The 280,708-nt window shown below is 45.9% G+C and overlaps 10 protein-coding genes and 1 pseudogene across 18 annotated transcripts; 3 read left to right on the top strand and 8 right to left on the bottom strand.

The window, feature by feature from the left end:
* Positions 1–16,270: 16,270 nt before the first annotated feature.
* Tagln2 (transgelin 2) lies at positions 16,271–23,732 on the bottom strand. 4 transcript variants are annotated; one of them, XM_070000303.1, is made up of 5 exons: positions 23,632–23,732; positions 18,417–18,625; positions 17,687–17,861; positions 17,353–17,455; positions 16,271–17,058 (listed from the first exon to the last, which is right to left on the bottom strand). In XM_070000303.1, the coding sequence occupies exons 2-5, from the start codon at positions 18,594–18,596 to the stop codon at positions 16,917–16,919; spliced, it is 600 nt and encodes a 199-aa protein (XP_069856404.1). In that variant the 5' UTR covers positions 18,597–18,625; positions 23,632–23,732; the 3' UTR covers positions 16,271–16,916. The 4 variants fall into 4 exon arrangements, with proteins under 4 accessions (XP_069856404.1, XP_069856407.1, XP_069856405.1 ...); XM_070000306.1 differs by having other exon boundaries at positions 23,636–23,657; XM_070000304.1 differs by lacking the exon at positions 23,632–23,732 and adding an exon at positions 23,439–23,536.
* A 1,771-nt stretch (positions 23,733–25,503) lies between these two features.
* On the bottom strand, positions 25,504–43,028 carry Igsf9 (immunoglobulin superfamily member 9). The gene is made up of 21 exons (XM_070000010.1): positions 43,004–43,028; positions 42,708–42,896; positions 37,437–37,589; positions 36,494–36,648; positions 36,149–36,266; positions 33,710–33,851; positions 33,453–33,598; positions 33,217–33,359; positions 30,825–30,965; positions 30,159–30,275; positions 29,805–29,955; positions 29,468–29,591; positions 29,054–29,229; positions 28,569–28,819; positions 28,282–28,366; positions 28,026–28,202; positions 27,675–27,717; positions 27,149–27,378; positions 26,518–27,043; positions 26,138–26,265; positions 25,504–25,938 (listed from the first exon to the last, which is right to left on the bottom strand). The coding sequence occupies exons 1-21, from the start codon at positions 43,026–43,028 to the stop codon at positions 25,757–25,759; spliced, it is 3,402 nt and encodes a 1,133-aa protein (XP_069856111.1). The 3' UTR covers positions 25,504–25,756.
* A 6,472-nt stretch (positions 43,029–49,500) lies between these two features.
* On the bottom strand, positions 49,501–53,136 carry Slamf9 (SLAM family member 9). Its single transcript, XM_070000008.1, is given in 5 exon segments — positions 49,501–49,508; positions 51,374–51,625; positions 52,337–52,594; positions 52,597–52,673; positions 53,096–53,136. Coding segments are annotated over 5 exon segments (636 nt in total).
* A 27,076-nt stretch (positions 53,137–80,212) lies between these two features.
* Positions 80,213–80,837, bottom strand: LOC138812121 (large ribosomal subunit protein uL11-like). Its single transcript, XM_070000046.1, has one exon. The coding sequence runs from the start codon at positions 80,762–80,764 to the stop codon at positions 80,267–80,269; it is 498 nt and encodes a 165-aa protein (XP_069856147.1). The 5' UTR covers positions 80,765–80,837; the 3' UTR covers positions 80,213–80,266.
* A 35,837-nt stretch (positions 80,838–116,674) lies between these two features.
* Pigm (phosphatidylinositol glycan anchor biosynthesis class M) lies at positions 116,675–119,447 on the bottom strand. Its single transcript, XM_070000302.1, has one exon. The coding sequence runs from the start codon at positions 119,343–119,345 to the stop codon at positions 118,083–118,085; it is 1,263 nt and encodes a 420-aa protein (XP_069856403.1). The 5' UTR covers positions 119,346–119,447; the 3' UTR covers positions 116,675–118,082.
* Positions 119,448–119,600: 153 nt separating this feature from the next.
* Kcnj9 (potassium inwardly rectifying channel subfamily J member 9) lies at positions 119,601–182,982 on the top strand. Of its 3 annotated transcripts, none has more exons than XM_070000297.1 (4): positions 119,601–119,830; positions 174,133–174,214; positions 175,438–176,407; positions 179,595–182,982. In XM_070000297.1, exons 3-4 carry the CDS (start codon positions 175,558–175,560, stop codon positions 179,924–179,926), a joined length of 1,182 nt encoding a protein of 393 aa, XP_069856398.1. In that variant the 5' UTR covers positions 119,601–119,830; positions 174,133–174,214; positions 175,438–175,557; the 3' UTR covers positions 179,927–182,982. The 3 variants fall into 3 exon arrangements, with proteins under 3 accessions (XP_069856398.1, XP_069856399.1, XP_069856397.1); XM_070000298.1 differs by lacking the exon at positions 119,601–119,830 and adding an exon at positions 172,577–173,095 and having other exon boundaries at positions 175,447–176,407; XM_070000296.1 differs by lacking the exon at positions 119,601–119,830 and adding an exon at positions 172,577–173,095.
* On the bottom strand, positions 123,859–158,357 carry Kcnj10 (potassium inwardly rectifying channel subfamily J member 10). Of its 3 annotated transcripts, none has more exons than XM_070000300.1 (2): positions 158,153–158,357; positions 123,859–129,011 (listed from the first exon to the last, which is right to left on the bottom strand). In XM_070000300.1, exon 2 carries the CDS (start codon positions 129,009–129,011, stop codon positions 127,872–127,874), a length of 1,140 nt encoding a protein of 379 aa, XP_069856401.1. In that variant the 5' UTR covers positions 158,153–158,357; the 3' UTR covers positions 123,859–127,871. The 3 variants fall into 3 exon arrangements, with proteins under 3 accessions (XP_069856401.1, XP_069856400.1, XP_069856402.1); XM_070000299.1 differs by lacking the exon at positions 158,153–158,357 and adding an exon at positions 154,367–154,422; XM_070000301.1 differs by lacking the exon at positions 158,153–158,357 and adding an exon at positions 140,696–140,756.
* On the bottom strand, positions 182,966–189,462 carry Igsf8 (immunoglobulin superfamily member 8). The gene is made up of 7 exons (XM_070000295.1): positions 189,248–189,462; positions 186,146–186,523; positions 185,024–185,485; positions 184,285–184,692; positions 183,768–184,181; positions 183,394–183,524; positions 182,966–183,189 (listed from the first exon to the last, which is right to left on the bottom strand). Exons 1-6 carry the CDS (start codon positions 189,303–189,305, stop codon positions 183,409–183,411), a joined length of 1,836 nt encoding a protein of 611 aa, XP_069856396.1. The 5' UTR covers positions 189,306–189,462; the 3' UTR covers positions 182,966–183,189; positions 183,394–183,408.
* Positions 189,463–204,788: 15,326 nt separating this feature from the next.
* On the top strand, positions 204,789–229,559 carry Atp1a2 (ATPase Na+/K+ transporting subunit alpha 2). The gene is made up of 23 exons (XM_070000293.1): positions 204,789–204,921; positions 209,007–209,111; positions 209,257–209,316; positions 211,257–211,460; positions 211,953–212,066; positions 212,299–212,433; positions 213,210–213,327; positions 214,955–215,223; positions 216,083–216,281; positions 216,416–216,525; positions 216,730–216,864; positions 217,496–217,685; positions 217,805–217,980; positions 221,725–221,861; positions 222,318–222,468; positions 222,553–222,721; positions 222,962–223,116; positions 223,374–223,497; positions 223,594–223,739; positions 223,923–224,053; positions 225,693–225,794; positions 225,950–226,041; positions 227,401–229,559. The coding sequence occupies exons 1-23, from the start codon at positions 204,910–204,912 to the stop codon at positions 227,427–227,429; spliced, it is 3,063 nt and encodes a 1,020-aa protein (XP_069856394.1). The 5' UTR covers positions 204,789–204,909; the 3' UTR covers positions 227,430–229,559.
* Positions 229,560–237,539: 7,980 nt separating this feature from the next.
* Atp1a4 (ATPase Na+/K+ transporting subunit alpha 4) lies at positions 237,540–277,680 on the top strand. Of its 2 annotated transcripts, none has more exons than XM_070000292.1 (23): positions 237,540–237,644; positions 237,951–238,195; positions 238,380–238,439; positions 240,990–241,193; positions 241,726–241,839; positions 243,933–244,067; positions 244,609–244,726; positions 250,187–250,455; positions 256,432–256,630; positions 256,843–256,952; positions 257,140–257,274; positions 260,529–260,697; positions 261,330–261,502; positions 265,403–265,539; positions 265,881–266,031; positions 266,596–266,764; positions 268,214–268,368; positions 268,511–268,634; positions 269,813–269,958; positions 273,902–274,032; positions 274,180–274,281; positions 277,045–277,136; positions 277,381–277,680. In XM_070000292.1, the coding sequence occupies exons 2-23, from the start codon at positions 238,010–238,012 to the stop codon at positions 277,407–277,409; spliced, it is 3,108 nt and encodes a 1,035-aa protein (XP_069856393.1). In that variant the 5' UTR covers positions 237,540–237,644; positions 237,951–238,009; the 3' UTR covers positions 277,410–277,680. The 2 variants fall into 2 exon arrangements, with proteins under 2 accessions (XP_069856393.1, XP_069856392.1); XM_070000291.1 differs by having other exon boundaries at positions 260,529–260,718.
* Positions 254,537–263,034, bottom strand: LOC138812242 (large ribosomal subunit protein eL27-like; annotated as a pseudogene).
* Positions 277,681–280,708: the final 3,028 nt, after the last annotated feature.

Genomic DNA, 280,708 nt, shown 5'->3' with positions numbered 1-280,708 from the left:
CCAGGGTAACCCCAGAGCCAGGCTCAGGGTCAGGGTTGCCCCCAAGGATCCCAACCTAGGTTACCATGGTTACTGTTGCCCCGGTGCCCTGGAGGTGCCAAGTGAAAACTGGCGGGAGAAACAAGGGGCATCAAACAAATTTCAAGACTGGAGATAGTAGGTTAGACCAAAGAACTTTCCAGTCCTAAGCATGTGCTTGAGTCTCAGAAGCAGACCCTGTAAAATGTGGGCATCATGCCGGGCACCTGTAGATCATGCCTATAATCCTAGCTACTCAGGAGGTTTAGATAGGAGGATGGCAGTTCAAAGCCAACCCTAGAAGAAAACTCTATGAGAAAACTCCCAATAGCCAGCAAAAAGCCAGAAGTAGAACTGTGGCTGAAGTGTAAAGCACCAACCTTGGGTACCAAGGCTCAAGAACAGCACTTCAGCCCTGAGTTCAAGCCCCAGGACCGGAGGGGAGGGGGGGAGGGAAGTAGGCAAGCCAGGTGCTGGTGCCTCATGTCTGTAATCCTAGCTACTCAGGAGGCTGAGATCTGAGGATCAAGGTTCAAAGCCAGCCCGAGCAAGAAAGTCTGTGAGACTCATCTCCAATTAACCACCAGAAAACCGGAAGTGGTGCTGTGGCTCAAGTGGTAGAGCACTAGCCTTGAGCTGAAGAGCTGAGGGATAGCACCCAGGCCCCGAGTTCAAGCCCTACGACTGACAAAAAAAAAAAAAAATCAGGCATCAGACCTCCAGAGTTTATCAAAAATTAAAATATTGGCCCTTTCCTAGACTAAGTCAAAAATCTATGGACTGGCTTTAGGAAAGTTGCCTTTTAATACTTCCTCATTTGTGTATTTTGAGGAGTTTTATGATTTTTTTCCCCTGATTTGATTTGACCCCTTTACCTCCTAATCCTTCAGGAACAGAAATGAACTAGCAGCCCTGCATGGCCCCAGGCCTCATGAAGCCTTCTCACAAAACCAAGTCATTTTTCTAACTCGGGTGTTGATTTTCTGAGCTTTTGGTGACTATGTTTCCACACCCCAACCCTTCTCTCAACCCTAAAGATAGCCCAAAATTTCTGGAACTTCCTATAACCTAACCATTGAGGAGCAATGACAAGAGCGCTGGGGAACAGATGGAAGAAGGGAGACAGGGCCACCTGTTGCTGATTCTTCTACAGGACATCTCCTGTGGGATTCTAGAAGATACTTAAGTGCTGCCTTTAAGGTTTTCTGTTAGTGGTGCCAGACCTTGGCAGCCCTGACCTGAAGCCTGGAGAGATAGAAGACAAACAGCCACCCTACTACCCAACTGTGGATCAGATGCTTCTTAAAGGTTTTCTACCAAATTCTCAGCCATGATCCCCATAAACAGAGGCCAAGAGAGTAACGGTGCAAATTCCAGGGCTGGGCTGTTTTTATCTCAGGCTTCCTCTCTTACTGAAAGGAATGGAGTCAAGACAGAGCAGGGGCCGATGGAGTCCAGCTGAAGTGTCTTGCTTGACTCTACCTCAAGGCTAACTAACAATGCCCACCAGACTTCAGGCCTCCTTTGTGCAGGGAGGATCCCTGGAGAACTCATAGCAGAGCCCTGAGCAACATGTCCACTTAGTTGTGTATTCGTTTAACTTTATGAAAAGTAAGTTGATTTAGGAAACATTTACTTTGAACTTAGTGAAACAGGTTTGTGTGGTGTCCAACACTTACATGTTACATGTCAGCTATCCTGGAATAGGCAAGGATTCCTGGAACATTCCTTCCATTCAGCTTCTATGGCATCTCATAGGATGTTTGGGCAGCAGAGTACCAGCCATTTTCCCCCATAGAACTGTGTGCTCTGAGAACCACAAAAAGGATCTGAAGAGGAAAGGGAAAACAAGGTTTGAAATGTTCATGGCCAGAAGCCAGTCTATGAAAGAAATTCTTCTGACCGGTAGGGGTGTAAAATTGTAAGCAAGGACTCTAGTGTTATCAGTACTTTGGTCAAAACAAAACTTCCCTCTGACCAGAAAGAAACTCAGTAAGGCAGCTTATATTTTTGCATATATATTAAAACCTCTCATCCAAGAAAAGCTGTCTGTGGATCAACTAAATGGGGTAACTACTTCCATGTTTCCCACACTGTTATGTTTTCCTTTTACATTCCTCTCCTAGACAAAGTATTTTCAGCACTTGAATTTTCCCAAGTATAATGAGATGGTCTCTTCACCTTAAAAACTATTTAGGTCTTGGATACTCATTTACCACTACTGCTGTAACAAATTGCTATAAATTTAGTAGCAAAAAAATTTTTTGAGTTCTAGAGTTTGACACAGGTTCCGCTACTTGGGTGGGTCGCAAGGTGTCCGCAGGGCTGCATTCCTTTGGAAGGATCTCACTGCTGAAGCTGCTCATTCTTCCTCACTCATAGCCCTTCTCCCTACATCTGTAAAGCCAGTATTGGCTATGTGTTTAGCCATTCTGAAGTAGTTACATCTTAGTCTGGAGGGAGAGGTAGAACTAAATCAGATCTGCCTCCCTGGATGATCCAACACTGTCTCCCATCTCACCATCTGTAACTTAATCATATCTGCAAGGTTTCTTTTGCTGTGCAAGGTAAATATGCACAATTCTGGGGATTCAAAATTAAACATTTGGCCCAGGCACCAGTGACTCATGCCTGTAATCCTAACTACTTGGGAGGCTGAGATCTGAAGGCCATGAGTTGAAGCTACAAATTCAATGAGACTCTGATCTCCAATTTACCACCAGAAAGCCCAAAGTGGAACTGTGGCTCAAGCGCTAGAGTGCTAGCATTGAGCAGAAAAACCTAAGAAACAGTGCAAGACCTTGAGTGCAAGCCCTAGAACCTGCACAATAATAATAATAATAATGTTGGCCAGGCACTGGTGGCTCACGCCTGTAATCTTAGCTACTCAGGAGGCTGAGATCTGAGGACCACGGTTCAAAGATAGCTCGGGCAGAAAAGTCCATGAGACTCTTATCTCCAATTAACCACTAAAAACGGGAAGTGGCGCTGTGGCTCAAGGGGTAGAGCACTAGCCTTGAGCTGAAGAGTGCAGGGACAGCGCCTAAGCCCAGAGTTCAAACCCCTCCACCGACAAAATTAATTAATTAATTAATTAATTAATAAGTTGAGCATTTGGTGGTGGCACATATCTGTAATCAAAGACTCGGGAGGTGGGGAAAGAAGGATTGCAAACTGAAGAAAAGCAAAAGAAAAGTTATGGAGATTCTACCTCAAAAAACAGAATACAGACTAAAGGACTGGAGCTGCTCCAGTGGTAGAGAGGTGGACACTTGTGCTTGGAGGTCAGGATAGGGCAATTTCTTCTGTCTACCTCACTGTGGAACATAACAAGGATATTTCCAAGGTCCTGCGGTATATTTTCAAAGATGTAAGAAGACAAAAGAAAATGTAAACCATTTATTAAAAAAGTTGATACAACTTAAATATGCATGCCAAACTTCCTTTGAACTTTTTAATAATATTAAATTTAACATATTTCTGACTTGGACATATGTTAGCAATATATTTTATTCTTCTTTGTTGTCGTTTTTTTTTTGTAGTAGTAGTACTGGGGTTTGAACTGGAGTTCACCAGGTAGATACTCTACCACTTGATCCACATGCCTAACTCCTTTGTCAGAACTAAATTTATGTATTGAGGGACATAAAATTGACAAAATTAATCGCTTATGCTGGGCGCCGGTGGCTCACACTGGTAATCCTAGCAGCTGGGGAGGCTGAGATCTGAGGATCACGTTTCAAAGCCAGCCCGGGCAGAAAAGTCCATGAGACTCCAATTAACCACTAGAATCTCCAATTAGCCATTAGAAAACCAGAAGTGGTGCTGTAGAAGTAGAGCTCTCTCCTTGAGCTGAAGAGCGCAGGGATAGCGCCCAAGCCCAGAGTTCAAGCCCCACAACCAAAAAAAAAACAAAAAAAAGTAATCATTTGTGAAACAAAAGTGACAAAAACAAGCAATGAAATTGGTACAAATTATTTTGAAATTCAGAACCAAATTTTACCACAATGTTCAGATTATACAAAAAAGGTAATTCAGTAAGCAGAATAGACAAATACTGAATAGAACAAGTAAGCAGTTAGATTGTTTGGTAATTTACTTAACAAGGAGAAGAAAATCACATGAACACATTGGGATAATATTAAGTTTCTTGTTGACAACATAAAATACATTGACACACAGTATGTGAAACTCTTATTACTACGCTAAGAGGAGGGCTTCTGACATACTGATTAATGGGTGCTATCAACTCAACATGTAAGATTAATTACTGAACAAAGCTCTGAAATCCTACAACTTATTGGAGAAGGAAGTTGAATGCAGATTTTGCCCAAATTTTGACAACAGTCATAAAACCAAGTGTGGTTTTGGGCTGGGAATGTGACTTAGTGCTTGCCTATGCATGCATGAAGCCCTGGGTTCAATTCCTCAGTACCACATAAACAGAAAAAGCCAGAAGTGGTGCTGTGGCTCAAGTGGTATAATGCTAGCCTTGAGCACAGAAAGGCTCAGGGACAGTGCCCAGACCCTGAGTTCAAGCTCTAAGACTGGCAGAAACAAAAAAACAAAAAACGGGCATGATTTTATCCACAACAAACTGAGAAATGAAGTATTTTAACCTATCAATAATAATGAAAATGTTGATCAAGCCATGTTAGAAGACAGAATTATTTTTGTCTCCCCAAAAAATGATTAAGGCTGGTGCCAGTCAGTGGCTTACTCCTGTCATCCTAGCTACTCAGGAAGCTGAGATCTGAGGATCAAGGTTCAAAGCCAGCCTGGGCAGGAAACTCTGTGAGACAAGTGCTGGCCTTGAGCTGAAGAGCTGAGGGATAGCGCCCAAGCCCAGCGTTCAAGTCCCACGACCAAAAATAAAATTATTAAATCATTGTCATATGAAAAAATTATATAATCAAAAAGGTAGAGTTTTTCAAAAAAATCAAAAACCAGACCAGGCACTGGCTCATACCTGTAATCCTAGCAACTCAGGAAATTGAGATCTAAGGATCATGGTTGAAAGCCAGCCTGCACAGACAAGTCTTTGAGACTCTTATCTCCAATTAACCACCAGAAAACCAGAAGTGGCACTGTGGCTCAAAGTGGTAACGTGCTAGCCTTGAACAAAGAGCTAGGGACAGCACCCAGCCCCAGGTTCAAGCCTCATGACCAAAAAACAAACAAACCAACAAAACTGTTTCTTAGTTGTTTTAGGTAGCTAATTCATACAAATCTAATGTTAACTTTCTATATGTTATGATTTTTATTTTCCAGATTTTTAAAATTTATAATTTGTTGTGATTTCTTTTACTATTCCAAATATTTATTTCTGTAATTCTTTTTTGTATTAATGCTTTTGTATTGCTTTCTCAGATGGAACTTCCTAAAGGGCATAAGCTTCAGGCCTCACAAAACTAGGTTCCAGCCCTGATAAGTAGGGAGGCAACCTTTCCCTTCTCAGCAAAACTTGGCTCAAAAGCGCAGCCACATCCGGTGGGGCTGGGATAAGAGTCTTTCCTCTGCATTCCCTCCCTCAGCCAACTCTGCCCAGTCATCCCCTCGCCTTCCTTTCCCTCTAATTTCTACGTGTGCTTCTTTGGAGTCCTGTTCCTTCTCCTACTTTGATCTGCAAGCTCTGGCTTCACTCTCTAGTAGTCTTGGGAGTGGGCAACTCATTCTCAATGCCTACTAAGCCTTGGGCTGAGAGCAATGGAGAGGGTTTAGAGGCTAAAGATGCTTGAAGAGAAGGGTCCCCATTCTCAGTCTGACTCTGACCTCATCACCTCCAGCTGCCTGACCCTTGCTGCCATGGCACCACTCCCAAGAAAACTCAGAACAAAATCTAGATTGCAGGCCCAGGATCAGTCCCCGAGCCAGGAGAGGGGTGGGAGCTGAGGAGCCAAAGCGGAATCCAGCAGTCCTGGGTTAGACTTGGTCCTGGCACTCCCTCCTTCCCTCCTTCTGGGCCTTGAAGCCTCAAGGGCACCTGGTCAGTACCCTGCTGGTCTCTGAGATGCTCACCCTACTGCCTGAGGCAGGAGACACAGGAAGTTTGATGAATAAGCACATTTAATGGGAGGAGCCTGGGAGACCAGCCTTTTGGTTCAAATGAAAAGTCTGGCTTCTCACTTAAGCATGTCTCCTGTCCAAGAACAATGAAAAGGAAGGCTGGTTCCCTGCTTCTCTCTCCAGCCCTCCCCTTCGCCGGTCCCTCTGAAACACAGTGGGAAACCCTGAGCTGGCAGACACTGCAGCTAGGTGAGGAAGAACAGAAGGCAGGAGTGGAATGGGGTGGCTGGTCATGGATTTAGGATGAGTTCCCATGTTCCTGTGGAAGAGCTTGCGCTGCATGCTTGTGGTTCTTTGTTAGTGACGCTGCTTTCTCTTCTTTGCTCAGTCCTAGGAGTTCTGCAGTCTACAACCCTGCACCCCATTCCCTGGACCAACCCTTCATTGTCTTGAGCCTCCTCTGCTTCTATTTTAGATGTGTCTAGTTGATCCTCCGTGGCCTAAATCTTTGCCATAATCCCACCTAGAACAGCTTGGAAGAAGCTCTCCAAGCTCTGTTCCCAAGAGCTGCAAGAGAATGCTGGGTGAGGATTGCCCCCTGGCCTGGGCTGGTTTTCTCACTGAGGAGGTTGATTAGCCCATGGGGGGGAGGAGAGAGAGAGAGAGAGAGAGAGAGAGAGAGAGAGAGAGAGAGAGAGAGAGAGAGAGAGAGAGAGAGAGAGATAAAGATAAGGCTAGGCTTCACCCAGCTGAACTGTTTTCTTTTTCTGCCCCCAGCTATGGGAATAGGAGGGGTTGTTCTTTGTTCTTAGCATAACATAAAAGTGATCAGGAATCAGATCCTGTACTTTCTATGCTTCATGGATGCTTGAGAGGTTGTTTCACTGTGTCCCTTCTTTCCAGAACACATGAACTCCCCACACTGCCCTAAAGTCTTCCCAAATCAAAATAAGACTCCAAATATAAATAAATACTTACATGCATGAATTATCTTATTCCAACTATTGACTGCTTTCCTTCTATCTTCAGACTCCCTTTCATTTTCCTGTTTTGAAAGACTGCCCCAGGGTCTCCACTGGGGCTGGGAAGAGACCAAAAAAAAAAAAAAAAAAAGCAAATAGAAGGATGATGCGCAACTAAGCAGAAAGAATGGGAATGAATGGATGGAGCTGGTGTGGCAGGGGCATCAGGGTGGGACTGAAAGTGGGGACCACTGGGGAAAGCTTGCTGGAGACCCTAGACCTAAAGAGGGGAGAAAGGAAGCAGAGGAGAGGAGGGGCACACACCAGGGACTACTCCCTCAGTCCAGAAGGGACGGGACCAAGAAAGGCTGAAACATCAGAGTACTGACTTGGCACAGATGGCCTTGCTGCCTCCTTCTACATCTTCCCCCCTGGGGAGACCTCCAGAGACCTCCCAGATCACAGAAGACCTGCAACCTCCACGCCTTTTGAACACCCTAATCTCTACCCTCCTGGGGCCAGCACGTTGCCTGGTATCCTGGACACGCCTCCACATGCCTCCTGGCACCAGCTTCCCCTCCTACGTGACCAGCGCAGGGCCCTTGACTGGGTGGCGGATGCTGAGATAAGGCCAAGGAGGGGAAAACCACCAAAGACAGGAAGTTGCACAGCCTGGTTCCCTTGGCAACCGCACCACAGTCACCAAACATTGCTGGGGAGGAGGAAGGGAGGGGAAGGGGAAGGGAGCTGGTAGGGAGGGACAACTCTTGTTCCCGGCTGCAGTTAGGGCCCTCCTAGACCTTAATTTTCTTGTTGGAGAAATTCTCTCCAACCTCCAAGGACAATGCTGCCTAAGGATTATTGGAAGAAACTTGTTTAAAACACAAATTTGGGTCAGCCCCTCTACCTCCCACCTTAAGTTCTCTGTCTGTGGATCTAATAAGTCTCCTGGAAGCTGCATTTCTAACTAGCATCCCAGTGGTTTGGATGCTGGCAAACAGGGCTTTGTTTCTAGAACAGATGTATTCAAGAAGGTGGAACTCCTTGTGACAAGGTTAGGAGTGGAGTCTAAGAACAACTCTATCTCTGGTAGTGCTGACTTTGGACATTTTCAACATCAGGTGAGGGACCATGAATCTAGAGATATAGATGCTATACACACAGAACCAGTCTAAAACAGACGTTTGCTCCTGGCTTCCAGTGTTGTCTGTGCTAAGAACCAGGAGTCACAGGAAGATGTAGAAAACATGCTATCAACTCTCAAGAACCATGAGCTGCTGAGGAAAAAAAATCACTCACAACCCCCTAGGCTTCCGTGTTTCTGTTCTCTCCAAAGGGTAGGAAGAGACTAAAGTCTTACCAGGAGGCTACAAGCCTTTCTGGAATTAATAGATATGCAAGTGTACCTCTTGGGTATTGCCCTGGTTGTCTTACAAGCTTTTCACCGCTGGAAGGAAAATGGGGCTCTCTGAAAGAGGCTGAGGAGGTCAGAGAGCCTTGAGAGCAGCAGGATCCGGGGGCTGAGCCTCAGGCACCCTGTGGGCTCCCATCTAAAGCTGCCAGATCTTAGTTAGACTGGAGAGGTGACTGCTACAGAGCTGAACTTCCTGTACCCCTTTCCAAACCTGACCTCTCCCTTCCTCCACTGTGGCTTCGGCCTCCATTCACAGGAAAACCACAGCTCAAAGTAGTCGTAGGCTGAACCCTTCCATAGGGTCAGTCATCTTACAGAGGAGCTCCAGGACACGGCAAAATAATAATAAATAATAATGATATGAGCTTTGATTTCTATTACTAAAAGATTACATCTCAGTTGGTCCATTGGCTGAGCCTGGCAAGTTTCACAGTGTCCTCCTTTGTAAAATGGGAGACATTCATAGTTTGTAGTGGTATCTGCTTCTTCTCCTGGATTCCCCATCCCAGGAACAGCACCATCTGCTCAGTTACTGAAGTTAAAAAATGTTTTTCTTAACCCCTTTCCCTCTTTGTCAGCCTGAACAACTGTATAACCTCCATTCTCTAGCCTGCACCCATACAAAACTCTCTAAGAATGCAACTCTCCATTCATCTGCTCAAAATCCTTTAACTTTTGCCCTTATAAAATGTCCAAACCATTAACTTTGAAACTCCTTTGAGGATCCAAGCCTCCCTTCCCTTCCCAATTATATCCCCATTACATCACTAAACTCTAGGTCTAAAATCTAGTTCTGCTTATTCTCACCCATGACAGTGATGTAGTTGCCATACCTCTGCCTGGAATATGTCCTCACCAAAGCTGGCTGCCCCTTCATCCTTCTAATTACTCTTCCATTTTCAATTCAAATGTCACTATCTGCCAAACACCATCATGGTGTCACACCTAGACCCCTTATCAAGCCACACTGTATTATAATTGGCTCCTTATTTTTCTCTTTCCTTCTAGGAAAACAAAGACTGTCTTGTTAACTTCTAGATCCCCCAGCACCCCGTATAATGACCTCAGGGTAGAGAAAATCCATGGAGGCATGGGCAAAGGTGACAAGGAGTTTTTATTTGGTTAGACATGACTGCCTTGTCCCAGGAGGACCAAGAGCAGTCCAACCTCCAGGAATGCAGAGTTTATACAGGTCAGAAATACACACAGGTGGCAATTCACAGAAGCTCAATGATGACTGGGGGTGGGGATATTCTTCAGCTGTGGTCAGGATCAGGCAGACAGCATTCTGGAGGCCAGAGATTCAGGATTGGAATTGGGGGTTATCAAGGCTTGAAAAAGGGTAGGTTAAGCCGGGCGCTGGTGGCTCACGCCTGTAATCCTAGCTACTCAGGAGGCTGAGATCTGAGGATCGCGGTTCAAAGCCAGCCCGGGCAGGAGAGACCGTGAGACTCCTATCTCCAATAAACCACCAGAAAACCGGAAGTGGCGCTGTAGCTCAAGTGGTAGAGCGCTCGCCTTGAGCTGAAGAGCTGAGGGACAGCGCCCAGGCCCAGAGTTCAAGCCCCACGGCCGACAAAAAAAAAAAAAAAAAAAAAAAAAAAGGGTAGGTTATTATAACAGAAGGTACCTTACCTAGAAATATTTTTTGAGCATGTCATCCCAACTACTTGGGAGTCAGAGATCATGAGGATCTCGGTTCAAGGTCAACCTCAGTAAAATCATTTCTGATATACTATCTGAACAAATAAGCTAGATGTAGCAGTGCACATCTATAATTTCAGCTCCATGGGAGGTATAGAAGGAAGACTGTGGCCCAAGGCAAACCCAGGATTGAAAAAAAAAAAAAAAAGACTCTTTAAAAAAATCTAAAATAGGGCTGGGAAGGTGGCTCAGTGGTCGAGCACTTGTCTTGCATGCCTGAGGCCCTGGGTTCGATTCCTCAGCACCACATAAGCAAAAAGAAAAAAGCCGGAAGTGGCACTGTGGCTCAAGTGGTAGAGTGCTAGCCTTGAGCAAATAAGGTCAGGGACCAAGCCAAGGTCCTGAAGCCCCACAACAGAGAAAGGAAGAAAGAGAAGAAAGAGAAGAAAGAAAGAAAGAAAGAGAGAAAGAGAGAAAGAGAGAAAGAGAGAAAGAGTGAAAGAGAAAGAGAGAAGGAATGAAAGAAAGAAGGAAAGAAAGAAGAAAGAAAGAGAAAGTAAGGGAAGGGAAAAAAGGAAGGAAGGAAGGAAAGAAGGAAGGAAGGAAGGAAGGAAAGAAGGAAGGAAGGAAGGGAAAGCTAAGCAAAGGCACACAAAGTCCTGCATTCAAATGCTACTACTAGAGTGCATACACACACACACACACACACACACACACACACACACACACACACACACACACACACACACACACACACACGAAAACCAATTCAAGGGTTGGAGGTGTGGCTGAAGTGATAAAGTACCTGCCCAGTAAGAATAAGGCCCTGTGAGCCAGGGGCTGGTGGCTCATGCCTGTAATCCTAACTACTCAGGAAGCCGAGATCTGAGGATCACGGTTCAAAGCCAGCCTGGGCAGGAAAGTCCATGGAACTCTTATTTCCAGTTATCCACCAGAAAACCGGAAGTGGCCCTATGGCTCAAGTGGTAGAGTGTTAGCCTTGAGCTGAAGAGCTGAAGGATAGTACCCAGGCCCAGAGTCCAAGCACGGCAACCAAAAAAAAAAAAAAAAGAATAAGGCCCTGAGTTCAAACCCCAGAATTGCCCCCTCCAAAAAAGAACATCAATTAAAAATTCAGGTCCTCCAAACACAGGGCTGAAGCAGTGTGATAGCTCCAATGTCCAAGGGATTGGGTCTTTTATTTCTTTTTTTTTTTTGGGGGGGGGGTCCAGTTGTGGGGCTTGATTGAACTCGGGGCCTTGGCACTGTCCCTGAGCAATGTTTTGCTCAAGGCTAGCACTCTACATTTTGAGCCACAGCTCCATTTCCAGTTTTCTGGTATTTAATTGGAGATAAGAGCCTCATAGACCTTCTTGCCCAGACTGGCTTTGAAGTGCCATCCTCAGATCTTAGCCTCCTGAGTAGCTAGGATGACAGGCATGAGCCACAGTGTTTTCATGGCCCCTCCACATGCATTTCAAGGACCCAGTGATGTTGTTCTCTCTGTCCTAGCTGATCCCTGGAATCAGCCTGACTCAGGCCTCAGACCACTCCCATCCTAGGCAGAGAAGAGCCTCTCTACCTCAATAGCCCTTGACCTCTTCCAACAGAGCCAGTGACTTCTCCTTTTCCTAGAGAAGTCCTTCAGACAAGCTCCCTAACTCCCCAGGGCAGAAGGGGAGATGATCCCTGAAAGAGGTAGCCTCAGCTCCCCTGTGGCATTCAGGAATTCAACGAGGGCATTAGGGGGATTGGCAAGAGATGGAGGAACGTATAGTCTCCAGCAGCACATAATCATGGAGCAGAGACTGAGCATCAATATCCCCTACTCCCAAAAGGCCTGACATAGAGTAGAACTTCAGTAATTGCTACATGAATATATGAATGAAAAAAACCAGCATGTATCTGAGTTTCCCCAGGTAGAACTGTGATTTTCCTGCATTTGGAAATGAGATGTGTCCTATTTATTGAAGACATTCCATTTGACCCTTCAGAGATTCCAGAGGCTAATAACCTTCAGAGTCAAGCGGATCATTTTTCTTTGTCTAAACTAAATTTCTCTAGAAGCAAGTAGAGGACCCCCCCTCTCCCCCATCCCCCCCACCCCTTGCAATCTACTTCCCTGGCCACTGGAGCTATAACCTATTTCTTTATAAGGAGACAGTTACTAATTTACTCTTTCAACCTTTTCTTCAACATATTTAATCCCAGGCCCTTTATTGTTCCCTCCCTGGAGTCCTATTGTCCAGCCCTTTCCTTGTTTCACTGTTCCTTGGGCCTTCTGCCAATTTCTCAAGCTTCAGCCATAGAGGCAGGAATGGGACATATTGTTCTCCACAGAGCCATGTACAAACACACGAATGCCTACGCACACAGGATCAGCACCTCTGCACACCCATTATCCTCAATCCTGGGTAAACACACACTCACAGGCAGAGTCCTCACCCACTCACAGATCCAGGGCCTCTTACCTGAGGCCCCCCAACCCCTAATATGACAATTCCCCTCACATCTGTGTGCACACAAATGTGAATAGGCCTATGTTTTTATCCACAGGTGAGCCAAATGGGGAGGAGCATCTCAAATTCTTTTTTTTTTTTTTGGTACTGGGGATTGAACCCAGGACGTTGCACTTGCTAGGCAAGTGCTTTGCCACTGAGCTACATCCCAGCCCGAGCATCTCAAATTCTGAAATTCTCCTGCTCCTTCTCCCTTTCCCAACTCTCCTTTCCATTGGCTACTGTGAGCCAAGTCTACTTTCCCTCCACCTCCCCAGAAATTTTCTACTTCAACCCACGAAGAGTAAATGAACCAAAGTAGTCTCCTACCTGTTCATCCTGCCTCCCTCTCATGCTTTGACTCCAAATCCTCAATGTCCCTCCCATTGGCCCAAAGCATTCACACCACCCTCCACCTCCTTCCCAACCTCTAGTCCTGTGGCTTCAGGGGAGTGAGGTTTCTTGGGATTTTTAACTTTTTGGATATGAGCCATGAGGAAGCATGAGAGCTGACAAATGAGCAGGATTCCATTTTGGATCCAGTGACCAGTTAGTTGGGTTGCTATGGCTCTGGGTTATCTGGGCACTGTGTTAGCAGGCCAGGAGATTCATTCACTCATTCAGCAATTATTTATCTAGCATCTACAATATTCATGATCAAAACAAACAAAAGTCTGCCTCTACAGGGTGGAGACAGAAAATAGGTAAAACATATTGGTGCCAGACGGTAATAAATGAAAGCAGGGTGGGGTGCAGACTGAGGTGGCATGTGTAATTGTAAGGTGGTCAGGATAGGTAACAAGGACTTGAATAAGTCCTGAAGTTGATTTTAAAAAAATGTAAATCATGCCTCCACCCAAAGCAGAGTATTTCAGGCAGCTAGAATAATCCTGCACGTGAAGTGTTAGAAACACCAGTGTTAGAAAGCCACGGAGAATGGGCTCGGAAATGGCAAGAACAGGGGTGCTAATACAGAGGATTTTTCCTTCTGCATCAGAGCTGGAACCTATCCTGGGCTCCAGGGCCTAAAACCATGCAGGAAAAAAGGAAAGAGGCCAAGCCAGGGATGAGACTGTGACCTCAGATCAAATAAAATGTTAACAAGCAACAAACAGAAAAACAAAAAAGTTTTGGGATGTGAACTGGAGGCCATCTCCAAAAGGAAGGAGCTGAATTGAGCACTTGTGACTCATGCCTATAATCCTGGCAACTCATGAGGCCGAGATCTGAGAATTGAAGCTCAAAGCCAGCCCCACTGGGAAAGTTCATTAGATTCTCATCTCCATTTTTAAAAAAAAGCTAGAAGCAAGTGAAGCTGAGGCTCAAGTGATAGAGGACTAACCTTCAGCAAAAAAGCACTGAGTTCAAGCCCCAGGACCAGCACACCCACACTCACCTTCCCCAGCCCCACACATACAAACACACACACACACACACACACACACACACACACACACACACACACACACACACACACACACACACACACACACACACACACACACACACACACGGAGCTGAAGGCTCACCAACCATGGCAGGTCCCACACTCACCTTCCCCAACCCCACACAAACATACAACACACACACACACACACACACACACACACACACACACACACACACACACACACACAGAGCTGAAGGCTCACCAACCATGGCAGGTGGTGATCTCAGCCAGAAGGGAAGTGAACATTCCTCTAGGAGAGGGGGGGGGGGGCAACTAACATTTCTTGGACAGTGCTCAGCAGGAACATGGTGCTGCTTTCCTCTAGCCCATCAACCACACAAACCCCACATTTCATTCCCCACACTTCCATTTTTTGTTTTTTTGTTTGTTTGTTTTTTGTCGGTCATGGGCTTGAACTCTGGTCCTGGGAGCTGTCCCTCAGCTCTTCAGTTCAAGGCTAGTACTCTACCGCTTGAGCCACAGCGCCACTTCTGGTTTTCTGTGGTTTATTGGAGATAAGAGTTTCACAGACTTTCCTGCCCAGGCTGGCTTTGAACCATGATCCGCAGATCTCAGCCTCCTCAGTAGCTAGCTAGGATTACAGGCATGAGCTACCAGCACCCGGCAATACACTTGTTTTATGAGCATGTGTGAGCATTCATATGCAGCGATTTGCACGTAGCTCTCGTGTTATCTTCACAACTTCACTAGGAATTGTGTTCTTTAGTTTACAGATGAGGAACACTTTTCCCTACTCCCACAGTCACTTCTCAGCCCCACTTGTGGCCTAGCCTGTAACAGCACAGGCTGAACTGTACCTTCAGCTATGTTGATCTGGGCTCAAACCTCTGCTCTTCCACTTAGTTGCCATGTATTCTTTGGCAAGTTTTTGCCCTTTGTGAGACCCAGGAGATAAACTGAGAGCAATAATACTCAGATCTCTACCTCCTGATTTCTGTGAGAACCTACTAGGATGAGTCAGTACTAGCACTGGGGCAGCTCAGAAAATTGTTAAGAATGTGGCCAATAATTTGTAGCTTTAAAAGTAGTTATAAGTCAGGAAAGGTCACAATTTTTTTTTCTAGTATAAAAGTAAGTTCACTGTTTTCTCTGCAATGACATCATTCTCTTACTGGCCTCTCTATTTCACAAAGCCTTCCTGAATAGAAGATAAAGGTGTGTGGGAGGGGGTGACAGCTAACCCTTTAGGAATTTGCACATAGACTGCAGCCTATCTTATCTGAGCTACAACCCATGGGAGTGCAGCAGCAAATAACCATCTCTCAGAATGTAGTGGTGTCAGGATAAGGCTGAGAATTACAAAACACTGGTATGAGACAGGACACACAGTAGGTGTGTCTAGCTAGAGGCAGAGAAGTGAGAAGGGGATGGAATGAAAGCACAGTGTCTATAAACCACTATGTCATCTGACACCCTCAGCTATAATGTGTGTCTTTCTCTTCCAAAGGAGATACAGATATACTAAAGCAGCAGAGAGGGATCCTAGACATCAGGCCTTCAGAATGGCTACCGAGTGTGGGATCTAATATAGGAGGCTGACCTAGGATTCCTGGGAGTGAAGGTGACACCTAGAGGTTGCAAACAACTGGCCAAACATTCATTTCTGGGTTGAGCTGGCAGGAAACAGGAGACAACTTGACACAAGGTTGATTATCTTGGTCCAAGGCCCAGGTAAGGGACTTGGGTCGCTCCTAGGTTCTCCCCAGCCTGCAGCTCACAATGGCTTTGGATCCATCCACAAGGTTTTTTCCATTAGCTACCACCAACTCATTCTCTCCCAATTCCCCTCCACCCCAATACAAACCCCACCTTCAGCCCTCAAGGAGTTCAATGGAATTCCAGCAGTGGAATCCACCTTGCCCTGAGGCTGCCTGGCAGGCTTCTCTCAGGAGACAACTGCACTTCTCAAGACTGGGGCAGCAGCATCCTCCACCCACCTACCGTGGCTGAGCTTCTCTGGCTGGAGGGGCTGGTCCAGTCAGGAGCACCAGCAGGTCTGCTCCATTCCCAGGTAATAAGGGTCTCACCTTCCTGTAACCATTACCCACATTTTCTGCATTAAAGCTCTCACCCAAAGGACAGCTGGAGGTCCTGTCCCTTCTCTAAAACCAAATGACAGAGAATGGCAAGGAAAAGTAAATCTAAGGGTTTAGCATGGCAACCTTTCACCTCTGCCCTCTTCCCGTACCAGTCTGTGTACTTTGTCAGTTTTCCTCCCTTCCCCGCAGTGGGCACAGTAGCCTTAGACACAGCCAGAGTCAATCCAAAAAAAGACTGGGATTCTTTATTTAAATCACTGAACTCATATTCCTCGAGTCTGAGACCACAGTGAGCGGCCCTTCTGCCCCCCGCCCCCTTAATCCCACCCCTTAGCCACAGCAAGGGCAATGGAAAATGAGAAGCCAAGGGGCCTCTGCCAGGAAAGGATGTCCCAGATGTGTGGTAAATGGCAGCCACCATAAGGCCCTCCCTATAAATTAGTCCCTGTAGCCACAGCTGCGGGAAAGGCACACTTGTGGAATGAAGGTCAATATGCATCAGGCCACAGGCAGCATCGCTGACTCCCAGACAAGGAATGGACTGAGAGCACAGAGTTCAAGGTCAAAAGAAGTCAGAGAAAGAGGAGAGGCATAGTGGAGAAGAGTGCCCCAAACTTTGGTCCTAGGAGAAAACTTTGGTCCAGTTTTGATGAGTGTAAGGATGGAATGTATTAGTAAGCGTAGGGAAAAGGCTGCCAACAGGCACCCGTGACAGGACAGGTTGGATGCCCCTCCCCCCCACACACCCTGGCAGAGGGGAGCTTGAGTGCCCCAGGGACTCTCAGGGAATGTCATTGCTAAAACATAGATATATACATATATATTAACCATTCAGGGGAGGGAAGGGGCATAGGCAAGGTGGAATCAGAGGATCTGGCGTGGCATGCCATAGCCAGTCATGCCTGCCTGAGACGCCCCACGGTTAGTGCCCATCTGTAACCCAATCACATTCTTGCCCTCTTGCAGCTGGTTGTCTGAGAAGTTCCGAGGGTTCTCCTTGGATTTCCTTGGTGGGGGAAAAAAAGTACTGGTTAGGAGGAGGTCCGAAGGTTCCCTAACAATTCTTCCCTGGACAGAGCTCAAGGGGAAGCACGTCTCCCAGTGAAAGCCTTGAGCTGTCTGGAGCTACCTTCTTTATCTCTTCAAAGGGACGGCCACCCCTGTGAGTTGTAAGAAGCTAAGTGAGATGAGTTACAGGGAAGTTCTGTGTAAATGACTGACATCCAGGGAGACATTTCACTTCCTAGGGACAGGTGTACTAGGCCAACAAAGGTCCCGGGGCTGTTCTAGCAATACTTACTTGGGAAACCAGTTGGGATCTCCAGAGAAGAGGCCATCCTCCCTGGCTACTGCCAGCCCACCCAGATTCATCAGTGTCCGTTGCACACAGGCCATGTTCTTTCCTGGCAAAAAGAATGTATGTGAACCTCAGCAGGGCTAGGATCTTGGATACCAGGGTTCATCTCTATCCCTCAGTAGATAGGTCAGGCTTCCAAACACCTTTTAACGTCTTGATCCAGAGTTCTTTGTTTTAAGAGACCAAACTCCAAAACCCACCCTTTCTCTCTAGACAAGATGACCTACCCCCAAACCCTGGTCTGTCTCCTAGATAACAGCCCAGGACCCTGGCCTACCTTCCCAGAGATCCACAGTCTGGAAGATGTCAGTGGTGTTGATGCCGTAACGCTCGGCTGCCTGCAGGAACTGGGAAATCTGCTCCATCTGCTTGAAGGCCATGGTAGAGGCCTGGATCTTCTTTACAGGGGCCTGCCCCTCAGGGTACAGTGCATTAATGAGCTCACACAAAACCTGGGTGAGGATAGCAGGTATGCAGAGGTAAGGGTGTGTCTACTGTAGACCAGTATGTACAATCTTCAGCACCAGACACAGTCATCAAAGAGGGTTCCTAACCCAGGTGGAGCCTCATGGTCCTTCCTGCCCAGTGTCCTGCTTCTCAAGTCCAGAATAAGCCAGTGTTCAGTCTTCCTTATTATTCTAAGACAACTGTCTGGAATCCACCCTCCCACTCTTTCCTTACAGCTATTCTTTTTTTTTTTAATTTAATTTTATTGTCAAGGTGATGTACAGAGGGGTTACAGTTACATACATAAGGCAGTAAGTACATTTTTTGTCCAACTTATTACTCCCTCCACAGCTACTCTTTCTCATAGTCACCTAGGGCCTTCTGCTGCAGGGGACATTCACCCTTACTGTCCCATCATGTAAGGTAAATCTCAATAAAGATATGAGGTGAGGAAGAAGTTAGCACCCCATGTTCTCATTCTTCCCTACTCAGGTTAAACAAACCCCAGTTTCAGCTCTGTGCCCCCTGCTCCTCTAGGCTAGTGGGGACCTGGCTCTCACCGTGCCATCCTTGAGCCAGTTCTGGAAGTTCTCCCGCCCAGGCTGGGGCCTGCCCACATCTTTGCGGCACTGGGTGGTGATCCACTGGATCAGGATCTGTTCTAGGTCGGCATCATACTGTTTCTCGATCTTCTGTTGCACCTCCCGGCTCAGGCCATATGAAGGTCCCCTGTTGGCCATTTCTGAGCAGTTGTGGTGGCTGTGGAGAGCTGGGGGAGAGGACAATAGCAGGTTAATGCTCTGAAGACCATACAGCAGGGTATTCTGCCTATGGAGATACACATCCCTTAGAGCAGGACTCAAGGGTGAGGATCAGAGCTATTGACACGTGATAGGACTTTCATCCTAGCTCTTGGAAATGGGCTAGCAGTGCTGCTCAGAACCCTGCGAGGTATGGGGTTCACATAGTCAGCAGTTCCTACACTTCTATGACAAGCAGTCTGTCTGTCACATGAAGGCTCTCTCTAAATTTTATCTGAGCAAATGATTCTACTGTGAAAATAAAGCATATAAGACCTGCTGGAATAGAATACAGGGTATATGTGGAATGTAGGGTGGTTGGCTTTTGCACAACCAAACTGTTCATTCTCATCTATGCTGTTCTTCTGGAAAAGAAAACAACTCAGAGAAAGGAGAAGAATATGGAGCAGCTTCTGAAACCTACACAGGCCCCAGAGGGCTGAATGGACCTACCCTCCATCAATCACTGGGTTTTAACTGAGCACCTACTACTTATACTGAGGATTAAGAAAAAGACTTGAGGTACTAATGTACCCACACTGTCATCAAGAGAGACAAATATGGTACAGCTGAGTGGATAAGGACTGCACAGAATGAATATTAAACAGCACAGTTCAGATCATATGTTGTTGAAATTACTAGAAGAGAAAGGGCACCAGCATTCTGGGAAAACTTTCTGGAAGAAGTCAACATGGGTAGACCCTTCACCACATTTTAGCAGGCAAAGGAAACTTTCTGTGAGAAACCAGGCACTCGACACATCCTCCTTTCCCTTCTAAGAGCTGGTAAGGAGAATAATGCCTTCCGCCCCCAAAGGTATCCATGTCCTAATTTCTAGAACCTGTGGATACATCACCTTACACGACAAAAAGGAATTTTGCAGTTGTGATGAAAAGATCAGGAGATGGAGATTATTCTAGATCATCCAGGTGAGCCCAATATAATCACAAAGGTCTTTCAGAGTAGAAGAGGGAGGCAAGTGAGTCAAGAAGAGAGGAAGGAAGTAGAGGTAGAGTCATGGCAGGGGCCTGAAGCAAGCAAAGCAGGTGGCCTGCTGCGGCCCCCAAAGCGCAGGAAATGGATCGTCTCCTAGCCCCTCCCCCAAGAATGCAGCTCTGAGTCCTGCTGACACTAGGACCTTGGCCAGGGGTCTAGAGACCCCTCTTGGGGTCTCTAGAATCAGGAGATTTTGCATGTGTCTCACTACTTTCCTGGTTTGTTACAGCAAAACCAGGAAACTAATACTGGAATCCTGGGTGGCATTTTTTTTTTAGGAGAACCTGGGAAGGGAGGGCAGGATGGGGAAGCACACAGGAGGGTTTCATTTGAGGACCTTGGTTAGCAAGAAGTAGGTGGTTTCTGGCCACTGGCCTGTTGGCAGTACCTTGCTCACTGTGGGCAGCCTGCCCTACCCACCGCCTCACTGCCAAGGTCCCATCCATACCCATGTCCTGGTAATACTGCTGATGCTAAGGGTAGCCAGGAGCTGAGAAGGACACACAGTGTCTCATTTGCTGTCGCCAGCCCCTCCCTGGATGGGCTCTTCTCTCAGCTCTAAAATACAGCTGTCTCTGGTTTGCTCACAAAGGAAGAGCCCCAGGACTGCCACCTACATTCAAGGAGAGGAAAGAAAGCCACTCCTCCCCACATTTGGACCTAGGCCAGATCAGACTTAAGGATGAAGTCATTCTGGATCCTTCTCCCATATACCCCAGGTTAAACAGCCCACCGCCCCCTCAATGGGCCTTGGGGCTCTGACCATACAATGAAAAGAGCCAGGCTGCCTCTGACAATCCTCATACTTCTCAACCCCAAAGGCTGCATGTCCCGGGTCAGTCCCCTCCCCTACACTCTGTTCCTTTCTACTCTATCAAGCTGCACATTCCCAGCAAGATCCTCCCCATAAATCAGTCACTTTCATTAGCAACAACTCACTCCCTACTTCCCCTGGCCTGAAAATGGGGTCAGATAAATGTCAGTCTGGGTCCTGACCTATATCAGTGGCCACACACACAATCAGCTGGGAAAAGGAAGGGGGTGGAGTGGCTGAGGCCTGAGCAGAATAGAAGACTTACTTCCTCACCCTCCAGGGTCCAGCCTCAGCTGCTACTCCGTCTATGTAAGCCTGTAAACCTCTGACCCCCAGAGAATGGCTCCAAGGAAGAGGGAAAACTAAGGGCTGCTCTCAACAGCAAGCCCCCTTTTCCTGGCCCAATTCCAGACCTTTCATATGGAAGCACATTTACTATGGTCATCTGGCTCTTTCGAGATTGCCCATCAGTCTGTGGTCAGAGGAAACACAGATAAAGCAAGGGCAGGATAGTGATTAACTCAGACATAGGGGTTAAGAGGGGGAGACAGAGCCCACCAGTGTCTCCTTCCACCCAGGCCCACTCTGGAACAGAAGGGAGGCTGACTCTCTAGGGCTCACAGCTGGCAGGGTCATGGCCTCCAGCTGCAGTGTCTCTGCTCCACTCTGAGACCACTGCTCTCCAGTCTTTAGGTGCCAGAGCTACAGAACAGAAATTCTGGGATATGACAGGCCCAGCCTAGCCCGCAGCTGTCTCTCCTTCCCACCCCCTCAAGGCAGCCTGCAGCTGATGGACTGCAGCTGCTGCAACTGGAGAGACCCACCCTGGTGACACCCAGGAGACCTACTCCAGACAAGCCTCAAAGGAAGAGAAACCAGCCAGTCTCCTACTGGGGTGTGGAGAAGAGATTAGCCCAGCTGGAGGACAGGTGGGAAGATGCCCAGAGTCAGGAATCCCAAGGGGAGACAATAGCTGAACAACAACTTGGGGGGTTGGCAGTGAGAACCTAAGCTCTAGAGCTGAATGCAGCTGTGAGAATAACCCTCAACCCACCCAGGAGGTTATAATAGTTGGGAAAGGGGAGGAGGGACCGCAAAAAAAGCACTGGACTCCACCCAGACCTTGGGCTGGTGGCTTACCTCATCCCTCTTGAAGTCAGTGCTGAAGAAAAAGGGCACTCAGAGTGGTAATGTGTGTTTGCATGGGGGGGGAGGATTGGCTGGGTTGTTTAATTGGGAAGATAAAGGGGGCTCTCCATTCACTTAGAGGATGAGACACTGGGGAACTCTGGGGACTATTCTAGCAGAAATGTCACAGGGAGTAGGCCCAAGTCAGGACAATTGGAGAACTGTGGCTAAGGGGGTTTGCCCTAGGGAAATTCTCTACCCACCCCCTTCCCCAAAGGGCAGCCCCCCACACCACCCAGAGTCCACAGCTGAAGAGAAAGCCCCAGCCACACCAACCGGAAGCCACAAGGCAAGCTCTGGAGGAGGGGAGGAGGGGAGGGAGGGGAAGCGTTGCCATGGCTCCTGTGTACCAAACAGAGGAATGGAGGCAGGGTGGTGAGGCCTCAGGCAGGAACACCCTCTCCAATCAGACTCTAAAGTGGAGGCTCAGAGCACAGGGCCTTGAGTAGGGTTCTCAAGCCCTGGGGACAACCAGGTGTGAGATTCCCCCAGGAGGCAGCTAAGGAGGGGCTGGAAAGCACGCGGAGGTATTAAGAAGTCTCCAGTTTGGTGGTTAAGAAGCGGACTCAGGGAAGTAATCAAGGAGAAGAAATCACCCCAGAGGAGAAAGTGTTGGGAGTCTCACACTTAAAAAGAGGGAAGTGAAAAAAAAAAAAGATGAGAGGTCAATCCCCCCCCCCCGGGGGGGGGGGCGACGGAGGGACGGAGGCAGCGGGGTAGGAAGGGGGCAGTGGAGGAGAAAGACTTTGTGTGGGTACCGGAATGGGGGCGCCCAGAGGATCGGCCCTGCCTCGGCCCGCGCGCGCCCCGCGCCCAGTGCAATAGGAAGGGGTCTGGAGGTGGGAGAGCAGTCCCCGGGGAGCGCTCGGGGATGGCGATCTGGGGCGCCCGTCCAGGACAGAGGGGGCCCTCCCCATTCACAGCCTCTCCACATTCTATAGCCGCTTTTTGCTTTTCTGTCCCCCTAATTCAAGTACCCCCAGCCCCACCCCGCGCGCCCAGGACCTCTCAGGATACCAGCTCCAGGAAGCCTGCAGGACCGTGGAAAGGAGCGGTCCTCTTCCGGCCTGCAGGTCCAGCCCCTCCGGCTGCCGTCCCACCCCCATGGCCACGCCCGAGGCCGTTACCGCGGATGAGTCACCCACCGCCCGCCCGCCCGCCCGCCCGGGTGACGCAGTGGTCTGGGCAGCCCGCCCTCCCGCCCGCCCGGGGCCACCACCGGCTTTCCCAGCAGCAGGGGGCACAGCCGGGGGGAGGGGGCAGCGGGGTTCGGGCCCGGATGGGAGGACGTGGGAAGCAGCTGGGAGCCCCCTCCCCACCTCCCACCGACGGGGCGCGTGGAACGGAGTCGGGGATGCGGTCCCGAGGTGAGGGGACTCTTCCTGGACAGGACGGGGTTTCAGAGAGGGCGAGGTTGCTGTAGGACCCACGCACGGAGACCCCCCACCCACCCACCCATCCCGGGCGAGCCCGCAGAGGTGCACAAAGGGCGCCCTCGAGGGCGCAAAGGGCAGGCAGTGCCCACACGTGCCCCGGAAAGCAGGAAGTAAAGCCCGGGAGCACGGAGCCCGGGCCGGGCCGTGCGCACCGGGCCTGGCGCCAGAACGCGGTCCGCGCCGCCACTCCCCGCCACCCTGCTGACAGCCGACGCCCGCCTTTCCTCGCCCGGTCTCCGGGACGGCGCTGGGGTGGACGGGCGGGGCTCGATCCCGAGGGCCCTGCTCGGCGTGGACGCCCGTCGGTGCACCCGCAAACCTCGCCCGACTCATTGCCTAACCACGCACCGGGTCAGGACCTGGCAGCATTTGGCGTAGCCGAGCCGTCCTCCGGACCTTTGCCTGGGCGCCAGCCTTTGATCCTCGAGATCCCCAGAACAAATCTTAAGCTCCGGCCTTTTGCTTCTGACACCGCATGCACACCCCGCACCCTGTCCTCACCCTGCCCCCACCCTCGGCCCCACGGGGCCAGCTCACCCACCTACAGGACTTGGCTGATTGCGCACACTCCGCAAGGCTTGCAGCGCGAGTGGAGCACCGGGCCGGGAGGGCCAGAGGTTTTCAGAAGGGTCCCGCCTCGGACGGGGCGGACCAGGGGCGGGGCAAGGGCCTAGAGGGTTTAAAGGCACCGCAGGGTAGAAGACAAGAGAGATTGAGACAATTGGGCCAAAAGAAAAAAGAAAAAAAAAAAGTTAGAGGTTCTAGGGAATCCATGGTGCCTCCGCAGTGGTCTCCAGCCATGAGAACCTCAGCCTCTATTCAGGGTCGCATAGATCTTGCTTCCCAGTAGGACACCTTCTGCTCAGACTAGCTCATTACTGTGGGCGTGTTTTTGTGGAAACGGAGCCTCCTGTTAAGGTAAATAGAGGCACAGGAAGAGCCTCACCCTACAACTGTCTGGGGTGTGACTTCACTGGGGCAAGCAGGCCAGGACAGCATTCCCACGTGGTCTTGCTTGCAATCTAGTTCAAGCCTGGGCAGAAACTAACAGTGAGGTCATTCCTTCCCTGAGCCCAGGGGCGATGTCAGTATGGGACCCAGGGTTCAGACAGTGACTTCTTCATCACCTCTTTCATCGCCTCTTCTAGGACCTGGTATCCTGGATCTGATCTCTGGAGGGTTCAGAAGAGAAGGCCTCTCTCTGGTGGTAGAACACATGCCTAGCAAGTTCACAATGCCAGCGCCTTGTGCATGCAGGCACACACATACACACAGACCAACTGACGAATGGAACCTCTCCAAATAACTTGTAAACAAACAATCCAATGCTGTTGTGGAAACAAAAAGTGGGAAGGGGAGAATGCAGGAGTTCTTCTGTCTCTTATGGTGATCAACCTAGTTTAGGAGGCAATGGGCAAACCTTTCAGGTTTGTTGGGCAGAGTCCTGAGGTAGAGTCTCTGCTCTCAACTGCCAGTAGACCTCTTCACCTAGGGTAGCAGGCTCCCTTGAACCTGCTATTCACACATCAACAAGCAGTCCCTCTGACCTTAGCTTTCTTTGTCCCCTCCTCATCCTACCCAGACCTATGGAGCATCCTTTTACTGCTCTGTACCTTTACATATGTGAATCCTCTGCCCAGGATGCATTTATTTCCTTAACAGGCATCTCACTTGGTCTTTCCCTTACCCACTGTGTGGCTTTTGGACAGATCCCTAAAACACTTTATGCTTCAGGTCCCTAGTCTACAAAACAAGCTAACAGTACAAAACAAATCCAGAGCAGCAGAAAATGAACACAGGACAGGTAAAGAGCTTCCAGCAGTACCTGGCCCATAGTGAATTCTATTATCATGAGTACCACCTGTGAGGATCCCAAGGCTCTCCCAGAAGCAGTGTTTGTCCCAGAACACACTGTAAACTTTCACTAAATGTTACCTTGACCTGAACTCTTTCTTTTGTGCTGGACATAATAACTAATAAACAGCTTTATCATGAGAACTTATCACATCAAACTGTAACCATTTCTTTACTTGTCTGCCTCACTGGCTAGAAGGAACTCCTCAAGGGCAAAGGCAGGTCTCCATGAATTTTGTATTTTCTCAGGGCTTCATGTCTGGCCTCTTGCTTTTTCTCACCCTGAGGATTAGTTCAGTTGTTCAGTTTGGGGTTTGTTGTTGTTGTTGTTGTTTGGTTGGTTTGGAGATAGGGTCTTGCTATGCAGTCCAGGCTAACCTCAAACTCACTGTGTAGCCTAGACAGGACTGGAACTCTGTAATCCTCTTGCCTAAGCCTCTCATGGACCACCACACCCAGCTATCTAAACTACTCTCTAAGGGTCCAGTAAATTTCCCACCTCTCTTAGATTCAAAGGTATATAGTACACAGAAACATTTTTCAGACTTTTATTCACCTGTAAAAAACTTCACCCACACCACAACCATACACACACACACACACACACACACACACACACACACAGAGGCAAACTAAGAGCCCCACTCCAATCCAGACCCACCTAGGGGGCCAGCACATACATTCCATACCAAGTTCACCCAAGTCCACCCTCAAGCTCTGTGCATAAGCACAAAATGGCGGGAGCAGCCTCTGACATTGCAGCTAGGTCACACTGTAGGCTTCTCTGCAGGTCCATGCACCTTATCCCAGCCTTAAAGCAGAGTGGCCTGTTCCGGATGAGGGCTTGGTTGTCGATAGGCTGGTAGCCGGGCTCTGGTGGCATCTCGGCGGCGGCGGAAGGCCAGGAATTCCTCCCGAAGGGCTGCACAGCGGGCCTCAGGGCCTGCAGCATGGACAGTGTTCAGAAGGCAGCCTTCCTCTAAAGTCTTAGCACCTGCAGAAGGAAGACAGGACAAGAAGAGAGGAGGCCTTGTAGTTCACTGGGTAAAGAGCTCAAGCCTAATGTTCCAAAGGGCCTTGCAGTGTAGTGAACCAGGGGAGCAGGATACAGAGCACAGCAAGAAGCCTGGAGCTTAGGTCCTGACTGGTAACAGATGGGTCATGGTGGCAGAGGGGATGTGGGACAGCTATACCTAGCTCTAGCTCAACTTCAGGTCGAGGTCGAGAGCCTGCCAAGCCCAGGGGCCAAGTCTCCAGTAATTCCATGTCCCCAGGGAATTCTGAGTCCCATTCATAGTTCTCATCCACTGATGTGTTCCTCCTGTTAAAAGAGACAAATGCATGCAGTGGGTACAGGAATGGAGGTATACAGGAAAGTCTCAACCAGGGGTCTTCAACTTAAGTGGAGCCCTAGGTTTCATGTGGAAATCTCTGGATATTAGCAAATACTTCGAAAAGAAGACAGGGTCTTTTGATCCGAGAGTGGAAAAAGAGCAGGGTGGTGGTGAGGAGAAATGCAGAATAACAGAATAAAACTGGGGCCAGAGCAAGGATTGCCAGGCCCTGCCCTCACCTTTTGCTGACTGTCATCACATGTTCCCTTCGGGGCCATCTCTCAGGGCCACTGGCCCAGCTGCTGGTATCTCCTGGAGCAGGGCTGAGGTAGCTGCCCCCTGCAGAAGGGGCTGAGGAGGGGGGCCGCAGGAAGGAAGCACTTCCCCTTCCGCTGCTCTGGCTTGTGAGGCTACCCCGAGGGGCAGCAGGGAGGAGGCCTGGCAGGAGCCTCTCCCTCAGTGTCCAGTCAGCCAAAGCTGTGTAAGGAGGTTCTGAAGTGGGCCCAGCCCCTAGCACAGCCCCAGGAAATGCCACCCTGGAGGATGGAGGCAGGGAGTCTGGGGGTGGAAGGAAAGATGAGGTGGGACAGAGTCTCGTATCCATGTAATCTGGGAGAGGAGCAGGGCTGGGTTCCTCAAGTGGAGGCCAGTCCCCATCCACATTCATCTCCCTGAAGAAAGGCAGGCTCAGGTACTGGAGCAGAGGTCCAGGTCCTGGCAGGGGGCCGGGTGAGGCTGCTGCAGGGGGCCCCACAGGGCTGATATCTGCAATGCAGAGGGGCTGTGGTACCCCACTGGGGCTGCTGCTGCTGCAGTCAAAGGACTGGGCCAGACGCTGGGGTGGGTTCCGAGGCTCTACCTGCTCCAGACCTGATTTTTCTTGGGAGGCCCCCACAGTGGACCCCATCACAAATCGCCCATCTGGGCCACGGCAAATGGGCTCCAGGGGTAAGGGCCCCCGACCAGGTGGTGAGTCTGGACGAGGGCTAGGAGGCCGGGCGGTCTCTCCCCAAAGCAGACTCTGCCGTAGACTGGGGACAGGGGAGCCCTGGAGCTTCAGTTTGGCCACACTGTCAGGACTGCCAGAGCCAGGAGCAGCGCTGGGGAAGGACAGGACATCAGGGTCTAGTCTTGAGAGGTTTGGTGTACAACCACCCTGTTGTACCATAGGGTAGAACCGGGAGAGCAAGCAAGAGGGAAGAGCCAAAGCAGTGGTGGGAAGGCACTTTACAGCGCAGGACTGCCTCAGGATGATGCCTCTGCTCACTCACCTCACCTCCCTCTAACTTCATTTCCTACCCTCCCATTGGTCCCAAAGGTACAGAATAGGAAGCAGAGGATACTGGTGGGTAGAATAGGGAAGGTGGAAGGAAACCAGAGTGACAGAAGGACTTACTGTGATGCTGATTTCCTGGGTGGGGAGAAGATCAGAGGTGGATCTGTAAGGATGTGAGATCGGGAGGTGACACAACTAAAACCTGAGCCCTGGGGCACTGATGTCAGCTGACAGTAGGTGCCCAACCCAAACCCTGTCTAGCTAGGAAGACTAGGCGAGGCCTAGTCCAGGACTACAAGCAGGTACATGGACCATGCAGAAGGGAGGGACTGTTCTCCCAGGTAGGAGGGGCTTAGGGATGGGCAGACCCTTCAGGGAGACTTACACCTAAGTGGTTAAGTACTCAGCACCCAGGAGATGAGGAGACAGGAGAGAGGAGGGTAGAGGAGGAATGAGGGTGCTGGAACCTACCCTGGCGGAGGCGCTTGCGTCGACGCCGGGCAGCCCTGCGCCGGTTCATGAGGCAGGCAGCCAGGATGCTCACTAGGACAGCCACGCCCAGGAAGCAAACCCCACCTACCACACCAGCCAATACGGGCTGCGGTAGGAGACCTGGGAGCTGTGTGCGTGAGGGGTAGACTTCCAGGCCTAGGAAAGGGACTAGGGGAGTCAGTGGGATGAGAACCCCCAAACCTCCCGGAACCCTTCCTTCCCACTAAGTCCTCACCAGAAGTGGAGACATTGGCTGTGTTGCTGGGATCACTGACGTAGTTACCCGCAAAAGCCACGAGACGAAACTCATAGAGGACATCCTGGAGATTAGGGGTGAAGTGCCAGGAAAGGGGTCAGACACCAACAGTGCCCATGGCAAACCCCATTTACAAAGACTTTGCAGTTGGGAGGTAAGGATGAGGTAGGAAAGGGGAGGTGAAGATGGTCAGATCAGGGAGACGATGAGATCTGGAGAATGGATGGGACACTAGACAATGTTCAAAGGGCACCTCCAGCATCTACCTTGATGAGGCCTGGCACCAGCAGCTCCATTTCTGTCCCGGCTACAGCCCGGTCCAGCACCTCCCAGCCGTGGGAGCCCTGCCGTCCTTCTAAGACATAGCCATCCAGCCTCTCAGGTACCATTTCTGGAGGATCCCAGTGCAGGAGAACTCCCCGGGGTGTCCTGACTGCCACCAGACCTCGAGGAGGTGACAAGAGAGGTGACATCTCTGTCGGAGGAAGCTTGGGGGTAGCTGGTGTGGTGGGAAGACCTAAATAGGGCAGATGGGCAAGATAAGAGCTCCCAATGTCCTTCATTCTACCCCTCCCCTGGCCTTCCACAGTCCTCGGGGACTCAGCCATTCTGCTAGAGTCCTTCTGTACCCCAGGCTGCCCAGTACCTCTGCCCACTTCTGACCCCCAGTTCCAAGCATCTAACCACCTTTCCCCTCAGCCTTTCTCCCTCCTGTGTCTGGTCTGCTGCTCTGGGATGGAAGGTCTCTCACCTTCTGGTGCAGACAAGACGATCTCACTGAAGGGCCCACTGCCCAGCTTGTTTTGAGCCAGGACACTGAACTGGTACTGAGTGTGGGGCTGAAGCCCTGGCACTATGAGGTGGGCTTCCCCCACAGGCACTGCCAGAGACACCCAGTCGTGGTGAGCTCGGTCAGGACGCTTGGCCCTGGGAAACATGGAGAATGGTTCATGAGTTCATGAGAGAGGAAGTTCAGAAAGGTTGGAAGAGGAAGATCAGAGAACTGGCTTCCTCCCTCTGCTCAACCACCCAACCTCTCAGGGCCTGGACTCCGAATTCTAAGAGTCTGGAAACAGGGCCCCAGAAGGAAGACACAGCTAGGAATCAGGGGGAAAGGGCAGAGGGCCTGATAGACCCAGGGTGAAGATGGGAACAAGTCACTCACAAGGGGGTATACCAGACACTGAATCGCTGCAGATAGCCACCATCAAAGCCAGGCTCCCAGGAGACATTGGCACCCTTGGGCAAAGGTGCTACAGACACATTGGTGACCACATGAGGACTGGTACCTGGGTAGGGGGAATGGAAGGAAAATGGTCCAAGCCCTAAGGGAAGGTGAAAAGCAAGTGGGGGCAGGGGGTGGGGGTGGGGGGCTCTATCTTCCATCTATCATCCCATGAGTCCCATACCCTCAATCCCCCATTTGGGACTCTACAATTGACTCTTCAGTCTCCCGTCCCACATGAATTCTCCCAGGCCCATCTCCCTGTCCAACCACTAACCCAGCACATAGACATTGGTGGTGGTGGCCACGCGGGCCACAGCATTGCTGGCACTGCATTCCCAGCGTCCGTGGGCCTCTTTGGTCAATGGTCGCAGGATGAGGCTGTTGTTGCTGTCCACCTGAGCCTGGCCCCGCAGCCCCCGGCCCACCTAGAGAACCACTGGTCAGCCCTGAGGACACACGCAGCCACCCCTCACCAAGGAGGCCACTCATCTCTCCAGGGGTCATGGCTTCTCCCCACCCTCCAGGAACCCTCCCTCTGAGAACATGCTCTTTCCCATTAAATGGCCAGAGGCTCAGAACTAGGCATGCCATGGACATGATCTCAGGAATTGGGGATCAGGCGCCTTACCTTGGCCCAAGAAATGGTTGGAGGAGGGTCTCCTCCGGCAGAGCAAGGGATGAGCAGCTCCCGCCCTACTTCTTGAAAATATTCTTCTTTAGGCCGTTCTATAAAAGCTGGGGGAGCCTGTGGGCCAGCTCTGCATTGGGAGGGGCCTCTCTCAAGGCCGCTCTTGCATCTCTGTCTAAGGTTGGGCCCATCCCTTTTGAGCTCCCTGTCATATTGTACAGTCTGCGTGCATCTCCTGTGTTCACCTCTGCCTCTCAGTTACTCCCTAGCTTTGTCTCAGTCCCCATGGGTATTTGTTGCAGGGAACTGGCGGGACAGCAAAGGACTGCTGGTCCTGCGAGACTCTCTGGAGATGTTCAAACCTCTACCAATCACCCTCTCTCTCACCACTTCGCTCCCTTTCTCACAGCCCCAGGGAGGAGGCAGCAGGGGTGAAGACTAGCCAGGGCTAAAACAGATATATTTGGTAAGTGTGTTACGTGGCTGGCATTCCACCTCTCTGGCACCATCTGACAGCTGCTGCTGTGGCCACCAAGGGAAACACAGATTTGGAAGTTCCTCCTCACAAGAGTCTGTCCCACCCCACCCCATCACTCTGAGCTAAGCACAAATCATCCGCCACCTAACCTAATGTCTTGGCAGGCTTCTGGCCTATGTAGACCTCACCTTGAGCAGCACACGGGTCACAGCAGAGGGTCCGGCTGTACCAAGACTGTTGTAGGGGGTGCAGGAATATTCTCCCAGAGCATCTTCATTCCCCAGGGCAATAATCAGTGAGCCTTCTGGGCCCTGGGACCAGCCGGGAAACTGGAGGGCAGAGAAGATGACAACTAGAGGAAGAAACTCAACAAGGCCAGGCTAGGCAACAGAGGCAACACCAAAGTAGAGAAAGACTGCTCAGGCACTCCACAACTTAAGTGCTTCACTCACTCTCTGCACTCCAGCTCTCCATTTCCCTTTCCTCTACAGGGGCCACGCAGTGTGTGTGAGGCTGTGATCGCACAGCTGCCGGGGCCTGCATGAATGATTCCCCTGGAGATGTGTCATGTGGGCTACCTGCCTGCAGTGACCTCACTGCCCTCATCACCCAGTTCTGCATCCTCCATCCCAACCCAGCTCCTATTTCTACATCAAGCCCACCTCTCACTATCCTCCTCAATAAAGTGTGATCCTTTCTACTCCCCATCTGAGCACAGGGCCCATCCATCTTCATCAGCTCAGACTTCATAACCCCTAAACTACACTATTTCAACAGCTCACACCACCTCTCATGGTCCATTTCAGCTCATAAACTCAACTCCTGATTGCTCACATAGATAGATAGATAGATAGATAGATAGATAGATAGATAGATAGATAGATAGATAGATAGATAGATAGATAGATAGATAGATATCACATACATATTATATATATATATGGGCTTGAATTCAGGGCCTGAGCACTTATCTGAGCTTTTTTGCTCAAGACTAGCACTGTACCACCTGAGCCACAGCACCACTTCTGGCTTTTTCTTTTAAAGTGGTACTGAGGAATCAAACCCAGGGCTTCATGCATACTAGGCAAGCACTCTACCATTAAGCCACATTCCCAGCTCTGACTCTGATATTTGTTATACATCTTTGCTGGAAAAAAAAATATTCTAGCTCCAATTGCCTATAGAGTTTTTAAATATTTAACAAAATTTTGAGTACTACTATTGTAAAATCCCTGAGATTCAGAGATGCAAGGAGAGCCAGGGATCACTGATTTGTGCCTGTAATCCTAGCTACTCGGGTGGCTGAGATCTGAAGATCGAGGTTCAAAGCCAGCCCAGACAGAAAAGTCCATGAAACTTTTGTTTGTTTTTTGTCAGTCACAGGGTTTGAACTCTGAGCCTGAGAGCTGTCCCTCAGCTCTTCAGCTCAAGGTAGGCTCTCTACCACTGGGGCCACAGCACCACTTCCAGTTTTCTGGTGGTTTATTGGAGATAAGAATCTCACACTCATTGCAACAAGGATACTCACAGGACAGTATATTGGGAACGAACTTTACAGCTTTGGTGAGGGGGCGTGGAGGAAGGGATAGTGGAACAATAACAGGGAAGGGGTAACAATGATCAACAAGTAATGTACTCATTGCCTTACTCATGTAACTGTGACCCCTCTGTACAGCATCTTTACAGTGGTGAGGCCTGGGCGGTCTACCTCAGCTCTTCAGCTCAAGAATAACAATCTACCACTTTAGCCACAGTGCCACTTCCAGTTTTCTGGAGGTTAATTGGAGATAAGAGTCTCACAGACTTTCCTGCCCGGGCTGGCTTTGAACCATGATCCTCAGATCTCAGCCTCCTGAGTAGCTAGGATTACAGGCATGAGCCACCAGCCCCAGGATGAAACTTTAATCTCTGATAAATTGCTCAGAAAAAGCTGGAAGTAGCCCTGTGGCTCAAAGTGATAAGAGTGCTAGCCTTGAACAAAAGATGCTGAAGGACCTTGCCCAGGCCTTGAATTCAAGCCCCAGGACTGGTAATAAGTAACTAACTAACTAAATAACTAAATAAAGCAATGCTAGGCCCCAAGGAATTTGTAGTCTCCGCAGGCAAAGAACCCAGTCACTTAGGAATGAAGTAGTATTCAATTGGCATGGAGTTGATGTCCCCCCCCCCTCCCCTTTAGGTCCCAACCTGACTTTATAGCTTTTTCTACACCACATGTGTCCCTACAGACACTCTCTGCAGCTCCCATAAAACTGCCCAATTCATTATTCCAAAAGCACCCTATACTGTGTCCTGCCTCTGGGTCATGATTTCTGCACGGAATGATCTTCACTCTTCAAGACTCCTTACCAAAGACTCTGTTACTGATCTGTCATCAATTATGCTTGAGAGAAAGGCATTTATTCCATCCATGGCCTCCTCACAGGGTCTCTGTTGCTGTCCTACCCCCAGAACAGGATTGATGCTTCTTTGCCAACATCCAAGTGTATGTTTCTTAGGCACGGAGCTAACTCCACTCCAGGCCTTATACCACAATATTACCAAGCTAAGACTTGTATTCCCCCTGCCCCACGTGCATACCTTGTCCAGCTGCAGGGCCTGCCCATCCTTGGTCCAGCTGACAAATAGCAGTGGGGGGTTGGCACGAACTGGGCATCGGATGGCCCCCCGCATTCCTATGGGCAGGGGTGTCTCAGGAGGCATTGTAGCCACCTGTGCTGGGTCTGGAGGAGAAACAGTGTCGAGGTTGAGGGAAAAGGCCTTGTGCTGGCCTAGGGGAGGGAACAGACTCTAGAAGGAGCTGGGGTCAGGCTTACAGAGCACAGTGAGATAGGCAGAGGCGGAGGGCGAGTGCAGGAGGCCATTGCTGGGCACACAGGTATAGCGGCCAGCATCATCCGGCTGGACCGCCTGCAGCCGAAGGCTTCCATCCACCAGGATCCGCACTCGGGACTGCAGCCGGCTGCAAGATGGCATGTGTGAGGAGGGGTCTAAGTCTTACCTAACCAAAGGGCTCCGCAAAGACTGCTCATCAGTTCTCTACCACCACAGCCCCAAGTGTGGGTGACCTCACCTAATGTGGAAAACATTGACGCCGTTTTGGAACCAGCTGTAGGTGAGGTTAGCAGGGTATGCCTCAGCCTGGCAGGCCAAGGAAGCATCCTGCGTGGCATTGACTGTGTGATTCTCTGGGGGTACAATGATGACAGGGGGTCCTGCGAGGAACACAAAGGAGAAAAGTGACTTGAGTCACACACAGAGTCTTCCCAGAACGTTCTGGTACAACTTTTCCTGATATGCTCTCTGGTATATAGGTTAGGATGCCCTAGGGCCTTGGGATCCTGAAATGGGATCTGCCCCTTGTGCATAACAAAAGCTCATTCTCTCCCTCTCTCTCTCTCTCCTCTCTCTCTCTCTCTCTCTCTCAGCCCCCCCCTTCCCAAAGTCTCCCTGTTCCATCAGAGGTGACACTATTCATATTGTTTCCCCTGCCTAGCAAGTACTGGGGAAGATAGTTTTTTATTTGTTTGGTTGGCTTTGTGCTGGTCCTGGGGCTTGAATTAAGGGCCTGAGCAGTCAAACTACTGTGCTTAAGGCACACGCTCTACCACTTGAACCACAGCTCCACTTCCATCTTTTTGGTAATTAATTGGAGATAAGAGGCTCACAGACTTTCTGCCTGAACTGATTTCAAACCATGATCCTCAGATTTCAGCCTCCTACGTAGCCAGGATTATAGGAGCTACCAGCATCTAGCTTTTTTGCTTTTTTTTTTTTTTTTTTTGGTGTGGGTCCTAAGACTTGAATTCAGGGCTTAGGTATAATCCCTGAGCTTTTTTTGCTCAAGGCTAGCACTCCACCACTTGAGCTCCACTTCCTAGGGAGGACAATTTTAACTCTGCTCACCTTTCCTGTCCCTAAGTCACGCCCATGCCCCTTCCTCTTATCCAGGTATTCATACCCTACCCAAGATGCCCCAAGATGCAATAATAACCCAACACAGGCTCATCTGTGTAGATGTCACAGCAATGACCATTTATGCAGAAAGGTCATCTTCACCCACAGAACACTTCTGCTCCAGGACCCGCAGTGGTTCCAGTTCTAACACACTGAGCTCACAGTTCTAGGCCTAGGATCCATCTCTCCACACACCAGCCCTCATGAACTCCTTCAGGTCAATCTGAACAGCAGGCATCAGGCAGACTCCTATTTCTATGTCTCCACTCCCTGAACCACAGGTCTGGAATGTTCTTCCCTAGGGCCTCCTGCATACCTGTCTCTGACCACTGTAGCTACGTGGTCCTCTAGGTCTCAGTGTATGACTAGTCAATATAAAAGGGAATGCCAGGGCTGGCACTGAGTGCCTAGCACTTTGCCTGCTCATCTTATTACTCTCAGTAAGAGGCAATAAGGAAGGAATTGTTGCTTCCTTTTGGTAGCGGAAGAAACAGAGGCTCAGAGGCAGAGATTGTGAGGTGACGTGCCCTAGGTCAGTAGGGGAAGCATGATTCCTCTTCAGGCTTTTTTTGGTCAGTCATGAGGCTTGAACTCACGGCCTGTGCACTGTCCCTGAGCATTTTTTTTTCTCAAGGCTAGTACTCTTCCACTCTGAGCCACAGTGCCACTTCCAGTTTTGTGGTAATTAACTGGACATAAAAATCTCAGACTTTCCTGTCTGGGCTTGCTTCAAACTGTGATTCTCAGATCTCAGCTTCCTGAATAGCTAGGATTGCAAGTGTGAGCCACCAGTGCCCAGCTTGATGATGACGGAATCTCTATCTTTAACCGTTATCCAATACTGCCCTACTCATAGTACCATAGAGAGCAACTCTTCCCACTTTATCTCCCAGACAGGTAACAGGCCCCGTGAAGGCCTCACACACCTCAGCTTGCCACAATCAGCAATTACTGTGTGCCATTCACTGTGCTTGGCTGAACCTAAATTCTTGTCAGTCTTGAAATGGAGATATGAACTTTTTTGATGAGAAAACCAACTCACAGCCTAATACCAACTCTCACCTCCTCCTCTACCATGCTTCTGAGAACTAAACATCTATTTGTCCACTGACTGATCCTTATTAAAAACCAATTGAAACCAGGCATCGGTGGCTCGCACCTGTAATCCTAGCTACTCAGGAGGCTGAGATCTGAGGATCACGGTTCAAAGCCAGCCCAGGTAGGAAAGTCCGAGAGACTCTTACCTCCAATAAACCACTAGAAAACCGGAAGTGGTGCTGTAGCTCAAGCGGTAGAGCACTCTCCTTGAACTGAAGAGCACAAGGACAGCACCCAAGCCCAGAGTTCAAGCCCCACAACCAATAAAAATAAAAAATAAAAATAAAACCAATTGGTTTGAGAGCAACAGCCTGCACTTAGAGCCTTCTCAACCTGTATCGACCTCCTCCCCCCAGGAACAAGCCTCCTTCCTGTCTTGTTGTGTTTCTCCCAAATACAGTTCATTGTCTTCTCCCCTAGGCATCTTCTGCCTCCAGTCCTCCCAACCAAAAAGCACCTAGCACCAGAAGCTGGGTGGCATGGGTGGCACTGCCCTCAGTGCTGGAGGCTTGGCATGTATAGACTCCAGCTCTGCTTCGGGTCACCTTCTGGATCCATAGTGTCCCGTTCTGCACCTGAGGAAGGAAGGAGTCCTTAAGAGTAAAATCCCTTTCTGCACAACCAGCCTCAGACCAGGTACTACCAAGGTTGGCCAGCAGAGGGAGGCAGCACCCCAGACTCAAAGAACCAATGCAAAGCCCTTCCTCTGACCCACCTCCCAGTCTGATGCCCCCCACCTGCTCAAGCCCCAATCCTCCAGCTCTGATCCACCTTCCCTCAATGCTCCAGCTGGCCCACTCACTCGTAGCTGCCTGTGGTCCTGGCCAAGGTCCTGTCCTTGGAACTTCCAAGTCACTCGTGGTTGGGGGCTCCCTCGGGCTACACAGTGCAGGGTAACTGGCTCCAATTCCTTCACTTCAAGGACTTGAGGAGGTGTCTCTTGGAACTGTGGGGGAGCTATTGGGAAGAGGGTGATCACAGCCCGTCAGAGCAGTTAGCAGCCCCCCAAACATCGTCCAAGGCCTAGGAGTCAACTTAGGATTGCACCCTCATTCCACCAGCCTACCCAGCTTCATAGGAATCCCACTCCAAATCTATTGTACCTGGAAGAAAATGAGAATTGTACCACCCATCTCCACATACTGGTCTGGCCTGGCCTGGCTGAGCAGAGATGGGATGGAGGAGGGGGGCGGGGTGGGTGGAGAAGGAGACAATAAGGTTTGGGTGAGAACTAAATGTCCCACTGTTCCGAGTTAGGAGATTGGGGTCCTACACCGTACTCTACCACTCAGTGCCAAGTGCCATTTCTCCACCCACTTCTCTGCCCCAATCTCACCTCCAAAATGAGAATGGTTATGACTTTGTTTTTAGAGAGTTAAGTGAAGTCCTGAGTAAAAAGGTGCTTTGAAAACATGAGGTGCTGTTTAAGGGTAAGCTGTTTCACTCAGAGCCCAACAACATTCCTCCATTCTCTACTCACGACCCCAGCAGAGCCCGACCAGAAAAGAGAAAGTTTCTCAACAGAGCCTAGGGGGCTGATTAGATTTGGATTTGAAGACTTGGAAGGGCAGGTGGGTGGGGAAGGGAAAGAATCAACCACTAATTGGGCAAACAGGGAGAGTCAGGAAGGGTGGGGTTTTGGCCCTGCCTGCGGGCTGGAAACTCCACTTTCCCTTCCCTTTCTCCACCACCCCCATCCCCTGCATGCTCCTCCCTCCCTGCACCACTTCTCCCCAGCTTCATACAATTGACTGTCAGGTGCACCCAGGAACCGTTGGCAAAATCCTCTTCAGGGCTGTGCTGATCCAAGAAGAGCACACGACATTCGTACCAGCCCTGGTCTTCAACTCGAAGCCCCTCGATCTGGAGAGATGCTCCTGCTTGAAGTCGGACTCGCCCTGGGGTATTGGGAAGCCCTGGGTCAGGGGTGCTGAAGGGATCTAGCGGGAGGCCTCCACCCCTGCTCACAGTGGCCATTCTCTGTGGCAGAGACTAGGCTCACTCTCTCCATTACCCTGATTAGAGTGAGGGTCTACACAGGTGAGCCCGGGTCATTGAGGGCAGGTTGCTGTGTTCAGTCCTCCCAACTGCTTCTGCCTTCCCACAACTGACACCCAGCTGAGACAAAGAGAACCCAGAAGGGTGAGTAGAACATTTTACTGAACTCCACCTAGCTCCTGAGACTGGTTAGAGGGAGAGGATTGAAAAGCCAGCATTTGATCTCCTCTGAAGTTCTGTAGATCTGCCCATCCCAGAAGTCTATTTGTAAGGGCAAAGTATGGGCTCCCTTGGGTATTCTTCTGGCAGAAGGCATGTCCCTGGAACCCCCAGCTGTGTTTGGGGCCCTAGCAGGGACCTAGACCTCGCCTGTCAAAGCCTCTAATCCCTCATTTCTATTATCAGCTGTCTAAGCGCCTTAGGTGGCCAGAGCCCAGCCCAGCCAGGCCGCAGAGTCAGCAGCCATCTCACCCCATCCCCATCACACCCCAGGGCACTCAGGCTTTTGCTGACTAACCACATGTAGCTCCACAAAGCCACACACCACAGCACAAGCAGAGAGCTCGTGCTGTGGGGACCCTGAGTCAACATCCACAGCCCCCCCCACCCCGCCCGCAGGCTCAGACTAAGGTGTCCATGCATCCCGCAGCACTCTCCCTGATGGAATCAGCTTCACCAGTCCCTGGCAGTGCAGCCTAAAGAGAAAGGCATACACGCTTGGCAGCCAGAGACCTAGGTCCAAGTCCAGCTCTGTTGTGGACTCCTTTGGCTAATAACTTAACCTGTCAGTTTTAGTTTCCTCATCTATGAAAATGAAAACGGAAAAAAAAAAGTTGGGGGTGTGGCAGAGGGTGAGATAACGGAAAGAAGGCACACAGCCTAGTGCCTGGCTCGTGTGGAAACTCAAATAAAGGCTGCTACCCACAGGACTAGGCTTCAGATCTGAAATCAGGAGCCTGTGCTCATCCTAGGCCCTTTCCTCCCCAACGCTGGTAAACTGCACCACGACTTTGTTTCCTCCATCACCCCTCTTTTATCTATTTGCTTAGTGTAGCTTCCAAATCCTACCTCCTAAGTATTTGTATTGCCTTCTCTACCATCACTGATGCCAGCCATCTCTCTTCCTTGGGTAGTTGAGCTAATTCCCTCTATACTCACCAGCTGCCTTCTCCCACAGTGACCTCTGGAGTACACCAATGGTAGACAAGGGTAGGGCTTTTAACATCATGCCCATGCTAGCCCTTCCTCACAGTCAAAATTCCAAACCTGTTGGTATAATCACCCTCTCTGATCTGCTACTATGCTGCTTCTGGAATAACCTGCCCCAAGATGGTAAGTCAACTGGCTCTGATCCCACAGAGAAGAAGTGGAGGCCAGGGTCTTTTTTAATTCTAAGAATGGATCTTGGGTGTGAATTCTTTAGGATGGGAGTTCCAGCTTAAAGGGCTAGGTGTTTAATCCCCACCCAGCAGATAAGACTAGGCCTAGCAGGTAAATATTTAACATAATCAAACCCTTCTACTCACCAGCAGGATTCTTTGATAACCCTAATCTGTCTGTATACTGAGCCTCACAGACCCCAAACTACAGCCCTCTTATATGTCCCATATAACAGTAACTTTTCATTATGGCTTTTTTTTTCTTTTTCTTTTCTTTTTTTTTTTTTTTTTTTTTGCCAGTGCTGGGACTTGAACTCAGGGCCTGGGCACTGTCCCTGAGCCTCTCTGTGCTCAAGGCTAGCACTCTACCACTTGAACCACAGCATCATTTCTGGCCTTTTCTGCTTATGTGGTACTGAGGAATTGAACCCAGGGTTTCATGCATGCTAGGCAAGCACTCTACCACTAAGCCCACATTCCCAGCCATATTATGGCATTTTTTGAGCTCTGGAAGGAAAGAATGAAGTGGGAAGGGAGTTGAGCGCTGAATATGGGCCATGTATTAGGCATTGTCATTATATTCCATTCTCCCAAAAATTTCATTGTGGATGAAGGAACAGATATTTTCTTCCCAAAACTGCTCAGCTTAGTAACAAAGTTACTTTCCACTGAACACTGGCATTAGGGTCCAGTGATGTACAAGCGATTGAGCATAAATGCCTATATTCCCACTTGGGAAATTGGAAGACAATGACAAACTGTCCCAGAATACCCAGTACACGATTCTTCAAGTCCTCAATTTTCTGGGAGACTGGGCTGCGGTGGTACACAGAGGGGCAGGAAGATGCAGGGGTCCTGACACCTCCTGAGGCCTGGACCATCCTCCTGGAAACCTGTGTTCCAGCCACAGGACCAAATTCACCAGACTTCAGATCTGCCCGTATGCCAGTTATAAGAAAGAGAAAGGATAGCTGCTGCTCTGTAAGGTTTTCCAAAAATCATACTGCCTTGAGCCAATGTGGGCAAATGTGTGTTCACCCATATAGAAGTTCAAAACATGGCACCGGCTCTGTCTAAACATTGCACTATGAAACAAGAGGAGCAAGCAAGGTGTCCAGGGAGATGTAATGAGGCAGATGGTTTTGAAGGATAATGGGAGATGACTAAAGCAAGCAGGAGAGTTCTAACCCGAGAACGAGACAACCGACTTTTTAAAAAATCAAACAGTGAGAAAATGTGTGTCATTTCTGTGATGTGCGGCATCTTGAACCGGCCAAGAAACGCAACACAAAAGTCAAGGGCCAAGAGCATCAAGGATGCAAAGAATTGGTCTAACTAACATCTGTTCTAGGAAAGCTAGAGTATAGACTAAAGCCCTGTAAAGACATTCTACAGGCACATTGCTAAGTACTTTACCTACAGTAGCTAATTTAATCTGACTCCAAATCCTAGCTCTAACCAGGCACCAGTGGTTCATGACTGTAATCCTAGCTACTTAGGAGGGTGAGATCTCAGGATCTTGGTTTGAAGCCAACCTGAGCAGGTAAAGTCCATGACACTCTTATCTCCAATTAACCACCAAAAGTCTGGAAGGGTTGAGCTGTGACTCAAATGGAAGAGCACCAGCCTTGAGCAAAAAAGCTAAGGGGCAGCCCCCAGGCCCTGTATTTAAGCCCAAGGTCTGGCACACACACACCAACAAATACACACACACACACACACACACACACACACACACACACACACAATTTATACTAGGGTTTTTTTGAGGGGGAGAGACTGGTCTTGTTTTGTTTTTTGCTACTTTTGTATGAGTTTATAATAAACCCAATCTCCTCTGCTAGGTAACTTTTAGTCCTCCGAGCCTGAAAGCCTCTTCACTGTGGTCAGAAAGCTCTGTATCTCTCTCATGGTTCTCACACATTCTAGGCCACCAGCCCCACACACAATCCCAGGCCCATCTTCCTTCCACTGGCCCAGAGGGTTTATGACAGAACAGCATTGTCCTTAGCAACCTCCACCTCCAGTTGCTTAGCAACTGCAGTTTCAAGTCCCCTACACAAAAGCTGAGAGGCCCCTTCTGCACTGTGAGGCAATAAAAGGGTTAATGGGCCCAGGGGCCTTCCTCTTGGGGACCTGACTCTCTGGACCAGTTCAAGCTAACCAGGAGCTCCAAACTGGTCAGGGGCAGAGGTGGTAACAAACCATAGGGGTAGAAGGAAAGTTCCAAAGGTTATAGTTCATGGTCCTTGTAGTTCAAGAAGCAATACGGAATTAGAAAGAAACCTACAGGTAGATAGTCACTAGCCATCCAGTAACTTGTCTGCCTGGAGGACTGCCAGACAGGACAGAGGCTGGAGGAAGGGAGGAGTTCCCGACCTTTTTGGTGGAGTCTCTGGGAAAGCCCTTTTCTATCTCTCCTCTACCTCTGCTACCTAGCCTTCCTTCAGGCAACATTCTGAATCTGTTCAGCGTCAGCTCTGTAGTCCTAAACCATGTCCAGGCAGGCAGAGACAGGAGGTGGGCAAAGGCATTTTTCCCCCTCTGCTGTGCTAATTGGGGCCTCACTTTCAAGTCCCCGAGGGCTTCTGGAGACACATACACACTCCCACCAGGCTGTTTGCCAGTAACTGTCCCCAGTTTGAAAATAAACTCTCCTTCTGCAGCACCTGCCTGTGCTCAGCCTGCCCTGCAGACCCAGCCCGCTTGTGGCAAGAGCCCAGCCAATCCCAGGGCCTCTCTCATGATTCAAAACGAAAGAGGGAAAAGGTGGAGGTCCCCATCAACATCCTCCCTAGTGGCTTTTTCTGAGTTTCACCTCTGAAGAAGCAGTAGCAGGACTCTGTCTTGCTCAACAACTCAAACCCATGGTGAGAACCTCCTGCAGGCCCTCTGAGACCTAACACTACCTCCGAGACCTGATACTAAACCAAGCAGATTTAAAGTTCCATCCGATTAGGAGCAAGAAGTCCACTGCAGGGGGCCAGATGGGAGGCAGTAGAAGCAGCAACCCAGCCAGCCCCATCCATGTATTAACTAACCTTTGGGAAATTCAGCCCCTCCACCCCCAGCCTGCCTTCTCGGTGCAGTGCACATACTCTTTTCTACTCAGAATCAAGCTATGCCCCATCCCTCCACTACCAAGAAGCAAAGAGGCTGGTGCCCCACCCATCCTGCTGCCCCTTTAGCCCACTCCCTAAAAGCCTGGAACCCCCAAACTAGCATCTCAAACTGTGGGGGATGGGAAGACAGGGAAACAAGCAGATAGGAGAGCCAAAGAATAGGCTCAGGTTAAGCGATTACAGATCAGGATGGAATCAGGGAGGTTGCACGATGAATGACTGGAAAATTGGGATGGGTACTTGGAAGAGAACTGTAGGATCTCCTGTGGAACAACCAGGCGAAGTTCTAAATGATACAGCTATAGTGTGCACACAGGTGTGTGTGTGTGTGCACGCGTGTGTGTGTATGACCCCTTCAGTGAATAACATGCTGGGAAGCACAGCCATGCTTGTTAAGCAGAGGAAGGCAGTGGAGCAGGAGATGAGAGTGGAGCAGGACTAGAGATTGCACTCAGCCTACCCAGCTTCATTTTTGTTTGGGATACCTCCCTCCCTCCCACCTCAGGAGAACTCTTACCCACGTAATCAGGGTCGATTCGGGGAGAGTAGAGGCCAAACTGGATGAAGATGGGAAGCAGGAATCCAAAGCGCAGCCACTCGATGACATGCAGAGGGGGCCGGCCAGCCGGGGGCAGCAGGTCACAGCCCAGCACTGCACTCTCCCCAGCCCGGCCCACCACAGAAACCACCTCAGGCTTTCTTCGACCTGCATGGTGGGTGGCATGAGGGCACAGCAGGGGATCAAAGTGAGAGCTGGGAGGGGAAGTTCCATCAGTATCTCTGTAGGCTCCTTAGGACTTTGGGTAGAGGAACCTTCACTAGAACCAGCCCTAGCCATCTCCTAACCTCACACACTTACAGAGGACCCCTTGAGGAACACCCCACACCCCAAAGCTAACAGGGAGTTGTTGAGCCCCAAGGATCCAGCTCACCGTCAGCCCCCTGGCTGATGATCAGGCTGAGGATGGCCAGACCGAAGCACCAAACCATAGCCCAGCTGGCCTGCTTGCCCAGCCCCTCCTAGCCACAGGAGCCCAGATGGAGGGGCCGAGAGATGTCCACTGCCCAGGAATCCTGGGATCAAATCCTTCTGATTAGGCCTCGGGTTTCAGCTCTCGTGAACCACCTGAGGTGGCTGTTCTCTGGAGACTCCAACAGCTCTAAATGCAAATGCAAGGCAACAGGCAGAGTTGGTCAGTGGTGGAGCCCAGAAGAAACTCCAGTCAGAGAAAAACACTAGGGAAAAATGGAGGGAGGAAAGCAAATAAGTGGGCTAGGGAGAGGCCAGTGAAGAGACAAGGATCATTTCTGTTGTAGTGGTGGACATTGAACCCAGGGCTTCCCATATGTTAGGCAAGCACTCTATCATTAAGAATATATCCCTAGTTCCCAAGGCCAGAGATTTTAAAGCCCTAGGATTAAGCCAGAGAGGAGAGGACAGGGTGAGGAGACTACATAGGTAAGAAAATGGCAGGAGCCAACTGAGTTGGAAGGATCCTAAAGCAGAGAAATTCTATGAAAAGCAGAGGAATTCTAAGAAACCCTGAATTATGATATTGTTGGCAACAACTAGGAGAAACTGGGTGGTTCTTATATGTGGAGGAATAAGATTATTCAGGGAAATATGAGAGATCAGGATCCTCGTAGCTCAACCTTCTCTCTCTTCTCTTTGCTTACTCCTGGTGGTAACACAGTAGCAGAAAAGCAAGGTAGAACCCATGTTATGGCTCCCACTCCAACTGTGACCAATGAGGACCTGGAGGCGGTCATTCTGGATTAGAATCTAGCTGCTTAAGCCCCCCAGAGAGGCCCCTAAGACCCTCCCACACAATCTCTTGCCCAATTTCCTAACTCTATGTGTAAAGTCCTATGCCCTCTTTACAAAGCCTTCCTATACTACTTTGAGACAAGAATTTGAGAGAGGAGGAGCTGTCTCCCCTATTTGCTGATATGGGGGGGCCCAGCACCCTCCTCCAAGTCTGGGCAGGTCCTGGGGCTGGCAGTAGGCACCACTTCCCCTTCATGATGCGCCCAGGCAGCCCTACCTCTGCCAGGCACCTTGGCTCAAATGCCTCATCCCAATTCCTCCCACTCTCTCTTCTCCAGTATCCTGAGGCACCAGTGTTTGCCAGGCCATCCCTTTCCCAATGCTAGGGGCATAATCCCCAGAAGATAAAAATGCCTGTATCCTTAGGTGTACCAAATGAACCCGGGGCACAAAGGGTAGGAATTGTTGACAGTCTAGGCCCCATCAGTCCTAAGGCAGTCATGTGGAGACAGATGGCCCTTGCCTGGGCCTGGCAAATCTAAGTGGACTCTGCTCTGGGGCCTCCACCCTTCTTGTCCTCACAGTTCAGCACTGGCTATAAAATATCTCCTCCCTGTCTCCTCTATTCAATACCTGACTCCTGGGAATTCTGCAGCAACATTCCCAATCTTCCATGGCCCGCCTGTCAGCTCTCCCATACTCCCCCTACAACCCTTCTATCAAATCAAATGGACCTCCCCCCCCATTCTCTTTTGGCTCTGTTTGCCACGATTCTTGTAATTCTGGCAGCCCCATAATTAGGCCACTTTCCTTAGGACCTTTCCAACTCTACTGGCCCCCATCATTTCCCTCCTTTCTAGTCTCCCCGTCCAGCAGTCCCTTATCCACATAGCACTCCATCTCAGCCATGCCTCCATCACAGTCCCTCCAAAATTCCAGCTTCTCACACCTGATCTGTCTCCAGCTGTAGCAGGTTCTCTGCGCTTCAGAGAACTCCCCACAGGTCTCCTCCCCATTCTCTAATCCCAGGATTTCCCCCTCCCTGGGATTCTCCTGGCTCAGCCCAAACCACACTTCTGAGACTCTACCCAACCATTCCCTTCTCCCTCGCCATCTCCAGCCCCTGGAACTCCTCCTTGCTGGCGGAACCCACTAAAAGCTCCCCCATCTTACCTCCAGAACTCTTCCAGTTCCCGGGGAACCCCATCCACCCACCAAGAATGCCACTCCACTGCCTAGAACTCCCTTCGTCCTGCTCGCTCCAAGAATTCCACTACTCTCCAGAGCTCCCCGGCTCCTCCCGGGCCCCCCACAACTCCACACGGCTGCCCGTGCCCCCCGCCGGCACCCCATTTCTATCCCCCCCAGAACGCCCCCACCCTCACCTGCTCCGCACCGCTCGGGCTCCGCTCTCGCAGCCACACAATAGGGGGCGGACCTGCCTCCCCGCCTCGGATGCCCCGAGCGCCTCCCGTCGCCCTGGAGACCGCCAATTCCCCCACCCCCCCCTTTCCGAGGCGACCAATCGGAACCGAGAGAGGCCTGGCGAGGCGGGCAGGACCCCTGGGCCGCCTGGGAGTTGTAGTTTCGAGGAGAAGGACTCAGCTGCACGTGGGCTCAGGTCGCCCCCTCGTGGAGCTCTTCCGCTTGGGAAGGCGGGCCGCGGTTTCCCACTGCGAGCCCGGGGGGCTTACGGGGTCAGTCCCGTGCGCAGGCTACGGGAGCCCGCCGCTGTGCAGCCTCCGGGCAGGCATCCCACCTGCGACCCCCGCCCTTCTCGGAAATACAGGACTGGGTTGAAATCTGAGCCCCGGGCTGGCGCACCCCGGGAGAGCGCGACTCCCCACCCCCTCCCTCCCTCCACCCAGACCTGGGCTCATCCATCCGATCTCCTCTTCCCCAGTCCCCATCCCCAACTCCACCCATTTCCTCTCTCGCCAGACTGGAAATACCTGTCTGTGCTGGCTAGCTCCCAGATCTTGCCTAGGCGCCTCCCTAGCGTGCAGCTGGCGCAGGCTGCTTTCTGAGTTTGGGGGTGCCTAATAGATTCCCAGGCTACTATAGTAGCAGGAAGGAACAAGAGAAGCAGGCCCGGAGGGCAGAAATGACAGGCTTCCAAACAACAGAGATGAAAAGGGAGCACGAAATAACCAATGCTTCACTGGAGCCCAGCAGGGCGCCACACCTTGGGCTAGATACTTTGTAAATCTCCTATAACCCTTACAGACTTTTCGTGAAGGGTACGTTCATTTGTCTAATGAGAAAACAAAGACCCAACGAGCTGAAGTCACTTGCTGAGATTTCCAACCGAGGTACAGGCAGAGCGCATTCAAATTCAAACTGGACTTGAAACTTACTACCTTCGAGACTTCACTCTCTGGTGACAAGATACTTTGTGTAGCTACTCCTCAGGGATTTGTACTTCCTCAGCTTGACCTGACCCGAGATGCAGGTCTGTTATTTGCCCTCCCCCCATACCTTTCAGTAATTGTTGCCTGTGCAACTACTACTTTCCATTCATTGAGTTCCAATGGAATCATCTCACCCCAGTCCAAACACCTACCACTCAGACACCAAGTATCTGATTCATGGAATCATGGTGACAAGGTCATGACCCTGAAAGATGAATATAAACACTGCTGTGCAAGATAAAACTTGCCAAATCTTCGCTCCAAGTGGACACACAATCTTATCTGATCATGTCTTGGGCGAGGAAGTACAGCATTTCTCTGGTGGTCATTGCATCTTTTGAATAACTACTGGAGAGATCTTCTAGGTGCAAACGGATGGGGTTTTGTTTGTTTTGCTTTTTGACACTGACAAAAGTAGAAGAGGTCCTTGGGATCTCCCACCACACTTCCAGCAAAGCCAAAAAAAGGGGAGGGGCTTTTCAGTATAATTGGTTGCTCTAACAATTGACAAAACTCTAAAGGCATCATGTTAGTGGACACACACACAGCCTCGAAGCCTCATTGAGTTCTTAGCTCCTTGCTAGCCAGCAGAAGAACTGGCCTCACATCTGATCCAAATCTTTCATTCTTGCCATCTCTAGTAGTTTTGGGAAAATAAGACAATCTCATTTGGGGAGATTTAAAATGATTTTCAAGTAGAGCACCAGCATCAATGGCTCATACCTGTAATCCTAACTACTTAGGTGGTTGAGATCTGAGGATTAAGGTTTGAAGCCAGTCCAGGCAGGTAAGCCCTGAGTTCAAGCCCCAGTGCTGCCACATTCACATTCACACACACACACACACACACACACACACACACACACACACACACACACACACACAGGTATATGATAAATACATGCTTTTCAATTTTTAAAGGCTTATGACATATTCATGCTTTTCTAGAAGCATGCTCATCTTCTTCTGATTAAAAACATAACATAGTTTTTTAAGAAAAAGATCCTAGATCTATCACTTATTCCCTTACTACCCCAGAAATGAAAGTTGATAATGAAAACAATGATCATCAAAGTTCAAAATGAAGCTTTTAGACTTTAGTTTGTCCTAAACAAGCTCGTCCTTGATCTAGTCATTAACATTCTCTGGGAAAGTTTATTCAGCCAACTAAGATTTTTACTCTAGTAACAGCTTGCCTGTGTATTTTCAACTTGCTGACAAAAATATCAGAAAAACCCAGGATTCCAGGGACTTTGTTGACAACATGCCCTTGAGCACTGGTCCCCTTAAACATTCTAGGAAAAAAAATAGGGTTTCTTATTATTGTTATTAACTGTTTGTGTTTTGTCCTAGTGAGATATGAAGCCCCATAGGGCTGTGGATCTTACCCTCAACTCCCACACCCAAGTCTAATGAAAAAGCTCCTGCCTAGGTCTCCATTCATCTGTCCCTTATTCACAGTATGTAATTCTGTGAGTTGCTCTGTCTCTTCGCACTTACCTTCTGTTCGATTAGAAAGCCTTTCTCTCCTTTCCCTGGATTCACTACTGATCACCAAGAGAAACTATATTGCTTCATTTCCTCAAGGACACATCCCCATTTACCATGCTGCATTTCCACCATAGGTCTTGCCACACCTTGCAATCATGTCTTTACACACTGCATGAGTTCCTTGATGGCAGGGTTCTGCCTCTTACTGCAAGCCCAATACATGACATTTATTATGTGATTAAATATTATGTCCTTCCACCTATTTCAAATGATGAGGAAGAGCAAACAGTAACAGGCTGGAAGACTGAATCAAGAAGCCTGGACCTCTCGGAGCTTCTAGTCAACCTTTGAAACTTCACTTTTCCAGGAGTTCTGACCTGTTTTGGAACCTCGGCCTTTGTCTTTTCTGAGCTTGAATATGAGAAGAGACTTTGCTAACTCCAGGAAAATCTTTGACAAGACTTACAGGGACCATTACTTACTATCTGTGTGCCAGATTCTGTAATAGAGGCAAAATGGGGGTGAGTTTCTGTGTGCAAGATAAATGGACACCTAGTGGTTTTCTGTTTTTGTAGTGCTGGGGTTGGAAGTCAGTGTCTTGCACTTCTCCGGGTGGTTTTGTTTTTGTTTTATTCCCTACATAGCCCCAAGACCTGAAGTAATGCCTCTCAAAAATGTTTTTAAGATCAGAAAGTTGTGTCTGTGCAGATACTGCTCAGAACCTAAGGGAGGCACAGAGAACCATCCTCAAGCCAAGGACTGCCTTCCACCGGGACAAGAGCTCTGGCCCTTAGAGAACAGTCTTAGGAACTCTTCACGGGCTGTTTTTCTACCCTCACCAGACTCTATACAAGCCCAAGGGCCACAATCTCCTTCATAAAAACATAGGGACAGCCTGAGTCTTAGCTTCAGACTCCACCCCATACTGCTTTCAGAGCCTCTCCCTGCATTGTTCCAAGATCCAGTGCACATGGCCTACTTTCCTAAAAGCTGGGTGTCTTTGGTCTCCATGGTTCCCTAGTGTCTTCCTGCATCCTTCACAGAGTTCATATTCTTGTTCTTGGGAAGACACTCTGGAAGTCAGCATTCTGTCCTTCACATATGAGAAGGGGAGAAGAGTCCCAGAGGAAAGTCAGCTATGTCTCCTGTCACATGGTCCTCTACCTGTCAGATTTCACTTCTGAAGCTCTCCAGGGCTCCCCGACTAACCCTCTTGGGTGAAAGCCAACACACTTGCTTAGACATGTCTGTAAGAACTCCAAGTATCTGTACCTAACCTCCCTCAAGTGTATATTCCTTGTGGAAATGGACTGTGGCTCAATCGATGTTAAATGAATGTAGTGTCCTAGGCCAGAAGCAAGTGACCCAGCAAAGCCCAGGGCTTCTGACATCTCACCCAGCTCCCTTCCTACCCCATCCTGTGCCACTTCTCCAAAATCACTTACTGCCTGCACTTAAGTGTCTTCCAGTTCTCTCTCTGGCAGTTATACAAGAAAAATTCCAAAGAGCAATTGATAGACACAGGAAGCAGCACAGCAGCCCTCAAGGAGAAATTCAGGCTAGTCACAGGACTAGGGAAAGACCAAGAGTATACACATAAGAACCTTGGCCAGAGAGTGAAGAGTGGGTATTAATCCCAGTCAAGATCCTAGAGAAAAGACACAAGACATGGAAATCTACAGGGAAGAAACAAACACACAGGATAACAATGCCAGCGACAAAAAGAAGTTAAGGGTTCTGATCCTGGAAATTGTCATTGCTTTGAAGTAGTCACCAGAGGCCTAGAGCAACTGACATGAGGAAGACAAGAGTGGTCACAATGTTCAACTCTGGTCCAGAATAAGATCAAACAAGGGTCCTTCACCTTCTCTGTGGGGCAGGATAGTTTAGTAAATATATCTGCCAGGAAGAAATGGGGGCAAAAGAGCTGAAGAAACTTAACAAGTACAATACCACTTCCTGTGTATTCTAAGGACTGGAAACCGTCCATTTAGGAAGCTAACTGAGGTTTCAGTTAGGTTAAAAGAACTCTGTCTAATTTAAAGCATATATGATTTGTACTGATAGAGAACTGGGTGGGCCTAGTAAAAAGCAAACACCTCATTCTGAGGGAGTCTTTGGGCTCACTTTCTTCCCCAAAGATGGGCCCGAAGAAAAAATAAAACAACAACAATAACAACAAGCCACTAGAAGTGGTAATGTGGCTCAAAGTGGTAGAATACTAGCCTTGAGCAAAAGAGCTCAGGGACAGTGCAGAGGTCCTGAGTTAAAACCCCATGACTCACACACGCACACACGCGCGCGCGCACACACACACACACACACACACACACACACACACACACACACACACACACACCCATCATTGTATACTTACCAGCCATGTACTAGTGGCTCACACCTATAATCCTAGCTACTCAGAAGGCTGGGAACTGAGGATCGTGATTTGAAACCAACTGTGGCAGAAAAGTCCCTGTGACACTCTTATTTTCAATTAACCACTCAAAAATCGGAAGTGGAGTGAAAAAGTCCCCATGAGACTCTTATCTCCAATTAACTACTCGAAAATCAGAAGTAGAGCTGTGGCTCAAAGTGGTAGAGCACTAGCCTTGAGCAGACGAGCTCAGGGACAGTGCCTAGCCTGAGTTCAAGCCCTGAACTGACAAAAACAAAAAACAAAACAAAACAACAACAACAAAAAAAACCCCACCTGTTCTTGGAGAAATGTTCAGTGTCCAGAGTGGAAAGTAAAGGTAGGGAGAAAATTTACCCATCTTCCAGCAAGGACAGAAAGACTAGGCATATCTCCTCTGAGGAGCAGATACTCAACTTGACTTTATTGGCATGCTTTTAGGAAGATGGCCCTTCGCAGCCCTGGTTACACCCTTTGAGGGATTCTCTTGGAGCTGAGAAGACACCAAGCCTAGGACAGAGGACAGTCAGGCCAGGCAGTTAGGCCAGGCTGGGAATAGGCTTCTTCTTCCAGTTTCATTCTGTTTCTTTTGATTTTCCTTATTCTTATCTTTGCACACTTTTTCTGGACCCAAAGTATGCAGAGCATTGTGACTAGGAGGAGGAGGAGGAGCAATCCCTTGGCTAGGAAACAGAAAATCATTGAAGACTTTTCAGGATATCCAGAATCTAGGATAAAAGAAGGAAAGGGTAAAGGTCTCATGAGAGGAACTGGCAAGTTAAGATTAAGAACTCCTACCTCAAATTCCAGAGAGGAGGTCTCAGGTTCATAATCGGTGGATATCCCTTTGCATATGTCTCTAGACATACATGTTCTAACCCACTCAAGAGACAAGACCTTTGGAAGTTGGGAGAATTAGACACCAGAAGGTGATTACCACCTCCCCCACCCCCGCCTATCTAGATTTCAACCCTCTTGGAATAGTGTTAGGTTATGGAGTCCATGTACTCTTTAGATTTGGGGTTGGAAGAAAGAGAGCATGTGTGTCTTGAGGCAGGAGTTTTGCACAAGCTTGGGGATTGTCTCTAGGGTGCTGCTACCTGCACAGAAGAGCCCAGAAGGGATGGAATGGGAACTGATGTTGCTGATGGGGTTGCTGGCCCTGCATGTGTAGGAAAGAGCATTTTCACCAGGACTCCAGGATGTGTTGAGGACCGGGCCTTCCTGCACCACAGCACTGCTGTCCCCTGATGAGAGCCAGCTGTAGGTCACATCCATGCCCGCTGTCTCTATAGAACATGTCAGGAACACATCACAGTGATCTTCCCCAGAGATCTCAATATTCACAGTGACTCAAGGCTACAACAGTCATCCTAGGTGAGAGGAAAACCCAATGACACACTGAACAGTGGTGACACCTGTTTTTCAAACCTCGAAACTCTGGAGTACTGAAGAACTGATCTTCCTTTGACAGCCCCTTCACCCAAACAACAAATAAGTGAACACCCAAAAAATCAACCATCATAAAACTTCTTGTTTCTGGATGGCCACAGCAACAACTGCTAAGGTGGAACAGAGCTGTTGATAGCTTCCATTTCCTCTTCTGCTTGTTCTTCCTTACTTTCATATACCTCCTTCAGAGCCCTCTTGGGCCTCATTGATCACACAAAATATTATCACTATTCCCAAGCCATTTATCAGTAAGATTCAACATGACAGGTTGGGCTTTAGTTAAAGAAAGATCCAGATTAGTAGTCCTCAAATTATACAGGGCAATAAAAGGCTCAGTAAATGTTCATTCTTTCTCCCTGAGAGAGAAAGGCCCCTTAGAGGGTCTTTACAAAAAGCCTCTCATCCTTCTCACTGCATTTGGGACCCTCCGTGGCACTTGCTCCAACTTACCTATCTGTTGCTGTAGCTCAGATACTAGGGCTGAGGCATGCTAGAGGCAGTCTGCCTTCTACTCCTGGCTTCTCAAAGCCTAACCCCTCCTCCATGGCATAAGCAAGCCCATGAGAACCAGGAGGGTGGGGGATGGGGGAAAGGAGTCTAAATTAACTCACGATAGACATGTAGATTATAATGTTGTATGGTAGAGAATGAGGACATCCTCAGGTTGACGTGGGCTTGATAAAGTCCTGAGTCCTCCCAGGTCAGATCGCTAATATAAAGAGAGTAGCTGGGCTCCAAAAAGCTCACTCAGCCCTGGTAGTGAGGGTCCATTACCAAGATGGATGCTGGCTGACTTTTGTTCCCTGGCATCACTATACTGATTCTTTTCTGTGAGGACCAGATGATGCTCTCAACTTCTTCACTTCTCCCAGAGGGAGGCTAATTCACTCTTGAAAGACTGCAACTACTTCCTCAGGATCAACACCATCTCCAGAGAATGCTTTGGCTGCAAATGTAGGTAGAAAAGAGATAGAAATAACACAACTAGTGTCTTCTAGGTGCTGAACCTGATATCAGAAACTGCATCTATCTCTATGGAGCAGCTTCTATGACCTACACACTAGATCTTGTCCTAAAGTTGCCTTTTCTGATGTTAGATTCCCATTATCCCTGAGTTGAGCATCTGCCAGGGGTCACTCCCATCTGTCTCTTCACTCTCTTTTTTCTTTCTCTTTTGCCATCTTGATTCTGCTCTCCCTTCCTTATCCCCAGACATTCTTCTTGCTTGAGCCTTCCCTGATGCCACTCTGTTCCTTGTCCAGGAAGGCTGACATTTCCAAAGGAAGGATCTCACTGGATCAATGACTACCAGACAGGAAAACTGGAGGGGAAGGAGACAGCACTATGCAGGTGTGGGTAGCCACTCATCTTCTGGGAGCAGCAGGAGGAGCAGCCATGGAAAGGCTTCCATGTCAGCAACTGTGGCCCAGTCCCAGGGTAACTTGGCCCATACTCCAGGCTATAGAGAAGACAAGCTATTAAGAGACTGAGAGACTGAGACACTGATTGGCAGGAACCAGAGAGGAAAATAGTTGCCAACCCAACTTCCTCCATCCCCACTAAGCCTCTCCCATCCCTCGTGGAGGGAGCTACTGCTCTAGCCTGATGTCAAGATGGTTTATCACACTGACTCATGGGGCCCATCCACCAAACTCAGCTCAAATCCCTCTGTTTGATAAAGTCTTTATAGACGTCCTGTTCTTTCTATGCCTAGACCCTCATATGTGTACCACATGCCCTGAATTCTCCCTAACCTATTGTTTGGCAATCTGCATACTGTGTCCCAGCTCTCTTGGTAGTTCCTATATTGAGTGTGGTCATTTGATCCTATACACATCTTTATCTCCCCAGATATAGTTCATTTTTTTGTTTCCTTTTTATTTCTCATGATTGCTGGATACATGTTCACATTCAATTGATATCTTGAGACCAGATCAATCAAAGATATTTTTCTCTGTAAGCCAAATTATGTTTCCAAATGAGATCCTATTCAGAAGGGGAAAAAATTCATCCTATTTAAAATATTTAGAGCCAGACATAGGTGACTCTTGTCTATAATCCTTGCTACATAAAAGGCTGGGATCTGATGATCACAGTTGAAGCCAACTTTATCTCCAATTAATCACCAAAAGGCCAAAAGCCGAATGTGGCTCAAGTGGCAGGCAGAGCTCCAGCCCTGAGCATGTGACAAAAGCTAAGGGACAGATCCCAGGCATTCCATTCAAGCCTCAGTACTGGCACTAAATTAACTAATTAATAATTAATTAATTCATTAAAGTAAAATATTTTGACCAGAATTTATCTAGGTTATCAATATTAGAGAAAGATGTTAAGTCACTCAGATCATTGTTTGTCAAAGCTGTGTAAAATCAGATTCAGGAAGAGATCGTGGAGAAGCAGAAACGACTTCCTGAAAAAGAAAAGAAGGAGCCCTCATACACTGTGGGTGGAACTAAAAATTAGTCCAGTCATTATGAGAGTCAGTAAAGAGGTGCTTCAAAAACTTCAAACAGAACTATAATCTAACTATACCACTATTGGGTATGCATCCAAAGGAATCAATAAGTTTACTATAGAGACACTGTATACCCAGATTTATTGTGGCACTATTCGCTATGGCTGTGCCTGCCTATGGGCTCAGCTATGTGTCCCATCAAAGGATGAATGGATAAAGAAAATGAAGTATATATGGCATATATTTATATGATATATGCACGCACATATTATTTAGCTGTGTGGAAGAAGAAAATCATGTTGCTTGCAGAAAAATACACGAAACTAGAAATCACATATTTAAAACAAATGAGACTTAGAAAGAAAAAAATATTGCATATTTTCTCTCAAATTCAAAATCTAGGTATGTTATATTCATTGATGAAAAATTCACAATGCATGATTTTGTACAATAAATGTATACAAATAAACAACAGTTTAAGGAAAGGTAAGAGTGAGAGAATGAAAGAAAGAAGAAAGGGAGGAAGGAAGAAGGAAAGAAGGAAGGAAAGGAAGAAGGGAGGGAGGGAGGAAGGAAGGAAGGAAGGAAGGAAAGGACGTAGGGAGGGAAGAAGGAAGGAAAGAAAGGAAGAAAGGAAGGAAAGAAGGAAGGAAAGGAGAAAGGAAGGAAGGAAGGAAAGAAGGAAGGAAAGGAGGAAGGGAGGGAGGAAGGAAAGGAGGGACAGAGAAAGAAAGAGAGGGGGGAAGGAAGGAAGGAAAGAAGGAAGGAAGGAAGGAGAGAGAGAGAAAGAAAGTGAGAAAGTAAGAAAGAAAGGCTTCCCATCAGTCAGAGCTGTCCAGAATGTGATGGATTGCCTTGGAAAGTAGCTATGTCTCTCACATTTTTCTATCTATCTTCAAGCCCCAGCTCCAGGACTGGCACTGAATGTATGTATGAATGAATGATGAATGAATGAATGAAGCAAGAAAAGCGGCGGGGAGGGGGGTGGGGAGCTACCAAGATCATGTGCAGATTTTTCAGAGTTTAAAGAGACAGCACATCAGCCAGCTTCTCTGAGAAGCAGATGGCTGGAATAAAAGAAGTTCAATGGGGGGTAATGTCCATAAGCAGGATTGATGAGTCACAGCTTCAGGGACAACTTCAGGCAGGGATGCAGATCTCACAGTCTGCTAGCTCAACAAGAAGTCAACCTGGAACAAGGTTGCCCAGTAAAGGAGGCCTGAGCTGGGCCCAGACAGTATGCCCAGAATGCCCAGACAGTAGTAATCACTGTGCAAGACCATCCAGATGCTGACACCCACTCTGGGCTGAAGCTACCCAGAAAGAGCAAGGACTCTGAAGGTGCTATAGCTGGAGGTTGTCAGTTCACAGCACTTCTTGCAGCTGAAGGTAAGTTTTTTCTTGAAGGGAGAGCCTAGAGGCATCCTCGCGGCTGCTACAGTGAGTACACTGATCGACAGAGGCTAACTGTGCTCAGCTTTATTGAACCTGTCTCCACAAGTGAAGCATAAGCACTTCATTATCCCTATCAGGAAGAGGAAACTTACCTCTCATCCTCCCTAAGTTTTCCCAGTCCAGTCTGGAAAAATTCACTTCTCAGAGTGATTTTCTCAGTAATGCTCATTCCAGCACATGGATTGTGACCAAATGCGACTTTCTCTCTCACTGTTCCTTTACTCTTACTCACTAGGATAGTCTTTGCTTGTCCTGGAGGAAGATTCCTAATTTCTGGTCTTAGTTCAGAAATGAGAACTTCCTGCTTCGTGTAATATATAAAGTGTCAAACCTATTTACAAGCTTGGAGCTCTTTCCCCTGTCTGGAGATAGAAGTCTACAATGGAGGAAAAAGACTTCTCAACTCTCCTCACCCTCAGCTCACCTTCCCCCTGCCCAGGACCCCATCTCTTCACTGGTGTCCCCCTAAAATCATTCCCCTAACTCTTGATTCACTCTTCAGAAAGATGGGAGTATGTGTGATAAGTAATTCTTATCTGGTTGTGCAGCTTTGCATTCTGTGGGCCTGGCTTAAGAGGTTAAAAAGTATTTTCTGTTGAGGAACAGCTTTGCTGGTTCAGTTTCCTTCTGCTTCCTCTTTCCCAAGCTTGGTCCAGAATGGATGCATCTCTCTTCTGGGTGGTCCTTGCAACTCCCTTCTTAGTCCCTAGATATCTGGCCATATACCTCCAGTCTCTTCTCACCCTGGTCCCTTCCTGATGTCTCTATTGTGGAGAACCATAAGCAACTAAAAACGGCTCTTGCCCACCACAAACATTCTTTGCCTGACAGATTCCAAACTCTACATCATGATACCTGCTGTAGCTCCTTAGTAAGAGTCAGACCTTAGACCATAATCCGATTTTTTGGGTTTTGTCTTTTGGGTTTTTTGTTTTTGTTTTCTTTTTGCCAGTACTGGGGCTTGAACTCACCTCACACTTTCTTGGCTTGCTTGACTACTTGAGCTATTCCTCCAGCCTGGCTTTTTGCTGGTTAATTGAAGATGGAATCTCACAGACTTTTCTGCTTAAGCTGGCTTTGAACCCAGCTCTCTAGGTCTCAGCCTCCCAAGTAGATAGAATGATAGGCATGATCCACTATTGCCTTGCCACAGTCAGTTTTGACTGTTTTAGGTCTTTCTTAGGCTCCTGAGAATAGGAAATTTGTATCTTCAGGACCCTTCTAACACTTCACAAGTGTTCTCTTTGAAGCCTCCTTTACTCAGCTTGTTGTCAGAGGGAACAACAGTTATCTTATGGATAAGAATGGGGACTCACAGAAAAGTAGCAGTTATTTCCAAAGAGATTTCCCCTTACCTCCAGTTGCTCTCTCTCAACCCTCTGTGGAATAGGAGCTCCAAAAAGGAATTAAGGGGCTCCTTAATTTCCACTGTAAATTCTCCCTTGCACTGCTTTTAGTCTTTTGACCTTCTTCACATTGCCAGTCAGTATAGTCAAGCAGGAAGAGATTCATTCTAACATCTTGTTCACAGCACACACTCAGAGTTCTGTCACACAGCCCATTGATCACCTCGTGGATAGTTTTATGACTACTGAAGTTTGCACCTTAGGTAGGCTCTGGTTTTCTGCTTCCTGACTTTCTCTGCAACTGAGGGAGGCCACCCAGCACATGCAGGCATACAGAGGTGCAGCTGGGAAGAATGCATGTGACCAATACATTAGCCAATGGAGCACTGAGTTGGCAAATCGATGTCCCCACTCCCCTGCCCTTCCATGGGACAATTCTGAGGCATGTTCTTTATGGTTTTTCTGAGAGATTGCACACCAGTTGTCCACAGCAGAGATCAGCTATTGACACACCTGTTAGTGGTTTTTCTCCTTTCCCTGTCTCATTTTCCTCATTCCTTCTTGGATCACCTCCCAGAAAGACTCTCTCCACCCACATTAGTTCAGGGGAAAAAAACCACTAAGATATTATTATATATGATAAAGTAGTTAGTTGTACCAGCAACGTTTAGATAGACCTGTACTTTCTTCAGTCTTGGTCTTGAAGACTAGATAAACCAATGAGAAACCTTCTACTCTAATTCTGATATAAAACTCTGGTATATAGAAAACAGTAGAAAGCTGGATGTGTTCTGATGGACAGTGTGGGAGGAAGGCCTAGCCAAACCTTTGCTTTAGTCTCCTCAGCTGCTCTTTGGAATGATGGAGACTCATAACAGCAGAGGCATGAACAAGTAAATTCCAAATAAATTACCTCCCTCCCAAGGCAAAACATATGAAGACCTGCATGTGTCTTCCATCCTGGAGACTCCTTTTGCCTTGGGGCTTTCCCTTTCCCTTTCCTCTCTTAAGAGTCCATGTGAAAAGTGTGACTATCCAGCTGAACCATGAAGGTGGCTGAAGAGAGCTGAAACTGCAAATTGTTGAAGTGTACCCGAAGGAGTCATTAAGAAACAAGAGAGAAAAAATGTGTCTCCCAGTGGGAGCAGGCTGCACAGTCGCTGAGGTGGGACAGTAGAGCATACTGCAGGAGAGAGAGCATCAGAGCAGGGGGACCATGCAGGAGAGAGCGGTGGGAAGAGGTAGGGTGAGGCTAGAAAAACAGACTTTGTCCTAGAAAAGTCCTAGAAAACTAGGACTTTGTAGACCTGTTCAAGAAATTATGTTATTCTATCTCAAGTTTACCTTTGAGGGGGAAGTGACATTTGGAATGAGAAAAGGGAAAACTTATTGCTGGTGATCTTTCTTAAGATGTGCGATGTGCATATGAGAGACAGGCTGAAGGAATGATGGATTTCCAGGTGCAGGTGGCTCATGCCTGTAATCCTAGCTCTTTAGTAGGCTGAGATACTGAGGATTGCAGTTCAAAGCCAGCCCTGGAAGGTGAGATTCCTCACCTTCTTATCTGTGAGATTCTTATCTCCAGTTAAACATCAAAAAAGCCAGAAGCAGAGCTGTGACTCAAGTGGTAGAGCACTAGCTTTGAGCAAAAAAGTTTAGGGACAGGGCCCAGGCTGGTCTCCGATCTCTCTCTCTCTCTCTCTCTCTCTCTCTCTCTCTCTCTCTCTCTTTCTCTCTCTCTCTCTCTCTCTCTCTCTCTCTCTCTCACACACACACACACACACACACACACACACAGATGAATAACGAATGGTTTTCTCCTCTATCTGCCCCTCATCCACCCCCAGAAGGTGGGAGGGAGCTGAGATTCAGTACACAGGAAGAACATTATAAGATCGTCCTCCACTATAATAAGAAAGAATAGGCAGAGATGAAGGTTGGCTTGTATGTGCTAAAAAGTTAAGCACAGTCCTTCTGGTGTTTTCATCTTTCTCTGCAGAACAATGTTATCTGCAGAAACTGAAAGTTTAAATGAAGGGTGAGCATATCAAGAGAAAAACCAGTAACTGGAACCCCTCTGTACATCACCTTTACAATGAAATTTAAATTTAAAAAATTAGCAAAGAAGTTTTTCAGGCACAAAGGCATAAAATCAGATGGAAAATTAGTTCTTGGATACAGAGGGATAAAACATTAGAAATTTCTTTAAAAGAGAGAGAGAAGACCCACCTTGTAACTGTAAAAGAGATGAGAAGATATATATCCAGGTTTCTGGGATAGTTTCAGGCTTCTTGCTTGTTTTGTTTTCTTTGTAGTACTGAAGGTACAACTTAAAGCTTATTCTATCTCTACTGCCCAAGTGCTGGGATTACAGGCATGTACCACTATACATGGCAGAATAATCCCCATTTAAGCATTTTGTTTCTTTCCCAGTTATTAATAATGAGGATGAACGAGCTGTGCGTTTACCCTACATCAGGTGCAAAATCTTCTTAAAGCACTTCCTATGAGATGGCCATCGTAGCACTTACTGGCAGTAAATTACCCTGAGAACTGTAAGGAGACAGCGGGGTAAACAGTGCAGAAGACACTGCATCTGGAACCAAATTGCTTGGTGTCTTTATGTGCACAACACTCACTGTATAGAGTGGTTGTGGTGCATAGTGAGGATTCAGTGGATCAGGCTGTGGTTGCACTGAAGACTGGTGAGGCAAAGATCATGAGCTCTAGCATTACGAAGATGAGGACCCCTTGCTAGTAGGCCAGGTCTGTGGCTATTAAAGAGATGTGAGAGGTCTCCTGACATAAGACGCATGAATAGGTTTGTTTTGAGAACATCAGCAGGCAGCACTCATCAGCCCGTTTTGAAGGCTGGCCCCATTGCTAGCCTGCACAGCCTGGCTTGGAGGTTTCCATGCTAGCAGCCCATTCACCAGACCTGCCACCTATTCATTTAGAGATAGCACACATCAGGCTGGTTCCACCTAACCACACCCCTGAACAATTCTGTCTTCATTCTCCAAAGTATCACACCTTCCAGAGCAGAGTGCACACACACACACAAACACACACTTCCCTCATTTTAATCTCTGAAGCACAGTGTCTTCCTGTCTTTCCTCAGATGAACTAGCATGTGTTCCTCTGGGCTGCATGCCCTCTTGGTTTTCCTGTGCTTATTGCTCTCAAAATGTAAATGTTTTACTACTTAGCTTACTGTTACACTAAAGGACAATTAAAATCTCTCTACCTCTGGCCTCACTCGAGACTCACTGAGTCAGGAAAGGGTTTGTGTGGAGAATGTGGCCACCTGCCTACCAAGCAAAGTCCTCAAGTGATTCCACTGAAAGCTGAAGTTGGAGGATTGTACATTTTGCCTGCTCTTCTGTTCTGTTGGAGCGGAGAGGAAGTTCCCCAGCCAGCAATGTCTTTTGTTTCCAATCACAAATCGTTTCTTTCCCCTGAGAAGAGCCATGAAAGGACACTGTTTGTTTTCTTCTTGAACTGGGCTTTGGAGAACGTGAGAGGGGCTCCACCGGCTTTTAACCTATTCTCCTGGGCTTCCCAAAGAGTTGTTTCAGGCAATGCTGAAGGGAGACAGCTGTCAGGCTGCAGCTTCCACCCGAGATACTCTGTTTTTAATCTTTTTACATATGGGGGGTGGCTCAGAACCAAAACATGTTTGAAAATAGGGCACTGGTGTTCATTTTTTTAAGTGTAGAATCTACTGAGGTCATCCACTTTTACAAATTAGTACTTTTACAATTTTACAAATTAGTACTTTTACAATTTTACAAATTAGTAATTTTACAATTTTACAAATTACAACAAAAACCCAGAGTTCCATTCCCATAGATGGGAGTGCATACACGGATTGCCAGAATTAATGTTGTGAAAATGGCTATACTGCCAACAGATTCAATTCAACGCCCATCAGACTTCCAATGTGGAAATAGAAGAATCAATTTAAAACATTCATATGGAAGTGAAAAAGACTCCTAATAACAAAAGCAATCTAGAGTGAAAAGAGAAATGTTAGAGGTATCACAATACCAGATTTCAAATTGTACCACAAAGCCATAGTAACAAAAACAGTATGGTACTGGCACAAAAACAGACTCAAAGACCAATGGAGCAGAATGGGAGTCTCAGAAATACAGCCCCATATCTAAAACCATCTAATTTTCAACAAAGGAGTAACACACACACACACACACACACACACACACACACACACACACACACACACACACACACACACACACACACACACACACACACACCTATACTCCAAATGGAGCAAAGAACTCAGAGATCTAAAATTTTTATTTTTATTTATTTTATTTTTTTAGGTCCGGTCATGGGGCCTGAACTCTGGGCCTGGGTGCTGTCCCTCAGCTCTTCAACTCAAGGCTAGTGCTCTACCACTTGAGCCACAGCGCCACTTCCAGCTTTTTTTCTTTTTGCTTATGTGGTACTGAGGAATTGAACCCAGGACCTCATGCATGCAAGGCAAGCACTCTACCACTGAGCCACCTTCCCAGCCCCGAGATCTAAAATTTTAACCCTCCATCAGGACAACTCTGGAAGTTATAGGCACAGGTTATTATTTTCAGAATAGGACTCCAATTGATCAGAAACTATGAATAAAGATTAACAAATGGGAATACATCAAGTTAAAATTTTTCTGCACTACAAAAGAAACCATTATCAGAACCAAGAGACAACTCATGAAATGGGAAAAATCTTTACCTGCTATTCGAAAGATAAAGAGTACATTCATAGAATGCAAAGAACTCAAAAAAATTAAACAATAAAATAACAAATAAGCTAATTAATAAATAGACCAAAGAATTCAATAATTCTTAGCAGAAGTAAAAATGGCTAATAGAGACACAAAGAAATGTTTGACATTATTAACCATAGAAGAAGTGCAACTTAAAACTACCTTAAAATTCCATCTCATTCCAGTTACTATGACAGCCATCAAGAAAACAAGGACAACAAATGCTGATGATGGGAATGCGAACTTGTGCAACCACTACAGAAATCAGTATGTGGATTTCTCAAATATCTAGAAATAGACCTACCCATGTCCCTGCCATACAATCATGGCTATATATCTGAAAGACCGTAAATCAATATAGAAGAAGGATACTTCTATACCCATCCTTATTGCAACACTGCTCACAATATCCAAACCATATCATCAGCCTAAATACTCAACAACTGATGTATGCATACACACATATATATATATATATACAGTAACATACATACATACATACATACATATACATACACAGTCACAGGGAAAAAATGAAATCATGTTATTTGCAGGAAAATGGATGGCACTGGCAAGATAAACCAAGCTCAGAAATCCAAGCATCACATTTTCCCCTTATTTGACCTAAAAGACATATATAATCATGGACATGTGCATATATAAGTACACATACATACATGTACACATATATAGAGAGAGATAAATGTATAGATATAGATACATATATACATAGGAGAACAGTGATTCAAACTATGGGACTGTTTAAGGAGATGATGATTGGGGGTGAGAAAAAAAAGACTAGAAAGACATTGAATTCTGTGCATGATCTTCAGTTTTCATGATAAAGGATGTCATTGAGAAAATTGGCAAATTTTATGAGTCAAGAGACTAGAGAAGACTACTATATAATAGTGATAATTTCACTGTGATTAGGACAAATTCCATTTGCAAAGAAGTGTTTAAGGTTGAAGTGGTAATGTGTGCAATGTACTCTTAAGCAATTAAAGATGAATAATAATAATAATAATAATTAAAAAACCCAAAGATACAGGTGGTGGAGAGACCCTGTCAAGTCTAGCAAAGCTGAGATCAAAACTCAGGTCCTCTCATGTCTTCTTGGTGAGCTTTCACTTCACTAAATGAGTTTGTGATAGAATGATATCTACAGATACTCTGGCACACAGAAAGCCCTTAATAGGTGTGGTGGTTGGTGGTGGTGTTATTAATAATTCGTGTTTGCATGCGCTTATTGGTAATGATTTGTATCTGGGATTGGAGGCCTACATGGCAAGCGCGAAGGACACAGAAAAGAGCAACCAGAAGAAGCCAGCTGGCCGCTTCACAAGTCTCCACAAACTGGCATTTTCCCCAGCTAATCTGGCACTGTTTAGGCTCCAAGGCTTCTCAGTAAATTCTTGTCAATGTCCCAGAGTTGATCAAAATCTGGGATGTTGTCTCACTTTATCAAAGCTGTCATCAGCTGACAAAAAAAAATAGCTACTCATCCTACAAATTAAGCTTCAATTAAATGCAAGCTACTCTTCCAGGTATGAGATACAACAGTGAAGAAGAAAACATAGACGTTATTATTGGAGTGAAAGTTGCAGGAAGATAAACCATATGCAACAAATAGATAACGTCAAGTCATAAAGTACTATAAGGGAAAATCAAGCAGGATATAGGAGTAAAGAGGAATGTGGCCAAGAAATAGCCTTTGTTTAGTGTGTTCAGATCAAATATCTCCATAGCAGCTACATCACCCTAGAATTTGCAGGAAAATTTGCACCATCAATTTGGGGAGTTACCCTCAGAAGGCTACTAGGGGAGTGCTAGAGGAAAGGAGATGAACTAAGACTCAACAATTCACTGACAATCTGTCGTGTTCATCCCCATGATAGGGCTCCTTCTGCCAGGCCTCTGGAGATTAGGCCTTGTCTGACAGAGGCATCAGACAGAATTTCCTTAGCTATCCCTCTGCAAGGTGTTCACACTACTTTGCCTCATTGTTCAAAGGCCCAAACCTTCATTTGATCATTTGCTTCTTTCGGGATAATTTTCACATCTCATCTCTGATCCACTAAGTCTTGATGTCATACTTTGGGACTTAGAAAAGACATCTCCTTTTCCTCCTTTTCTGGAACCATTCTTTCCTCTCCTCTCCTACCATTAAATACTATTTCATAAAGGCTGAAGGTCTTCCATGATCACATAACAAAACATTCTGTCTTCTCTGTCATATTTCCCAAATAGTTTGTCCCTAAAAACTGTTTTCTGATGCCCAGACTTAGCTGTTCTCTGGGTCAAATCTTCTTCCCAAGGAGAAATGCATTGTCTGAGAGAGCCTGACCTTGGAGCACTTGGAATTTAGGCCAGCTAGCTGTGAGATAGCATTTCCTGCATTGGAGAGATTCCACTTCTCTGAAGGGAGAACTAATTAGTAACTACCTCAGCAATGGAGACATTCTCAATCTATGAAAATAGTTAAGAAATGGGGAATGCCTTGTGGATCCCACCCATATGACTAGAAGAGGAAATGGAAGAAAAGAAGATAACTTAGGGTCAGCTACTTAGACCACACTTCAGGGCAGAGGTAGTGATGGGGAGAATACTCCTAGGATTGATGATCCCTGGTACTGTAGGATTGAACTGCTATGAAAGACTGTAACGGAGAGTGAGAGATGGGGTTCTAGTCCCTAACTACTTCTCAAGAGGTCACCTGATGAAGTGTCACCCGAACGCTATCCAGTCCAGTCTTCCTCCACAAGAATGGGTGCACCCGAGCGCTGGTGGCTTACACCTGTAATCTTAGCTACTCAGGAGGCTGGGACCAGAGGATGGTGATTCCAAGCCAGCCTGGGAAGGAAAGCCTGTGGGGCTCTTTTCTCCAATTAACCACCAGAAAAAAAAAAAAAAAAAACAGAAGTGAGACTGTGGCTCAAAGTAGTAGAGCACTAGCCTTGAGCAAAAAAGTTCAAGGACACCAGCCAGGCCCTGTTCAAGCCTCACAACTGACCAGAAAAAGAAAAGAGTGGGTACAATGCTTCTTAAAATATTCCCTCGTTGGAATTTTAATCAGAAACCCAACACAATGAAAACTGAACGATTGTAGCAGGAGCTGACCTGTGCAGCCCATTAAACATCAAATCAACTTTCAGTCCTAAGGCTTAGTACTACGAAGCATTTATCCAGAGGTAGGAAATGAAGTGACATCTGCGGGTTGAATTCTCTCCCTCCATTGGACTTACAAAATATTTCCTGGGGTTGGGGAGAAGGAGAACTTCCCTTCGCTCAACTCTATTCAAAAACCTTTAAAATTGTGTTTATCACTCTTTTAATGGCCTAAAACTCACAGAAGAATGCCATATGCTCCTGTACAAAATAATCATGGTTTGCTCTGGCATAGGATCTTTATGGGGAAAGCAGGGAGGGCTTTCACTATGAATCACTAACTTGGGATAAACTAGATAATAAGAAAGATGAAACCCAAGCCACATCAAAGGGGACCATGCAGACTTACCCTGCTAAAATGCTTTGCTGCAGTACTCATAACTTGTGTAGAAGGCTGTTAAAGAGTAGGAATATCCAATGGAGCCATGGAAAAGACATGTCAAAAGATGTGCACTATCCCCATGCAGTGTTCTATGAGGGAGGAAATGCCCACTGTCCAGTAGTGTCAGCATTCCCCTAAGCAGTTCCTGTGATTTTCCAGTATACTTTACAGATCTTTTGCAGTTTCTGCTATTGTTCCTTACTAGAACTTACATTTCTCCTCTACTTTCTTTTAACTTGTTTTTTTTTTAAATAATGGATTGGTATTTTATCTTGGCACACTGTGTACATCTTAGGAGAGGCATGTGCAAGTTTAGCTGTGTGTCTAGTTAGAGAGAGCTAGGTCCACAAAAAAAACTGTACCTAGTTATGATATCAATTTTAAGTCTGAAAGGTTCCACAATCCATTCTCAGTTTCAATAATTTGCTAGACAGACACACAGAACAGTCCTGGTTGTGGTTCATGATAGGGAAAAGATACAGATTAACATCAGCTCAAGAGAGAAGAACACAGGAATCCAGAGAAATAGCTAGCACCTCATCTTCCATGGAGTTAGGACAGTGTTATTTTCTCAGCATCAGAATGTGACAATACACACAGCATTATCAACCATGAAAGTTCACCCTAGAGCTTTAGTACTTTTATTGGTGTTAGGTCTCACATGCTGCATATATGGTTAACCTTGAGTTCCCGGCCCTTCCAAAGGTTGGGTGATAACTTTGGTCTACGGTCCCTTTGGAGGTAGAAATGATACTACTTGGCTCAAAGCCTCCATCATGAATCACAAATTTCATTGTTGAATTTGTCTGGTGGCCAACACCTCTCTGTAAACAGACACTCCTATTAGACATGACACAGCAAGGTCCTAGAAATTACCTCCCAGGAGCTCAGGGCAAATGCTAAACTTGTCATCAAAGAAGGTTAATTCTTCAACACACAACATGTAAAATCATCTTTGGGACAAAGTAAAGAGAAGGAAAGAGCAGATGAACTAATCTAATCAGAGTAAGTGGGAACAAGACCATGTTCCTGACTACTGCTCTTTACAATGGAACCAGGCCCTCTAGGGGATGACAGGCCCCAGCAGGGACTCTGTAGTTCCAGCCATTAGGTCCTTTTGTGAGCTAATTTTACTGTTTATGGTACCTTAGTTTACAGAAAAAAAACATGGTGCTACTCAGCTCTCTGTGAGGTGGAAGAAGAGCTCTCAATGCCTTCTGAGACTAAGGAAGACATGGAGATTCTAAAGCAGATTCAGGCTCATTCTATTATCTTACCTACTGTGTTACAAAGGGTGGTATTGGGTGTAAAATGGAAATCTTGGCCCGATAACAGAACCTTCAGGAGGACTAAGAATGTGGCTTAGTGGTAGGGTGCTTGCTTAGCATGTATGAAGCCCTCGGTTCAGTTCTTCAGTACCACATAAACAAAAAAAAAGCTAGAGGTAGTACTGTGACTCAGGCACTTTGGTAGAGTGCTAACCTTGAGCAAAAGAGGTTCAGGGACAGTGCCCAGGCTTTGAGTTCAAACCCCAAGACTGGCAAAAAAAAGAAAAAGAAAGAAAAAGAAAAAACAAACAGAGCCTTCAGGATGGCACTGTATGAATGATCATAGATGACACTTAGCCTCCAAAGCCTCAAAGTTACTCACAATCTTCAGCAGCACCTGGACAAACTACAAAAGGAACCAACAAAAGGAACAGGAAATGCAGCCAACTCTAACATGATGTCTAACTTGTGGGAGTACTGAGGATCCAGCTGAAAGCATCAGATTCCTTCAGGCCTGCACACAGAACTCCAGCACCTCTAGCTCTCTCTGTTCATGTACTACATTGCTTTATTTGTCTTCCTGCTCCCGTCCACCCTTCTAGCTGAAAGAGTTGTTGCCAATGTCTCAACCCAGTTGTCACTCTGTGACTTGGAGCCATGACCCTGATGTAGCGGACATGGTAGAGCCCTCTGTGAGGCCCGCAGGGACTTCCTCTCATCCTGTACTCATTCTACCTTGACAGAGAAATCCTGTGGAAGTGCCTGGTTCTACTTTGCAGAATTACCTCTCTTCTTGAGAGGAATCACAATCTCATTTAAATAATACTAAGAGGCATAGGGCCAAGCAGTGAGATGGTCCCTCTTCTTATAACTACAAAATAAGCAGAGGATGGGACAGAGTAGCTGATATGAGTGGGAGGGGCAGCTATAAAGTTGACTATGCAACTCCAGATTCCCTCCTCCAAGAGCGAGTCTCTCTCCGGCATTATTATATAATGATTCTTCTCATTACCATGTTCGGGTCTAGCTGTAGTCATCCCACCCAAGCAATTGCTTTATTCCTTCAGAAGAGTCTTCTCTTTCTTCATCCTCTGTCCAGATTGACCCAATTGTCCCAGTGTCAAGTTCAGGTCTAGAATCCTTAAAAATCTCAGGAAATTTGCTCTGGCTACCTCCACTCCCTCCTCAGAGACTCCATCCATGTCCTACACCAAAGCCCATCACCACCAGAGACCCCCATCTTCCACCCAGACATACAGAGTCTTGTTCTGTTGTTTTCATCCTGATCTTGAATCCTATATCCTGTTACAGTCTTTGAATCTCCCCACATCAAGCTCTGTAAGACCCAGGAAACCTCAAGAACCAAAATCCATGGCTGGGACTTGGGCTTGAGGACCATGATGAAGGTTGTAGAAATAGGATTCATAAAGGGGTTCCCAAGCCATCCCTATATTAACACATGACACAGATAACTCCCTGAAACTCCCAAGTATCCATATGTCTGTCATAGTTTCTCCTCTTTGACAAAGGAACTGATTGAGGATAGCATTCATTTATTCTCAATTCACTGACATATTCATTCATCAAACATTTCTTGAACACCTTCTCCATGCCAAACACTCTGGAACATATTACTTCATAGAATAGTAGACAAGAGAAAAATATCTTTAGTGTGAGCATGGAGAGAAATTGGTTGGTTTTACCTGTTGAAGGGATCAACTGAGTGACATCATTGACTTCACCTTCAAAGTTAAGTGTAAGAAAGGAATAGGGGGGCTGGGAAGGTGGCTCAGTGGTAGAGTGCTTGCCTTGCATGTATGAGGCCCTGGGTTTGATTCCTCAGCACCACATAAGCAAAAAGAAAAAGGCCGGAAGTGGCGCTGTGGCTCAAGTGGTAGAGCACTAGCCTTGAGCTGAAGAGCTGAGGGACAGCGCTCAGGCCCCATGACCGGACCCAAAAAAAAAAAAAAAAGAAAGAAAGGAGTAGGGAGGGTCATTTCAAGATGTAGCTCTATAAGCAAGGGAACTGATAGGATGTGATGTCGCTAGAGAGGCCAGGATATAAAGAAAATGGTGCCTAAAAGTAAGTCTGAGAGACAGTAATCAAAGGAATTCAAACCATGCCAGAACAGTGGGAAATAATAGGAAGAACTGGAGATTGGGGTAATAAAATTAGATTTTCATTAAAGATCTTGGGGCTGCAAAAAAAAAAAAAAAGATCTGAAGGATGAGAAAAACCAACAATGAGACCATTGTAATTGCCCACGCAAGAGCAGAAGGTACCAACTGGGACAATGGCAGTGAGGTGGAAAAGAGGAACTAGTATGAGAGCTGCTCAGGCAGACTATATAAGGTTTGATGAAGATGGGGAGAGGGTTTGGGAGAGGAAGAAGAAGGGCTAAGGGTGATGAGAAACAGAAAAGAAAATGTGCCTATCTTAAGGTGAACTGTTTTGAACATGACTAGGAAGAGATAGCCATCAATTTAGACTATATATGTGAACTTAATTATCTATTCTGGAGGTAGGTATTTGGGAGTCATTAACATTTGGTGGTGTTTAAAGCCAAGTATGTGGTACAGCACTCTGAGATTGGAGTGGTGTGTTGGTGTATGTGTGCGTATGTGGGCGTGCACACGCATGAATATATATTAAGTTGTTTTCATTCTTGCTTTTTATGTCTAAACAGTATGTACATAATATATGTAGTTTATAATAGCCAATGAATTAAAAGCAACTAACCTACTTACGAATAAGGGACTAGTTTAAATAAGTGATAGTACACCATATAATGAAATATGACATAATCCTGAGAAAGAAGTGCATCTGTAAATACCTATGGAATGAACTCCAAGATAAAGGATTAGTGAAAAAATATTAAAAGCAACATATGGAGTTGTGTGCATAGTACACCTCCATCTATATATAAATAGAAGTGCATATTCACATATAGATGTGCATTGCATATAAATTTTAGACTATGACTATAGGTTCTACAGATGGGCTCAAAAGCCTGAGCTTAATAGATAAAGACAATTCTTCTGACTGATTTAAAATCAGGGGTTGTGTGCCCTCAGCCAGACAGCTGTCCCTTATGACATTTCCAAACAGCCTGGGTGGTCAAAATGGGACGTGAGTGCTGGCATACACATGTACAGGAACATGAAATTAGAGTCACACAAAAACGTTCCATTCTAGGAACCTGCAATAGAGAAAAATGTAGGGATTAGATTAGATAATAAGGCTTCCTGGTGGAATGGGTAGTTACATATGGGAATTATGCATTACAGGAAAGCATGTGGGCTCTCTTTATCCTTTTTCTGCACTGACATGGGGAAAGCCAGCCCTTTGGCCCTCCTTCCCCTCCCAGTCACAGGTACTGACACACTCCACAGGAGCATTTCCACACAGGCATCTGGCTGTCCAGGCTTCGGGGATAGTTCTCCATTGAACCAGCTCTATGGCATGCTTATCTCCCTACTTCCTTTGTGCCCTGCTTCAGGAGGAACAAAGAAAAGAGACCAGATAGTACTTAAGTGACAATCACCACAGTCTCTAAGAAGCAGGCAAGAAAAGACCCATGGGTGAGGTAGAGCTAGGGTGGGGAACTTCACAAAAGAGAACTTGACTTCTGTGGCAGTTCTTAGGAAAAACATGAATTTGTAGACAGGACACCAGTTGTGATGAGGTAGGTCTCAGGCAATTGAGAATTCCTAATTTCTTTCTTTATTTTTTGGTCGGGTCATGGGCCTCAACTGTGGACCTGGGCGCTGTCCTTCAGCTCTTCAGCTCAAGGCTAGCGCTCTACCACTTGAGCCACAGTGCCACTTCTGACTTTTTTCTTTTTGCTTATGTGGTGCTGAGGAATCGAACCCAGGGCCTCATGCATGCAAGGCAAGCGCTTTACCACTGAGCCACCTTTCCAGCCCGAGAATGACTAATTTCTAAGGGGCCTGGTCTAGCCTGAAGGAGACAGATAGAGAATTATAGTCACCTGGATGACAAATGCTAGGATGGTATCCAGGTAGGCCAGCAACTGAAGTAACATATACAAGGAATGCACAAGCTATATCTTAACATAGATTCCTAATATCCCTCTTCACTTTTTGCTTTTTGTAGTCTCTAGTAAGCACTCTCTCAGTAGTGTTGAAGGAGAAGGAACAGAACCCTTGCATAGTCCAGTATGATAGATATCAACATTGGTAATTAAGGAGAGACTCCCAAAGGAAAGTGGACCTCAGAAACAGTGGGAACCTTGGGTCTGGGTGGTCCAGTTGCTCTTCCAGGAGATCATTAGACCCAATTTCATATGTTCTAAATCTTTTTTTTTTTTTTTGTCCGTCATGGGGCTTGTACTCTGGGCCTGAGCACTGTCCCTCAGCTCTTCAGCTCAAGGCTAGTGCTCTACCACTTGACCCACAGTGCCACTTCCAGTTTTCTAGTGGTTTATTGGAGATAAGAGTCTCATGAACTTTCTTGCCCAGGCTGGCTTTGAACCCTGATCCTCAGATCTCAGCCTCCTGAGTAGCTAGGATTACAGGCGTGAGCCACCAGCGCCCAGCTTTCATATGTTCTAAATCTTATTACTAGCAAAATGGAGAGTACAGTTCACCCTCTGTATCCGTGGATTCTACAGACTAAACCAACCAAAAATACTCAAAATCACTTTTTTTTTGGACAGAACTGAATATGTACTAACTTTTTTTTTTCTGTCATTTCTTAAACAACACAGCTTTACAGTATTTGCATTTTGCTAACATCATACTGATTCTTATAAGTAATCAAAGGATGGTTGAAGTATGTGGGAGAATGTGTATAGGTTATATGCAACTATTATGTCATTGATATAAAGAACTTGCATCATCTGTGGATTTGGGTACCTGGAGAGAAGCCTGAAGCAGAGAATCCACTCCTCCATGGATTCTGAGGGAAAATGAACACCATTTTCTCCCTTCTGCCAGTGTCTGGGCTTCTCCCATTCCCTACCATTTCCCCTCAAACTGAGCCAAGAAATAGTTAACTTGACTATGTGGAAATACAAGTTTTGTTTGGGGGTAGTAAAAGATTCTATTTATGCTTCTTTTTTTCATGAGACACAACATTGGCCTTGTGCATAACTCAATGTGCTACGTGCTTGTCAGTATGGTCTGACTTTCATTTGTATTTGATTGTGTTTTTGGCTCATGTAGCACAGCTCTGAGTAAAACATTTGGCAGAATAGGTGTGGGTAAGGAGAAGTTGTAAGGGCTGTTTACAAATTTAGAAGAACAAAGACTCCATAGGGGAATGGCTTGATTGATCTAGAAAAGCCTCTCACAAGTACTTCTCTCTTGGTCCCATCCTTTCCTCCTATCCTAAATCCCACCGATTTCTTCTGCGTTGTCATTACGTTACCATGTTCTTTTAATATGCAAATATTTCTAGGAAGAAGAAACCACATCACATCTCTGTTTAGAAGCTGTCCTAAGATGTTTATGTGTTCAGGGAAAAAATGTAAATCTTAGATAAGCAAGCTTCTATGAAGCCATGAGATCATTCTGGTAAAAGTGCAAGGGTAAGCACTGAAAGCTAAGTGCTTTAAATCCATCAGAGAGATTCAGAAGGCAGGAGTCAAGGCCTGATAGTTAAAAAGACTGGAAGATACCTTAGTGGTACTCTTTACCATGAGAGATCTAGAGAAAATAACACTAGGCATTATTATAAAAAACACACACACACACACACACTTGAATTCTATTACATATTTGTCTAATTCTAGAGCTGGCTAGAGCTGGGTATCAATAGCTCATGCCTGTAATTCTTGCTATTCAGAATACTGAGATCTGAGAATCAATGTTTGAAGATAGTCCCAGACAGAAAAGTCCAAGAGACTCTTATCTCCATTCAACCAGCAAAAAAGCTGCAAGTGGAGCTTTGGCACCAGTGGTATAGCACCAGCCTTGAGCAAAACAAGTGAAGCAAGAGTATAAGACCCTGAGTTCAAGCCCCAACTCACTCTCATCTTTTTAATCTAAGTCTAGGGAAAGTCGTATAAATCAGTTCTTACCTCCACGCTGATTATCAGGCATGCTCCCTGGATAGGCAGACACCCTATGCAATGAGCTGAGTCTGCAGAACTTCTTCCTCCAACTACTCTTCTCAGAATCCTCCCCTTTGCCGTATCTCCCTAACCTCCTAACTATAGTGATGGCAAGATACCCAGCCTCATTGCCCAAGGGCCAACTGCTTTCTCCACTGAAGGCAACAGTATGAACTAAAGTAGATTGCTTTTTTTTTTCTTTTTGTGCTGCTACTTAGACTTGAATCCAGGCACTAGGCACTGTCCTTTAGATTTTTGTTTCGTTTTTCTACTCAACACTAGTACTTTAGCCACATCTCCACTTTGGCTCTCTCTCTCTCTCTCTCTCTCTCTCTCTCTCTCTCTCTCTCTCTCTCTCTCTCTCTCTCTCTCTCTCTCTCTCTCACTCTCTCCCACCCCCTCTCTTTTTCCCTCTCCCTCTCCCTCTCTCTCTCTCCCTCTCCCTCTCCCTTGCTTTTTCCCTCTCCCTCGATCTCTCTCTGTCTCTTTCCCTCTTTCTCTCTCTGTCTCTCTGTCTTTTTCTCTGTCTCTCTGTCTCTCTCTCTTTCCCTCCCTCTTCCTCTCTCTCTCTTTCCCTCTTTTCTTCCCTCCTTCCCCCTTTCCCCCCTTTCTCTTCCTTTTTCTGGTTTGAGATAAGAGTCTCATGGACTTTCCTGCCTGAGCTGTTTTCAAATCATGGTTCTTAGGATTATAGGCATGAGCCACTGACACCTGGCTAGAGTTCTACACATTAATTTGAGAGTAAGCTCAGACCTATTTAGTATGTCAACACCCATTCTCCAACTGGTTTTCCAGTCTTCCAACTCTCTGTATCTGCTTCTCTTAGACCCAACTGACCACCCTTTTCCATATCCAGCAGCAGATGCCTGATCACAGGCAAGGGTACCCCCACATACATCACCAGGGCCTCTTGATATGGATAGCAGATGAAGAGATCCTATCTCTTCATGGGCTGAACGTGGCTCACAACTTCATATTGTTGATGCTATACCCCTCAATAAATGATGTGACTGTATTTGGAGATGGGCTTGTAAAGAGGTCATTAAGTTAAAATGAGGCTGTGAGAGTAGATCATAATCCAAGCTCATAAGAGGAGGAAATGTGGATACAGACACACATTACAAAAAGTTTTTGTAAGGGAGAAGATAGCCATCCACAAGCTCAAAAGTCATTCTTGCTTACACTTGATTTCCGATTGCTTCTCCAAAACTGTAAGAAAATAAACTTCTGTTTTTCACTCCTCTGCCTGGGATATTTTTTTACGGCAGTCCTAGCAATCTGCTATGGCCTCTCAGGACTGTGCTGGAACAGATGGACTGGCGAGACGTTCTTGATACCTAACTGCCTGCCATATCCATGGACTCCTTCAGAAGAAACCAGTTTTGTATTGAGACATATGGCCAAGTTTGCCATAATCTGACTTTTATGGTCAGGTTTTTAGGGTCAAGCCTGGCTAGCCCAGTGGTTTTATAGGAAAGCTCCATCTCATATAGCACCAAGTATACCGCTTAGATTCTCCCTTGGAGTCATTTTGAATATGAGACAGAAAACCAAAGAACCTTGAAAACAAAGGTAATAGAAAAAAAACAGAGTTAGGAAACACAAAGACTAGGAAGAGATTGAAGCTGAGAAAGGAGACACATTGTAACCAGAAAGTTCTCCTGTGGGAACATCAGGCCACTGTACAACCAGAGTGTCTGTCATTTCCTAATGTCCAGATAGTGATTCCCATCTTCCATGAGGCCTAGCAATGATGCTGCTGCAGGATCCTTACTTATCCCTGTATACTTAGAATAAATCCTTACCACTCAAGCTCTCCTAAGCCTATCTCTTTGCAATCTGAAAGAACCTATCTAATGCAATTAACTTGTTAGGGCTGCTGTGGGTTGCATAAATAATAGAAATTTGTTTTCTCATACTTCTGGAGGCCAGAAATCCAAAACCAAGGTTTCAGCAGGATTGAGTCCTTAGGCTACCTCCAGCCACTGCCCCTTTGGATGTATCTGGTACTCACATGAAGACCACCCTGCCCTAGCTTCTCGCAGCCAATGCCTGAGTACTTCTGGGTACTAGAGAAAGACCATTTCTGTCCAACTAGGAGCTTCAGTAGCAGGCAATGCCTGCTCTGGGACACCTCATCCACCTGGTTAGACCTTCTCAGAGCTGCACTGCGGTCTGAGGGCTCTTCCTACCCACTCTTTCCCTGACCTCTCCTTCCACAGGTGACCAGCACAGAGGCCTGATGGCTCCCTTTGTCTAGTCCTGCACCCACTGCAGCCCTTCACAGGTATGGTGTTTCCCCCAGAGAAAGTCCTTCAGATTTAATTTTGTCTTGGTCTCTGCTTTTAATAATGGATCTTACTGTTTCCGTCTCCTTTCCTTAATCCTTTCTCCACACCAGCAGAGTCCTTCTAAAATTCAAATCTGATCTAGTTTCACCCTGCTTTCTCTCTTTTAAAGATGTCTGGACACTTACAAGATGAAATTAAAAGACTTAAATCTCCTCAGATTCAGTCTACAGATTCAACTGTCTGATCTCATTCCTTCCATCCCTGTTCCCTTTCTAACAGCTATATGGAAGTCTCTGTACTTCCCTAAACTCTGGCACTGTTTCATATCGAGGCCTTTGGCCATACATATTTTTCTTTTTTCTTTTTTTTGGGGGGTCCGATCGTGGGGCCTGAACTCTGGGCCTGGGCACTGTCCCTCAGCTCTTCAGCTCAAGGCTAGTGCTTTACCACTTGAGCCACAGCGCTACTTCCGGCTTTTTTCTTTTTGCTTATGTGGTGCTGAGGAATGGAACCCAGGGCCTCAGGCATGCAAGGCAAGCACTCTACCACTGAGCCACCTTCCCAGCCCAGCCATACATATTTTTCTTCCTTCAATTTCTTCTGTCCTCTAGCACCCTTACACATACCACACACACACACACACACACACACACACACACACACACACACACACACCTTTGAGTTCCTACTGACATCCACTTCAAATGCACTTCTGCAGGAAGTCCTCATCATTCTTAAGCACACAACAGATTTGGTAGATAGTAAGTTAGCTCAGGTTGTCATAATAACAGACTGAAGAGTTAACAGAATTGTTATATTCTCAGAGTTCTGGCAACTTAAAATCTGAGATCAAGATGTCAGCCGAGTTGGTTTCTTCTGAGTCCTCTCTCCTTGGCTGGTAGATGTCATCTTCCTCTTGTATCTGGTCTTTCCTCTACTTGTATGTTTCCCTGGTATCTCTTTGTGCATTCAAAGTTACTCTTCTTATAAAACACATCTTTATCATATTAGGTTAGGAACTCACTAATGACCTTATTAATGACCTCTTCAGAGATCCTGTATCCAAATTCTGTAACAGCCTGCCATATCTAAGCACAGGACCTACCCAAACAAAGAAAATCATGCCTATGTTTGTACTCAATTCTAACACTTTTTTTTCTTTGTTAGTCATGGGGTTTGAACTCTGGGCCTGAACACTATCCCTTACCTTTTCAGCTCAAGGCTAGTGTTGTACCACTTCAGCCACTGAGCCACTTCTGGTTTTCTGAGTGGTTTATTGGATATAAGAGTCTCACAGAGGGCTGGGAAGGTGGCTCAGTGGTAGAGCACTTGCATTGCATGCCTGAGGCCCTGGGTTTGATTCCTCAGCACCACATAAGCAAAAAGAAAAAAGCCAGGAGTGGCGCTGTGGCTCAAGTGGTAGAGTGCTAGCCTTGAGCTGAAAAGCTGAGGGACAGTGCCCAGGCCCAGAGTTCAGGCCCCACGACTGAACCCCCCCCCCCAAAAAAAAGAGTCTCACAGACTTTCCTGCCCAGGCTGGCTTTGAACCGCAATCCTCAGATCTATACCTCCTGAGTAGCTAGGATTATAGACATGAGCCACTGGTGCGTAGTTTCAATTCTAACACTTCTTGTGGCCAGAACTCTGAGAAAATAAAAATTATGTTAAGTCCTCAGTCTGTTATTTGTTATGGCAGCCTAAGCTAACTTAGTATCTAGCAAATTTGTTGTGTGCTCAAGAATGACAAGGACTTCCTGGAGAAATGCAATTGAAGTGGATATCAGTAGGAATTCAAAGACCACCAGCAGAGTGTGTGTGGAGGGGGCGTGCTAGAGGACTGAGTAGAGAACTAACTTTATTCCTATCTTAAATATTTCCTAAACATTAGTATAGTACATGGCACACGGTAGGTGTGCCTTATGTATACTTATATACACATGTATATGTGTAAAATGTAACAACATTAAGGCTTTTGTCCTACATTCTAATAACTTGATCAGTCATTAGTGCCCCCTGACTAGATTCTAGATTCCTCTCTCTTTCTCTCTTTGTTCTGGTCTTGGGGCTTGAACTTGGGGCCTGAGCTGTCCCTGAACTTTTGTGCACAAGGTTAATGCCCTACCACTTGAGTCACAGCTTCACTTCCAGCTTTTTTGGAGATAAGAATCTCACAGATTTTTCCTGCCTGGGCTGGCTTTGAACCCAGATCTGATCTGATTACAGGTATGAGCCAGTGCCGGGGTAGATTCCTCTTTTATATTTTATCTTAACACCCAGCCTCTTCCTCTCAGGTCCCATCAGAGTCTGTGACTCCATTTTACCAGGTGAAGTGATTCACATACAACCAGTAGTTGTTTGAGAGACCCTGCACTGGCGACTCACAGTCACTGTTGCTAGCAGTCTGAGGAGATCAGGAGAGTTCTTCTTTCCTAGGGAAAGGATCTTAGCATAGACCCTTCACCTACCCACCCCCAAATATCAAGTCTCCTAAAAGAGAGGCTTTCTGACCATTGGTTTTTGTTTGTTTGTTTTTAGTTTTTTTTTCTTGATTCAAGTTGGTTTCTCTTACTTGGAACTAAAACATCTTAATAAGATAGCTTGAAAGATCATTGCTAGGAAGGAAATGGCTTGCTGGAGACATCAAGCTTAGGTTGAAGGTCAATGCTAGCCAGCACACTGTAGAACACAGATAATACTGGTAGTAGGACAGGAGTGGAGTGCTGTGGTTAGATGACCTCTCAGGGCCCTTCTACAAGGACACAGACCCTATCTCTGGTCAGAAGTCTGGTCATTCACCTCCTTCCTCTGCCCCAAAATGAAAAGCATAAAATAAAAAATAAAAAGGTAGGAAGAAAAAGTCTCTAGCTGCTAAGGGAAAGAAATGTGTATAATTTCTAGCCCAGTCATCTGGGGCAGCATGGGACTCAGAGTACAAGGACAAACAAGGCCAAGAGAAAAGCTTTGCCTCTGCAGTGGCCACCTGTACTACAAGGGGATGGGACCTAGGAGCTGCCCCCTTCACGGAGTATGGCAAGGGGTACTGCCCAGGAGAGGGAAGAAGTAGAGGTTCATGTTTTCGCTCAGCTTTTCTTAAAATACTGTGAAAATAGAGTCCGGCTGAGTAACGTCTCTACCCCTGTATGATACCTACTTCCTAACCCCTAGAAGCTATGAATGTTACATTATATGGTAATAAGAGATGTCACAGATGTGATTAAATGTGGCATCTGAGATCGGGAGATTATCCAGGATTATCAGGATGGGGTTAATGTAATCACAAGAGGTCTATAAGAGAGAAGCTGAGGAGGCAGAGTCAAAGATGAAGAATGTTTCCAAAAGACGGAGGCAGATGGGGGCTACAAAGGGTGGGATACCCATTTGCATTTTGTTATAGGTTTGGTAGATGTTTAGCTGCCTTGGAGTAGTGATGTGAGGACTGAATTCTTTAACACATGTAATAGTAATCACTCAGTAAATGTTCATAGTTATCCCTGAATCATTTGGAACTACACTGTCCAACATGGTGCTCACAAGCCATCTATGACTATTAAATTCTTGAAATGTGGCTGTTCTGAATTCATATATGCTGTAAGTATAAAATATACATCAAATGTTATGAGGTGGTTAATCTTACTTGTCAAGTAAGATTACTTGATGCCTAGAAAACTGGTAAAATGCACTGCTGAGTTTGTCTGGGAGGGTGTTTCCAGAGATGATTGGCATAAGTCAGTGAATTGAGGAGGGAAGACTCACTCCAAATGTGAGTGGCACTTTCTGTTAGGCTGGGGACTGGGACTGAACAGAAAGTGGAAGAAAGAAAAAAGCTTGCACATCCACACACACTCAAATCTAGTTTTTGAACTCAAGGCTTTGTGTTCTTGCTTGCCTTCTTTGCTCAAGGCTGGCACTCTGACCACTTGAGCCACATGTCCACTTCTGGCTTTTTGCTAGTTAATTGGAGATGTCTCTTGGATTTGTCTACCTGAGATGATTTTGAACCTTGATCCTCAGATCTCAGCCTCCAGAGTAGCTAGTGTTACGTGTATGAGACACTGGCACCCTGGTAAACATACTCAGATCTTGTTGAGTGGATGCATTTCCTGCTGCTGGCATTGCCCATGTACATCTGACTTCAGATTCTTCAGCTTTTGAATATGAACTTGCATAAGCGACTCTCCAGGGGATTTCTAAGCCTCATTGTGGACTGGGGTACATCATAGGACATCCTTGTTGTGAGGCTCCCAGCATCTCACACTGAGTAGCTACTGGTTCCCTAGCTCTCCAGCCTATAGAGGGCCATTGTGGGACCATTCAGCCTCTGATCATTTAAGCCAATCTATAAGTGCCCTTATGATTGTATGCACATTCTATTAATTCAATTTCTATGGAGAACCCCGACTAATACAATTAGTAGGAAATTGAAAAATATATGAAATAGTCAGTAGTTTTAATATTTATTGCATGTTGAAATTATATTTTTGATACATCAGATTAAATAAAAGATATTATTGATTACTGTTTCCTTTCACTTTTAATTAATGTTGTCCCCAGAAAATTTCAAATTCTATAGTGGCACATGCTTATAATCTTAGCTACTTAGAAGGCAGAGAGAAGCATCTCAGTCTAAGGCTGGCCTGGGTAAAAATACAACAGCCTATCAGAGATAAATTAAAACAAAAAGATCTGAGATTGTGGCTCAAGTGGTAGAGTTCTTGTATAACAAGTAAGAGGTCCAGAATTCAATCTTCATTATTGCCAAAAAAAAAAAGAAAAGAAAAGAAAGAAAAAGAAAAGAAGGGGGAAAAAGATTAGCCTGTAAGCTGAGCTACTCAGGAGGCTGAGATCTAAGATCTGAGGAGCATGGTGCAAAGGCCAACTAGAACAGAAAGCTCTGTAAGACTCATCTCCAATTAACCAGGAAAAAAGCTGGAAGTGGAGCTGTGGTTTAAGGGGTAGAGTAAAAAATCTAAGGATCAGCACCCAAGCCCTGAATTCAAGCCTTAATAAAGGCACTGAAAAAAAATAAATGAAAATTAGATTTTGCATATGACTCATGTCATTTCCCATCAGATTGTGCTCCTGAGTCTCTGGCTCTTTGCTGAATGGAGTGGAATGAAGACAAGCACCTATGCATTTCCAAATCCAGTAGTAGTATCACATACCAACTCCTTTCTACTTGCTCCTGGCAACATATACTCACTCTTCCTCATATTTCTATGATGCTGTCCTAGGGACATTCCTGGGAGCACCCTAAATTTTTTTTTTTTTTTTTTGGCTATCTGATGTTTTTTATTGAAATAGTTTCTCTTGTGCTTCTTAACTAGCCGGGCATTCCACTGCACCACTGTTGATGTCATCTATGACGTCATGAGGGTGGCGGCCATCGACATTACACCCCACAGACTGGGCAGTGCCCAGGATTTCCTTAATGGTTCCAGAAAGTTCTCTGGCTAAAGATCGGTGCCGCATCTGCCGGGCAATGTTGACAATCTCATCAAAAGAGATGTTTCCACTGTGTTTAATGTTTTTTTGTTTCTTTCTGTCTCTTGGTGGCTCCTTTAGGGCTTTGATGATCAAGGCAGAGGCAGAAGGTACCACCTCTATCTGGGCCTGTCTGTTCTGAATGGTCAGCTTCACTGTAACCCTTAGACCCTTCCAGTCCCCTGTGGCCTTGGCGATGTCATCACCTACTTTTTTTGGAGACAGACCCAGGGGGCCGATCTTGGGGGCCAGGGCGGACGTGGCGCCGACCTTGCCACCGGTGCACCTCAGGTGCACGACTTTGATTTCGTTGGGATCAAACTTAGGCGGCATGACGGAGGTGGCTGGTGTCGGATGAACCTGGATTCGGGACGACCGAAGAAAGTTGCACCTTTGCCTCCTCCGAGCCGAAAGACGAAAAGACCTAAATTTTTTTTTAATCTTCAGCTACAGATACACCAAGAAAACAAATCCAGTTGGCCTCAAACATAGTACAAGCCCCACAAAATGGACATTTTGTTCACAGTTAGGTAGGTTCTGCCAAGAGAGCAGCTAGAAAGAAGGCAAGAGGGGCTGGGTAGGTGGCTCAGTGGTAGAGCGCTTGCCTTGCATGCATGAGGCCCTGGGTTCGATTCCTCAGCACCACATAAGCAAAAAGAAAAAAGCTGGAGGTAGGCGCTGTGGCTCAAGTGGAAGAGCGCTAGCCTTAAGCTGAAGAGCTGAGGGACAGAGCCCAGGGCCAGAGTTCAGGCCCCACGACCGGACCCAAAAAAGAAAAGAAAAAAAAAAAAAAAGAAAGAAAGAAGGCAAGAGGGGGGACTGTCCTTCCTATGGGCTGCTGCTTACATAGGAGCAACAGTGGCCCTTCATCCCTGCTGCAGGTTGGCCTCAGTGCCTAGATTCTGCCACAGCCTCATGGTACCCATTGAAAGGTACTCACACTCCTCAGGAATCTGAGATTTGCTGGGCTTCTCCTTCAAAGGAGGGATTTAACTCAGTGGTTAAGGATTTTTGCTTTTACTTCTCCCCTTTCCCAAATTCTAGGTCCTGGGGCTGGGAAGGTGGCTCAGAGGTAGAGCGCTTGCCTTGCATGCCTGAGGCCCTGGGTTCCATTCCTCAGCACCACATAAGCAAAAAGAAAAAAGCCGGAAGTGGCACTGTGGCTCAAGTGGTAGCACGCTAGCCTTGAGCTGAAGAGCTGAGGGACAGCGCCCAGGCCCAGCGTTCAGGCCCCATGACCGGACCAAAAAAAACAAAAAACCAAATTCTAGGTCCTGATCATCTCTTTTACTTTAATTTTTATCTTTAAGTACTTGTACAAAGGAATTATCATTCAACACTAGGTCCTGATAATCTTATTTTCTTGTTCCCCAGCTGATAGGGCTTGAGGAGACATTATTTTCTATACATTTTTATTATATTACTGGTCCCTTTGGGGACTTAAAAAAATCCAATAATTATTTAATTGTTCTTTATTAAATACTTTCTGCTCAGAGACCTGGTGTGTTTGCTATTTTCCTGACTGGGCCCTGACTACTACAAGGGCTTAAAGTCCGTGGCAGACAGCGGCTCATGATTCCTGCCCCTCTGGTGTCCATACCTTCCCCTTGAGTGAGAGAAAACTTGATTCTAATCCACATAACATGGAAGAGACTTGACAGATGTAATTAAAGTCCCAAGGAAGTTGACTTTGAGTTCCTAAGAAGAAAGGTGATCTGGAATGAGTAATCTGAGTTAATGAGGTGAGAAATCCTTTAAAAAGGAACAAGGCCCTGTCTGAGGTCAAAGAGAAGCTCCTTGCCGATTTCATAAAGTAGCAGCCATTTTGAGGAGATCTCCACAGCAAAACACTGAGAATGGCCTCCAAGACCTGGGAACAGCTCCCAGCTGGTATTCAGCACAACACTGGGGCCCTAGTCAAACAAACACAGGACATTCATTTTGTCAACAGCCTGAATGAATTTGAAAACAGATTTTTTTCCCCCACAAGTGAAACCTCCAGATGCAAACAAAGGCCAGCTGAAATCTTGACTGTCATCTCCTGAGACCTTGGGCAGAGAACCAGCTAAACCATGCCAGAACGTCTGATCCACAGGAACTGCTGTGAATTAGATAATTCTTGTTGAGATGCTCAATGTGTGGCAATTTGTTATGCAGCCACAGAAAACTGATATAACATGTAAAAGCTTTGCACGGGCAAATGAAACATAATGTTAAAACCACCCATGAAAATCCCAGGAAAGCCAATCTGATAACCCAACACAGCCAGGCTTGTTCTTCTGAATTAGAATATATAACACCATTTGAAGTAGGTGGTTTTCTTTTAGGGACCATGCGATTTAGAATTATGTGTTTTTAAACATTAGATTCACACTCATCAAGATATCACCCAAGAAAACTGAGATTTATGAGGACCAAAGCAGATTTGTGTCTCCCTCTCACCCACGTTCTGTGGTATACACTCATTGAATGTAGCAGGGAGGAATTCCCTTACTATTTATTCTCTTGTTGAGTATATAATTAGGTTTACTTAAGTTGAACAAGTAGGTAATGTAATTCTTCTTTATTTGAGCTTTTGTGTTTGCATTTTTAAATTAGCAAGACATTTGTATAACTGTTGGGAGAGCTTCTTTTTTTCTTTTTAACTTTAAGACATCTAGCTTAGCCAAGTCTATCTCTAGTGTCAATATTCCATTTGGAAAAAAAAATGAAGATGCACTCTCAGGAGACAGCTGGAACAGATCCTCTACTTCTGATCCACAACAATTAATCTGTGACAAGTGGAATGAGCATAAATGTGTCAAAAATTATCTTAGAACCAAGAAAAAGAGATTGCTGAGTATTTGTTCAGTGAAGTGCTAGATTTGATTTCTATAGACTAAGTTATTTTACAATACTTTAGAAAGAGAAGGAGCTTTTTTTTAGCTTGTAACCTTTTGTCCAATAAAGATGCAAATAATTTTTGTCCAGTAGAAGAGATAACTCAAAGATTAAAGTTTATTATGCGTAGCACTTTAATTTCATACCTAACCCAGAAATCTTCAATTAACATTTCTTTATTAAATTGCTTATCTATATCTGATATGTTCCATTTCAAAAATGGTCTTGGAACTAGGTTTAACAGCTTACAAGCTCTCATATTAGTTAATGAGCTAATTGAATAAAATTTTTGACATAGGGTTTTTGGATTTGAGTTTTTTCTTTTTTTGAGATAGGGTATATCACCAAGTAGTCCAGGCTAGCTTCAAACTCACAATTCTGTTTCCTCAACTTCCTGAGTGCTAGAATTACAGGCATGTACCTGACATAGTTTCTTTGATATTTGCTTGAGAATCATGTCTTTTACCTTTTTGAAAATTATGTCCTAATCAAAGCAGAGTGCCAAACACAGACCTGAAGTTTCCATGCCTTTTGCTAGAAGACTTTCTGGTGGAAAGATTTTAAAACTTCAGAGTGGTTTTCAAGCTCTCCCCCGGAAGAGGCATGACTTTCCATGTTCCCTCAGCCCTGCAACAGTCACAGGAGACAAATTCTGAGACAGTCTCAATTTGAGAAACAAGGTCCAGCAGCAAAGGCAGACCATGGTCCACATGGAATCTGTTTAACCACAGTAAGAAATGTAACCAAGAAGAAAGGCTTAGGATATGATCAGTGACTGCAAACAAAAAGCAGGAACAAAGGCCTTGTTCCAAAGCAACATGGCTCATGCCTATGTGGCACCACCATCAGTAAGCCTTGGTAGGAACTGGTCTTATCCAAATACTTACCTGCTTTTTAGCAGACTTCCTTTTTTCTAAGTATGAAGGGTTTTTTTACACACACACAGTTGCCTATACTTCAGCTAAATTCTGACAAGAACTATCATGAATTGGCATCTAACTCTATAGGTTTAAGGGCTCAGTCCCACAAGACGGCCCTCCCTTCAGATGCCAGTCACAAATATCAGCTCTCCAGATTTCCCACACTTCTGAACTGTCTATAAAGTTGGGAATTTTCACAGCCTCTGTGGGAATAATTTGCTAGAATGGCTTGCAGGATACAGGAAGATGCTTTTATTTATAGCTACTGGTTTATTATGATGAATACAAAGTGAGCAGCTAAAGGAAGAAGAGGTACAAAAGTGTCCTAAGCACAGTGCTCTGCCCCATAGAGTTGAGGTTTGCTGCCCTTCTGGTACAAGAATGTGTTTTCCAACTTGAAAGCTCCTAAACTCGCTGTTGAAGAGGTTTTAAGGGAGATTCCAGTATGCAAGCAATTTTTTTTTTGTCAGTCGTGGGGCTTGAACTCTGGGCCTGGACGCTGTCCCTCAGCTCTTCAGCTCAAGGTGAGCGCTCTACCACTTGAGCTACAGCGCCACTTCCGGTTTTCTGGTGGTTTATTGGAGATAGGAGTCTCACGGTCTCTCCTGCCCGGGCTGGCTTTGAACCGCGATCCTCAGATCTCAGCCTCCTGAGTAGCTAGGATTACAGGCATGAGCCACCAGCGCCCGGCTTTTTTTTTTTTTTTGTCAGTTGTGTGGCTTGAACTCTGGGCCTAGGTGCTGTCCCTCAGCTCTTCAGCTTTAGACAAGCGCTCTACCACTTGAGCCACAGCCCCACTTCCAGTTTTCTGGTGGTTTATTGGAGATAAGACTCTCATAGACTTTCCTGCCCAGGCTGGCAGGAAACTGCGATCCTCAGATCTCAGCCCACTGAGTAGCTAGCATTACATGTGAGAGCCACCAGCATCCGGCTCCGTTCAGAATTTCTAATCAAGGCTTAGTCTTTCTGGTGACCAGCCCCCAACCTGACATAATCTAGGGGTCTCTAACAAAAGTTGCCTCTTCAGCACAAGTACAGATACAGTTGGAAAAACCTCCTTAAACCAAAATTTGCTAGACTTGGAAAAAATTATAGTAAGTGAAATAAGCCAGGCCCCATGGTTTCCCTTATTTGCAATAACTAGTATATGTCTGAGACAAGCAGAAAAGGTCAGATAAGTTGATGTTAGGTGAAATGAACCCCAAGATAAGTATTCAAATGTTTTTGCTTTCATATTTATAAGATGATTTCTTTGATGCTTTGTATGTCCCTCCCCCACGGTGTAACCCCTGCTTTCACTGTATTGATGTTGGTATAATGGGAAATTTTAAGGATTTGGAGCTCTGTGTGGAGAGCTTGGAATAAAGATCTTTTTCCCCCTCTTATACCACACCAATGGAGCCAAATACAATTATCAGAAAGTCAAACATGGAGCTGGGAAGGTGGCTCAGTGGTAGAGCGCTTGCCTTGCATGCCTCAGGCCCTGGGTTCGATTCCTCAGCACCACATAAGAAAAAAGAAAAAAAAAAGCCAGAAGTGGCACTGTGGCTCAAGTGATAGGGCGCTAGCCTTGAGCTGAAGAGCTGAGAGACAGTGCCCAGGCCCAGAGTTCAGGCCCCACGACCAGAACCCCCCCCCCAAAAAAAAGAAAGTCAAACATAAAGCTATGGCAATATGTCAGAATGTTACATTTTTTCTGTTTGGGTTCCAACTATGTATATTCCATAAGAGGCACATCCAAACAAAGTGAATTGATGTGTTCAAAATAAAAAAGACGGGACCAGGAGTATTGTTCAATGGCAAGACACATGCTAAGGATGTGCAAAGACCTGAGTTCAATCCCTAAAACCAGAATGAATGAACAAATAAACAAATACATAAATAAAATACATATTAAGCAGAGAAATATTTAAATCCTAAACCATTAATCAAAATCAAAGACAATTCATAAAAAACAATATCTACAATGAAGATTCATTTGTCATTAACGTTGTCCAGTTTATGAATAGTAAGAAGAAGAAGGAGCAAAATACACTGGCTGTGGAAACAAATAGGTACTCAACAGCTCAATCAACCTTAAAGCCAGGTAGACAATCCAGAGCCTGAGCCTTGGGGACTACAACCTATGGCACCTTAAACCAGGCCACTGGTTTAAGGCCAAAAAGAGATGATTTTTCCTCTTTTTTCTTTCTCTGCCATGCCCTGCCACCCTACGAGGAACAAGGTCTACACATTAGAACCCAGGGTCTCCCATGGAACACAGTGGCCATACCAACTTCTTGTTGATAATCAGCCAGACTTGCTAGAACATACACTACCCACAGACCATCAGCACAACCTGACTGAAGCCACTGGCATGGAGGTCCCTGGAGGAGCCAGAGCTCAAAGCCATCTCATCACACAGATACCACTAAGGGAGGGCACTGAGTCTTCAGATGAGGCCTTCAGATGTGATTTGCCCACAGGCCATCTGACTCCCACAAGGTCTCTCTAAAGTCTTTCAAGAGCTTAGCTCTTGGGCTTAGCTGCCTCAACCAGGCCAGGCAAGCTGCTCTGATGGCCCACAGCTGTGTCCTCAGAGCAGAAGCTGCTCTCCCCAGTCTGTCAAAGGCTTCTTCTGCAGTGATTCCTAGTGGCCCCAGATCCAGCAGCTCTCACAGGACAGGACGGACAAGGCTCAGATAATCATCCAGAGCTCAGGCCCCCATCTGCAGGCTACAATGTGCCACATCCAAATCTATCTTGAAAGCCAGCTGCTACTGATTGCACACTGTCAGTGAACTGAGGTTGAACTGGCCTTCTTTTTCTTCTGGAGCCCAAGCTGAGGGTCATGGGTAGCCACAGTTAGGAAACAGCTGACTTGTATTCTTTTGCTCTACCCAGATAGAAATCATGCACAAGCAAGAGAAACTCCCCCAGTAATTTGGGATCCATGGCGTGTTTGCAGGCAGTGGTATAGATAGCAGTGGGCAGTGGTTGTCAACCGGGCCTTTTGACAGCTGGGACAAATGCATGGTGTTAGGACTAGGGATTAGAATTTAAGGTCCCCAGCAGCTAGCTTTGCACAAGCCTCTAGCCCTAAATGTCACAGCTCTTGGGGATAAGGAAGAGATGTCTCTCTGTCATTCCCAAGTAACCTGAGGTATTAAGTGTTACAACTCTCCATGGGGTTCCCCTGCCAGGCACACTGCCTACTCCCATACTTCCTGTCTTTGCCTCCTGTGGTACTTCTCTGTCCTTCTGCCAGTTCTGATTCTTATGTTGTCAGCCATTAAGGGACCAGCAGAGAGATTATCTCCCAGCAGCTAACAGACTCAAGGAGCCTGTCTATATAACTAAAAGGAGCCTGTTTATATAACCAAAAGGAGCGGAAACAAGTGTGCCTGCCTGAATCACAAGTCTCCTTATGTTTGCACCAATCATGGTACAGCCAATGATGTAAATGAAAGATTGTGTTTGAACCAATCACAGGTCTTCTGCTGCGTTGAAGTGTCCCTTCTTCCTCTGGGCTAGGTGGAAGACTTCGGCAGTTGGTCTGTCAGTTATGACAGTTCGTCTTCTGTGGAGGCAAAGTAGCTTCTTACAAGGTGCTCACAACAAAGGCTTAGCTATCACAGCCCTTTAACAACATTTACCAAAAGAGTAAACTTTCAAAAGTGTTATTACAAAAAATAAAAACGTCTACATCTGCAATAACCAGGGGACCCCAATAATCAGCATGGCCCCATGGCCCAGCCCGCTGGAGGGGGCGGGGCATCAAGAGGGGAGCCTCACTGCTACACAGCCCAGGCCACTGGAGGGGGCGGGGCAAGCCACCGAAAGGGGGCGGGGCATGCTGCGGGGGGCGGGGCGTTGGGGTGTCCCGCCCTACGTGGCGAGCTGTCAAGAAGTGATTGGACAGCGGGCAGCTTGGGGGGTTGGAATGGCGGTTGGAAACCGTTAGGCAGATGAATCGAGTCCCGTTGAGTGGGGGAGGGGTTCAGCCTATCTATAGGCTTCCTGTTCCAAGCGACAGGGGAGTGAAGGGAGAGACAGCAGGAGGGGAAACCCTGAGGGAGCAGGAGCAGAGCAGAGCAGAGCAGGGAGGGCCTGGAGAGTGGAGAGGCCTGCAGAGAAGGAGGAAGGAAAAAAAGAAAAAATAAAAGCTTCCCCTTTGGAGGTTTGGAGCTTCGGAGGTCTGGGGTTGGAGGTTGCAGACTGGGTGGTCGGGGCTGCCCACTGGAGGCCTGGAGGTTTGGTGGTGGAGGCTGCCCTTGGTTTGGGTTATCTAGCCCAGGACAAGGTAGGTGCAGGCCCCCTTTCTGCTGTAAATAGGGTAAATAAAATTTTTTGTCACCTTTAACCGTGCCTCGAGGGATTGTCTTGCTCTTTAGAGGTCACAATTCATCTTTATGTGAAAATGTTCTTTTTGGAATGCTTTTAACAAATAGAAAAAAAAAAAAAAGAACATGCCATGTCCCAGGGCATGGCTTGAAGCCAGCTCAAGCAGAAAAGTCCATGAAAAAAATTCTCATCTCCAATTAGCCAGCAAAAAGCTGGAAGTGAAGCTGTGACTCAAGTGGTAGAGCATCAGCCTAGTGCAAAAAAAAGCCAAGCAAGAGTACAATGCCTTGAGTCCAAGAGCAAAAAAAAAAAAAAAAAAAAAACCCACACAACTAATTATATATTAAACCCATCAAAAAAACTTTACATAAATTTCAAATCCAGAACCCACAAGACTATATTCTATTCTACAATACAGCAAATTTAGAAATTGAAAAATTATGTAAACCAAAAAATATCCAACAGGTGATTTGAAAGCATTCTTCAGAATAATCCATGGATCAAAAAGGGCACCAAAACTGCAATATGCAGAACTCTTGGACAATGATACAAATGAAAACACCACATATAGATTAAAAAAGACACAGGCAAGTCTGTAATAAGATTTGCTTGAAGGAGTTTAAGCTAATTAGTCACTAACCTTTGTTGAACACTTACTGTGTGCCAGATACTGTGATCCAAATTCTTAGGCTGGCCTCAAACTCATGATCTTCCTGCCTTAGTCTCTCAAGTGCTGGGATTACAGGAATGCATCACTGCTATAAGAATCTTCTTATTATTCATAACATAACTCACCTGAATTATTTTTTCTGTGTTATCAAAAAGAATGAAAATAAATGAATGAAATAAGCATGTAATTCAAGTTAAACAGAGGTTTATTAAAGCTTAAAAGTAGAAGAAATGCATTAATAAATATAAAACTAATTGAAACCTGTGAAAGAACTGAGCTGATAAATGAGTCCCAGAGTGTCCCCTATCCATGAGCATCATGCTTCTGTGTCAGCATCTGCTTTCCTTTGCTCAGCAGCTTTATCTGAATCTATGGGAGACCTTTCTGTTTTTGCTTTAGATGGGCTGTCAGGGCCAGCAAATGAACACCCTAACATTCCTTTTCCACTCTGTCTCTGCCTGAATCACTATCCTGCATCCAGCCTCTTTCAGGAACTGTATGTAGAAAACCCCTTTCCCATTTTCTTCAGGACACCCCTCTGAGGCATGCTTCTACAGCCAAGATACTCACGGGATTCCATCCCAGAGCCCACTCATGGCTGCCGTCCTATCTCTCAGAATCTTCCTGTTCCCTTCCAGTGTCTCCAAAGGAACTCAAATCCCTTCCCAGAAGAAAATCCAAACTATACGTTGAGTGCATAGAAAGAGAGGGGGGAGGGGAGCATAAAAGGGGGGGGGGGAATTCCAGATTAGGAATGATACATATTTTAACCCCAATTTAGAATTAAAGCTTAAAATTGACATATAACAGAGGGCAAATTTCTTTTTTAAAAAATCCTATATACAAGTTTGTGCCAGTTTATTCAAAAAATAAATACAATAGTAAATGTATGAGAAAATATAAATGATCAAAATTGTCAAGAGAATGTAGAAGGTCTGAGAAAATGAACATACATGGAATAAATTGAAAACCATTGCCAAAGAATTGCATCTCCTAAAGATAATAAGGCTAGATAGTTCCTTGACATGACATATAATATATATATATATATTTATATAATCTACAAGATCCAGTGGTTAGTGCTTACAAAAAAAGGAGACTCTGCAATATTAATAGTAGATGAAATTTTCAAGTCATAAATCTGACTAAAATAGCACCAAAAAGAGAAAATTACAGACCAACCTGACTTATGAATATACATGCAAAAATCCTGAATAAAATATTAGCCAATTAACTGCAGCAGTGTGATAAAAGAATAATGCACTGTGATCAAGTAGGTTTATTTTTATAAGAATACAAGTAAGGACCCAAATTAGAATGTCTATTAATATATAATTATCTGCACAAAGAAAAGATTAACTCGATAGACACTAAAAATGTACTTTTCTGAAATAAAAAAAAGGAAAAACCTAAATAATGTGGAGATTAAATTATTTAATAGGAGATGACATCTACCTTAAACCAATAGATAATATTATTTTTAAAGGAAAAACTGAGACAGTAAAGTAAGGAGTGAAGAGCTGCTCTTGACACTATTATGAAACATTGTGGTGGCCATTTGAGGGATTAACAATAAGACAAAAAAATATACTACTAGCCAGGTGCTGGTGGCTCACAACTATAATCCTAGCTACTCAGGAGGCTGAGATCTGAGGAACGCAGTTCAAAACCAGCCGGGGCAGAAAAGTATGTGAAACTTATCTCCGATAAACCACCAGAAAACCAGAAGTGGTGCTGTGGCTCAAGTAGTAGAGCGCTCACCTTGAGCTGAAGAGCTGAGGGAGAGCAGCAGGCCCAGAGTTCAAGCCCATGACTGACAAAAAATAAAAAGAAATATATATATATATATATATATATATATATATATATATATATATATACACACTATCAGAAATATAAACAAACAGCCACCAGAGTATACTAGAAATGTAAGTATCCAGCCACAGAAATCCAGAAATATGATAAATATACCAGTTAACATAGTTGTTTCTCTGCAAAGCCCAAGAATATTGTAAAATAAGCTAAATAAAGACCACCCAAGGAAAACAGAGGTAATTTATGTAAGATAAGAATACGTAAGAATAGGCAAGAACTACTCAGGAGACTGAGATCTGGAGGATCACAATTTGAGGTCAACTTAGGCAGAAAGTTCACCAGTCTCCATCTCCAAAATAACCAGCAAAATGCAGGGTTGGTAGCATGGCTCAAATGGTTGAGTGCCAGTCTAGCAAGCTCAAGTCCTTGAGTTTAAACCCCAGTTATGAAAATAAATAAACACATAAATAAACAAATAGGCAAGAAAATATTGAAAAAGAAGAGAACAAATGAACATGTTTTACAATGTTAAAATCAAATCGCATGCCTTTTTACACGGAAGCAGACAGAACAAGAGAATCCTCAGGAAGTCCCATCAGTTGACATTAGGCTCACCTGCAATAATCAATTTATTATATATAAATAACACTACATTTCTCTCTTACCCTTCATATTTCTTATGATACTGTGGAGCTACACCCCAGTCCATATACTTCCTGTTTCTTAACTGAGATTCTCTGTCACAAAAGAAAGACTAACAAGAGAAAAGCAACTATAAGTTTATGAACAAACATGCCTCATATTTTAAAATACATACCTATATATCTATGTAGCAACCTTTCCCCCCTCCCCTTCCCGGAGAATTTAGTAAATCTGGAGCAGATCTCTCAACAACAAAAAGCATTTATCCTCAGATTTTCATGCCATCTTTCTCTGAAACAAAGATGTCAGGGTGTGGGGAAAGGCCTAGTTAAGAAATATGAAGGGTATATTCATGGAATATTCCCATAGAATATTCTAGGTTTTCATTAATGTATGCTCACAGCCTCTGCTCCAGCAGCTCCTTTGTTCTCACTCCATCTGACTTCATTCCATGTTTTCTTGCAGCCAGGGCTGCTTGAACCCAAGGGTTCAAACTAAGAAGTATAAGCAATTATAATTATAGCATATAAAGCATGTATTTCAAAGATGCCAACAGGGAAAGATGAAATAAAAAAGCAACTATCAACTCATGGGCAACTGATCTTTAGGTTCAAAATGTGGATGAAAACTGTCGTGAATTTATACCATGTATTTTGTGGATTTATGTCATGGGTATCTTTTCAGTAGTATTCAATCAAACTGGTCGACATTTGGCCAGATTCATGGCCCATGAATTTTAACCAGAGATAAAATTTGATAAAATCTATCAATCTCGATGTTTAGTTTTCCAAAAATATTTATGTCAGCCATTTGTCTAAATAAAAGATGTAAGGGACCATAGGCTCCTAGATGGAGACCAGATGTGTAGGGATTGCCCACTCCGCTGGGAGAGTGTTGTAAGATGAACAGGATCCTCCAAAATGCACACCCGCAAGGAACCTCAGAATGTATTCTAATTTGGAAAGAAGGCTTTTTCAGACTCGTTACATCCTATTTAATTGTGATTTTGGAAGAAATCGGTCAGATAAGACTGAGCATATGCTTAACTGACAGGAGAGAATACTTAAGAATCTACAGATGACAGGAAGTTCTCGCTGGGGCCCCGCCTCAGTAAAACAGGACTGGGAAGGTGTTGAGGGGGGAGAGGAAAGAAAGGGAAAGTTAAATTTTGACTGATACCATTGAGTTAAATTGAAGGCATATGTAATACGATATTCTGGTGTTAAGGGAACATCATACCCACTGATTGCCATTGGATGGGAAAGGCAGAGGCTTTGAGCATCAGGATTAATGAGTGACTGATTCAAAGAAAGTCCAAGAACTGAAAGTAGTTTAGAAGGCATGGCAGTGAGGGCAGAGGTATTGGGGTTGTTTAAACCATTTGAGCCTCGGATTCACCACTTCTGGTCCAACTAGAACATGAATATAGCATGAACCTAACTTCAAACACCGAGCGAGCACTGCACCCATCTGTCTTACCAGCAACCTTGCCTGTCTCTGAGCAAACGATTGCAAATAATTCAGAGCCTGAATCTGCTTTCATATTCAATACATTCTGCATAGAAAATATTCTATTCATAAATAATAGTACTGAGAGCCTTCCTAAACAGGCAGAAGGCATGGCAGCAGGACTAGGCTGACAAGAGTGCCTGATTTTGTTGAAATGCCCCTTAGACATAGGAAAGGTTTTCATGACCTAGGAGAGGGTTACCACCTCAGTGACCTTATCTGAAGAGGAGCCCAGTCAATTTTCAATTCATTCCAGTTGATTATGTAGACTATTTCCTTTGTGGATTCTTAGTAGTATGTTTTTTTTTTTAACCTAGGCCAACTTTCCTTGTCATCTAGGCAGAATATTTGTGAAATGATGTCATATGTTCAAGGAAGCCAAAAAAGTACTATAGGACCTAAATAAAAATATAATCCAGGAGGTTAAAAAATTCTACTAGGAGCTGGGTGTCAGTGGCTCATGCCTGTAATCCTAGCTACTCAGGAGGCTGAGATCTGAGGATCATGGTTCAAAGCCAGACTGGACAGGAAAGTCCGTGAGACTCTTATCTCCAATTAACCACCAGAAAACCAGAAGTGGCTCTGTGGCTCAAGTGGTAGAGTGCTAGCCTTGAGATGAAGAGCTCAGGAACAGCACCCAGGCTTAGAGTTCAAGCCCCACAACTGACAAAAATAAATAAATAAAAACTAGGAAAAATAAAATCCAAGTATTAAACAGCAAAAAGGATAGAATATAAGAGTTCACAAAGATAACATTGCCACTTTTTTTCTTACGGATTTTGATTGTGCCATGCTACTTCCAAAGCACTGAGGGGTTGTGGAAGGAGAAAGGCCCAATACCTGTGCTAACAGCTGCTGACAGCGCTCACCAATAACGGAAAGGCATCAGGAGCAGTGATTTTCAGGTCTTAGAGCAGGTGGAGGAAATTAAGGAATGCTGGGGATACATGGGGTTTGAAATTTGAATTACATGGAAGAGAATACATTTGTTAAACATCTGATGCCATACCTCAGATAATCTATGCTAGACGATTTCCATTTATTATCTTAGTGATGCTTCACCACTGGCCATCTAGGAGTTAGAGTGCATAGCTTTGGAACAAGGCCTCATGCTGCTATTACTACCACCAGTGGGCCATATCTTGATTTCAACAAAGAAAAATCCAGAAGGCCAAGTCCCTTCTCCAAGGTCACAAAGAGATTTGCTCTTGCAGTAAGTAAAAGCTGGGCACACCTGGAATCCCAGCACATAAGAGGCTTGAGACAGGAAGATCTTGAGGTCCAGGTTATAAGGAGGCCTTGCTACATAGCAAGTGGGGCTATATAGTGAGATCCTGGCTCCAAAAACAAAGGTACAAAGCAATAAGTACAGGCTGGGGTAACCCAGTCTACCCTTCTTACTCTGCTCCATGGAGCAACTTTCCCCCAGACTGAACCACTCTTGTCTCTCCTGCTGCCTAGGGGTCAGCTCTCCTCCATCCTTCCTTTCCCCTCCTGATTTCCAGGTCAGGCCTCTAGGGCCCAGGGTAAAGGCCAGTCGAAGTATTCCTCTGAATATCCCTGACAACATCTGACACTGGCATGCAGGAGCCACACATGATTTGGGTTTTACTCTTTGATTATTTGAGACAGCTTTTTGTAGGAAAGCCACGGTTTGAGCTCAGCTCATAGAAAAGTAGAAAAGGAGGCTTTTCTAGCTCTTTTCTAGCTCTTTTCTCTCTCTTTCCCAGCTCTCTCTCTTTCCCAGGCCTTTCCCAGCCACGTGGAGGGCCAACATGGCCTGGTGCCAGCCAGATCGATGAATAAACCTATCCCTTACCTGAATACCATGTGCGTGGTGCTGTTCTTACTCGGCTACCTCTTTTTAAAAACCTAACATAAGTGGTGCCGTGACTCGGATAAAGGGCTTAAAGTCAGGATAGGTGGGATTCGTCTCTGGTTTTTTTCCTCTTTTTGCTTTTTTGTTTGTTCGTCCCTTTTAGCTCTGAGGAATACCCACAGTTCTGACGGCCTTTTGTGAACCGGTCTGTCTGCTGTGGACACAGCGCATCGATACCATTGCTGGCCTTCACATCCACGTCCACACCACTTCTCTACTCTGGTGAGTGAAACTACTCTCTATGGTTCTCTGTTTGTTGCTCAGTCTCTGTCCAGACGTGGCGCCATGCTAGAGAGCTCCTACGGCCTTTAGCTGAAAGGCTGGTCACCTCCGAAGCTGAGGACGCTTGGTTTGGGGGGCTTGGCTATTTCTCTCTAGAGGGCTCTGGGGGAAGTCAGACGCCGCTTCTGCCTGGTCAGCTCTCCTTCACTCACCAGACTGACTCTACCACACATTTAGTGCGGTGTTGTGAGTCACACCTGAGCTGTGAAACCCCTTTGAAATGCCTCCTACGCTCCCTGGAAAGCCAGAGCACCTAATTTTATGCCATTCTCAGATGTAGACAGTTTTTGCCACTGCAATGGTACATGGGCAGAAGTCTGTTTACTTTCAGGCTCTCTCTCTGCTAGTCATGTCTAACTTTCCCTATCTCTCCCTTTCTTTTTTCTACAACATTTTGGCTTGTGCCCTGAAGAGTGCAACACAGGCTGCGTCCCGGGGATCCCCCTCTAGGTTCCCTCTCAAAGGCTAGCCAATGTAGGCTTGATCTATTTTGTTCAGGGTTTCTTTGCATTTTTTTCAGAAATTTGCCATCTTGAATTCGCCATCTTGGCCACATGGTGGGTTAAGGGTTTGGCCCCATCTGACCCTTAACCTTCCACTAAATTTATTACTCCATCCAGCTATTCTAAGGTGCCTTGCTAACAAGTTGCTCATTTCACAGGCCCTGGTAAACTGAAGCCCAACCATCTGATGTGCTTTGTTAGCAAAGATGTCTAAATATTGTTGTCAAAATTTTAGGTTTTGAGTTTTGCCTTTTTTGTTTTGTGTTGTATATTCTACTGACTACATAGTTCTTTTGTTTTTTCAATATTCTCAAAGTGAGATTTTTATTTTCAGGGAAATTTATACTTGTACTAATTTCCTTCTGAGCTTACAAAATTACAAAGTATCTTTTCCTCCACATTTTCATTAACAATAAAAGACTTTTAAAGAGTATATAATAAGTAATCTTTCATATTTTTATAACAGTCATGCTAAAAAGGAGAGGTGATATTTCATTTAGTTTTAGTTTAGATTTCCATAATAAATAGTAATGCCAAAGTTTGCTCCTTCTCATTGGGCATTTGTATGTCCTCTTCCAAAAATGTCTGTTCTTTTCTTTTCTTTCTTTTTTTTTTTGTCAGTCGTAGGGCTTGAACTCTGGGCTTGGGCGCTGTCACTGAGCTCTTCAGCTCAAGGTGAGCACACTACCACTTGAGCCACAGTGCCACTTCCAGGTTTCTGAGTGGTTTATTGGAGATAAGAGTTTCACAGAGAGGGGCTGGGAAGGTGGCTCAGTGGTAGAGCCCTTGCCTTGCATGCATGAGGCCCTGGGTTCGATTCCTCAGCACCACATAAGCAGAAAATAAAAAGCCAGAAGTGGCGCTGTGGGTAAAGTGCTAGCCTTGAGCTGAAGAGCTGAGGGACAGCGCCCAGGCCCAGAGTTCAGGCCCCACGACCAGACCCCCCCCCCCAAAAAAGAGTTTCACAGAATTTCCTGCCCAGGATCCTCAGATCTCAGCCTCCTGAGTAGCTAGGATTACAGGTGTGAGCCACAGGCACCCAGGTTTTCCTCATTTTTTATTTTTATTTTTATTTTTTTATTTTATTTTTTTTGGTGAACATACTGTACAGAGGGGTTACAATTACATGGGCAAGATAATGAGTACATTTCTTATCAAGCATTGCAGCCTCCTCCTTTGTTTACCCTTCACATCCCTTCCCAGCCTCCCCCCACCCTCCCACCCAATCCTCACACACACACACACCAAAGTTGTAAAGTTTGTTTTCGACATGACAACTTGTACTTCTCAGTGTTGCAACGGGTGACTACATAGTTCTAAAATACTGGGCATATCTGTGCTAAAATTCTCATCACGTCTAATGAGTTTTGTCATTTCAGAATATTTATTGGCAATTCTTGATAAGGACCAGGTAAACTCTACTTATTCTATTTGATCTCCTTATTGCTTTAATTGGAAATAATAAAGGGCTTTTGTGGCAAAGATTTCAGTTCAAAGCCAACCCGGGCTGAAAAATCCCTAACACTCCATCTCCCAACTAACCTGCAAAGAGCCAGGCTGGAAGCATGGCTCAAGACTCTTATCTCTAACCAGGCAAACACTGGAAGTGCTATTGTAACTCAACGTGATAGAGCACTAGCCTTGAGCAGAAGTGCTCAGGGACAGTGCCCAGGCCTCGAGTTCAAACCTCCATGAATACCAACTGGGACAAGCCATCCCAGCAACAAGCACCTAGACTCAGCCAGTCTGGGGAACAAGGGAACATGGAGAGGAGTAAGGAGATGATGTCACATCAGCTATTTTTTGCCTGCCCTTTCAAAATTAACCAGAGCCAGGAGGTCAGTAGAAGTAAGAAGCCTGCCATCCAATGTCTATACCTGTCTACCTATTAACAACAGGAATTGATATTCTTGCCTTTGACACCTGACTTCTCTACCTAGTCACCAGATGTCAGAAGTAGCTAGGGACATTTCTACCAACATTTTTCAGCCCCAAGTCCTTCCTCTTGCCATTTATTTGCTCTCTAGTATTTTTTTTCAGTCCCTCAATGCCTCATGAGACTTCACCAGACTTCTGGCTCTTTTCTAGCTCTTTTCTCTCTTTCCCAGCTCTCTCTCTTTCCCAGGCCTTTCCCAGCCACGTGGAGGGCCAACGTGGCCTGGTGCCAGCCAGATTGATGAATAAACCTACCCCTTACCTGAAAAAAAAAAGAAAAGAAAAGTAGAAAAGGAGGACATTTTTTCCTGGGGGAGATATTAAGAATTGTCTCCCTTAGGGCTTTTAGCACTATAACCATAATATAACACTCTTTTATCTTTTCTTCTTAACCTCTGGGAGTCAAATTCCCAGAAACCCGGTGGTTGAAGAAAGAATAGCTCCTTCACCAAGACATCCACCTTACCAAGAGGAGACTTCTCTCAGCAGGGGACAGAAAAGAGGGGGAAGAGTGCATCCCTCACATAAGAAAAGCCAAATGAGCAACCAATTCAAAAGAAGGGAGAAGGAGCTGGAAGAAGGAGGGGCCTAAGAAATTATGAACAGTTACATGCTAGAGGACATTACAGGCCTGTGGTCTCATAGACTGCAGGTGCTCTAAGAAGCCTCAGCCCCTTAATTCTAGCCCACTCCCTCATCACATACAGGAGAGAAACAGTCCCTAAAGAGATTTAACAGACCTGCTTGCTTCTAGCTCTTATCTCCTTCTTATTGCCAGACACAGTCTTTATATACAAATCTGATACTGTGTATGTCTCCCTCTTAGAGTAACTGTCCTTTTAGTGGAGGAAGTTTAGCTCTTGGGCATTACCTGCAGCCTTGGCCCTCTCTGTTCTTATTTCTCTCCATTCTTCACTCTGTCCCCTAAGCACCCACCTGATGAAACCCCAGCAGATCTGGCCCTGCTCCTTTTCCTTACTTCTCACTTGCCTAAGTCCTGAACACCCTTTGAGACACTTTCCCTCAAAGCCTGCCTGGCTCCTACACCACCAGTCACTGCTGTCACCACCCTCTGGGCACACCTCTGGCCTGGCAGTTGTATATTTGTGCCAATGACCTGTTTGCATTCTGTCTTTCTCACCAGACTTTGAGCTCCTTGAAGGCAGAACCCATATATTACTCATCTCTGTATTCCTAATCTGGCTCCACGAAGGCTGAAAGATAAAATCATAAATGAGCATAGGTGACCTCTCCCTGCTGACCACCAAAGTGACCTAGTGAAGGGACCAGTGATCTTAGTGCTTCCGCAGCTAAATGGCCAAAGCCACCACCCAGTCCTAGGAGTGTGAGTGATTCCTATTCTGCCAGGAGGTGCGTGGGAGCGATGTTGCCTCCAGAAGTGAGCTGCCATGAATGATTCTCTTCACTTTGCATCCACAGCCAGCACCTCCCCGGTCCCAGGCTGACTGCTGCCCCCAGGTATCAGGAGCAAAGATTCATCCTCTGCCCGCTACTCCCTGCTCATCTAGGACCTCTCTTCCTGGGGTCAGGTGGGAGCTTATCACTATGACTCGAGTTTCTTTTTACTCCCTACACCCCACCATACCCCCACAGGGTCAAGGCTTGACCAGAGAAGCTGCCAGTCCTGCCCAGTGCCACCTTGTGGTAATACACTTCACACCACTCCCTGCTAATCAGACCTCGCTGCCATTTCCCCACCCTTCACTTTCTCTCTTCTGGAAGGGAAGCCCTTGAGGACCCAAGGCCATGGATCTGCAGCCTAGAGGTACAGGCAGCCAGGCCGGGGAGTCTAGGGTGTCAGATCACAGTGCTCCTGTCAGGAGAAAGAAATTACATGCTGGAAGCCTAGTATCCCCAAGCTGGCCTTATTGAAAGAACATCTTCTGAATGAACCAGCAAGGTGTACTATCCACCCGGAAGTGATCTCTTAACCCTGTGTGCCCTACAGATATGCCTGCATGAGAATCTCAGAAATTCCCATGGAAGGAAAAAATGATTCAAGCTATCTGTGTGCATGAATCCTAGCCAAGGAAGAAGCACCTAGAACACCACCCTGCCTTGTCTAGTGCAGACCTGAGATGTTTTAGAAACTGCAAGACACTTCAGACAGTGCAGATAAGTAGGGTAAAGTAGTCTATTTGGGGGGAATCACATGAGAGACAAGGAGCTAAGCAGCTTCATACAGAATGTATGAAAACCTATCTTTTCCCGTCAGAGCCAAAGCCTAATGAAGCAGCATCCACAAAGACCCCAGGCACCACTGGGAAAGCTCAAGATCACTTTCAAATTAAAAAAAGGATTAGTGTCTTGTGGTTGGCTCGGGCTGGGTCTCAAGTAGTAGAGCATCTACGTAGTGAACACAAAGTCATGAGTTAAAAAAAAAAAAAAAGATGGCTGGGCACTGGTGGCTCAAGCCTATAAACCTAACTACTCAGAGGCTGAGATCTGAGGATTGTAGTTCAAAGCCAGCCTGGGCAGAAAAGTCCCTGTGAGACTCATCTCCAAGTAACCACTCAAAAAACCAAAGTGAAGCTATGGCTCAAAGCAGTAGATTCCTAACCTTGAGCAAAAGAGCTCAAAGACATAACCCAGGCCCTGGGTTCAAGCCCCATGACCACCAAAAACAGCAAAAAGAAGATCAATGGCCTAAGACTAATGACCTCTATGCCATGGAACCTCTCAAAATAGCCAGAACATTCCATTTTAGTCAACTATTCTTTGAATTGTTGGTTTCAGGATACAGTGTTTTCTCCAACCCTGGATATGAGAGCACACAGTATTACAATGGGATCCTATTTACATAAAATTTAATTTCCTAGCCAGATGTGGTAGAGTAAGCCTGTATTGCTAGCACTTGGGAGGCTAAGGCAAGAGGATAGCAAATCTTAAGACAGCTGTGCTACATAGCAAGACCATGTCTTTAACAACTATTTGGAAGTCTTGGGAATTCAGAGAAACAGAAGTTATATTCTGGGGTACAGGTAGGATTTCAGAAGAAAGGGAAAACCAAAACCTAAAAAACTTGGAATTTTTCTTTGATCAAAGCAATTAATATCATAAGGAGGTCAAATGTCTAGATTCCCATTATATGAAAGCTTTCACTTGACAGTCTATACAGCTGTACAGTGAATGTGAACCTTCCAAACCAACTATTTGCATCATTAACAAGTCTGGTAAAGAGAAGCATTAACTCTGGCTGAAAAGCTAGGGAATTTACTTAATAAACTGTATTTACTTAATAAACTACATTTCAACTGCGTGGACAGAATCATTACTTAAGCATATTGCTTGGTGAAATTTTATCAATTTGTTCTGGATTATTTTTATAAGTAGAACAAGTAAATATTAAACTTACACTTAAAACTAAGCTGAGTTATCTTGCATGTTAAGTATTTTGCCAGTTCTATTAACTCCAAGAGAGGCATATCAAGTTTCCCCTAGTGGGGAGGGGTACACCTGGAAAAGATTAGAACAGGTATGCTTTATTTCACATAAATAAATGTGTTGTATTATAACATTGTAAAACTTAATCAGGGCACCAAACCAGTTGGTCTCTTAAATCCCCACTTTGCAGGGATGTTGTTCTTTTTTTTTTTTTTTTTAAGAAAAGCTTAGATTAGTCTGTAGTTCTCTAACATTTTTAGCTATAAAAATACGTTTTTGTCATAGGCTTGAACTCAGGGCCTGGGTGCTGTCTCTGAGCAAACATGAGCACTAAACATGAGCACTCTACTACTTTGAGCCACAGCACCACTTCTGGATTTTTGGTGGTTAATTGGAGATAACAGTCTCACAGTGACTTTCAGCCCAGGCTGGAGCCTCAATCCTCAGATCTCAGCCTCCTGAGTAGCTAGGATTACAGGTATAAGCCACCAGCACCTCACTAAAAACATTTTTATCAAATGAAACAAGCAGTTTAAAACAACAGACTATATGTTCAATTGTCTCATTTCATCTTCACGCTGTTAATTTGATCACAGTCATTATGTTACAGCTATGAGCAGGCAAGGAGAGGCTAAATAGCATCTCCAAGGTCACACAGCTAAGGAATGAAATGAAGTCAAACCTACTTCTACTAGATTGCAAATCTCATGTGCTTCAATCTATAGAAATTAGTCTTTTCTGTCAAAATGATTGCTTGACATTAGCACACCTATTTTAAGAGTAGCCACCATTTCACAAAAAATTCTTCCTGGTTACAGCATATCCTGCTATGCTCCAAGTATTATTTTCTAGTGGGTGGAGGTGTGGCTCAGTCGTAGAGCACCAGCAGACTAAGAGATGTTTTTCTTGACAGTTCCTGCTTTGGCCAGGTATCTTGGTTTTGGTTGATTGGGTAAACTTTGTGTGTGTGTGTGTGTGTGTGTGTGTGTGTGTGTGTGTGTGTGTGTGTGTGTGCGCTCGCGTGCGCGCGCGCACGCTCCACTTCTGGCTTGTTGGTAGCTTAATGGAGACAAGAGTCTCCTTAGAGACATAGGATCTCCTTTGAGATCCTCAGATCTCAGCTTCTTGAGTAGCTAGGATTACTGGTGTGAGCCACCAGTACCCAGCTTCAAGAAAACTTCTAACTCCTTTCAAACTAGCCAGTCATGCAACATTGTGAACCAAAATTCTGACCAATTCAAACAAGGGGCAGTAATGTTTTATAACTAAAACCTGGGTGGCTGGGCACCCTTATGGCTGACAACAGACCCGAAATCTAAAGTTAATGGACAATACAGGGAAGGGGTCCAAGCAGGCACCCTGATAACCAGGTAGCCTCATGTATGGGCTAAGGTAGGAAAAATCTGGCTATAATACTGCCTTGCTAGTTGGTTATTTGAGGAGGGTGCAGTGTTGTGGCTGAGACATGTCCAAGACCTGAGCACTAGAGTTTTGATTCACGGTTTCCTTCTCCCACTACAAAAGGACAAAATGTTGGAGATATAGGAAGCAATCTTTGGTTATGTGAGAAACCTCCAAGAGGGGGATGTTATATACAAAAGAAGTGCACAAGAAACCTCCAATGAGGGGAGATGTATGCACAGGCAAACTGAAAATGGAAAAGAGGAATTTGAGGCCTAGGGAAATGAAGAAAGGCAGAGCTAATGAGGCTTCCTTGGGCATTCTCCCAATTGTCTGTTGGGGAGAAGGTTGAGGGAAAGGTCTGAAAGTACTCTAAACTAATCAGTATCCTTATTGTGTGAGTAAGAAGGCTCCAAGTGGAGTGACCAGCCCACTGTCATCACAGCTAAAGGTAAGCACCAAAAGAAAGGTAAGATGCAAGCACTTTTAATAAATTTCAACTGGGATTGGAGGAGTGGCTCAAGCTGGTAGAGTGCCAGCCAATTATTTTCATCATGATTATAATTAGCTTTTAAAAATTGTCATTGTTGGGGGGGTGGGGGGAGGATGGGAAGGGGAAACAAAGGAGGAGGCTACAATGCTTGATAAGAAATGTACTCATTACCTTGCCCATGTAATTGTAACCCCTCTGTACAGTATTTTCACAATAAAAAAAAATTGTCATTGTTCTTGGAGTATGCAAGCCCCACACATGAATTTTTTTTTCAATAAAATTTACCAGGGAAGCAATGTTAATAGGGTGTACCCTGCCATCTACTGGTTAATTCTCATATTGTTCCAGCTCACTTCCACAGAAGATGGTGAGTGATAAATTCTAATATTGTGATGAGGGATGAAGCCAGGCAGGAGGGCGGGGCAAGGCACTGTATGAAATAGCCAATGGGACAAGAGAGGATATCTCAGTGGGACAGGAGCAGGGCAAGACACAATCCTAACAACAGCCTCCCACAGAAATGCAAGGCAAGATGGAATGGAGGCAAGGATGAGGCTTTCCTACCCAACACATCCAAACCATAGCACCAGGCAGAATACTCCTTTGGCCACCTGCAATGACTCACTCACTCCTGCCTCTACCACCAGAGACACTAATAAAATGTGTCTAATTCCTCCCTCCTCAGGTTTATTTTGCTGAAAGAAAGAAAAACAATTACAGCAGTGAAGCTTGGGAGTCATTAACCAGCTTCTCCCATTAGAACATCTCCCCAGGACAATCCTTGTAATTCCCTAGATTACAGTTTACAATACAGGTCACATTTTAAATGGTTTATTTCAGGGGAGGCATTCTTGCACCCCGGCTAAGATTAGGAAACAATCAAGTCTGCTTTGTTTTGTTTGTTTTGATAACCTCATTGGGGATTGAACCAGAGCCCAGCACATGCCAAGAAAGTGCTTTACCACTGAGCAAAAACCCAGTGGAAGCTTCATTCTTACCAGTGACACACTCACCCAGAATTTCTTAGGCAGGTTATTTCCTGGGAAGATTATCACAATGATTAATCTCATCTACTTTTTGTTGTCAATTCAGAGGGTGACATTGTTGGCCTTATTCCCAGTTCCAGTGATATTGTCAATTTGAAACCTGCAGCTTCTTACATGCTATCTCTACCTTCTAATTAGGGAAAAAGGTTCAGACATACTGGAGTGTGTAGGATTGTCGTCTCCAAGCTAAATTAGCCTACAGAAAAAAAAAAAAGACAAAGCAAAGAGAAGAAAGAAGATGAGGAGAACAGTGGGTAAATGAAGTAGAGGAAGGATCATAATATTGGAAGCAAGTCAGAAATTGAACAGAATGGTCTTTATTTTTCCTTACCCATGCTTGTGGCTCATGACTGATTTCTGAACTTAATACGTCTATTCATCCCATCCTGATTCCTCATGGGACCAAAAATGCATTTATTTTGTCTGATCACATGGTATGGAGTAGGTTTTTTTTTAAATGCAGTGGGCCAGATATTTGTGCCCTGCCCAGAGTTCTTTTTTTTGGGGGGGGGGGTGATCCGGTCGTGGGGCCTGAACTATGGGCCTGGGCACTATCCCTCAGCTCTTCAGCTCAAGGCTAGTGTTCTACCACCTGAGCCACAGCGCCACTTCCGGCTTTTTTTCTTTTTGCTTATGTGGTGCTGAGGAATCGAACCCAGGGCCTCAGGCATGCAAGGCAAGCGCTCTACCACTGAGCCACCTTCCCAGCCCAACGCCCAGAGTTCTTATGTTGAAACCTAAGGCATTAGGAGGTGGGGCCTTTGGAAAGTGATTAGATATTGTGAGTGGGGCCCTCAAGAAGAGGATTGGTGTTCTTGTAAAAGAGGCTCCGAAGAGCTAGCCTGCTTCTACTGTCACATGACAGCACCGTGAACCAAAAAAAACTGGCCCTTACCAGACACCCTCATCTTGGACTTTCCAGCCAGAGAATGCTGAGAAATAAATTTCTGTTGGCTATAAGCCACCCAGCCTGTGGTTTTGTTGTTATAGTAACCCCAACAGTTTAAAACACTCAAATTTAGCACTATTGGCATTTCAGGCAAGGAAATTCTTTGCTGTGGGACTTCTCTTTGCACTGGATGTTTAGCAGCATAATCTGATCTATAACCACTAGATGCCAGCAACACACCCCAGCTGTGCAAGGAAACATTCCCAGAATTTCCATATGTGCCTAGGGTGGGTTGGGAGTGAAGGGAAAATTTAGAGAATTATACAAGAGAGGAAAGGTTTGGGGTCAGATAGACCTGGTTCTAACTCTAGCTTTATCCCTTACGAGTCTATGACCTGGGCATGTGGGCAGCAGTTAACCTCTGAGGCTATTTTCTGAGCACCTAATTCACCACTATTCATACGTTTGCTATTTAGTGAGATGGTGAGGGGTGGTGAGGGTACACGTGCACACAATTATTAGGACTTGAATTCAGGGCCTGGGCACTGCCCCTTAGTTTTTCCATTCAAGGCTGGTACTCTACCACTTAAGCCACAACTCCACTTACAGCTTTTTGCTGGTTAATTAGAGCTAAGAATTTCATGGACTTTCCTGCCCAGGCTGGCTTCAAATGGGGATCCTCAGATCTCAACCTCTTGAATATCTAGGATTACAGGCATGAGCCACCAGCACCTGGCTTTAAGGATATTTTCTTGTCAGCAAATAGTACTTATCTAAAAGAATTTGTTTTGAGAAATAAGTGAGATCAGTGTGTAGAAAGCAAATAGGCTACCCCACGGTATAATCCCTGCTTTCACTGTATTTGATGTTGGTATAATTTGTGGAGGGGAAGGGGAAAAAACAAATCGTTTAAATAGGGATACAGGTGGACCCATTGCAACAATGAGATGTACAAGTTGTTATGTCGAAAAACGAACTTTACAACTTTGGTGGAGGGGGTGCGGGGGTGGGGGGAGAGGAGGACCAGGTGGGCAGGGAGGGGGGCTGGGAAGGGATGGGAAGGGGAAACAAAGAAGGAGGCAATTGTGCTTGATAAGAAATGTACTCATGGGGCTGGGAATGTGGCTCAGTGGTAAAGTGCTTGCCTTGAATGCATGAGGCCCTGGGTTCGATTCCTCAGCACCACATAGCAGAAAAAGCTGGAAGTGGCGCTGTGGCTCAATGGTAGAGCACTAGCCTTGAGCTGACGAGCTGAGGGACAGCGCCCAGGCCCAGAGTTCAGGCCCCACAACTGGCAAAAAAAAAAAAAAAAAAGAAACGTACTCATCTTGCCCATGTAATTGTAACCCCTCTGTATGGTATTTTCACAATTAAAAAAAAAAAAAGCAGATAGGCTAACAGCAGTTGCTCAGAAAATATTAATTTGTTTTTTCCCCATTTCCCCCTGCATTTACTTGACAAGCACTATGCTATATAGTAGGGCCATAAACATAACAGCATTTCTTGTTCTCCAAGAGCTAAGCAACTCTGAAAGAAACAAATGTTCAACTGAATTTCATAGTGCACATACATTAAAAGATTATTTACTAAGTTTTACAACCCCAGCACTATTTTTTTTTTTTTTTACTTTTCCCTCCTTAATAGTTCACCTTAGCTGGATGTTGATGGCTTATACCTATAATTATTTCTTTTTGTCTGTCATGGGGCTTGAACTCTCGGCCTGGATGCTGTCCCTGAACTCTTCAGCTCAAGGTGAGCACTCTACCACTTGAGTCACAGAGCCACTTCCAGTTTTCTGGTAGTTAAGTGGAGATAAGAGTCTCACAAATTTTCCTGTCTGGGCTGGCTTTGAACCGCAATCCTCAGATCTCAGCCTCCTGAGTAGATAGGGTTACAGGCATGAGCCACTGATGCCAAGCTACACCTGAGCTATGGAGGATCAAACTTTGGAGCCAGCCTGGTCAGTGCTTTGTAACCGGTGGGCTATCTCTGAGGTTGTTTCACAAAAGGTCACTTGTACTGAACTGGAACTGATGAGGGAGGCACGTTAAGTGAAGGATGCGTTAACCAAAGGAGCAGCAGGGCTTCTAAAAGCCTGAAGAGGTGGTAATGTAAGGAATGACTGGAGGGGAGGGAAGAGGTGGATGATGAAGCAGGAGACATAGGCAAAAGCTGGATCATTAACTTAGGTTGTGAACTAAACTAAGGATTGCCAAAGGTATGGCTCATCACTGAGTGGTATTAATCAAGGACTATTTCAGAAACAAATCATACCCATTACTGGTCTAGTCAATGTTAAAGGAAAACAGATAAAGATTTTTAAAAAATCTCAGTACCTACTGTGGGCCAGGTTCTGTGCCAGTTGATGGATTCCTAGACTATTTTACGTGCATTTGTTTTACTCTAGCCACTGAATAACTGAGTCATGATCACCTTTCCATCAGTCTCCTGTGTTAGTATATGAGTTCCTTGAGGGCAGAACTATTATCTTAACATCATTATAAACCAATCTTAGCTGTGTACCTGACCTAAAGGAGGTTCCTAGAATTTACTGGATAAATGAGAGATCTGCCATTTAACTTTCCTGCATTCCCTGCCTTCTAGATGCCACAGGATCAGAGAAGGGAGTGGTAAATTTGGCTTCAGAAGTCCTGGGTTCTAGTCCCACCTAATATACTAATTTGGACTTTGAGTAAAGTGCATATATTTTGAATTTAACATTTTTATCTGTGGAGCTTTTGTTTAACTCTCACATCACAAAACAATATGTAGAAGTGTAAAAGAGTAGCATTATATGAGTATATATAAATTTCATCTTCCTTAAAAATTAACATGTAATTACTAAATGACCCCATGCAGCTGACCACATATATGGTATATGCTCATATCTGAGGGAAACTAGGAGGAGGACACAGAAAGAGGGAAACAGGGGAAAACATACAATAGTGTGCCCCATCAGCTGCACTGGACATTGATGAAAACAAACTAAGCAACTCAAGGGCAGCAATGGGAGGAAGGGAATGAGAGGGAAAGAGGGAACAGCTAACCCTAAGCAAAAGGAAAGAAATGTACATATCATCTGATGTGGAAGAAATAGCTGTATTGTCAAAGCTCATAGAATTCACAAACTTTATAGACCACGATAATGACAATTTTCCTCATGAAGGTTAGAATGTATTTGTGACTTTAAGTATCACTATCTCACACTACTATAAAATTTGTGAAATTTATGTAATCACTTAATCACAATAAAATTTTTTTTAAAAATTAGCATGTAAGCCGGGTGTCAGTGGCTAATACCTGTAATCCTAGCTACTTAGGAGGTTGAGATCTGAGGATCAAAGTTCAAAACCAGCCCAGGTAGAAAAGTCCATCAGACTCTTATCTAAAGAAATGGTGCTATGGCCCTGTTAGGTTTTTAAAAAGAGGTAGCCGAGTAAGAACCACACCATGCATGTGGTATTCAGGTAAGGGGTAGGTTTATTTAGTAGACCTGCTGGGACCAGGCCAGGTTGGCACTCCACGCGGCTGGCAAAGAGCACGTCTGGCCCTGGGCTAGGTCTTATCTAGGGTAGAGGCAGGGAAAGGTGTGGCCAGGTAAAGGGAGATGGGACCAGGTGGGAGAAAGGTGTGGCCACATCAGATCCAGATGTGACCTCAGAGGATACAGATGTGACTCTTCCAGGTGTGCCAGTTTCCTAGGTAACTGGATGGGGTCTGCTCACCATCCAGGAGTAGACCTTACATTCCAGCCTTTTAATAATCATGAAATGCGGCACAGATTCTCTCTGGCTACTTCCTGCTGACAAGGGGGCATCAACATTAGGGGTAAAAGGCCAGAATGTGGTCCCCTCCCAGAGAAGGCAGAGAGCAGTAGTTGTCCCTTGGTAGGCGTGAATCCTTAGGTGATGTCTGCCGGAAGCAAGTCTTTTGGAGGAATTCTGGAGGAAGTCTTCTCAGGCAGGGGCTGGACAACGATGAGAAGGAAAAATATTACTGAAAAGATTGGATGTCCATGGCTTGGAGATGACCTAAGGGATGAGGTAGTGAGGTGTGTGCAGAGGAGAGCAGTTAGCTCAGAGTTACTCACCCGGATCTTCAGGGATGCAAGATAGCCTTACCTTGGTAAGCCCAAGGGGAGAACAGGTGTACCTGGAGGTCAGTGTTGGTATAGACGGGGCAGGAGCAGGAGCCCTTTTTATTCTTGACAGGTGAATCCACTTTGGCTGTCCCTTGAGCCTAACTGCTGTGGGGGTGGTCAGCAGAACCTGGTGAGGGCCTGTCCACTCAGGGTGTAAACCAGATGGATTAAGGGTCTTGAGAAACACTTGATCCCCAGGTAAAATTGGGGGAGTGGGAAAGGGGGCCTTGATGAGGCTGAGGGAGACAGTGGTTAGCATGTTGGTGTAACATGTGCCTAAGAAAGGTTAGGACGGGAAGGTAGTCTATTAGTAGAGTCTTGGTATTGTCAGTGGGGAAATTACCTAGGAGAAAAGGCCTTCCATACATTAACTCAAAGGGGCTGAGGAAAGTAGGGCTTTGGGGAGAGGCACATAAGCAGGTGAGTGCCAGGGGTAACAGTTCTGGCCAGGATTGCTGGAGCTATAGAGAAAGTTTAATAAGTTATGTTTTGAGGAGCGCATTAGCTCTTTCAACCTTTTCAGAAGACTGAGGCTTATAAGGAATGTGAAGATTCCACTGGATGTTTAGAGAGGATGCCACCTGTTGGGTCACTTTGGAGATGAAAGCAGGTCCGTTGTTGTCGGATTGAAGTGACCTGGGTAAGCCAAACCTAGGAATAATTTCTTTAATAAGGACAGACGCAACAGTGTCAGCAGTCTCTGACGTTGTGGGATAGGCTTCGATCCATCCTGAAAAGGTATCAACCATCATTAGAAGGTATTTCAGCCGCTTACATCTGGGCATGTGAGTGAAGTCTATCTGCCAGTCTTTCCCTAGGGTATGTCCCGTGCTTGGTGTGTGGGAACGCAGCTGGTCGGAGATCACCCTGTGAGGGTGGTAAGAGGACATGTGGGGCAGGCTTGGGTAATAGCCTTGAGTCGGGTAGTTAGGCTAGGGCAATGGATTACAGGTTTCAGAAGGTGGGAGAGAGGCTTGTATCCCATGTGCAGTACCTGGTGAACCTGGGAAAGAAAGCTGGCTGCTCGTGTCTCAGGAAGAACAACTGGTCCTTCTAGGGACCACCATCCCTGTGCTTCCTGGGAGGCTCCCTGGTGGGTAAGTTCCTCGAGTTCCTGTGGGGTTAAGGGGGTTGTATTGAAGGCAATACCAGAAGCAAGGGAGCTGGAAGTTGTCCCTGGAGTTGTCTCTGGGCTGCTAGCTTTGTCCCGGTCTGCTTTGAATTGCCAACTGTAATGGCATCTAGTCCCATCTGGTGTCCCTTGTAGTGAATGACCGCTACCTGTTGGGGAAGGGAAGCAGCTTCTAATAGCTTAAGAATAAATGAGGCATTAGTAATGGGAGTCCCTTTGGTGGTCAGGAAGCCACGCTCCTTCCAGATTGCTGCATGCGAATGGAGAATATGATAGGCATATTTTGAGTCTGTATAAATATTAATCTTCCTACCCTTGGCTAAAATTAAGGCCCTAGTTAAAGCTATAAGTTCTGCCTTTTGTGAGGTAGTGCTAGGGGTCAGAGGGCTGCTTTCAAGAATGGTACAATTACTAACGATGGCATAGCCCGCCACTCAGCTTCCTGAAGAGGTAGATGTGGAACTGCCATCTATGTACCAGGTGTCTTCTGGGTCAGGAAGAGGAGTTTCCAGATACCTGTAAAATGGAGTGTGAATTCCTCCAAGGTCTCTGTACAGGAATGGGAAAGAGGGTTAGAAGCAAGGTGGCTGGATTGAGAGGGGCACTCTCATTCTGTAGCCAAGCAGAAAATCTCCGATGTGTCTGGCTCCACCTGCCTGGGTGGGCAGGGTGGGGGAGGGGCTGGCCTACCTAGTGGAGGTGAGGAGGGGCAGTCGACTTCCCAGTGTCCTTGTTGCCCACACCTTGGGCAGGGCCCAGGTGGAGGTTGTGGTGAGGGGCAGAATTTTGCCCAGTGGCCCTCTTGCCCACATTTGAAGCATGCTCCAGGTGGTGCATGTTGGGTACCTCTTCTCAGAGGAGGCCGGATGGCAGCAGCCAGGATTTGATAGTTCTCCCTCTTACGGGCAATCTTATTGGCAATCTCCTGCTCTTCTCAATTATTGAAAACCTTAAATGCCATTCATATTTGCCATTTATGTTAGGTTTTTAAAAAGAGGTAGCCAAGTAAGAACCACAACATGCACATGGTATTCAGGTAAGGGATAGGTTTATTCAGTAGACCTGCTGGGAGCAGGCCAGGTTGACATTCCACATGGCTGGCAAAGAGGGCGTCTGGCCCTGGGCTAGGTCTTATCTAAGGTAGGGGTGGGGAAAGGTGTGCCCAGGTAAAGGGAAATCAGACCAGGTGGGAGAATGGTGTGGCCACATCAGATCCAGATGTGACCTCAGTGGATATGGATGTGACCTCTTCCAGGTGTCCCAGTTGCCTAGGTAACACAGGTACTGGGTGGGGTCTGCTCGCCATCCAGTAGACCTTACAGGCCCAAAATGGTGGAGCACTATCCTTGAACACAAAAGCTCAGAGACAGTGTCTAGGCTGTGAGTTCAAGCTCTAGTTCTGGTACACACACACACACACACACACACACACACACACACATGCATGTGTGTCCCCCCACACACACACAAATTTAACATATGCTCAGAACTCAGGAGTAGGGGGGGATCTTAAATGTTCTCCAAAGGGAGGTTTAGGCTTGGGGTTCCCCAGCTTGGCACGAGTGGAAGGCAGTGGAAACTTTAAGATGTGGAAGGTCCTCAGGACCCTGAATGGGATTGTGGGACCTTTGTGGCTTTTGCTCTGCCACATGTTCCTGCCATGATGTGCTACTTCATCAAGAATAGCAGGAGTTCACCTCCAAAACTGAACAAGTATTATTTCTCTTCTCCGGCATTTGTTATGTTAGGAAGCTAATATACTTTCTCAGATGACTTTATTGGAAATGGCACTCAGTCCCCCTCCTCCCTGCCATCACTCTCTACTCTCTACTTCCACAACTTGTCTATCTTTATGACAATCTTCAGAATCCTGTATAACTTTTTGTATGTGGACCAGTACAGGGCTTGAAATCAAGGCTTTTGTACTGCCTGTCTCTTAGCTTTTTTTACTGAAGACTAGTACTCTACCACTTCCAGGTTTTTGCTGATTAATTGGAGGTAAGAGTCTCACAGTTTTCTGCCCAGCTGGCTTCCAACTGAGATCCTCAGATCTCAGATTCCTGAGTAAATAAGATTACAAGTCTTCATTCATAGAATCTTGTATTTATACTTTGCCTCACTCATAGCTGCATGAACAATGTAGAGCAATGCATGGCCCATAGGAGATATTCAGGGGCGTGCACAAAGTAAATGAATGGCATTTGCTTGATAAATAAATGACATTTGCTAAATAAGTAAACACTTCTGGTGTAATTAGCCTTCGTCATACAGCATAGAGCACTTGCAAAATAAAGTAGAAGTCAAAAGCCCTGGGTTCTATTTTAGTCTTGCTATTAACCAAAACTTTGGCCTAATAAAGTCACTGGCTTCTTATCTGTAAAATAAGAATAATAACATTCTCTAAACCCCCATTTTATAAATCACAGTATTTTTGTGAAACTTAATGGGGTTGTTTAACACTTTATTAATGGCATATGTTTCTGATTGTACTGATAACTCAACAGCATAGGCTTTGTCTAACTTGTCTATTATCAGACTTGACACATGGCAGGGATCTATAAATAATTGCCAAAGAATAGAGAGCGAAGGTTTTAAATTTCCTTTGTGAAATAAACTGTGCTTCAAATAGTCGTGCTCCAAATTATTTTTAAAGTCACTATAAGTGTCATTTCATTTTATGAAGCAGACATAGCAATTAGCAGAGTGTCTGAGCAGCTAGAATTGTTCCCATTTAGTCTGGTTTTTGTTCAGGATAATGACTATGAATGCCTCTTTTGACTCAATGAATGGTTCTCCCAGAGCAGTGCTGAATAAATGCTTGCACTAGTGTGATACTTCTGACCCAGGCAAGAAGACATGTGCTTCTATCCACAGAGCACCAACCTCTGAATGACCCCTCAACACAACAGAGAAAGGAAATGCTATGTAATTTAAGGCCATAAGCCACAAATTCACAGCCTCATCAGCTAATGTATGACAGGAATACACAAACACAATCTATGAAGCCTGAACTAGACATTAAAAGAGAGAGAATTGGAAGCCAGACGTTGGTGGCTCATGTCTATAATCCTAGCCATTCAGGAGGCTGAGATCTGAGGATCTCAGTTTGAAGCCAGCCAAAGCAGGAAAGTCCCTAAGACTCTAATCTCCAATTAACCAGCAAAAAGCTGGAAGTAGAAGTATGGCTCAAGTGGCAGAATGCCAGTCTTTAGTGAAAAAGCTAAGAGAGGGTGAGAAGCCCTGAGTTCAAACTCCCATACCAGCACAATTTTTTTTTAAATCTGTCTCTGAATGTTTACATTCAGGACTTACAATCTTTCCAAGAACCAGACCAGGACTAATAGGAAGGCCCTGCTCCAGCAGCTCATGCCTATAATCCTCACTAGCCAGGAGGCTGAGATCTTACCATCACAGTTCAAAGCCAGACCAGACAGAACAGTCACTAAAATCACTAAAGAGCCACAATGGGAGCTGGGGCTCAAGGAAATAAAGTGTCTGCCTTGAGTGAAAAAGCTAAGGGACAGAGCCCAAGCCCTGAGTTCAAGCCTCAGTACTGGCACACAAAAAATACCATGAGCCGGGCGCTAGTGGCTCACGCCTGTAATCCTAGCTACTCAAGAGGCTGAGATCTGAGGATCGAGGTTCAAAGCCAGCCTGGGCAGGAAAGACTGTGAGACTCCTATCTCCAATAAACCACCAAAAAACTGGAAGTGGCGCTGTGGCTCAAGTGGTAGAGCGCTTGCCTTGAGCTGAAGAGCTGAGGGACAGCACTCAGGCCCAGAGTTCAAGCCCCATGACCAACAACAACAACAACAACAACAACAAAAAATACCATGAATATGAACTAAGTTTATAGAAACGGAAACAATTATCTTTTAATAAATACAATTTCTATGCATATATACACTAGACTGATATGGATAGGTTTAACTGTCAAGTCCCAAAGGAGTTTCTGCTTTAAAGGTGTATGAACATAATTGGTCTGTTCTGCACCAGCATAAGTATTTGGGGCACAAAACAATACTGTGATTGTATTATTATACCCATTTCACAGATGGTGAGGTAATGTATCTAGATATGAAGATCTAGGCTAAGTCACACAGTGGGATTTAACTTTTTCTTCTTTTTGTCAGTCCTGGGGCTTGAACTCAGGGCCTGGGCACTGTCCCTGAGCTGCTTTTGCTCAAAGTTAGCACTCTACCACTTGAGCCACAGTACCACTTCTGGCTTTTTCTTTGATGTGGTACTGAGGAATCAAACCTAGGGCTTCCTGCATGCTAGGCAAGCACTCTACCACTAAGCCACATTCCCAGCCAAACATTATTTTAGTCAGGAGGTTTCACAATAAATTCTACATCTGTCACTTATCTGCAAGTCAAATAATCTTTAAGTGTCTTTGTTCAGCTATATAATCAACATATAGAACACTAACTTGGAAATGTGAAAAATAAAACCATATGTGGCAGAATAACCCCAAAACTATTCATCATAACCATCATTATGACAGTGTCAATGATTGTCATGGGGACATGGATATTAAGATCCTAAATATTTTTAAACGTTTATCTGCAAAACTTACCAGATAAAAAAATAAGGATCACCACCCTATATTTTCTTATGGAGACAGAAAGGGGGCACACAAATTAAGTGTTTAACTTGTGCCCATCTTGGGGTTTGAACTTGGCCTGGGCAGTCCCTGAGGTTTTTTTCCCACGTTAGTACTACAGCTCTACTTCTGGTGTTTTGGTGGTTAGTTGGAGATAAGTCTCAGGGACTTTGCTGCCCAGGCTGGCTTCAAACCTTGATCCTCAGATCTCAGCCTCCTAAGTAGCTAAGATTACAGGCATGAGCCACCAACACCTGGCTATGTTTAACTTTGATGGAAGATGAAGATGAATATGGTACCCTAGCTCCTTAAACTTTTTTTTTTTTTTTTTTTTTTTTGGTACTTGAGTTTGAAGTCAGTCTCAAGTTTGGTAGGCAAACTCTCTAATACTTGAGCCATACATGCCCCTCTGTACATTCCAGCCCTTTTGCTTTCTCCTACCTATGTCTGAATAGCTGGGATTATAGACATGTCTCATCATGCCCAGCTTACTAGGGAGTCTCACTAAGTCCTTTTGTAGAGGCTAGATTTGAATCATGATAGTACCAATCTCCACCTCTCAAGTAGCTGAAATTACAAGTGTATACCACCATGCCTGGTCCTCAACTGTGTTTTAAAGATTAGAAAAAGAAAAAAAAAAGTGGGGGAAAAAGAAAGTTTTTGTCTTTGAGATGAGGGTTTGCTATATAGCCAAAGCTGATCTGCAATTCTCCATGTAGCCTATGCTGGTCTAAACTGAAGCCTTAACTTTCTAAGTGCTAAGACTACAAAATGTTGACCATATTGCTTGGCTAAAATCTAAACTTGATTATGGATTACCTATTATGCTCTTTCTTTCAAAGAAACATTTTGACCCAAGATTATCTGTTCTTTTTCTTTTCTTTCTTTTTGGCCAGTCTTGGGGCTTGAACTCAGGGCCAGGCACTGTTCCTAAGCTTCTTTTACTTAAGGCTACCACTTTAGCCACAGCTCTACTTCTGGCTTTTTCTGTGTATGTGGACTGAGGAATTGAACTCAGGGGTTTGTGCATGCTAGGCGAGCACTCTACCACTAAGTCATGCTCCCAGCTCCAATATTAAATACAAAAAACATATGGTATATTTAAAACTGAATAGCATGTTAATATATATGTTTTAAAAGTATTGTGGGTTTATAAGACTTTTTATGCCAGGCACTGGTGGCTCATACCTGTAATCCTAACTACTCAGGATGCTGAGATCTGAGGATCACGGTTCAAAGCCAGCCCAGTTTAAAGCCAGCTCAAGCAGCAGGAAAGTCCATGAGGCTTAGTCTATCTATCGATCTATCTATCTATCTATCTTTTAAAACATGCCATAGTAAAAAGAGCACTAGTTGAACAATCATATATAAAGAGCTGTCATGATAAGATCTAATAAGGGACTAGATGTTATAAGGTCATATCCCCAACAACTGGCTGCTACTTTTGTCCAAACAGCAGCACATAAAAAGCCACTTACTGTTTTCTTCCTAATTTCAGTTCTCAAAACAACAAGAAATGCTGTCAGTTATAGAATTCTTAATTATGATTAACCTAATGGCATTTTGCTCTTAAAGGTTTTTAGGCCTGAATTGACCAAAAAAAAAAAAAAAAGGAAAAAGAAAAAGAAAGAAAGAGAGAGAGAGAGAGAGAGAGAGAGAGAGAGGGAGGGAAGGAGGGAGGGAGGAAGGGAGGGAGACTACTGTACTGTTTGGTTTTTAGAGGATTGTTTTTTGTTTTGACTAAAAAAGAAACAATCTGTTAAATTATCATATTAAAATAGCGATCACAAAATCACACTTGTTTATTGCTACTGCATTTTGGAAAGTTAAGCCCCCAAAACTTGAATGGGCTATATTAAAAAAAGAAAAAGATTTCAGAATGCTTATGCAAACAGAAAGCACCTTTTCTCCAGAAATACAACCAGATCTGTCTACAAAAACTTCATTTCCACAATATCCATACCCCTTGCAATTTCCTTCGGATGCTATTTAAACTCTCCAAACCTCTTCCTCTTAGGTCTCCATTTCCATTATGTGATCTTCAGAAGTATTTTATAGACTGGGAAGATGCCTTGTGAATGATTTAGTAATTATTAACTAAATTCTAATGTATGTGGGGGTGGGGGGAGCTGGGTGATTGTCCCTAAGCTTTTGTGCTCAGGCTAGCAATCTACCACATGAACTACAGCTCCACTTTCAGTTTTTTGGTCGTTAATTGGAGATATCATAGGCTTTCCTACCCTGCCTGGCTTGAAACTGATTTCAGATCTCAGCTTCCTGAGTAGTTAGGATTATAGGCATGAGCCAATGCCAACCTGCTGAATTCTTGTATTTTTACAAAGCAGACAATATTTTATTAACTCAAACTGTAAAAGAAAAATATTCTAGTGATCTAATAATCAGGTAACTTAAAACTAAAGAGATATGAATGTAGTAAGAGTTTATGACTCTCAAACATGAAGAACAAAATGTTATTTTTAAAGTGTAATGACAAATCTAAAGATGAACTTATATTTAATCCTTTTTAATATAAAACCAAATGGTAGTCTAACAACACTAGGACTAAGTGCTGAAAAAGTAGAGTACAAAACAAATACACGAACCATAATTACAACTTAAATTCTTTGGATTATTTCTCTTCTAAGCCTTGGCATTGAATACAAAATTTTCCCAACTAAGTATGATAGTATTCTTCGATACCTTATGTCTTAAAAAGTTGTACTTTAGGAAAACTTTGTGAATTTTCACAGTTGCCAAGAAAACGTTAGAAAGTGGTGGGAGAGGGTTGAAGAGAAGGCATAGCTTAAAACATTGGCCTAGTATACCTGGAAGAAATACTGGCTTAGAACTTGTGTCTCTTAACTTTTATTCATCTGTTCTACAAGAGTCTTTCAGCATCTGATTGTTTCATCAGCCTTTCCATTTTCAAACAAGTAACCTTTACCTCCCATCATATTTCAAGTAAATGACTCCTAAGATATTCTAAAAGGTGGACCTAAATTATTGGGTCCCCTTTATGTATAAGGCAAACACTGGTTTTATTTTCTGTTGGAACAAGGGAACTTTCCCTAGAGTGCTTAGTGTTTTGGAAAAAAATTACCAAAGTTCTTTTGTGGTCCATACAGAACACTTCTTTTCTTACAGAATGTAAGAGAAGTGGCAGAAGATCCAGAACAGACATTAATCATATTTGATTCTTTCTATTAGAGGTCCCTCCTTATAATGAGCAATTATTTGAATCAGTATGGAACAGTTAATAAGAAGGAAGAACAAACCAGCTAACCAAATAAACAGAAAGGTGTTCTGTCCTTGAAACTCAAGAATATATGCAGGGGTCAGCCATAGGGCTTGTCCTATAAACCACAACAGGAGGAGGACTACAGCTCTTTTCCAAGGCATTCTCACGAGTGGCATCACTAGTGGCAGAAGGCTGAGGTACCAAAGGAAGTACTGAGAGGTGCAGACTTTGTTGAAAGTCACAAAAATAGAGGTATGAAGGAAAGAACAAAACACAAGGTCTCTGTAATAGGCGAAAGACACCGCTGAAAGCAAGATGAACTGGGGCAGGAAGGCAGCGACTCCCAGAGTAAAACTCCAGTTGCTCTCTGCAGTCAAATACAGCATATAGAAGTATGGAGAAAAGTTATGACGGATATCCCGCCTGGTCAGGTGATAAAGGTAAGTATGCTCCAAAAACTCCCAGCCATATTTATAGTAAAAACCAAAGGTCAGGACAAAGAAGGTGAAGGAAGAAACCGTCAGGAAGATCAGCAGAGCGCGATTACACAGCCTCTTCAGGAATTCATACAGCCGCGCCTGGAAAGAATAGCGGAATCGATGGTCACTGTAGCGTTCTGGAAGCAGGTGGAGAGCGATGGGCAGAACATAGGTCACGGGATACATCTTCATGTGCACCGCGAAGCCATAGAAGAGCGCGGCCCACGCGATGAATCCCTTCTCGATCAGGTACAGGGCCAAAAGCACCAGGGAAGCGACAATGGAGTCCGCGTTGCCTCGGCTGGACACCGCCATGGGGAGGGGGTTAAGGAGCCAAAAGACGCAGTAGCCGCAGGCCTGGCGACGTCCCAGCCCCTTCAGAAGCAGCAGGCGGTACTGGAGGAAGGCGGTGAGGAGGTCGCAGCTGATGAAGAGGAACTTCCCGAAGAGCTCGCTGAGGTAGACGTTGGGAGTGAGGAGCCAGCTCAGCAGCGGGGTGTAGCGGTAGGTGGCCCGCAGGTACGGGGAGCGTCCCTCCGTGACGAACCGCGCGGCGTCCGTAAACACGTGGTAGTCGATGTCCGTGTACCTCACCAGCAGGGCCCGGTCCTGGAAGAGCCCGTAGAACACCAGGGCGACCCGGGCCAGGAAAGCCACGCCGAACACCCCGGAGGGGGGCACCCTCAGGTTCAGGAACCATTCTCCCCAGTGCTTGCTGGAGTCCATTGTCTGCCTGCGGGATCCTGCCCCCACCCTCACTTCGGTCCCCGAGCCTCCGCAGGACGAGACATCTCTTTCCCACCTGAGACGCCAACAGAAACAGCGGCGGGATGGTCACTTCCGGTATGAAGACCTCCCCCCCAGGTTACTTCCGGTTGTCAGTCACCGCTCGGGTTTCTCGGTGGCTGCAGTGGAAGAATTGCTTGCTTCTTGATTGGCCGCCTGGCAGAGGCGGGACTTCCTGCCTCCTAAGCGCCACAACGGCTTGCCGTGAGAGCCCGCGCGTCTGAGGATTTGTGGCGGGGGTGTTTTGTTTTCTGTGAGTGACCCCTCGTCCTTTGCCCCCCTACAAGCGCCCGCCGGCCGAGATCGACCCTTGACCCCAGTCAGCCGTAAGCTGCTAACTACACCCTCGGGGCTGAGCTGGAACAAAATGTATGTTAAAAAGGAAAACAGCCAAGTCGGTTTTGAGGCTTTACGGCAGGCGTCAGGTATTCCCAGCGGGGTTGTGCGTCCCTGGGGCGGGTTAGGATGGGTTCAGGGAGGCCCAGACTGTGGATGTCCCTGCAGTATTTAGGGTACTCTTCTGTTTTAAAATGAATAGCTGATTATATGGAAATCGGATTTAAGTGGGCAGCTTGTATTTCATCCAGCAAGCAATACCTGTGTGTTTAACATTCAGTACCTGTGTGTTTAACATTCCTCCACCAAGGTTGCTTTCCCCTCCCAATTACCCTGATCAACATCTCCTAAAAACCCGGAAGGCCTCAGCCCAAGTGTGAGCTCCCAGAAACTTAGTCTAGCGCTCAACCCCCTTTCTCATACCAGTGCCTTCTACTGTCTGAGGGTGATGGAAAGAGATGGCCTTTCTCAGCTCCGAAGAATCAAATAAAAGACTGCCGAGCTATGTACTAATCTGCCATTGCCTGTAATCCCAGAGTTCCAAAACACCCTGGTTTATTATAGCATTTGTCTTAACTGCTAAGTAACAACTGGCTTTTTTGTTTCTTCTATTTTTTCCATCAGTGCACTGAAGTTTCCTTTAGAAGAGAGACTATCTTGTTCCTTTCTGTACTTCAGCATCCACACAGTACCAGTCTTCAAGAAGCCAGTTGAGTGGTCTTCTACCAGAATACTTTGAGTGGTACTTTGATATGTGCTCAAGTCCTTAGTCTTCTAGCTTTTTCACATATCCTTTATCTGTGTCAAAGTCTATTCTTAACCCCACTCCCATGAGTATCTCTCCAAGAACTCAATAACAAGAGTTATTCACTCTTTTCTTTTCTGTGATCACTGTTGCATTGTACAGTTTGATACTTTATTTTTAGATTGTATTCCTAACCTTTTCAGTGAGATATAGTTGTGTGTGTTTCAGTACTGGAGCTTGAACGCAGTCTTTTCACTATTACCTAGCTTTTGTGCTCAAGGCTGGCTCTTTACCCCTTGAGCCACAGCTTCACTCACAGCTTTTTTTTTCTAGTTATTTGGAGGTAAGAGTCTCATGGACTTTTCTGCCTTGGTTGGCTTTGAACCACAGTCCCATCTCAGCCTCCTAAGTAGCAAGGAGGTTTGGCATAAGCCACTGGTGTCTGGTAGATTATAGGATTCTTGAGAGTAGAAACTTTGTCTTAACCTTAATTTCTTTTTAGTTCTTCACAATTTATTGCACTTTCAGACACATAGTAAATATGTGATAAATTATGACTCACTTCATTTTACAAGTTGAGGGAAAGTCAGGCTAATAAAGAGAGGAAGTATGTCTATCCAGTCTGAACATGCAGTTGTCAGGACTACCCTTCACTCATCCATCTTACTGTCCACATTTATCCTCTAATTGAGCATGTTAATCTTATAATTCCATATTCATATTTTTGTATCTCTGTGTTCTTCCCCCCGCCCCCCAAGTACTAGGACTTGAACTCAAGGTCTGTGCACTCTCCCTGAGCTTCTTTTGCCCAAGGCTAGCACTCTACCACTTGAACCACAATGCCACTTCTGGTTTTCTGAGTTTATTGGAGATAAGAGTTTCATAGACTTTCCTGCCTAGGCTGGCTGTGAATCTCAGCCTCCTGAGTAGCTAGGATTACAGGCATGAGCCCCCAGTGCCCAGCCTTTGTGTTCTTTAATATGTGTCTAAGATCATTAATTACTTATAACCATTTTTTGCAGTACATTACCATTTATATATGCAGTGGCAACACAGCACCATTCAAATAACTATGATGATGATTCAGAACACCTGGGTTTATGAAGGACTTACATGCAATGTGGTGACATTGTGCTAAATTCTTTGTAAGACAAATATTCCTATCTTTACTAATGAGGAAAATCAGAACTTGCAGAGAATAAGTAGTTTTCTTATATCACATAGACAACTAGTGGTAGAACTGGAACTCAAACCAGGTCTGTCTGGTCAAGGTATCTTAATCACGATATGACTATATTGCATATGTAATGCTGATTATGAATTCTAAGTTCCCTCTCTTTTCTCTCCTTTGGCTCTCATTTGAATCCTCCTGATAGTCTCTCTTGCCATGACTATTTCTGATTTGTTATTTTTCTCTGTGAATTATAGATAAGTAAGCCTTAGTGTCAAAAAGTAGAGAATATATGAAGTATACATTTGAGTATTAAGTAATACATCTTCTGGCTGGATTTGTTTCAGTAATTGAATGGAAAAACTTCAATCTGTTCTTACGTAATTGACTGAGTAGATAGGGCAGAGGCACCAACTCTGAGCTGATAAAATCCCCAATCAGAAAGAAAATGAAAATTCACTGAAGTCGAATGAGAGTGATGTAGACAGTAGTACTTAGAGTGATACCACTCCTTGCTTAATGTCTGTCTCTGTGAAATGTTTTTTTGCAAGATCTCATGCTTTTTAGAACATGCTAATTTGACATCTGGTATTAGCGTATGCTACTTGTTGCTTTAGTTATGTTTGTTATGTGCTACTTGTTATTTTTCCTTTCCCCATGTTTGTAGGAGCTGAAAGTGTGTGTGGGGGGGGGGGGGTTGTGTCCATCCTCAGGCTTGAACTGGGGACACTGTCTGAGCTTCTTTTGCTCAAGGCTAGTATTCTAGCACTTGAGCCACAAATCTACTTCTAGCTTTTCTTTTCTTCCCCCCCCCCCCCATAATTTATTGGAGATTAGTGTCTCACAGACTTTCCTGCTTGGGTGATCCAGACTTCTGAGTAGGTAAGATTACAGATGTGAGCCACCAGTACCTGGCTAGGGGATATAAACTTTTAAGAACTATATATTTTATATGACTTACACATTTATGTTTTATGATTTGTTGTTGATTTATTAATGATAATGTTACCTAATTTTTCCCTCCTCTTCCCTCTGTCCATCATTTGGGAATAAGAATCAGTTACTATAATTTGGCTTCATGCCAGAGAATTTGGAGCTGAATACTGACAACCAGGCCTTTCCCAGGTAGTGATAGACAGTAAGGATAGAAGATAAATCTATTTAGTTTAAATTTGGGGGAAGAAGTGCCTGATGATTTAAAGGAATTAGATTAGCCTTGAGAGTATTAAGAAAAAGTCAACAAGTCTTACAGGTAGTATGGATGGAAAAAATGGGCTCATGGTCACTGGCCAAAGGGACAGTGTCTATGATCCAGAACAACTTGATGTTTGTGGATTAAGCCAAGTCAGTTATTTAGATTTCTAGGCTTAACATGGGTTAAATCTTATTCTTTAAAAACTGAATTTGAGGGCTGGGAAGATGGCTTAGTGGTAGAGCGCTTGCCTTGCATGCATGAGGCCCTGGGTTCGATTCCTCAGCACCACATAAGCAAAAAGAAAAAAAGCCGGAAGTGGCGCTGTGGCTCAAGTGGTAGAGCGCTAGCCTTGAGCTGAAGAGCTGAGGGACAGCGCCCAGGCCCAGAGTTCAGGCCCCACGACCGGACCCCCCCCCCAAAAAAAAAAAAAAAAAAAAGAACTGAATTTGAACAGTATTTCCTAAGTATCCTAAGTATCCTAAAAAGTTAGGAAGTTGATGTGCAAGAAAGGAGTGGAAGGAATCGGTGATACCATTAGTGAAAAGCATGAGAAAAATTTAGCAGAAGAGGCCTGGTTCCACAATCAGAATTTCTTCCAGCCAGATGCCCATAACATGTGCTTCTAGCACAACTTGGGTTGTTGAGAATGGATGGTCAAGATTCCAGGCCCGCCCAGGAGGAAAGTCAATGAGACTCCACTTAAACAGAAGAGAAGCTGACATGGTGGTGTAGGCTCATTATCCCAGAAACTATGGGAAGCATAAAGTAAGCACATTTCAGTTTAGGCATGAACCCTTGTTGAACTGAGACCCTATCCTGCAAGAAACAGGGCTGGCGGTATGGCTCAGCAATAGAGCTCCAGCCTAGCAAGTATGAGGTCCTGATTTCATAACCCAGTACCACACAAAAAACATTCTCCCAGCATAGCCTAATTTATAGGTAAACTTGAGTGCAGATCTTGATAATAGTATAGGATTCAATTTCTAGAAGAAATGGAGTGAAGACCAGAGATTCATCCATTTTATTTAGTAGCTTGTTCTGAATAAACAAAAAGAAAGTAAGCCAAAAAATAACTCACACATACTTTTTCTCCTATGTAAATCTGACCTGGCTTAGTTGTTAATAAGCAATAAGTAAGGATACCATCCCTTGATACTTCAGTTTCGGTATAGTTGGCCATTACTAAGCCTGGAGTTCCAGCTAACTTCACAGCATAGGTAATATGTCATTTCACAAATAAGCTAGATTAGCTAGTGGAGATAAAGAGCCAAGGCAGCAGCTTTGGGAGGTTGCAGCATCACGGTCTCCTAGCAGTAGTATGATTGATTTCCTTTCCCTGCTGACCTCACAGAATTCCTGCAGGATCTTGTTAGTTGATAGGATTGTAGGAGGTGGGATGAAGTGAAGCCCATTATAGGGATTTCAAAACTTCTCATGGAATGACACCATTCCCAGGTCCATGTCTCACTCTTATACAGGAACATTAAAGCCACAGCATGCTCCTGGTACACAGTGTCAGGATAGAGACACTTGGCATAGATAGCATCTCTTTTGGACTGTAGCCATATGGGGGCCCAGGGCTCTGTCTTAAGAATATCTTGAGCCCATCAGCTCTTGAGTCCTGGCATTTTATTTTCGTTCAAGCATTGAAGCTTCCATTAGCTCAAACAGTCAGGTGTTGGAGATTCTTGGTTTGGTTATGGAAGCCAGAGCTAGAGCTGCTTCCTCTCTGGGGAAAATGGGGAAATACAGAATACTTCAAAAGAGGAAAACAAAGCTTTTATTTGTTTATTTACTTATTTGAAAGTTACTACAGTGGCAGGAAGATGGTAGGGCTGGGAGCATACAGTGTAAGTAGTAGATTTTCCTAGATCTTCATATTTAAAGCATTTCCCTTCCCCATCTCCTCCTAGCTCCTCTCTTCCTGGTCCTGTTAATACCACAAGTTCATCAAGCCTCCAAGGATACCTCTTTATTTATGAAGAGGGACGTCCATCCCTCTGATTCTCATCATCAAACCTGAAATCCATCAGCAGTCTCACTTCTGTGCTGAAACCAGGAACTCTGGTTTTAAAGTCTAGAAATCTTATGTCCTGCCCCACAACCAGGGCAAGATACCTGTACTTCTCTTCTGTACATTCAGTATATTTGGACATATATACATCTATATACATATCTTTCCATATATATTATCTCTGTTTCTTTTCTCCTTAGATAAACCTTTCATATATTCAACTCCTAATTCCTCAAGCCTGGGCTGTTGTTTGCCAGCCCAGGTAAGACTCAAGGGTTTCATTGATTTCACAAGGTTTCTTCTTAGCCTTCTTCACACCCTGGGTATCCTTCCTTAGCAGTTGATTTGCCTGTCTTCTGAAATCTCCCCCTTAATATCTGTGCCTACTACTCTCCTAACATTCCAAATTGATGGTTGCTATAGCCAAGGAGCCCATTTCTCACCAGACTCAACTGCTTCTAAAGCTTACCCTATGCCCTGAAAGAGGGTTCCAAGTCAAGGAAGATAGGCTGTAGTTTTGAGTCATTTAGTGTTTGGGGTGGAAGTAGTTCATGGGGGACAAAGGGCTTATTGGAGAAGGTCCCAGATTGTATTAATAGGAAAGTATGATTTAATCCCAGCATAGAGCCTGGGAATGTAGAGGAGGGTCAAAAAGGATTAAGACTAAAAATGTTCTCCCTCCCTTGTTATCTAAAAATCGGAGGAGAATCTAGCGCTTAGAATCAACAGCAAGGGACTAAGAGAGGAATTACTTCAGGGGGGAAGCAGCAATGTACAGAAGAAACCAGATGGAGAACAAATCGCCAGTCCATAAGAGGATACATACACACAAACACACACATACAGAGCAGTACATTTTGTCTTTGCACAGTGAACAAAAACAGGTTAATGCAATATTGAATAAACTTGAGAGCACATAAGCTGGCTCTTGGCCTTCTGTTCTTTGTTTCTGATTTTCAAGTTTTTTTTTGTTCATGTTCTTATGAGAGCTAAAGAATAATGGGTTTTTACAGTAAGTGCAGACTGAAGGGTCTTCATTTTCAAGATACAGATAGTTGAGTTCAAGGAGAGATCAATGTAAGAGAGCTGCACAGTTGAAGTAAGCCCAGCCTCAAAATTTATGAGTTTCTGTGGAAGTCTCTCCACACAGATGTACACATTCTGTATAAGAGAATAGCTTGTAACAATTGGTCATGTTCACCTTAATTAAATAGCCATTTGATTCATACAAGGATTCTGTGCCAAACCACTTGTGGGGTTTGTACCTAAATGACACCAGGAACCATTTGTGGTATTTGTGGCTTTAAGAGAAAGTTCTGCTGGCTATAAATCTTTTCCAGAACCCCGCCATATTCTCCACTGGGGAACAAGGAATGGCCTGAGTGTGATCTTCTAAAATATCTTCTTAACTTGCCTGCACCTGGCTCCAGGCAGGAAAATAGAGATGACACCAATTTTCATCATTTTATATCAAGTGTTAGGAATGGTTGAAAGATAACAGAATTATTTGATCAGGAGGTAAAATTTCCTCCCCTCCTAACATTTCCTCATAAAATAACTGGCACTTTTCAGAAAGGCACTGGAAGGTGTACAAAATAGTGGCTGCCAGCCACAGAATTCTGCTTCTGCCCAAACCTTAACAAAGGATCACCAATTCCTAGAGGCTTTATACAGCAGTGTGGAATTTGAGAAGTTGGTTTAACTTTCCTGGAGAATCTGTGTCCTCTGAATCTAGTTTTAGTTGAGCATCAATGTTAAGAAGGGGAAGATGTGTTTTCCCTCCCTTTCTTCAAAGGGTTCAGGTTAAAGAAAGGGATTTGGGCTGGGCAGGAAAGGTAGAAGGTAAGCCAGATACAGTATAATCTAGAGTATCATTTTCAGAGCTTTTCATAGGGCCTGGGCAATGGACTTATTCAAGAGAACATATTGGCTAGGGTCCTCCATTCACAAGTCACAGTAAAACAAATCTTCCCAGGGCTGCTGAGAATATGTTCAGAGTTTTGGACAATAGTTCCAAAGCTGAAGAGTTCAGAATTTAGGATGGATACAAGTGTGGATCTGGGTGTGTGTGTGTGTATATATATATATATATTTTTTTTTTTTTTTTTTTTGGTCAGTCATGGGGCTTGAACTCAGGCCCTGAGCACTGTCCCTGAGCTTTTTCTGCTCAGGGCTAGTGCTCTGCCACTTTCTGCCACAGTTCTACTTCTGGTTTTCTGGTCTTAATTGGAGATAAGAGTCTCATGGATTTTCCTGGCTTTGAACTGTGATCCTCAGATCTGAGCCTCCTAAGTAGCTAGGATTACAGGGTGAACCACCAGTGACCTGGCATGGCTGTATTCTTAAATGTCTCAAGTCAGCCCCAATTTATGGAAACAGGCTATGAGAAACTGGGTATGCTGAGAAAGTCTACTTGCAAACTAGAAAGGGAAATGGTGGTGATCAAGAGCCGAAGTTATGGTTTTCAGCAAAGATTAAAAATGCCATGATAAACCCTAGCTTCATTCAACAATTGGTAAAGGACCCCAGAATAAACTGATTACAGATTCCTGTATTTCTGAGGAAATAAACCACAAAGACTATCAGATGTGACTATCAACCTGCTAGCTGGAAACAGAGGCAGCTCTAGCCTCAAACTGGCTAACTTTCTGGTAATGATGGGAGGTGGGTGGAGTCTGTCCATCCAATCACATGGTCCTACTGATATGAGTCTCCAAGCATAGCTGAGGCCTTCCAAGCCCCTTCAGCCTAATCTTCCCGCTCCTTCCCCCATCCTGGCTTCAAGGAGTTGTGTGCATTGGGGTAGAAGCAGGAAAAGGTGAAAGGGGACAATGGGAAGAAAATTTGGATTTCAGTTGGCCTGAACTTCTAACAGGCCACTGAGTTAAGGAAGGGACAGGATGGGTACTTCTGGGACACTCCAGTGAACCCAGATAGTATCCCTTCCCTAGGGCATCAAAAGAGAGGAAAAGAGGTCAGAGGGCCAGGGGGTTGGGGTTAAGCCATCAGACATTGCTAATGCGCACACTAAGCGCACTGCCCTCCTTTTCAGCTTGTTCCCTTAATGACTCCTCCAATTTGAGCTTTTCTGGGTCTCCGTACCGTACAGTGCTGTCACGGAGGCCACTAGGGGGAGCTACTTTCACAACTTGGTCAAAAAGGCTGAAGTCAGCTATGTATTTGCCACTAGCTGACAGGGAGATAGCAGGTGTGAACTCATAACCCCAAAGGATCTCCTCTGGCAAGTAGGAAGTGCGCACCTGGCAGGTGGCACTTGTGGACTCCACTGTCCCACTTAAGATCAGCACCAGCTCAAAGTCACCCTCACCACTTCGGAGGGGAAGATCTTTCAAGGGACTGGTCTCATCTACCACGTGGTAGAAGGTAAGGGGTAGAATGAGGAAGGGACTGTCAGAGGCAGTGTCTACTTGGAAAGTCACATTGACCTGGTTGAGTCGAATGTTCTCACCCTCCTTGGTCTGATGAGTCTGAAGCAGTTTGCCTGTCACCTGGCAGCCAATGAGGAGGCTCTTACGCATATTGGCAACTCGGATCATAAGGCAGGGTTTGCCATTGTGGGACGCTACAACTGCATGCTGGCTGAAACGTATGGTCTCGGCCCGCTTCTTGGGCCGGGCAATCTTGGCCAGAAAGGTACCTGTGATGAAGATTTCCAGGATGGTGGTGAGCACCAGCTGGGCAATAAGCAGCACGATGGCCAGGGGACATTCCTCACTGATGTAGCGGAAGCCATAGCCAATGGTGGTCTGGGATTCCAGGGAGAAGAGGAAGGCTCCAGTGAGTGTGTGCACCTGTACCACACAAGGTGTATGGTTGGCAGGGGGGCCTAACTCCAGTAGGTCCCCATGGGCCACAGCTACAAGATACCACACCACACCAAAGAGGAACCAGGTGCCTGCAAAGGTTGCAGAGAACAGCAAAAGCTTGTAGCGCCACTGCATGTCAATGAAGGTCGTCCATAGGTCCTTGAGGTAGAGGAAGCGCTTGTCAGCAATATGCTCCATTCTCACATTGCTGCGGCCATCTTTTGTCAGTACTCTCCGCCTTCGTATGGCTGGACTCACTAGGGGCCGGCTTTCTGTTTGAGTGGTCTGACTGTAATACACCTTGGCAACGGATGTCATCTAGATGGAACAAAACAGCATAAAGAAAGTTAAAGAAATCCAGCCACTTAGCCAGACATGCGGGTACAAGTTGTAGTTTCCAGAAGTTGAGAGGCTGAGGCAAGAAGATTGTGAGTTTGAGGTCAGCGTGGGCTACATAGTGAGTCTGCATCAGAGAGAGGAGGGAGGAAGGGAAGAAAGAAGAAAAGAAAAAGGGGACTGTTTGACAAGAAATGTACTCATTACCTTACTTATGTAACTGTAACCCCTCTGTACACCACCTTTACAATAAAACAAAATTAATTGATTGATTGATTGATTGATTGATTTAGTCGGTTGTGGGGACTGAACTCTGGGCCTGGATGCTGTCCCTCAGCTTTTCAGCTCAAGGCTAGCACTCTATCGCTTGAGCCACAGCTCCACTTCCGGCTTTTTCTGCTTATGTGGTGCTGAGGAATCGAACCCAAGGGCCTCATGCATGCAAGGCAAGCACTCTACCCTGAGCCACCTTCCCAGCCCCTAAAATACATTTTTTTTAAAAGAATGAAAAGGGGAGAGAAGGAGAAGGGGGAGAGAGGGAGGAAAGAACCCATCAATTGACTTACCACCCCATGGGAAAGAGGAACTAACATTTGATTTGGTAGCACTTATTTATTAGCAAATATTCCTTGAGCACTTATTACATGCCAGTCACTATGCAATGTGCTAGTAATGCAAAGTTGGACAATATACCATCCTTGCTAAGAAATCACAACCTAATGAAGAAGATACATGTTAAGTAAGCAGATAGTTTCAATAAAGCGTAATATTTGTAAGTTTTAGAAGAGAAAGTGAAGAAAGTCATATATTCACAATTCCTTAAAAGTAGTGATGAGACTAACAAGGGGTCTACTAACCTCCATTCAGCAGTGATAATATCTAATTCTGAAATACAGTTCCTCCTAACTCTCATAAGTATAATAAGGCAAGAAATCCCTACAGGCCAATTGCTCTTAAGATACACATCTTTCCAGACACATATCTTTAATTATTCTCCCCTAATCCCAAATTAATACCTATTGATGATACTAAGATATTCAAATACCCAAAGAAACAAAAACTGCCCATTCTTCTGTCTTCCAAGATGCTTTACAAGTACTCAACTCATTTCACTTTTAATCATCTATTTGCATCACCCAGGGAAATTGGGTCTGGATTAAGCTCTAGGATGACATTCTGGAAGATCAAAAATAGGACTTGAGCAATTTGTTCTATGTGTTCCAATAGTAGAAAGTGGACAAGGCACTGAAATGGGAGAAGGCTCATGTAATACAAGGTATCAGATACCCTTGCCCAAGAAGTAGCTTTGTACTTTTCCAGCAGAGAAATTTTTATCACCTGAGCATGAATATACTTTGGATCTGCTGTGGTGCTACGTAAACTCTAGGGAGTTTGGCTCCTTTGGACATAAGAAAAGCCAATCACCTCCATTCTAAAAATCTGAGCCATTGTGGTTTCATCATTATTCTTCATACTTCTCCACTATTTCCCTTATTGCCCTGGAAAATTCTAAATCATGTAGGCCTACTCATATAATCCCACCCACATAGGCACCAAATTGAAGATCACTAAGGCCAAGAATTTCAAGAACATTCAGAGGCAACCAGGATGCCCATTTTGCCAACCTAGTGGCCATACCATTTGGAATCATTACTCATCTACTTTAAACTTCAAACTTGAGTGCTACTTACTACCCTATGTTTTCGGCTTTTTTGTACCAAAAAGAAGCTCTACAACTCTGAAGTTTGCAGAATTCCCATTTAAAGCCCAAATAAAACCTTATTTAGTGTCTACTAAAGAGAATAACAACCACCACAATATATGTGCATATATACCATCTTATTTTATTTATTTTTGTGCCAGTACTGAGACTTGAACTCAGAGCTTCATGCTCTTGTGCTTTTTCACTCATGGCTAATACTCTGTCAGTTGAGTCACACTCTAGTTCTGGATTTTTGCTTGGTAATTGGACTTGTCTCACAAGATAGGCTTCCAACTGTGATTCTCAGGGCTTTGCCTCCTGAGTAGATAAGAGTATCGGCATGAGCCACAGGCACCCAGCTATATAACATTTTAGAATTCACACATAAGCATACTCATTTGATCCTCCAATTCTTTTTGTTGTTGTTGTTGTTGTTGTTGACCATGGGGCTTGAACTCTGGGCCTGGGAGCTGTCCCTCAGCTCTTCAGCTCAAGGTGAGCACTCTACTGCTTGAGCCACAGCGCCACTTCCGGTTTTCTAGTGGTTTATTGGAGATAAGAGTCTTACAGACTTTCCTGCCCGGGCTGGCTTTGAACCATGATCCTCAGATCTCAGCCTCCTGAGTAGTTAAGATTACAGGCATGAGCCACTGGCGCCCGGCGATCCTCCAATTCTTGAGAATATAAAACCTCTATATGAACCAGGGACTGGCTCATTCTTGTAATTCTAGCTACTCAAGAGGCCAAGATCTGAGAATCACTGTTCAAAGCCAGCCTGGGCAGGAAAGTCTGTGATACTCTTATCTCCAATAAGCAACCCAAAAAATCCAGAAATGGAGCTGTGGCTCAAGTGGTAGGACACTATCCTTGAGCAAAATATCTTAGGGACTATACTCAAGCCTTGAGTGCAAGCCCCAAAACCTGCACAAAAATAAATAAATGCTCTATATGAGAGTTTAGGGAGATGAAGAATTGCTGCAGAATTGGAGACAAGTGAACACAATTTTTAGTTATCAAGAAAAAAAAAGGAAGAAGTTGGCATGATGGTTCATGCCTGTAACCTCAGCTACTTGAGAGGTAGAGGTAAAAGGACCAATGTCTAAGGTCAGCCCAAGGAAAAGTGCAAAACTATATCTGAAAACAAATCAAAAGCAAAAACTGGGGCATAACTCAAATGGAAGAGTGTTGTCTAGCAAGTGTGAGACCCTATACCACCAAATAAAAGAAAAAAAGAAAGAAAAAGGAGGAGAGTGATGAAGTACATTTCACAAACTGTAGAAAAACCAGTAAAATATTTGTCGTAGATTTTTGAATTTAATTTTAGAATTATTGGTAATTGTGCAGGACAGAAGAGAGAAATTATCAGTAAAATTCAATGTGGGTTTATTAAACACAAGTCATATCAAAATAACTTAATTTTCTTCTAATAAGGTTATTAAATTGACAAATCAATAAAATACAATATAAAAGTGTACCTAGGCCTCAGGAAGATTTTTTTTTACAACATTATGTCCTTGGGATAAGATAGAGAAAAATGACCAGAAGGATAATGCAATTAGGTGACTTAAACTTTAAAAATCAGTGGTACTGGTAAATGGACCATGGTATCCTGGAATTCGTTTCTTATTGCTGTAACAGAGAGCTTTATCTTTGGTCTTGCCCTATTCAGTGTTCTTAACACTAACTTCATTCAAAACTAGAGAACACTAGGGCCATCAGTTAGATGGATGTCATGAAGCTGGAACAGATTACGAATGCAAGGGTTAGGCAGAACTGGGATCTAAAAGGAGCCCAAAGAATAAGCCAAATCTTACAAAAAGAGTAAATGTTGGATTACGTACCTGGGTCCAAAAACGAGCTGAGCAAGTTCTGGATTGGGAAGATATGATTAACAAGTTATACATGGAAAAAAAAGTTTTAGCAAAAAATAATCCAGCATGGATTATTCATGTATTTTCATTTGCAAAATAGCAATACAACCTTAAACTACTTTGTTGAATTTAGCCTCTAAAATAAGGAAGCAGTTGATTCATCTCATACCTGGAGCATCCCATCTCAAGGAACAATCAGAATTCAAGAAAATCCAGGACCAAATCACATGGGAAATTGTTGAAAGAAATGGATTTAGTCAGGGAGACAATCTGAAGTATCTAATGGATGCGTGCAAATATTTGGCTCAAAGAGCTGTCATGTGAATAAAGGGTTAGACTAGTTCTTTGAGCTCCAAGAGAAAGAACCAGTACCAGTGAGGCCAAGTTACAGGGGAAAAAAATCCAGTCTAATATTACAGAGGACGCTGTACAATCAGGACGATGCAAATGGTAAAAAAAAAAAAAAAGTTCCCCAAAAAGTAGAGAGTGATCTACACTAAAATGTGTTCAAGAACAGGTTGTACAAGCCCTTTGCAGACATCCTATAGATGAGACTGAAGCTTATTCAAAGCTTTAGCTGAAAGATTGTCTTTAAGTTTCCAACCATACTCTGTGGTGGGAAAGAGAAACTTGTTTTCTGCCAAGGCCATTTGGATATTTATACCATCATTTGTAGGACACACAAAATTATCAATACAGTCAGATGAGCCATGGGCCATGGACGAGACCCAATGAGAAGTATAGGTATTTGTGCCATAATGGGTAACCTTTTCATTCCCCACCCCATCATCTGAGTCCTAACTTTGTGTCAAGATAGGATTCTACATATATCGGGGAAGCCCTCAGGATGCAAGGAAAGCCTTGCTCATTATTTGCAAAGTAATAGTCTAATGGCACTTTAAAGTTTATAACATATGTAAATTGATTCTCATGCTAGGAAATAAGTAGGAAAGACATCATTAGAAACTAAGACTCAGAGAAATTTCCTCAAGTAAATTAGTGATAGAGTTAGTACCCAAACTCAGGTCCTGTCTCCTGGTCCAGAACTGTGGAGGTTTTTGTTTGTTTTGTTTTTGTTGTTGTTGTTTTGAAAGTAGTGGGGCTTGAACTCAGGGCATGGGCACTGTCCCTGAGCTTTTCTGCTCAAGACTAGCGCTCTATCACTTTGAAGCACAGTGTCACTTCTGGCTTTCTGGGGGAGGGAAGAGTCAAAGGAGGGGGGTAACAAGGTTTGATAGGAAGTATACTCATCTTACTCATGTAACTGTAATCCCTTTGTACAGTATCGTTACTAAAAAAATATTTTTTTTAAAAGAGAGAGAGAGAGCCTCACGGACTTTTCTACCTTGGCTGGCTTCAAACTCCAATACTCAGATGTCAGCTTCCTGAGTAGCTAGGATTACAGGCGTGAGCTGCCCGTGCCTAGCCAGAACTTCTTAATTGTCCCAACTACTTCTATGCTCTCTAGATTCATTGCCATGGGTCTCATGCTCTCAGAAGCTATCCTGTGGTGCTCTTTACTAAGTACCATAGCTGAGACAGAGAAGATAGAGTCCAGAAGCTCAAGAGTCCACCATTAAAGCCATGGACCCATGGGCACTGGAGATTTTGGTTACTGGCCAGTTTCTTTGTTGCCTCTGGCTGTTGTGTTTGCCGCCTCCAATTGTTGTGACTGCTGTTGCCAGCCTTCCTATCTGCCACCTCCAGCTGTGATCTGCTGTTCACAGCTGTTGTTCCTCCTCCCACAGCCAGGCCACTTTGTTCTCTGCGGTGGCCAGAGTGAGAAGCAGATAAACAATCATCACAGTCCACCCCCAAGCTGGCCAGGGCTCTAGGGAAGGAAGCAAGCCAAAGTTCTGAAAGTGATTTGTTGTTGCCCCACCCAAAACATACAACCTCCTTCCTCTAGAGGGTGCTATCTCCTCAAAACAGTCCCAGCCAAATACAAGGAACAGCGTTCTGAAGACAGGAGGAGCCTGTAGGAAGAGAAACACATCCATAGCCTTCCTACTCTAAGAACTGGACTCAAGATTCTTTCCCTAAAGCAAAAGCCAGTCATACCTACAGTGATGTCCACCATGTTTTTCAGCAAATACTACTCCCACCTTCTGCTTTTTCTAGAGTTGTGTTTCTATGGCTGTGAACTCCTATATTTGGATTTTACCTCAGTCACCTATGCTTTTTAATCAAAGTCTTTCTTGACTACAAAATTGCTCTTGAGTAAAGGCATAAACAACTCTTACAACTAAAATTGACTAAGACCCCTGTTACTTTTATGATAAACTCTAAGCCTCTGAGCACCACTTTGATGATTTAGTCTGCTTACTTCGTGGTCTTTCATGTAACAGACTTCACACACACCTAGATTCTTGCTTCATGAAGAATCTCATTGTATGCTGAATACCAGTGGCTCATGCCGGTAAGCCTAGCTACTCAGGAGGTTGACATCTGAGGATCACAGTTCAAAGCCAGTCAGGCAGAAAAGTCCATGAGATTTAAGTGGTAGAGCACTAGCCTTGGGCACAAAGAGACTCAGGTATAGTGCCCAGACCCTGAGTTCAAGCCCTACAATCTAGAAAAGATAAAGGAAAGGAAAGGAAAGGAAAGGAAAGAAAGAAAGAAAGAAAGAAAGAAAGAAAGAAAGAAAGAAAGAAAGAAAGAAAGAAAGAAAGAAAGAAAGAAAGAAAAGGAAGGAAGGAAGGAAGGGGAAGGAAGGAAGGAGGGAAGGAGGGAAGGAAGGAAAAAGAGAAAAAAAGAAAAAACAGAGATCTCCTTTGGAATGATGGAACCAGTGACATTGATCAAGATATATCATATTCAGGGGCTGGGAAGGTGGCTTAGTGGTAGAGCACTTGCCTTGCATGTATGAGGCCCTGGGTTTGATTCCTCAGCACCACATAAGCAAAAAAAGAAAAAAGCTGGAAGTGGTGCCATGGCTCAAGTGGTAGAGCGCTAGCCTTGAGCTGAAGAGCTGAGGGACAGCACCCAGGCCTAGAGTTCAGGACTCACGACTGGACCCCAAAGAAAAAAAGATATATTATATTCAATATATTGAATATATATTGAAACCCTTTTGTGCAGCTACTTAAAGAATTTTGTTAAGTCCTCCCTATGATTCTTTCTACTTTTGGCCTGCTTTCTCATTGCCTGGTTCTATCACCACTAGATGATCCTGCTTGCCTTCCAAAACCAAGTGTCAAGATGCCTTTGGAAGGCTTCCTCACTCAAACAAAAACTTCCTCTTTTCTGTAATCCTCCCCATCCATCCCAACATCAGTTTACTAAGCATACTCTGATATATATTGCCAATTTACAACACTTTGCTATCTTAATTTAAGGCCACAGACCATACCTTACATTTGTTTTCCCCAAACCAAGTAGTACAGATAAGAAAAGCTTGAGTTTTGTTATGAAAGCCTGAGTAAAGAGATGACTGAAAGCCTGGTCTAGACAGAATGAGGCCAAATAAGGCTGCAGCCTTGATCCTCCTCCCAGGAGATACCTAGTTTGTGGAGAGCTTCTAGGGAAGCCATGGAGCAGCAGTCTGTAGGTAGCGACCTAAATTTACCCAGGCTTCACTAATGCTGCAGAGGCTTGCAAATCCTTTTTTTTTTTTTTTTGAAGATGGGAAAAAGAAATCCCAATGAGCACCAGCTCTCATCTGAGTCATCTGATCTTTTTTTTTTTTTTTTGGGGGGGGGGGTCCAGTTGTGGGGCCTGAACTCTGGGCCTGAGCACTGTCCCTCAGCTCTTCAGCTCAAGGCTAGCGCTCTACCACTTGAGCTACAGTGCCACTTCCGGCTTTTTTCTTTTTGCATATGTGGTGCTGGGGAATCGAACCCAAGGCCTCAGGCATGCAAGGCAAGCGCTCTACCACTGAGCCACCTTCCCAGCCCCGTCATCTGATCTTTTGCTGGAGCATAGTAATGGAGCCATGGAGCTGATGATGCCAAATTAGGTGGTCAGGAAGAATGTTTAAACCTAATCCCAGGGGCAGCAGATGGAGGGACAGGGAAGAGTGGTGTCCCACCTCCTAAAACCTGTCAGGTTAGAGGAAAGGGCCCCAAGAAGGTGTTTTCTCTGTGGCAAGAACAACTCTCCTAAAAGGAACTTTGGGTTATGAATCTACAGTGCATTCATTTACAAATGCAGGTGACTCTTCTTTCTGCACCTACCTGTTCTGATTCCCTAAATTGTTAAAGGTGCCATCATCTTCCCAGCTAGTCACACTCAAAGTCTTGGGATCATCTCAAACTCTCCTCCCTCCTCTGTTCAACGTTCATCTAACACTGTAGATGTAGTTCTGGTAGCTTCCTCCCCTTCATTTTTTTCTGTCTTTCTCCAAAAGGATTAATGCCTTTTAGCTGAATCACTGTATAGCGGCCTACTCATCTCTTATCTACATTTTTGTTTCTCTTCAAATCCATCCTACATTTCTACTAAACCTTTCTTCCTCAGTTACACTTCTGATCACAAATCAATGAATATTTATCTGGTACTTTACAAAGCATGTTTACAGTTGATCCACATGGCTTTCATAAGAACTATTAAGGTAACAGTCCTTATTTTAGAGAGTGGGAATTGAGGCTTGGAAAAAAAAAATGACAGGACTCTATAATGTATTAGCACTGAATTCACACTCAGATCATTTGTCTCCAGACCCATCCATTTTTCATTACACTCTGCCTGAACTCCTTTTGTAGGTTAAAAATCAGTGTTTCCTCATATATCCAAACTCATGTGGCACCTAATGCCTTATATACTGTGCTTCTAAATTTTTCCAGCCTTGTTTCCTACCTTTCTTCTTCTGAAGAACATTCAGGCAAACCAAGAACCTGCTGCTCCTTAGTACACACAGGCCTTCGAATGCTTGTTTATACCATTCTACCTTCCTGGCCTCCCAAGCCCAGTTCAAATGAGCCCTCTCTCATGAAGCCTTCCCTGGTGACCCACAACCTTAAGTAATGCTACCTTTTTCTGAGCTTTCAGAAATGACTATCAACAATTGTGAACCATGTTTATGGTACAACTCTTAGTACTTGGCTCATCATTTGTTTTCTTTTTTTCTTTTTTTGTTGCAAGACTGGGACTCCAATTAAGTACAGCCATACCTTCAACCCTTCATTTGTCTTCTGTTACAAATAAGATTTTTGAAAAAAGAGCCTATCCCTAACGTATCTTGGTTATTCTAATGTTAGTGCTTAGATATGAGATGCCTCTCCCTAAAAGGTTTCTGAAATAGATGGCTTAGTCCTTGACATTGCAGAGTTCAGAACTGGAACCTAGAAAATCAATTCAATCATGAAGGCATTTATCTCATTAGTAGCTTAGTAATCCACTGATGAGTTCATAACTGAATGAGCTGTTAGGAAATAGGACCTAGTTGGAGGAAGTAATCACTGGGGCATGCTCTAGAGAAGTATAGCTTAGGGCTGGGAAGGTGGCTCAGTGGTAGAGCGCTTGTCTTGCATGCCTGAGGCCCTGGGTTCGATTCCTCAGCACCACATAAGCAAAAAGAAAAAAGCCGGAAGTGGCGCTGTGGCTCAAGTGGTAAAGCGTTAGCCTTGAGCTGAAGAGCTGAGGGACAGCTCCCAGGCCCAGAGTTCAGGTCCCACGACCGGACCCAAAAAAAAAACGAAAGGTATAGCTTATCCCTACCCTACCCCCCTTTGTGCTTCTTGCCTGCCATGTAGTGAGCAGCTTTCCTTCACCATTACCTTCTACCATTCTGCTTCCTCCTTGCCCCAGGCTTAAAAGCAAGGGTGTCAGCCAACCATGGACCAAAACCTCTATAACAGCCAACCTACATCCTTCTTTGAGTTGTTTGTCTCAGGCATCTCATCAGTATAGACTTTTGGGTTTGATTGGTGATGGTAACCTCACCATCATATTAATCTGAAACCACAATCTGAAAAGATGTTAGAATCTAGTCAGAACAAAGCAAAAATGCTAGCTCTGCCACACACTTAACAGTAGCACAATAGATGGCTCATAGTAAGTGCTCAGGATGCATTTTATGAGAGAATTGATGAGTAGAAAGGGATTCCCCACTTGCTCCAGCCAAGGGTCAATATAAGAGACTCAGAAGGAAATCTAGCCATACAGTAGGGCTGAGGAGATATGGAAGTTCTTGTCTTGGGTAAAGTGGATGGAACTTCACTCTAGCCTCGGGCCTTTAGGACCTTTGTATCCCCCCTTGTTTGTGAAGCTGCAGTGTGGATGTAGAGCCCGCAGCTCCTGCAAGGCTTACATTAAGAACTTTGGCCCCTTCCCTGTTGTGCTGGAGCCTGCTGGGCATCATTTCACCGAACCACTTGATGACTTTCCTTTTCTGATCATGGAGTACTTCCTCCACCCAATGTTTATTTCATGGAAATGAAAGTGGGTGCCATTAACTAACTGAATGCCTACTTTAGACCAGTGCTGTACATTTCTTCACATTTACAACAGCTCTGTAAAGCTAATCTTATCTTCATAGCAACTGATGAGGAAATTGAGGCTCCAAGAACTAGGTGACACAAGTTAGGAGTGGCAGAGCTAGGATTTTTGCTTTGTTCTGACTGGATTCCAACATCCTTTCAGATTGTGATTTCAGATTAATACAATGGTGAGATTACTGTCACCAATCAAACCCAACACTCCACAGCCAGAGAAGATGGCACTCAAAACATGCTGGAAGTTGGCAAGAGCCAGACTGGTGTAGAAAACTCACAATGACGTGAAGGGCACATCTGATGGTTGAGGATAGTACTCTGCCCCTATGATTGCTTTCTCTTCTCGTGTCTTCCAGCTGTGCATGACTCGTCATTGTCCTCTCCATTTCCTTCTGCTGAGCTCTCCTCCAGCTCTTTTCTCATCTCTGCTATTACCAACACAGTCCCGCTCTTTCCCCACTTACATTTCATCTTGCTGTTTTTAAAATGTTTCCACTTTTTTTAACCTTTCTCATTGTCTTTTTATTTCCTATCAGTTTGGAGTGCTATTCTTCTTGAATCTTCTCCAGCCCTTCTGGGTCTGTCTCTTCCTGAAGATCTCACTTTCTACGATGGTAGTAAAGAGGAAGAGTGTGCTATTCATTTAACACAACTCTCACCTTTAACTTCTTTACCACACTTTATCCTCCTATTCTCATATCTATCCCAAAACCTAAGTGTCATTGATAGAGGTATACAAGCACCAACATTTCTTGGGAGTTCTCCCTATTCCTTCCAAGAAAGATCTCTTGATTTAGGAATTTGGAAATGAAATCAGAAAGGGAGATTGTCTCCAGAAAGACATGAGACCCACTATAGCTATTACCTGTTCTAATTATTTTAGATTGGAAGTTATTCCTGAAGCAATCACTGTCCAGTATAGCTAAGTCACATGGTAGATAGCAATAGGAAATTATAACACCAGCTCATTCTCCATTCCAGCAGCTGTCCACCATTCAGGTGATATTTGAAGGGTGAGCCCTATGTACAAGCAGAGGAAAACTGAGCCCTCAGTCAGAACATGAAGGTAGGCTATGTCCAGACCAATATGTATCTATGCATCCCATTATGGAGATGAAGCAGGAGAATCAAGCCCAAGAATAGGTAAGACCCTACCTGAAAATCAGAGACAGCACTGCCTGGTGGAAAGTACACTGGACTGAGAAGCAAGAGACTTGGCTGCTGGCCTCAACTCTACCATGGACTCTCCGTGAACTTGGGCAAGTCCAAACCATCTTTTGCTTTTCTTTCTTCAAGAGATTGTATCAATTATTCACTGCTCCCACCATAGCACATATCTCTGTGCCAAGAGATACTTGAAGTCACCGGATTCATTCTTCCATATATTCCTCAAACATCTATATTAGGTATTTTTGAAAAGAGATCATATTTGAATATAAAAGCAGTGTACAATGGAGCAGAATTAAACATTTACATTACTTGGGATCAAAACAGTTCTCAAGGATATCTAATATCCTGTGGTTCACCCCGGATATTGCAGCTTTGGGGCACAAGTTCCCAGTCACAACACTGGGTCATTTTAGAGGTGTTGTGTAGAAGATGGCTAAGGCCATTTCCTGCTTTAACACTCTCCATCCAGAAGGGAGTGGTGGCACATACCTGTAATCTGAGCAGTTGGAAGTTTGAGGCAGAAGGATCATGAATTTGAGGACAGCCTGAGCCACATAGAAAGATCCTGTGTCAAGCAAAACAAAGAAAGCAACACAACAAATAAAACCCCTCTCCTTCCAACTGACTCCCTCCTACTGTAGTCTGGTCCTGTTTCTCCTATGGCCCTTAGTGGTAAGAGGAAGCAGTTAAATAGTCTCCTCTCACCAACTATCTTACCTCTTTTGTGAATACCAAGTCCCACTTAAATACCAACCTAAGAAGCCTCCAGAGGAGATCAGTAGCCCCAGGGGCTAAAAAGAAGTATTTATGGGCTTCCAAGTGCTCTTAATGAGAGAAAAGGGAGGAGAAAGGAAAGGGGTATAAGAAGAGGGCAGTAAGAAAAGCTCTACTGGATTATGTAAGCCCTTAGGTTAGAAGAAGAATGGAGTCGGGCTTGAGGCTCTTTTAAAACTTAATGTCTTCATTCATTAATCTCCCTCCTGTCCTTCCCCAAGGAAAACAAACAAATAGAAACGGAGCCAGATGCACACAAATCTTGAGGTACTGAAAAAGAGGGCACTGTGTGTGTGTGTCCAGAAGCCTGGCTTTCCAGCTGAGTCACTGTTCTCTCTGTCTCCCACCCTGAGTCTCCTTCCCTCCGGCCCTCCCATCCTCTAGCCCCAGCCTGACACCAGGCCCCCGGCCCAGGGAAGAATAGGCTTTTCTTCCCTTATGTCAACGTTTGGAAAGTTCTCATAGTTTGATCAAAAGAAAGGATAAAAGCCTTCAAAGCATTTCCTGGGAGCTTGTGACCTCTGCCTGGCCCTACTGACCCCCCTGTGTGTTTTCTGGTCAAAAGAGGGAGGGACAAAGACATGAGGCCATGTCAGATGTTCTCCTCTGTTTAGACATAGCTGTTGCCTGTCAGTGTGGGCTGATGGAGACCCCTGCCCCCTTCTCCATCCCAAATCCCCAGGATATACCACCTCTGTCAGGAAGGGAACTGTATTCTTGTAAAAGCTCAAGGACCCCACATACATGCACCTTTGCTCTGGCCGAAGAGGAAAAATGACTTCATGGCACACCGCCTCTTTGGGCACCTTCCCTTCCAACCCTCCATACCAGTTCCAGCACACTTCCTCCCTGAGTTATTGACCAGTCACAGCCTCTGCTCCCAACCATTGTCTGGGCAGCTGAACTGCACATCCTGGGCTCTGCAGGGAGCTGGTCCTTTGTGAGGAGCTTGGCACTGTGCAGGGTTCAACTGAGGACAAAGCTGTACCACTGCCTCCTCAGCCCCAGCAGCATCAGTTCAGAGAGCCTCCTAGCCCGATCTCATCTGGATCCGCATCTCAGAGAATCTGCTTGAAGATGTTATCCCGCCACTTCTTACCTTGACTGAACAGTCAGAAAATCTGGTGTTGGTGCTAAGAATCAGTGGGAAGCAATGGCTTCAATAGGAATAACTACTCTAGTTATTGTTTTCTTTTGCAACAGTAAGACATGAAACACTGAAAAGGTTCTTAAGAACACTGGGGAAAATCTAAGGGTCTGGGTTGGGTCAGGAAGAAAGTGGATAATGAACATGCCTGTTCTCAGACCTCCCTTCGTGTGTTCAGCTCTAGTATAGATGTTCAATGAATCACAACCAGATTTAGGCCCTCAAGATTCTCTAAAGAGGCACTCTAAGTCCAATTTATCTCCAACAATATTGATTGATGGAATCAAACTAGTCTCAATATTCATATGAAGTCCCCTAAGACAATCTTACCTCCACCTTTGAGCAAGACCTCTACTGAGCAAGACAGCAAACTCCACCAGCTACCTGACAACTCCAGGCCTTGTGCTGAAGATTTACCTCCCTGCCACCAGAGGGCAGGCCGCTCCAGACCCACAGGTTGCCGTCGTCTGAGCAGCCTGCCCTCATGGACTTTCACCACCCCTTCCAATAACTCTAACCTACTCCCTTTTTTGTATAGTTGAACCATATGAATATTGCCATTTCTTATTGGCAATACAAGATAGTTCAGTCTAATAAGACCAAGAATAAAAACAATAGTAATAACCACCTTTAAGGAAAGGGCTTTGCAAGCTACAAAGCACTTGTATGAATGCTCGGAGCAATTCCATTTGATCCACACGGCCGCACTGGGTGGCAGTGAATGCAACAGGAAATCTCCCTCCAAGGTCAGAGCTGACCTTCCAGTCATTAAATGCAAGGACAGTTTCTCAATTCTCAACCCCAGCCATCCTTCCACAGCATTTAGACTGATAACCAGCTTGTCCATTTCCGACTTGTTCTCTTTTGGCTTCTAGTGCAGTATGATGAGAAAACACTGGTTTTGTAGATCTTTATTAGCTGTTCAATGACTTTTAGCCATTTTTAGGCTTTATGATTGGAGCAAAATCACTCAAACTTCCAGGCTTCCATTTCCTTTCTCTGCAAAAAAAGGAGCTAATCATACTGAGATTTTGAGGACATCATGCACATAAGAAGGTGAAGGACTAAGTATGTTTTTTTTCTTATGGCATATTTCAAGATTTCCTCATCTCTGTGTACTTTCAATCTGTTTCTGTTGCTCTGGTCCCTCTCTGCCCCTTTAATGCTCCCATTTCCCAGGCATCCCCCTTGGTTTTCATCCTAAGAACTCTACCCTCCCTCCCTCCACTGTTTCAGCCACTCCAATGGATTTTACTTCACTTCTGCTTTGCATATCCAAGTACTTTCCATGCTGCTTCTGTCCAGAACATTCCAGTGTTGCCATGGGCAGACCCATGTCCTCGCACTTCAAGAGTTGGGTGTTTTCCTCCTTATACACAGAATTACCATCCATTCAGTGTCCAGGCTAGAAACCTGAGTCATGCCTGGAGTCTGTCTTGCCCCTCATCCCATTGGTCACCAGTTCTTATCAATCCATGTTTGTGGGCTTCTCTCCATATCCTTCAGCCTCATATTCTCTTACATCTGAAACGTTGCTCCTGGTCCTCCTGCCCAGGGGCTCACCTTCCCCAGCCCCACCCTCAGCTGCCACAGTACTTTCTACGGTACTACTACTACGGTATGTTCTGATCCTATCACTTGGCTCCATGGCTTGAAATCCTTTAATGAACTCTCACAGCTTTTCTGAGGAAACCCAAATTACTTGACACAGTATAAAGGATGGCAAACCATGTAACACCTCACTCTTCTCTTGTTTTTTTTGCAAGCTGGGTTTCACCATGTAGCCCAGGCTGGCCTTGAACTCACACACAATCACCTTGCATTAGCCTCCCGCATTGCTAAGGTTGAAGACACATACCACCATGCCTGACCTCCACCTTACTTTAATTTTTTAAATTTAAATTTTATCTTAAAGGTGATGTACAGAGGGGTTACAGTGACATAAGTCAGGGAATGAGTACATTACTTTTTGAACAGTGTCACCCCTCCCTCATTTTCTCCCACTTTTTCTCTCCAAACCCCTCCCCGCCAAGTTGTAAAGCTCATTTCCAACACAGTGACTAGTGAGTATCACTGTTGAATTCGTTCACCCTTTATCCCATCTTTTTTATGATTCCCCTTCCCCTCCCTTAAAGTCTCCCTTTGGCTCTAGTTTTCTGCATCCCTGTGTTCCAGCCAGAGACTGTGTCCTGCACTCTCCTTTTCTGTCCCCATGCCTTTGTTCCTAGGGCTCTGACTGGTATGCCTCTTGCCACCCCTAGATTCCCTCCAGGCCCCTCTTGTCCCTCTAAAATCCTTTTTATCCTTCCAGGTTGTATATGCAATATCTTTTCTTGGATGACCAGAGATGTTATGGAGGCTGCCAAATGACATTTTATCACAATTTTCTATGTCCTTCTCAAAAGACTGTGAGCTTTTTGAAAGCAGAGACTATATCTTAGTCATTTTATTAAGCTGGTACATTTAAATTTAATTTAAGTGCTTAGGATTTAGATTTGTCATCTTTGGGTATTTTTGAGATAGGATGTCAACTATACCTTATGTATAAGCCTCCCACATCGCTTTTTCTCTCTCTCTCTCTCTCTCTCTCTCTCTCTCTCTCACACACACACAGCATAGATATCACTAATTCATCACAACACCTTTTTTCGAACTGACCCTCAGAATCTTTCTTAACATGGTAACACAGAATAATTTTCAATAAAATGAATTAGCCTCACAAATAAAAACTATTTGTCATCTTGGCATGTCTAGGACACAGCCTACGGTCCCTACCTATTCTTTGCTACTATTTGCCATCCTGGTCTATGTCATTTACTAACTATAGGAACACTAATCAATCTCTTAATCTTTCTAGGGCTCAGTTTCCTCATCTAAAGAGGCAATAAAACTGTGTCATATGTTCAGGATTATGTGAGATAAAGTTTGTGAAATCTGCAAATAAGGCTTTCGTGCAAATAAGGATATTTCTCTAATTCTGGTGAATTACAGAAACTAAGACACAGAGTGGTAAGGAAACTGGCTGACACTTATTTAATGACAAGATATAACCTCTGCCTCTAGGTCCTGTGGATCTTTACTCATTTTGATTTACCCAAGAGGGCCTGAAAATACTCAGGATAAATAAACCATTGCCGTGTATGTGTGTGTGTGTGTGTGTACGCGCGCACGCGTGCATGCGCGCGCCAATCCTGGAGCTTAAACTTGGGGCCTTGTGCTCTCATTTGTCTTTTTTTCTCAGGCTGGCACACTGCTATACCCCTACTGCTGGCTTTTTGAGGTTAATTGGAGATAGGAGTTCACAGACTTTTCTACTAGCTTCAAACCATGATCCTCAGGTCTCAGACTCCTGAGTAGCTAGGATTATAGGCATGAGCCACCCAGTGCCTGGCTAGAGCACTATCTTTTTCCTGTAGAGTAATAGTGATTTGTGGAAGGGGATTGAGTCCAAAAACTTAGAGGACTTCATATTTAGTACTCTAGTCCAACCACCTATAATTACCAAAATTAAGTTTCCTGTAAAGTCCTCTGAACCTGCTAAGGAATGAGAAAGGCTTGTGGTATAGAATGCTGAAGAAAGATAAGTATCTTGATGACTGCCCACTGACCCCTCAAACCCACATCTGCTCCTAAACTTAGGGACTCCAGGCAGCTGGAAAGCTTTTTTAGGAGCAGGATGACAGTCACCAGAAGATTAGATTCTGTCACCTGATCTGTCACCAGACTCTGGGAAACTAGAGAATGTCCAATGAGAGCAAGGTTAGACCTGATAAACAGGGGTTGGGAGCAGCCTGCAGGGAGAATGAGGGAAACTAGAGAAAAGACTGTTCCTTGTTCTAGCATGAAGGCTGGTGAGGCTTGGGGTCCTGGCGGGTGTCCCCGCCTTACATGAGAGAGGACCTGGGGTGATCCCAGTTGACACGGCCTCTTCTCCATACACTTGCTTGTCTCTCATCCTGACATTGTATCAGATAGTTAAAAGGGAGGGCTTGACCTAAAGTGATTCTTAACTTTCATCCTGTTCAACTTTGTGTTTTCTTCTGGTATTTCTAGATTTGAGAGAGCTTATAGGAAGCCAGGCATCAGTGGCTCACGCCTGTAATCTTAGCTACTAAGGAGGCTGAGATCTGAAGATCACAGTTCAAAGCCAGCCCAGGCAGGAAAGTCCGTGAGACTCTTATCTCCAATAAACCACCAGAAAACCGGAAGTGGCGCTGTTGTTCAAGTGGTAGAGCACTAACCTTGAGCTGAAGAGCTGAGGGACAGTGCCCAGGCCCAGAGTTCAAGCCTCATGACCAACAACAATGACAAAAAAAGAGCTTATAGGATCGATGATCTCTACTACCTTTTCCTTCCTCAGGCCCTCTTTCAAAGTGTATCATGCTTTTGGGGCACTTGGCACTGGCCGTTCCTACTTCAGCCTTTATACCAAAATCTTTACTCCAGAAATCTAGAGTTTTCCATGGGAGATAGATTTTTGAGCTAGAAAAGAGAGAAACAGAAAATGCCAGGCTTGGGCCCCATAGCCAGGCAACAGAAGAACAAAAGCTTCAAAGTGGACTGAATAGTCCTCGTGGGGGTCCTCATGCCATTGGGCCTGTGTGACCAAGGTAACGGGCATCAGAAGCTGGACAAGGACTAAATAGAAGCCGTGGGGCGGGGTGGGGGGAGGGAGGAGGGAAGGGGGCACCTCTAGAGCTCCTAGAATGACAGGCTAATCAGAATCTGTTACAATCCGGCTTCTTTTAGTCTCTCCAGCATTGATCTCTCTGTCCTCTATTCATCCCTCACACACATTCTCTACACACAAACCACATCAAACTTCTATTATTTCTGGAATGTACCACACTCCTACCAAATAATGGGACCCCATCCTTGGAGCACTCCTCCCCTCCCAGTTTACTTGGTTAATTTCTACTCTTCCTCATGGCCTCAGCTTTCTCTGGGAACCCATTATGGGTGATCCTATCTCCATGTAGGCTGTGCTTTCCCTGGGTTCCCAATGTAGCACAAACGTCCCTATCCCAGCCTTTCCTGAGTACCAGGATTGTGCTGATGTTCCATGCATGCATGGCATCACCCTGCCCTCCATGGGAAGGTGTTTGTTATCTACGTGGTAGCTCTTGTGTTAATGGCACAGAAACAAGACTTAAGAGTTCTGTTAGGATGTAGCACTGTTGCTCAAGTGGTAGAGTACTTGCCTTGATCTGAAGAGCTCGGGGACAGCGCCAAGGCCCAGAGTTCAAGCCCCACGACCGACAAAAAAAATGAGTTCTGTTAGTAAGGGTGGCACTGCACATTGAACCCAGGCCTGCTTCACACGGCCTGTGCTTGTCATGTAGCCGTTGAATCCTAGGATATTGGTGCTGGGAGGCCTTCATGGTCATCCCATTCTATAGCCTCATTTTACAGAAGAGGAAACCAAGACCTAGTAAAGGTGACTAATTTTCCAAAGATCACAAGATCATGAGGCTTGCTGGTGGGATATGTCTTTTTATATCAGAATCAGAACAACAACTCTAGTCTTCTTTGTCTTCTCTCTTTCTACAATATCTGACTCTGGTGTCCCAAAATACCAGTTGGCATGGAGCCATCCTTGGAATATTACCCATGGAGCTCCTGTCCAGCCCAAGTCCAAGCCCAGGATGGGTTTGATCAGATCCTCCTATCTAGCCAGTCTCAGGGTTTCTTTTAACTCCCTACAGCAGCTGGCCAACAAGAAGAGCAAATGGTGAGGGAGAGGGCACCTTCAATGGAGCTCTCTACAGGGGCTATGACAATGGCCAACAGAGTTCTGCTACAGTTGGAAATCCCATCACTCACAAGAGGTCTGGGAATCACAGGAACTATTGCCCAGGCAGCCTAGTAGGTGACTGAAGAGGGACCTCTCTTCAAGAGGGCAAGTGACTTCACCTCTTTCCATCCCTCCCCTATCTATGCCTAGTGATACCTTGTATCCAGGACATTCTTCCTGTTAAGTCAAAATTTCCTTGCTGTTGCCTAAGGAATGTATCTGCACTGTTAGTGGGGATGGACAGCCATGGGTACCTGTGTCTACGATTCATATCCAGGAGGTAAGCCAGTTCCCTGGCAGGTCCTTTCAATTCCTTTTCCTTCTTGAGGTCACTTTGGTGTATGTAGTGCAACCTCTGACCTTTACAGAGAAGTCTCGGGGTCAACTCTCACCCTGGGAGACAACCACATACCCCACTCAAGAGTTCCCTGAATAAGAGAGGATGGGGTGAGGATGGCATGCAGTCACTGACTGGAAACAGATTTAGAGGAGAGCATCTCATTGGCTTTCCTCACAAATTAACTGTTCCATCTCAACAGGGGGGTTGAAGTTCCACATTGGGCAAACTTCTTTCCCCAGCAGGGGACACTCAGGGGGACATTTAGAGGCAGAAGAGCTGCACCAGAGTATTAGGGCTGGATCAAGTACAAAATATAGATGGATGAGGTAATTTAAGCAGCATTAAGTAACTAGAGGGGTCATCTAGATATGCAGTGAGGAGAAAGAATGGATCCTACAGTGAAATTCCTATGTAATGGAAACATGTTGAAGCATGTTCAGTTATAATTGCACAGGATCAAACCACTCTGAGATTAACTCTCTTATCTCCTGGAGTTACTATATCTGGGCTTCCAGCTTCCAGCTCAACACTGTGAAGATCAGCCCTCAACTCCCAGGAGAACTTTCTTTCCTCCCTTTTTAAGGGTGTCTGCTCCAGATGGCCAGATTAGAATAGTAGGGGAGGCATAGGCAGCCCTCAGCTCACACGTTTTGTAGGATTTCTATATAGGATAGTAGCTGGACATCATGAAAGACTTCTAGCCAACAGAAGTTTCCAACTCTAAGTCCAGCTGAGAAGATGCTGGGGTTGCTCTTTGCAGTGGCTCACAATCAGCAGCAGGAATGGGGCTGAGTTTGAGAGGAAGACATGGAAAGAGGTTTGCTTGCCCTGATGAGACAGGAGAAGAGTCAAAAGGATCTTGTGAGATTCCTTCTAGACCAAGAAGCCTACTTAATGTCGTTAAGGTCCTCTAGTCACAGCTTCCACCCTACTTCTCCTAGAGGAAGGTGAAGAAAAGTTGACTCTGGCAAAATTCTTTCAGGAGTAGAGAGAGTCATCTGAGTGGAGCCAGAGATAGCTAGTACCAAAACAAAACAAAACAAAACAAGCAAACAAAAAACTGGAAGCAAGAGATCTTCCTTCTAGTCTAACTAACCACTAACAGCCTGAATAGCTCATCTCACCTGTCAGGGCCTCCCTGGGAAAATAACAACTGTCCCTTCTGCCCACAGGACTGTGAGGAGGTGGGTTATGCCTGAGCACACTGAGTAAATGCCAAGGACAGCCAGGCTTGCACTGGGTCGAGGTGGAGTTAGCTATTTATGCATCTCTCCATCTGGTGAACTTGACTCAGCCCTGGGGTGGGATCCTGGCCCACAGAACTCTCTCCATGATTTTTTTTGGGGGGGTGCATAGAGGAACTATGCTCAGAGTTCAGCGGAGACTTTGTGGTTAACGTATAAGCAGGTACAGTCTGGGGCAGCAGGACCAGCAGGACATTCCCCGCCCCAGGGCCACATTCTTGAGGTCACAACAAGTGCAAACTTGTTATAACCTGTGTCAGAGCAGCAGAGGGCAGCTGGGGCATGGAGGGGGGATGGTGCCCACGTACCTGCAGCAGCTGCTGGAGGGAGGCAAAGAGGGAAAGGGGTGGGGTAGCAGGGAGGAGGTGTGCAGGTGCACATGCTGCTGGTGGATGCTGGGGCCATGTGGCATCTGTGTGCCTCACTGAGCATATTGTCTGGGCACATCCGCTTGGGCACGGGGGTGCATGTGTGTGGGACTGCATAGATGAGTGTGTGCCTGTGTGTCTCTGCATATATGAGCTCAAGTGTGTCCCCGCCGTGGGAGGAAGAGGGGGTTGGGCAGCCACGGGCCTGGGCTGGGCATATGGAAGGTGGCGTGGGCAGGCTATGAGTGCCCCTGCTCTATCTTGGGCCCCTCAGACCTGCATTCCAACTCCCTCCACAGACTGCCCCCGCCCGCTGTGATCCAGGCCTGTCTCTTCTTATGCTCTCCACAGACAGCCCCGTCAAATGCCTATCTCCCCAGCCTGCCCAGGGAGCGGGGGTGTCGTTCTACCCATTCCCCCTGGCCCTGAGCCCACTCCCCCGTGCTCTCTGGGCCCTTCGGACACTAGGCCGGGTGGGGGGTGGTGGGGGGAGGCTCTGAAAGCAGGTGACTGTTTGGGGGAGCTCAGGGACAGAGCCCCCATTGTACCCGCCCCAGAGCCGCCTCAATGGAGCTCCCCGGCACAAAGGGGCTTTGACAATGGGCAGGACATTAGTATGCAGAGCCAGCCCCTCAGCCCTCACTGTCCCACAGCCCCAGGGGCGGGAGCTGGGGGCTGCTGGCAACAGGAGAGACAGGGGGTGGGGCAAGGCTGAGTCTGTGGAGATCTTAACCCTCTGGGGCTCCCCGGGGGCACTGCCCAGTAGTCAGGGAAGGGAGACTTGACTAAGGCCCTCAAACCTGCCATTTGCCAGGGAAGACTTTCTAAATGGAGAAAGTAACAGGGATAGGAGGGTTGGGGGAGGGAGGGGCTGCAGGAAGCCAGTTCCCTTGGTCCTAGGTAGCACTGGAAAAAAGTGGGTGGGCAGTCTGAGTGCACCCACCTCTTACCTCAGTTTGGCCTTCTATTCAAGAGAATTGTGTGTGAAAGAGCAAAAAGAGAGCTCTACGTAGCAAAGTCTCAGAGTGGTCAGGTATTTGGGAGTAGGGGTGGGATCTAGTGTTCAGAATGAGCATGTGTTCAGGATTTTAGGGGGTCTTTAGGCTTGTGCTACCATTTTGTTGGACCTCCACTGCTTGGGTTGTGGGGACTGGGGAAGCAGGTGCAGTGACTAGACCCAGGACCCCTGTCCTATGAACTCCTTCTTGGGAGCTGACAAGAGGGAGCAGCAACTCAACTGAAGGGAATTGGGCCAAGAGCCAGTGATCTCTTCTGTAGTGTGTGCATCTTTCTCATCTGCCTGCTCCCTTCCACGGTGAAGAGAGACCTATCTTCTCCCGCCCAGGAAACCCCCAGAACACCAGCTGCCTTGCCAAAGACACCATATCCTGCCCCAGCACTGAAGCACAATGGGAAGAGACCTGAGGAGGCAGGACTCCAGGGCCCAGAGAGGTGGGAGATCAGAGAGGAAGACAACAGCTGGCAAGGAGCTCCAGGCAGCATTCAGGGCATGGAGATTGCCTAAGCCGCAGTGTGGCCCAATCACAGAGTTCCTCTGCCCTGGACCAGTGAACCCAAGAGAGAAGGCGAGGGACATTTTATAGAGCTGCCCTCTATGAGGCAAGATAAAAAATTCTCCCCGACTTCGGGATGTCTTCCCAGCTTTTTCTCGTTTTCTCAATTGCTGTTAAGGCCAAGAAGTCCTCCTTGCTATCTACCCTCATGGTTTCTTGCTGCAATAAATGGTCCCTGAGTGGCTCACCTGGGATTGCTGGAGCTCTCTTTCCTTCACCCCCCTCTCAGGATTTTTTCTACCACTGTTCACCCTACATACAGTATCCAGGGGCACACGGCTAGAAGTCAAACCTTTGATTGAGAGACTACCCTGTTAGCTTTCCTGAGACCCTGCACAAGACAGTTCTCTGAACTCCATGGAAGCATCTCCCTGCCCTCTGGTCATTATAATGGGTGTGGATTTAGGCTCTGCAATTTAATAAGAGTTTACATTGTCAAATACTGTGCTAAGCACTTTTCCTGGGTTAGGACATTACATTCTTAGCAGTTCCAAAGAGTAGATGCTTTTATAAAGTCTCATTTTATAGAGGCAAAAACAGAAGCACCGAGATGTTGAGAATTTGCCTAAAGTCAAAGAGCTAGTGAGTGGTAGAGTTAAAGACTCAAGCTCGAGTAGGCAGCTTGTCTCCAGAGCCCAAATGATTAACTACAGCCCTTACGGGTCTTCCTAGTGAACACATTCAGACCTGGCAGAAGGAAACCAACCTCTGGGGATGATGCTTGGCCCAAGTTCTCTGAAAATGTCTGCAGAGGATCCTCAAATTGGCAGTTCTCAAACTGCAGCCCAGGGACCTTTGGGAGTTGCTGAGATATTTTTCAGAGTTTTATGAAGTCAAACCTATCTTCATGAGGATGTGGATATTACATTAGCTGTTATTTCACTTTTATTATTTCAAGAATGTTCACTGGAGTTTTCTGGAAGCTAAATTGCATACAATATTGCAACATACTGAGTGCAGAAGTACATAGGAAAAAGTCTTTTAAAAAATTAAATTAGACATTAAAAAGATTTGTGGAAATGTTAGACATAGTTGCTGTTAAGCTTCCTGTTTTTAGAAAATATAGCTTTTTATTAAAAAAATAAGTCATTTGCATCAACAGTCAATGGGTTTATTGTCATTCTGGAGTGAATTAGTAATTGTTTTAATTCTCCCCAGTGTTCTTTCTTTTCTTCTCTCGCTCTTGTTTTTTGTAGGGTTTGAACTCAGGACCTTGTGCTTGCAAAGCAAGCACTCTGCCACTTGAGCCATGCCCCTAGCCCTTGTACTTTACTCATTTTACAGCCTCTTGCCTGGATTAGACATATGACACCACACCTAGCCTGTTTGTTGATATAGGGTCTTGCCAACATTTTTTGCCCAGGTTGGCTTCAAACCACAATCCTCCTGATCTTCAACTCTCAAATAGCTGGGATTACAGACACAAACTACTGTGCCCAGTGTTCCTCAGGGTTCATTCCCAGCACAGTTAATATGAGTCAATAAACACCCATACAAAGCTCTGGAGTCTTCAGTCACTTTTACGTGTAAAGGGGTCCTGTGATCAAAAAGTCTGAAAGCCACTGCTCTATCGAATATAGCACTCTTTCATCTCACCAGCTGTCATGTCTAGGGGATAGACATGGGACAAAGACATATGCCTAGGTTTAGAAGTTGGGTTAGGAGCAGGGGTAGAGTTGAAGGGTCAGTCAAAGAAACATGGAACACTAAGGGGCCAGGCCTATATTCCATGTGGAAGGTGTCCTCACATCTCCTATCTTTTAAGCAACAGCTCAGAGATATGTGCAAAAAAATGGAACTGTCCCAGACAGGACTCTGATCTCTACCCCCTAGTTCCACTCCAGACATTGACTAAAAAGCCCCATATGAGGCTGGAATCAGACCTCCCAGGTAAGGGGAGAAGGGCTCTGTGGAGCCTGGATTCTCAAATTGTTTTGTGTTTGGGCCAACAATGCTTAAGGGACTGGAGTTTGGGGGTCCTAGTGCTTAGGTTAAGTCATATATGCAGGATGGTATGGTTGACAGGGTAAGAGTTTCCATGGAAGTCTGGAAATTTAGGTCTTATACATGCTCATAAACCTCTAAAGCTAGTGACCTCTCCCACATAAGTAAGCAGGAAGGTTTCTGGCCTTCTAGAATGATGATGGACAATAGCATTCACTTTGCATCCTAGAATCTAAGCCCTTTGCCCAGTGCCAAGGGTCCAGGGACAGAAGCCTTTGAGACCTTAACCTGACAGAACCATAAGCCCCTCCCTAGAGGAGCCCCTAGGCTAATGAAGGAGATAGGAGGCATCTGACATCCCCACCTTCTGTAAGGGGGTAAAAAGCAAGATAATAAAACAGAGAGGGAAACAGAATAACAATTTGCAAAGGGTGGAGCTTAGAATGGCCTATAAGAGGACCCGGAGTGGGAGAAAAAGTACAGCCCAGAGACTGATAGCCCTCAGATGCAATCTCCCTGAACAGGATCTGAAAAACAGCCCCAAGGGATGGGGTGTTTAAGGTGGCAATTGGGAAATTTTCATCTGATGAGAACTGGAGTGTCTAGGTAGAGAAGGGTAAGATAGAATTGATGCTTCAGGGCAGTTCCAGTGAGGGCTCCAGAGTGGAACAAAGAGACAGAATCAAGGAGAAAAAGAATGGAGCCAGGGTAACAAGGCTGAAGGCTAGACAGGCTGATTGGAGGACAGAAGAGTGGGACACGTAAGCGTGAGAGAAGTTGGGACAACCTGAACAGAAGTGGACAGACAGGGTGAGGAAAAAGAGCCAGGCAGGGCTATGTGGGAAAGCAAGGTTCAATGATGATGAGGGGACAGAGACTAGTCGGTGTTCTTGTCTGAAACAGAGATGTTGCTGAGAATGGGGAGAAAACTTAAGAGACATTTAACAGCACTATTCACGTTGTATTGACTCTGACCTGAAGACAGGACATCTCCTTGTCAAAATCGTATAGGCTTGTGGTTGTGGAGACCCAGTATTACAAGACAGCCAGCCTGTTGAGGTAAAACAGAAACTTCCTCTAAACTACTTGATCATTTTTTTACCTTTTCAAACTCCAGAAAGATGAAGTACAGAGAACTGGAACAGAATCTCAGTTAACAAAAAAAAAAAAAAAAAAAAACCACCACGGAGGGGTGGGATAAATCAAAGCCAGGAAAGGTAACAGTAGAGTCACAGAGGCCTGAGAACCCTGACAGCCCACTGTACATTTTACATGCTTAAACACCTTCTAAGCCCTTTACAAATATTGACTCTTTTAATCCTCACAACTATCATTAACCCTGTTATTACCAGTAAGAATGAGAAACTACTAAGACCAGGATTTCAGACCTGGGAAGTCTGATTCCAAAACTGTGCTTTTCACGTGCATCTGTTGTGTCTAAGAGCAGAAAGGAGGCCTCAGCCAGCAATGCGGTGTCCCACAGCATCCATGAGTGGCCCCTTGACACTTGTCCCCTATCCTGATCCCTTCACCTCTGGCATCATGGCTCCCCTCAGAAGCCTTAATGGTGGGCTTTTTTGTTTGTTTGGGTGAAAGTGGGAGTATTTTCTGTGTGTGTGTGTGTGTGTGTGTGTGTGTGTGTGTGTGTGTGTGTGTGTGTGCGTGCATGTGTGTGTTCTCTCAGAAGCCTCCATCCCTTCTTTCCCAATCTTCATTTCAAATGTCTTTCCATCTGTGAGGTGTGCTTCCTGAAATCTAACCTATATTCTCTCTCAACCCTTCCCATAGATCTTCTGCCACTGGAAGAGCTGCAGTAGGGCCATGTATACCAGCTCCTAGCTTACTTAGACCTTTTTGGAGACCTGAAATGCTAATTCAGTCCCCATTTCTCCAGCTACCTCCTGCAAGGCTACACAGTTCATTCTGACTTCTCTCCCACATTCCAGAGCCAACCCCTCCCCTCCCCACCACCTCAAATCCAGGCTGGCAGACACCCACAGGAAGGTTGCTCCCATAATTCCTTTCTTTTTGCCCTTTCAAGGTTCTCAAGGAGGAGGGGTGGAGAGGGGCCACCCAGGATGGATTCCCTCCATGAAGAATGGTGACAACACAGATATTAAACTCAGATGAAAAAAAGCACTGCTCTCATCATAGGAGAGGGAAAGACTGAGAGACACAGCAAGCTGGAAATGCTCCCCTTCTCTAGAGCTTTCCCAACCAACCCTTTTTATTGGGTGCTAAAACATTTGAATTCCAAACTTTCCCTTTGGCTCCAATCTTTCTGCAGTTTCATCGCAACATTCTGCCTTGTGTTATCTGTTCTCCCTGTCCCCTTCCAGGGCCTCGCTACTGTCCTGGAGAGCTTGGCCTCAGCCAGGACAGTAGCACTGACCAGTCAGGCAAGAGAAGAATCTAGGCCGAGGAGGGAGGGAGAGTGGAGTTTTTTTCTTCTGTTCTAAATAACCTTAGGAGGAACACTTGAGGGCTCTGTTGCCCAAAGTTTCGTTCCTTCCTCACCATCACTAAGGTCTTCAACCTATCTTTCCATTTATATGTAAGCAAGCGAACCTTTTGCTAGGAGACCCAGGAATCTTCTTGCAGGAAGTGGGTCTTGTTGCATAACCCACCTCAAGACTCCTAAACCTCTTATCCCACCAATACCTGGGGATAACTCCAGTGAATTTATCCAAGCCCACCCAGATCCAAGCATCCCAGCCTTCTGGTCCCTAGGGAGGACAAGCAAAAAAAGGCCCCTGGGTCTTTTGCCAGCCACTTCCCTCCTAGGCCAAGCTAGCAAATTTGGAGCTGTAAATAAGCTCATGTAGAGTGGCACAGGTGGGGGCCACACAGAGGAGATATGGGATGCTGGTGGGAAGACAATTATTTCCCCCACATAGACATATGCATCCAAAGGATGGATGTGGGGCTGGTGCTAAGGAGACGTGTTTTTATCTTCTGAGTAGGAGGGAGATGTGGGAGTCTGTATTAGCGCTGCAGAAGAAATGGGACCATACCTCTGCTCCCCCCACCCCTGCCACTGCCCCAGTCCCAGTCTCCCCCCCCCCCAGTCAGTAGAGTCATGCCATTTGATATCCGCTGAGACAACTTGGCTGCTCTAGGTTCTGGGTGGGGGGTGGGGGAGATGGTTCAGAAAACAGCAGTTCCTTTCAGGACCCAGGTTGGCAAGGGCTTTGGGAGGCTGGACTGGCCCAGATCACCCCTAACTCCCCCTCCTTCCCTCCCTCCCTCACCACCACCACCAAATGACTCGCGGGGGAGGGGGGAGGGAGGAGTTGGCACTGCCTGGCCATGCCTATTGCTTCCACAGTTCTGGACCCTCTCCCTGGCAGGAAGCCTTCCCCCACTCTTACCACCTTTTCTTCCTCCCCAAAGAACCAGCTATGAGTCAGGACACCTGGTTCCCTCTAGGCTTGGTCCCCCATTTCCAGTCTACACCCAAAAAATTAAGAACCTTACTGTTTGGCACAGAGTGGCACCCATCATTATGCCAGGAACATATTCAAAAATCCTCAGAGATCAAGGAGAGGGCTTTAGGGTGAAACTAAATTGAATTGTTGGTGGCTTTTCAGCACCCACTCCAAGCTCTTTCAGCATCTCTAAACAGGGGGGACACCAAATCTTCCATCCTCCTCCTACTTATCATCATCAAACATCATCATCATCATTTCTCTCCCACCCAGATTACCTAAAACAGTTCTTATGGAGAGAAAAAAATCCAAACACCCCATCAAGGACATACAGGCCAGAAATCTTTAGTCAGCATTTGTATCCATCTACAACTTGATCAGACTTTAAGCGCCAGCTCCTTTTTGGGTCCAAATTTACACTGACTTCTACACTATCTGGTTTCTCCCTCTGCCTCAACCTGCCTGGAGCTTCATTTACAGCAATGAAATCTCAAGAGCATAGAGGCCCACCCTTACCGTCCCCAGTTTTGCCCTTCTGTTCCCACCATGGGATTCTACTCTTTTCACCTCAATGAGCAAGTTCCAACCTTCATTTCTCCTAACACTGGAGCCCTTGCTTAGTTTCTGGTGGAGGGAGGGATGGAACAGGAAGAGCATCTCAGTTTGGAGGATGAATTTACAGATCATAATCTACCCTCCGACTCTAGAAGGATTCACCTGTCTGAAGGAGAGAAGGTGGGGTACAGAGGAGAAGGGTTGGGTATCTTGAAGCAGGAGGCAAGCGAGAATGAAAGGAAGAGATTGCAGAGTGGATTCCCATACACTACAGGCTCCTGTCTCTCCCTAATCTAACTTGTATGTGTTCTACTCCCTGCGTGATCAGTGTCACTATCTGAGTGTCACTGAATGGGGGGGGGGGGAGCTGTCTACTGGGAGGAGGGGGCAATGTCTGCGTGCCTGTGTGGTGGATGCATGGAGATGTGTAGTGGTCACTGTAGTAACCCAAGAAACAGAGATGCAATTGCAGGTCTGCTCCCCTCAACAGAGTGGGGAGGGGGCCAACAGGAAAGCCCCTTCCCAGGATTAAAAGGGTGAGGTGACCATCAGAGAGAGAGACAGACAGACACAGAGAGACACAGAGAGAGAACCCTCCATGGGGCGCTCTTTCCAGAAGACTCGGTTTGGGACTGCCCAAGGCGAAGGGAAGGGGAGCAGGTCAGCCTGAGTAGGGACTAAGGGGTTGGGGATTAGGGATCCCAATGTCTTTGAAGAGCTAAGTGGACAGGACCCCGGCCAGTGCGGCAGCACTCCTCCATCAGGGCCAGGGTCTTACCTTGGGTCCGAGGCGCAGTGGCCCCTTGGACGGGCCGCGGGGCAGCAGGACAGATTGGACCGACGGGGCGGGCAGGAGTGAGGAGCGGAGCTCAGTGACGGGCAGAGCCAGGACTCTTAAACCCGGATCTGGGATCAGATAAGGGCTTGTCAGGGGCCGGGGCCGGGGTCGGGCCGGCCGGGGGCAGAGCTGGGCCGGGCCGGGCCGCCCCCTCCCTCCGCAGCACCAGAGCCAAACTTTGACTGAATGGGCCCAGAGGGGGGGGCTGGGCGGGCGGGGGCGGGGGGCTCTGGACCGACCAATGGGAGAGTGGAGCGCCAAGCCCAAGCGGTCGGGATTGGAGGAGCGTGGGCAAGGGGCGTGGCATAGTGAGCAAGGAAGCGGAGACCCAGACAGTTGGAGGCGCAGAAACACCCAAAGACAGAGACCCAGACAGAGTCAGGGAGAAAGGGAGATGAAGAGACGATACGTGGAGCGATGGAAGCCGAGCTGGCAAGGTGACAGGCGAAGAAAGAAAGAAGAAAGACGGTGGTATCCAGAGTGCAGCAACCAGAGAGGGAGCGGCGAGGGCGGGGCTGGGGCCCAGTTAATGAAGTGGAAATGAATTCAGAACAGGTCCACTGGCCCAGCGAACTGCTCCTAGGACTGTGATTGGGCAGACGAGGCCTGGGCTCTGGGGCATGGGACTCATTCCACAGTGTTTTCCTGATTTTCACCGCTTGCTAAGTAGTGCTGGGTGGGAAATGCTCAGAATATCACTCCCACCAAACAGAGGCTTCATGTGGCAAGGAAATAAAAGGCAGTAAAGTGTGGCAGACACTGAAGGTTTGAGGAAAGGCGAAAGGTCACTTCACTTCCCGGTAGAGGTGGGAGGGAAGAGAGGATATCTGCTAAGTAGTCCCAAAAGATGAAGAGGATTCAGGTACTAGGAGATGACAGGAAAGACACTGGAGGCCGAGGAACCAAGCCACTAAAATGTAAGTCTGCTTGGGACCTCTGCATCATACTGTTCCCACTAACTAGAATACACAGTGGAGGTCTCCACCTTTTCATCACCAAGGACTGCTTTCATTATCTCAACACACGTTTTGCGAGATTTTTTTAATCCACAATCTCCACTCTTGGCATTTATTACAGAAGAAAATAATTATTTCTCCATTCATCAGAGACAATCAATACCAGTGTTACCGTGTGGAGCATGTATAGAAAAAAAACTAGAAAGCTTATCTTCTAAAGAGTATATGATAAGTTATATCATAAAGCCCTCATTGGAGCTGGGATGTTACTTGTGGTAGAGCATTTGCCTACCATGCACAGGACCCTGGATTCAATTCACAACACACACACACACACACACATACACACACACACACACACACACACACACACACAGAGTGCCCTCATTAGGGAATTACTAAGCTAAAAGTTAGGTCCCACAGACGTAGCTTGTGCTAAGGAAAAGACCTATACTAAATACAGAGTAGTTCTGGTGCCATCCTAGAATTTTTTTTTTGCGGGGGGAGGGGGGGGGATCCGGTCGCAGGGCCTGAACTCTGGGCCTGGGTGCTGTCCCTCAGCTCTTCAGCTCAAGGCTAGCGCTCTACCACTTGAGCCACAGCGCCACTTCTGGCTTTTTTTTTTCTTTTTCTTTTTAATTTTTATTTATTTTTTTATTGTGAAAATACTGTACAGAGGGGTTACAATTACATGGGCAAGATAATGAGTACATTTCTTATCAAGCATTGTAGTCTCCTCCTTTGTTTCCCCTTCCCATCCCTTCCCATACTCCCCCCGCCCCTCTTCCAGCTTTTTTCTTTTTGCTTATGTGGTGCTGAGGAATCGAACCCAGGGCCTCAGGCATGCAAGGCAAGTGCTCTACCTCTGAGCCACCTTCCCAGCCCCCATCCTAGAATTTCTATAGGCAATAGAAAGCAGTTGAGAGATCAGCAGGGGAGGCAAAACTATGCATAAGATTAGGAAGTGTAATCTAGAAATAGGCAAACCAGTGTGAGTAAAACAGAAACTATATGCAACTATATATTACTTTCTATATGAATATATAGAAAATATATGAATATATAAGAATATACATATACAAAGTAATTGCAATAATGTAGGCAGTAATTGCAATAATTAACTGCAATACATAATTTCAATAATTGATGTGATAATGGTTATCAGAGAAAATAGACTGAAATCTAACAATCTAGCAATCAGGTAAACTATGAAATCATTAGTGGGAAGAGCTAAACTGGTAAAGGGACTGAAGTAAGGGAAGAAATTGATGGGTTTGGAGCTGGAAGGTGTGGAGAGGAGTCAGAGGGAAGGAAGGAGCTTGCTGCTGCCAAGACAGAGTGTATTAAAGCTTTGAGTGAGAGCAAGATAGTTCCCAACAAAGATGGTACATAATGGAAAGCTAACCTATACAGAGAGTAAGAAAGACTCGCATTTAGAGAACAAGGAGAGCCCCCCCCCTTTAAAGAGTGACAGAGAATCCACCATACAGGCAGAAAGGAGACAGAGCATGGGAGGTCAGAAAAGCCAAAGACACAAGGAGGCTGTAACAATGTCAGTGGATACAAAGAGAGGAAGCATTGGATTTGACAATAGGAAAGACAAATAGTGATATTCAAGTGCAGTTTCAAGAAAGTGACCATGGTGCAGCGAGAAAGTGTAGCCTATACTTCACACTAGCAAGTAGAGTTTGCCCTTTCAAGAACTCTACTAAGAAAAGAGAGAATGATTGGGGGGGAAGGGGGAGGCTGGGAAGGGATGTGAAGGGTAAACAAAGGAGGAGGCTGCAATGCTTGGTAAGAAATGTACGCATTATCCTGCCCATGTAATTGTAACTCCTCTGTGCAGTATGTTCACAAATAAAATAAAATAAAATAAAATAAAGAGAAAAGAGAGAATGAATAGAAGCTAAAACTATGTACTAGAAACGACCTTTCCACTTTTCTTCAAATTTCTAATAACCTCTGTTCCTGTGTCAACAGAAATTTGTGGCCATGGTGAGATGGTCTAAAGACCATCCTGCTGGGCTGTCACACAAGATTTATTTTTAAAAAATCAAAGAAATATTTTACTACATGGTAATCAACAAACTTAAAGTGACATAGTTTAGAATATGCAAAGTGTTTTCTTATCCTAAGTTTTCTTTCCTCTTCTTTGGTTATCAAGTATACAGTAAGACTATGTGAGTACTTGAATAAATCAGAAGACAGCCATGAACATTTTATTACACAGAGCATAAGCACATCTATCTGAAAATTCTTCAGTGAAGTTACACCTGCACTCATTTTAGAAACTACTCGTTTGTTGATAATTTTGACTTGCAGGATTTTTCCCTGAGGACAAAAATTAAGATTATCACTCCCAATGTAATTGCAGACCCTGAATATAAACTTGATTGGAAAGATAAAAAATAAATAAAGTTTGTTTATGTGACTACAAAATACAACTATCCAAAAAGAGCTAGCAGAATAATAACCCAGAAGGCTGGGTCTTTATTATACACTCTTTGAGTCATTAATACCCATGCCAAGCAAATAATACTATTGCAGTTTAATCACAAAAAAGTAAGTTCAGTTAAGTTACCCCAAATATGGACAGTCCAAGCGATGTGTAAAAGGTTACACTAAAATGTAAAAATGTTACACTAAAACATACATAGTTCCTACAATCACTCTGGTTCCTTTCCAGGAGCTTGAAGGAAACAGGAAAGCAATATCAAAAAGATATCTAAGGGCCCACAGTCCTGGCATTCAGAGCTTACAAGCACTCAGAGGATCTGGTCAAACTCCAGTATAAAATGAAGAATAGATGAGAAGAGAAGCAAAAATACTATAATAATTTATGGAATCATTAATAGACACTTACATATTTACTATTTTTCCAAAAACATCCAAGCATTTAGCTTCAACTACTACCCAGGTGTCAATACATGTAGCCACCTGGATATCCATTTCAAACTCAACACATTCAAATCAGAACATGTCATCTTGCTCCCAGGAGTACTCAAGTATGAGCAAGATAGATTACGAGTATGAAAAACAGATAGATGATAGATGTCATATATAAATATGAATTTATTCATAGATGAATATAGTATAAAGAAACCCACAAAATCCCATTTTAGAAGGGAGAGTAAGGGAAATGAAAGGGATATAATAGAGGGGGTAAACTTGTTCAAAGTATACTGTATGTGCCTATGGAATTATCATAATAAAAACCCCTTGTATGCCAATCAAAAAAAAAGTGTCCCTCTTTATTCCCTACCACATTACCATCATCCAACTGGAAACTCAGCAGCCATCCTAGACTATTCTCTCTTATCCAATCAATACATCTACTTTCTAAACCACTCTATGCTATTATCATTGCTGTGGTCCAAGATACCATCACCCTCACACCAGAGTTACTGCAGCAGCTTTCTCACTGGTCTTTCATGCTTTCTCCACTCTGATGATTATTCAGGTTATGAATTTCTTTATGCAAAAGTGATTAGATGTCAATAGTGTATATCTTTTGGAAAAGCAAATCTGACTTTGACACTTCCCAGTGTCATTGCCAGTTTGCCTATCAGTAAAATCCAAGCTCCTTACCATGGAACAGAAGGCCATGGATAACCTGGACCCGGCACCGTGCACCCTGTCTTCTTCCACTGAGTCTGCACTGCCAAACCTATAGCCACTCCTCCTCAATACCCATGGATCAGTCTTGTATTTGTGTTTTCTTTCTGTAATTTTGCACTTTGTCTCTTACATTGTGTCTCTGAGTGCTATCCAAACTTCTCTTTCAAAGCCTACACAATTTTTGGAGCTTCAGCTTCCATGATTGTGGTCATCTACAGGGGATTTCTACCCCTGCACCTGACAGGCCTTAAACTGAACTCATCATCTTCCTCCCAAGGCTGGAAGAACTCATGACTTCCTTATTTCTTCTTACTCTGGGTCAAGCAGACTAAGAAACTAAAACTAAACTTTAATCTTCATCTTTACCCAATATCTCATTCCTTGGCATGTTGGCTGATGAAGCCATCAAATTTTGTTAGGTCTCCTGTAGTTACATCTTTCCAGAATGATGTTCTCTATTTCCATGACTTCTCCCAAGATTGGGAAGATCACAACCTGAGGACCTGACCACCCTTCATTCTGCTCCTCCATCTCAATGAAGAAGCAAACTGTTTTCATTAAATCAATTCCTGGAGCCCAAACCCTACACAAATGTTCCACTCAACCTTGGGATAAGCCAGAAGAGAAGAGAAGAGAAGAGAAGAGAAGAGAAGAGAAGAGAAGAGAAGAGAAGAGAAGAGAAAGAAGAGAAAGAAGAGAAAGAAGAGAAAGAAGAGAAAGAAGAGAAGAGAAGAGCATCTGCTAAAACTTAGTGGTGGAGGTGGGAATGGCAATTAGATTTTTAGACATTCTAGAACATGAGGGGAATGAGGTTGTGGGAAAGTATACAGCCAGCTTCAACAGCATTATCATGTTCTAATCTTACCAGAGGACAGTAAATTGAGTTTTGATTCTTAAATTATGTTTTATAATATGCACACACATATATCTATCATCTATAGTCCTCTGCATATATGAAATGTCAGGTGTGTGTGTGTGTGTGTGTGTGTGTGTGTGTGTGTGTGTGTGTGTGTGTGTGTGTGTGTGTGTGTGCGCACTATCCCTTAGCATTTTTGCTCAGGGTTGGTGCTCTACCACTTGAGCCACAGCTTCACCTCTGGCTTTTTGATGGTTAATTGAAGATAAAGTGTCTCATGTGCTTTTTCTATACCAGCTGGCTTTGATCTGTGATTCTCAGATCTCAGCCTCCCCTTTGGTTTCAAGTGTGAGCCACTGGCACCAGACAGTTTTTAATTTTGTTTAAAATTTCTTTCTGTCTGTCTTTTTCATAGTTTAGACTCAGGGCTTTATGTTTACAAGTGATGATCCATGGGTGTGAGTTATGTTTGCTTGCTTGCTTTTTTTTTTTTTTTTTGGCAGTACTGAGGTTTGAACTAAGAACTTTGCTCCACCACTTGAGCTATTCTCTCAGCATCAGCTCTTAATTTATAAGGTTTTGGTTTGGTTTCTGTTTTGTTTTTCCAAGAGAGAACTTCTAGAACAGTCAGCAGGAGCCCAATAAGTAATTGGGGATATGAGCTCAAGAAGTTAGTATCTGTGAGTATTTACTGGGCACAGTAGACCTCAAAAAGGGAAGATGAGGTTCAGGGAAGTTAGGGGCTTGCTTACAGTAACAGTGTTAGATCTAGGATTCCAACCCTTGAGTCTGAAGCTTGTCACAAAGGGACACTAGAGGAGATTTGCATGATTTAAGCAAAATCTTATTTTACAACTAGAGGTTATGGCTCTTGGCCACATGTCGAGTTTAAATTATTCCGAGAGTTGTTTTGGTTTTTTGTTGTTGTTGTTGTTTGTTGTTGTTGTTGTTGTCGGGCATGGGGCTTGAACTCTGGGCCTGGACACTGTCCCTGCACTCTTCAGCTTACGGCGAGAACTCTACCGCTTGAGCCACAGCACCACTTCCAGTTTTCTAGTGGTTTATTGGAGATAAGAGTCTCAGAGATGTTCCTGCCCAGGCTGGCTTTGAACTGCAATCCTCAGATCTCAGCTTCCTGAGTAGTTTAGGATTACAGGTGTGGGCCACTGGAAAGTTGGCCCTATTTTCTTGGGAACCATTTCTTACCTGTAAAATTAGGGTTACTCCTAGATCACCTCTAACTGTCAAATAACTATCATGTAAGGTGTAAATTCTGCTCTGTCTCTTCTCAACCATGTAAAGCAAAAAGGCAGCTTAGGGTCATCTTCCTCTTCTGAAAATACCCAGAATGACAGCGAGTATCTCGCCCCCAGCTCCCCGGCCAGGCCTCCACTGCCCTGTAGCTGTGCTCTGCTTCTCCCCTGTTCACTACAGCCTCCAGCTATGGTCATTCACCACACCCACTGCTTTCACCATATCCATCCACCTTTTAATAAGGTGGTCCTCTCAGAGTAAAGGAGGAACCTAGGTGTAAGGAGTCTGTGGCAGAAGGCCAATCCACAGCGGGCAGCATTGGGAGGGATTTTCGCTGGGAAAAGCACATATAGACAGAGGGAACCAAAGAAATTCTGGGCTGAGAAGACCAGGAACAGGCAACACTTAACAGGTCATGGACATGGCTCAGTACAAGATTCTAAGGGATATGTTGCTGTTTGGGCTCTGTAGAGCTTAACAAATTCCATTCATGGTAGAGCTCCTAGTAGCAGAATGACAGGCAACAGAGAAAGGTCTAAGAGAGGAATGGAGCTACACCCCTGTCCCCAGTCACCAATAGATCACTATTTAGGTAGATTATCTCCTTTAAGTATATACAATACACCAAACCCACATTTATAAGACATAAATTAGGGAATGCCTGATTATAGAAGGACGAGAGGAAGGAAAGAAGGAAGGAAGGAAGGAAGGAAGGAAGGAAGGAAGGAAGGAAGGAAGGAAGGAAGGAAGGAAAGAAGGAAGGAAGGAAGGAAGGAAGAAAGGAAGGAAGAAAGGAAGGAAGAAAGGAAGGAAGGAAGAAAGGAAGGAAGGAAGGAAGAAAGGGCGGGAGGGAGGGAGGGAGGGAGGGAGTTCAGTGATGGAGCATCTGCTTAACATAGGCAAGGCCCTGGATTCCATCCCCAGCACAAGAAAAGAAGTGAAAGAGTAGCGAAGGGAAAAGAAAAAGGAAAGGAAAGATTAAGCCAAGTCCTAATGGCTCATGCCTGTGATCCTTAACTACTCAGGAAGCTGAGATCTAAGGAGCATAGCTGGAAGCTAGCCAGGCAAGAAGGTGCATGAGACTCTTATCACCAATAAATTACAACAAACAAACAAAAAAAGCACCAAGAACAGAACACCCAGAAATAGAGCTGTGGTTCAATGGTAGAATGCTAACCTTAAGCTAAAAGAAGCTCAAGCACAGTGACCAGGCCTAGCGTTCAAGTCCCAAGAGTGGTGAGAGAGAGAGAGAGAGAGAGAATGATTTCCCTTAATTATGTGATTTCTCTAGTACTTTTACAATTGGGCCCATTGATAGAAACTCCCTCTCATTGTGGTGAGGAGGCAACCAAAGGGAATTGCGAGTGAACCAGAATCTTGGAGTTGGGAAACCTAAGATTTAGCCCTATTTTCTTGGGAACCATTTCTTACCTGTAAAATTAGGGCTACTCCTAGATCACCTCTAGCTGTCAAATAACTATCAAGTAAGGTGTAAATTCTGCTCTGTCTCTTCTCAACCATGTAAAGCAAAATGGACCCATGACTGAGGCGGCTTTGGGTCATCTTCCTCTTCTGAAAATACCCAGAATGACAGCGAGTATCTCGCCCCCAGCTCCCCGGCCAGGCCTCCACTGCCCTGTAGCTGTGCTCTGCTTCTCCCCTGTTCACTCCAGCCTCCAGCTATGGTCATTCACCACACCCACTGCTTTCACCATATCCATCCTCTGCTTGGGATTTTCTAAAGTCCCATCTCCTTTGAATTTGGACAAGTTGTTACATCCTACTCAATTGGCTTTGCTGCTCCATTAAGCTCCTCCTCAGCTATCTTCCCCTTCATGCTTCCTCCTCCACCCCCAGCTTCTGCCCCAGAAGTCTCATGACCTTCCTCATAGAGCCTGTTCCAAATTAGCTGACCCCAGGGCTTGCTACAAAGACAGCTGCTGAGGCGGCAAGCTAAGGGCTGCTGTGCATTCATCCTGTCAGTCCTTGCAACCCTGACTCAGAACTGTTTGGTGGAGGAAGGGAACTCCACCTCCCCAACCCCATCAAAAAAAAGCCCTACCTCCTGTCCAAATTACTTTCTGTAAGAAGTACCTCACAGACAGCAGGCTGCTTTTGCTATTTTTGTCCCACCATTCTTGATAGACCAACAGACTGGTCTCAATTGTGGCCTTCCTGACCCCAATATTCTCTGTTTTCAATCTCCCCTGTCACAACTCTGCTGACATGTCTGGATCAATTCCTTGAAGAGAGGTTTTCATTCCTCAGTATGTAAATGCTAACATCTTGCCTATTTTTCTGTATCCTGGTGCCTAGGAAAATTTTGTTTTCTCCCACCTCAGTTCAAGCTTTGTGATAAGCAAGGAACTAAATAACAGGTAAAGGCTGGGATCTGCAAGGTCAGTAATTCAGGAGAGAGAGCCATGGTCTCCCAGACAGTCAGGGCATGAAGGCAGGGGGATGGTTGCAAGCATTTTCCAGAGGGCACTGCCAGCCTGGTGATTCTCCCTCCAGCAAAGGGGAGGCAGTGCTATGCAAATGAGTCCTTGCCCCAGAGTTTGGTTTCTTCTCCCTGAGCTCCTGGCACAGTGGAGCCCGCTTGAGTGGCCACTTGGCAGAACAGAGAAGGGCAGGCTAGCAGTCCCAAGGCTCGGGTGACAGGGCCAGGCCCAGGAGACAGGGATGTTGACTGGGGCTTTAACAGCACTCTTGATGCCAATCTCGGGCTGAAAACCTGATATTTCCACTCTAAACAACAAGAAACACAGGCAAGAGGTTGGGGAGAGGAGGGTAGTGTACCAGGAGAGCCCCCTGCAGGTCTTACTGGGTGGTGTCTGAGCCCAGCAAGGTGGCACAGGCTGGACAAGGCTTTCTTGAGATCCCTGGGATAATGATGATGGTAATGATGCGGATGATGATTGTGATAGTCATGATGATGATTACCAACCTTGATAATGAAGAAGTGGAGGAAGAGGAGGAGAAGGAGAAGGAGGAGGAGGAAGAGGAGGGGGAGGAAGATAATAGCTCACATTTCCTGAGTATTTACAATGTGTCACAATTTGCTTCATGTAATCCCTATGACAGACCTCAATAGAAGTTTGTGTTCTGGTTCTGCATATAAAGTGTCCTTCCAAAAGGCTTGTGTGTTAAAGGCTTGGTATAGCTGGTGGCATTGTTAGATGTGGTTGGATCATGCTGTTCTTCACGGGGCTTATCCACTGATGTGTTCCTATTGAATGGGCTATCAGGAAGGTGGGACTCAACTAGAAGAAGGCGGTCAGAGGGAGATATGCCCTGGAGAGATACACCTTGTTCTCTCTCCTCCTCAATCCTTATCCCTTTTTTCCCTCTTCTCTATTCTGGACACTATAATTTTACATTTGCATGCTATTCCCTGCTTTTAATTATTTTCCTGGGACCAGAGCCTGAGCATTGGAGATACAGCTCAGTGGCTGAACACTAGCCCAGTATGCACAAAGCCCTAGATTCAAACTTCAATGCTGCAAAAAAAAAATCTTAAACTTCTCTGGGGGGAACATTAGCACTGAAATATTCCCCCACCTTTTTTCTGGCAGTACTGAGGTTTGAATGCAAGGCCTCATGTTTGATAGGCTGGTACTCTACCACTTGAGCTATGCCTCCAGCTCTAGTTTTTCCTAGTTGTTTTGGAGATAGAGTCTAGAAAGTTTTTTTGCCTGGGTTGGTCTCAAACCACAGTTTTCCAGATCTCAACCTCCTGCCTTTTCTTGAGTTTTTTAGGTCAGCATTCCTGCAGCTATGTATAGTCAGAATCAACTTATAAGATTTTTATGTCCTGCTTTTTAAATGTAACAGTGGCTCTCTATACACATTTGCATATATAAACATAGCAATGATGTGCTTTCTAGTAATGTACTATATTGCTTATAAGATTTTTATGTAACAGTGTATCTAGATACACATTCACATATATAAACAGAGCGATGGCAGACTTTCCAGTAACCCACTATATTGTATTTCATATTACTGAAGTGATACAACATTGCAAAAAGAACATGGATCTGACAATGCTGGCAAGTATGTAGCACAGCAGGAACTTATTGAAGGTGGGCATCCAAAATGGCAGAGCCCCTTTGGAAGCCAGTTTGGCAGTTTCTTCCAAGACTAAATATACTCTTAGCACATGATCCAAGCAACCATGCTCCCTGCTATCGACTCAAAGAAGAACTTTAGTCCAAAAAAGAAACCTGCACATTACTGTTTATAGCAACTTCATTCATTCCTAATTCAGTGAATGGACAAATGAACTGCAGTACATACTAACAAAGGTATAATATTTAGCATAAAAAGAAATGAGCTATGAAGCCTAAAAAGACAGCACCAGTGGAACCTGTAATCCTAGCTACTCAAGAAGCTGAGATCTGAAGATTGCAGTTCCCAGCCAACCGTTAACAGGTAAATCTATGAGATTCATATATCCAATTAACTACCAAAAAAAAAAAAAAACAAACAAACCCGGAAGTGAAGCTGTAGCTCAAGTAGTAGAGTGTTAGCCTTGAGCAGAACAGCTCAGACAGTGCACAGGCCCTGAGTTCAAGCCCCAGGATTGGTGTACACAATCACGCACGCATGCGCGCACACACACACACACACACACACACACACACACACACACACACACACACACACGATATGGATCTGCCTGCCAGGCATGGTAGACATGCTGTAATCCCAGCTACTTTAGAGACAAAGACAAGAGGATCTCTGTTAGAAGCCAGCTCCATCCAAGTTAGTAAAGATCTTATTTGAAAAACCTACTAAAAGGGAGGAATAGTTGAACTGGTAGAGCACTTAGCTAGCAAACACAAGGCACTAAATCCAATCCCTAGTACTACCACAAAGTAAATAATAAATTAATAACTAGAAAATGCATGATGTGCCACAACCTTAAATGCATAAGTAAAAACAGGCAACAAAGAAGTTACATATTATACCATTCCAACTATCTGACATTTGGGGGGTAAACCAGAACTATAGAGATAATTAAAGGATCCATGATTGCCAGGAGTTAGGGGGGAACAGGATGAGCAGCTGAACACAGAGGATATTCAAAGGAGTGAAAAACATTCTATACAATATGTTAATGATAGATACATGTCATTATACACATGTCTAAACCCTGGAATGTACAACACTAAAAGTGAACCCTCATGTAAACTACTGGTTCTGGGTGATTGTCCTGTGTAAATAGAGGTTTGTTGATTGTAACTAAGGTACCACTTTGGGGGTGGGGATATATCAATAGTGGGGGAGGTCATATGTTACAAAGACAGAAGACACATGGGAAATCTTTGTATCTTTCTCTCTAATTTCCCTGTAAACCTTAAAATCTCTTTTCTTAAAAAAGTATCTTTACATGCCTGTAATCCCAGCATTTAGGAGGCTGAGGAAGGAAAATCTTGAGTTTGAGATCAGCCTGAACTACATAGTAAGACCTTATCTCAAAAATTTCTTTCCTAGGCTAGGAAGGTAGCTCAGTGGGAGAGTGCTTGCCTGAGTGCATGCATGAGGCCCTGGGTTCGATTCCTCAGTACCATTAAACAGAAAAAGCTGGAAGTGGTGCTGTGGCTCAAGTGGTAGAGCGTTAGCCTTGAGCTGAAGAGCTGAAGGACAGCGCCCAGGCCCAGAGTTCAAGCACCACCACTGACAAAAAGAAAAAGAAAAAAAAATCTTTTCTTGGGCTGGGAAGGTGGCTCAGTAGTAGAGTACTTGCCTCACATGCATGAGGCCTTGGGTTCAATTCCTCAGCATCAGATGAACAGAAAAAGCCAGAAGTGGTGCTGTGGCTCAGTGGTAGAGCTCTAGCCTTGAGCTGAAGAGCTCAGGGACAATGCCCAGGCCTAGAGTTCAAGCCCCATGACCGACAAAAATAAATAAATAATAAGTAAATAAATAATTTTCTTTTAAGCCATAAGGGTAGTGACACAGGTGAGTGAGTTCATCTCCTATCTCTTTGTCCAACACTGGGGCATTTGACAAATGATTTAACTGTTCTCTATTTTAGATTCCTCATCTGTAAATGGAAAAACTAATACCTATCTCATAGGATTGTTATGTGAATGTAAGGTATGTCTCTCCTTTGTAGCTAATGCTCAGTGAATTATTAGCAGTAACAATAGTCTGTATTCTGCATCCTACTCCTCCCCCCACCCCCCACCATGAGATCATGAAGTTCTCTTGGGCAGGGACTTATTCATTTCTGCAACCACTTACATCTAGCCCATTGCCTGGCACTTGGGATCTGAGCCCTAACCTTAACTTTACTCTATGTAATCTGAATTCTTTCTCAACATATTTGCAATTAATCAAATACATTTCAAAGCCCTTTGGTGTGCATTGCCTAATTTGATCTGCACACTGAGAGAGTTGGCAGAAAGGGGCTGTTTGCACACGCTCACAACCTAACAACAGTGGCTTACAGAAAACCTCTATGGGTCACATCACAAATCACTGAAAAAGATTAGAGCCCCTGATGCTGCCTCCATTGCTTGCCTCTGGTATCTCTTTGCTCTCTAACTGCTTCCCTCTGTATCCAAAGCCTCTTTTAAAAATAGACCCCAGAAGCCAGGCTCCGGTGGTTCACGCCTGTGAGCTACTCAGGAGGCTGAGATCTGAGGATTATGGTTCAAAGCCAGCCTGGGCAGGAAAGGCTGTGAGACTCTTTATCTCCATTTAACCAACAGAAAACCATTAGTGGCGCTGTGGCTCAAGTAGTAGAGCGCTAACCTTGAGCTGAAGAACTGAGGGACAACACCCGGGCCCAGAGTTCAAGACCCACAACCGGACCCCCCCCCCAAAAAAAGACCCTAGAGCAGCACCTGCACCCAGAGGTCCATGTTGAAAGTGGTGAATTGCATGCTCACAGACGGCCTTCTGACATCCTAGGAAACGGTTAAAAAAAAAAAAAAAGTGGGGCCCTGATCATCAGCAGGGGTCCCAATAATCAGCGTGGTTTGGTGGCCTGGCCCACTGGAGGGGCGGGACATCAAGAAGCGAACCTCACTACCGCTCCACAGACTGGGCCATCGGAGGGGGCGGGGCCTGCCGCGGGGGGCGGGGCCTGCCGCCAAACGGGGGCAGGACATGCTGCTGGAGGAGGTGGGGCATCGAGCCCCACATGCTGAGCTGCCTATTGGGATTGGACAGGGAGCAGCTTAGGGGAGGAGCATGAATGGCGGTTGGAAACCATTGGTGGGGGAGGGACCCAGGGGAGTAGGGTAAAGGGGGCGGGGGGGGGGGGGGGAGGGAAGTAGAGTGGAGAGTAGTCCCCTTGGAGTGGGGGAGTAGAGCGAGGGACTGAGAGAGGGACAGCAGGAGGGGAAATGTGCTGGAGCACAGTAGGGCAGGCCTGTGGAGGGCAGGGCAAGCCATTTGGGACCTCCCTCTAGAGAGGCCTGTGGAGAGGAGCCTCCAGGAGCAGAGCAGGGCAGGCCTTCCCCTTTGGAGGTTTGGAGCTTTGGGGTTGGAGGTTTGCAGATTGACTAATTGGTGGTTTGCAGACCAACTAATAAAGGTGTGTGGGGGGGGTCAGGACTGCTTATTGGAAGCTTGGAGGTTTGGTGGTGGAGGCTGCCCTTAGTTCAGGTTATCTAGCCCAGGACAAGGTAGTTGCAGGCTCTCTTTCTGGGAGTAAATAGTGTAAATAAATTTGTTATCTTTAACTGTGCCGCGATGGATGGTCTCGCTCTTTAGAGGTCATAATTAAACCAAGCACTTTAATCTCAAGCACCAAAGAGCTTGTATTTTCCCAAAGCAAGGAGCATCTTAGGAAAGGACCGGTGTGCCAGCTTTTTTCTTTCCTTCCCCCACTCCTGTGAGGGGGTGAGGAGGCGACTCTGAGTCCAGGAGGAGGGATTTTACCTAAAAATAGCTATAGCGTGTGGATCAGCCCCTAGTGGTACCCAGGACTGGGGAAGGGAGGGGAATGCTCAGGAGCTGTCGCCAGACTGGTTGCCCTGGAAACGAGAGAGGAGCAGGGGAACCTGGGAAGTAGGGATGACACAGATACCAATCCTAGGCAGAGCTGCCGCTACATTTAGGAGAAACAGCAGTGTCTGCGGCTCCCACTCACCAAAGGGGGCCCGTGGGGGGGCGGTGTCAGGGGCATGGGCACCACCCCCCAAGGGTCTCTGCTGCCGGCCACTCTCCTCTGCACACGCTGTGAGTTGAGTTGTGGGGACTTGGGATTTGGGCCCCTATTTCCAAGGCAAGTGTGGGTTTGGGAGGAGCTGGTTCCCGAGAGAGTTTTCACAGATCCTTTCAGCAAAATAAGCCCCTGTTGCCCAGTATTCTCTAAGGAGAAGGGGGGGGGGGTCTGAAGAAATGTGCTACTAAGATTATGGCATGCACAAGAAGTAAGGAGTAGACTGGAACTGGAATTATTGGAAGAGGTGGAAATCAAGTCCTACAACAATTTTACACCATTTCTTCCTCATGAGAAAAAAAATATAGCCCCTCACTCAGAGAGACAGGAGGTAGGACACTATCAAAAGAAGGCTTACCTAGATCCCTGGGACAAGGAAGAGCAAGAGAGTTCTGGAAGTGATTAGCATGAGTCTCCTCCATCCTTGGGCAAAGAGATGGAGGTCAGATTACCTAAGACTCTGAGAGAGTGTTTGAAAGCTTGTCAGGATCTAAAGATAGATCAAAACTGAGTACTTTGCTGCATGACCTAGGGTCCTTCTGCTAAGGGGGGGGATAGAGGGGAGCAAGCATGCTGATCAGGAACGAGAATGACCATGATCTACCATTGTGACCCTGCAGGGACGGATCTTCTGTCCTCTGAATCCAGGGAAAATAAATACAGGGGTTAGTCCCTATGCTCATTTTGGTTTCTTCTCCTTCCCTTTGCCTCAACAAATGCACATGTGTGCACACATGCACAGACGCATGCACGCACACACACACACACACACACACACACACACACACACACACACACACATGGTCTGTCTGAATATTATAGCACTTTCCTCTAGAATTAAAACTTTAGAGTATTAGGGATAGAGTTACATATCCAGGCAGTTTCTCCCCAGGACCTGGTCACACATCCAGGCCATCTGTGATCCTTATGTCACACTCCTGTTCACTTCCCCTACAGCCAGAACAGGACAATTCCCAGAAAAGAGAGAGGGAGGAGGGTGATGGTTCCCAAATCCTTATTCTAGACCTTGCTTTGTGTAATCTATGATTCTTAGGGGACCCTGGGTGCCTAAAGAAGGACCCTGAAGACTGAAGCTCAGAGACCTTAACTGAAGGAAGATTTTGAAGCAAAATCAGGTGGGCTTCTTCCTTCTTGTGGAATATGGGCTTTGTTTGGAATGTGAGCTTTGGTGCACATGTCAGGTAGGGCAGAGCTGGTATTAGGGTATGAAGGGGAAATAGAGGAAGCTGGAGAAAAGAATAGCAGGTTGTGGGGAAACAGATGAGGGGCTTAGCCTTACCCTGTCTGATGGCACCTCTCTTGAAGAATGGGATGCTAGAGGAGACAAGTCTAACTCCTGATGAACCTTGTGCTTGCTTTACCCTGGCTGTTTGTGAGGGTTTCCTATCTCTTAGTCCCCAAACCCCATTTTCAGTCTATCTCCTTTGGGGAAAGAATCTAAGGAAAATGTGGCCCATACCAGGGCAGCCCTGATCATGGCTAAACCTCCAGGATTTTTAGTGGGAATGAACTAACATGGGAGTATTCACCCCTTGCACACTCAACATTTTGTTTTTTGTTCTTTTTTTTTTTTTTTTTTTTTTGCTGGTCCTGGAGCTCGAACTCTGGGCCTGGGCTCTGTCCTTGAGCTTCTTTTGCTCAAGGCTAGTGCTCTACCACTAGAGAAGTGGCCACAGTGCCACTTCTGGCTTTTTCTGAATAGTTTATTGGAGTTTCATGGTTCCTGCCCTGGCTAGCTTTAAACCAGGTCCTTAGATATCAGCCTCCTGAGTAGCTAGGATTACAGGCATGAGCCACTGGTGCCCAGCTCACACTGGACTTAGTTCACATAACTTTCCACACCTTGCATTTCTTTCTCCTTTGTAAGTGTGTACTGGAGCAAAGATGTAGAAGGGAGTGGAGAGGGGGGAGGGAAGAAGGAATGGGGGGTGGGAGGGAACTGTGTGTCAATCTTGGAGTGAACTTCCAGATGACGTTTAGATAGAATGCTGGAGAGGAGTCCTGGGATGGAGGCTGGACTGCCAGCCGGGGAGTTAAGTGTATCCCGAGCCTGGTGACCTCACAAACTCTCTCCGGGCCCGGGAGTCGGTTAAGTGCGGCATATTCCTGAAAGCAGTCGAACTTGACTAGTGTTATCCAATTTACGAAGCTATTTGATCTCGCAATGTTTTGCGCTTGGGGTCAGCGAGGGTTATGTTATCCCATCCTACTGATGGGAGGAAACAGACTAAGAATCACGCAGGGGCCACCCAGAGCCCTCCAGCCTCGTCTCGGCTGCCTCTAAGGCCTGGGGTCCCCCACCCACAGCAAAACCATTAATTGGAAAACCTTTATTAAGCCCCTCTAGGCTTCCCCCCGGCCCCCCGGCGCGACCCAGGCACCCGGCCCGGGGTGACGGGCGGTGGCAGCCAGGGTGGCCGGCGGTGTCCCTGCCAGGCACGCGCGCACCGCCGCCGCCATGGCGCAGGAGAACGCGGCCTTCTCTCCGGGGCCCGAGGAGCCGCCGCGGCGCCGGGGCCGCCAGCGCTACGTGGAGAAGGACGGCCGGTGCAACGTGCAGCAGGGCAACGTGCGCGAGACGTACCGCTACCTGACGGACCTGTTCACCACGCTGGTGGACCTGCAGTGGCGCCTCAGCCTGCTCTTCTTCGTGCTGGCCTACGCGCTCACCTGGCTCTTCTTCGGCGCCATCTGGTGGCTGATCGCCTACGGCCGCGGCGACCTGGAGCACCTGGAGGACACCGCGTGGACCCCGTGCGTCAACAACCTCAACGGCTTCGTGGCCGCCTTCCTCTTCTCCATCGAAACAGAGACCACCATTGGCTACGGGCACCGCGTCATCACCGACCAGTGTCCCGAGGGCATCGTGCTGCTGCTGCTGCAGGCCATCCTGGGCTCCATGGTGAATGCCTTCATGGTGGGCTGCATGTTCGTCAAGATCTCGCAGCCCAACAAGCGCGCGGCCACGCTCGTCTTCTCCTCGCACGCCGTGGTGTCCTTGCGTGACGGGCGCCTCTGCCTCATGTTCCGCGTGGGTGACCTGCGCTCCTCACACATCGTGGAGGCCTCCATCCGCGCCAAGCTCATCCGCTCCCGCCAGACCCTCGAGGGCGAGTTCATTCCGCTGCACCAGACCGACCTCAGCGTGGGCTTCGACACGGGCGACGATCGCCTCTTCCTTGTCTCGCCGCTGGTCATCAGCCACGAAATCGACGCCGCCAGTCCCTTCTGGGAGGCATCGCGCCGCGCCCTCGAGAGGGATGACTTCGAGATCGTTGTCATCCTAGAGGGCATGGTGGAAGCCACAGGTGCAGGCCCGGGCAGGGCAATGGGGTTGCCTGGGCCGGGACACAAAATGAAGAGGGGCCAGGAGAGGTGCAGGATGATGGATGGAGAGTTGATGCAGAGTGAAAGATTGAGGTGGGGCTGGGGCTATTCAGGAATCTGAGATCCGAGGAAAATCCAGGAGACTCTTTATCTCGCATTAACTACCAAAACGCTAGAAGCGGAGCTGTGACTCAAAGTGGTAGCAAGCTAGCTTTGAGCAAAAATGTTCAGGGACAATGCCCAGGCCCTAAGTTTAAGCCCCAGAACCTGCACTCACAAAAAAAAAAAAAAAAAAAAAAAAAAAAAAAAAAAAAAAGATGGAGCCAGGCACTGGTGGCTCACGCCTGTAATCCTAGCTACTCAGGAGGCTGAGATCTGAGGATTGTGGTTCAAAGACAGACTGGGCAGGAAGTCCATGAAACTCTTATCTCCATGAAGCCACCAGAAAACTAGAAGAAAACTAGAAGTGCTGCTGTGGCTCAGCCTAGAGCTGAAGAGCTCAGGGACAGGGACAGCAGCCAGGTCAGAGTTAAAGCCTCATGACCCCCCTTCCCCGCAAAAAAAGATGGAGGTGGAATTAGGGAGACCTGGGGAGAGGTTAGGTATGGGAATGAGGCATCAACAAGAGTGACTCTGCAGAGGACCAAGGAAAGACTTAGAGCAATTATTTGAAATGGTATTAAGTGAGACCCTTGGTTGAGAGGTGTGTCGCTTAGAATAGGGAGAGGAAGAAGAATCATTAACACAGGTGTTTACCCCATGAGGGGCAATCTCAAAGCACTTTGCAACCCTGAGTTTGTAAGAACCCTCATTTTTCAGAGAAGTGATAGCCCCAAGGAATGATTAAGTAAATTGCCCACTGTTGTTAGCTAATATGTACCTGTGCCTGGATTGGACACAGGAGGTCTACCTTCAATGTTCAGTGATTCAGAGCTGGAACAAAGGCTCAAATTCAGGAGTTTTCTTGTTGCCCAGAGGTGGGCAACAGAGGTCTGTTCTCCTGGTTTGGGGGAAATGGTTCTGGGATTTGAAGTCAAGGCCCCACACTTTCTAGGCAGGTGCTTTACTGTTTGAAATCATGCCCCCCCCACACACACCCTAAGTCCCTGGAATTTGATATGAAGGTTTTCCATGACCTGAGTTTTTCCTAGGAAAGGGCCTTAAGGAGATTGATATCTGGTTTTCTGCCTGTTCTTCCATCCGCCAAAATTCTGTTTCACTGACAAGAGAAATGGATGCTGTTACTGTTTCTAGATAGACACCACCCTACCCTTAAGGAACTGATAACTTACATGTGATATCAGTACCTCCAACACTGGCCTACACAGTGAAGGATTTGGGAGCAAGTAGGAAAAGGCCAATGTGGGAGCAGACACAGAGAACCTATTGGCTGCATGAGGATTAGGAAACTGAAGGTGGAGAACCAAAGGCCCACTAGGGGGTGCTGCAGCTTCTGCCTTCAGTCTTCCCTGGTCCTGTCAAGCTGAGCCTTCACTACCACCCCACTCCTCCCTCAGGTTTCTACTTCTCCATTACTTTGGGTTCACCTTCTAGCTCTTTCCTCTTTCCCTATTAACTGTATTCCCATTCCTTACTCTCCAGTTACCACATTTCCCCCCCTTTTTTTCTTTTTGCTATTATCACATCCCTGTCTCCTCCCCACCCCACCCCCATGTCAGTTTGAACTCAGGGCCTCACACTCTTGCTTGGCTTTTTTTCCCTTAAGGCTGGTACTCTACCACTTTAGCCACACCTCTATTTCTAGCCTTTTGCTAGTTAATTGAAAAGTCTCACAGACTTTTCTGCCCAGGCTGGATTCAAACTGTGATCTTCAAATCTCAGCCTCCTGAGAAGCAAGGATGACAGTTATGAGCTACCAGCAGCGGGCCCTACCTTGCTCTCCTTTCCCTTTGCACCACTCACTCCTCTTCAGTGACCCTTGCTTCTCTTTTTCCCTCCCCCATACAGGATACTTCCTATTCCAGCCTTCACCAGGATGCTTCAGGCAGGACTTTCTATGATAGTATCAGTCTCTGCTCAGCTAATATCCGCTTTTCCATCCCCCCTGGTTCTGAGATGGACATTAATTGGGGAGAGACCTTAGGGTAGGAGAAGAATGGTCAGCCCTGTGGGGAGGGGGGTATATAGCAACCCAACAGGAAAAATAGGCCCCAGGCGCAGAGCAAGGCAGACAACAATGGGGGCAGTGGAGAAGGTGGCGATGAGCGCTTGTCTGATTTTTCTAGAAATGTAGCTGGTAAGGATGGTAATATTTTGGGATCCAAAATGCTTTTGAAAAGTGAGAATAATGAGCCAAAACCCCAACAAGATGACATTTAAAAGGAATAAATATAAAATTCTACATTTAGCTTTAAAAATCACTTATGTAAGCACAGCATGGAAGAGCTCTGTTGAGAATGAAAAAAAAAACTGGAGGATTTAGTTGGCCACAGGCTTTATGTAGCAATGTGATGCAACTTCCCAAAATGTTTATGTAATCATGGGCCTCTTAGTTAAAGCATCCTGAGAAGAAGCGAGAGATAGAAGCTTAGATTGGGCCACAACTGGAAGATTTGTCACATTCAAAGGAACATTTCAAGGATCCTCCTTGGTCACTCTGGCTTGCAATTAGGAAAGTAAAAAATTTGGGAGCCAGATGAAGTGAAGAATGATCAGGGATGTTCTGTCTGCAGGAAAGACCTAAGTTGACCGGAAGATTACTATTTTCAGATACTCAAAGGGGTGTCTAGTGGAAAGGGAATGAAAGCATAGGGTGGAAGTCCCACGGGGCAGAGTTTACTTTGCATAAAGAACAACCCAACTATTAGAGCCATCTCATGAAGGAATGAGATCCTTATGAGGTGGTGAGCTTTCAGTCCTGGAAAGTAACCAAATACAAGGTAGATACCCATCGATTGTTTGGGAATGCTCTGAGGGGTGCCTTATAGTTGGATTAGATGATCCCTTTGTCTAGGAGAGGAGGGGAAGTGTGGCTTGGCAAATGGAAGTAAAGGAACTAGGGAAGAACAGGAGTTCAGATGGGAAAATAGGCTAGACCACAGGAAGTGGGGAGCCCTAGGGAAGAAATGGAGGAAACAGGGTTGTGGGATGAAAGGGAATCCTGGGGCTCAGATCCCCCCCCCCTTGACCTGTGTTTCCTTTCCCCAGGAATGACATGCCAAGCTCGGAGCTCCTACCTGGTGGACGAGGTGCTGTGGGGCCACCGCTTCACATCAGTGCTAACCCTGGAAGACGGCTTCTATGAGGTGGACTATGCCAGCTTCCATGAGACCTTTGAGGTGCCCACACCTTCATGCAGCGCCCGGGAGCTGGCAGAGGCTGCAGCCCGTCTTGACGCCCATCTCTACTGGTCCATCCCCAGCAGGCTGGATGAGAAGGTGGAGGAGGAGGGGTCAGGGGAGGGGGCAGGTGGGGATGCTGAGGCTGACAAGGAGCAGAATGGCCGCCTGCCACCCCCAGAGAGTGAGTCCAAGGTGTGACCAGCTTCGTCCAGACTCTTGTGGCAGATACATGGGCAGCTGGACAGTGGAGGTGGAAGAGGAAGAGTCAGGCAAGGGAATATGTTCAAGTTGGAGAGGCCCTTTGAATCTAAGATCCAGTAGGGAAGGGAAGGGTCCTGATTTCAGGAGAATGGAGGGTGGGAATAGATGAACTTGCCAATCCATCTGACCTTCACACTTCTTAAGGGGTGAAAGGATCCATGAAAGGATGGGTTTATGGGGACAGGATAGAAAGGTGGGGCAGACAGAAACACTTGATGGACAGATGAATGGACCAATGGACAGTTTGGTGCACTCAAGTGCTGCCACTACCCATAGCACACCTCTGTGCAAATTCTAAATTGGCATCTGGCATCCTTTCCCCACAACTCCAAACCAGGGTGCATGGCTTGGTGAACAGTGTGAGGGTTTGATTGCAGTCCCTGCCTACCTCCTCAGCTAGGCTACCTGCGTGTGGCACACCTGTCTCCCTGGACACAGGGGCCCAAGAAGGGAGAGAGCAGGTGAGGTGAAGGTGAGTACAGAGCTCCTTCCTCCCACCGACAGCTAAGCAGGGAGATAAAGGGTTCAGGAGAGCTCAGCAGAGTGCCCATGGCCTTTGTCCTCCCTGCATAGGGAAACAGACAGTGGGGACACATGCTGGACTGGGGCCCTGGAACAGGGCCTGGAAAGGAGACCCAGAGATGGCTGTTTTGTGACAGCAAAGAGAAAGGCTCATGAAGCACAAGAAAGGCCAGGGGAGCACTCTACAAAGCAAGTTCAGGGGAGTAAAGGCGCTGAGAAAAAGTTTGTCTTTAGGGCAAGGGTTGGGAGTTAACAGAACCATTGATTGGGTGCCAGGTATAGTACGCATCCCAAGACCTGGTTCCATCACCGCAACACAGTGCACTAGGGAAGAACAGGATCGCTGACAACAAAATGTAGCTGGCACAGTTCACACTAAGAACCCATGCAATCTGGGATGGGGGTGAAACAGCTAGTAAGGACCAAGGCAGAGGGAACGGTGAGAACCAGGAGTTGGAAAACATCAGCATCACCTGGAGGGCTTGTTAAAAACCAAGTGCTAGGCCCCACTCCCAGGTTTCTGACTCAATAGGTATGGGATACAAACAAAAACTTTACATGACTAACAAGTTTCTAGGTCATGCTGACACTGCTGGGCGAGGACCACACTCTGACAGAGTGTAGAGAATGAGACATATTTGGAGAGAAGATGGAGATCCTCAGAGAGCAGAAGAGAAATATGAAAGGAGAATAGAGAATGTATGGGACAGGCAACATGAGTCTAGGCCGAAGAGTTTTAACTGTGGGTCTAAGAAACTCAGCTGTCAGTAGAAATCAGCCAGTTGCAAGGTGGTGTGCAGGAAGATGAGTGGGCAAGGAAAGTTGAGATAGTTCAGTCTTTGGGGTGATTCCTGAGGAGCCAATGGGGAGCTAGAGTGGTAAAGGCTTGAATAGCAAAGGATCAGATGGCTTGTAAGATGTGAAGAGGCAGAAGCCACTGTGAGAGAATACAAGGGTGTCGCTATTGGGTTAGGGGCCCAGGAGAAGCGTTTTCTCACCCCACCTGCACCCTGTGCTGGCCTTATCCCAGTCAGCCCAGGATGAGAGCCAGACCCTCAAGGGTCCCAAGACTGACCTCCTGAAGCAAAGCGCAGCCCAGGCAGAAAGCCCCTGCTTTCTGACAGGGTCAACCACAGTGGTGGCACTGGCCTAGCAAGGCCCTGGCTCCTGAGTACAAGTTTGAGCCCTCTGGAGGTAGGCAGGGACCCAGGCTTCTCACCCCCAGCCTATGGGGCGCTGTACCTCCTGGAAGCAGGAAAAGTCATCACAGAGGAAGCCCACCCTAGTTTGCATTCAGAGAGGACCCAAGCCTCAGCCCCCTCACTTCAGTCTAGAAATGACATTTTTGCCTCAGATACCATGGCTTACATGAGTCACCTTCAGCGGAGGATGAGCTCCCTGAATGCTGGCACCAGATGTTGGAGTGGAGCACAGGTGCTATCTGGGTTTAATTTAGAAAACAGTCTGGACAAGAGGGATGGGCTGCTTGTGTCCACGCTCCCACGCACACAGCACTGAACTCAGTGCCATGGAGCAGAGAAAATGGGGCTAGAAGAGCCCCCCCCCCCGCCCCTGGAAGGCAGAAGTGCCACACTTGTCCTCATCACTGTCACCACACAGGGTACCACTGTGCAGTGCAGAGTCGGGAGACCGAGCTTCTAGTGCAATTTCTTCCTTGACTAATTAGCTCTGTGACTCAGCAAGCCACATCACTTCTCTGGGCCTCAGTTTTCTCATCTGTTTAAAAAAATGACATTTGGCAACCGAGTAATGCTCAATAAATGCTCAATAACTGGATCACAGTAGACTGAATGGCTCTTAAAGGTGCAGAATAGCTATTTGTAGGATCTTAGACTCCTCAGGCAAGAGTGCGGTTAGGCTGGGTGTGGAGGAGATGTGGGACGTGTGAGCAGGTGCAGCAGCTCTGTGGACACAGCAGACACAACCCCTTCTCTCTGCCACCCAGATGGCTTTCTGGGGCTCTTATTCTGCTGTCAGTCAGAATAATTAAAGTCAGGAGGATAAATGCTGAGGCCCCAGGGTCTGCTGGGAGGAGTGAGGTCCTCCCTGCCAGTAGAAGACAGGTAATGGTATGGCCAGGTTCAGGAGAACTCAGAAAGGGCACTGCCCTGGAAGCCCTTAACTTACAACACAAAGGCTGGGGGAGGAGCCCATGCTCAGCTGGGACTCATCAACTTTTCCTATGCTCCCCTCCCCAGATGGGAGCTCCATTAGGAGTTGGCTCAGCACTGACAGTTCAGGCAGCAGATGGGACCCAGGAGTCCCCTCCTGGAGTGGGTGGCAAGGCCCACAGAGGCCAGATGGCATATATAGTGGGAAGAGAGGCTTGCATTGTTCATGATAGGTTGTCAATCCCAAAACACCTCCATTACATGCCCCTCCCCCCCAGCCTTTTACAGCCTCCTGGCTGGGGAAGACACAACCAGACCTGGATTTTAGAAAACCACTTTATTCACATTTTAGAAAAACTAGTTGGAGGACAAGGAATGGCCTTCCTATAGGATGGGAATGAGACTGACAACAGGCCAGAGAGAGAGCTTTGGGAGGGAAGACATCAGGGAATGGAGGCCTTGTCTTCCTCTCTGTATGGGGGCAGGACAAATAAATTAAATGACAGTAGACAGAGGGAGAGAAGCTGGCTGGAAGACAGTCAACACCTGTGAGAAAGGGAGAGAACATGGAGTAGGCTAAGGAGAGAGCCAAGTGGGCTCCCTCTTTGCCCTCCCCCTGCTAACAGGACACGGCAGGGCTCAGCTGGCTGCTGGTCTCCCAGGCAGGGGCCCCAGAGCAGAGCAGCTCAGCTCCTCAGCTCAGCACCGGGAAGCCTGAGGAAGACAAGATTTAGGGTTCCTGTGCCTCACCTGGGAAGGGAGGGGTCACCGTTTCCGTAGCCTCTTCATGAAGCAGCAGGTAATGGTGGCAAGGACACTAGCGCCAGTGACTAGGGCCACCCCTGTACCCACCAACAGGGGCACAAGGAGAGTGTCCAGAGCTGGGGGAGAGAGGAAGGCTGGCTCAGAGGGAGTGCCACCCTCACCCCTGCTGTCACCCGTGTCCCCAGACCCTCCTCCACAGGCAGCCCTCCCTGCCCACCCCTGCCCTCTCAGCACTCAGGTCAGCAGAACCCCAAACACATGCATATTGAGGGGCTCTTCCTGTGAAGAGGCAGAGGGTGGCAATAGAGATAGAAAGGGAGAACAAGGCAGGGAGAAGCAGGTGGGGCGGAGTCACTCACCATGCGTGTAGGGGTAGACTGTGACAGGCCCCGAGCGGGCACTGCCGGCCTGGTACCAGCTGTAGTCCGCATGCTGCACCCAGGCGCTGGGGGCGCAGTGGTACACGCCTTCGTCCTCAGGCCCCAAGCTGTGCAGTCTCAGCCGATGGCTCCTGGGTCCCACCAGCTCCACACTGACAGGGCCTCCTCCAGGCCGGTCCCCCAGCTCTGCTACACCATCCTGGCCTACTCCACCCACCAGCTGGGCAGGGGCAGAGCTCAGGTGCCCCTCCTCTAGCCGTTCTACCCACCAGCTAGCAGCCAACCGCAGCCCTGGGGGGCCACCCCGCACAGAGATATTACACAACAGGGAGGCCGTCTCCCCCCGGTACACTGTGCCCCCTGCCAGCCATGCCACGGCCTCCAGCACCACACCTGCAGAGCAAGGACACGGAGATAAAAGATGAAGCGTCAGGGATCATGGAGTCAGGAAATGCTTTACAAGCCCGGAACCCTGTCAAGGCCCCAAACCCCTTACCTTCCTCCCGCACATGCACAGGGAGAGGCCGGGAGCGGGCACTGGCTGCTTCACGAAGCCGGGTCCCAGATCCTCGAACATAGGCTTTGGCCAGGCAGCGGTAGGTGCCTGCGTCACCAGGCCTGGCTGCCTCCAGCCGTAGCCGGTAGGTTCTAGATGCCACCTTCTCCATGGCAATGTGACGGCCCTCATAGCCAGGGCCCAGGCTGCCTACACCCTCTGTGTCCAGCTGGGCGACCAGGCGGCCGGGCCCAGGGGCCCCTGCAGGTGCCATCTCCCAGCCCACAGAGTAAGCAGCGTGACGGCCTGCCGGGGGCAGTGCCCCTGACACATTGCACAGCAGTTCCAAAGGTTCCCCTGGGCCAATCCGACGTTCACCAGGCCCCACTGTCACCGCCAGCTGGCTGGCTGAAAAACAGGAGAGGGAGAGGGGTCACTGAAGGAGGGACACAGAGGTGTCTAATCCCCCCACTTGCAATGTCTTCCTTGACAGCAGCCATCTCCTGTCTTCTCCTCACTAGGTGTGGAGAAAACACCCAGGGGCCCAAATCTCCCCCTTCAGCCTTAGCCCTCCCTTCTCCATACTCAGCTTCTGAGCAGAGAGCACCAGTCATGGGTAGTGAGGGAAGAATACCAATAGAGTTGCTTGATCTATGGAAATGAGTTCCCAGGAGTGAGATTAATGCCTGTGGTGCCCACTGAGCCAACCCCCTCCCACAGAGGGCTACATGGCACTCACACAGCGTCTGCACATCCACATGAGCCAGGACAGCCCTCTTCTCTGCAATCTGGGCCCAGCTGCCATCAGGATCCTGAATCCACTCAGCAGCAGTGCAGTGGTAGGTGCCCGCATCTCCAGCCTGGGCGCCCCCCACCACCATGCGGTAGCGATCAGTTCCTTCCTTGCCCAGCTGCAGCTCTCCAGCAGCCAGCCGCTCTGCATAGGGAGCTCCAGCCTCCACAGCCAAGTCAGACCGCAGTCCCACCACTTCCTGCAGCGTCGCTCGCCCCACTGGGGCCTCAGGCACAGCTCGTCCAAAGGACACTGCCAGGTGGGTGTGCTCCTGTGTGCTCGTCTGCGCCAGGCAGCCCAGTGCCAGCTCCTGCCCCTCGTGGACTGTCAGGCGTGGGGGTGACGTTGCAGCCTGGCGGCCTCGGGGTCCTGGAGGAGCAGCAGACACCTGCAGCATATCTGGAAGAACTGAAGGGCACAGGTGGAGTGAGGGAAGGCTGGGAGTCGATGGGCTTTTGTGACTTTTTCCTGTGTCCAATCTACTTCCCTAAACAGACTGTGAGCTCCTAGAGGGCATAGATTGCATGTGGTTATTATTTCTTCTGCAACTCATTGGTGCCAAGCCCAGTGCTGGGTACACCAAGGCGCTCAATAAATATTATTGAATTCCACAAAACCAACCTAGGGTCTCTTGCTCTTAAGTCTGAGACAGCCCTGTTTGAAATATAGTCAGTCAAGGACCTCTGTCTTCCTTCTGGAAAGACCAAGAATGTGAGAATGTCACAGGGTCCCCCTTGTACCCTAACTCTCCACAGGTCTTAAGTCCTCCACGAATAGAATCCACTCCATACATCAGGCTTCCTGCCCTGTCTGGGATTGGAGGGGATACTGGGCAGCTGAGCATCCTTCCCATTCTCTCAGGAGAGATGCTAATACAAGAAGAGCAATGGACTGCACCAGAGACCTGGGTTTGATTCCAGGCAAGGCACTGAATCACCAGGTGACTGAGGCAACACCTTGGGCTTTGAGTTCCTCAAGAGCAAAATCTGAGGGAGAGATACATAAGTAATGCCCCCTCCCAAACACACACACAAGGGTGTGGCCCCATCCCAGTCCAGGGTCCAGTACCTCTCAGTTCCACCTTGCCACTGTAGCTTCCAAGGTAGCGGGTATCCGTGGAGGGAGTATAGCACTCATAAATGCCAGCATCTTGGGCCTGCAGGCGAGTAATCTTGAGGACTGCAGCATCACCCTGTAGACGCTGCACCTGCACTTCACCAGCGGCCACTCGGGGCCCAAAGATAGCATAGGAGAACTGGGAGTCCCTAGTACTGATGATGCCCAGAGCAGCTTCTGGCGCCTCTGGCCTGTACAGAAACCACTCGAAGTCTTGCTGGGCAGGGCCCTCATAGCCACTCACATTGCAGGAGATGGTGACAGCTGTGCCAGCCACACGGTACAGAGGCCCCTTGGGGACCAGCACCTCCCGGGCACAGCAACTGACTCCTGCAGGGAAAGGTAGAAAAAGTTCAAGGTGTCTTGCTTCTAAACCCAGGCTCAATACCACCAGACCATTCTTAACTACTGCCCTTGAAAAGAAGGGAAACCTAGAAGATCTGGGTCCTGTTCTGAGAATAGGGAAGGGATGCTGGGACCTAAGACACCTGGGTATCCAGGAGGTGGCATAGGCCCAGGTTTGCCTCGGAAACTAGCGCTAATTCCACCTGGTTTCCAGCTACACATCTCCCCCCACCTCATTCCCTCCTTCAAGTCTGTCATCCTTACATTGGAGCTTAGTCCTGAAGAGAGTTCTGGCTAAGGGATTCTCACTTCTCCTTTGCTGGCAGGGAGCTGTCAAATCTTACTAAGCAGGGCTCCCTGGCTTAGCTGTGTCACCTGGGCCAGACAATGGAGCCAGCGGCTCGCTCTGGACAGGGCACCACCACAGTCTATGCTCTCCAGACAATGCCCTCCCCGCTCCAGCTGTGCCATGAGCTCATTGCTTTTCTCACCCCACAGGGCTGCATGGGCAGCTGGGGTTTCTGGGGGCAAAACCCAGGCTCTGCCCTGGCCTGGGTTAGACTATTTCCCCCCGCCCCCAAGGCCTGCCAGCCTTCTGGCTAGCCGGGCTGATGAATACCCCTCAACAAAAGCTATCATTTGAATAAGGTTCCTTCTCTACAGAGAGGCAATAAGCCTCCATCTGGCCCTTCCAATCACTTTCATTTTCACCCCACTCTAGCTGTGGGCCCCAGCACATTGCTGTGAATGCTTAGGAAAGCTCAGTTCTTCCTTCTCTCCATCCTTTCATAGCTACCACTAGATGAAATCACAGAACCCAGAACTTAAAATGGCTGCGTCCGCCCTTTTCCCCATCTTACATCAGAAGTCTGATGCTTTGACTAAGATCTGGTTGTCCCTGAGGCCCCCACACACCTTGCAGGAGTGCAACATCAGGGAGGGAATCTCACAGGGAGGTCTGAGGTACTGACCTCAGAGAACGATCCATAGGCTTCATAACCCTGTCTGCCTCTTCCCTAGTCACAGGAAGAACTCATGGGCCTTTGGCCAGGACATAGACTGCGAATCAGGATGTTTCTGGCTCCACCCCTACCCCCCAGCACTTTACCCTGGGACTGGTACTTTCTGCTCCCAAGCCTCAGTTTCAACATTGGAGAAGTGAACTTCCAGCTGATGGTGAGTCAGTGTGTGATTCAGGGCCTCTGCTCCAGGCACATTTCATAATCAAGGTGATAGCCAAACTGACATCTTCCCTCTGCCTTGGGGCTGACTCTGCTCAGAAGGCTCCCTCCCACCCTCCTGGCTCCACTACTGCTGATGCTTGGAGATCCCCATGGGAAAGTCATCCCACAGTCCTAGGGAATAAGCTACCACACAGCTCTCTCCTGAGCCAGGCCCCTCCTGTGTGAGCACAGAGGCTGCCTTTGCCGTCAGATCTGGGTTCAAATCCTAGCTCCAACACTCACTAGATGCACTCTTGGGCTTCATTTCCTCATTTTCCTCATCCACAAAATGAATGTCAGCGCTGTAAGCAGGGCTCAGAGCCCAGCAAGCTCCTCTTCTATCCCTGTGCACCACCCATCCTGCCCCACCTCCTCTACAGCTTCTCTCTGCGCCATGATACCCACTGGGGAAAAACCAGCAAATACTAGGCAACCAGTCCCCACAGCTCCTTCCTATGGCACATCCCTCTGCCTCTGGCCCAGGGCTCCAGAGACAGAGCCCTAGTCCTAGCCCCAGGGGGTTCTGGGACCTGGGGCAGGAAGACTCTGCTTGGCACTGGTCGATCGAGGAGACCGCAGGGAACCCTGAGCCTCTCCTTGACTACAGCAGTCCTGGCTCCTCACTGTCCCCCAGTCTCCTCAAGCTGAACTCTTTTTCCAAGGGTTTCAATCTCCTGACAACTGTCCTACCTGGAACATCTCCAGGCCATAAACAATTCCACTGTCACCACCCCCATGCCTCCGTGCGAGGCTGGTCCTGCACTCTGCCACAGAGATCTTCCCCATGAGAGGCACAGGGTGCTTCCAGATCCTGGGCTCTGGCTCCACGGAGCCCGGGTTCTTCTGAGACAGGCTGAGGCTAGCGGGGTGTGACAACCAGACAAGTGCCCTCTGGGAGAGGGGAAAGGGGGCATAGAGGGATGGGCCCAGGGTGGAGCTGGGGCTGCGAGAGGGAATCTCAGATGATGAAGCGTATGGGGAACAATTAGGGGAGACTTACTTCAAAGACTGTGGGCAGAACCAGCCCCTGGGCCTCGGGCCAGCTGTGGGGCAATTATGAAGACCGACGGGCAGGCGCTGCCCACGCAGGGCAGGCACCCAAAGCCAGGCCTGGAGCTGAGTGTGGGGCAGAAGGAGATCGTAGCATTTGGGCGCAGCAGCCCCAGGACCAGGGTCTGACGTCTGAGAAGAAGGCCCAGCGCCACAGGTCTGGCAGCGTCGGGGCAGCACCCCGGGGGGTCCTCCCTGTGGCCCCCCCCCGACCCGCACTCCGGGCCGAGGACGCCCCCATCCTCCCCAAACCTGGCTCACAGGCAAAGGGAAGAGAGGCGCCGAGCCCGGGGAGGCTGGAGGCACACCTGACTGGGGAGCGGGGAGAGGCCGAGGAGCCCCGGTGCTGGGAAGGCGGGCTGGCTGCACGCCCGGAGGCCGGCACCTGCCGGGCGGGGCCGGGACCCGGGCCGGGCCGGGCGGGGACGCGGCTTACCCAGCATTAGCAGCAGCAGCGGCGGCGACGGCAGCGGCGCGGGGCCGGGGGCGCCCATCCTGCGCAGCCGGCTCTGGGGAGGCTCGAGGGCGCGCAGGGGCGCAGGGGGCGCATGCCCGGGTGGGGGGCAGGAAGTGGAGCGGCGAGGCGTGGACGCGCGGTGCACCGCCGAGCGGCAGCCGCCAGCTCTCTTCCCCCTTCCCTCTCTTCCTCCTCCCCCCTCCCGCGGCTTTCCCTCCCGCCCTCCGCAGCTCCGGAGACCATTCCCGCCGCGCCCCGGCCCCGGCCCCGCCCACACCCCGGCTGACTCGCGGCCCGCTAGACTCCAGCCCCGGCTCCGCCCCAGGCCCCGCCCCGGGCTCGGCCCGCCCCAGGCCCCGCCCTGGCCAGACTCGGCCTAGCTGAGGCTCAGTCCCCAGGCCCGGGTGGGACCAGCTGACTGCACCTGGCCACCAGAACGCACTTTGCTCCACACCTGCAGACTCTTCCCCCCCCCCAGGAGGCAGGTGCCAAGCCACAGGCACTGGTCAGCTGACTGTCGCCATGAATTCTCAATCCAAGTCTGGGCTCAGTCCTCAAACCTTGTTGACTTGGAGAAGGGGGGACGGGGAGGGGGAGACCCAGTGGGCTCCTGGACAGGAAGAGTTTGGGCCAAAGGGTCCTTCAAGCCCCCCTCAAAGGCCACTAGAGATCTTGCTTGCTCCACTGCTGCGGGCAAAACCAAAGGCCAATTGGGTTGGGAGGGTGAGCAGTCCAAGAGTTATTTCCTGGCTGGGTGATGCTGATCCACTTGCTCAATTCCTCCAACTCAATTTATTTCTTACCCAATCTCTTCCACCAATTGAACTGTGAAATCCTTGACATTTACTCATAGGGTTACCGTGCTGATTAATTGAGGAAATGTATGTAATATGTTTAGCACAGCATAACTAACATTAAATAGGAGATGGGATTGTTTTGTTTTTGAAATATTATGTAGTGTTTTCTAAGTTTTAATTTAGACAAAGGACTCTGCCTCAGTGAGAAGAAATGGACACAGCTCTCTGTTGGGAAGTGTGGGGTTTGGCCTGGCCATTGGAGAATTGAAAAAGCATCCTTTCTAGGTGCTCTGCCTTTCTCAGTACTATAAAGCAGGTGGGGACTGGGGTGAGCTCGAAAGGGTAAGGCCAGAACGAGGTGAGATTGCCAGGACTGCAAAGCCTCGACTATACAAATGGCTGTCTTTGGGAGCTCATCTAGCATTCTTCACCTCTGCCCTCCCTACCTGCATTGCTCTTCCCTTCTACCTCCCTCCCCACTTCCCACCCTCTACCTCCTCTTTTACAAAGAAGGAATATGAAGCCAAGAGAAGAGAAGTGGTTCAGGCCAGATCAGACATGCTTCAACTTCCTCTCAGAGGAGGTGTTCATGCAATTATTACTCAAAGCCACCTTCATCCACCACAAAGAAACGTGGGGAAGAATGTTTGGGACCTCAGAGGAAGTCAGAAGTCCAGGCCTGACCTCCCAGGACTGCTCAAAGAACAGAGCAGCAGGGTGCCAGCTGCTTCCCATGTCGATATATCACAACCTGGTTGTTTTTTTTCCCCACCCATTTCTCTATTAGGGGTGGGGAGACACCACTGTTTTTTCTGCCATGGGACATTTGGATATTTGTAAACATTTGCAGTCATACAAAATTATCAGTGCAGGCAGTACTGTCAGTCAAAATACAAACAAGAGGCTGGCATGTGAGTCTGTCCATTCACAAGCCTTGTATGGCCCCCGGGACAGATAATTCACCATACCTGCATCATCTACAGGCTCCAAGCCATGTGAAAATGAAGTCACAGGGGAGACATTGGAGAAAAAGCATGCTCCCTTTTTGGAGTTGAGTGGAGAACACCTTCCTGATGCTTGAGGCACTAACTGTCATCCTCATAATCCTAGATGCCATTTGTAGGATGCTTACACAGTAAGGCCCTTTTGGATGGTACAGTCTATTTTACAGGATGATGTCATTTGACCATTTAATAGAAGAGAAACACTAGGTTCTGAAGGGTTATCTTGCCCCAGGGCACACAACTTTTAAGTGGCCCAGGTGTAACTTGAGTCCAGATTTCCTGTGCCTAAATCTTCCTACCCGCTACTGTTTCTCCTCCTAAGCCTCTCCACCCTGTAAACTTATTCACAAGATGCTTACTGATGAGGCAAGACCTTGTGCTAGGTACAGGTAAACAAAGCCAGCATGTTCTGCTTCCCTCAGGCTGTAGTCATTGTATTAAGGGAGACAGATGGTAACTAAGTAATTCCGTCCTCAATATGATCATTATGAGGGACCCTACCTTACTCTATGTCTCGTATTGAAAACAAGCAGATGGCAGATAGAGTTTGAGGACTAGGTTGGTGTCTCCAGAAGGGTTGAGATCGAAGAAAAATATAATTTCTTCAACAAGCCCCTCCCCAAACTGTGGATTCCCAAAATGGCCAGCAGAGGGCACTCAAAGTACAGAACTGACTCAGCTTATGTAATTAGGAAAATTGGGGGAGGAGGAATGAGGCTTGTCACACACAGACACATGTGCCCCGTGGAATGGAGAGAGGTGTCACAGAGAAAGACACCCTCACACCCAATCCTCACCCTCTTGCTACAGAGAAGGACTGTATCAATCATGAAGCCTGGAGGACATGCTAGTACACGCTTACCACACCCACAAGAAAATAGGCTCCTCTAGCACCGAGGCTGGTCCCTTGGGATGGAGCAAGCAGTGAACGGAGAAAGGGAGCCTGTCCGTGAGCCTCAAGGTCACCTTGGGATGTGGAGGGATTTGGAGGAGCTGTGGATACAGTAGTGCCCATCAGGACCCTGGCACCAAGCTGGACTGTCACCAGACCATCACTGGCTTCCCACACACCTTCTGTGTACTACCAGGTGTGGATCTACACCAGACGCCAGACTTGTTCCACATGCTTATTTAATTCATTTAGCCTCCAGATGACATACGTACAAGCACCTAGGTGGCCCTGAGGTGTTATGAGTATCATTAAAAATAATTAAGACCTATGTTCTGCCCTTAAGCAGTTTTTAATCTGGCTGTGCTGTGTTACACTTCAGTCCCAACCGAAGAGACACTGCTCTCAGCAAAGAATACAAAGGAGGACCATTTAACTATTCTGACCTGGATGCAGAATATGATCTTATTTTTCTTTTTTTTTTTAATTGTGAAAATACTGTACAGAGGGGTAACAATAATTACATGGGCAAGATAATGAGTACATTTCTTATCAAGCATTGTAGCCTCCTGCTTTGTTTCCCCTTCCCATCCTCTCCCCACCCCCCCTCAATCTTCCTCCCCGCCCCTCCCCACCAAAGTTGTAAAGTTTGTTTTCGATGTAATGATTTGTACATCTCATTGTTGCAATGGGTCCACCTGTATCCCTATTTAAATGATTTGTTTTTTCCCTTCCCCTCCACAAATTATACTGACATCAAATACAGTGAAAGCAGGGGTTATACCGTGGGGGAGAGACATACAAAGCAACAAAGACATAATCTTATAAATATGTTAGAAACAAACGCATGAAAGAAAAAACCATTTGAATACATATCTTAGGATTCATTTCCCTAACATCAACAGAATATGATCTTATTTATCTTCTGTATCCCTCTCAGAAAAGAGAGGCAGGGTTAATGGATTACTGTCCAGATTTGAATTTGAACCTAGGATTGTCTAACCCTTGTTCCTTTTGTTTTGTCTTTTGGTGTCCATGCTGGGGCTTGTACTCTTGCTTGGCTTTTTTGCTTAAGGCTAATGCTCTACCACTTGAGCCATACCTCTACCTCTGGATTTTTGGTGGTTAATTGGAGATAAGACTTCAGATTTCAGGTTTCAGATTTCAGCCTCCTGAGAAGCTAAGATGGTTTCTTAAAGGCAAAATATCCAGCCCAGAACACACAAACACACGTATAGACACAGATCTAACTACTGAGAGAAAGTGACAAACACCGCAGCCATTAAGATCCATGGAGACATGTAGGCACACTCTCCCAGAGCACGCCTGCTCAGAAGCATCCTTGTGTGGCATTCCAACAGTGGGTGGCAGTTGGCACCAATCTTGTGAGTACAGAAATGACAGGACCCCTCAATGGTCAGGGTCAGGTGGTACGAAGGGCCCAGTGGTACTGTGCTTCCTCTATTACTGAACAGCCATGCCACACCCTTAGCATAGGGCTAGAGACAGGGGCAGGAGTGTGGGCTCAGCCTGCATCAGTTCAGGAAACACTCATGCACACATGTGCACATGTGCACATGCATGGGCGCACGTGCGCGCGCGCGCACACACACACACACACACACACACACAGAGCCACCATGGGGATATGAACAAATGCCTGGCCCAGGGAAGGCGGGAGGGGGAGCAGGGGGTGTGGCTCGTGGAGGGCAGAGTGGGAAGATGGCTTTGTGGTTCTCTGAGTTGTCTGGATATTCCTGATGTCTGTGGTTTGTCTTCGCTCCTGTTTTAGTTTGGTATCTAGGTGAGGGAAGAGTTTTGCTATATCTCTGGCTCTCTGCTTGAAGTTTCTCAACAATTCAGCAGTGAGAACTTTTCCTTTTTGAAGGCTGTAGTGTGGGTCAGGGCTTTATAAATAAACACATATGATGCCAGAACATTCTTGTGTGAGAGTCTTAGCTCTCCAGGAAGCAGGGGTCTATACACATTGGCCTCCCTCCTCTGACAGGTCTGTTCCCTAGCCCTCATGGGGTGGCCTTGTGATTACCCTCCAACCCCCAGCCAGCTGAGAGGGTAGCAAAGGGCTGAGGTAACCCCGTTGGGTGGCATGTCTTCTCCCCCTCACCCCTGGAAGCCCTAAGGAGCAGGTGAGCAAGGGTGGGAGCGGGTAGCTGTTTGGGTAGAGAAGATCTGTGGGCTGAGTGTTGTAGTTGAGCCTCAGGGCATAAGAGATGGTTAGCATCAGGTGGCTGCTCTGAGTCAACAGGTTGAGCAAGAGGTGGATTTAGACAACAGGTCTTTCACAGGTTTGTGTGCCCCAGCTGTGAGGGAGGTAAGAAGTCTGCTTTGTGCTGAGAGCTGCACACATAGCACATTCATTCTACTTATCCTCTTCACCATCCCAGGAGCCAGAACCTGTGCTGATATCCAACAAAGATGGGGAAAAGAGGCACAGAGACATCATGTAAGTTACAAGGCCACAGAGCCAACGTAGTACCCAAACTTAAATCCTCTGAATAGTCTTCTTCCTTCCTTCTTCTTTCTCTAATCTCTACACATTTATTTATGTATATATACATGTGCTCTACGCACCCCCCCTCCTTCGGCTGTATATACAACCTTCTGAAATAGCTGTCTTTCCCCACTAATGTAGCTCTAGTTTCTACCATACAGTGAGTGTTCAAGAAATGCGTGTTAAAAGCCAAATGTGGTAACTCTCACCTGTAATCCTAGCTACTCTGGAACCTGAGATCTTAGGACTTTGGTTCAAAGCTAGATAGACAAATTCAAGAGACTCAGCTCCAATTAACCAGCAAAATGTCTGAAGTGGATGGAGCTATGACTGGCACAGTGCCAGTCATGAGTGGAAAAAGCCAAGCAAAAGCATGAAGCCCTGAGTTCAAGTTCCAGTAATGGCGCAATCAATCAGTCAATCAGTCGACCAATTAATCAGTCAAGTATGTAGAATGAATAAATGCAATGTATCAGAGGCCCGGGACAAGAGGAAATAATGAGTTGTGTGTGTGTGATGGTTTTGAAAAAGAGAGAGGGACCCTGGAGACTTGGGTACACACTCCTTTGTGACTCTGGAATCCCAGCCCCTCAAAGCTCTCTGGGTGAGAGAGAATAATGGTGCTCAGCTTCACATGATTCTCTGAGGTAGCAGGGGTTCTTGGCTCTCCCCTCCACTCAGAAAGGGCAGGGGGCATAAGGAGAGGGCTGGAAGGTGCCATCCCAACCTCCTCAGCCAAGCTCAGCTCTTCCTGTGTTTTCCCCCCTCCCTGCTCCTGGTCTCCCAGGCTCCTCCTTGGGCTCCCCTCTTGCCAGTCCCAGCCTCCTCCACTTGTCCACCTGGACACTGCAGGAAGCCAGCACCCCTTGGCTATTCCGGCTGAGGAGTGGATGTTTCTCTTTTTCTCTAATCCAACTGAAACAACCATGGAATTTTTCCAAAGACTCTCTATTAGGAAAGCAAAAGGGAAAACAAAGCCAGAAATAAAAACTGCAAAAACAAAGAAACAGATGGAACAGTGGAGGATGAATACACTGGCCATGGGAGTGAGTGTGAGAAAAGTCCGACGCTAACATTGCTCTCTCTCTCTCTCTCTCTCTCTCTCTCTCTCTCTCTCTCTCACACACACACACACACACACACACACACACACACGCACACACACACGCACACAAACATGCATGCATGCATGCACACAGCAGCCTGGCCTTGGCCCTTGGCTGGCATTTGTCACTCTAGTGTAATTACAGGGCTTGCTTCTGTCTGCCTCTCCATCTTGTCTGTGAGCTTCTCAAGGCCGCAGTCGGCTCTCTTCTGCTTTGCTTTGCTTTCTGCTTTGAACAGTTGCTTGGCAAGGACTAGAAGCTCAATAGACATCTGCAGAAAGGCGGAGTGAGCAAGGGGTGCGTGGGTGTCCTGAGAGGAGATCTCGTCCCTTCTCTCCTGTGGCCATATGATCTCTCCAGTGGCCACTGTTATTTCCAGAGTCCATCCACTGCCTACTCTCATCCATGGCTGAAAGTTTCTTCTGTTTCAGAATTCAAACCTTTCTACCCTTCAATAAACAACCTATGCTCCTTCCTGAGCAGTTTAGAAAGGATCCAGCTCTGTCCTCTGGGAAGGGAAGGTGCTGGAAATCAGATCCAGCTGAAAAAGAAATTGTAGTTCAAAGGCCAGGGAGATCGTGGGCAGAATATAATAGCTAGCATTCATTGAACGTTTTAATTCTCAACACAACTCTCTAAATTGGAGCTATTAAGAAAATTGAGGGCAGGTGCAGATGGCTCATACCTGAAATCCTAGCAACTCAGGAGGTTGAAATCTGAAGATCAAAGTTCAAAGTCAGCCCAGGCAGAAAAACCCGTGAAACTCTTATCTCCTATTAATCACCAAAAAGTCAGAGGCAAAATTTGTGGCTCATGGTAGAATGCTAGCCTTGAGGAAAGGAAAGGAAAGGAAAGGAAAGGAAAGGAAAGGAAAGGAAAGGAAAGGAAAGGAAAGGACAGAGAGAAAGAGAGAACGAAAGAGGGAAAAGGAAAAAGGAAGGAAAGGAGGGAGGGAGGGAGGGAAGGAGGGAGGGAGGGAGGGAAGGAGGGAGGGAGGGAAGAAGGAAGGAAGGAGAAGATAAGGAATAGCAGCCAGGTCCTGAGTACAAGCCCCACTACTGGCACAAAAACAAAACAACAAATCCAGGAAACTGAGGGTCAGAGAAGAAAAAAAAGTCCAATTCATGATCAATCTAAAATTTATTTCCCAAGCATTCTAACTCTGTTCTTAGCCAGACTGAAGATGAGCTGAATGTGTGTGGTTCACATTATCCTTTGGACAAGGAGCTGGTTCTGGGGATGGACAAGGATGCGCGGTCAGCTAGCTGCTGGCCAGGGGGTTGGGAAACCCCAGTGACAGGACTGGCACTGTGAGGTGGGTACTAAAACGCTAAGCATTGGCACAGGGTATTTGAGTCTCTGAATTAGATGTCCCTGGGGGAATGGGTGCAAATACAACAAAGTTAAAAACTAAAGGATGAGGCCCGTTAGTTACCTACAAGAAATAGAGTCTCTGTCCTAAACTAAATGGAAAAAACACTGTAGGGCAGGGCTAAACAGCAAAGTTTTGGACAGCTAGATTTACCATCTGTGTAGCCTGGATCCCATTTCTGACTTTTTCTAGCCTTCGTTTCACATGTCAAAATGAGAATTATTATAGCAATGATCTCATTGTTTTCTGAGAATTATTGTGAAGATTAATTATGATCAAATAAGAGGCATATGGACAGAGGAAGATACATAGCCAACTAAGGGAGAGATTTCTAAGAGGGTCGCACCCATTCCCTAGCTCTGTTACCCACTGCTCTTTTCTCTTTTCATCTTGGACTAGAGTTCCCTGCCTCCTCCACAGCCCCATCCACCCCAGCTCAGCTTCCTCACCACGCACTCCTCAGCTCTGCACGGGTTTATGTTCAAACCTGACCAGTGCTGGAAATGGATTTCTCAAAGCTCGCAGCAGTCATCTTTGACTGTTGCCACTTACTCTTGCCATGTAACATCTAAAACTGTCAGGTGAATTTGTTTTGTTTTGTCTTGTTTTCCCCTTAAATTTTTTCCTCTCTCAGTCTCCAGATCTCTTGGTTTTGTCTCCTTCTCCCATCTCTCTGGCTTTTCCGATTATGTCTTCTTAGAGTCTTCTTCTTTGCCCTATTGTCCATGGATCTACCTGGAGCCTTTGTCCTCCTTGGCAATCTCCTCTGGTTCAGGGGTCTCTGCTACCTGCAACTATGCGCTCTGTCATGCTCCAACGTCCAGCATACGTAGGGTTCCTTCACCTGCAGCCTTGCCAGTAACACCTGAATGTACCCCAAAGTAAAGCTGTGGCTTCTCTCCCAATCTCTTTCTTCCCTATCTTATTTTGGTTAGCTGTGCACCATCACGTCCATTCCTAAGTCCTTCCCCCTTACCCTAGTGTCTAACCATTTAACCAGGTCCTGGACTCTCTACCTCTCACAACCCCGTCTCCTCGCGATCATCGCCACGGCCCTGCTTCAGACCCTCCCCATGCACATCCCCTACCTGTCTCTTCCTTCCAGACCAGGACTCCCACCTGTGTGCACACACACCCTGCAATCAGATGAGCCTTGCAGGGCACAAATGGAATACAATTACTCCTCTGCTCAAAAACTCTCAACGGATCCATATTGTTGATAGCAATTTTTCTCCAACTTGCTTGATGGTAAAAATACAGACTCCCACTCCCCACCTCCACCCTCATGAATCAGAGTCTCTAAGAGACAGGCCTCCTGTTCTGTATTTTTAACGAGCATCCAGGTGACTTGTCATCAGAGCTTTTTAGGAAACACTGGCATTTGGAATGACACTGAGCCTGGCATTCAAGGCCCAACATCTACTTCTACTGTGCTCCCCATGTCTCCCCCTTTGTTCTCTGGGTGCTTAGCCCTCTGTGCCCACATTCAAACTGTCCCTGTCTCTGAGCTAGATCCCTTCTAGCTCTCAAGGCCCAACTGTAAGGCAACTTCTTCCATGAAGGTCTTCCAGATTCTTCTAGCTGAGAATCATTCTCCTTCTTGGTGTGTGACCAGCAGCTAGCAGTGCCTGGCTCACAAATGCTTGCTGTTAGCACTTTTCCTTTCTTCTTTATCTTCTGGCACACCCCTCCCGGTCTCCATTGTAGCCAGAGCTTCCTGCTCATCTGTTCCTGGAAGCAAGGACCCAAAGCAATCCTTCTTCATAGCCTGGAGGTTAACTGTGCAGCCTCTGGAACCAAACTGGGTGTGAAACCCAGCTCCCCTACTTAGCTTGGCTATGTAGGATCTGTGTGCCTCAGTTTCCCCATCTGTAAAATAAGAGCAAAATATGAGGACTAAATTAAGGAATGCATGTATACTCTCTTTGTTCATTCAAGAGGCTGGAAAATACAGTACCAAGGTGCCAGTGACCACCTCCTAGTTTGCACATGGTCATCTTCCTGCTGTGTCATCACATGACCAAGAGCAGAAGGGAAGCAACTCAAGTCTGTTCTTACAAGGACACTGATCTGCAAGGTGTGGTGGTGTACATCTATTATCTTAGCACTGGGGAGGCTGAGGCAGGGAGATTGGGTATTTGAGGCTAGATTTGGCTACATAGAAAGACTGTCTACACACACACACACCACTTTAATATAAGGGCACTAATCTTATCTTGTGGGCTCCGCCCTCATTACCTAATTACCATTTAAAGGCCCCACCTCCTAAAACTCTCACACTGGAGGCTCAAGTTTCAATATGTACCTAGCAAGAGATTTGGGAGGCACGATAGCTCAGTACTTCAACGCTGGCCTGTCCATTGGATTATCTGGGCAACCTTGAGAAATACTGAGGCTTAGACCATACCTCAAACTACTTAAAATATGATCATAGAAAAGGCCCATGCAGCTAAATAGAGAACTCAACACAGTCCAACCCCCTCACTTAATTGTTCAGAGGGAAAGGACTTACTCAGATGCACACAGCAAGTTAATGGTAAAACATGTCTTGTACTGAAAGCCTCTGTCTGTCTTCCAGTTCAGTCCTGGAGGACTTCCAGGATGCTGTGGCCCAGTCTTTGTCCTGCATTGCAGATGGGAGAATCATCTGAGTGGAAGTCAGACTCCAAGGCCACTCAGTCTCTTGGAGAAGAAATAGAGATGGGGGGGGGGGAAGCAGAGGAGGGGGCGGGAGTTGATGAATGGAGATGAAGAATCCCCAAGTGTAGAGATTTGGACTTTAAATGACACTGTGATCCTGAGCAAAAGGATCACGAGAATGGACTAGCACAGGATATAGTATACAGTAAGTACTCAATAAGTGCCAAATGTCTAAATGATGCAAAGGCAACAACAAAGTGTGCTGTTGATTAAGCCACACTCCTCATGGGTGGTGATGGCATCCATCAAGGGGCCTAAGTATGAAAAGATCCTGCGCTTGAAGAGAGGCGCAGAGGAGGCTGAGCTCCAGGGAGTTCCAAGGAAAATCCAGTGTGGGGGGAGAGGCTATGGTTCTGGGTACTAGATGTTTACAGGCATCCAGGACACCAAAGGGGTCAGGCAGACACATGGTACTGTATCCTGAGCCAAGAAGAAGGGGCCTGGTAAGGGAAGAAGGAGGTAGGAAAGAGGAGGCTTGAGGCCAAGCCAGGCTGCCTCTTGATAGGAAGAGCAGGGAGGTGGGGTGCTCTGGGCCAGTGGCTGGGTCAGATCTTTGGCCAAAGCAAACCTGCCTCAGGAGGGCTGGGGGCCATTCCCACTGCACAGATGGAATCAAAGGCAAACAGGAACCCAGCAGGGCCCAGCTGTGACCCTTGCCCCCAAACTCAGCAAGACCCATTAACCCTATCCTCCCCATTGCCCCGACATGCTTTTCCTGGTTCAAAGAAACTCTGGAAAATGTTCTACCTGGTATCAACTCACTGAATACCAGTCAAAAGATGTCAGTTTCCCCAGCCTTACCCTAGCCTGGCTCTTCTGCCTGATACGTACTAGGACCCTGTCCCACTTCTCACAGTGGCTGTAAGAATTCAAAGGTAGTCTATGCAAACCCTGGGCTCTTATTTAATGCCTACAGTTAAAGAGGCCAGGCTCATACTAAACAAAGTAGGAGCATCTGCATCCATGCTAGGAGACAGGACAAGAGCAACTGTCCTCATTTCCCTCTATACCCAGGTCGCCAGACAAAGGTCTTCATACGGATGAGACTGAAGGTAACTTCTGCTTCTCCCCTGAGCTGAGCCATGAGCTGAGAAGGAGGAAGCGCAGAATCCCGAGATAAGCCATGGCGAAAGGAGACCTCAGAGGTTTTCTTGGTCATGAGGACAACAAAGCCACCATAGAGCAACTTCTTGTTCAAGGTCACTTAGGTGACAACTTGGCTCCTCTTAGACTGACCTCAGCTGACCTGACTTACAAGCAAATGCCCCTTGCACCAGACACAATGGGAAAACTCAGAGATATGGGAAGTAGGCACAGAGCAGCCTCGGTGCTCCGGAGAAGGGCTAAGAGCTGAGTCCTTTCCTTTTGCTCTCTCACACCTCCACTTGGGTGTCTAGGTGAAGAACACAGCATGAAACTATCCAAAGCCAGAGAGAAGGAAGGAGAGGTGGGAAAGATGGGAACGCTGAGAGTGTGGCTCTGTGGTGGAGCCCTTTTCTAGCATTCATGAGGCCCAGAGTTCTTCCCCCAGCACTGCAGAAAAATAAAGGTGGGCATGCAGCAGGGAAAAGCACTTTTGAGTGTCCCCCTCACTGTTTTCCGAATTCTATATATATATTTTAAAATAAAGGTAAATAAAAACCAGGGAAGAGAGTAAAGATGACAGAATTAAGGAAAAATGAAGGGACAGAATTTTTTAATTCTTTTTTTTTTTTGGTTTTGTTTTGGTACTGGGACTTGAATTCAGGGCCTGAGTGCTGTCTCTTAGATTTTTTACTCAAGGGTGGTATTCTACCACTTGAGCTATACCTTCACTTTTACCTTTCTGATGGTTCATTGAAGGTAAGAGTTTCATAGACTTTTCAGCCTGAGCTGGTTTCAAATCTTGATCCTAAGATCTCAGTTCCTCAGATCTCAGATCTCCTGAGTCACTAAGATTAGAATCATGAAACACTGACACACACACACACACACACACACACACACACACGACTTTACTTCTGAGTAGACTGAGAAGACCAGGAAGAAAATGCAGGAGCAGATGTTAGGAAAGAGGTGGAAAGAAAATCGACTCCATCTTTATAATACAATGGGGAACTGAGGCAGCAACTGGCCTTGGACAGCTTACGTTTGGCTCTGAGCCCAACCTCCCCACCCCAAGGTCCCCACAGCCTAAGGGACTGGCAGGAGAGAGGGCTGGGGACAAAAGGAGAAGTGAGAAAGTACCTTTTCTGGCCACAAGAGTCTTTCCTGAACTCCCACCTAATCTATCACCCTAAGATAGCTCCCCTTTGGAAGTAAAAATTCTCCCTCCCCCCTAGAAAAGGCCCGAGAAGCCTGGCAGTAGTAACAAGATCACAGGCCCCAAAGAAGAAAGGGAATGGAAAAGGAGAGCGGCAGACATTGCCCAGAGGGCTGGCAGCGAGGAGAGGAGGATGAGCAAGCAGGGTTGGAGAACAGTTGGGACTGGGACAGAGAAGTGGGGTGAGGGGGCGGGAGGAGGGACTATGGGGGTGATCCAGTCTCCCAGTTGTTCCCTCTCTCTGTCCCTCCCACTCTCTCTTTCATGATCTTGAAACAACCTTCAAGTCTGGGCTGAAGGCCCCAGGAGGCCAGTCACTTAGGAAACAAAACAGTCTCCTGGAGACCTCCGGAGCCCATCTGCAGCTGAGCACACCCACCCGCCCCGTGCACACACTCATTCTCCCATGGACTCTCACGTACACCCACAGCCCCAGCACTGCCTTCCCTGTGGCCCACACACTGTGCACACGTGCACACGCACAGTGCGTGCCATGCAGACAAGCAATTCGCAACAGATTATCCACACATCCAAGTCAGTGCTTCTGAGCCGTCCACCAGACACATTCCCACGGTCTCATACCCATCCACAGGATCCCACACACTCATGACCCCTTCGGCCTTAACTAGCATATATGCACAGGCAAGTACACGGTCATCTGTCTCTGTTTCTATCTCTCCCTTACACACACACACACACACACACACACACTCATTCCCACTTCTTCCCAGGTCTTTCCATACCAACAATCAGTTGGCTCAGAACCTCTCCATCCTACCCCTGTGACTCCCTTTCTGATCTGTGACTTTGTCTCAAGCTCACTCGGGGTAGAGTCATCTTGGCCTTCCTACCTCCTGTTTGCAAGTCTTTGTTTTCTTGCTACAAGGCCAAATGGGCAGCATTGACCGGACTCACAGGAAGCCCAACCCAGTCACTCTAGATCAAAGGAGCAGGTATTACACCTCTTCTTTCTGAGGTTCACCGTGTACAAGGAAGTACCACTTACTGGCAGGATTAGTAAGGCATGGGTAAAAAGCAGGCCCTGATTGCCCTGTCCACCCATCACTTAGGGCCCCAAGCATGTGAGCAGAAGTGCCCTTGGACGGTGCAGGGCATGGCAAGGAGCCCCAGCAGGCTGTATGGGCAGAGAACGGGCACAATGCTTTCCAGTATTGAGCCTGGTGACAGGGACCAGAGCCAGAGTGTGGGAAGGACTGAGCAGTACTGGGAGGTGCCAGCAAAGATGGGGGTGGTGTGTAATGAAAAGGGTTCAAGCCCAGGGCCTGAAGTTTGTATACCTGCCAGTCTGGAGCCACCAAGTTTCTCTTTTGTGTACTTTGTATCCTGGAGAATGTTGTGCAGAAGACAACCCAGGGATAATTCTAAACTAGGAAGCTAGGGTACAGGTACCTTCTAAGCCCCGAGTTTTCATCTTGTTCACCCCTAGGCCTACAGCAAGTCTGCTCTGCCTACCAGTCTCTGGGCAATGCGCCTTCCTGTTACATCTTCCGCTACCCTCCTTTCTCTCGGTTCTACACATTCTGCTCTTTAAGGACTGCACAGAAACCCTCATTGTTTCCCTGGCTATTCTACTCCAGGCTCAAATCATCCAAGTCCAGAGGGGACCATGCATGGAGAGACATGAGAAGGTCCCCCTCCTTCCTGGACCCAGGAGGAAGAAGGGGGGTGCAAATGGTATGTGACCTTCCAGATCCCTGTAATGGAAAATCTCAGCTGCAGGCCCAGAGGGGAGCAGTTATTTAGGGAATTTAGAAGTGTGTCCCATGCCCCCACAGTAGATTCACTGGAAGCAAGGTCCATAACTCTCTGCAGGGAGTTCCCTCTGGGAGACAAGGGACCCAGCCCAGCCAGCAGGTACCATAGGCCTCCAGCCAAAGCCCCATTTCCTCTCTCCTTTTGTCCTCCTTCCAGGCCTCTCAGAATTGCCCTTACCCAGCTGGCTTCCCTTCTTTCCAGCTCTGAGCCGAGAGAATTGGGAACACTTTTGGACAGTCCTGTCCTCTGAGTGCTGGGAGGAGACAATGGGAACAGGAACTTGTCCTCTCTCCTTTCCTGCTTTACCCCCCACACTCACTTTTTGGCTTTCTCATCAAATGAACAGTGGATGACCCTGCCTGGGTCATCTCCTCTGTCCCTCTTCCTAGATGGTATGGGGCTGAAGATGAGCCTCCAGCCCAAGGCAAGATTCCCTCTTCTTTCCCTAGGTACAGCTTGCAGGAGACTTCTCCATCAAACCTCCAGACTGCACAGAGCCTGGATATTGATGTCTAAGTACTTTTATGGTAGTTAATTGGAGATAAGATTCTCATGGACTTTCCTGCTGGGACTGGCTTCGAACCATAATCCTCAGATCTCAGCCTCCTAAGTACTTGGGATGACAGGCATGAGCCACCAGCACTCGGCTTTCAGAAGACCTGAATTCTGGTTCGGTTTTTAGCTCAAATTGTTGAAATCCCTCTGAGCATCATTTTCCCACCTGGAAATATAAGAAGGGTTAGAAGGGATAGCCTCGGACATCCTGGGATCCTGAACTGACTGCTCCCTAAGGGCCACATTCCCTGGATCCCCCCCCCCACACACCACAGCCCCTTCCCCTTGCCACCCCCAACTGCTACTGCCAGAGGCCTGGGGGGGTATGGAGAAGAGCTGGGGTGGTGTGGGGTGCAGCCACAGGACAAAACAGGCTGGCCAACAGGCCAGTTGCTAAAGGGGTGGGAGGGGAGGAGTCCTCAGGGATCCAGTTTCAACAAACTGTTTCTTTCCCGAGGAGGGGAAGGCGGGGTAAGGGGGAGAGGGACCTATTTAAAGCTACCCTGTTGCTCCGGCTGTCTCTGTCTGTCTGCCAGGGTCTCCAGCTGCCCCAGTCAACCGGTGTGAGCTTGAGATCCTCCTGGTGACCTCTCCTGCCTAGGTCCCCCTAGGCCAACTCTGGCCCAAGATGGGTCGTGGGGTAAGTATCCCCTAAGAGTAGGGGACACTTTGTGGAGGGAGAGGGAGGAATGAGCTGGGAGGGAGGGGGAGAGAGAAACTGAATGGGATAGTTTGAACTCGGAGCTAACAATCTCCCATGTACATGTCCCATGGCACCCATGAGCCCCAGTGCTCTCCTCTTCTGTACCTGTCCTTGCCCTCCTCCTAGCCCTTCTAACAACGAGCTCCAAAGCCCACTCCCCTGCACCTCTCCCCGCAAGGCCAGGCCATCCTTGCCCGCATCCTCATATTGCTATGCACCTCTTGCCGGGGCTGTCCCTCTCTCAACACATTTCCTGGCCTCTGGGCTAAAGGGATGTTTGACATTGTGACTTCTCTCCATCCTTTCTGCCCACTGAAAATCTTTATCCTTCTGGGAGTCACAGCCTGAGAGAATGCAGGGGGGAGGGGGCTGTCTTCTGAAGTTGGATAGGTGCAACAGAGCAACAGAGCATCCTGTCCCAAAGTCACCAGGCAGTTCCCAACACCAGTTCAGGGACCAAGTGTGCCCTGGACAGCTGGGAAGCGTGGGGGAGGAAAAGTGATGTGCCCTCAGCCCCCACCCCAGCACCTCCCGGATGTCCCCAGAAGCTCTGTCCTCGGCTCCAGGCCATGGGCTTAAAGGACTTGCCCTGAAGCTGGTGAGGGCTGCCCCCACCCCAGCTGCCCCCACTCCTCTGCCTATGGCATTCTGAAGCAGTGGCTTTGCCAAGGGGAAGATTAACAGCCACGTCGGGGCAGGCAGGGACAAGGCTTCCAATTCTTGGAAATGAAATTCCCATATGGAGAAAAGTGACCCAATCCCTTCTCATACTGTGCCTGGCTGCCTTCCTTTTGTGGAATGGTGGTGAAAGAGAGCATGAAGGGAAAGGGCATGGAGAACCCAGCAGAGTGCAAGAAAGACAGGATCAGGGGGCACAGTGGGCTAATTTCTGGACCCAGTAGGAGACAGGCAAGGACGCGTTGTTATCGCACAAAGTTGAGCAGCTGAGAGAACTCTGAGCCTGGACATCAGGGTTCCTGAGCTAGGGTAGGAGCTAGAAATAGAATATATATGTGTGTGTGTTTGTGTGTGTGTGTGTGTGTGTGTGTGTCTATCTGTCTGTCCATGACCACATGTTCCCTATACACTGGAAGTGCTCATGAATACTCACTCACCTGAATTGTGTCTCAGCAGGTAAATTTGCAAATGCCCAAGCCTTGGAGCATGCATGAGCCTAGATGTCACTGGGAGGCAGTGAGGGACTCTTGGCCTGCCCTTAGGATAGGCCTATGGGGTGGGGGTTTCACAGAAGAAGATGTTTAGCACTGTGGATGACCTGGGACCTTTAGCCTTACCTTGACATCTCTTACTCATGTGCAAGGCGCCTAAGAGGCCAGGGTTGGTGGGCCAGGCAAGCCCTCCAACCCCAACTCAAGTAGAAAAAAGGAGTATAGGCACACACACACACACACACACACACACACACACACACACACACACACACACACACACACACACACACACACACACACACACACACACACACACACACACACACACACACACACACACACACACAACTCTTCCTTAGAGCAAGGTAGACTAGTTTAGATAAGTAGTCCTGCCTGGGAAGCAATTTGGCCTTGACTTTACCAGTCTTTCGTCTCCCCTTGAACCCCTGCAGCCCCTCATCTACCTCGGGGAGAGTTAATAGCAAGATTCAAAGGAGGCTGATCTGGTCTGTCTGGTATGAATGACAGCAATATCTGGGATCAGAGGCTTGTCTGTTAGACAGGATTCTAAGCCTCTGAAGAGAAAATGCCTCTACTGCCTACCCTCTGTCCCCATGCTCCTTTTACCTCTCGTTCCTTCTTCCCAGCCGCTTCACTTCAGAGCAAGGCCCAACCCTCAGCCCTTTACGGTGTGCCATGAGGGCAGCGTGGGAGTTGGGGGAAGGGACATATCTGGTGGGAGGAAGCCCAGCCTTCTCCAGAGGCAGAGGTGGGGGGGGCAATTGGCTGATGTCCAGCTGCCCCCACTCTGTCCCAGCCTCTGGCTTTCTCAGAAAGAACTCTCTGTTCTCCTCCAGCATTCAAGACCCGGGGAGAGGGACTTGTGGTGGGGGAGGGAGACACAGAGTGAGGAAGGGGGGTCCTTGCTTCCTCTTTCTTTCTTGCCTGGGCAGCCACTGGCCTCAAATCTCTGCAGGATCTGGCTGCAGAGCCTGAGATCCTTGCCAGGGCAGGAGGGGGAGGGGCCATATGCCCAAGCTCTGGGCCAGGAGAACAGGGTGGGAGCTTAGGGACAGAAGGCACTGAACAGAGCTGCTTTAGCTCAGTCACAATCTAACATGTCAATGTGCATGGGCCAACTAGTTTGCATATATATATATATATATATATATATGCATGCATTTTTGTTTATTTGGGTCAGGGTCTTGCTTGCTATGTAGGGCCAAGCTGGTTTGAAACTCCAGATTCTCCTGTTTTTGCCTCCTGAGTGCTGGGGTTACAGGTTTATGCCACTATACCCAGGTCTAGATGTATGCATTTGATTCTAATTTTTATGTACTTTTCTTCACATCTAATTCCTCTGGGCTTTATCCCTTGCTCTCAGCCCCAGCTTCTCTTCAAGGCATGCCTAGGCATGGACATTGGTTGAGTGATAGTAATGTGTCCATGTGGGCTCATCAGCTATAACAATGTACTGTTCTGGGGCTGGATGCTGATAGTGGAGAAGGTTGTCCATGTGTGGGGGACAAGGGGGAGGGTCAGGAGATATCTGGGAACTTTCTCTACTTTCCATTCCAAATTTGCACTGAACCAAACAATTTGCTAAAGAAAAAAAGTCTATTATTTATGAACAAACAAATACCTCCCCATGCATAATCTTGAAGGAAAAAAAGCACAACACTTCAGCTGTTAATCCTCCCAGTTATTCACTCTTCATGGAAAACAGACAAATAATTACAGAAAGTCCCGTCTGTAAGTTCAAACACAAACCACTTTGTGCAGCTTTTAGGTCCAATGAAGAGTCAAAGACACCAGGTAGAAACTGAGCAGCCTCTCTAAAACAAGCACCTTATATCTGAGCCCATAAGGGGGAGAAGGTAGAGGGCTGAAGAAGGATAGTAGTGGACTCGAACCATGGAACCCAGGCCTTTCCCCAACCCTCACCCACCATGCCAAGATGGCCTCCTCTAGGAGGGAGAAAGTTCCCACTCTCTTCCTAGAGCTTTCTTTGAGATGACTGGAAGCTGATGGCGGCCCTAAAAAGAAGTAGAAATGGGGAATTTCATGAGGCTACAGTTGACATATCATCCGGGACTGGCTAGACCTAACAATTTTAGCTTTAGATTTGCTCTTAGACATAATTTCTTTTATTTTTTGGGACAAATTGAGCCCAGTTTCCTTCTTGCCCAGTTGGGCTTTGGTATATTAAGTCCTTCAAGTTACCTCCTTCCAGTTTTGGGTAAGTCTTCCTAGCACATCCCAGATTCCCATTTCTTGGATCTTCCATTACTGACATTTCTCAGCCCATCAGCCTTGCACCTTCAATTTCCACGACTCTACCACCAAACCTTCTTTTCTTCCTGGATGCTCCAAGATTCTTCCTCCCCTCACAATCTTAGTCATAGTTATTCCTAAGAACAATAACCACAGTGTTGAGCAAAGGCATTTCCTCAGATGCTTCTCCTCTTTCACTCTCCTCCCTCACCTGCCCTGTCCACTTGCTTTCAGAATTCTAAACAGCATAGAATTGTGTTTTACAAGATTTGTGTGTGTGTGTGTGTGTGTGTGTGTGTGTGTTGTTTTTTATCCAGCAGAAACCCATGTGTCATATACTGAATAGACAAAATGCATTTCTCTCATCCTGAGTCCCTTGGTCTTCCCTGCAGTTCACATGTGGAGGTCTCACAGCTCCATCCGTCATCTACATGTGAGAGCCTAGACCCCTCCATCTTTCTCCTCCCCCAGCACAGTCAGTGCCTTCAAGTCCACTGCTCACTTCCCAGCCTGGCTGGATGGTAGGAAGAGGGGATTCAGCTTGACCCCTGATTCTGTGCTCTCTTCCCCCCTCAGGCCGGCCGAGAGTACTCACCTGCCGCCACCACTGCGGAGAATGGGGGTGGCAAGAAGAAGCAAAAAGAGAAAGAGCTGGATGAGCTGAAGAAGGAGGTGGACATGGTGAGGGCGTGACTCACCCAGCAGGGTCTCGAGCTGGCAGCCCTGTGCAACCAGAGAGATCCCCCTGCCAGGCTCCTCACGTTACCCTTGTGCTCCAAGTGCACTCAGCCTCCTTCCCCAAAGTAACTCCACTTTCCCTCCTTAGGATGATCACAAGCTGTCCTTGGATGAGCTAGGGCGCAAATACCAAGTGGACCTGTCCAAGGTAAGGGAACAGGTTTCTACAGCAGAGGCCTAAGAGGTAAGAGAACAACGCGCCATCAAGTGGGAGAGCCTAGAAACCATAGTAGAGCCCTCACAGATGAGGGATCCATCCTAGAGACAACGAACTTGCCCAATCATGTGGCTAGAGGGTGGCAGACCTACAACTAAAATGTGGATTCCTGTTTCTTAGTACAAAGCATTTTCTCTTAATGCTCTGGAAGCCATGAGTCCTTAGAACTCAGTTTTTAGAGGACTCTGAGAAAGGATCTGCCCTCTACCCCTAGTAAACCAGTGATATATATATATAACCACTCATGAGCTGACCCACATGACCTAACAAGGTAATCCATCCTATTGTTATGGTAATCTGATGAGCTCCTGGTACACCCATCCATCCATCTATACATCCATCCATCCATCTGTGCATCCATCCATGATAGATACATTATGTGGTTTCTCTAACCCTTACAATAACCTTGTCAGCTACTGTTAGATTGTTGATTAGAGCAAGGAGATTCAAGTGCAAATTTCCCAGGTCATACAAGCAAGTAGCATAGTCAGATTGCCGAGCCCACCCCTTCGAAACATTTGAAAAATATTAACCTGTAAGAACTCCTGAGTCCAAGCCCCAATACTGAAAAAAAAATGTTAGCCTAAGCTGAACATAGTGGCACATGCTTGTAATCCCAGCTACTGAGGAGGTTGAGAGAGGAGGACTGTTAGTTTGATGCCAGACTAATAAGGCCTTAGTAAGACTCTGTCTCAAAACAAAACATAAAAGAATGCTGGGAATGAGGCTGAGTCTTAATCTAGCTTGTGTGAGGCTCTATATTGATTCAATACCCAATATGGAAAACAAGTTTATTAATCTTACCAGTGCAATAGCTGTACTATAGTTATTGTTCTAGCAATTTTGAAGGCTGAGCTAGAAGGGTTACTGAGCCCAGAAGTTCAAGACCAATTCAGGCAATATAGAAAGTCCTCATCTAGGGCTCGGAAGGTGGCTCAGTGGTAGAGCGCTTGCCTTGCATGCCTGAGGCCCTGGGTTCGACTCCTCAGTACCACACAAGCAAAAAGAAAAAAGCCGGAAGTGGCGCTGTGGCTCAAGTGGTAGAGTGCTAGCCTTGAGCTGAAGAGCTGAGGGACAGCACTCAGGCCCAGAGTTCAAGCCCCACAACTGGACCCCCCCAAAAAAAAAAGAAAGAAGAAAGAAAGAAAGAAAGAAAGAAAGAAAGTCCTCATCTAAAAACAAGCAAATAAAACTTTGTTAACCAAAAATTTTAGTGAGTTGATACCTTCTCACATACTCCTTTCCTTCCATCTTTTCTGAAATTCTATGTTCCATTTCTTCATTTATTTATTGTGCTTATGACTAATCTAGAGCATGAGCTCCATGAGACTAGGGATTTTGTTGGTATTGTCCTCAGAGTCCCAAAGTGATCTAGTGACACTAACGGTGGACACTAATGGTGCATGAGACACTATGGGGACAAAAATAAAAAAAAGACCTCTGAGCCAGCTTGGGGCCAGAGAAACACCCTGGCCTGGCTTTCCGGTGGAAAATGACAGGTGACTGCCAAAGATCACCCTGCTGGACAATGCCGTAGGTCTCTTTATGAAGCTCAGGTAAAAGAAGAGAACCTAAAGAAAAAGAGACAGGAGGAAGACTCTAGAGGTATTTTTCCAGGATGTTTATCCAGGCTTCCCACGGGAGATGCTGTGTCCCTAACCAAAATACACATCTCAATAGAAGAACTTTCAGAGGTGAAGCCACAGTCAGAAGTGGCTCCAGAACTTCAAAAGGCTGGGATCCTCTTCAGTCTTCGAGACCTCTACATCCTCTCTAGATGGTCACCATTCCTTGCCAAGGAGTTGCAGGGGTATGGTGGGGACTAAGTTGGCTCCATGTGTATGTTTTCCATACTTTTCTTTGTTCCCTAGGGCCTCACCAACCAGCGGGCTCAGGACATTCTGGCCCGGGATGGGCCCAATGCTCTCACTCCACCCCCCACAACACCAGAGTGGGTCAAGTTCTGTCGTCAACTTTTTGGGGGTTTCTCCATCCTGCTCTGGATTGGGGCCATCCTCTGCTTCCTAGCCTATGGTATCCAGGCTGCCATGGAAGATGAACCATCCAATGACAATGTAAGCAACACACCTGGCCTTTTGCGCCCCCCCCCCCCATGGCTCTGTCTTCCAACTCTAAATCCCCCAATGTAGTGGTGGGGAAGGTGCAAGGAACAAGATCCTCATGTCTTAGTTTCTTGGGCCCAAATGGGAAAAGCCTGTGCCCTATCTACAAAGCACCTCCACACACACACACACACACACACACACAATGATGAGTGAGACAGCTCCTCCCTGTTCCTTCCCACTTAAGCAGGGAGGTCTGAATCTCTGAGTTTTCACCTCTGGAGAAGTCCTAGTTCTAGAATGTTCCTTGCCCCCTCCATCCTAGGAGACTGAGGTTTGGAAGATAGAGAGACGTTAGAGAGGACTTCCTCTCCCACTCTCACTCCTAAGCACATATGAATGCCAGGGCTCTCATATAGGATGGCATTTGAGTGCTCATCCTGAGTAGCATAGTCCCTGTAAAGTGGGGAATGCTAAGTCCCTCCAACTGTCTCTTCTTACCAGCTCTATCTGGGTGTGGTGCTGGCAGCCGTGGTCATTGTCACAGGCTGCTTCTCCTACTACCAGGAAGCCAAGAGCTCCAAGATCATGGATTCCTTCAAGAACATGGTGCCTCAGGTAGATGGTGGGGCTGGGCTCCATTCAGGTATAATGGGATGGCCCAGCTCCCCTACCCTCACCTCCTTGTGTGCTCAGAGATGGAAATGGACAGAAAAGATCTTCCAGCTTTCGACACTGAGACCTAGTTTTGTCACTAACAGTGGGGAGTATTTCTCTTTCCCCTTAGAGTTGGAGAAGGGGGAAGGGATAGAGACAAGCATTTCATGAGCTGCCCATGGCCTGTCCACAGCAAGCCCTTGTTGTCCGAGAGGGAGAGAAGATGCAGATCAATGCGGAGGAGGTGGTGGTGGGAGATCTGGTGGAGGTGAAGGGTGGAGACCGTGTCCCTGCTGATCTCCGGATTATCTCTTCTCACGGCTGCAAGGTGAGGGGGTCACACCAGATCTAGAGGTGGTTGGGTCTAAGAAACAGACTGTATAGAGCTGAGAGGGTCCTATCTGAAGTTTAAAAGGAAACTCAGTTTAAAATGCCAACCTCTCTTCATACCTCATAGCTGAATCTTCTCTTAGCATATAGAAGGTTATTGCTACCTTCATGTAGTTGCGTATGAGGAATGCTATATGTCCTGATATTCCTTTTATAGTTAATGTGTACTGCATACCAAGTAGGTGTCAGACGGTTCACACAGACTATCTGTTTCACTATGGAAGAATGGTGTAGTTGAGTGTGAGAGCACACACTTATAATCCCAATCTCAAGAGACAGAAGGATTAATTGAGGTTAAGGCCAGCCTGGGGTCACTAATGACCTAATAGTGTAGAGCTGCTGCATATGGCACACAGGCTATGCCCTGAACAATTCCTGGAGGAGTAAAAGCATTTTCACAGACTACAGTGTTAGGGACACCTCTGGAGTTGTGCAATGCAGTGATTTTGTTTATATTCCCCATTTTACAGATGAACAAATGGAAGCTTTGTAGTTACGTAAATAACCCAAAGTCACATACAATCAGTAAGAGCCAGGATGCCAAAGCAGAGCAGGAACAATAGCTGATTAATGCCATAAATATGTGATGTGAGCAAGTATAATTTTGTCCATGTCACGAAAATTGAGGGTGATTCAAGCTGGCTCAGCTCAGGACCACAGCTGTGTACGTGCATGTGCTACTGCTAGAATGACTGCATACTCATTCCCCTGCAGGTGGATAACTCATCCTTAACAGGAGAGTCCGAGCCCCAGACCCGCTCCCCTGAGTTCACCCATGAGAACCCCCTGGAGACCCGCAATATCTGTTTCTTCTCTACTAACTGTGTGGAAGGTGAGAAACTATGCTGCCATCCCAATACAAGAGCGGGAAGTGTCCTGGTCCTGAGGAGTTGGATTGAGGGTTTGTTTGGCCAAAGCCCTTCTACAAAGAGGGACATTAAGAGATGGAGGGTTCTGAAGAATCACTGCCACAGAGCAGAGCATTGACCAGAGGCGAAACAACTCCATGGAAAAGTCACCTCCCTACTAGAAGAGCTCTAACTCTAGACTGTGCGGATTTCAGTCTTCAGAATAGTGGGCTGAGATCTCCCCACACACTGTGTAGACATGCACATATGGACACAAATGTACACACACACACACACACACACACACACACACACACACACACACCTCAGAGATCAAGCATGATTCTTAGGAGGCTTGTAAATGCATCTGATGCCTTCTATTGCTTGTGATTTGGGGCTAATTACTTGCTTCTCCACTTTTACCCGGGCCCCAAGCTGGGAAGGGTCAGGAAGTTTCAAGCCAGGTGAACGCGTGAGTACTTCAGTCCTCATCCAGACCTGTGCCAAAAGAAAAGATCCATAATAGACAGGTTTGCTCCATCTCTGTTCTGGGTCCTGGAGATGGAACATAATTGTTAACAAGAACTCCTGATGTTGCCGTTACCTAAGAGCAAGGGTCTAAATGCAACCAAAGCCTGTGCATTCTATGATCAGGCCAGGGAGCTGAGTCAGGGGTGACTCAGAGGAGGAGCAGAGGGCAGAGATAGTGGGAGAGGGAAGCTCTGACTAGCCCAAAGGCGTCTGAGAGACGGCAAAGGAGGCTTTGTACCCCAACTCCTTACCTTTCCCTTCCTATCACTCCTTTCTTCTCAGGATATTATGTTGCTTTGGGGTTGTTTTCCTCCTCAGCAAGTTGGAATTACAGTAAATACCACTTCATATTAAATGTCCTAAATTTTTAATGTACTGAGGTTCTGAAATTTGCCCAACATTTTCCACAATTGATTTGTTCAGAAATGCCTGATAAGATACTCTTCCTGCTCATTGTGCAATTAGACTTGAAGAGGGGAGTGGAGAGGAAATGAATGTAACTAACATTTGTCAAATGTTTACGGTGTGCCAGGTGCTGGTCTAGGTAAAGCACATCATTACTTCATTTAATTATTAAAACAACCCCTGAGTAGGAATTCAAGCAGGGATTCAAACCCAGATTTGGCAGACTCCAAGACCTTTCTGCTGTACCACACTCCTGTACTGTCACACAAGAATTAATGATTGCCTAACTTCTTTATATTCATGCCCAACATTGAGAAAGAAATATAAAAAAATCCGCAAGTGCTTTGTTTCTGTTAATAATATGCTTTGTGATATTGTTGAATATAAGATTGATTTTGCTGTAGTAGTATAGGCAATTTTTATTTCATTTATTGACTCTCCCCCATTTGAACTTTAGCATTACTTTGCAAGGCTTCTCCTCAAGCCCAAGAATAGAAGTGGTCATCTGTGAAGGGAGGGGGAGCCTGTGTCAGGTACAACCTACTGAAAGGGAGCTCTAGGATCTGAGTCTTCGGCCTTTCTAGTCTGCAATCATTTTCTTTGTTCACAGAGTACAAGGAGACTTCAGTCCTGGCAACCCTAGGTCACCCATTCCTGTGCTTCTTCCTGTTTCAGGCACTGCCAGGGGCATTGTGATTGCCACCGGTGACCGGACAGTGATGGGCCGCATAGCCACTCTGGCTTCAGGCCTAGAGGTTGGGCAGACACCCATAGCCATGGAGATTGAACACTTCATCCAGCTGATCACAGGGGTGGCTGTGTTCTTGGGAGTCTCCTTCTTTGTGCTCTCTCTCATCCTGGGCTACAGCTGGTTGGAGGCAGTGATCTTCCTCATCGGCATCATCGTGGCCAATGTGCCTGAAGGGCTTCTGGCAACTGTCACTGTGAGTGCCACTCAGGCTGGAATGAGGACAGCTCACTACACTCTCCTCAGAATGGGAGAGGTGCAGTGGCTTAACTTATTGCCTTTTGGTGACTTTTCCCCCTTGGAATTCCTAGTCACGTGTTACTTGTACTCAGAAATCACGTAATACATGGCTTAGAGTTTAAGTCTGGAAAAACAAAACAAAAACCACAAAACCTCAGGTTGGGCCACATCCAGACCCTCAGTTTCTCCTGCGCTTGTCATGGTCACCTTTCTCACCATCCGTGTGCTCATCTCACCCCTTCTCCCTCTGGATTCCCCGGCTCTTCTTGGCCAACTTGCCTGTAAAAGCTCTCTCAAAGGTCAACAATGACTAACTAGCAAATCCAGTGACATTTCTCAGCCTCCATCCTTCACTCTGATGCTGAAATGGATACTGTGCCCATCCTCTTAGAGTTCCATCTTTCATTAACTACAGTGATGTGTCACTATCCCAGTTCTATTGCCCTTGGTCCCCTACAGTATCCTCTCCTTCTCCTCCTGACATGACTTCCCAGGTTCCTGCGATCTGCACTTCCTGGACTTGCTTTGGGACTATAAAAAGTAGTCCCAAAGCAAGTCCATTTCCTCCCACAGTATCTCTTCTGGGTTCACATATCCTCAGAGGTTTAGTCAAGTCTCAGCTGGGCATTTATCCTAATACACACCTATGGTCCTATTTGGCATGCCTAAAGTTGAACACATCACTATTTACTGCTAGCTCTCCTTCATATTTTTGCAATAAGACTAAGGTAGAAGGAAGAGAGCTACAGTCAAGGGGAAGGTCATGGGTGTCTGGGCTCTCTACTTGACCCTTGTTGGTTCTTTCTCTCTACCAGGTGTGCTTGACACTGACAGCCAAGCGTATGGCACGGAAGAACTGCCTGGTGAAGAATCTGGAGGCTGTCGAGACCCTGGGCTCCACATCTACCATCTGTTCAGACAAGACAGGCACCCTCACCCAGAACCGCATGACGGTCGCCCACATGTGGTTTGACAACCAGATCCATGAGGCTGATACTACTGAAGACCAGTCTGGTGATTGGGTGCTCTAGAGTGGGTGCAGGGGGCAGAGATTGAGTAGGCCACTGGCAAGACACAGTGGCTGAAGGGGAGGTAAGCCTCTAAGGGGAGGCCGAGCTCCTGTTTGTCTCTCCCTTATTGTCTCTCAGGGGCCACTTTTGACAAGCGATCCCCTACGTGGACAGCCCTGTCTCGGATTGCTGGTCTCTGCAACCGTGCTGTGTTCAAGGCTGGGCAGGAGAACATTTCTGTGTCTAAGGTAGGGGTTCAGCCAGCACACGCACATGTGCATGCATGCGTGTGCACATGTGCACACATAGGTGTGTTTGGAGGATGTGTCCCAAAGATGGGCTTTTCCTCTCACGCCCTGTGACTGCCTCGGGAGCCTCAAGATCATCCTTGCCTGGTCCTCTACTCTCGTCCCTTCCCAGCCCTGACAGTGAATTCTCTTGTCTTCTGGCAGCGGGACACAGCCGGTGATGCTTCCGAGTCAGCTCTGCTCAAGTGCATTGAGCTGTCCTGTGGCTCAGTGAGGAAGATGAGGGACAGGAATCCCAAGGTGGCAGAGATTCCCTTCAACTCCACCAACAAGTACCAGGTCTGCTGGGCTGCTAGGTTAGAGGAAGAAACAGGACAAAATGGGGAGGAGTGGGAAAACTCCATAAAAGGGCCATCCAAGGCCATCTGCAGACAGCAATGTCTCACCCCTGCCTACCCGAGGACAATTTGTCTGACAGCATGTCTGGTTGCAATTACTCCCTAACTCCTGAACCCTTACTACAGTCCCTACTACATGGTCCTTCAACTCTGCCATCCTATTTAATTGAAGCCCACTTTAGTAATTCCCTTATGATATACCTGTCCAAGGCTGTATAGCAGCCCCTGTTAAGTGCCAAGAACAATCTTGGCTACACTCTCTATGAGCCAGGAAGGTAAAGCCTGTTGGGCTGAAGTGGGGTAGGAAATGTTTAGGAGAACCATTCATCCCTTCAAATATTCTGTCTTGTCTGATCATAATAATGTCTTATGGCAGTGACTCTTGGGTTGGAAGAGTTGAACAAACACCCCTCCATGCACAATGAGTCTCCCTTTGCTGACAGGCTTTGATGCATTTGAGTTATTTTTATTAAACATTTCCTTACAACAGCTGTTCTGTATCAGACCCCATGCTGGGCACTAGAACCACTAAGACAAATACAGTCCCTCTGTAACTGCCTTTCCCTCTCCAGCTGTCTATCCATGAGCGTGAAGACAGCCCCCAGAGCCACGTGCTGGTGATGAAGGGGGCCCCAGAACGCATCCTGGACCGGTGCTCCACCATTCTGGTGCAGGGCAAGGAGATCCCTCTTGACAAGGAGATGCAAGATGCCTTTCAAAATGCCTACATGGAGCTGGGAGGACTAGGGGAGCGTGTGCTGGGTGAGAGACAGCAACAGAGAAGTTGGCTGAGAGAGGGATCCTTCGCCCGCTGTGGCATCCCAGGGGGCACCCAAGCAGCCTCTGTGCTGCTCTCACGCTTCCATTCTGCCCTTCCTCAGGGTTCTGTCAACTGAACCTGCCCTCTGGAAAGTTTCCCCGAGGCTTCAAATTTGACACCGATGAGCTCAACTTTCCCACAGAGAAGCTGTGCTTTGTGGGGCTCATGTCTATGATTGACCCACCCCGCGCAGCTGTGCCAGATGCTGTGGGCAAGTGCCGGAGTGCAGGCATCAAGGTACTGGTTTCCTTTCCTCCCTTCCATGTTTGTCAGCCCCATACCAAAGTCAAGGGGCTGTAGCAGCTGCTGCCCTGGGGAGACACTGGTTCCTGGTGGCTTCTTTCCTTCTGACTCAGAGGAGACACTGTCTCTCTGCAGGCAAAGATCCCCCCAGCCCAACACTATCACCTCTCCCTTTTGCTCAGAGTAGTCAATTTCCTGCGCACTTGTCTCCCTGGCATAGTTCATTGCCCAACCTTTCCCTTCTAATTCCATAACAACACACCTTCCCATTTTGTAGACCTAGTTATCTGAGCCTTCCCACTGCTGCCCATTTTATCTATTTGGAATGGACTTAACAAACTCTTGTCTGCTCCCATTCTTTCCCTTCACCCTCTCCTTCCCTGCTGCAATTCAAATACACCTCTCACAGACTTTCTCCAACTGCAGTCACTTCTCACTTTCCATTTTCTCCTCTTGGTGGTCTTTATTCAACAAATACTGTTTACCAACTGTGCATAAACATTGTTTATCAACTAGGCATCAGACATTGTGCAAGGCACTGAGGTTAACACACAAATCTCCATCTTGGAGCTCACTTTCCTGTTACCAAAACAGTTCTTTGCTCTCCTCTTTTTCTGATCACCAGTTCTAAGGCCATCACTGGCTATCCTGTTTTTAACATCTCACCAATTCCCAAATCAGTGCAACTCAGTCTATTCACTGAGGGCCAGATAGGCCCTGTAGCTGCAAAGATGAACAAAACACAGGTCCTGGCCCCCATTTTTCATGGTCTCTCAGGCACAGATGACTTTACAGCCCATGACAAAATAGTCAATGATAGTTAGAGTCATTGAGTATCTACTGTGGTCATTTTTGCTTAACTTTCACATGAATTAAGCACTGTTCTAAGCATTAGACCTATATGATATTTAATCTTCACAACAGCTCTCTGAGTAAGCACTAGTATTTGCTCTGTTTTATAGAGAGGGAAACTGAGGTACAGAGTAATGTTCCAAAGGCCAAATAGCAAGTTGCTAAAACAGGGTTTGAATCACACCGTCTATTTCTTCACCATCGCATCAGAAGACTTGGTGCTGTGTATAGGTGTGAATTCTGAACCCATAACCACTTACATTGTAAGGCAGGCTTCACTGTCCTCATTTAAAGACAAAACAAATGGAAACTCAGAGTCAGTAAATAGCTTTCCCAAAATAGAACCACTGCTAAGAGGTGGATCAGGAATATGAAGCACAGTCAGCCAGAAGCCCGAGAGTCTCTTGCCAGGTTAAGTGCCTCTTGCAATGGTGGAGGTTACCACAGAGACCCGGGCAAGGGATCGCAGGGAAGTCAGCATGAGCAGTTAATTCTACCTCAGGGAACTGGACAATGTTTAACATAGAAGGATGATATCTGATCTGGGCCTTGAAGGCTAAAGAGGATTCTGTAGGCAGAAGGGGGGGAAGGCTTGGTAGGAGCAAAGAACACTGCGTGCTCTGACATGCCTACACTGTGCAGAGGTGTGGGGGATGGAGTTGGTAGAGGAGAGATGGCAAGAGATCACCGGGGATTGAGACTGGAACATTGACTCAAGGCCATTTGAAAGGACTTTGTTTAACTGCCAGACTCAGGGTTTATCTCATAGCCCATACAGGGCTACCGATGTCATAGGTGCTTAAAGGCTATCTGGACGCAAGGTGGACAGGATTTGGGAAACAACTGGAAATCAAGAGACAGGTGAAGAGGCTACATGATAGATAAGGGAAAGGATGATGATGACCTGAACCAGGACAGCAAAAAAGGGATTGAGAGATAGCTGCTTATGAGAAATGTTTTGAAAACTTGGTGATCAAGTGGGCATAGGAGTTGTAGAGAATATGAAAGAGAAAGGGACAGAATGAATAGAGCAGATGATATCTCATGTAGAGAGGAGCAGGTTTGGCCTTTCCAAACCTGGGAATAGAGATAAGAGTTCCATCTGAGCCAGGTGCTGAAGCTCATGCCTGTAATTCTAGCTACTCAAAAGGCTGAAATCTGAGAATCGCAGTTCGAAGCCAGCCAGGTCAGGAAAGTCTGTGAAACTTTTTTTTTTGGGTCCGGACGTGGGGCCTGAACTCTGGGCCTGGGCACTGTTTCAGCTCAAGGCTAGCGCTCTACCACTTGAGACATAGCACCACTTCCGGCTTTTTTCTTTTTGCTTATGTGGTGCTGAGGAATCGAACCCAGGGCCTCATGCATGCAAGGCAAGCACTCTACCACTGAGCCACCTTCCCAGCCCAAGTCTGTGAAACTTTTATCTTCAGTTAACAACCAAAAAAACAAAAGTAGCACTGTAGCTCAAAGTCGTTAAAGTGCTAGCCTTGAACGGAAAAAGCTCAAGGACAGCACCCAGGCCCTGAGTTCAAGCCCCACAACCATCACTAACAAAACAACAACTGAACAAAAGAGTAAAGTTTGGACAGTAAGTTTGAAGTACCTGTAAGAAACTCAAAGAGAGATTTCAGGGTTGGAATATACTTTAAAACTCAAGAAAGAGGATCAAGATTGGAAATTTGAATCTCATTAGCACACAGGTACAAACTAGTATGTTTTATAATATTGATGTGGAAGTACACATTAGAAAAGAGAAAGAGAAGGAAACTGTGGGCTATACTAATATGTATGGGAAAGTGGACAAAGAATACCTAGTGAGGAGAGGGAGGATAGAAGGCCACAGCTAACACTTGGCATCCACATAATGTCATGTGGTCTTCAAGACAACCTGGAAAGCTGGGAATCATCTCCATTGTTCCAAGACTCCACACAGACAGCATCTAGGTTTTGTTCCCCTATCCAACTCCAAGGCAGTGCTTGCTCCATTCTACTAGGCTGGAATGAGCAAGCAGAGGGGTGCAGGGTGAGGGGAACAAGGACAAAAGAAGATGTGGGTGCCAAGAGAGCATAGGGTTTCAGGAGGAGTCCTCAACATTGTCAATGCCTCAGAGGGTCAAGGAAGGTGAGATTTAGAGATTTCACCTTTTGTTTTTCTATTTGATGGCCCACTTGAGGGCAGTTTTAGTGGAGTGATATGGGGTTGGAGAGAAAGAGTGAGATCTGAAGCAATTTACTTCTCAGGATCTGTGCGAGTTTCCCCACAAACCATACAGGCAGATGCTGCCCTCATCTAACTTTGAATACTTTATGCTAATAGCCTTTTACCTTACCCGCTGACCATCTTCTCATCCCACTCCATCCATTTTGCAGCAGCAGTAGACATTATCCTGGCTAAGGCAGGACTCTTCTTCCAACACTGTGTAGGGCTGCTGAGGCAAAGGAGCAAGATGCCAGCCACAGGGCACTGTGTCCATCCACAGACTTGCAGCACTCACACTCATTCATTTGTTCTGGGACCTAGAGCCAATTGTGAATCCTCCCTCATCCATGTAATAAGGGGAGCTGTTAAAGGAAGTGACCTTCCAGCTCTGACTGCCTCATATCCATGAAATCTAAGCTCCTAAAGACACTTCAGAACAAGCCTAACCAACCCAACCCAAGCTTCTCTTCCAAGGGACCTTCATTAACTTGTCACTGTCATGGATGTCTTCTTTTGCTTAAGACAGCTATTTTTCAGCTCCAAACTACACATACACTTGAACATACTTCCATTATTTAGGTTGGGATTTACCAGCTTCAGACATCTCGTGACCTAGATGCTTCACTAGCTTTGGGGGAAGGAATGGGAACAATCTCTTAACATTGTGTTCCTTTTCTCCTTTCCACCAGGTGATCATGGTGACTGGGGATCACCCTATCACAGCCAAGGCCATTGCCAAAGGTGTGGGCATCATATCAGAGGGTAATGAGACAGTGGAAGACATTGCAGCCCGGCTCAACATTCCTGTGAGTCAAGTCAACCCCAGGTGAGGCCTTTTCAGAATCCTATCCCTGAGCAACATGTACTCTCCTACAGTGAGAGCTTCACTGTCTCCTGGGGGATACGCAAACAGCATACTTCAGAACTTCTGTGACTACTTCCTTAGGCCTGAATTTCTGTCCAGACTCTACCACCAATGAGCTGTGTGACTTTGGTGGTAGTCACTCTGCCTTGCTGAACTTCCATTGCTCCACTACAAAATTAGGATGTATCCACATAATGGGGTGGCTGTGGGTATGAGATAGCCAAGAAGGAAGTAGCACATGGCTAGAAAACTCTACCTACAGCCTGTGATGACATCACATGGCCAGGATATAGAGAGAAGTGGAGGGACTGAACACCAAGGGAGAGGGATGTAAAAGTGACAGAGGAGCCCAGGCCCAGAGATGGCGAGGAGAGACCCGGGCACAGATAGTCAGTCACAGCTGCTCCTACCCTCCAGAGAAGCCAAGGCGTGTGTGGTACATGGCTCAGACCTGAAGGACATGACATCAGAGCAGCTGGACGAGATTCTCAGGGACCACACAGAGATCGTGTTTGCCCGCACCTCTCCCCAGCAGAAGCTGATCATCGTGGAAGGATGTCAGAGGCAGGTAAGCCATGAGAAGGGAGTCGGGTGGAAGATCAGTGGCCACCTGGAGAGGTGCTTTATCCTCATGATGACATCTTCTCCTCAGGGAGCCATTGTGGCCGTGACGGGTGATGGGGTGAACGACTCCCCTGCCCTGAAGAAGGCGGACATTGGCATTGCCATGGGCATCTCTGGCTCTGACGTCTCTAAGCAGGCGGCTGACATGATCCTGCTGGACGACAACTTTGCCTCCATCGTCACGGGCGTGGAGGAGGGTGAGGCGGCGGCGTGGGCTGGGGTGGCATCCAGGATGTCTGAAGCCAGTCCCTCTGCCTCCTGTGTGTGTTCTACCCTAATAGAAATGTCAATCCATGATTCCAGGCACCCCAGCCTGCTTTAGTGTCTCTCAAATATACTACCTTTCCTCTCTCAGGAAAATGGGAGGCCACTCTATATGGGCTGGGGGTGGGGACAGCCCCTCCAATCTCCCTGATGCTCTCAGAATCTCCCCACAGGGCGCCTCATCTTTGACAACCTGAAGAAGTCCATCGCCTACACCCTAACTAGCAACATCCCTGAGATCACCCCCTTCCTGCTGTTCATCATCGCCAACATTCCCCTCCCTCTGGGCACTGTGACCATTCTCTGCATCGACCTGGGCACTGACATGGTGAGCCCTGAGGGTGAGGCAGGGAGCAGGCAAGGCAGCCATGAAGCCTGAATGACTGAGCTAGATAGCATATGAAGGAACTGCACCAGGGCAGCCAATTGGGTCCTGACTGTTAAGACACACTCGGGCCAGGAGGAGAATAGTATCTTAGTACATGTATGTGTGTTGAATTGTGTTGGAGATTCTTCAGTGTTGTACCCATGGTCTCCCACATCCCTTCTAATTTCCTCCCCTGTCCCCACATCCTATGCACACAGGTCCCTGCCATCTCCTTGGCCTACGAAGCAGCTGAGAGTGACATCATGAAGCGGCAGCCACGAAACTCCCAGACTGACAAGCTGGTGAATGAGAGACTTATCAGCATGGCTTATGGACAGATCGGTGCGCCAGGCCCAGGGATTAGGAGGGAACCCCCAAAGGCTTCTGTAATTGATTCCTTCCCTGACCCAAGTCCTGCCTGTTGTCCACCACTCACAGGGATGATCCAGGCACTGGGTGGCTTCTTCACCTACTTTGTGATCCTGGCAGAGAATGGTTTCCTGCCATCAAGGCTGCTGGGAATCCGCCTGGACTGGGATGATCGGACCACAAATGACCTGGAGGACAGCTATGGACAGGAGTGGGTGAGTGGGACAACAGAAGCGCCATGCACACATTTGAGGGTTTGGGCTATAATGCTTGGCAGGAAGGTCCAGGAGCCAAAGGATGGATTGGTTACCAGGTTTAACTACTACCCTAAAACCATGCTGTACTCTGGTCCCACTTTTTCCTCTAACACTTCACCTCTCTCTGCTCACCCTCCCTAGACCTATGAGCAGCGGAAGGTGGTGGAGTTCACGTGCCACACGGCCTTCTTTGCCAGCATTGTGGTGGTGCAGTGGGCTGACCTCATCATCTGCAAGACTCGCCGCAACTCAGTCTTCCAGCAGGGCATGAAGTGAGGACCCTACTGGCACCCATCCATCCAGGCAGAGTGCTCTGGGGCAAGACCACCAATTCTCCCAGTCCAGAATCCCAACAGAAGTTCACCTCACTTCTCTGAGTCCCAGCCCACAACAGGGCATCTAGTTTTTATTAACCAGTTGTTTATTCATAGTTAGATTTGAAATAGGAAGGAATGATAGAACCCTTTCCACTGATTCCAATTTTGTTCCTAAAATATACTTTGTTGTGGTCTCCTTCCTCCTTCCTTTTTATCTTCTCTCTTTCATCCTTCCTTTCTCCCTTCCTCCTTTCCCGCCTCCTTTCATTCCCTGTCTATTACTCCAGTGGCATCTACCCCCATTCTTTGCTCCTCACTACCACTCAACATAGTCTAGAGTACTGCACTTACCCTGTGGTGCTGCCCAAGGCAGCCTTGGGCCTTCTCACAGCATGGTACCAAGTGCCCAGCACTGGGCCAAGTCTCTCACAGATAGTATTAAATCCTTACAATTGCAGTAGAAAGTAAATATTGGTGTTCAAGTGAACAAAAGGCCCCCAAAAGGTTAAATGTTGTGCCTAAGTTTGCTGTTTAGTAAGGATCTACCAGGTTTACCTCTAAAGCCCAAGTTCCTGGCTTACACTCTAATCCTACTGATTCATACATCTCAGAGTCTGGCACCTATCAGGATTCTAGCATGGAATGGAGGTTGAGTGCTGAAGGTACCAAGCTAGTTCCCTTTCTTTTCTTCTACCTTAAACAATGGCCATTCATGTCCCAGAGAATCTAAGAAATTGGGGATGGACCTAAGGCCTGGGACTTCTGTGCAGCACATGGATGACAAAAGAAGCTAGGGACAATGGTCAGGCTGCTAAATCCAGCTCACCTACAGGCCAATGGGAAGAAAAGGAAAACTTGAGCAAAGCCACAAATTTGACAGAGCTGGAAATAGACTCCTTATCTGACTCCAGAATCCTCCCCCCAAACCTCTGTCTATGCTTCTTTTCAATTCTGACATAGTAAACATGTATTAACCACTTCCTGTACACAGACTTCCCAGAGCTCCCTCAGCCTTCTAAACACCCTCTTCTTCATTCATATCTTTGATGAACCACCAATAGACTCTGTAGGAGATACTGAGAAGTGTAAGACATGCATGGGCTCTGCACTGGAAGAGTTCTCAAGGAATCTTTTTTGTCTGCTTGTAATTTGTTTTTGGAGATGGGCTTGATAGGTAGCACAGGCTGGTCCTGATTGTCTTGCTTCAATGTCGTGAGTACTGGGATTACCCAGCTCTTCAAAGCATCTCATTGGAGAGATGCATCTGAAGCAATAGCAAGATTGTAAGCTGCCCGGGGGCAGGGCTCTGCTGACCACTGCATCTCCAGCTCTGAGCAGATCACCCAATATGTAAGAAACAATTATGAACATATGTGTGATAGACAATAATTGGAGCTAAACTCAGTAGGCAGAAAAAGAAAAGGTTTCTATGGTTACATAAAGTAAAAGAAGATGTTTGAAGAAGACATAGGAAGGTATCCTTTATAGCCCTTCCTTCATATTTTTCCCTCCCCTGTCCTCTCCACCCCCAAGGGTGCCCTTGAATCTCTTCCTTCCCACTCCATCTCAAACCTCTTGTTCTCTGCCTTTCCAGGAACAAGATCTTGATTTTTGGACTCCTGGAGGAGACGGCATTAGCTGCCTTTCTGTCTTACTGCCCAGGCATGGGAGTAGCCCTCCGTATGTACCCACTCAAGTGAGTGTCCCTTCGGGTGGCCGCGTGCATGGCACAGAGTGTCCAGCCACCCCTCCCCCCTAGGATTCAGGCTCTTATACATTTGAATCCCAGTGTGTGTGATGCAGTGCCAACCTCTGAGGTTCCTGATTGCCCCTCCCACCATTTGTTTTTAGGGTCACTTGGTGGTTCTGTGCCTTCCCCTACAGTCTCCTCATCTTCATCTATGATGAGGTCCGGAAGCTCATCCTGCGGCGATATCCTGGGGGTAAGCTCTTCTACCCAACCTGGCCCCCAGGCCAGCCCCACCCTGATCCGCCTCTGGGCTCCACACCCAACACTCAATTTCTTTATTACACCTTTGCTCCTGTTTCTCACAACCCTTAGAGCCAGGAACCTGACTCTGGAGTCTACCCTTCCTCCCTACTACCTCTCAGATTCTAAGTCTCACTTAACTGACCACAGGTCTCCAAGGCTCCCTCCTTCCCCTGACATCACAGAACATTCAAATTAGAAGAGACTCCTCAAACTCATCTAGTCACCTCACCTCCAGATTTTTCAGAGAAAGAGAAGGTACTAGGGTGGATTTATTTATTCAAGGTCACAGGCAAGGAGTAGCAGAACTAGCACTACAACCCTCAATCTCCTGATTCCTTGGCATCCAACAAGGGCTTATTTTTTTTCTGACAATTTTTTTTAAAAAATCACTTACTAGGTTAAAAAGCAATGGCCTAAAAACCAAATACAGTCCATAGACCATGTTTGGTTTGATGTGATCAGTATTTGTGTGTGTGTGTGTGTGTGAGAGAGAGAGAGAGAGAGAGAGAGAGAGAGAGAGAGAGAGAGAGAGAGAGAGAGAGAGAGAGAGAGAGAGAGACAGAGACAGAGACAGAGACAGAGACAGAGACAGAGAGAGACAGAGACAGAGACAGACAGAGAGACAGAGACAGAGACAGAGAAACAGAGAGAGAAAATAGCCTAGGGCTTGAACTCAGGACCTGGGCACTGTCCTTGAGCTTTTTCACTCAAGGCTAGCACTCTACCACTTGAGTAACAGCATCACTTTGGGTTTTCTGGTGGTTAATTGGAGATAAGAGTCTCAGTCTTTCCTGCCTGGGCTGGCAGCCTCCTGAGTATCTAGGATTATAGACATGAGGCACCAGCACCCAGCTACATACATATATATACACACACACAGAGGAAGGGGGGGTCCAATAGTCATAATATAGGGGCTCTAAATTAAATCTGTTTCTAACTTCTCAAAGATCAGAAGAGCTGGCAGTCCTCTGACCATATTTCTAAGCTGCTTCATTTCATCAGTGGACAGTGCTTCTAGACAGTGTTTAATCTGAAGATCCCTGTAGACATTTACACTTCAGCCTCCACTGTGGCAACACAGACCTCCCCTGAAGGCAGGCTTACCCTCTTCTTACCTCTAACCCACAGCCTGCTGGGTAGGCCCCTGGCCTACTCCTCCACCTCCCTCCCATCACCTGAAGCTGCTTCCCTCAAACCCCTCCCCAGGCCTCTCCCTCCACCTGGCTTTAGCTACCCAAGCTCCCAAGAAATGGATCGTTTGCCTCATTTTGAACTCACACTGTAACCTTTACCCCAATCTCTCTAACAGGCTGGGTGGAAAAGGAGACATATTACTGAGTCCACAGGAAGAAGAATCAGCCATGGGCGAGATGAGATGCTCTGGAGACGTGGCAAGGATGATTGTGGGGCAGGATGGAAAACTGCAGTAGTATTATGGGGGAAGATTTGGAGAGAGACAATGAAGCAACTCAGCAGGCTAAGTTGGGGAGAATGGGTTTAAAAAGAAAACAAACGAGAGTGACCACTCCATAGACCTAATTGTGAACTCTCAGATTAGACTGCATGCTAGGGTCACCCTCCCAGATTCTTTTTCATCTTATTCCACCCTGTCACCCTGTTGAGGAACTGGGTTTGTGCCAGCCCTCTCCATGCCTTAGCCCTTTACCTCAACTCCCATAGATAAACATCTGAAGGCAGGGATCTGCCTAATTCGGAAGAAGAAACCCTTAGATCATCAAGTGTTACTTCATGTCTTCAGTCCCATTCCTCTTCCCTTCTTGCCTCTCATTATCTTTCCCCTCTGCTTCCCCTCAGAACTTGAAATCACAAAGGCTTCTCCAATGAGTTCAAGAGCCTGAGGCTAAGAAGAGAAGCTAGTTGGAGAGGCTGGGCCTGTTCCCTCAGTTAGGGACTGGAGAGAAGATCTGGGCAGGCAGGTAGGGTGTTCGGTCCAGAGGAAAGAGGCAGAAAAGGAAGAAAGGTAGGAAAGCAATACTAATATTGGGGCATTAGAAATACTGCTCCAACACTAGCCTTGAGCTGAAGAGGTGAGGGACAGCGCCCAGGCCCAGAGTTCAGGCCCCATGACCAGACCCCCCCCCAAAAAAAGAAAGAAATACTGTTCCAATACTGCAACAATAGCACCTATGTTCAGAAGTTCAGCCTGTCTTGAGTCTCCAGGTAGCTGGTAAAGGTTAAGGCCCTGCATCCTTCCCTTTTAGAATAACCCACCAGTAGACCAAATTCATATCTCATCAGAGTAGCAGCAGAATAGAACCAGGAGGCAAATTCAAGCAGTTCCACAGATGCCACACTGCATGCCACCTAGTGTCCCACTGGCCCTTGATTCACAGTCCTCTCAGTCCATGAGGCCCAGACGTGCCCAGATGCACCCAGAAGCTCCAGCTGTCTCAATCACAGTGCTTGGCATCATCCCACCCTTGAGAATACTAAGTCCTTAGGCACTCATGCTGTTCCGGGCCCTGGATGCTGTCAGTTGTCTCCCCACACTCCATACCAAGGCGGAACCTTGATGCTCATCCTCATAAATCTGTCACTCTTGGCACTACCAAGCTGGCCCTGGAAAAGGAGCTCCTGGCCATTAGTTGGAATTGGAGTGAAATAGTTCCCAGAAGATTCCTAACTCCCAGCGACAAGTAGAATCAGCTTAGGTCATGTCATAATCATATCCTTTGAGCTATAAGAGGGACAATGTTAAGAGACCTACCTTCGATCTCTCACATGGCAGGGCCACTCCCACAGACAAGCATCCTTCACACTAAGGGTCACCATGCTCACTTGCCCTGAAAGGAGAGGTGGCTTTGGGTTCCTGTGGTAGATACTTTTCTTTACTCCCTCCTCACCTAATACAATTGCTCTGTAGGCAAATCTGCCTATTCCCTAAACCTGTCCCGAAGGTATTGGAAACCCTACACAGAAATCTAGATAATCCAAGCAAGAGTGAGAGACACCGTAGGAAAATGGAAGGCCTACGCAGAAAAGAAGGACAAAACACAACCTTCGTCAGACCCATAAACAGCCCGCAGTGGCTTTCATTTCCCTGCAGTGGAATTTTGCTTTATCAGAAGAACCTTGAAATAAGTGAGTCATTGTTTTAGGATGGAAATCTAAATCCAACACCATATTTATTTGAGCCCGATTAATTGACTGTGGACAAAAGTTCATCTTTATGCAATCAATAAAAATGGCATTTGTTTAGTGAATTAAGAGCATAAGCTGTATTGTTAGGGGTGGCTTTTTTAGTCTTTCTAAAATTATACTTTTCAGGTACTTTCTGGATATGCATTTAGAAGTATAGCAAGTGCATTGGCTAATTATTATCAATCCTGATGTATTTGTTAAAGAAATAGCTACAGGATCTTTACTGTGACCTGTAGGACATTAGTTTGAGGCACTATATATGTACTTGAAAATAATAAAGTTGCATTTCTTTATGGGGAAAAGTTACCTTTTCTATAATTGACTTCTATACTTCATATTTGCCGCCCTCCCACATTTGGGTATTGAAATGTGTGCTGCAGCAAGATTTGGCTTATAGAGAGGAGTAAAAAGAACAAAGATGTCAGGGATAGGAGTGAAATGATCTGGAAACAGATGGTGCTGGTAGAAAATCTAGAGGGAAGAAGTTAGTCACAAAATAAACTAGAAGGAAATAGAATAGGAACTTCCTTCCTTGTGGTTAATTTCACCTCTAGAGTCACAAGGTCTTGTCCAAGACAGCAAAGGGATGTGAGATTATGAGGGCCAAACCTCATAGTCACTTCTGCTTCTGTTCCAGACACAAATTAGGCCACTCTTAACCTGACAGGGTTGGGGAAGGAAATCTGCGCTTAACTGACAAGGTTGGACAAACAGCACTGTTAACAGCCTGTACTATAAGCAGAGCTGCTCTGGCAGACATCGTTAGGATGTGAGGATAATACGGATTCAGCCTTGAAGTTCATCTGAGATGTTGGTAAGCGTCACAGACAAGGTGTGATGGCCAGTCAAGAGGAAGGCCATGTTCTAGAGGAAGGGTAGGGGGGTGAGTGGAATGGGCCTTGTGCATTCCTCCAGGAAGTCCAACCTACACCAGTTCCTGCTGACTTATATTCTGACCCTTTTATTACACTCAACTGTAATGATGATGCTTATTGGTGTAGTGATTGTAGCAGCAATGACTCCAGCTTACTCTGTGACATACAGATACCCATTTGTGTGCTTGCTTATGGCATAAAACTATCACTTTACCACTTGAGCTACAGCTCCACTTCTGGCTTTGGGGTGATTAACTGGAAATCAGAGTCGCATGAACTTTTTGCCCAAGCTGGGTTTGAACTATGATTCTCAAATTTCAGCCTCCTGAGCAACTAGGATTACAGATATGAGTCATTGGTGCCCAGCTCAAATTTTTATTTGTCAAAATTTTATGCACATTTCTTTTATCTCATCTCAGAGCTTTTACTCTTTTTTTTGGGGGGGGGGTCCGGTCATGGGGCCTGAACTCTGGGCCTGGGCGCTGTCCCTCAAGAGCTTTTACTCTTGATGGCCCTTATGCCAAGAATACTTTCTCTCATATGCCTAGCTCCTCCACTTCATTCAAATCACCCCTAAATATCATCTCCCCAGAAGGGTTCTTTCGGCCCACCCCCAAATTCATAAAGAAATACTCCTAGCACCTCTTTGTTTTCTAATTCTCTAACTTTTGAAGTAAATATATAAGAAATAGATATAGTATATAAAAATATATACATATAAGGGCTGGCTAGGGTGGCTCATAGCTGTAATCCCAGTTACTCAAGAGGCAAAGATGGAGAAGATCTTGGTTTGAGGCCAGCCTGTGAGAAAAGTTATCAAGACCCCATCTCAGTCAACAGACATATGCCTGTGATCCCAGCTAGAAAGGAAGAATAAATAGAAGGTTCATGGTCTAAGCCCAATTACTACCTGAAATATAACTAATGTGGAAAAAGACTGGAAGCCAGGTGGCTCATACCTGTAATCGAAATTACTCAGGAGGCTGAGATCTGAGGATCATGGTTCAAAGCCAGCCCAGGAAAGAAAGTCCATGAGACTCTATTCTCCAATCAACTACTCAGAAAAAGCTGGAAGTGGTGCTATGGTTTACATGATAGAAGACTAGCCTTGAACACATAGAGGCTCATGGTTCAAGCCTCGGGTCCAGGCCCCAAGTTCAAGCCCCAGAACTGGCAAAAAAAAAAACCAAAAAAACCAGGAGGCTAGAAATATGGCTCAAGAGGTAGAGTATCTGCCTAGCAAGTAGAAGGCCTGAGTTCAAACACTGGTACCAGCTAAAATAAAATAAAACATAAATATAAAGACATATGTCTAATGAGGCACACATTAGACAATAAGATTTGTTGGATGACTGAAAGAATCCTCCAGAATTATGGAGCCTGTAACTATCTCCAACTCAAAAATGAGGATATGGAGATTCAGGAAGGTTAAATTATGCGTCCAGAGTCTCTAAGGTAGTCAGAAGCAAGACTGAAATGTAGGCCCAGTCTAGCTCCAGGGCCAGCTCCAGGTAATCTGCAGGTACAGAAGCCTGCAGACAGCACAGAACCGATCAGCCCAAAGCTTAGCAAAATGTGGGTCTGTGCAGGAAGCCAGGAATTATGGTCAGTGACCATTCAAGCAGTAGGAGCTGGGAAGACCTATAGGATTGGAACCAAAGAAATATGTCAGAGTTAAGGAAAAAAATGCAAAAAGACTCAATTATTTGTTAGTTGGTCTTCTTAAAGAGATGAGATGTGATTGATATTAGAAAGTCGTGCCATGCCATTTCCCATGGTTTTATCTACAGAACAGGAAATGTGATATTTCAGAGATAGATGATAAGCTAATTACTCAAAATGTTAAGAATGCAGTATAAAATAGGAAGTGATTAGATCAATGTCAGAGGAAAACATTTGATTCAAAATGAGACTTTCAAAAACATCCTTGGCTCCATAAAATCCAATGAGGATGTTTTCCAGATTCCTCAGAGAATATAGCTGGGTGTGGTGGCACAGCTTGTACTCCCAGCTCCTGGGAGGCAGAGATGGCAGCAGGGAGGTATCATAGTCTGAGGCCAGTCTAGGCTAAAAGAAGTTCAGCGACTTCATGAGACTTTCCCTGTAAGAGAAGCAAAATGGCGGGCACGGTGCTGCATGCCTGTCATCCCCAGTGACATAGGGAAGCGAAAGTAGGAGAATAATATGAGACCCTATCTTAAAAACAGCCAAGGCGCTCTCTTCAGCTTTTGTTTGCCATCATGGTTACTGTGCCTTCCAGAGCTTCTCATCATGTCTTCTCACAAGACTTTCAGAATCAAGTGGCTTCTGGCCAAGAAACAAAAGCAAAATCGCCCCATTCCCCAGTGGATTCGGATGAAAACTGGTAACAAAATCAGGTACAACTCCAAGAGGGTTAGAGGCATGTCTCAAGGCATGTCCAAAAAAAAAACAAAACATAAAAATGCAAAGTAAAGAGACAAGAGTAAATAAAAACATTTTGTTAGCCAGGCACTAGTGGCTCATATTTGTACTCTTAGCGACTCAAGAGGCTGAGGTCTAGGGATCAATGGAGGACATGTGCACCAGCCTTGAATGAGAGCTAAGGGTCCTGAGTTCAAACCTGGTATTGGCATAAATAAATAAATAAATAAATAGTATGTGCATGTATTTGTCATGAGTAATTAGGCAAGAATCTTTTTTCAGTATTAATACTAAAGTAAATGAATAACAGTAATACTAATTAATCTACTTAACCACAACAGATTTTTTTTTTGCTGGTCCTGGGGCCAAGGCTCTGGCACTGAACCTCTCTGTGCTCAAGGTTAGTGCTCTACTACTTGAGCCACAGCACCACTTCCAGCTTTTTCTGAATAGTTTATTGGAGATAAGAATCTCATGGGCTTTCCTGCTCAGGCTGGCTTTGAACTGTGATCTTCCTTGCTGAGTAGCTAGGATTACAGGTGTGAGTCACTGGCACCTGGCAATTATTCTTAAATCAGACTTTAAAATACTGCAGACCAAAGTGACTTTGTTATCAAAATCTTATAACATTAAGATGAAATCTAAAACTCATTCATTCAACATTGATTCAAGAGCTATTTGTGGACAGGCTGCTCTGCAGTGGTCACAGTTGCCAGAACCAGTCTCTTGCCATGAAGAAGTCAGGAGAGGTCATGGAGCATGAGGCAATCAGCAAGTGCACAGAAAAATAGAGTAATTTCAGAGGGTTTAAAATGCCCAGAAGAAGCTGGGCACTGGTGGCTCACGCCTGTAATCCTAGCTAATCAGGAGGCAGAGATCTGAGATCTCGGTTTGAAGCCAGACTGGGCAAAAAAGTTCCCATGAGACTCTTCTCTCTAATTAACCACTCAAACACTGGAAGTAGCACTGTGGCTCAAGTTATAAAGCTCTCGCCTTGAGTATAAACAGGCTCAGGAACAATGCCTAGGCCCTTAGTTTAAGCCCCACACTGACAAAAGAAAAAAAAAAAAAAAAACAGAAGTGATGCACACAGGAGTGGGCAGCGGGCCATACTTGGATTTGACTGCAGGTGGTCTTTCTGAGAAGGTAGATCTCTGAGCTAAAATTCAGAATAGGGCTTCCAAAAATAATTACAACTGATTGTTTCTCCACAAATTTGCTTCTGGAATCTCCCATGTTGAACACATTGTCCAAGAGGTGATGCAATACATGAATTCAGTAATTTGTTGTTGGTGTTGGTAGTCAACGGGTTTGTACTCAGGGCCTGAGTGCTGTCCCTGATCTCTTTTTGTTCAAGGTTAGCGCTCTACCACTTTGAGCCACAGTGTCACTGCCGGTGGTTAATTGGGCATGAGTCTCATGGATTTTTCTGCCAGGGCTGGCTTTGAACCATGATCCTCAAATCTAAGCCTCCTAGGTAGCTAAGATTACATGTCTGAACCACCAGCCAGTAATTTTGACTCTAATCCTCTCCTTGCTCTCATGACCTTTTGGTGGACAAAAGAGGGAAAGGTTAGTAATGTATATGACACAGGGTTTCTACAAATCAATTAAAAAAGGAAATCAATGGAAAATTGGGCAAATGACAAGAATGACAACTTACAAATAGGAAACATCCTGAAAGCCAATAAGCAAAAGAGAAAATGCTCACATAGACAACCAAGAAATGTGCACTAAAACTACAAAATACCAAAGGTCATCCAGTATCGAGAATGGATGTTCTTGCATATTGTTGTTCAGACCTGGACAGGTAAAACCCTTTTAGGCCTTTAAATGAGTATACACCATGACTCAGCAACCAAAATCAATACTACAGAAATAGAGGCTAGAGCTACCTGTAACAAGGCTGTGGTGATGCTTGTTTTTTTTCTCTCTGATCCTGAGGATTGAACTCAGGGCCTGAGTGCTGTCCCTGAGCTTTTCAGCTCAAGATTACCACTTGAGCCACAGCTGTACTTTTGACTTTTTTTTGCTGGTTAATTGGAGTTAAGAGTCTGAAGGAGGGCTGGGAAGGTGGCTCAGTGGTAGAGCGCTTGCCTTGCATGCATGAGGCACTGGGTTTGATTCCTCAGCACCACATAAGCAAAAAGAAAAAAGCTGGAAGTGGCGTGGTGGCTCAAGTGGTAGAGCGCTAGCCTTGAGCTGAAGAGCTGAGGGACAGCGCCCAGGCCCAGAGTTCAGGCCCCAGGACCAGACCAAAAAAAAAAAAGTCTGAAGGACTTTTCCTACCTGGGCTGGCTTTGAACTGCTATCCTCACATTTCAGCCTCCTTTGTAGTTAAGATTACAGGCATGAGCCACACCAGCAACTAACTGGGTGGTAGCTTTTAGTGGTTAAATTTTAAAAATAGAAAAATATTCTATAAATCCATCAACAATACAAACGATAAACAAGTCAATGCTCAATATGGAATATGAAATAACTTGCAGCTACTGAAATGATAAGCTTTTATTTGCCTGACAAGTTGATAAGTTAAAGGAGAATCGAACAGTTATGTAAAAATTAAAATGTATCCCATTTTAGGTCTCATTGTACAAGCATAGAGAGAAGATTACAAGGACAGGTCAAACATTAACAACAGTCCCTCCACGGTTAGGGCTGCTGAGAGGAGGGAGAGGAGGATTTCCAGGTTTTTGTCATCCCTTTCTTTTGGAGGCAGGGTCTTGCCATATAGCCAAGGCGGATTCTCTTGCCTTGACCTCCCAAGTGCTGAGACTGTTTTACTTCATACATTTTTAATAAAGAAGACAAATTCCCTCTAGTAAGGAAACAGACTAACCTTTATCCCTGCCAGGAAAGGGACGTTTTCATTGGTAGATTTGGAAGGAGTACTATATCAGCTCCAAGATGGATTTGGGGGGGGCTGAGATGATGAAGCTTGGTGGTAAAGCATTTGCCCAACAAGCAAAACATTCTGGGGTTTAATCCCCAGTACAAAGGAGGAGGGGGAGAAGGAAGAGGAGGGAGAAGAAGATAAGGAGAAGGAGAAGGAGGAAGAAGAAGAGGAGGAAGAGGAGAGGAGGAGGAGGAGGAAGAGGAGGAAGAGGAGAAGGAGGAGGCTTTTCAGAAAACATACCCAATCAAAATGCAATTAAGTAATTATCAAACAATGGAAAGAGAAAATAGTGGGGCACCTCTGGCTCAGGTCTGTAATCCTAGCTATACAGGAAGCTGAGATCTGGGGAATCTTCATTCAATTAAGTCAGCCCAGACAGAAAAGTCCTTGAGGTTCCATCTCCAAAATAACCAGCCAAAAAAGCAGTGCTGAATATTTTGAATTCTAACATCAACAAATGCTGGCAGGGATCAGAGAAAAAGGAGCCTTACTGGGAATATAAATTAATACAACCACTCTGGAAAGCAGTCAGGAGGTTTCTTAAGAAAACTGAACATAGATCTTCCCTACAACCCAGCCATACCACTCCTAGGTATCTACCCTGAACATCCTGAACCAGGATACAAGGACACCTGCATTTCCATGTTCATTGCCACACTTTTCACAATAGCCAAGATACGGAAACAATCCAGGTACCCGCTAGTAGATGAACAGATCCAAAAAAATGTGGTGCCTATGTACAATGCAATTTTACACAGCCATTAAAAGAATAAAATAATGTCATTTACAGGGAAATGGATGGAACCAGAACCAATCATATTAAGTGAGGTAAGCCAAGATCAACAGACAAACGGCACCTGTTCTCCTGATATGCGGAAGTTAGATTTAAAATGCTTGGGGACATGACAAATCACACAGTGAAACCAATAGAGGATATAGTCTTAGAAAATCACCAAATTGTAATAACCAAACACCTCCTCATATGTATATAAAATAATATACATACTGAAATGCACTCCAAAGATAAGGAAACAAAGGACCTTTTCTTAATTTGTCATTTCATTTTCTGATGACTGTATTCTTTACCTCATATACAGTATATTCACATGCACATCTGATGGAAGGTGGGGGAGGGCATAGAATCAGTGGGAAAATGGGTGAAAAAGTGCAGCAGTGGAGCTCGCTGGCTGCACTGGACATTGGTGAAAGTGAACCACTCATTTGGTGGGCAGAGATGGGAGGGAGAGAAAGGGAGAAAATGAGGGAACAGTTGATAGTAAGCAAAAGGAAGTAAACGTAGTTATTACCTGATGTGTGTAAAGCTAACCTTACTGTATATCACCTCTAAAACAACACTAAAAGCAGGGCTGGAGGCATGGCTAAAGGGATAGCATGCCAGATAAACAAGCCAGCCAGGTTGACGCTGCATGCAGACATCAGTACCACCAAAAGAGAAAGGTGGAGGGAGTTCATGTAATATACCTTACTGAACTATATGTATGTGTGTGTCTGTATATACGTATATATGACTGATATTATAAATATATAGCCACTTTACGAAGCAGGCAGGAAGGAGAAAATAATTTGCATATACTGTAAGCATTTAAAGTCGAAGCACTTACTGAGAGGTCTGCAAAGGTAAACAGAAAAGAGAATCCACCATTTACAAATGGTGGAATGATATACTTTTACTCTCACTGAGAAGAGCTGCACATTAAGCAACGGATCCGAGGATCTGAGTTTGTAGCCAGCCTAGGGAGGGAAAGTCTCTTTTCTCCAACTATCCAATAAAACGTAGGAAGTGGCTCAAGTGATAAAGCTCTAGCCGAGAGTGAAAAGGCTGGGCATGCACACACAAGTGCACACGCGTAACCTGCTAAGGTCTTAAAGTCAGCGATTTGGGATATCTGTAAGCCTCCAGAAGTCACAGCACCACACAGCCCTTTGTTCTAGTTTGGCCCTCAGATCCAAACTCTGTCTGTGGCAGGATCTGCTTCAGTCCGCCTTAAACCCAACGGAAGTTCCAAGCAAGAACTCATGGGTTCCTGATTGGAACTTCCATGGGCCTTTGTGATAACTGACCTAGGCTGTTGCCACAGCACCCACGGGGCCTAGGGCTGGGTGGGGGGCTCCCACCCTGCCCTGAAGCTCAATCCGGCCTCCTAGCTCTTGCTGCACTTGCGACCTGTTGAGCAGCTGTGCATCTTCATCTCTAAGGTACCTGGTTTTCCTCTCCTCCCCGACCATCACCTCACCACCACTCTGCACTCTACCTCCTACCTAACTCCCAAGCTCAGTGGGCTCTTCTCAGGCTAACCAGCTCCTTCCATCTTCTTGCCTCAGACCTTTCTCACCCCCGGGCTGACTCCTTCACACCACCTTTTTTCTTTCTTCTGCTGGGCACTAGCTCTCCCTAACACACTGCCCTCCTCCTCCCTCACGCCTCCTTCTGCCCCCAGCCACTCTTTTCTCTCCATCCTCTCTCATTCCTTACTCCCTCACTCTCTGCTTTCTTCCCACCAGTGGAGCTGGGTCAGTTCAATCTAAGGATCATCACAGGGCTTAGGGGAAACAAACGAACAATGGCTTCTTCACGAAAGATGGCTTCTTCACGAACAATGGCTTCTTCACGAACAATAGCTAATTCACGAATAATGGCTTCTTCTCATGGATGGAATCTAAGCACAAGAAGTTCATGGGGGCTTCGAAGTAATAGGAGCATAATAAAAAAGAAAGATATAGAAGAACTAAAGAAAGAAGTGGACATGGTAAAAAAAAAACACCCCAAACAAATGGCCCCCCAAAACGCTCCCCTTAACCTTGCCAGCCTTTTAGCATCTTACCTTGAGAACAAATCACGCAGGCCCTAGATGTCCTCTTCTGTCTTGTATCCCCCCCCACAAATGACCTGTGGTCACCACTTCCCCATCAGTGACTCTACTGTCCCCTCAGGATGACCACAAACTAACGTTGGAAGAGCTGAGTGCCAAGTACTCTGTGGACCTGACTCAGGTGAGTAGGGAAAGGAGGTAGAAGGTCTCCAGCTCTGACTTGGGCTGCGACAAACAAGGTGAGAAATCAAGTCCCCTAGCTTCACTGGATTTGAACCTGGCCTAGCCTAGGTCCACAGGACATGATAATGATAACTACCCTGAAGAGAGTTTAGGATTATATAATGCAGTAAGAAAGGTTTAGAACTGTTTCTCTCAAATGTTTTATCCCAAGTCCTCTTACACTCATCATTTATCCAAACACCCTGACATTTTTTTCCTTTGTGCTACAATTTATCTGCAGATACCATATTAAAAATTAAAATTCAGGAATTTAAAAAATGGTTCCTAACCCATTTAAAAATAACAAGAGTGGGCTAGGAATGTGGCTCAGTGGTAGAGTCTTTGCCTAGCATGCATGAAATCCTGGGTTCAATTCCTCAGTACCACATAAACAGAAAAAGCCGGAAGTGACACTGTGACTCAAGTGGTAGAGTGCGCTAGCCTTGAGCACAGAGAGGCTCAAGGACAGTGCTCAGGTCCCGAGTTCAAGCTCCAGGACCAGCAAAAATAAACATAAATAAATAAATAAAAATAAAACAAGAGAGCTAAGGGCATAATTCAAGAAGCCCTGGGTTTAATTCTCAGCACTACAGTAAACAAACAATTACAATCATACATACTTGTCATACATGCTAAGATCTGACTTGAGGTCTTAATCATGTTCTACCACTGAGCTTCATCCCCAGTTCCTACTCTTAAGAGTATCTGCAAGGTCCTATGTTGAACCCCCAGGGTTGTAAAATGTGAATAAAAAAGTGAATAAAAAAACAAGTGGTAAGTTTCTTACAAATAAGTATCACTATTATTTGGGGAAGGAGGCTGGGAATAGCAGTGCATGCCTGCAATCCCAGCTACTCAGAAGGTGGAAATAGGAGGATCTTAATTCTAAGGCTGCCCAGGCAAAATATAAGACTCTATCTGAAAAACCAATGAAAAATTAAAGCAGTAAAGCACAAGTGTAAGACCCTGAATTCAATCCCCAGCACTGACCCCCCCTCCAAAAAAAGATTTAAATTAATATGTTTTGAAACATATATATTTAGAACAAAAAGTGTCATGTTTTTGCAAAGCTCTTTAATGTCTAGTGGTTGTTTTTTTTTAAAGGAAGACACTTAAGAGTCTCATATCTTTTCTCTATTATATTTACTGATATGCAACCTCTAGAAAATCCTGTGTGGTAGCTTTCTGTCACTGTGCAAATAGCACTGTGGTAATAGTATCAAAGGAGAAAGGATTTCCTTTGGTTCACAATTTCAGAGGTTTCAGTCCATGGTCACTGGCTCTGTTGAAGGAGAAAGGATTTCCTTGGGTTCACAGTTTCAGAGGTTTCAGTCCATGGTCACTGGCTCTGTTGAAGGAGAAAGGATTTCCTTGGGTTCACAGTTTCAGAGGTTTCAGTCCATGGTCACTGGCTCTGTTGTTAATGGGCCTGTGTTGAGGCAGAGCATCCTAACAGAGCATGTGGTAGGACAGAGCAGCTCACTTCCTGGCAGATGAGAGGCAGAGAGAACAAGGAAGCAAGGTCCCAATATACCCTGCAAGACTGCCCCCTTCAAATGACCTACTCCTTTAACTAGGCCCTACTTCCTAATGCTGCCCCCTGCCGCCTCATTTAAGATTCAAATCATAATATCTTCCATACACTCAGGCTTTTCTGTTTGGTTGAGTTGATTTTGTTGTTGTTTTGTATAGCCTAGATCTTGCTCTGTAGCCCAGATTCTTCTGGAACTTGAAATCCTCTTGTCTCTGCCTTCTGAGTATGAGATTATATGTTGGAATACCACCACACCTGACCAACTGTATATTCTTGAGAATGAAAGAGAAAAGGACAATGACTTATAATTATGAATAGCCCTTGACCTATGGGCCTCCCCACCAGTCTTTTGGATCCCTTGGGAGTTCCCCTACCCGGAGGGTTGGTTGGGAAATGGCTGAAGGAGATTGGTAGAGTCTATTATCATGTCTATTTAGAAGGGAAAACATATAAACTTGTATATTTATGCATTCCTGCCTTTAGGCATTTGTTTGTTTACTTGATTTTTTGTTTTCCAAGTTTGAGAGACAAAGTATAGATGTCACTTTAATATGTAACATTACATATTACAGATCATTACAACATTGGTCTTGCACATATTATTTCTCTATATTTTTCTCACTCGCCCTAATTAAAGACAGGTATTATTCTTGTTTCACGTTGGTATTCTCAGCACCTAGTACAATCTTGGCCACAAAAATAGATATAAACAATGATATTATATGGATACAATAAATAGATCATATATTGATCCATAAACAATAATAAGCTTCTTAACAGACTACTAAATGAGATCCTTCTATAATGAAAGTATTTAAAATCTATCTTATCTAGGAAGAACTTCCAGATTAATGTTCTAAAGGTGACGTTAGTCGGCACTATCCTGAGGTTCAAAATGTCAGGATGCTCTTTTCTGTAATTATCTTTTTTTCCCCACAGCTATTTTCCATCCACCCCTATTTCTTCTCTCTACAGGGCCATAGCCCAGAAAAGGCAAGAGAAATCCTCCTTCGAGACGGACCAAATACACTGACCCCACCCCCCAGCACTCCAGAGTGGTTCAAATTCTTAAAACAACTGTTTGGTGGCTTCTCTCTCCTGCTGTGGACTGGCGCCATTCTCTGCTTCTTGGCCGATATAGTCCAGTACCATTTTAAGGATGAACAGACCAGAGATAATGTGAGTCTGTTTAGTTAATATTGGCCATTCCAGTCTCTGCTCAGACCCTGAAACTCTTCTGCTCAGTGGCTGAGCCAAAATCCCTTAGTTCTGCACTTTCTAAGGAAGTCATTAGTCCATCTTGGTACCTTTAGTCTTCTATCTAGAAATCTCTGAGAGGGTGTGATTAATCCCAGAGATGTCCTCTCCCTTGATGATCTTCCCAAGTGACCATCAAAACCCTTTCCCCTCTCCAGAACTTCCCGTCTTTATTTCCCCTCCTCTTGCCCCCTTCTTATCTGCCTCCAATCTATGAATAGGCTATTCTGAAGAGAAAGAGTCAGACCTTCTTGGACCAGGAATTTTTCTGCACTTACAGTTAAGGGTTCATTCACAAGGAAACAAGTGTGCCAGCCCTCTTTCAGATTTTTCTCTGCCCTCCAACTCAGTCCCATAGTTTCTTCTACCTTACTGTTTTCTTTTCGAGCTCATTTGCTAAGGACAAAGAGGAGAAAAATACCTTCCTGATGAGCCTTCCTTTCCCCATCCCTAGCTGTACCTGGGCATCGTACTAACTGCCGTGGTCATCATAACTGGCTGCTTCTCCTATTATCAGGAGGCCAAAAGCTCCAAGATTATGGAGTCCTTTAAGGACATGTTGCCACAGGTAGGACTGATATGGGAGGATCTAGTGAGTGGAAGCATAGAATGCGAATAGTTATTGGGGGTCTTGAAGAATTATAGTTTACAATGAGTGAGTTGAGTGAGGTTGTTGATGAGGGGCGGGGCGGGGGGGGGCAGGTACCAGGAAAAGTTTTCCTGAGAAAGACATAATGTCACCCAAAAGTAGCTAGTCTAGAAGACACAACCAGAATTTAATGAGGAAACATGATTTACAACCCAAATGACAATATTCCAAGAATAATCCAAGGCCGGACTCTTCCAATGACATTAAAAATGATAAACATCTGTGGGAAATTTTCATTTTAGCATGCTAAAGAAATAGTGCTTAGTCCAAGATCTGATTCCATGCTGAAGGAGAAAATATGTGTCAAAAGATATTTTAGAGTCAATTAACAAAACTAGATTATAGAAGATAAATTTATTTTTTTTGGGGGGTCCGGTCATGGAGCCTGAACTCTGGGCCTGGACGCTGTCCCTCAGCTCTTCAGCTCAAGGCTAGCGCTCTACCACTTGAGCCAAAGTGCCACCTCTGGCTTTTTGCTTTTTGCTTACGTGGTGCTGAGGAATCGAACCCAGGGCCTCATGCATGCAAGGCAAGCACTCTACCACTGAGCCACCTTCCCAGCCCAACAAAGATAAATTTTAAAAGCCAGCCCAGGCAGGAAAGTCCGTGAGACTCTTATCTCCAATTAACCACCAGAAAATGGGAAGTGGGCTGTGGTTCAAGTGGTAGAGCACTCGCCTTGAGCTGAAGAGCTCAGAGAGAGCTCCCAGGCCCAGAGTTCAAGCCCTGTGACCAACAAAAACAAAAAGGTAAATTTAAGTATTGTGTCCATGAGAAACTTACTAAAATTGATCTGTGTATTGTGGTTACAGAAGAGAATGTCCTGATTCTTGGGAAATGCACACTGAAACACTTAAGGTCAATGATTATAATGTATGTAACTTTAAATAGATCAGGAAGAATAAAAATATACCCATACCTCCTCCTACATACATGCAAAACAAAGGACAAAACAAACAAGGTAAAATTTTTATAGGTGATTAGACAAAGGTTATATAGGTGTTCCTTATTCTATTTCCATTATTACAACTTTTCTGAACTGTTGAGATTATTTTCAAATAAAAAACCTTAAAGGTACATAGAAACAATGTGCTAGTAGATAGTGTTTCCTGAGCACAGGTGTGGAAACTTGTAAAATGACAGCTTCCACAATTTCTCAAGAGCATTATCATGTTCTAGCATTTGAGCCTTGGATTGTCTTTTCCTTTTAGAATCAATGTAATTTTTTCCCTTGGGTTAGAGTTTTAGCAAGGTAGTATTTTGGTAATTTTAAAGTAGAAGCTTGGAGATTTCTAGTGACATTTTGCTGACAGGCAATTCCAAGTTTATTTATTTGTGTGTTTCTTTTTGTTTTTTGCATTTCATTGTCCATCTATGCACACAATGCCTCAATCAGACTCTCTCCCTTCCTCACTCTCCCTCAGCCCCGTACCCCTTTCCCAAACCATCTCAACATTCACTGACGTGGAACAACATATTCTTTGTCTCAAGTCTATGGCTGAGCTGGTGCTCAGACCATGCTCAGACCAGAGCATGCTTGATGAGCTAAGGTGATCTCATGCTCTTGTCGAGGGTCTCAGCTGAGATGACTGGGACAGCTGGGTCCTTTCTCCTCTGGTCTCTCTTCTAAAGAGATTAGCTCAGCCTCGTACATAGGAGTGCTAAGGAGTTCTTAGCAACCACAGGACAAGCCCCAAATGAAAATGCTTTGTAAGTCTACATCACATTCACTAATGTCCTAGGAACCAAAGCAAGTCACATGGCCAAGTCTAGTTTTAGGAGTAGAGATGTTGACCCCACCCCTTGCTTAGAAGACCACCAGTCACATTGCAAAGGATAGGCAAGATGATCAAGGTAGGAATGCATAGTCCACCAAACACCCCCTTTAAGACTATCATTGTGGGTGACACAGCTTAAATAAGAGTCCCAAGGAAGAAGCCAGGTATAGGAAGGCAGGAGCAGAATGGGAGACGAGAAAGCTTTAGAAACAACTCTGCACTGTTTTCCTACAGCAAGCTATGGTAGTTCGAGGAGGAGAACAGATGCAAATCCATGTAAGAGATGTGGTAGTGGGAGACATAGTGGACGTGAAGGGTGGAGACCAAATCCCTGCTGACCTCCGGCTTATCTTAGCACAAGGGTGTAAGGTAAGGAGAAAAATCCACCGATGGGCTCAAGCATGGTCTTAAGGTGTGGTATTAGAAATGAACTTATCTGCCAGGCGCTGGTGGCTCACACCTGTAATCCTAGCTACTCAGGAGGCTGAGATCTGAGGATCGCGGTTCAAAGCCAGCCTGGGCAGGAGAGACCGTGAGACTCCTATCTCCAATAAACCACCAGAAAACCGGAAGTGGCGCTGTAGCTCAAGTGGTAGAGCGCTCGCCTTAAGCTGAAGAGCTGAGGGACAGCGCCCAGGCCCAGAGTTCAAGCCCCACGACCGACAAAAAAAAAAAAAAAAAAAAGAAATGGACTTATCTAGAGAAAATAGGATCTTATTACTCAAAACCTTAAGAAGTGATGAGTATGAATTTGAAGTTGGAGTCAAGATGCATACATTGTTTCTGAAATATAGATGAGGATGATGAGGATGATGGTAGGATATGATAGGATATGATGATAATGATATATATGTTTTCTTTATAAGTTAATCTGCCTTTTTCCTCGTGGTCTCCTTCCTTTCCTTCTCAGGTGGACAATTCATCCTTGACTGGGGAGTCCGAGCCCCAGAATCGCTCTGCTGATTTCACTCATGAGAACCCGCTAGAGACCAAAAACATCTGCTTCTTCTCCACCAACTGTGTGGAAGGTGAATATTCTATCATAAGTAGCATAGATTCAAAAGCAAACATGGAAACAAAAAAATGTTTTCGGACCCTCTGTCTTCCAAAGTAAGAACTGGAATTCTAGCTTTCAATCATTCATGGGCACTATGACCCTTGTTGCGAGATGCAGGCCACACCTATATTTGCACAAAGATTTTTGCTCATAGATTTTTGGGGATTAAACAAGATGTATATAAGAAGCTTAGCACAAGATTTATACACTGCAAGTGGTCTATCACTGTCAGCTATTATTGCAGCTAGTAAATGGACTGTGAGTTTGCTGTGTGCTGAAAAGTGACTCAGAAAAGAAGAAAATAATTTATCCCTAATTGGGTCATTCTTCTCTAAGGTAAGTCTTAACTTCTGTTTCTGTAAGAAAGGATATTGGGTTTAGAAATTTGAGTTATCAAAGGTCCACCCAGACTTTGACCATCCAACTTGGGCTTTGCTTTTAGAATATACAGTATTCTTGAACCAGGAAGGCAGTTCTGACCTATGGTAACAAAGGATTCAAAAATCATCATGGCGGGGCTGGGAAGGTGGCTCAGTGGTAGAGTGCTTGCCTTGCATACATGAGGCCCTGGGTTCGATTCCTCAGCACCACATGAGCAAAAAGAAAAAAAGCCAGAAGTGACGCTGTAGCTTAAGTGGTAGAGCGCTAACCTTGAGCTAAAGAGCTGAGGGATAGCGCTCAGGCCCAGAGTTCAGGCCCCACGACCGGACCCCCCAAAAAAAAAAATCATCATGGCATTCTCTCCTTTGCTCTCTCCCTTTAAGGAGTCATGAAAACTTAAGGAATACACTTGAAAACCATTATTCATGTTTAATAATAAATGTTTTAGTTTCTACAAATAGCTCCTTTTTTGTTTTGTATCTACAAATAGATATCTTCTTGGATGTACTATGTCAAATGCTAGAAATGTTTTCTGATGCTCACAATGTTGCACAGCAGGTACATATTATCTTTTTTCACACATGAAAGAGTAAAATTCAAGGAAATTGCATGCTCCCCATATCCATTAACACAAGTCAAAGAAAGGAGGAGGATCAGAGATTCTCATACATGCCTGTCTCCAGAGTCTTCCCAAGGCCCTAAAAGATTGCTAATAGTCTTCCTTAAAACTAAGTTATTTAATTTGAAAATACCTCCAAGAGTTACATGGGCTGAATAGACTATAAGGAAGATTCAATCTGAAAATAAAATACTTAATAAAAAACAAAAAATACTTGATTTGTCAGAAAAAGAAAAAGCAAGTTAGCAAGATTTCTCCCCAAACACTAAACGTCTGCTACCACGTTGAAATAAGAAGTTTGCTCAGATGTGTTCTTCTGAAGCAGGTTTTGTTTTTGTTTTTGTCAATCATGGGGCTTGAACTCTGGGGCCTGGGTACTGTCCCTCAGCTCTTCAGCTAAAGGCAAGTGTTCTACCACTGGTTTTCTGCCTGAGCTTTGAACCACAATCCTCAAATCTCAGCCTCCTGAGTAGCAAGGATTACATGCATGAACCACCAGCACCCAGCTGAAGCAGGCTAAGCACATGCTGCAGATAAAAGGGCTGGGAAGGAGTAGGTAGTGGCCCTCTATCTGGGAAACAAAAGTCTTTCTGGGTAGAGTAGGATTTAATAGAAGACTAGAAGAACTCAAAGTGTAGTTAAGAGGGTTGAGCTGGACTGGAGGAGCTCTTGACTGCTTTTAGTTGTTGCTGTTCGTTTGTTTGTTATTGTTTTTGTTTGTTTTTGCAGCCCTGGGGATTGAACTCAAGATGTCATGCTTTCAAGGCCGGCGACCTACCACTTTCAGCCATGCCTCCAGCCCCTTCACTTCCACTAGTAAATTTGCTTAGACTAGTTTACAAACAAGTAGACAAGTGTCACCTTCACCCGTGCCTCCTTTCATCACCCGGACCTTGATGGATCTGTGATACAATGCTTCTCTTCAGGTCCCTTGATGGATCTGATACAATGCTTCTCTTCAGGTCCCTTTTCTTCTAGGGAGCCTAAGTTATTTCTTTGAAAATATACGGAAGGCGTATGAAGTCAGTCTGGCCTGAGATTAAGATGCTTGGCCTTCTCAATCTTCCCCACCTCCCTGCACACTGGGATTCGTTATTGAATCTCATCTGTCCAACCATGGGAAACTCCTAACAGATGGAATGAAAAGGAAAAACTAAGCTAAACATGATATAGAATGCACACAGGTGGCACAATAGCTGTTACACCCACTCCATAAAAAAAAAAGAAGCGAAGCCTTTAGCATTTCTCAATTACTTTAGTATCTTCCTGAGATGCAAAAACAAGATGTTTCTGTCAACAGTCTAAAGGTCATCTGCAGGGTTAGGAACCTTTCCAGAACATCCCCTCCATATAGATAAACACAAAATAAATAGAACTTCATCTTCAAATGCAAATTGCTAAAGGTGACCTTGGAAATAGAGACCCATCTCCCTCGTACCGCCCCCCACCCCCCCACCCCCGAGATGTGATGATTCTGGGACCTGCTAGACTAGTGTTAGCCCTACTAAGTCACATGTAGGATTATTTTATTTGTCCTTCTGGAGACCCCTCAGTTCATCTGAATGAAAGAATGGACTTTTAGTGCTTCCTATGTGCCTAACTCTGTTAGCTCTTGTAAAATGAAAACATTCACCCTCACAGCATGTTGGTGCTCTCGTCCCATTTTAAATATGAGGAAGCCATATTTAAAATCAGGGTAATTAATTTTCCCCAGGGAAAAAGAACTAGCAGTTTGGAAACTTGAATTTCCAGCTCTGAGTCATTCTGCTTCTAACGTAGTACTTCCATATGATCCTTTCCTGAATGATTCTTACAACTTCAATGGTAGGAACTTCCATCATTATGATAACGCAGAAGAATTAATTTAAACAAAAGGCCTTATCCACTCATTTCAAGCATCAGATTGGTGAAACACACTTGCGTCAAGGCAAAATCATATCCAAGTAATTTGCCCTTCTGACTCTAGGCGCAGTGCTGCTGATGAGAAGGGGCTCTAGAAGCATGGGAGCCCAGCTGTCATGGCCTTAGCTACCCAGCAGAGGTCAGACTGGCTCTTGCCAGCAAAGCAGGGAGGGGGCTCAGGTTAGGCAGGGCTTCTCAACTAACTACCGACTGACCTTTGGACTTAGAAAAAGCTCTGTTGTAGGAGAAAAAGAGGACGGCTGTCCTATATAGTGAAGGCCATTTAACAGCATTTCTGGTTTCTACCCATTAGCTACCAGTAGCAGACCCCTCCCATCCTAAGTGGGACAATCACAATGTCCCCAGATAGTGTCAAATGTCCCAGGAGAGGACACAACTTTCTCCCAGCTGAGAATGCACTGGAAGAAAACAAGATGTGGGCACAAAGGGCTTCCCTGTGAGAGTAACTACCATTCCTGTGGCTCTGAAAACTATTCATATCCCCAAAACTATTCCTATTCTGTTTAACAAAATAAGAAATATACAGGAGGCTAAACATATTCTAGTTAAGGGTCTTTTTGACAGTGAAGGCAACTAGACAATAAAATTGGGTGTTTCTGAAGCATTGTGAGATATCTTCAGAGATTTTTCCAACTTGTGGACCCTTATTTATTTATTAACTAAATATGTTCATATTTATTAACTAAATAAGAGCATAGAGTGCAATGTCTTCTCAGAGAGCCTTGTAGTAGTTCTACTTTGATTTTGGACCATGGACAGCTCTCTCTCTCTCTCTCTCTCTCTCTCTCTCTCTCTCTCTCTCTCTCTCTCTCTCTCTCTCTCTCTCTCTCTCCTCTCTCTGACTAAAACAGGCCTTCCTAGTTCAGACTTGCAACATCTGGGTTCACCGTCTTACAAAAAAATGAAAAAACAATTCTATCTATCTGCCTTTCACATTGAACACCGAGCCCTTCTGTGTGCAATGTATGAGGATTTCCTTTAACGACCAATTCTCCAGCAGCCATCAACAAGAGGTCCTGTAATTCAGTTCCCTAAAGTGATAGTGTCTGCCCAGAGATGCCATCCATCAGATGAGGGAGCAGCCCCATAGGACTGTGTCCACCTCAGACTCCAATCCAAGTAGTAGGTCATCATCTATACTTCTCACCGACCAGGGAGGAATCTGGCTCTGTGGATCCTAGAACCTTTCCCTTGGGCTCAGATCATTTGCTAGGACTGCTCATACACTCACAGAAACACCTGATCTGCATTTTCTTATTTATTAGAGAGGATATTGCAAAGGGTACCTAAATGGCCAGATGGAAGACATGAATAGGGTGTGGTAGTGAGCAGGGGTATGGCGCTTCCATGTCCCTCCTGGCCTTTCTGCATGGTCACCAGCTAGAAGCTTCCAAATCTAGTCTATGGGGATTTTTTTTTACAGAGACTTGATGGATTATATCATTGGCCACTGGCGCCTGTGTCCGTTAGTGTTCTGTCCTTGGGACAAAATACGAGAGATAAATAATTTATTCTGAGGAAGGATTTATTTTGGTGCACAGTTTCCAAAGTTTCAGTCTATGGTCACTTTGTCCCATTGCTTTGGGCCTGTGACAAGGCAGAGCATCATTGTGAGGAGTACCATGTTAGGGCAAAGCTGCTCACTTCATGGTGGCTAGAGGAGAGGAGAGGGAAGCGGGGAGGAGAGGGAAAAGGATGGGAGGAGAGGAGGGGTCCTAATATACCCTTCTAGGGCACACTCCTAATGACCTATGTTCTCTATTAAAGTTTCTACCACCTCCCAATAGCACTAACAGCTGGGGACCAAGACTTCAAAACATCAATCTTTGGGAGACCTTCCAGATAGATTATAATAGTGTCTGTCCCTTTCTCAGAGGTCAGGCAGTGGAGCTGAAAGCTCAAACCTCTAATCACACGGGCGGTTTCCCCTGGCAACCAGCTCTTAAATGTGTCTATCCAAGAGCACACCAAGAACTGCTTCATCAAAACAAAATATTCAGCTGTAGCTGGTGTTTATACCCCTTGCTACTCAGGAGGGTTATAGGCATATATACACACCTGAGGATCATGGTTCACCCAGCTTAGGCCAAAAAGTCTGTGAGAGTCTTATCTACAATTAACCATCAAAAAGCATATAGCTTTTTGGAGCTATAGCTCAAGTGGCAAAGCCTCAACCTTAAGAAAAAAAAAGCCATGTGAGCATGAGGTTCTGAGTACACCACCCCAGTACTGGCACCAAATAGGTGTGTGTGTGTGTGTGTGTGTGTGTGTGCGTGTGTGTGTGTGTACTTCTCACCCGTGGATTTCTAAGGGATTTAGGAGCTCTGTGTCAGACACTCGTATCACTCAGGAAATTACAAAGGTCTTTTAAAGATCTACTATTAGGACAAAAGTTTTCCCTAGCAACTCTATCTATATGGGTTTCAAGAGTTTCATCAGGAAAAGGAGACAATAATGGTATTTCTATGTATTTCACTATCACAGCATCACATATACTTTTATCCACAGGAACAGCCCGGGGCATTGTGATTGCTACAGGAGATGCCACAGTGATGGGCCGAATTGCTTCTCTGGCATCAGGCCTGGAGACTGGAAAGACTCCCATTGCTATTGAGATTGAACACTTCATCCAGCTGATCACAGGAGTAGCCGCCTTCCTTGGTGTCACTTTTTTCATTCTCTCACTTTGCTTGGGCTACAACTGGCTGGAAGCAGTCATTTTTCTAATTGGCATCATTGTGGCTAATGTGCCTGAGGGGCTTCTGGCCACTGTCACTGTAAGTAGACAAGGGTGGCCTTGGGACAGAAAGGAAACAACCCAGGGAAATGAAGTCCTTAGTATTTTTTTTTTGTGTTGTTGCAACTTGCAAGTGCAGCGCATGCCTGACATGCGTGTCAGAAATAATTTAGCTCCCAATATTACATGGACCTTGTCACCACCTGTTTTCTGGTGTCTGCTCTTTTTCTCCAGTGAGAGAGGAAGCAAGTGCCAATGGAAATAGAAAAAGAGTTCTATTCTTGCCTGTACTGGCTATGAATTTAGCCAAATCTCTTAATATCTCCAGGCCTCTATTATTTATCTTACTTGTAAAGTAATATTTAGACTTATGGAGTCCTACTGGAAAGAATGTCAAAGGCTACATAAATTCAACACTTGAGCCAACACTGAATATCCTCTATAAAAATCCACGTTAGAGGATTTACTTTCTGGTAATGGGAAACACATTCATGAATGGTTGCCTTAGCCCATTTCCTTGCTGTTTGTCCCAGGTAACTTTAATTGTATTGAGCAGCAGTTTCTCCATCCTAGTTTTACCAACTTAGGAACCAAAATAAGTTTCTCTTTTTCCTACAATCTAATCATTTCATTTATTTTAAATAAGCATACATTAATTGTATAAGGGTTTCACTATAGTGTTTCCATAGATGTGTATAGGTGTTTTAATTAAATCTGTCCCCTCCCTCATACTCTCTTAACTCCTCACCTTTTCACCATTTTTCAAATAACATTTAATGGGTTTCATTATGGTATCTTCATATATGTATATATAATGTACATCAAGTATGTTCACTGCTCCCACCCACACACTCTTCTATCCTATTCCCTACTCTCATGAATTCTCACCCCTAAACAGTCTCTCTTGCATTCCCATGGCCCATTATTATTATTATTGTCATTGTTATCATTCTAGGTCTAAATTCTGCATATGGGTCAAAGCATGCTATAACTGGCTTTTTGAGCTTTGCTTATCTCAATATGATGATCTCCAGTTTTATCCATTTTCTTGCAAACAATATAATTCATTCTTTTTTTGGCTGAATACATACTCCATTCATTGGTTCTTGGTTACCAAGGCTGCTTCTACACAGTGGATGTTGTTAACAGTGTTGCAATAAGCATGGGTCTGTGGATATCTCTCTCTACATTGACTAACATTCCTCAGGATATATGCCCAAGAATGGAAGAGTGGGGTTACACGATACATTTACTTCTGGCTTTCTGATAAACTACTATACTGATTTTCATAGTGGTTGTTCTCACTTACATTGTCACTGACAGTGTATAAGAGCTCCTATTTCCCTTCACCTCACCGGCAGTGAGATGAAATCTCAGCACTATTTTGCTTTGAATTTCCTTGACAGCTAATGATGTTGAACATTTCTCCGTGCATGTATTAGCCATTTGTACTTCTTTGTTCTGAGAACTGTCTCTTCAGTTCATTTGCCTATTCATTAATTGGGTTGTTCTTTGAATGTTCAAATTTTGAGTTCTTGTATATTCAGGGTATGATTTCTTTATACAATAAATACCTTGCAAATGTTCCTCCCTTCTATGGGTTGCCTTTCATTCTGGTAATATGGATCGATTTTTATTATGATATAATCCCATTTGTGAATTCTTGCTATTATTTCTGGGTATTAAGATCCTATTCAGAAAATAATCTTTAAGTATTTCCCCTACAATTTTCTGTTGTTTAAAAGTTTCAGGTCTTACATTAATATCTTTAATTCATTTTGAATTTATTTTTGTTTAATGTGGGAGATGCCAGTCTAGTTTCAGTCTTCTACATATGGATATCCAGTCTTCCCAGCACCATTTGTTGAAGAGGCTGATTTTTCCCTCCAGCATATGTTTTTAACACCTTTGTCAAATAGTAAGGTGGCAGAAGCTGGGAACCAGTGGCTTACACCTGTAATTCTAGCTACTCAGGAGGCTGGGATCTGAAGATTGCGGTTCAAAGCTAGCCCAGGCAGGAAAGTCTGTGAAAATCTTATCTCCAATTAGCCATCAGAAAACCAGAAGTGATGCTATGGCTCAAGCAGTAGAGTGCTTGCCTTGAGCTGAAGAGCTCAGGACAGCACCCAGGACGACTTCAAGCCCCAGGACCAACAAAAGTAAATAAATAAATAATAAGGTGGCTGTAGTTGTGTAGGTTTATTTCTAGCTCTTCTAGTCTAGTTCATTGGTCAATGTGTTTTTGTGCCAGTACCATGCTTTTATTACTATGGTTCTGTAGTATAATTGGAAGTCCATCATTATGATAATCCCAACACTGTTCTTTTTGTAATTTGTATTACTCTGTGTGTGTGTGTGTGTGTGTGTGTGTGTGTGTGTGTGTGTGTGTGTGTGTGTGTGTGTGTGTGTGTGTGTGTGTGTGTGTGTGTGTGTGTGTGTGTGTGTTGGTGGTTAGCCAGATATAAAGTATCACAGTTTCCTGCCTGGTCTGACTTCAAACCAAAATCCTCAGATCTCAGCGTCCTGACTATCACCTGGCTCCAGGATTACATTTTTAGGATTGATTACTGTGTTTCTATGAAGAATAGCATTGGAATTTTGATGATAAATGCACTGAGTCTGTAGGTTGATTTCAGTAGCAGTCATTTTTATAATATTAATTCCACCATGGGAGGGCTTGGCATCTTCCAGTGTCTTTTTCAATATTTTTAGGGCTTCATTGTTTTTGTTGTGGAGGTCTTTCACCTCCTTAGTTAAGTTTATTCCTAGGTATTAAAATTTTTAATTATTAATTCAGAAATTCATTATGAATGGAATTGTTTTCCTGATTTCTTTCTCAGCCTGTTGTTGATACATAGAAAATCAACTGACTGTTTTTTGTTTTTTACATTAGTTGGATGGGATGGGAGTAGGGGGTAGGTAGTTCCTTGTGACATTTCCATACAGGCAAACTCACCCCCTTTATCACTCTCCCTTACCTTTCTTCCCACTTCTAAAACAATTTCAAAAGGCTTCATTGTTCTGTCTTCATAGATGCAAATAAACTAGTCCAACCACATTCATCCCCATTCACCTACTCCATTCACTCTCCATACTCCATCCCTCCCTCCAGTTAGTACCTATATCTGCCACCAACAGAGCCAACTTTACTTTCCTGTCATTTTTTGGTGTGTATTAATTGTACCAAGGGGTTTCACTATGTTATTCATATGTATATATATATATATTACATTTTAATAAGAATAGTCCTACTGTTTTACCTTTTCCCATCCCAAGTCTCCTATGATCAACAGTTTTCATTGAGATTCCTAATACCATCTTTGTACATAAACTACTGACTTTTATATGGTGACTTTGCTTTCTGCTCCTTTGCTGAAATAGTTGATCAGATCTAAATCTGATTTCTGGTGTACTATTTGGGGTCTTTTAAGTATAGGGTCATTATAGTTCAAATTATTCTGGTTCGAACTGAGGGTCTCACACTTGCTAGGCAGATAGATGCTCTAGCTCTTGAGTTATACTCCCAGCTTTTTTTGCTCCACCCAACACACTCCATATTTGCTTATCCACTTAGCTAAGGGCATTATTATTTCCCATATTCTTCTGATATTTATTATCCTTTTATTGGTGTAAGTTTCTTAAAATATTTTCTCCAATGCTGATTTACTGGTCATGAATTCCTTGGGTTCTTGTTTATTATAGAAGGCTTTATTTCCCCATCAGTTATGAAGGATAGCTTTGCTAGATACAGTAATCTATAGTTATTTTCATTCAGAGATGCTTTTAGAGTTTATGTTGAGAAATCTACTATTATTTTGATGAGCTTTATATGTGACTTGCCACTTTTCTCTTACAGCCTTCAATATTCTTTCTTCTTGTCTGCTTAGTGTTCTGAATGCTTTCTGTACACAGATAGCCCTTTCTTTGGCTTGGGCTTGGGCTCTGTCCCTTTCTTGGGTGCTGTCTGCTATGTTTTATTGACTAGGTTATCTATGCCTTTAGCTTGTACTTTTCCTTCTTCTATACTCATCATTCATAGGTTTTGTCTTTTAATGATGTCCCAGAGATCATTCTCCCCCACACCCCACCCCCACCCCCTATTTTTAATGGTGGAAACAAATCTAAAACTGAAGTTTCTGGACAAACCACTTGTTTTTGCCGGTCTTGTATCTCTCCTCAAACTTGACTTTGGCCTCCCATCAGGCCTTGAGTTTAAGAGCTGGGTCTCTGAAGATATCCTTGACCACAGTTGACCACAGTTGACCACAGTTTTGTCCAAGGGGACAAAAGTACCTTGTGGGCATAAGGTGATTGTAGTTATAAACTTTCACAAAAGACTTGATCTTTGACCTCTTGGCAAACTTCTTCTTGCCCATTTTGTCATTTTTCGGGGATAGCGATCAATTCCTGCCACCAAAGCATGGCTGTAGGGGTGATCTAAGGTACCATCATCAATGTTCTTCACGATGACAGCTTTGTGTCCAGAGTAGCATCCAGACAGGACCAGTACCACTTTCCCGGGTTTCATGAACTTGCCCATTTCGACAAAACCCAGCAGGCCTACAGCAAAAAGGAAAGCAAGATACTTCTGCTAAGCTTTCACCTTCCAGAAATCATTCTTTTTTTTTTTTTTTTTTTTTTTGGTCCGGTCGTGGGGCCTGAACTCTGGGCCTGGGCGCTGTCTCTCAGATCTTCAGCTCAAGGCTAGCACTCTACCACTTGAGCCTCAGCTCTTCAGCTCAAGGCTAGCACTCTACCACTTGAGCCACAGCGCCACTTCCGGCTTTTTTTTTTCTTATGTGGTGCTGCGGAATCACACCCAGGGCCTCAAGCATGCAAGGCAAGCGCTCTACCACTGAACCACCTTCCCAGCCCCCCAGAAATCATTCTTAAGAGATATTTTCTTAGTATTTTAATTCTTCTACTTTATATCCAATCTCTAATATTCTATAAACAAAGTTTTCAACTGAGCTTTATATTTGGGTTGTTGAGCTTTTGTACTTCCAGAATTTCAATTTGAATTTTCTCAAGCTTTCCATCTTTTTTTTTTTTTTTGTCAGTCATGGGCTTGAACTCTGGGCCTAGTGCTGCCCTTCAGCTCTTCAGCTCAAGGCAAGAGCTCTACCACTTGAACCACAGCTCCACTTTGGGTTTTCTGAGTGATTTATTGGAGATAAGAGTCTCACGGACTTTTCCTGCCCGGGCTGGCTTTGAACCATGATCCTCAGATCTCAGCATGAGCCACCGGCACTCGGCTTAAGCTTTCCATGTGTATTGAATTCCAGACATAATTTTTCCTATTTCATTCAGCTGTTTACTTGTATTATCTTTTTTTTTTTTTGAGTCCGGTCGTGGGGCCTGAACTCTGGGCCTGGGCGCTGTCCCTCAGTCTTCAGCTCAAGGCTAGCGCTCTACCACTTGAGCCACAGCACCACTTCCAGCTTTTTTCTTATGTGGTGCTGAGGAATCGAACCCTAGGCCTCATGCATGCAAAGCTAGCACTCTACCACTGCGCCACCCAGCCCTATTTGTTAGTTTTTAAAATAGCCTTGCTACATACCTAACTTATGTTGAATTTATAATTTTAAAAATCTTGTTTAAATTATTTCTTAAGTTCTTTCAATACTGTGATGCTCTTTCTCTATGTCATCCTTGTTCTTGTCCATCATTTAAACTATCAGTACAATGCTCCTGCACACACAGCATCTTATACCACATCTTATAGCCACCTATGTGTGTGATCCCTGGAAAGATTGAACCTAGAAAGAAAGAGGGTGAAATGTGGAAGAGGCTGTTAAGTAGTAAAGCAGGAAGGATCTGAGGGTAAGAAGTTCACTCCTTAAGATACCCTGATAAAGGAACAAACTGAAACTCTTGTCATAAATCACATAGTAAAATTACTTCCCCAATATTCTGTACCATGGTCATAGATGGAAACAAAAATGATCAATCCAAATACAAAGTGATGGGAGTAATCTCCCTCTCTGTCCATTTTCTCCCTTCTTGCTGGCTTTAGGTATCCTTGACCCTGACAGCCAAGCGTATGGCACGGAAGAACTGCCTGGTGAAGAATCTGGAGGCTGTCGAGACCCTGGGCTCCACATCTACCATCTGTTCAGACAAGACAGGCACCCTCACCCAGAACCGCATGACAGTGTCCCACCTGTGGTTTGATAAGAAGGTGTATGAAGCTGACACCAGTGAACATCAGTCTGGTGACTAGTGGAAGGACTGAGGGGAGGTGATGATTGAACTGAGAGAATGGAAAGTCCTAATGAAAAAAGCTAGAGAGATGAGTGGAAAAAAAGAGAGAGAGAGGGGAAAATAAATATATCCTCAGTGTGATATTTGAGCACAAAACAGGATGTGACTAATTCTCTGCTTCAAACTCTCCTCTCCTCACAGTTATGTCCTTCTCTCTCCCTAGGAAGCAATTTTGACAAAGGCTCTGATTCCTGGATTATCTTGGCTCAAATCGCTGCCCTCTGCAACCGGGCTGACTTCAAACCTCGTCAGGACAGCCTGCCCATAGCTAAGGTGTCGAGACTAAGGGGAAAGAGACCAAGTGTCCAATGACCCATCTTTTTCTCTCCTAGCACTCAGTGATTCCCCTCTACCATTCACTGTCTTTCTTCCCTATCCTTCCCCTCTCCTTGAAATCACAGTAAACCCCATTCCCAGGTGGGATACCCCTGGGACTTATTATATAAACCCATTTTGGCAGAGGGCAACGACAGGGGATGCTTCCGAGTCAGCGCTCCTCAAGTTCATCGAACAGTCTTACTGCTCTGTGAAGGAAGTGAGAGTGAAATACCCCAAGGTGGCAGAGATTCCCTTTAATTCTTCCAACAAGTACCAGGTACAGAACTGGCAAAGGTAGGAGAATAGTGGGGGGGGGAGCATGAGCTCATCAATGGGGAACAGGACTTTTGCTTGTGCCTTCAACTGCACCTCTGAGCAGAACACCAGGAGAGCCAATAACCCAAATTAAAAAGAAGACTCGCCTCAATGAAAAGTGACAAACAGACCAAGAGAGGAGAAACAGATGAATTAGAGAAGAAGCATTTAGTTGCAAGCAGAATTTTGACCTGTACCATCTATGGAGAAAGAAAATGATGAAACACCAACTCAGCAGAGGCTGGTTGGTGAATCCTGTTAGAGACACATGCAGCTATTAGGTGTACCAGAATAAGGTGCCAGTACAGAATAAGGTGGTGTCTGCAAGGTACTCTCTTCCATTTGCCATCAATTATTTCCTTACCCTCTGTGCCGAAATTCTAGGGGCTGCCATCAGGTAAGTGATTAAGGATCTTACAGCATGGTATATTTTCCATATCCCAGGAACATTTGGAGCCATTATCCAGGATAGAATGGACAAGAGAAAAGGAAATACTGAGTAAAGTGCCAACACAAACAATAAAATCCACAGATGCCAGGCATAGCAGCACATGCTTATCAGTGTGGCACTTGGGAAAAGTGAATGAAGGAAGATCACCAATGCAAAACCATTTGGGGCTACATAGTTTGAGGTTAGGCTGGTCTCAAAGTTCATAGAGGAATAGGAGAGACAGCATTTTTTCCCCAAGGAAGAATCCTGGCAAACTTTGAGGAGAGGTTTCCAGTGACTGAAGTTCCACCAGATCACCCGGGGAAAGTGGTCTGCAACTCCCTTTACTACCACAAAGGCCAGACATTCAGATGTATTAAGAGACAGACTTAAGTCACATGTGCTTTCTGTCCTAAAAGATGCATAATAAAACAATGCTGTCTATACAGATCTTTAAAAAACACAGTTCCTGTATTTTCATATTGAACACTGAATACAAGTAATAGTTAAATAGATCACTTCCTGTCTTAATTTGTTTTACTCTGCATAATAAAATAGGTCACCTAAGCCCAAACTGTGAACTCCAATTCCATTTTTTCTCCCTAACATTTGCTTGGCTTCCATAGCCACACAAGGATTTTGTGGCTTGGCAAGGTCTGTGTTAAAGCTCTTGGAAGGATTTAGGCACCTCTCCCTCTTTGTGATTCAAAATAAAATCAAAACAAATTCACAACATTGTTGGGTGTACAACAAATTATGACTCTTCCCCAAATGACTGCTAGTGCCTCTGAGCTACTAAATGTCACTGAAATGGCTTCTGTGGTATACCATGTATCATAAGCCAGCCCACTGGCCATCCAACCCTAGCAGGGAGCTCTAAGCACGCTGCAATAATTAGGTTCTTCTTAAGGGTAGAGATTGGTCTTTGCAAGGGACATCTTAGCCTACTGGATGTTTGCAAAACTTGGACTCTTTCCCTCTCTGAGATGGAAGTGAATTGAAGACAATTCTCTGTCCAGGCATTTCCCTTTTCTTTTCCCTTAATCTTTTTTTATCTGTAAGCTGTCAAGATGTGGTTTTCTGTGACCAAGGCACTAGTTTAAGTACCTCTTGCTCTCACCTCTGAATGAGCTTCTTACTCATTCAACAAATATTTACTGAGCACTCAGAAAAAAATGGAGCTTGGTTAACATTTTACAGCTTTTTGCTTAAACAAGTTAAAGTTTTTCCTAGTAACTACTTAGGCCTATTTTAAGCATGACTGAACAGTCTCTAACAGAATAGTCATATCCACATTCCATGCATTGGTTTCTCACCCAGCTTTGTCCTTTGGGCAGAACCGTCTGGCTTCCTCTGAGCTCCCAGAGTTCCTTTCAATACACTGATTTTGTTCCAGATAGGTGACTTAATAGGCATTTTCTGCCAGCCACAAGTTGAAGGCCATAAAGTTTTTTTTGTAGGTCAGAAATAAGAGAAAATGTAAAACCCAAGTCATTTGACTTCTCTCTCTTTGTTGTAGTCTGGTCAGGTTCACTTCATGAACTTGACCCTCCTGCCATGCCACACCAACCCTCAGTGGACACCCACCCTCAATGGACTCCCACTGCTCCTGAGCCCCTGTCAGGGACCACTCTTGTCTTTAGGAGTGGAGCTAAGGTGATGCTTCACTGTTTTCAAAACTGTCTCTAAGGATCTTGGTTCAAAGCCAGCCCGGGCAGGAAAGTCCATGAGACTCTTATCTCTAAGAAACCACCAGCAATCTGGAAGTGCACCATGGTTCAAGTTGTAGCACACTACCCTTGAGCTGAAGACCTAAGGGACAGTGCCCAGGACCCACGACCGACAAAAAAAAGAAAAAGAAAAAAAAATCAGCCTACTAAAGACAGGCCTTGGTGGCTCATGCCGGTAATCATAGCTACTCAGGAAACTGAGATCTGAGGATTATGGTTCAAAGCCAGCCCCAGCAGTCCGTGAGACTCTTTTTTTTTTTTTTTTTTCTTTTTTTTTGGTCGGTCACAAGGCTTAAACTCTGGGCCTGAGTGCTCAAGGCTAGAGCTCTACCACTTTAGCCACAGTGCCACTTCTGGTTTTCTGAGTGGTTTATTGGAGATAAACCCGGACTGGCTTTGAACAGCAATCCTCAGATCTCAGCCTCCTGAGTAGCTAGGATTACAGGTGTGAGCCACAGGCACCCAGCTCTGAGAGAAACTTATCTCCAATAAACTACTCAGAAGTAGTGCTGTGGCTCAAGTGGCTGAGTGCTAGCCTTGAGTACAAAGAGTGCCCAGGCCCTGAGATCAAGCTCTAGGACCAGGAAAAAAACAAACAAAAAATACTGAAGAAAGCAAGGCTGAAAGGTTTTCATGAAAGGTTTTCAGAGGTAAGAAGCCATAAGGCAACTGAAGCATTCATATTGGCAGTAGATCACAGGTCTCTGGGCCCTAAGTTTTCTTTCCTGCCTACTGCCTAGTGAAGTGTCTTTACAACCCCATTATTTCTGCTCTGGAACCATCAAATAAATAAGAAGAATTGAGAGTGCCAGTTCTGCCCTCAGAGAGCTTCGAGTCTGGCTGAGAAGAGAGTTTTGCATACAAATGATACCAAGCTGGGATTGCCTGGAAACAGGGGCTGGGTCCAGCCTTGAGTCTCATTTGACCCAGAAAGTGGGGAAGGGTGGGGAGAAAAGTTGTCCAGTCTTTTTAATTTAAAAAAAATTTCCCCTTTGTTTTGATCCCTGTTCCTGCTCTGCTCTTCCATTCTGTTCCATTGCTACTTCCTCTGCCTAGCTGTCCATCCACCACCGAGAGGGCCAACCCGAGCCCTACGTGCTGATGATGAAGGGTGCTCCTGAGAGGATCTTCGATTTCTGCTCTACTTTCCTGCTGGATGGGCAAGAGTACCCAATTGATGATGAAATAAAGAATGCCTTCGAAAACGCCTACTTAGAACTGGGAGGTCTGGGGGAGCGTGTGCTGGGTGAGGAGCTGTGGGGGGCACTTTTTTGGTCGGTTGTGGGACTTGAACTCAGAGCGTGGGTGCTGTCTCTGAGCCTCTCTGTGCTCAAGGCTAACACTCTACCACTTGAGCCACAGCACCACTTCTGTTTTTGAGTGGTTAATTGGAGATAAGAGTTTCATGGGGGGCTGGGAAGGTGGCACAGTGGTAGAGCGCTTGCCTTGCATGCCTGAGGCCCTGGGTTCGATTCCTCAGCACCACATAAGCAAAAAGAAAAAAGCCGGAAGTGGCACTGTGGCTCAAATGGTAGAGCGCTAGCCTTGAGCTGAACAGCTGAGGGACAGTGCCCAGGCCCAGAGCTCAGGCCCCACGACCGGACCCAAAAAAAAAAGAGTCTCATGGGAACTTTCCTGCCAGGGCCAGCTTTGAATCTTGATCCTCAGATCTCAGCCTCCTGGGTGGTTAGGGATTACAGGCATGAGCCATCATTGCCTAGCACAGGGAGGGGGTACCTTTAGAAAGAATGGCACCAAGATGTTCATATAAGGGGTGAACAGTTTGGTATGTTGGGGTAAGATAGGTAGGGACACAGTAATGAATGATTGTTCCTCTCTTCTCCTATCTTTCTCCAGGGTTCTGCTTCTTAAATCTGCCTAGCAGCTTCTCTGAGGGATTCCAATTTGATACCGTTGAAATTAACTTTCCCATGACAGACCTGTGTTTCGTGGGCCTCATATCCATGATTGATCCTCCTCGCACTGCTGTGCCGGAAGCTGTAGACAAGTGTCGCCTTGCAGGGATTAAGGTAACTCCCTTAAGTCCCTCCCTTGTTAGAGGTTGGAGGAGTGAGATAGAAAGCCTGGCACAGGGTAGGTGCTTAATAATCTAAGCTTAATTTATTTCTGCCATATTGAGCTGATGACTTAGTGTTCAGAACTACCTGGTAACAAGTCTCTTCTGGAGTTTGCACTGAATGCTATAAAAACAAGGAAGATTGGAAAAACTTAATGTTCACAGGAAAAGAGAAACAGGCTCTGGTGTTGAGGTGGGTGCTAGCAGGAGGGGAGGGTTGGTCTAACATGAAGGGTGACTGGAAATGAATATAGTCAAAGTAGATGTTTTGCATGTATCAACATGGAACAATGAACCCTGCTGAAACTTTTAGGAAGGGGAAAAGGGAGAGGCATGGAGAGGATGAGACTGATGAAAGTGCATTGTGTAAACAAGTGCAAATGTCATAACGAAGTCCTCTTCGTATAACCAATATGCTAATAAAAGAAGTTGAAGAAAACTGAAGTCTAAGACATACCCCAGACTCATGAATTTAAAACTCCCAGAATAGAGTCAAAACACCTGTATTTCCAAAACATTCCTGGAAACTCCAGTGGGCAGACAAGCATCCAGTATCCAGTATAAAGCTCCTCAAATTTTTCTAAATGTGAATTTTTGGGGGTTTCTTTTAATACGTATTCTGATTTCATAGTTCTAGAGGTCCCGGAGGTTGCACATTTTAAACAAACTCCTAACTGTTACAAACCCTGATCCTGTAGTAAAAGATACGAAGTAGGGGGAATTTGTCCAAGAGAACAGAACAAACCCAGAGGTGAAAAAAAGCAGTGGAATTCCTCTGAGATGTCGTATATCCCATATTTTCAGGCCAAAGAATCACATCCTGACAGATTAGATATTGACACTTTCCTTGTTTGTATTTTGGGTTCCCTGAATATTCTGGTTCCCAGGCTTGGGAGGACATTGAGTAGAGGGGATCAAGGCATCTAAGGAAGAGAGGGTGCTCTCTGTTGGAGATGACCTCATTATAGATCTGACCTATGCCTGCTGGAATTTTGCCTATGGATCATCTTGGGCCATTGCTTCATTCAAGGACTAGCCACTAGAATTGGGACCCAGGAATGAACCAAGAAAGGATGCAGGAAATTATTGTGAGTAAACTGTCTAACGGCTACCATACGAAACTTCAGTGATGGCATTATCATAGCACATCCTCGTAGAATAACCAAGTCATCTTGATGTCTCCACAGGTCGATAAACTACCTTATCATATTGTACAAGAAGATATTTGTTGAATTTTTTTTAGTTTTAAGGAAGATTATTAGATTGAGGTAAAAGTTGTGATTTTAGCCAGGATGTCTGCCAGATTAGGAGCTTGTTGCAGCCAGAGGAGGAGCCAGCCAGCTCACAACAGACTGGGAGGACTCAGACTGGCTGTTAGCTGGCGGCCAGTGTGGGAGGCCATGGGGCTTTCTGGCCAGTGCTTATTCTGGTCCCCACCTTAGGCCTCTCACTACAATTTCTTACCTTCTTCTGGACTCTAAACTGATAGGAAATTGGTAGACTCAGCGAAGAATTGTGGCTCATTCTCTCTTCCCTATGGGGAAATACAAAACATACAAATAGTGCAAGCCCTTCAGGGAAGCTAAATTATAACGGATACATATAAGCTTGTTGTGTAGAATAGACCCTTCCAGGGATCAACTCTGACATGGTGTTGTTGCAAGGCTGATCAATGTTACAGAGTGCTGATTCAAAGAGGTAGTATATGGACTGAAGGTATGGCTTAAGTGGTAGAGTATCTGCCATGAACAAGAAATCCAAGAGGCCCTGAGTTTAAGCCGCAGGACCCAGAACTCACACCAAAAGAAAGTATAATGGTCTCATTGCAGTAACGTTTTTACAAGGAAATGAGAGAAAACGAAAGTTTCCCAGATAGCCACGTGCTCATAACTTTGGGATAAATGTGATTTATTTATTTTTTTATTTTTATTTTTTGTCAGTCTTAGGGCTTGAACTCTGGGCCAGGCACTGTCCCTCAGCTCTTCAGCTCAAGGCAAGTGCTCTACTACTTGAGCCACAGCGCCACTTCCAGTTTTCTGGTGGTTAATTGGAGATACGAGTCTCCTGGGCTTTCCTTCCAGGTCTGGCTTTGAACCTTATATCTCAGCCTCCTAAGTAGCTAGGCTAAATATGGGTTTTTAAAACCTGAAAATATTCCCATTATACTTGCCAGTGAACAAGGATCTCAGTATTAGTAAGAAACTTTGACTCTCTCTAAGAACTATAGCCAACCTTTGGATGGTGTCCTGAGAGCCTACAGTTTCATTATCAATGCTAAAGTTTCTCTCCGAGGGTTCTGATGTCAAGGAGGGGAAGATGGCATAAGGGAATAAGAGAGTGGCTTGCAAGACTGACTGTATGGGAACTTTTAGAGATAGAGCCAACACCAAGAAGTTGGAAATACTCCAATTCTTTCAGAAACTGCTAGACACTCTTCACCTCAGAGGGAATCATTCTTTGTAGAACTATGTATCCGTTGTATGAATAGATTTATCTCAATGCTTCAAAAAACTGGAATTCAGGTCTCACGAGCTCACTCTTAGAGTGGTTACCTTTGTATTTTTATTTATCTGGTATGGTATGGAGGTAGTCCATTTGATGGCCAAGCAGCATGCCTTGTTTAACAGGTCCTATGTCACTTTGGGAAGCTTTCAGCATGAATGGCATCACTAAGGGCTTAAGGTCCAGCATATCTGGAAGATGGTTTTCTTATAGTTCCCTCCCTGATCTGATCTTTGCCTGTTACAGCAAGGTGCCCCCACAGGCCAAGCTCATGAGGATCCAGCGCCTCATAGCTCAGACAGAACATTCAACATCAGAGATTGTAGGGAATAGCTCAGTGCAGTTTTACTGAGTCTGGTAATCACAGCCTAGTTAGCACTTTGCTATCTCCTTCCAACCAAACAGGGGAGCCAGTGTGAAAAGATGAGAGCTCATGAAACCCGATAGTAGGTGCTTCTGGGGAAACTTCAGTGCTTATTTCTATACTTAGAAAACAAACCGACTAGCCTCTGAAGGATCTCCATTTCTGGAAGCAGTGGACCATTTTGTCACTGTCAGATGGTTTTCTTCTCCCTCCCATCAGAGTTTAAAAAGTTGTATGGCTAAAGGGCACTCCAAAACCTTGAGTAGAGCTTCCCAAGTAGCCACCATTCCGTTCCTTCCTTCCCTCATCTGATGGTTATTTGTTGGTGGATTCCTCTATGCTGAGCATTGTGTAGATCAAGATGATTAACAAGCATCTTACATTTCACCTTCCTCCAATGGAGGGAGAGAAAAATAAGTGATCATCACACAGAGAAGTGAAAAGTGTTGACATAAAGAACAGAATACTATGAGAGCACAGAGCATGAGTACCTTCTTTGGGGAGGAACATAATGGGACCAGGCATCAGAAAGCCAAACATAACTTGAAACAGAGGGTCATGGCAAGGGAATGGGATGAAAAGAGCTAGAGTAAAGATCTGAATGCACTGGGCTCTGGTGAAATTTTGCTAGGCAGATGGAGTATTCCAGTCACCCTTCATTACCACTTGTTCTGTGTATAGGGGTTTCTGTGTTGTTGCTCAAGGTTGCAGCATAGCTACTGAAATAATTAAGTTCTAAATATTCTATTAGACTCAAATCTCTGAAATGTTCCTGGACAATCTAAAATCAAATCATCTTGGGGTCCTGATTCCCCCCCAGGTGTTGAAGCCACAATAGAAAAGCTTTTGGTCTATATAATGTGTTCTTGTAAATGATTTATTAAAACCTTTGTTGAGTGAAAGTAGTGAGTTATTCCTACAAGAGAAGACAAAGGATTCAGAACGTCTCTGAAGAAACTCTTCTCTTTCTTTGCCTCTACAACTCAGGTGATCATGGTAACAGGAGATCATCCCATTACAGCTAAAGCCATTGCCAAGAATGTGGGTATCATCTCAGAAGACAGTGAGACAGCAGAGGACATTGCTGCCCGGCTTTATATTCCTGTCAGCCAGGTAGACACTAGGTGAGATCCCTAAAGAACTCTGATCTGCCATTTTCTTCTCCATCCTCAGATGCCCAACCCAGACATCACTTACCAAAATTCTTAAAGTCCCTTTCAGTTGGTAGGATTGTGGGGGATTATACATGACAGAGTAAAACATTATAGGGAAATAGCAAAGTAATGAGTCAATGGATTTTTAGGAAAGAGAGGAGTGATTGGCAAGGGAAGAGGAGATGTAATGGGTCGATTTGGGGACTGCATATATAGAGAGGAGACAGGGTTGGAGAGAAAAAAGAAATTAGTAGGCTAATGTGAGTTCTCCACATTCAGATGTAGCCTTTTGACATTCTTTTTCCCCACAGGGATATTAAAGCCATCGTGGTGCATGGCTCAGATTTGAAGAGAATGAACTCAGAGCAACTGGACTACGTCCTCAAAAATTATAAGGAGATTGTATTTGCTCGTACTTCCCCTCAGCAGAAGCTCATCATTGTGGAAGGGTGTCAGAGGCAGGTAAGGCAGACCCAGGAGCCCTGGGAACCCTAGTAGAAATCTTATCGCAGAGCCCAGCATTCAACCAAGCAGAGGGGAGGTATTAGAGAGCATCACATCTTGAACTGCATGAGGGCTTCAGTGTAGAGACTTCCTGAGGGCTTAGATACCTTGTGGGGAGCAGGAAAAGGAAGGGTTGAGAGCTCTGAATCAAACATCGTTGCATCAAGAAGCAAGATGACGCAAAGTGGGGGCAGGTGGTTACAAAAGAAGGAAGTAAAAAAGGACAAAAGACTAAATAAATAAAGACTGGGATCACTCAACCCTACAGAAAATGGAAAAAAGACCTGCCAATCAGAATGCCATCCAATTTTCAATATTGAACCCAAGGCCAAGTTCTGTAACAGGAAGGCGGCCCAAGATGGCAGACCTGAGATAAACACCTGTCTTCCACATGGCGTACTCTTTCTCTGTCCTATTCCTCTGCTAATAAACTGTTCTAGCACCTTAAAAAAATGAGATGTTGAAATCAAACTGATCCTGATTCTACCACAGTAGTTGTTCACTCCTGTCTGACTTTACCAGGGAGCCATTGTGGCCGTGACGGGTGATGGGGTGAACGACTCCCCTGCCCTGAAGAAGGCGGACATTGGCATTGCCATGGGCATCTCTGGCTCTGACGTCTCTAAGCAGGCGGCTGACATGATCCTGCTGGATGACAACTTTGCCTCCATCATCACGGGCGTGGAGGAGGGTGAGGACTAGGTGCCAGGGTTGGGACGTGACCCTTAGATTAAGGCAGGACTTGGCATAAATCATCTTCACCTTCTTTTTCCATCATCCAACCACCACAACCTGTATGGGCTGCAAAAAAAAAAATCATTATAAAAAATTGCAAATTTGGGCTGGGAAGATGGCTCAGTGGTAGAGTGCTTGCCTTGCATGCATGAGGCCCTGGGTTCGATTCCTCAGCACCACATAAGAAAAATGAAAAAAGCCTGAAGTGCTGCTGTGGCTCAAGTGGTAGAGTGCTAGCCTTGAGCTGAAGAGCTGAGGGACAGCACCCAGGCTCAGAGTTCAGGCCCCACGACCAGACCCAAAAAATAAAAAATTAAAAAAAATTTTAAAAATTGCAAATTAGATCCAGCTATAGATGAGATTAGAGGGAAGACAAGATTTTTCAGGGAGACTAGGACTCTGTCTTATCATAGTACTTTCTGTGTACTCTCACTGGTATTCAAGTTTCTACAGCCGTAATCCTGGGGAAAGTCCATGTCACATAGTCTTCAACAAGGCCCCCTAGGAACCTGTTCCCTGAATGACAGGAACCAGTCAAGATCAGTTGAAGACTATGAATTAATTACATAAGCACCGTTAAGCATTCTTTTTCTCCAAAAAAAATTCTGAAGAGGATGTCCATTGATGACAAGAGGATCCCAAAATGCTGAATTCCAGACTCCATCTTTCTGCTTGGAGCTATTTTCACTAAAACATGACTATCTGCATGTAAATAATGGTTCCTAGAATGATCCCAACACTTTGCTTATTTTTTATATCCATTTAATATAATTACTTTTGAGAGATGGCAATGTGTAATGCACTATTCTAAGTGTATGGAACAAACCCAGCACATACTCTCATGTAACTTAATTTCTAGGGGGGAAAACAGACAATAAAAGCAGCAAATGTTATAGTATATTAAGAAGAATGGAAAAAATTAAGGAGAGAATGCAGAGAGGGATTGCAGTCTTTGAAAGGGTAGCCAGGGAAGGGCTCAGCTGTCTCGCAAGGCAGAAGCAATGATGCTGGAAGAGCTAAGAGGTACCCAAGGTCACAAGTTGGTTAGGTCAGAAAATGAGATTCAAACCCAAGCTTGTCCCAGGCCCAAGCTCTTTTCACTTGAGCCTTAATCTTATAAAGGGTTTAATCCTGACATTCTCAGACATCTCAGGATTAACGTCCCAACACTGCTTAATTTTCAGAGATCAGATAACATTAGCTATGTTGAACCGGGAACAAAGAGTACACGGTCAGAACATAGTCATCAATTAGGGCTCTACTTAATAGATACACAATTGAGAAAGAAAACTAGACCCAGCATTTTCATGGATGCTTCTTTGTAATGGGTTTTCTGTTCAGGAAGTAATCTATGGGAGGTGGGTCCTCTCGATGCTTCTCTCAGAAGGTTGACCATCCTCTCCAGGTCGTCTCATCTTTGACAATCTGAAGAAGTCCATAGCGTACACCCTGACCAGCAATATCCCCGAGATCACTCCCTTCCTGCTGTTCATCATCTTCAGCATCCCCCTGCCCCTGGGGACCATAAGCATCCTCTGCATTGACCTGGGCACTGACATGGTGAGCACCAGACTGGGTCCTGCACTGGAACTCATGTACCATAGATGAGGCGCAAGCAAACAGAAAGGGAGCAGAACTAGTGCGACTTCTGAGTTTCTCTCTTCACGTTGTGACCTTACCATTGTCACCTTTCATCTTCCAGGTCCCTGCCATCTCTTTGGCTTATGAGTCAGCTGAAAGTGACATCATGAAGAGGCGTCCACGAAACCCAAAGGTTGATAACCTGGTAAACTACCGTCTCATTGGCATGGCCTATGGACAGATTGGTAAGCCTAGAAGAGTGAAGGGTGAGGGGAGAGGGAAGTAGACACCCTGGCCATTTGAAGAATCTCTGTTTTGAAGTCAGGGAGGTTCTTTATCAACAACAAACTATGTTAGACCCTGGGAGCACAAGACCTATAACTCCTGACCTCTCATCTGCCCTTAAGTTAAAGTACAATAGAAAAGGAACAAATATACGCAAAATGATAGTATCTTTCCAGATGCCAAGGAAGAAGTATTGACCTCACACACAACAGGAAGCACACACAGCACACCAATCACGAGGATTATCGGAAAGCTATAATTGGGGAAACTCGACTTCAATTCCGTGTTGAGAGGATAGGGATTCAGCTACTAAGTAGACAGTCGGCTGTTCGCTGACCAATAGACAGGGACGTTCATGTGGCATGGTTAAAGAAGATTCAATAAACCAACTTTTTGGTACTCAGGTAACATTAATATTGAGGCCAGACTAAAAGGCATTTGAAAACCATAAAAGGTCTTTGTTATTGAATTGCCAAGTACATTAGAGTGTTTCAGAAAGGATAATGAGAGATGGACAAGATCAAAGACATCATCAGGGATTCTTCTTTGGACCCCTCTCTGAATGGAGTTTTGTTGCTTTTCTTCCATGGCTTACCTTTCACTGTCAAATAAACTTACTCTGTTTATCTTAAAAAATAAAAAGATATCATTCAAATATCTAGGAGATGAAACGTGAATAAAAAAACACAGACTAATCCTAGCTTCTCAGGAGGCTGAGATCTGAGAATCTTGGTTCAAAGCCAGGCTGGGCAGGAAAGTCCTGAGACTTGCCGCCAATTAATTCCCAGAAAGAGTCAGAAGTAAAGCTGTAGTTCAAATGGTAGAGCACTAGCCTTGAGCACAAAAGCTCAGGTCAGCACCCAGGCCCTGAATTCAAGCCCCAGGTCTTGTATGTACACACATACACACACACATACAAAGAAAAAAATTATTGCATGATTCAGTGATCCTGGGTTTTTAGACATTTGTCTAGAAACAAATGTCACAACTTGGAAACAAGCCTCATAGAGATGACCAAGTCAGAGGCTGATGGCATCTAGAAACTTCATCACTGTGTATGCAAGTCCTAGCCCCATTCCTCCTGTCATCTGTTATTATCTAAACCAGGGTGTCCATCCTATAATTCTTTCCTTCACAGGAATGATCCAAGCTTTGGCTGGTTTCTTCACCTACTTTGTGGTCATGGCTGAGAATGGCTTCATGCCTTTTGATCTGCCGGGCATCCGCCTGAACTGGGACAATAGATTCTTAAATGACCTGGAGGACAGCTACGGACAACAGTGGGTGAGTAAAAAGGGTGGGGTAGTGTATAATGACTAAGAAGAGTGAGAATGAGGACAGGCAAGTATGTTGAGCTCATTTTTTTTTAAGGAAAGGGAAAGGGAGGTAGATGAGAGAGTTGATATCTCATCTCCGGTCTCATCTGAGTACATTTGACCACAGTCTCCAATTAGACCTGAAAACTTGCTTTGCCTACAATGACCTCATATCTGTTCATTCCTACTGTTTATAGCCTTAACTTCTAGATCCTTTGGCTCCTTAAAGCTGGAGGGTCTTTTTTTTTTTTTTTGGTCGGTCGTGGGGCTTGAACTCTGGGCCTGGGCGCTGTCCCTCAGCTCTTCAGCTCAAGGTGAGCGCACTACCACTTGAGCTACAGCGCCACTTCCGGTTTTCTGGTGGTTTATTGGAGATAGGAGTCTCACGGTCTCTCCTGCCCGGGCTGGCTTTGAACCGCGATCCTCAGATCTCAGCCTCCTGAGTAGCTAGGATTACAGGCGTGAGCCACCAGCGCCCGGCTGGAGGGTCTTTTTATCTTATAGACATTTCCTAGCTGATTTCTGTTTTTCCAGGTTTTAACTGTGATTCCCCCTAATTGTCATCATTCACCCTGCTGATACCACCTCAACCTTCAACTCAAGCTTTTGTAGTGACATATACTTATTTGTTTTTAAAAAAGATAATTAAAAGTGATTTAGGGTGAAAAAAGTTCCTCTTGTACCCTGTTGGTATCATAAAGTACTATGAAAACAGCTTGAGAACAGCTCCCTGAGGATAAACGCCACAAATGCAGGGCCCATGGCCCTCTCACTAGTGCAGTTTTCATACCAGAGTGCTCTTTCCTTTATGTCCAGGAAGCACACTATTTTCTGGAGCAAAGATAGCTCCTCATTTTATGAATATCTTTCCCTATTTGTTTCATTAATCACCACTTGTTCCAGGTACTGTTCTAGACCATGAGGATATAAGAGTAAACAAAATTGGGCTGGGAAGGTGGCTCAGTGGTAGAGCGCTTGCCTTGCATGCATGAGGCCCTGGGTTCGATTCCTCAGCACCACATAAGAAAAAAGAAAAAAGCCGGAAGTGGCGCTGTGGCTCAAGTGGTAGAGCACTAGCCTTGAGCTGAAGAGCTGAGGGACAGCGCCCAGGCCCAGAGTTCAGGCCCCACGACCAGACCCCCCCCCAAAAAAAAGAGTAAACAAAATTGACCAAGTTATTGTTCTTATGGAGCTTATTTCTGATTAGTGGTATAACCCTACATATATGTACATTAAAACAAATATAACCATATGTACACATATGCATACACATACACATCTGCATCACTACATATATATTACATATATACACATATGTATATGTATATAAAGCATATTGGGCTAAAGGCATAACCCAAGTTATAGAATGCTTACCTAGCATGCTCAAGTTTGTGGGTTCAACCCCTAGTACCTCAAAACAAGGAAGCAAATTCTCTCAGATCAGCATATTGTAAGTCCAAGGAAATCCAAGAAGAGCTAGAATGGAGACTTGAGATACCAGAGAGAGTAGGATAGAAAGATACAGTCAGAAAGTTGAAATTGCAGAGAAATGTAATTACAGAGAAATCACAGGCATTAGAAAGGATAATGACTAAAGTTTAAACACAGGTACAAGCCACCCAGTTGGGGAGTGGAGGACAATATGTTAGAGACGATGGAGAGAAGAAACTATGAGACATAGTATTCAAAGGATCATCAACATAGATATTTAAACCTAACTTAGTGACAGTGAGTCTGAAGAAATGACCAGAGGTGGCTCAGGTAGTGGTAGCTAGCTGTAAGTGGATGATGTGACACTGTGATCTGATGCTTGAAAACACGGTGGCTGGTCAAACACCTACATTCCATACTTAACACAACAATTTTCAGCTTTGTTTTTTGATCATTTAAGACCTTATATTTCTCTCAAAGTATAACTCAAAGTGTAGTATATCAACATTGTACAGTCATACATTTTTAATTTCTTGTTTGCTCTGAGTTATTTATAAACAAAGTGTTCTTTAACATGTTTTTTTTTCTCCAATCTTTTTCTCACTTGGCTTTTCCAAGTGAGAGCTGGTGCTCTACCACCTGAACCATACCTCCACTTCTGGCTTATTGGTGGTTAATTGGAGATAAAAGCCTCATGGACTTTTCTGCCTCAGCTAGCTCTGAATCACAATCCTCAAATAGCCTCCTGAATAGGTAGGATTGCAGGTGTGATGCACCAACTCCCGACTAGAAAGTGATTTTTTTTTCAGAATTCATTGCCAAAATATTTTTTAATAATTATTTTCAGGGCAGGGAAAGGATGGGATGGGAAGGGGAAACAAAGGAGGAGGCTACAATGCTAGATAAGAAATATACTCATTATCTTGCCCAGGTAATTGTAACTCCTCTGTACAGTATTTTCACAATAAAAAGTAATAATTAGTATTATCAGGCCAGGCACCAGTGGCTCACACCTGTAATCCTACCTATTCAGGAGGCTGAAATCTGAGGATCACAGTTAAAAGCCAGCCTAGGCAAGAAAGTCCATGAGACTCTTATCTCCAATAAACTACTCAGAAAACTGGAAGTGGCACTGTGGCTCAAGTGGTAGAATGCTAGCCTTGAGCTGAAGAGCTGAGGGACAGTGCCCAGGCCCGGAGTTCAAGGCCCACGACCAACAACAACAACAAAAAATTAATAATTATTTTCAGGACAAATCAACAATATCATTTTTAAGTAATTTTTCAGTCTAATTTTGATGATGTATTTCTGTTTCTATAGTCCTTTTTTTTGTGATCAGTTGTGGGACTTGAACTCTGGGCCTGGGCGCTGTCCCTCAGCTCGTCAGCTCAAGGCTAGTGCTCTACCACTTGAGCCACAGCACCACTTCCAGCTTTTTCTGTTTATGTGGTGCTGAGGAATTGAACCCAGCGCCTCATGCATGCAAGGCAAGTGCTCTACCACTGAGCACCTTCCCAGCCCTACAGTTCTCTTGTATAACTTATCTTGAATACTGGCATAGTTAGCATATTTGTCTCTCCCACTAGATCTAAGTTCCTTATGTGCAAAATGCAAATGACAAAACCCATGGAATAAATGAGTAAATATACCTACCTCCCTCCCTCCCTCTCTCCCTCCCTCCTTTTCTCCCTCCCTCCCTCTCTCCCTCCCTCCTTCCCTTCCCCCCTCTTCCTCCCTCATCCCCGCCCCCTTCTCATATACTGGGGTTTGAACTCTAGTCCTGAACTTACTCTCTGCCACTTAGGCCACATCTCCAACCATTTTAATTCTAGTTATTTTTAAGGTAAGGTCTCATATTTTTTCCAGGCTCACCTGGACCATGATCCTCCCACTTGTGCCTTCCACATAGGTGGGACCATAAACTTAAGCCACCATGCCTAGCTTCTTGCTTGAGATGGAGGAGGTCTCGCTAGCTTTTTGCCTGGGTTAGCCTTAAGCTGAGCTCCTCCTGATATCCATTTCCTACGTAGCCCGGATTACAAGCATGAGCTAGGATGCCTGACCACTCTTTGGGGGCATTCCTTTTTACTTGGGGTCATATTGCTCTCTGGTCCCACCTTCCTCTCTAACCTAAGACCTCTGATTCTGCTTCTTCTATATCACACTTCTTACTAAGTTAGTAAACATCTTTTGAGCCATGCTACTACATGCCATTCGCTGAACTAAGCCTGGTGAGAGGACACAAAGATAAATAAGATCAGATCAGGGCTCTTGAGGAACTTTCAGGGAAGGAAAACACACAGATAAATCATAGCACAACCCAGGAAGTGCTGAGATAGGTGGTGAGTGCAGTGTGAGTGCAGAGAAAGAGGAAGGATCAAACAAGCCTCCTGATCCTGGAAAGCAGAACAGACCAGAAGCCTCTGGGTGTTTCTAAACCCCCCTGACCACTGCGCTGCCTCTCTGCCTGCCCTCCCCAGACCTATGAGCAGCGGAAGGTGGTGGAGTTCACGTGCCACACGGCCTTCTTTGTCAGCATTGTGGTGGTGCAGTGGGCTGACCTCATCATCTGCAAGACTCGCCGCAACTCAGTCTTCCAGCAGGGCATGAAGTAAGGACCCATTCAATGGCCCCCAACACTTTCCCATTCTCGCTCCCCTCCCACACCTCCCGGCCAACACACACACATACACAGAGGCCATTTCCCCCAGACCTTTTCCTCCTCACCTTCATCACATTGATAAATGTTTCTTTCCAGAAACAAGGTTCTAATTTTTGGGCTCCTGGAAGAGACATTCCTGGCGGCTTTTCTGTCCTATACCCCAGGCATGAGTGTGGCTCTGCGGATGTACCCACTCAAGTGAGTAAGGGAAGGGACCCAGAGATGCAGCTCTCTGGGCACAGGCATGAGGAAAGCATGTGAAAGGAAGTGGGAGGAAGCCTGTGTTGGAACCAGCCTGTCACCAGCTAGGTGCTGCCTGGATAAATGGGCCTACACTCAGTGACATGGGGACAGAGTCATCTGTGCTCTAAGAAGTATCAAGAGATGGTGCCAATGATCACAAGACACTAAGGATGCAAATTTAGCAGACTTACCAGTGTTCAATCTAGTGAAATCTTTCTTATGATGACATGTGGTATTGCTTAGAGTTGAAATAGCCATAAAAATAGCTTAATCTATGCTTAGCTAGTTCTATCTATATAAATATGTTCTAATGGGTATATATGGGAATGAGCATGCTGAAATTCCTGCTGTCTGGTTCGTTGTCTTGTTCAATTTTCAGGATTATGTGTGTGCAAACACATCAATCCCAGGGCTTGAACTCAGAGCCTAGCTCTCTTGCTTAGCTTTGTTGCCCAAGACTGGTGCTCTGCCACTTGAGCCACAGATCCCCTTCTGGTATTTTTTGTTGATTAATTGGAGATAAGAATCTCATGGACTTTCTTGCTCAGGCTGACTTCAACCCTCAATCCCCAAATCTCAGCCTACTGAGTAGCTAGGATTACAAGCAGAAGCCACAGGTGTCCAGCTCCTTTTAACATCAGTATATTTTTGAATGTTTTTATTTTAAAATGTACAGAGAATAAAGCAAAAATGTCTTTCTATGCTCACAAACAAGACACTATTTGCATATCAAGGCTTATATTTGTGGTGTGCATAGAGAAAGAACCCTGGACTAGGCCTGGACTGTCCAACATGGTAGCACTATCCACATGTGACCACTGAGCTCTTGAAATATGGTTAGTGAGCTTAAGAAACTGAATTTTTTATGTTAATTCATTTAAAGTCAAAAACTGAAGCCACATTAAAATTTTGGCTCTTAAATACAACTTCTGACAGCCACAGTGGAACATGCCAGTAAACCCAACTACTTGGGTGGCTGAAGCAGAGAATTGGGAATCCAAAGCCAGCCTGGATGATAGGTAGGTAAGTAGGTAGATAGATGATAGATAGATAGATAGATAGATAGATAGATAGATAGATAGATAGATAGATAGATAGATAGATAGATGCTATCCCTGAGCTTTTTCACTCAAAGCTAGCACTCTACTACTTTAAGCCACAGCACCACTTCCAGCTTTCTGGTGGCTAATTGGAGATAAAAGTTTCACAGGGCTGGGAAGGTGGCTCAGTGGTAGAGCACTTGCCTTGCATGCATGAGGCCCTGGGTTCGATTCCTCAGCACCACATAAGAAAAAAGAAAAAAGCCGGAAGTGGCGCTGTGGCTTAAGTGGTAGAGCGCTAGCCTTGAGCTGAAGAACTGAGGGACAGCACCCAGGCTCAGAGTTCAGGCCCCATGACTGGACCCAAAAAAATAAAAATAAATTAAAAAAAAAAAGTTTCATAGACTTTCCTGCCCAACTTGGCTTTGAACTGCTATACTCAGATCTTGCCTTGTAAGTAGCTAGGATTTCAGGAATGAGCCACTGGCACCCAGCTGATAGATAGAATTTTATTCTCTTGTTTGGAGTCTATTTCCCTTTAACTATAGAAAATGTAGTGTCTGGGTTGAGAGGTTTCATCAGTGTAAGATACCCAATGGATTTACAAGTCATAGAACAAAAATACGAATGTAAACTGTCTCCATTTTTTGTTTTTTTGGCAGTACTGAGATTTTGAACTCAGAGCTTTGTATTGCTAGAGTTTGCTTTACTTCTTGAGCCACACCTCCAGAAAAACATGAACTACTTTATGAATAATGTTTATATTGTATCCTTGTAATGCTTATTTTGTGCTTGGTTGGCACCAGAGGTTGAGGCAGAAAGGTACAGATTTCAGGCTAGCCTGGGCACATAACTAGACACCATCTCTCTCTAATGAATTCATTAAGTTTATATTGATTATATACATGTTGAAATGATTTTTTAGCTGTATTGTGTCAAAATTCTTGAAATTAATTTCACTTCTTTTTAATGATTTTAACGTGGCTATGAGAAAGCTTTTGGTTTTACGTGTGTGGCTTGCATTGTATTTCTATAAAGTAGTGTTATTGGATCTAACCATCTCTTCTCTCAGTCACCCAAGAGAACTAAGTTCCTAATTCAACCCCTCCCCAGTTCTGTCTTGTTGGTCTCTAGGTCTCTAATTATAGAAGAGGCTCAAGCAAGAAAAAAGTGTCTTATTTATGTAATGTGGAGGAGTGCATGTATACGCATACATTGTGTGTGTGTGTGTGTGTGTGTGTGTGTGTGTGTGTGTGTGTGTGTGTGTCCCCTCCTCATGGCAGAATATCCCTACACTAGATGTCTAGGGGGCTGAGAGAGTCTCATCCTGCTCTGCTGATCCTATTCATAGATGCAAGGCCTAGAGTATGCAGAAAACATGAGGCTCTTCCAGGGCAACTCTACAAAAGTCAGTTGACAATCATTATAAACACTGCACATAACTCTAAACATAACATCACATTATCATGACTTTTTATGTCTGTCTTATGCTTCATCTCTCAGGCTCTGAACCCCTTTAAAGGAATGATCAACTGTATCTTATTCACCTTCCTGTCTCCCAACACCCAGCAGGTCTGAGGAACACACAAAAGAAAGATTTAGTTCATATCCACTGTTTGCTATACCTACCTGGCCCCTGTAAGCTTCAGCCACACTGACCAACTCTTGTTCTCTACAGGTTCAACTGGTGGCTTTGTGCTGTGCCCTACAGCATTATTATCTTCCTCTATGATGAAACCAGAAGATTAATCATCCGTCTACAGCCTGGCGGTAAGGCTGCCCTGGTCCTCCTCTGACCAAATGGCCAGCAGCCCCCAAACAACCCATCTCACCTAGTTCCTCCAGACTCACATCCTCACTTTACTATAACTCTGCCTAGGCCTCTTCCCTTGACTGGGCCATCCTGTCCCTTCCAATGCTCTCTGTGGCCTCCTCCTTCTCCTTACCTGCCCTTTGCTGAGCTCCCCTTGAAAGTTCTCTTTCCCAGTTCACACTGGTCTCTTCTTCTCCACAGGCTGGCTAGAGAAGGAGACATACTACTAAACTCAGCAGAAGACACTCCACATGACATGAGGGGTCATGAAAGCCAGGACTATGACAACAACAACATCTAAGCTGGGACAGAGACACTAGACCAACTTGGATGAGAGAGACAGGCAATTCTAGAGCTGGACTGAAGGCATCCTGGGTAGGGGATGGGATGGGTTGAGGGGAAGATCAGCCTGCATCAGGTTGGAGTTCATCAAGGAAGGGCATGGTCCGAAAGAATCCAGCAGCCAGTCTAGATGGTAAATGTTTGGAACAGCCTCACCTAGCTGGATGTGTCACGTCTGATTTAGGGGGAATGATTACTGCAAAGTTCCTTCTCTACATCTTCTCAAGGGAAACCCTGAGAAGAGAAAAGGCTGGGAGGAGATTAGAAGCAGCCATCCTTGTCCCTTGAGAGTATCTCAAATCATACCTAGTTGTCCCAGAGAGCAAATGACAAATGATTGCCCCCAAAAGTCTAGCTGAGATCACATAGTGAAGGCCACAGCACTATGCCCAGGAATGGAGGGGCTGACTCATCTAGACCCCACCTCACTAACTCATTTCTGCTTGGTGAGCCCTCCATGTCGTCTGGCTGCTTAGTCAATTTAGATGCTAGGCTGTGAGTTGTGTCACTGATGAAGAACCTGAGATTCAAAGAAGTTCAATGACTTGGGGACAGTTACATAGGGGGATATCCCAACTCAGAGGCAGATCGCTGTCCCCCTGATGTCCAACACTGTCGTCAGGGTGTCTCACCCTCATCCCTCAGCCTGTCTTCTAGGGTTTAGCCTTGAAATGGAGTCTGAACACATGCTAGACCTACACTCTGGGCTCCAGGGCCCACTGCTGGTCTGGTCTCTGATGAGTGAGAAAGCCCACCCTCCTCTCCAAGGTCTCTCCCCAGCCCCCTCTGTACACCCTCCCTCCCCACTCACTTCCACTTGGTGAGTCCCTCCACTCTGCATTGTGATGCAGTTCATTCTCAGGCATCTTTCAGAGTAGAGAGTTGAGTCTGTCCAAAAGACTACTAAAAGAGAAATGCTAAGGAATACTACAAGGAGATCGTTAGCTGTTGCCAGAAACAAAACACTTGTATTAAGTGACTGTACACCATGACTGGCACTGGGCCAAGAGCTATATTCATAGAACCAATTAATTCACACCAATGTATTCCCACCTCTCCAGTTCTTTTGTAGAAGAGGAAATCAATGTCTATCTGATTGCTGAGTCTGTGCCCTTAGTTTACAGATCAGTCTTAAAGTAAGGGCTAGTCCAAGACACATATAAAGAACAAATAGAAAAATAAAATAGGATAGAGAAAGAGCCTTGGAAGGGTCTAGAGAATGAAAGGCATGGGCTGGTAGAGGAGTCTATTCCACTGTATAGTATAGCTAGTTCTCTCCCTCACTCAGGCTCCTCAGAGGTCTCTCTCCTTCCCATTCTCCTCCCTCTCCCAACACAAGGTCTCCTGGGGACAGGACTGTAGCAGTGTGGGGTCCTCCCTGGCTGCTGACTTGGCTGAACTAGACCCTAGAAGATGGAGGGAGGGGCCAAGTAGGTGTGTGAGTGAGGTGGGGAGGGGGAGGGGAAGACGAGGGGCCAGCTCCTCAGGTTTCAGTACAGGGAGCTATGGATGTCTGGTGGGTTAAAAATACAGAGGCCCCAACTCAGGGTCATTTGATACCAGTGGCTGAGGCAGTGTTAAGTCCAAGAGCCTAGAGAGAAGAGGACTGAGTAGAAAGAAGAGAGCAGAACATCGGAGTGGGAAGGGTAAGATAGGGCAGAGGGGTGGGGATCGGAAAGGATAAGGGTGGAAGAGGAGACAGAATGCCACGGCCAGAGACAAGATCCCTGCAGAAGAGGATGGAGAGATGGAGGTGGCCATGGTTATTATGGAGTCCTGTCTCACATTCTCAGGGGAACAAAAGGTCTGATTTGTGGAGGAACCGGTTTAATGCTCCAATAGCTGTCCCAATGGTTCCCCTTTCCCCAGAATGCTATAAAAATGAAGAATGGGCAAATGATCATCTGGGCCATCAGCCTCGAAGCAGGCCCCCCCATCACTCCCAGCCACCTTGCTCTGGCAGTGGCAGGGCAGCTCTGCTGGAAGAGCAAGAGGCAGGATTCTGAGGTCTCTTCAGCAACAACATGCCATGCTTGGGCTTGCTTGCCCTGGCCTCTCCTGATACTATGACAGCTGTCCCTCTTGGACCCATTCCTGCCCTGCTCTTGAGATTTTCTGTGGCTCTTCTTACTTAGCTGTATGAGGTCTGCCCTCATTGGAGCATGGAAAAGTTATCCAAGTAGAATTCCATGTCCCTGACTGGATGTAAAACAAACATTATCCATCCAGAATGAGAGATACCCTAGGGTTGAGGGGTAGGGTTGTCTGACTTTGATCTACAGTCTCCCTGTACAGTTTACCTAGGAACAGTAAGGCATTGGTGAGCCATGAAAAAGGTCCTTTCTGGGTACCATACCTCAGCTTACTCACTGGAATCCAGAAGTTACAGGCCTTAATCTTCACCCACACACACAGCTCCATGTCACATCTGTGTATAGAATTAATCAACATCCTCAAGTAGAGCACAGGGCCCAGCACATCAAGTTTCCCATGTGTTATTGTCCCTTCCCCCAGTGTTTATTCCTTTGTCTTGTTTATACTTCGTCTTGACAAAGGCAGAGGAGTAAATAGTAGCTATTAGCTGTCTTTGGAATCATGCAACCTGGGGAATCCTCCCTTCCCACGGTGCCCTAGAAAATGACATCCCATAGGACCAGAGTAGAGAATGGAGCATATGCCAGAGTTTGTAGGCCCACAGCATTTCCCTTCTCATGGTGGGTCTGGTGGGCAGAGAAACCCCCACATCCACATCCCTGCAGGGTGGGATCCGAGCCAGCTCTGTCCTTCGCCTGCATTCCTCAGTTAGGACTGTGGAGTGAAGTAAAGGAAACTGGCTGGAGCTGAGCCAGGTCTCTGGTCTTGGACTCAGTTCCATCTTTTATTCAGGAATGATCTCATCCTTGGTTCTGGTTCTTTAAAGGGAACTTGCAGGGGGATTCTTTCCTTAGCCTGGACTGCACTTCAATTGCTGTCCCCCTCACCCCTTGCTTTTCCATAGAATCAAGGAAATAGGCTCCAACTATAGAAGATTCCCAGATGTTTAGGGTACAGAGGCAATTCCACATTTGTCCCCCTTTTGTCCTATATTATTAACTTAGCTAGGACCAAAATACTGCCTCCTATGCACTTGCATTTCCTTCTCTCAAACTATCTTCAATCTACCCCCAGTGATCCCTTCTACTCCCGC

Source organism: Dipodomys merriami, unplaced genomic scaffold, assembly GCF_024711535.1.
Source record: "Dipodomys merriami isolate MVZ:Mamm:240054 unplaced genomic scaffold, mDipMer1.0.p SCAF_56, whole genome shotgun sequence".
NCBI classification, from domain to species: Eukaryota; Metazoa; Chordata; class Mammalia; order Rodentia; family Heteromyidae; genus Dipodomys; species Dipodomys merriami.
This window is presented reverse-complemented; position numbering and strand designations above follow the sequence as displayed.

Coding starts and splice junctions, on each gene's coding strand:
- Tagln2 (XM_070000303.1), bottom strand. CDS start 18,596: ATGGCCAACAGGGGACCTTCATATGGCCTGAGCCGGGAGGTGCAACAG. Junction 17,456..17,686: donor GACTGTGGATCTCTGGGAAG/GTAGGCCAGGGT, acceptor TCTTTTTGCCAG/GAAAGAACATGGCCTGTGTG. Junction 17,059..17,352: donor GATCCCAACTGGTTTCCCAA/GTAAGTATTGCT, acceptor TCCCCCACCAAG/GAAATCCAAGGAGAACCCTC.
- Igsf9 (XM_070000010.1), bottom strand. CDS start 43,028: ATGGCTAGGGCTGGTTCTAGTGAAG. Junction 36,267..36,493: donor AGGACCACAGGCAGCTACGA/GTGAGTGGGCCA, acceptor TTCCTTCCTCAG/GTGCAGAACGGGACACTATG. Junction 26,266..26,517: donor GTGATGACAGTCAGCAAAAG/GTGAGGGCAGGG, acceptor CTCTTTTAACAG/GAGGAACACATCAGTGGATG.
- LOC138812121 (XM_070000046.1), bottom strand. CDS start 80,764: ATGCCGCCTAAGTTTGATCCCAACGAAATCAAAGTCGTGCACCTGAGG.
- Pigm (XM_070000302.1), bottom strand. CDS start 119,345: ATGGACTCCAGCAAGCACTGGGGAGAATGGTTCCTGAACCTGAGGGTG.
- Kcnj9 (XM_070000297.1), top strand. CDS start 175,558: ATGGCGCAGGAGAACGCGGCCTTCTCTCCGGGGCCCGAGGAGCCGCCG. Junction 176,408..179,594: donor GGGCATGGTGGAAGCCACAG/GTGCAGGCCCGG, acceptor TCCTTTCCCCAG/GAATGACATGCCAAGCTCGG.
- Igsf8 (XM_070000295.1), bottom strand. CDS start 189,305: ATGGGCGCCCCCGGCCCCGCGCCGCTGCCGTCGCCGCCGCTGCTGCTG. Junction 185,486..186,145: donor TGGCAAGGTGGAACTGAGAG/GTACTGGACCCT, acceptor TGTGCCCTTCAG/TTCTTCCAGATATGCTGCAG. Junction 183,525..183,767: donor AGTCTACCCCTACACGCATG/GTGAGTGACTCC, acceptor TCTCTCCCCCAG/CTCTGGACACTCTCCTTGTG.
- Atp1a2 (XM_070000293.1), top strand. Junction 209,112..209,256: donor TGAAGAAGGAGGTGGACATG/GTGAGGGCGTGA, acceptor TTCCCTCCTTAG/GATGATCACAAGCTGTCCTT. Junction 217,981..221,724: donor GCCGGAGTGCAGGCATCAAG/GTACTGGTTTCC, acceptor CCTTTCCACCAG/GTGATCATGGTGACTGGGGA.
- Atp1a4 (XM_070000291.1), top strand. CDS start 238,010: ATGGCTTCTTCACGAAAGATGGCTTCTTCACGAACAATGGCTTCTTCA. Junction 244,068..244,608: donor TCTTAGCACAAGGGTGTAAG/GTAAGGAGAAAA, acceptor TTTCCTTCTCAG/GTGGACAATTCATCCTTGAC. Junction 265,540..265,880: donor GTCAGCCAGGTAGACACTAG/GTGAGATCCCTA, acceptor TTTTCCCCACAG/GGATATTAAAGCCATCGTGG.